We start from the raw sequence: 288,358 nt of genomic DNA, 5'->3' as shown, positions 1-288,358 counted from the left end.
ACAGAAGTCCTACCAGGCCTCTCAGAGAACAGACCTTGAAACTCTTGTAATAGCTGGTGTAGTTCGGTTTTCTGCTCGGGCGACAGCGGTGCTTTACTGATAAGGTCACTAATGACTTGACCGGTGTCTTCCCTGTTCGTCACTGAGCCTAGTCCCGGAAGCTCGACTGGAAGCTCTTCAGGAACGTTTATCATCATGCACACTACTGCTTCCCGTTGTCTATAAGGTTTGAGCAGATTACAGTGGTAAACTTGCTGTGCTTTCCGCTTTCCTGGCAGACTTACCACGTAGTTAACGTCCGACAGTTTCTGAACAATTCGTGCTGGGCCCTCCCACTGCACGTCTAGTTTGTTGTTTAGCGATGTGCGCAATATCATGACCTCATCGCCAACCTCAAAACGACGGGCCCTGGCTGTCCGATCATAATAAACCTTGGCCCTCTGCTGGGCCTTTGTCATTGCTTCACCTGACAACTCCTGTGCCCTTCTTAAGCGTTCGAGGAGCTTAAGTACGTACTCCACCACGACTGGGTCGTCGCCCCTACCTTCCCATGATTCTCGAAGCATGCGAAGCGGAGATCGAAGCGAGCGACCGTACACCAGTTCAGCTGGCGAAAACCCCGTAGCCGCATGCGGCGCGGTCCTTAAAGCAAACATCACCCCAGGCAGACACAGCTCCCAGTCAGTTTGATGTTCAAAACACAAGGCTCTCAACACGCGCTTCATGACGGAGTGGAGCTTCTCAACGGAATTCGACTGTGGGTGGTACACTGAGCTGTGTAGCAGCTTTACCCCACACCTTTCGAGAAAAGTTGTCGTCAAAGCGCTAGTAAACACTGTGCCCTGATCTGATTGAATTTCTGCAGGAAAACCAACTCGCGCAAATATGGACAGTAGTGCATTAACTATCTCAACTGAGCTGAGTTCTTTAAGCGGCACTGCTTCAGGGAACTTTGTCGCTGGGCAGATCACAGTCAAAATGTGTCTGTACCCCGTGGCTGTTACCGGCAGAGGTCCCACTGTATCAATAACGAGCCGTCTAAAAGGCTCCGTTATGATAGGTACCAATTTCAACGGCGCCCTTGATTTGTCCCCTGGTTTGCCCACCCGCTGACAAGTGTCACATGTCCTCACGAAATGGTCTGCGTCCCGAAAACACCCTGGCCAATAGTACTCTTGCAAGAGACGGTCCTTAGTTTTCTTAACTCCTAGGTGTCCGGACCACGAACCCCCATGTGACAAGCGCAACAGATCCTGACGATAGCATTGAGGCACGACCAGCTGATCGAACTCCACTCCTCTGCGGTCTAGATACTTCCGGTACAGGACTCCACCCCTTTCCACAAAACGCGCAGTTTTCCTGGCGATACCTTCTTTGACATTGCAGCGCACGTTTTCCAGGCTGCCATCCTTTTTTTGCTCGGCTATCAAAGCCGACCGGCTGACTTTTAGCAACCTATCAAGTCCGTCTGACGTAGGCGCGATGAGCAAATCAGTAGATAGCTCTTCTAACTTTCCCGTGTCGGGCATTTCCTCTCCAGTATCTGGCGCCTTTAACGTTACAGACTCAAGTTTATTCAGTTCGGGCGTGCTCTGAATATCAGCTTGCTGCGCCTCTGACCCTTTTTCGTTGTTTGATAACGTCGGCCCCGCAACTACCGCCTTTGCAGCGAGCTCCCGAACCTTCGATCTGGTTAAGGCCTGAACACTAGCTTCACCAAACAAAAGCCCCTTCTCGCGCAGGAGGTGATCGGACCTGTTTGAAAATAGGTACGGGTACTGGGGTGGCAGCATAGATGACACTGCCGCCTCCGTCTCAAGCGCTCCGAAAGGTCCTTCAATAAGCACCTTAATTTGCTACTGGCAGACACACGCTATGAGCTTCCACGGCTTGCTTGATCCACGCGCACTCGCCCGTGAACATATGGGGTTCTACGTAAGACGGGTGAACTACATCCATCGTAGCTGCGGAATCGCGAAGCACTCGGCACTCTTTCCCGTTCACGAGGAGGTCTCGCATGTAAGGCTCGAGAAGCTTCATGTTCTCGTCAGTGCTGCCTATTGAAAAAAACACAACTTTTGGTGTTGTTTCCGGACACTGCGCCGAAAAGTGACCCGGCTTCTGGCACGTATAACACAAGCGCGCTCGCCTCATCTCGAACCGCTTTCTGCGTTTGGCTGCCGCCGTCTCTTTACGTTTGGTCGGACTGCTTTCACTCGCATCCTCACTACGCGTGTCCCCCTTAAATCTCATGGGCGTGAACCTTGGCCTCTCAAACTGGGAGCCAAATTCACCCTTTTGACCGTCCTTAGCTCCGCGAGCTCGACGCGTCACAAACTCCTCGGCTAGCTCAGCGGCTTTAGCCACCGTACAAACGTCTGGCCTATCCAAGACCCAGTATCGCACGTTCTCCGGTAACCGACTATAAAACTGTTCTAGCCCGAAACACTGCAGAACTTTATCGTGGTCACCAAACGCTTTCTCTTCTTTGAGCCACTCCTGCATGTTCGACATAAGCCTATACGCAAACTCTGTATATGACTCACTTCTGCCTTTCTCATTTTCCCGAAACTTCCGACGGAACGCCTCCGCTGACAGCCTGTACTTTTTTAGCAGACTCGATTTCACTTTGTCGAAATCCTCTGCCTCCTCTCTATTCAAGCGAGCTACTACGTCGGCCGCCTCGCCGGGTAACAAAGTGAGCAAGCGCTGTGGCCACGTTTCCCGAGAGAACCCCTGCTTCTCGCACGTTCGCTCAAAGTTAACCAGGAACAAACCAATGTCCTCTCCAAGCTTAAACGGCCGCATCAGGTCAGTCATTTTGAACAATACTCGTTCTCCTGCACCGTGTGCCTGACTTCCATTACGAGCGCGTTCCATTTCTACCTCAAGACGCTTCATTTCCAAAGCGTGTTGACGGTCACGCTCTTGTTGCTCTCGCTCTTTCTGTTCTTTACGTTCACGCTCTTCTTTTTCTTTCTGTTCTTTACGTTCACGCTCTTCTTTTTCTTTCTGTTCTTTAAGTTCGCGCTCCTGTCTTTTTGCAGTCTCTCTCTCTTCAATGGTCTCAAGGCATTCCGACAGCTCGTCATCCTCAGCCTCTAACTCAAGAATAGCCCTTATCAGTTCTGGTTTTCTGAGTTTGTCCGAGACATCCAGACCCAACTCTCTTGCAAGCTCCAACAATTTCGGTTTGCGCAACGACTTCAAATCCATGGCTGCTCTGAATGCTGCTTTCTCTACTGCTTACTATTGTCTTGCCGCAACTAACCCGGCAGCAACGACAACCACAATTACCAGCTCTGTTTCTAACACTAACAAAAGCCTGGCAAAGCTCAGAAGAAGAAAGTCCCGCACTCACCAAACCTCGCAGGCAGGAATTCCGCGCAGTCGTTCCGCTGCAGGCAACCAGTCGTCACACAGGGCTCGTTGCACTGCTCCCGGATCGTCGTTGAGCTGCTCAGCATACAGTCAACTGCATCTCTTCGCTGCTGGCCTCCGTTGTCGCGATCTCACCGCTGGCAGACAGTTGTCTGAAGTCGGAGGCGATCTCACCGCTGCCAACCAGTTGTTTGGGATCGTACCGACCACCAGATGTTTGGGATCGGACTGCTGGTACGATCTGTTGGGAACTCGGCGCTGACGCCCGTGGTTGTACCTGGGTCGCAAGCCCCAAGGGTAGCGTTGGCCTGGCGGCCTGGGGTACAACTGGAAGCATCCGAAGGTCCCGGCAAAGCATGAGTCGACTGGTAACAACGAAACAACTTGTTTATTTTAACATCGCAAAGAGTTGGCGGTCAGGTTTGACCGTAGTAGAGAGACGGGAGAGCACTTCACTCAACAGAAGAAATCGGAGCCCTCCTTTTGGCGTCCGGGGGCAGCTGTTTTTATACTCTCGCAGTTGAGGGCAAGAAGGAACCCCTCAAAAGACGAGCACGTGAATGTACAATGGGCTAATGGTGACGCACACTGTCGTAGCGATGCCGTAGCACCATGTCGAGCACGATCTCGTAGCACCCTGTCGTGGCGCTGCCGGTCGGACACAATGACTGTAATGAGAGGATGGTCCCTGCCTTGGCATCGCCTGTTTCGGGCACAATGACTGGAACGAGATCCCTGCTTTGGCATCGCCTGTTTCGGGCACAATGACTGGAATGAGATCCCTGCTTTGGCATCGCCTGTTTCGGGCACAATGACTGGAATGCGAGGATGATCCCTAGGCGGTCGCATCGCCGCAGTCGCGCCTGGAAACACCTGGCGATGAGTGTTGCGGCGACGACGATCGGGCCAAAATGTCTGCCGCCCCGCCGCAGTCGCGCCGGCAAAACCACGTGTCGCAGGCGAAACGCAACAGCGTTTAGCACCTCGGAGAAATAGTGTGCATAGTGTGGTCCATTCAAAAGCTAGGATGCTATATTCAGGGCATTAAATTCACGGTCGAGAGAGACCATTGCCCTCTTGCGTGGCTGAAGCAAATGTCAGAAGAAAAAAACAGGAATACAACTTCGAGGTCTAGTATAAGAATAAGAATGCAGAATAAGAATAAGCGCCAGAACGAGAATGCAGACGGTCATAGACGGGGATATTAAGCAACGAACTCAGAGTAAATTTTCTTAGGAACGTGCTTTGTACGTATCGCTAGTCATGTTATTGAGTTAGGCAACCTATTTCTGTCTTGTCGAGAGCTGACCACGACTAGAAAGGAGAAAGGCGGAGAGGGGGGTAAAACATTGTAAAGTGATACGGGGATCATAGCGTTCGGTAGGCGTGTCGCTCGGGCACGCCGACGAGAGTGTGTGTGTGTGCCTCTGTATTTCCAGGGAGGTGGACACAACGAAGCGAGGGCGGGGCCCTCGAGCTGCCGTGTGACATCAGCCATCACAACTAGAACGATCCCCGAGGCCGCGACCGAACATCGACGCTTCGGGCAACCTGACATCTGGTCACCCTCAGGTGGAATCTCTTGGCGCCGGAGGTGTTTGTTATGTTTCAACACCACAAATGCGCTAATTGGACGTTTGCCACGAGTCAAACCACCACAAATCCATCAGCGCCTATCCAGACGTCAACGCAGCGTGGACACTGACTGTTGACGGGTCCCACAAAAGGCCCTCACCCCACCGTTTACCTGGCAGCCTGAGATATCGGATGAAAAGGAGGGAAACAACGTCGACAATCTGAGAGTAGCAGGTTTCTTTCTTACCGCATATTCCAAACCAGTCTCTTCGGAGGCGGAGTTACGGCGGGTTATTGCGCCCATGCTCGGACGGAGGGAGGACAGAGGGTCCTGATGTGAACTTGGACGTTTAACTTGCTCCTGCATGGAGTGGGCTTCTGTACTGTAGCCGTGTAACTAAACTAATAAACCTTTTTTCTTCATTTTCTACAACCTGACGTAGCAGTCGATGGGCTCAGTGGATGCTATGCCCTGAACGCCACCCTACAGCCGCAACAAGGGCGTCCCGAGAAGGCACAAAAGACAATCGTCGTTGTCCAAGCAGGGATATGCATAGTAAAGAAAAGCATTATTTATGTGGTCATTCTACTTAGAAAATTTAGCTTCAGCTGTAGTTTTAATGGACTTTCTAGAGTGCAGCCGAAAGTGACAGTGTTCGATACTCCACGCCCCCCCCCCCCTTTTGACCGTGCAAGTGTCCCTCTTCCCCCTTCCCCTGGTAGATACGCCTATTCCCCTCTCTTTTGCGGCCAAGGCAAAAAAAGGCGCGCTGTAGGCTGTGCGTTGCTTCGAGAAGCGGGCAAGTTCCTCGCTGTCAAAGTTTCTCCTGTTTAGTAGGTTTCATCAGCGCTGTTACCATTCCCGTTCAGCGTTCGTTCGAATCCGCCCCTGTTTTGCTTGGGCGCTCGAGCCTTTGTGCGGAAACAGTGGTGGCTACCGTTCAGCGTAACTCGACATCATGTCACTGCTCATTCGCTGGTCGTGCTGCTAAACTATGCTTGTGGTATTGCCTAAACATGATGAGTGGTACGTTGCCTCTGTGGAGCGACAGGTGGTTCCAAATGCTCGGTGTCCAGCGCAACCTTCGAGAAGAACGAGGTGGGGCGGACTTTCAGCATTGCTCTCGTGAATCGTATAGTTCGATTGAACGTCGCCAATGTAGCTTTCGTGCGTACACTTGGTGCCTTGACGGACGGAAAATGCATATAGCAGGGAGCATGACGCCTATATAGCAGCCAGCCTCCGCAAGCTGCAGCCTCCTGTGATGCCATTCCACGACACTGGATATCTCCAGAGCCAATCTTTGCAATGAGATTTCATGAGTACGCCCTACACGGTTATCGGGCTTTTTAAAACACTGCATGATACGCAGTAGGTTTTAGCGGCGCCCTCGTTGCGCGCTCTCCATTCCACGCGCTCAGCGGATAAAAATTATTGCTTTCGCATCAAGTGGTGAGTGAGTGAGTGAGTGAGTGAGTGAGTGAGTGAGTGAGTGAGTGAGTGAGTGAGTGAGTGAGTGAGTGAGTGAGTGAGTGAGTGAGTGAGTGAGTGAGTGAGTGAGTGAGTGAGTGAGTGAGTGAGTGAGTGAGTGAGTGAGTGAGCGAGCGAGTAAACGCGTTTATTGGGTCCAGCAAAACGCGATAAAACGCGCACCCGGCTAATCCCACGACGGGACTGACAGATCTAGCCTGCCGGCCCTAATCGCGGGCGCGCTGGACGGCCAGGATTTGCTCCACAAATACGGGACTTCGCAGGAGCGCGTCCCACTCTTTCTTGGTGAACTTCGCGCCCAGCGACCCGCACTCCCAGAGCATATGAGGCAAAGTAGCAACCTCACCGCAGGCCACGCAAGAACAATTCGGATAAATCTCGGGATGTATGTTGTTAAGGGACGCCGGATTTGGACAGGAGTTCGTTTGCAAGAGTCTGAGCGTGACCGCCTGCGGCCTGCTTAGCTTGGAGTGAGGCGGCGGGAAAACCCTTCCCTCTAAGTAAAAGAACTTAGTAAGTTCATTGTGCGTGATAGGAGCGTCTCTGTGTCCGGGGAGAGAGTCGCCTGATCCGAGGGCAGCGCGGTCGGTAAAGCCACGCGCAGCCTCGTGGGCAGACTCTTTGAGGTTGAGAGGAACCCCCTCAATCGCCCCGACGTGGGCAGGGAACCAAATGATGGAGAGTATGGAGGTGTCCCCGCGTTTGGCACCTTTCAGAATTTGAATTACCTGCCGGGCTACCCAGCCTTTCTGGAATGCCCTGACGGCCACTTTCGAATCGCTATACACAGTGGCGTAGCTAGGTCGTCTGGCACCCGGGGCCCATAGGTCTTCTGTCACCCCCCCCCCCCTCATGTATTCGAGGAAGGCGAGGATATCGACAATTTCCGGGTTTCAGCACCAGTACAGCCGCCTTGGATACCGCATACATTCCCCGGGTCCCCCTTTCCTTCGCTTTCTTTCCCAGAGATCGCGAATGCAGCAAATATACACGCTGTTTTTTCCTGCGCCAAATAACACAGGGTGCTGCACTGATAACGTGTGATAAGCCCATGGGCACATATTCTGTCAGACTGCAAGGCTTGGCAGCCAATACAAATGCGGCATCGTGGAAAATATGACTCACGTCACAAGTAACAAAAATATCTTTATAATAAAGTTTTAATTACCAATTTTAGCGGCAATAATGCATTTGCAAAATTGAAGCCCGACATTCATATCTCGCCCAACAACAACTTCACAAAAATCATCGTAGGTACTATGGCACGCAGTATTTTGTCTGTGGGAAGCCTTGAACGAAAACGAAAATTAAATTGTTTGTCAGTGACGCTGATCTCCCCACCCTATTAGAAAACGCTACCTGCCTCCCCGCTGCGCGGGCGCCAATGCTATGACAATTACGAGTTCTCTTCATTCTGATCAATAAAGCCTTGTTTTCATTTGCTGCTATACGGACAAACGTGATTATCCGAGCTGCGGTACCACCGCAAGATTGGGAACAGAATAGAGCACGCTTCGCGTCGATTCTTGGCGTCACCATAAAAAAATAAAGAAAAGGCCGCGATGAAGCCCGTGCCAGCGAAAGCTTGCACTACTGTTGGTCTGCACTCGCAATGGAGAGGATTAAGGGGTCAACGTCACTGGTCCACTATTTCATATTTCTTTCTCTGCTGCCATATACTGGGCGCCTCCCGCAGTGCCAAAGTACTGTAGGTTGTAGCACCCAAAACGATTTTGTTTAAGAAGTTTTTGTTGAGTTAATAATATGATTTTGAGTCCTCAATTCTCGAATTGAAGTGATTCCTCTATAAGTACTAATTACGGGATTATTAAGGATATGGTTATTACTTATCTGCCATATTTTTCGCGCTACCGAGTTCCTAGTAATCAGAAAAAGACATAACTTCATAGAATCTCGATCGGGAAATATCCTTACAAAATTCACCTTTTTTTTTATAAAATTCTGGGCAGCTGATACAGACACTGTACTTGTGACATGAAGTCACACAACAACAACAGTTTTCTGAAACTTTCGAGTGTAAGAAGGAAAGCGTAAAACATAACGGCAGGTTTCGCCGCGGCTTCTCGGAGCGAGCGGGAAAGGGGAAGTAAAAGCGAGCCGGACATCGCGGCGGGCCCGCGACTACAGCCTGTCGAGTCATACGCCGCCAAACTCTTCGGCCGAACCGAGTTTGAAGACGATCCAGAGAATCCCATTCGCGACTTTTAACGGCCCCACTTATGCAACGTCGCTCTCAACGAACGCTTCGCCGTAAACGCGAGCGCCGGGCGCGCTGGTTGAACGCCCTCTTGCTGCTGTCTTTGCTCGTCTTCGCTGCGCGTTCTGAACGGAAGAGGAACCCAAGAGCCCCAACGCCTTACAACGCCTCACTGTATGTTTAGCGACTCCTGCTCCCAGCATGAACGCACAGCCCGAGCGCACCCCACATGAAACGTTCCGCTAAGGCGAGTAGTTGAGCGACCATTTCGCGAATTAAATTTTTTAGCCCGCACATTCGTGCAATTATTTCGTGGGGTGTTGATAGAGCTGCAGCCGACAATTCTGCGGCGCAACGCATCGGGTGCATGAGCTCGGGCTACTGGATACCGGAGCATTCTTTGCAATTTGCGCCCAGTCAAGCCGGCGGAGAGGGGTGTCTTCAGGCGTATATGACACCCCCCCCCCATTGGCCCCTTGCACCCGGGGCCCACGGCCCCCCGGCCCCCCCTGTTGCTACGCCACTGGCTATACACCCTTTCTCTCCGACCGTCTTGCATGGCGAGTGCAATGGCCACTTGCTCGGCCACCTCGGGGTTCGTCGTCTGGACGGAAGCACAGTTGATGACTTTGCCCAGCGTGTCCACGACGGAAGGCCTATTTCCCCTGCGCCTTTTTAAAAATATTTCTATGACTATGCTTCAAGATGACCACGTGACGCTCCCTCTTAGATCTTTCCAGTCCTCCGCGTTCGATGCTATCGTTCAGCGCGATTGACAGCAAATATGGTCAGCAGTATCACTGCTGGTTGCGCATTTGCACTTATGGTACATATATGTATAATGGCATATATAGACAAAACTACGGCTTATTTCGTGGACCAAGCAGGACTTAAGACTTAATTCTGAGCGCCCACGTTATGTCTGACACCTCAAAATACATTACAGTGGGCTGGACCTCCTGCGGTTCTTATAGTAAATCGTGGATAAGTGTCATTACGTATAGTCAAGCTTCTTTGCGCACAATTCCAGCAGGGAAAGCTTTTGTTTACGAGGCAAGCCTTCATTTAGTACAGTGCTAGAAAGAAAGGACTGTGATCTATCCCGAACTGCCAAAAACGCACAAGCGCCACAGAAACAAAAGCGTGCACGCACGTTGCACAGGCAATTAAGAATTTGCATATTATTTAAAGGGACACTAAAGCGAAACAATAAATCAGTTTAGACTAATGAAGCGTTGTTTGAGAACACTGCAGGCAGTCATGTCAAAAAAAAATAATTTGATTATTAGATGAGAAAATGAAGGTCCAAGTATCAGTATTTGAATTTCGCGCCGATTGATTGATTGATTAAAAATTTTATTGTTCCACCGAGCTGGGGTGCCCGCCTCTTAACCTACACGTAGGTAGGGGGGGAGGACGAAGCAGTCCCCGCGCGTTGAGGACGGTGAGTCTTCACGGCCTCAACGGCCAGGCGGATTGCTCGACGCTGGTCGTCTTCAGCCTCGCTCTGGAGCAAGGCCTCCCAGGCTTCTCTACTGTCAATATTTTCCTTGGCCCCTGGGGAGCCAGCACACTCCCATATTATATGGTCTAGCGTACCTTTTTGCTTACAAATTTTGCAGAGGGCGTCGTTATAGTCCCTCGTGTGTGTTAAGTAGATCCAATGTGGTGATGTATAATTGTTTTCCTGGAGGCGTCGCCAAATGCGAGCGTCCTCCAGAGAGAGAGACCGATGCGGAGGCGGAAAGATTCTTCTTTCGGCTTTGTATAGTGATCGACAATTTCCCTGTACGTGATCATGCTATCTTTTATCCCTGGAACTGGCTGCTCTAGAGTTGCCCGGTGGTAGAGTGCTCGGGCGAGCTCGTGAGCGGCTTCGTTGCCTGGGACTTCTTCATGGGCCGGTACCCAAATAAAAGTTATGTCCCTCCTGGGAGGGTTTTTGAGTAGAATGTGGAGGGCTTCTTCCGAGATTCTCCCTTTGTTAAAATTTCGGATAGCTAATTTGTTATCGCATAATATTACTCCCGCTTTTGTACCCGCACAAGCGAGCGCTACTGCAACCTCCTCGGCTGTACAGGCGTCCCTCGTGCACGTGGAGCACGCTATCTTAACCACCCGTCGCCATCAACCACCGTCGATACCGCAGCCCCGTCTCTGCCGCAAGCGGCGTCCACGTACGCTACGTTATACGCCGGTGTGTTTTTAAGTTTATTTACTAGAGCCTTAGCCCTGTGAGCTCTCCTCTCTTTGTTGTAGATAGGATGCATATTTCGCGCCGAAACCGAAAGCCGCGTTGGCTGAGTAATGATTCCCAAAACTTGCCATGTTTAATATTTGGTTCCTTTAGAACACAACGTAGTCAATCTGTACCACTATATATAATTAGTAGGCCTTAGAAGAGGCCATCAAAATCCAAGACGTCACAGCCACTAGGTGCGGGAACTTAAGTAGGCGTCGCCACCCGTATTTCGTTCTTGCGCTTTTTCTGGCTTACCAAACGTCTTATTGTTGTAAGAGTGGTGTTTTTGGTGTTGTAGAAAGGTAATTTACTGATGCAGAAGAAATCATTTTTCACTTTAGTGTCCCTTTAAAGATACACTTTGCACATTTTATATTTAGTCTAAATAAATCCAACACTGCCAAGGTTGAGCGTCATATTTACTTGGTTTTTACAAGACATTGTGATGAACAAGAAATAAGAAAAATTCATGTATATTAACGACTCTCGTGCATACTCTTTTTTAAATTATTAGCTTTTGTAATCCCTCTGCATTCCCTATATATAAGCCTGGTATGAAGGTATTTAAGAAAACTAAGGTATTTATAAGAAAACTAAAGTAGTGTTTAACATTCTCTGAAGAGAACAGCAGTTTATGATAGGTAGCGAGGCTCTGGAAGTGGTAAGTGAATACATCTATTTATGGCAGGTAGTGACCGCGGATCCGGATCATGAGACTGAAATAATCAGAAGAATAAGAATGGGCTGGGGTGAGTTTGGCAGGGATTCTCAGATCATGAACAGCAGATTGCCATTATCCCTCAAGAGAAAAGTTTATAACAGCTGTGTCTTACCAGTACTCACGTACGGGGCAGAAACCTGGATGCTTACGAAAAGGGTCTACTTAAATTGAGGACGACGCAACGAGCTATGGAAAGAAGAATGACGGGTGTAACGTTAAGGGATAAGAAATGAGCAGATTGGGTGAGGGAACAAACACGAGTTAATGACATCTTAGTTGCAATCAAGAAAAAGAAATGGAGCATGGGCAGGACATGTACTGAGGAGGGAAGATAACCGATGGTCATTAAGGGTTACGGACTGGATTCCAAGGGAAGGGAAGCTGTTGTAATCGCACCGCTGGCACGAGTTGTTGGGAACTCGGCGCTGACGCCCGTTGTTGCACCTGGGTCGCAAGCCCCAAGGGTAGCGTTGGCCTGGCGGCCTGGGGTACAACTGGAAGCATCCGAAGGTCCCGGCAAAGCATGAGTCGACTGGTAACAACAAAACAACTTGTTTATTCTAACATCGCAAAGAGTTGGCGGTCAGGTTGACCGAAGTAGAGAGACGGGAGTGCACGTTACTCAACAGAAGAAATCGGAGCCCCTCTTGGCGTCCGGGGGCAGCTGCTTTTATACTCTCGCAGTTGAGGGCAAGAAGGAACCCCTCTATAGACGAGCACGTGACTGTGCCGCTCGGGCACAATGGGATGAGAAGGTGGAGCAGCCGTCGTGCCGGCGCCGTTCGGGCACAATGGGAAGAGAAGGTGGCGCATACGTCGTGTCGGCGCCGGTCAGGCACAATGGGATGAGAAGGTGGCGCATACGTCGTGTCGGCGCCGGTCAGACCCCCCCCCGCTTCAAGTTGGGGGAGCTCCTCTCCCCGGCTGCCGCGCTTCGACAAGCGTGGGCACCAACATGCACATACACACACACACGCACATGAAGACACGTGGCATTGGAACATGCCTGGACGCGCTTGGCAGGGAGGCGTAGCGGCGGCGCCGAACGGACAAAAATGTCTGCCGCTTTGAACGAAGCCCCGGCGTCCGTTGCAGCCGCGCCGGCTAAACCGCGCGTCGTAGGCGAAACGTAACAGACCGCCCCGCCGGGGGAAGGAGATCCCGATGGTCAGGGGACTGCATCCGCTGTCCGGAGGGATGTCGCTCGATGATGCTCATAACCGAAGTCGGGCGTCCCTCGACGTTTCTTGAGCGCAGCGCACAGAGAAGGCCTCGTTCTCTCGTTCAGGTTCGCACGGGACACTGCAAAGTGACTTCGGGAGAGTTCACATTTTTGTTCTCGTTCCCGGCAAGCGTTAGAACTACGCTGAAACTCAACCGCTTAGTCAGCAAGCACGGCACAACCCTCACTAAGCCCTGCCAGGCTCTTTCCCCTTCTATACCACTGCCTAGTTCCTTACAGTAGTCTAGCAGCACTCAGAACGCGTCCACAAATTGGAAAATTGCACTAGAAAGCATGTCATCACTTTGAAACACTAAACAAAAGCAATATGTTAAAAATCCTGCCTCAGGAAGAAAAACATCAGTAACAAACAATTTTGAGGCTGATTCCTACGTTAGGGGCTTCGACTTAAGCCATCGGCGTTACCGTTGAGACTCCCCTTTTTGTAACGCACCTCAAAGGAATATTGTTACAAAGCGAGGCTCCAGCGCAGGAGGCGGCCATTTTTGGGAGAGATGGTCTGCAGCCATTGGAGAGGGCAGTGATCCGTCTCAATGATAAACCTCGAGCCGGCTAGATAGCATGACAATTTCTGAACGGCCCACACGAGACACGCACACTCTTTCTCGGTGGCGTTATACGCCTGCTCACGACTGGTCAGCTTACGACTAGCATACAGGACGGGGTGTTCTACTTCTCCATTTTCCCGTTGGCACAGTACAACGCCCATGCCTCGCTCACTAGCATCGCACTGAACAACGAACCCTTTCGTATAGTCTGGCGATCGTAGCACCGGCTGGCTTGTTAGGGCACTCTTTAGGGCGCTAAAAGCTCTTTCCTTTGTCTCGTCCCATACGACTGTTTGGGGCTCTGTTTTTCTTAGAGCATCCGTCAGGGGAGCCGCGATATCAGAGTACCTGGGGATGTACCGCTGATAGTAGCCGGCGACACCTAAGAACGACCGAATATCGGTCTTCGTGCGCGGTTGCGGGAAGTCTCGCACAGCGGCCACCTTTATTTCAGAGGGGCGGCGACGACCCCGACCAATCACGTGACCGAGGTAGACAACCTCGGCCTGTGCTAACTGGCACTTAGGAGCCTTGACTGTCAAGCCCGCTTCGCGCAGGCGGGTTAGCACTGCCCGCAAGTGTGCCATATGCTCAGACCAGGATGCGGAGAATATCGCTACGTCGTCTAGATACGGTAAAGCGAATTCTTGCTGTCCCCGCAACACTTTATCCATGAAGCTTGAAAAGCAGTATGGCGCGTTCTTCAAACCAAAACTCAACACTTTAGGACGGAATGTTCCCATTGGTGAAATGAACGCCGCATACCTACTAGCCTCTTCTGTAAGTGGAACCTGCCAATAACCCCTGACAAGATCTAGGGTGGAAATAAACTGAGCGCTACTAACTTTCTCAAGGCGCTCCTCGATGTTAGGGATCGGATAAATTTGATCCTTAGTGATGGAATTAAGCCTGCGGTAGTCGACGCAAGGACGAGGTTCCTTGCCCGGTACCTCAACTAAAATCAAAGGGGAGGTATAATCACTCTCACCTGCCTCAATAACACCGAGCTGTAGCATTTTCTTTACCTCAGCCTCCATAATATCGCTCTGGCGGGGTGACACCCGATACGCCTTGGATCGTACTGGCTCTGGGGAGGTAAGTTCTATATCATGAGTAAGTACAGAAGTCCTACCAGGCCTCTCAGAGAACAGACCTTGAAACTCTTGTAAGAGCTGGTGTAGTTCGGTTTTCTGCTCAGGCGACAGCGATGCTCCACTGACTAAGTCACTAATGACCTGATCGGTGTCTTTCCTGTTCGTCACTGAGCTTAGTCCCGGAAGCTCGACCGGAAGCTCTTCAGGAACGTTTACCATCATGCACACCACTGCTTCCCTTTGTCTATAAGGTTTGAGCAGATTACAGTGGTAAACTTGCTGTGCTTTCCGCTTTCCTGGCAGACTCACCACGTAGTTGACGTCTGACAGTTTTTGAACAATCCGTGCTGGGCCCTCCCACTGCACGTCTAGTTTGTTGTTTAGCGATGTGCGCAATATCATGACCTCATCGCCCACCTCAAAACGACGGGCCCTGGCTGTCCGATCATAATAAACCTTGGCCCTCTGCTGGGCCTTTGTCATTGCTTCACCTGACAACTCCTGTGCCCTTCTTAAGCGTTCGAGGAGCTTAAGCACGTACTCCACCACGACTGGGTCGTCGCCCCTGCCTTCCCACGATTCTCGAAGCATGCGAAGCGGAGATCGCAGCGAGCGACCGTACACCAGCTCAGCTGGCGAAAACCCCGTAGCCGCATGCGGCGCGGTCCGTAATGCAAACATCACCCCAGGCAGACACAGCTCCCAGTCAGTTTGATGTTCAAAACACAATGCTCTCAACACGCGCTTCATGACGGAGTGGAGCTTCTCAACGGAATTCGACTGTGGGTGGTACACTGAGCTGTGTAACAGCTTTACCCCACACCTTTCGAGAAAAGTTGTCGTCAAAGCGCTAGTAAACACTGTGCCCTGATCTGATTGGATTTCCGCAGGAAAACCAACTCGCGCAAATATGGACAGTAGTGCATTGACTATCTCAACTGAGCTGAGTTCTTTAAGCGGCACTGCTTCAGGGAACTTTGTCGCTGGGCAGATCACAGTCAAAATGTGTCTGTACCCCGTGGCTGTTACCGGCAGAGGTCCCACTGTATCAATAACGAGCCTTCTAAAAGGCTCCGTAATGATAGGTGCCAATCTCAACGGCGCCCTCGATTTGTCCCCTGGTTTGCCCACCCGCTGACAGGTGTCACATGTCCTCACGAAATGGTCTGCGTCCCGAAAACACCCTGGCCAATAGTACTCTTGCAAGAGACGGTCCTTAGTTTTCTTAACTCCTAGGTGTCCGGACCACGAACCCCCGTGCGACAAGCGCAACAGATCCTGACGATAGCATTGAGGAACGATCAGCTGATCGAACTCCACTCCCCTGCGGTCTAGATACTTCCGGTACAGGACCCCACCTCTTTCCACAAAGCGAGCATTTTTCTTGGCGATGCCTTCCTTGACAATGCAGCGTATGTTTTCTATGCTGCCATCCTTCTTTTGCTCGGCTATCAAAGCCGACCGGCTGACTTTTAGCAACCTATCAAGTCCGTCTGACGTAGGCGCGATGAGCAAATCTGCAGATAGCTCTTCTAACTTTCCCGTGTCGGGCATTTCCTCTCCTGTATCTGGCGCCTTCAACGTTACAGACTCAATTTTATTCAGTTCGGGCGTGCTCTGAATATCAGCTTGCTGCGCCTCTGACCCTTTTTCATTGTTTGATAACGTCGGCGCCGCAACTACCGCCTTTGCAGCGAGCTCCCGAACCTTCGATCTGGTTAAGGCCTGAACGCTAGCCTCACCAAACAAAAGCCCCTTCTCGCGCAGGAGGTGATCGGACCTGTTTGAAAATAGGTACGGGTACTGGGGGGGGGGGGGCAGCATAGATGACACTGTCGCCTCCGTCTCAAGCGCTCCGAAAGGTCCTTCAATAAGCACTTTTGCTACCGGCAGACACACGCTATGAGCTTCCACGGCTTGCTTGATCCATGCGCACTCGCCCGTGAACATATGGGGTTCTACGTAAGAGGGGTGAACTACATCCATTGTAGCTGCGGAATCGCGAAGCACTCGGCACTCTTTCCCGTTCACGAGGAGGTCTCGCATGTAAGGCTCGAGAAGCTTCATGTTCTCGTCAGTGCTGCATATTGACAAAAACACAACTTTTGGTTTTGTTTCCGGACACTGCGCCGAAAAGTGACCCGGCTTCTGGCACGTATAACAAACGCGCGCTTGCCTCGTCTCGAACCGCTTTCTGCGTTCGGCTTCGGCTGCCGCCGTCTCCTTAGGTTCGGTCGCACTGCTTTCACTCGCATCCGCACTACGTGTGTTCCCCTTTGCTCTCATGGGTGTGAACTTCGGCCTCTCAAACTTCGAGCCAAATTCACCCTTTTGACCGTCCTTAGCTCCGCGAGCCCGACGCGTCACAAACTCCTCGGCTAGCTCAGCGGCTTTAGCCACCGTACAAACGTCTGGCCTATCCAAGACCCAGTACCGCACGTTCTCAGGTAACCGACTATAAAACTGTTCCAGCCCGAAGCACTGCAGAACTTTATCGTGGTCCCCAAACGCTTTCTCTTCTTTGAGCCACTCCTGCATGTTTGACATAAGCCTGTACGCAAACTCCGTATATGACTCACTTCTGCCTTTCTCATTTTCCCGAAACTTCCGACGGAACGCCTCCGCTGACAGCCTGTACTTTTTTAGCAGACTCGATTTCACTTTGTCGAAATCCTCTGCCTCCTCTCTATCCAAGCGAGCGACTACGTCGGCCGCCTCGCCGGGTAACAAAGTGAGCAAGCGCTGTGGCCACGTTTCCCGAGAGAACCCCTGCTTCTCGCACGTTCGCTCAAAGTTAACCAGGAACAAACCAATGTCCTCTCCAAGCTTAAACGGCCGCATCAGGTCAGTCATTTTGAACAATACGCGTTCTCCTGCACCGTGTGGCTGACTTCCATTACGAGCGCGTTCCATCTCTAACTCGAGACGCTTCATTTCCAAAGCGTGTTGACGGTCGCGCTCTTCTTTTTCTTTCTCTTTTTGTTCTTTAAGTTCGCGCTCCTGTCTTTTTGCAGTCTCCCTTTCCTCAATGGTCTCAAGGCATTCCGACAGCTCGTCATCCTCAGCTTCTAACTCAAGAATAGCCCTTGGCAGTTCTGGTTTTCTGAGTTTGTCCGAGACATCCAGACCCAACTCTCTTGCAAGCTCCAGCAATTTCGGTTTGCGCAACGACTTCAAATCCATGGCTGCTCTGAATGCTGCTTTCTCTACTGCCTAATATTGTCTTGCCGCCAACTAACCCGGCAGCAACGACAACCACAATTACCAGCTCTGTTTCTGACACTAACAAAAGCCTGGCCAAGCTCAGAAGAAGAAAGTCCCGCACTCACCAAACCTCGCAGCCAAGAATTCCGCGCAGTCGTTCCGCTGCAGGCAACCAGTCATCACACAGGGCTCGTTGCACTGCTCCCGGATGGTCGTTGTGCTGCTCAGCATACAGTCAACTGCATATCTTCGCTGCTGGCCTCCGTTGTCGCGATCTCACCGCTGGCAGACAGTTGTTGTAATCGCACCGCTGGCACGAGTTGTTGGGAACTCGGCGCTGACGCCCGTTGTTGCACCTGGGTCGCAAGCCCCAAGGGTAGCGTTGGCCTGGCGGCCTGGGGTACAACTGGAAGCATCCGAAGGTCCCGGCAAAGCATGAGTCGACTGGTAACAACAAAACAACTTGTTTATTCTAACATCGCAAAGAGTTGGCGGTCAGGTTGACCGAAGTAGAGAGACGGGAGTGCACGTTACTCAACAGAAGAAATCGGAGCCCCTCTTGGCGTCCGGGGGCAGCTGCTTTTATACTCTCGCAGTTGAGGGCAAGAAGGAACCCCTCTATAGACGAGCACGTGACTGTGCCGCTCGGGCACAATGGGATGAGAAGGTGGAGCAGCCGTCGTGCCGGCGCCGTTCGGGCACAATGGGAAGAGAAGGTGGCGCATACGTCGTGTCGGCGCCGGCCAGGCACAATGGGATGAGAAGGTGGCGCATACGTCGTGTCGGCGCCGGTCAGACCCCCCCCCCCCGCTTCACACTTGGGGGAGCTCCTCTCCCCGGCTGCCGCGCTTCGACAAGCGTGGGCACCAACATGCACATACACACACACACGCACATGAAGACACGTGGCATTGGAACATGCCTGGACGCGCTTGGCAGGGAGGCGTAGCGGCGGCGCCGAACGGACAAAAATGTCTGCCGCTTTGAACGAAGCCCCGGCGTCCGTTGCAGCCGCGCCGGCTAAACCGCGCGTCGTAGGCGAAACGTAACAAAGCCTAGCAGGGGGCGGCAGAAAGTTAGGTGGGTGGATGAGATTAAGAAGTTTGCAGGGACAACATGGCCACAATTAGCATATGACCGGAGTAGTTGGAGAAGTATGGGAGAGGCCTTTGCCCTGCAGTGGGCGTAACCAGGCTGATGATGATGATGCTTAAGGTATTTTTGTCATTGATATGTTCAATTCAAGAGAAAGTCTGAGGTCGTGAGATGTGTGGGCCAAGAATACTTTCTGGGTCTGACTAAGTCTGAGTGAACCCGACTGAGTAGAATTTCGCTGAGATTAGTCCAAGTCATCCCGGCTGAGTAGAATTTTGGTGGTTCTCAGTCCAAGAGCCCATCTGAATATAGACCCGGTGAGTTTGAATCCGCGTGAGCCAGGTTGTTCTGGTGAGTGTAACACCGGCTAAGTAGAATTTCGGTGTGCGAGTCCGGGTGAGCTCTAAGCAAAAAATAAGTTTGTGATTGAGTCTGAGTGAGCTCCGTTCATTTTGCCGGCCTATGGCTAAGTGCCTAAGAGCAATGCAGTGTGACACGCTTTGACAATAGGAATTGCATTAGACAATCAGTGTTGTAAACTAAGCTCTCGGGTCGAGTAAATGGTTTATTTGACATTGTAAAAAACGGAAGGTAGAAGAAGGATGGTAGCCTTTTCAGCGTGAGGGTGAGGAAGGCCGGATAATTTTTTATGTGAGGGCGAGGGTCAGGGAGGGCGGTGGAATTTTTCAACGCGAGGGTGAAGTGAGGACGGTACTTGCGTCGTGGGAGGGAGGGAGGAAAACAGGAAATGAGGGCATTGATGCACCTCTGGTGATAAATGTAATGCGAAGGAAATCTCATATTCACATTAATATTATATTAACTGTCTCATATTCCCTATTTTTGGCCTTCGCGCATAAGGGGGAACGGCAAACCCAGCAATGTATTTTGCTGCATTTGCGCGTCTGGCTCAAGGGCGAGCTCTTTTTTCAGTAGGAGGTAGTAGAGTGGAGGCGTTCTGAATCCACTGTCGTTTTCTATGCTTTGTCTGTGCATGAAATGTTAACATAGCACGGCGTCGAGCTGAGCGGAGTCATGAGCAGCGAGAGGCACCGCGTTCCTTCGTGAAGTCACAGACCGTGGCGCGCAAAGCCTCGATATCGCTTCGGGGGCTTCCGCCCGGAGGGACGGGGTATCCCCACCAGGAAACGGCTCCTGTTGGCGGCCCTGAACCCTTGGGGCAAGTGCCCGCGAGTAGGAAGACCGGTTCTTGCGGTGGCTGCTCGTGAGCGGCAGTCGCTTACGCAAAAGCAGACGGCTTGTGTCCCTTCGGCGCCTACCAATTAGCCGAGAGTCGGCATCAAGCCCCCGACCAGTCAACATGACGGCAAAAGTGGTGAGTCGACACGCTGCATGTAGACGTGTGGCTCAGCGTGAAGCTAGCTGCATATATCTCGGACAGTTTTGTGCAAAAAAGGATGAGACATGCAAGATATGTACTGTAGTTGGCTGGCAGTATGAGCAGACTTCAGGACAATGACAGATAGACGGGACCGCGTTGCACACTATGTGTCTTTCGTCGCTGATCAGCTGATCATTTCATACAGACAGAATCGCGGCGCATGATGACTTGGGTACCAAGGGGAGCCACGTCTTGTGAGCCCTATGAGTTCGATCCACAGCTGCGTAACCTCTTCAACGAACAGAACATCTTAAAGTTAGCGGGATTGTATATACTTTGGCACGATATGTGCTCGAACAGCGCGTGATGGAAGAGATTAGCAAATGCGTGATATGTCTGAAGCATTCCTCACATAGGTTTTCTTTTTCCACTGGTTAACTATAATTCCTGGCGATAATTTTGGCCAACCGAAAATTAGGTCCACAGAAATCTAAAGTAATAGTGGTTACAGACGCACTTTCGGTCTGTACACATTTAACTTCTAATAATCGGTCACATCTGTTGTGTATATTTCCGACTCTTGTCCCAGACAATTTGTCTGAAGTCCGCTTTTTCTGGGTCGTCGGACATAGTGGAATCTTTTTAATTAATCAGCTGACTCGCTCGCATCGTCATCGCAAAATGGTCCGGTCTTCAATGTTCTTCCTGATTTCTGTTTTATAACAGGAGCTAAATTCAAACGCCTTTTATTGCTGACTTGTAATGAATCATCCATGCTTTCCGCAGATGATTTTCGACATATAAAATTTCGGTGGAACACGAGCAAATGTCCTTCACGCCTATGCGAGGTGACGTTAGCAAGTTCCTGCTGTAGAGTTGCCCGCCTAAATTTCTACCTTCATAGATCTGCTTTATCTATAACTAACCACTGCTCTTTTTTGTAATGAACCAGAAACTATGGTCGTCTTCCGTTTCGTCGAAGTAGTTTGTGATCGAGCACTTCTTAAATTATTTGACCACAACGCCCACTTCCACACGCTTCCACACGTCCGAAATCCACTTTGTGATGGTTGATGGGGACACTTTCTGTAGCTTTCCCGTCGGCGTCTTCTTCCAGTCAGGGTTTCGCACCCACTCCGTACTCCTGTAGGAGATTGGCTTTGAAGGGCTTGTTGACTGAAACGCAGAGGCACGCGGGCGTAACGAGCCCGCGCGCCTCTGCAGTCCCGCTTTATGGCGAGATCGCGCCACGGACGCCGTTCCACCGCGGGACTCCGACGGCTCCGGCTCGATGACAGAGTGAGCACGCGCTTGGCGGCCTTGGCTACACGCTCTTCCTAACAAATAGAGGGTGCTTAGATTCGCATGCAAACTTTTTCTGCGAAAATATAGGGGGGGGGGCGTGCTTAGAATCAGGGGGTGCTTAGAATCGCGAAAATACGGTAGTCTAACGCATATTTATAAAATCGCTCTAGAGATGGTGCAGTTTTCTATACTGCAATGCAACTGACAAAAGTTGTACTTTTTAGGCTTGTATAGCGCAGCTCAGAAAGAGCAAAAAGGAAGGTGAAAGGGGCAATGAAAAGGAACGGAGAACCGATGGAGCGCTAACTTCCAACTGATGCTTTATTTCGTGACACAGACGGCTACTTATACACTCAGTGAACCATGTGACATGAAGAGATTACACAAAACCAAGCAACAAAACCGAAAGTAACCATGTGAAAACACATATTCAGACAGCCTGTGGCGGCAGTCTGAGGTACGCCAGTGCATTGCTTGATAACGATAATGAAGGTGAGCTTACACATGCATTCCCCAGACCTATGATAGCCTTCGCTACGATGATTTCCCTTGTGAGCTGATTATGACTACGACCTAGAATGACGCATTCCTCTAAAACAGGTTCACAACCACACGTTTTGCAGCGCTGCGCGAGTACACTATAAAAACAACAACAACAACAAAAACGGTAGAACTCATATTACGATGAACGTCGGCGTTAATGCGGTTAGCATTGAATCGATGTAGTCCATGGCACACCGTTCTGCCGCCACCACAACGCGTCATGTATGAGGCGTGTATGCAGCTGGGCTCCTGCCCCGCGCTTCCCACTGGACATGCTGTGCCATGAAGCACGCGCGTGGCGACTGCGTACATATATATTCACACTGCATTGTCTCAATATAATTGACGCGGGTTCGATTCCGCTCAGAACGGAGAAATCTTAAAGCATTTTTGTTGTCATTGAAGAGCGGCACATACCCAGTTGCACATGCCCAGTGACCCAAGTTGACGTCAGAGAGCTTCATTGAAGAGCGGCATATATCCAGTGGAACGTTCCCAGTGACTCAAGATGGAGTGAACGAAGTTCGTTGAAGAGCAGCACATAACCTACGTCACATACTCGTGAACCAAGTTGGGGGACGGTTGGTTTCGAACCCGATTCCCCCAGCACAACAACCCGATGATCTTACCCCTGAGACCATGGACTATCGAGCATGCCAAGTTGGCGGGAAAATGGTTGGAGACAGAGAGATATACAGCCAGCTCCCGAAAAGTGCGCGAAGTACCCTAAGAATGCTAACTGCATTAATAAAGGCGACAAGAATGTCTTCGGTAATTATACGCTAATATTGGTGTTGCCGTGTTTTTCTACATGTCGGTTATACCTTTTCTGCCACTTAACGCTGTTATCGATCATTTCTTGACATCCTTCCCAACATTTGCACCCACACCTTACCAATTAAGTAAGCTATTTCAACCTTAGCTAATTGCGCACAATAAAAAAAAAAGAACTCATGACTAGCATCGACAGTGCCCATCAACACACTGAGCGCCGTTCGCGTAAGCAGCGGCGGCGTAACCGAGCACAGCGAAACATGAAAGCGAACGCGGAGCGCGGCGGGGGGTGAAAGGCGAGAGGAGGAAACCGGAGAGGAGGGTGCAGCGGAACCTTGGCGGCACCATGAGTCGGAAAACGGAGGAGGCTATGTCGAAAGCATGAGAAGCGTAGTGCGGCGACGATGGCTACGAGATGGCACGTCGTCTGGGAGGTCTGTCGGCGGCGACTGCTGTGGATCGCGCCCACACGTCACTCACGCGCTGGCCCTCGCGATCTTCAGGTTAGCGAGCCAGTCACGCCACACTTTCCTCCGTTTGCAATGTCCCGCACGAGACAGATTTCCCGCGCCATCGCGAAATGAAAACACGTATAGAGCTGCGCTCAAATTTCGAATTAGGGAGCATCGTAATTGTCGGTGATTTTTTTCATTCTTGGCGACGTTTAGTTGGGGCATCCGGTATAAAGGATTATTGGTGCGGTTTTCACAGGGCAGTTTCTGTCCTGCAGTGGACACGATTAGGCTGCTGCTGGTGATGCTTCTAATCACTGTATACTGTTTCCTCCCCTCTGCAACAGGTCATTGCATTGGTGCTGCTGGCGCTGACAGTGTGCGGCGCTAGCGGCCAAGGCAAGGGCTTGGGCCGCGGCAGAGGCCAGGGTCACGGTCAAGGTAACGGCCAAGGTCAAGGTCATGGCCACGGACGAGGCAAGAAGGGCGGACCTGTTGCTGTTGGAGGGCCCCTGGCGTCAGGCCCACTCCCAGGCAGCGGAGGCGGCGGCCAGTTTCGCGAGTCCGGTGGATTTCGGCAGACTGAGGGCCACCGGGTTGAAGAAGGCTTTGAGCAAACCGATTCCTTCAACCGAGGCCAAGGCAACGGGGCTGGTTTCTTGGGCACCAACGCCGGAGTGCTTGAGTCGGGTCTCTTGCAGCAGGTCAAGGGCAAGTTCAAGATCATGGGCAAAGTTCGTGGATACACGGCCGCCAGCTCCTTGCAGCAGCAGCAGCAGCAGCAGGGACAGTAGTCACGAAACCACCGCCAAAACAGCCCATCGCCGCACGAGCTCTGTCGAAACCATTTTATTAGCGAAGAACGGAGGCGAATTCTCTCTTTCCTTTTAAAGACAACGAGTTTTTAGCGAGTTATCATCACTCTTCCTTATCGGGTACGCGTGTCTCTAGCCTTTTTCTAGGGCCGTTCCCGATGATAGTGCAGTCTAATAAACGTCTGGGCCGTTCCCGTGGGTATGTGCAGTCGAAAAATGTCGATTCTGAAAATAGTGCCGTAAAAAAGAAAAAAAGAAAAACCCGAGGGGGAAAAGAGCAGTCTGTGACGCTCTCCTACTCCCCTCACGCGAGGAGTGACGCAGTAGTGTTGTGCGCAGTGACTTCGGCCCTTTCTCAACCCCAACTCGCTCAGGAAGACCTTCTTTGATCGCCTTCATTTTTAACGCGATAGCGTTAAGGAGCTCGTGTCGCAGAAATGCCGGTGTCTTCGGCGTCGGTGTCGGTGTCGGCGTCCGCGGCGTTGGCCGTGAGCGATAAATCACGGCAGGCACTTCATAAATAAAAAGCAACTTCCAAGATGGGCTGGGTGGGAATCGAACCAGGGTCTCCGGAGTGTGAGACGGAGGCGTTACCACTGAGCCACGAGTTCGATGCTTCGAAGCGGTACAAAAGCGCCTCTAGTGAACGCGGTGTTGCCTTAAAAACTAGCTGTTTCTAGGGCTCAGGCGTGCGTCGCTTGTCCAGGCGCACATTTCGTTGTCGCGCCGAACGCTGCGTTGCTCGACGCTCACCGCGTCCGATGCGGGGCGCGTAGTCGATGCGCCGTAGCCCATTGTCTTACACCCCTTGGCGGGTCGACGGGAACGCTGTCACGTTCCACTCTTGAAGGCGAAGCTTAAGCGTCCTCCAATTTTTTGTTTATTTTTTTTAGGAAAAGCTTAATGTTTGCCGCTGGGTAAGCTATGCGTACGATAAATACTAAGAGGGGCTCTTCAGTTCTTGCACAGTGACTTTGAAAAAATGGACTGATCAAAATACGAGCCCAATAAGACGGTGCAAGTATTTCACCCGCATATGTCTAGCTACAGATTTTAGTCTGGTATGAACAGCATTGTTCCTGGTTAATCTAATCTACAGTTCCAAAACGCCCAACTCATCATTTTCGATACTCCGAATTTGATAGTTGAAAATTCTATTTAAGTGCATGGGGCAGGAAAGAACGTAAAGCCCATAGCATATAGCGTTTTACGGCGAGGGGAGTTTCGCAGCCGTTATTATGCGGCACAAAGGGGAGGGAGCGTTCGGCGGCGAAATCGGTATCAATCAGCAACGCAGCCTGCGTCCGAGTCCCGAATTTTCGCTTGAAAATGTAATTATCATTTATTGTAAAATAAAAGTTACCTCCGTTGAGCGGTTTCCTTGGCGAGTATTTTTTTTTTCTTTTTCGCGTCGTGTTTTACTGGCTTCATGTTGGAGGTCAGCTACGTTGGTCGTGCACTGTAGTCTGCGCGGGAACCCACGAAGCGGCCGTGTGACGAGGGCGTCGGCGATGAATCAGCTGTGTGTTGGGCTGCTAAGCTCGAGGTCGCAGGATCAAATCCCGGCCACGACGGCCGCATTTGCATGGGGGAGAAATGCGAAAACACCCGTGTACTTAGAGGTGCACGTTAAAGAACCCACGGGGATGAAATTTACGGCGTCACCCATTACGGCGTGCCTCATAATCAGACCATTGTTCTGGCACGTAAAACCTCATAATTAAATTTTTTAATCAGCTCTCATTATCAGCAAATATAGACAGTGCACTACATCCGAAGGGTCTGAGAAGTCGCTTATATACAGCTTCGCTGTCTTTATATGGTGCATTACACACACACACACACACACACACACACACACACACACACACACATGCAAACAACGTAACGCTTCACACAAGAGAAATATTTACACCTGTCTCGGTTATTGATTTTGCCTATGTTGTCCTTGGTGTCAGTGTTTGTTGGCTTCTTATGATATGACTTTATATATGTATATACGCTACACGGACCGAAGTTTCAGTTGTGAATAGCTAAGCAAGCCAATTACTGATTAATTAATAACTACACTAATGAAGTCACTCAACTAACATTTCATTGCTTTTTTTCTTTCTTTTTTGACTACGAATGCATTTACTGTGGCCAGAAATAAAGTTGAAAAAGTTTTTGCAATTTTCCCATATATGGGGAATTGTATTTAGGGTTTTTGGGGTTAGACTTAGCGCCGATTTGAGTGAGCGAAGAGAGACATATTTGATTTCACTGCCGTGAATCGTTCCCGAATGTTAAATTCATTTTCGGAGGGAACTCCGTCTCCCACGATGCCGGTCGCTTCTTCAGCATTTCTGAGCATGCAGGGTCGCTCCGACGCTTGATGACAGAACTGGATGTTTCGCTAACTGCTCAAGTAGGTGTGTTGTTACGTACGTATTTCAATTATGCAAATTACGAAGACAAAAGAGAAACATGAAACCGCTGTCTCACAACAAACTAAAACACCGAGACAATGAAGAAAGGGACTGTAGTCCTGTTTTCATTGTTTTGGGGTTTTAGTCTCGTGCTTCGCATCAGTTGCCAGTGAGAACTATAAAAAGCTATCTGGAAATTAAGCAAGCCCCACAGGCATGCGATATGCGGCAAACAACTCCAGTGTACACATTCAAAGCAGGGGTCAGCGACAAGGGGATGCCGTCAAAAGTGCTTCGACTGGGCGCATTGTGGAAGCAAAGGCTGTTAACTGCAGTTGGAATGTCCAGTTCTGTACTTTGTATACGTCACAGATGTCGCGAAAGGTTATTTGAAAAAAAAAGGAAATAAAAAACAGTTCCACAGTTATAGGTTTATTTTCGGCAACGCATATATGGGGTGTTCGTGGACTCGGTATACGTACAGTACTCACGGATTGAAATAGGACATTGGTAGCCCGTGGCCGTCGCTACATGCAGCGCCGCCCGTGGATACGGTGTACTGGAACAGGGTAGTGTGTCGTCCGGCGGCGAAAACATGCCTCTTCTTGCGATGATAGCCGGGGTTCTTGAGCACGGATGGATGGATGGATGGATGTCACGAGCGTCCCCTTTGGAACGGGGCGGTGGGTTGCGCCACCAAGCTCTTGCTATTATACTGCCTAATGTCCTACCTAGGTTAAAGCACAAAAAAAGAAAAAAAAACACTATGAACTCCCACAACCAAATTTTCTGATCCCCTATTGCGATTTTGTACGTCCCCGTTTTTTGTCGTTTCCCTACTTTTATTCCACCAACCCTCCAATCGCCTCTTACTAATCCTTATTGCGGACATGTTTGCTTTTCCACTGCTCTCGCTGAACCCAAGGCCTTCAAGGAGGTCAGTGGTGCCTAAATCGACCGCTGGGTAGACGTCTTCACATTCTAATAAAACATGCTCCATAGTCTCCCTAGCTTTACCGCAGCAAGCACATGCTTCTTCTTCCTTCGTATATCTCGCTTTATAGGTGCGTGTTCTAAGGCATCCCGATCTCGCTTCGAAAAGTAATGAGCTTCCCTAATGAGCGTGCCACAGAGTGCAGCCATCCTGCCGGTGGGACACCCCCCTACCCAGCTGTCCACCTGTCTACACAGCCTCCACCCTGCTTGGACGTCCAGCCAGGTCGCTGCCCTCTGCCAAGAGCCACTTGCCTCGGCTGCACGAGCTCCAGGCGGCTCTGAGGCGAGGGAAACGCCGCAGCGCACCAGGAGCAGACGATGTAACGCCACAGATGCTCCACAACCTGGCCGCCAGCGAGCAACAGCGCCTGCTCGAGTGCTTCAATGATTTCTGGCAGTCAGGGCAGGTGCCAGAGGCATGGCGCACAGCCATTGTGGCACCCATCCTCAAGGCCAGAAAACCGGCTGGGGAACTGTCATCCTATCGACCGGTCTCCCTCACCTCCGCTTCCTGCAAGGGGATGGAGGCCTTGGCCCTGGCACGACTGGACTGGGTGGCCCACGCTCGCGGCTTCCTGGCATACCAACAGACGGGCTTCCGGCAGCGGCGGTGCACTGTGGACTCCATCGCCGACATGGTGTCTACCGTGAAGGACGCCAAGGCCGGCGGGGACCTCGTGATGCTCTTGCTGATCGACGTACAGGGTGTCTTCGACAGCCTCTTTCACGCAGTCATCTAGCAGGGCATGGACCTCCTCGGCATCTGTGGCAACCTGCGGGAGTTCCTCTCATCGTTCCTGCACAATCGCACCTTAAGGGTACGTGTGGGTCGATGGAAGAGCACCCCCGTCCAGTCGCTGCAGGCGTGCCACAAAGGTCAGTGGTGAGCCCCTTCCTTTTCAACCCGGCCTTGACACGGTTGCGGGGACCACCGCAACACATCCGCAAAGCACGTGCGGCCCTACAGAGAGCCCTGGACACTGCGGCTGCCTACTTGTGCAGCATCGGCCTTACTATCTCGGCCAGGAAGACTGAGGCCTTGCTGCTGCATCCCAGAACAGCAGCCCACCGCTCAGCTGCCCGGCTGCGTTTGGAGGGCGTCCGGATCCCATGGAGCAAGGTATCCACCTTCCTGGGGCTGCGCATTGACCATCGGCTGACCTGGCTGCCAGCTACCAAGGCCCTGCGCGCTCAGACGCTTCGGGTCCGCAAGGTGATCTCACAACTCCTTACCCGTGGACAGGGCTGTACCACCAGGTGGGCCCTGCAGCTCTTTGAAGCTGCAGCCACTTCACGGCTACTGTATGCCCCCCCTCTTGTGGCGCTGCCTCCCCCACCCGGCCTGCGGAAACTGGAACTGCAGCACCGGTCAGCAATACGGCTGTCTTGGCGTTCCGCGAACCTCACAAGTGGCCGCCACTCTTGCGGAGGCAGGTGCCTGGCCCCTGTCACTACTTTTCCTGCAACAGGGGTTACGACACATTGATCGCCTACACCATGCCGCAGATGGTCAAGCATTCCTGATCCGCCTACGCTTCCGGCCAGCATCACACATAGGACGGCTGTGTGGCCTCTATAAGGAAGTCATGGGGGACACGCCTGCAAAGGCTGTACAGCCTCGCCTACCACCGCGACCACCAATCCCTATCTCGACGGAGTAGCCAGGTGTCTCGAAGAACCATTCCCCAACATGTGCCCTACAGCAGACGGCAGCCTCTCTCCTCCAAGAGAGACTTGGGGACCACCTTCACATCTTCGTCGATGTATCCATGATACCGGAGACGGGCTCACCCACAGCAGCCTGCGTTGCACCGGCCCTAAAAAAGAGCAAGCTGTGCAGTCTCCCGGGACATGCAAGCTCTACCGCAGCAGAGCTAGCAGGACTCCACCTTGCTGTGGACCTACTGGCAGATGAGCTACCAGCGATCCCGGAAGCTATCTTCTGCGACATCAAGGCGGTGCTGCTCTGCCTGCAGAGCCCTGACAGGGCTAGCCTTGGGGTTGCGCTGCTCTCTTCAAGACTGATGGCCCTTCAGGACGCAGGATGCTCACTACCCCTGCATTGGCTACCGGTACACGTGGGGATCCCGGGCAATGAAGAGGCGGACACTCTTGCAAAGAGTGCCCTAGGCGTCCCCATCAGCGCTGCTGTAACGGCTGCAGACTTCTCGAGACACAGGCTGCAACGGCACATCATCGCATGCCACCCGGACAAACAGGTATCCCTGGGCCGGCCTCCTCAGCCTCTTCCCCAGCACGGCCTCCCACGAAGGGATGCTTTGTTGCTGCTCCGACTGCGAGTTGGCTGCTACTGGACAGCAGCCCGCCGGCACCGCCTTGGGAAAGCCACCTCGTCAGCCTGTGCCTCCTGCGGTGAACCAGTGACGCTAAAGCACCTACTGCTGGCCTGCCCTGCTCACCCAGCACTGCGGCCGACTTCTGCAGGAGTTTCACCGCCTGGGGCTCCCATGTTCACGACAGGAAGATATCCTCTTCCCCTGTAATAATCAGCTACCAGCCTTCCTAAGTGCCGTCAAGTACCTCGACTCGTCGGGGCTCTCGGCGAGACTATAGGAAATTTCTACAAAGACGGATAGCCTAACGGCCATCCCACCACCTCGGGCTTCCTGATGTGCCACAACTTCGCTTCCGCGGGGCCACCTCCTATACGGTCTATCACCAGCCTACTCCTCCAGTCGAACCCACTGGGCCCTCCCGGCCGGGCTGCTCTGATGCTGCTAGGACGACCCTCTACCTTTCTCCCTCCTACCCTCTCTCTCCTTTACTCCCATCTCCCCCACCCTGCTGGCGATGAGCCATGCTCTCGCATGTGTTGCAGAAGATAGTGCTAGCCTTTCCTCCTTTCCCCACAAGAACCACTTCTCTCTGTAGTTTACCACACTGCCAGCGTAGCGCTGCAAGGCCGAAATGGCTCGGTCGAAATGCCGACCGAAATGGCTTGGCTCGGCGGTGCGCAATGCCCATGTTACGCCGTCGTCTGCTTGCGCACCTGCGCGAGCAGACGACGCTCTCGTTTCACGCGCTTTAGCGATGCGGCACGCATGCTGTGCCAAGTTAGACAGGATTCAGCTACGAGATTGCGCCGTACGTGCGTTCGTAGACAGGATAAACACCTGCACGAAATAGAATGTTTATTTCGTGCGTTTTGTAACGACCAAATAAGAAGCTGTCACAGGCCTGTCCTCGTGCAACATTTAAACGAAGTCGTAGTATTTTGTTGGTTCGCCCCTAGCAGCCAACACTGCGGCCATTCTGCGCGGCAAACTTTCGTAGAGGCTATCGGCCAAGGAAGAACGCGCCAGCTCCTGCCATTCTTCTTGAACAGCCGCCCACAGGTTGTCCGAAGAACACACGTAGAGCGGCCGACGAGAAAGGACCTTCTTTATTTTAGCCCATACATTCTCAATAATACTTATGTCCGCACCTTGCGGAGGCCAGTTCAACACCATCACACACACACTCCTGTCTTGGATCCAGCAGGCGAGTCACGGATGCTGCGGTGTTAACTGGCTCCGGTCGTACGGCATAAGGACGGTGTCCAGGAGGTCTAAGTATGCTACGGCAGTAAATCGGCCGTCCAGGCGTAGAAGCGGACCCAAGCAGTCTTTGGAAATGGATCCCCACACGCTGACGCTACATCGTCCGCTGCTTGCAACACGATGTAGATTGGGCACGTCGAACTTGGGCGAAGGAAGCGGAAAGAACACAAGACATTATCTTACTTCACCGCGATTTGTCACTGCAATCGATAACCGCGACGATAGCGGGCCCTGTTCTTGAATGTTGGCAGAATGCACTTCCTTTAGTAACCATTTTTACGAGCTGCTTGTGTCCAACGCACCAAACAAGGCGCTGGTGTAACGTTTTTCGGTGTGCGCTCTCTCCTCGCGGTAACGGAGTCCATATATATAAAACGTAGTTTTTGATGAAAACGCATACCTAGCCGCCACGCACCATGCATCTATCCCATCTATCCTGCGCTAAGTGAATATAAAGAAACCTAAAAGTTCGCCAATTTTTTAGAGAAGCTGTGTAACCCTCGCATAGTGAAGCAGTCCACCTACCTCGTGCTTCGTGTCCTCCACGTTCACTGCTGCTGCGGTCCCATTTTGATGTAAATGTGCTCTCGTCCGTAAAAAAATGACATTCTACCACTCTTCCACTGTCCAGGACCGATGATCCTGTGCAAACAGCAGCCTTTTGATCCTGTTTCCTGAAGAGATGAAAGGCTTAATCGCCGCCACACGGCTACGAAGGGCACCCATGTGAAGGCGTTCGCGTGCTACTTGTGAGCTGGCTGCGAGCCCCAGATCGTTCCGTATTTCTTTCACCGTCATGTTCGGGTTTCGTCTCACTGCTTCAACCATTCGCTCGTCGTCAGAGTCGGTCGTCCCCTTTGGTCGGTGTCCTCTGGGCAGATTTGTCAAGCGAGCTTCCGTCCTGAAATCCCGCACGATCCCGTTCACCGACGAGCGGGGGCGTCCGGTCATATCGGCGATTTGTTGCTGCGGTAAACTTGCTGCAGACAGAGTCATAATATGCATCCTTTTCGAGATAGGTATTCCTGGCATTGCTGCTCGTGACTGATACGGAGGCACGTCTTGTGTTCACCATATATAACTACCTGTGGCTCAGCTTCTGCTGACGTCAGTACGACCAACAATGCCGGGAGTTGTCGTTTCGAGGCTGAAATATATAAGGCAGTTTCTCGTCGGCCGCTCCACAGGTGTTCGCACGAAATAAGCTATTCTTTTGTGCAGATGTTTATCATGTCTACGAATGCAAGTAAGGCGCAATCTCGTAGCTGAATCCCGTGTGTTGCTTGCACAGCATGCGTGCCGCATCACCAAAGCGCGTGTAGAACGATGTTCTCGTCCCGAGAGCGTCATCTGCTCGCGCAGGTGCGTATTGCCGAGCCATTTCGGTCGGCATACGAAGGCATGCATAGTGTTCCTGTATATGCTCCCGCAGGGACACTAGGCATGCAAGCCCTGCGACGCCACGCCAGGCACTATATATACTGGCAGTGTGGTGAACTACAGGCCGGCCTGTTGGCGACCAGAAGGAGCAATTCTGCTCCGTAGATGTTCTTACCCTCGCGCTACACCACAATGCAGCACCTTGGTTCCATGAGCACCCACGGGCGGCGCTGCATGTACCGGCGACCTAAAGCCCTTTGATAATTTGAAAGTACCGACACTCTCCTCCTCGCGGCGCTTTCCTCCTCGATTCTCCTCGCCCGCCGGCTGCGCACGGCACCCTTTTTCTCCTGGGCTCCCGCGGACGAGCCGCAGCCTTATATGGAGGCGGGTTATTTTGGCCCAGTTGCGCGCACCAGTGCTGCTGAAAATTTTGAGAAATGCTGCTAACAGCATCGATAATGCTGAAGGCAACGTTTATGACGAGGTTTGTTTTCCCTTAAAGCCGTATGAAGGAGGATACTGATGTAAAAGGAGCTTTGATGCGAGTTCTATATACTCCAGACAATTTTTCTGCCACATGATGAGATTCTTTACTTTGTGCGTCTGATCTAGTATTGCTTGTGGCACATCCCTTTGTGTGTGGCTTATTAAGCGAAAGCCTTAGATCTCTGTTTCAAAATCGCGTTGTGAGCTACAGAAAATATCACGTGACCAAAGGATGGCCGGAAGCGAACCAAAGCATGTGCAACCGTGTATAAGAGACAATTGCTGATTAGCAAAGTTAAGTAATGGTTGATTAGTGAGTGGATTAAGATGAATTAAGGTGTATTAAGGAGAATTAAGGTGGACTAAAGTCAATGAAGGTGGATTAGGGCGAATGAAGGTGAATTAAGCTGCATTAGGGAGGATTATGGTGGATTTAAGTGAATGAAGAAGAATTAGGGTGGAATAAGGCCGATGAAGGTAGATTATGGTGAATTAAGATGGATTATGTACATTAAGGATGATTAAGGCCAATTAAGGTGGATGAGAACAGGTATTCAGCTTTAACTCAGGAAGAGGACCTTAGTGTTGAAGCAATGAATGACAATCTTGTGGGCATCATTAAGGAGTGTGCAATGGAAGTCGGTGGTAACTCCGTTAGGCAGGATACCAGCAAACTATCGCAGGAGACGAAAGATCTGATCAAGAAACGCCAATGTATGAAAGCATCTAACCCTACAGCTAGAATAGAACTGGCAGAACTTTCGAAGTTAATCAACAAGCCTAAGACAGCTGACATAAGGAAGTATAATATGGATAGAATTGAACATGCTCTCAGGAACGGAGGAAGCCTAAAAACAGTGAAGAAGAAACTAGGAATTGGCAAGAATCAGATGTATGCGTTAAGAGACAAAGCCGGCAATATTATTACTAATATGGATGAGATAGTTCAAGTGGCTGAGGAGTTCTATAGAGATTTATACAGTACCAGTGGCACCCACGACGATAATGGAAGAGAAAATAGTCTAGAGGAATTCGAAATCCCGAAGGTAACGCCGGAAGAAGTAAAGAAAGCCTTAGGAGATATGCAAAGGGGGAAGGCAGCTGGGGAGGATCAGGTAACAGCAGATTTGTTGAAGGATGGTGGACAGATTGTTCTAGAGAAACTGGCCACCCTGTATACGCAATGCCTCATGACCTCGAGCGTACCGGAATCTTGGAAGAACGCTAACATAATCCTAATCCATAAGAAAGGGGACGCCAAAGACTTGAAAAATTATAGACCGATCAGCTTACTGTCCGTTGCCTACAAAGTATTTACTAAGGTAATTGCAAATAGAATCAGGAACACCTTAGACTTCTGTCAACCAAAGGACCAGGCAGGATTCCGTAAAGGCTACTCAACAATAGACCATATTCACACTATCAATCAAGTGATAGAGAAATGTGCAGAATATAACCAACCCTTATATATAGCTTTCATTGATTACGAGTTTGATTCAGTCGAAACCTCAGCAGTCATGGAGGCATTACGGAATCAGGGTGTAGATGAGCCATATGTAAAAATACTGGAAGATATCTATAGCGGCTCCACAGCCACCGTAGTCCTCCATAAAGCAAGCAACGAAATCCCAATAAAGAAAGGCGTCAGGCAGGGAGATACGATATCTCCAATGCTTTTCACAGCGTGTTTACAGGAGGTATTCAGAGACCTGGATTGGGAAGAATTAGGGATAAAAGTTAATGGAGAATACCTTAGTAACTTGAGATTCGCTGATGATATTGCCTTGCTTAGTAACTCAGGGGACCAATTGCAATGCATGCTCACTGACCTGGAGAGGCAAAGCAGAAGAGTGGGTCTAAAAATTAATCTGCAGAAAACTAAAGTAATGCTTAACAGTCTCGGTAGAGAACAGCAATTTACAATAGGCAGCGAGGCACTGGAAGTCGTAAGGGAATACATCTACTTAGGGCAGGTAGTGACGGCGGATCCGGATCATGAGACGGAAATAATCAGAAGAATAAGAATGGGCTGGGGTGCGTTTGGCAGGCATTCCCAAATCATGAACAGCAGGTTGCCATTATCCCTCAAGAGAAAAGTATATAATAGCTGTGTCTTACCAGTACTCACCTACGGGGCAGAAACCTGGAGGCTTACGAAAAGGGTTCTACTCAAATTGAGGACGACACAACGAGCTATGGAAAGAAGAATGATAGGTGTAACGTTAAGGGATAAGAAAAGAGCAGATTGGGTGAGGGAACAAACGCGAGTTAATGACATCTTAGTTGAAATCAAGAAAAAGAAATGGGCATGGGCAGGACATGTAATGAGGAGGGAAGATAACCGATGGTCATTAAGGGTTACAGACTGGATCCCAAGGGAAGGGAAGCGTAGCAGGGGGCGGCAGAAAGTTAGGTGGGCGGATGAGATTAAGAAGTTTGCAGGGATGGCATGGCCACAATTAGTACATGACCGGGGTTGTTGGAGAAGCATGGGAGAGGCCTTTGCCCTGCAGTGGGCGCAACCAGGCTGATGATGATGATGATGATGATGATGATGATGAGGGATTCGTGTGGATTAAGGTTTATTACAGTAGGCTTTACAACCTCAATCCACCTTCATCTACCTTAATCCACTCTATTAATCCGTAATCCTTGTTCATGCACTTTAATCCTTTTTAATATACCTTAATCCACCCTAATCGGTCCTAATACTCCTTCATCAATCCTAATTCACCTTAATAACCCTAACCCTAACCTTAACCCGCCTTATCCCTGCTTAAGACACCCTAATTGACCTTAATCTACCCTAATCGACCTTAATCCTAATTCATCCACCTTAATCATCCCTAATCGTTGTTCATGCACCCTAATCCACCTTAATCCAACCTGATCTGTTTCAATACTTTTTCATCAACTCTAATTCCCCTAAATCCACCATAATCTTCTTCATACACCTTAATCCTATTTAATACTCACTAATCCACCGTAATCCTTTTTAATACACTCCAATCCACCTTAATTCAATCACTAACGAATCATTATTTGGCTAAACGAGAAGAAAGAGTGGCGGCACTCATTAATTGGCTAATCATTCTATTATACAGGGGTGGAAATGCTTTGAGTCGCCTCTCGCCTTCCTTAGGTCACGTGATATCTTCTGTTCACAACGTGACCTTGAAACATAGAGATCTAAAGGCTTTCGCCTTAAAACTTAAAGAAAAACGCAATGTGGACTGGCTAGCGCTCGTCACCTGCAATACCACGGGTATACTGGCCCCTAATTTTTTCAGGGCTTGCATTCATTGTATGTGACTGATGCACAGATCGACGTAAGCTAGACATAATAGCTCCTCTATAAGCCGTTATTTCAATTTTCAGTAAAACAGGCAACGGATCCTAACAATCGCGAAAAGTGCGATCGAGAGGCCGTATCTTCGCACATAATTGTTCATAGCGGAAAACAGAATCTATAGTGCTGCGTTTCCGACTGAATAACAACACTTGGCGACGTGCGAGGTGATGGAGCCGCCGTAGAATGTTAAGCATACTGAGGACAACCGCATTTTTATGCAACGTACAAATTGCCGCAACAAAATCGCTCGTGAGCAGGCCGGAAGAATGAAAAAAAAAGAAGCATTACGGGATGCTTTGCTACGAGCAGTAAGAAATACACCTCACCTCGTAAACAATGCTGTTCTTCGTCGGAACAAAGTTCTTTTGGCCAATGTTATGCAGTCACTGCTTGCTGCGCAAGCCGTCACGCTTTCCTTGTGGTATCATAAAAACGGCATAACCATCTTCAGGCTTCTTGCTGCACCTATATGCGCCACAGCACGGCATAGCGCTAGCACATAGCGCAGGAATCAGTGCGTACAACGTTCGCTACGCCGAGCTAAAGCCACAGAACACCTATTGGGGGCGAGCTCCACCACTGAAAAAGCTAGCGCCACCGTCGGCGTGACGTGCCATGAGGGATCACGTGGACACAGCGGCCGCGTCGGCTGCTTCGGAAGCGCCGAAGCGAGCTGAAGACGAAAGTTTAAAGTCCCAGCTGCGCTGCGGTTATGATTAAGTGGTGAGGCTTTACCGCCTTGGGTGTCTGCTTGACAACATTTGAAAGCTCTATAGTAGGTATAGCGGCTGCCTTTGGAGGCGTGCAGTATGGTGGCCTACTGCTCGGTGCCGCAGTGCCGGACGTACGCAACGGACCCCGGTGTCAGCCTTATTCACACGTAGCCGCAGGACAAGGAGCTGCGTGAAGCTTGGCTCGCGAAACTTGGAACCGGCAGACAGCCATCGGCTGCAACTCGGGTATGCCACAAGCACAGACGCGAGGAAGATTTCTGCTACGGCACGGGGACTGCGATGTTCAGTGAGTAGCAGAAAACGTGGACTAAGATGCTCGCCCACCCCCGCTTCCAGGCTAATGTCATGACGCTTTGGTCTATTAATTGATGCTAGATTCTGGCAAATTCACTGGAATGGAAAGGGAGAGGTAAGAAGCACATTAAAGAAAGGCATGGCACATGGTCTCGTGTTTGTGTTATGAATAAATGTACTGGATTACAAAAAAGCAGCAGGAAATCGCATACCGAGAAGGCCTATAATCATACACTGCGACGCAACTTGAGAAATAATAAAACATCCAAGAATTTAGAAAAAGAAAAGACTGAATCGCCGCGATGGCACATCACAGTAGCCGTGGGCATCGAAGTCTCTATAACTAAATTATTTTTGAACAGCTCTGATAGCGCCCACGCCACAATGGTTGCTTGTGTACTGTCAAGTGCTCATATTAAGCGCCCTAAAGCTCACGGCACTGTGCGAAAACGCGCTCGCAGCGAAAGCAAAACATTGTGCGCGGACATGCATGCAGACACGCAGTCTGTCGCTGCGGACCTGTCCGAGCGCTGATTTGAGGCTTCATTCTGTTATGCTCTATTCAGTTATACAGACAACCCACTATAAGAACATATTTCACATAGTTTACTCTCAGCGTTTGCCTACCTTTCTCGCAAGAAGCCGATTCGGGAGACTCCATCGCGGCGACCGCGCGCAGTGGCGTTCACTGTACGTATTCGTTAAAGAGATGGCGTCTGTAAATGATTCTGTGCTTTCATTTTGCCCAAGATTAATATATCGGCAGTCAAAAACTTCTCTCGTTTTGACAGTACTTACATAAATGTCCAGGAGGGCTGCCGCGTGGTGTTTTTATTGAGCGCCCTAAACGAAACCTATGAGCAGCGCGCCGCGTGATCCCTCAAGGGAAGCGCTTCCGACAGATGGCGACTCCGTAAGTCCTCGCCCCCATACTAAAGCGCGGAGCCAACCGAGCTGAGAAAAATTGAGCGAACGAAAAAGAAAAACGCAAGCAAAGCGCAAGATACACGCGTTTCCAAAGGCAACGGCAGGGATACCAATCGTCGTGGCGTGCGTCTATTTGTCGTACAAAAATCCCTCACGTGACCTAGGGACAGCATCATTTAGGGATTTTTGAGAAGGCTCGATGTTGGCGCCGAGCCAGCCGAGCGACGTCGTGGCGTGTTCGTCCTCGGCGTGATCGTTCTCTCTTAGTTCTCTCGACCGCGCGTTGTTCAACATTGCTCATGTGATTGTGCGTGCGTTGCTTCTGTGTTGGTTGTAGCAGTTGTAGGTTCTGTGTTACTTGGCGGAAAGCCGTGAGTAGTGGCAGTGCGGCAGTGCGGCTTTGGCGTCGGTGAGCTCTGGCAGTACACAATCTGCGTTGTGTGAACCGTGCTTGCTTGTGTTGCGTTTCGCCTGCGACACGTGGTTTTGCCGGCGCGACGGCGGCGGGGCGGCGGACATTTTGGCCCGATCGTCGTCACCGCAACACTCATCGCCAGGTGTTTCCAGGCGCGTCTGCGGCGATGCGACCGCCTAGGGATTTCGTTCCAGTCATTGTGCCCGAAACAGGCGATGCCAAAGCAGGGATCTCCTTCCAGTTATTGGGCCCGAAACAGGCGATGCCAAAGCAGGGACCATCTTCTCGTTACAGTCATTGTGTCCGACCGGCAGCGCCACGACAGTGTGCTGCGCAGCGCCACGACAGTGTGCTGCGCAGCGCCACGACCAGGTGCTACGAGATCGTGCGCAGCGCCACGACATGGTGCTACGGCATCGCTACGACAGTGTGCGTCACCATTAGCCCATTGTACATTCACGTGCTCGTCTTTTGAGGGGTTCCTTCTTGCCCTCAACTGCGAGAGTATAAAAACAGCTGCCCCCGGACGCCAGAGAAGGGCTCCGATTTCTTCCGTTGAGTGAAGTGCTCTCCCGTCTCTCTACTTCGGTCAAACCTGACCGCCAACTCTTTGCGATGTTAAAATAAACAAGTTGTTTCGTTGTTACCTGTCGACTCATGCTTTGCCGGGACCTTCGGATGCTTGCAGTTGTACCCCAGGCCGCCAGGCCAACGCTACCCTTGGGGCTTGCGACCCAGGTACAACCACGGGCGTCAGCGCCGAGTTCCCATCCGATCGTACCAGCAGTCGGATCCAAACATCTGGTTGCCAGCGGTGAGATCGCCTACGACTTCAAACAACGGTCTGCCAGCGGCGAGATCGCGACAACGGAGGCCAGCAGCAAAGAGATGCAGTTGACAGTATGCTGAGCAGCTCAACGACGATCCGGGAGCAGTGCAACGAGCCCTGTGTGACGACTGGTTGCCTGCAGCGGAACGACTGCGCGGAATTCCTGCCTGCGAGGTTTGGTGAGTGCGGGACTTTCTTCTTCTGAGCGTTGCCAGGCTTTTTGTTAGTGTCAGAAACAGAGCTGGTAATTGTGGTTGTCGTTGCTGCCGGGTTAGTTTGCGGCAAGACAATAGTAAGCAGTAGAGAAAGCAGCATTCAGAGCAGCCATGGATTTGAAGTCGTTGCGCAAACCGAAATTGTTGGAGCTTGCAAGAGAGTTGGGTCTGGATGTCTCAGACAAACTCAGAAAACCAGAACTGATAAAGGCTATTCTTGAGTTAGAGGCTGAGGATGACGAGCTGTCGGAATGCCTTGAGACTATTGAAGAGAGGGAGACTGCAAAAAGAGAAGAGCGCGAACGTAAAGAACAGAAAGAGCGAGAGCAACAAGAGAAAAAAGAAGAGCGTGACCGTCAACACGCTTTGGAAATGAAGCGTCTCGAGATAGAGATGGAACGCGCTCGTAATGGAAGTCAGGCACACGGTGCAGGAGAACGCGTATTGTTCAAAATGACTGACCTGATGCGGCCGTTTAAGCTTGGAGAGGACATTGGTTTGTTCCTGGTTAACTTTGAGCGAACGTGCGAGAAGCAGGGGTTCTCTCGGGAAACGTGGCCACAGCGCTTGCTCACTTTGTTACCCGGCGAGGCGGCCGACGTAGTCGCTCGCTTGGATAGAGAGGAAGCAGAGGATTTCGACAAAGTAAAATCGAGTCTGCTAAAAAAGTACCGGCTGTCTGCGGAGGCGTTCCGTCGGAAGTTTCGGGAAAATGAGAAAGGCAGAAGTGAGTCATATACAGAGTTTGCGTATAGGCTTATGTCGAACATGCAGGAGTGGCTCAAAGAAGAGAAAGCGTTTGGTGACCACGATAAAGTTCTGCAGTGTTTCGGGCTAGAACAGTTTTATAGTCGGTTACCGGAGAACGTGCGATACTGGGTCTTGGATAGGCCAGACGTGAGTACGGTGGCTAGAGCCGCTGAGCTAGCCGAGGAGTTTGTGACGCGTCGAGCTCGCGGAGCTAAGGACGGTCAAAAGGGTGAATTTGGCTCGAAGTTTGAGAGGCCGAAGTTCACACCCATGAGAGCAAAGGGGAACACGCGTAGTGAGGATGCAAGTGAAAGCAGTCCGACCAAACGTAAAGAGACGGCGGCAGCCGAAGCCAAACGCAGAAAGCGGTTCGAGATGAGGCGAGCGGGCGTTTGTTATACGTGCCAGAAGCCGGGTCACTTTTCGGCGCAGTGTCCGGAAACAACGCCAAAAGTTGTGTTTTTTTCAATAGGCAGCACTGACGAGAACATGAAGCTTCTCGAGCCTTACATGCGAGACCTCCTCGTGAACGGGAAAGAGTGCCGAGTGCTTCGCGATTCCGCAGCTACGATGGATGTAGTTCACCCGTCTTACATAGAACCACATATGTTCACGGGCGAGTGCGCATGGATCAAGCAAGCCGTGGAAGCTCATAGCGTGTGTCTGCCGGTAGCAAAAGTGCTTATTGAAGGACCTTTCGGAGCGCTTGAGACAGAGGCGGCAGTGTCATCTATGCTGCCACCCCAGTACCCGTACCTATTTTCAAACAGGTCCGATCACCTCCTGCGCGAGAAGGGGCTTTTGTTTGGTGAAGCTAGTGTTCAGGCCTTAACCAGATCGAAGGTTCGGGAGCTCGCTGCAAAGGCGATAGTTGCGGGGCCGACGTTATCAAACAACGAAAAAGGGTCAGAGGCGCAGCAAGCTGATATTCCGAGCACGCCCGAACTGAATAAACTTGAGTCTGTAACGTTAAAGGCGCCAGATACTGGAGAGGAAATGCCCGACACGGGAAAGTTAGAAGAGCTATCTACTGATTTGCTCATCGCGCCTACGTCAGACGGACTTGATAGGTTGCTAAAAGTCAGCCGGTCGGCTTTGATAGCCGAGCAAAAAAAGGATGGCAGCCTGGAAAACGTGCGCTGCAATGTCAAAGAAGGTATCGCCAGGAAAACTGCGCGTTTTGTGGAAAGGGGTGGAGTCCTGTACCGGAAGTATCTAGACCGCGAGGAGTGGAGTTCGATCAGCTGGTCGTGCCTCAATGCTATCGTCAGGATCTGTTGCGCTTGTCACATGGGGGTTCGTGGTCCGGACACCTAGGAGTTAAGAAAACTAAGGACCGTCTCTTGCAAGAGTACTATTGGCCAGGGTGTTTTCGGGACGCAGACCATTTCGTGAGGACATGTGACACTTGTCAGCGGGTGGGCAAACCAGGGGACAAATCGAGGGCGCCGTTGAAATTGGTACCTATCATTACGGAGCCTTTTAGACGGCTCGTTATTGATACAGTGGGACCTCTGCCGGTAACAGCCACGGGGTACAGACACATTTTGACTGTGATCTGCCCAGCGACAAAGTCCCCTGAAGCAGTGCCGCTTAAAGAACTCAGCTCAGTTGAGATAGTTAATGCACTACTGTCCATATTTGCGCGAGTTGGTTTTCCTGCAGAAATTCAATCAGATCAGGGCACAGTGTTTACTAGCGCTTTGACGACAACTTTTCTCGAAAGGTGTGGGGTAAAGCTGCTACACAGCTCAGTGTACCACCCACAGTCGAATTCCGTTGAGAAGCTCCACTCCGTCATGAAGCGCGTGTTGAGAGCCTTGTGTTTTGAACATCAAACTGACTGGGAGCTGTGTCTGCCTGGGGTGATGTTTGCTTTAAGGACCGCGCCGCATGCGGCTACGGGGTTTTCGCCAGCTGAACTGGTGTACGGTCGCTCGCTTCGATCTCCGCTTCGCATGCTTCGAGAATCGTGGGAAGGTAGGGGCGACGACCCAGTCGTGGTGGAGTACGTGCTTAAGCTCCTCGAACGCTTAAGAAGGGCACAGGAGTTGTCAGGTGAAGCAATGACAAAGGCCCAGCAGAGGGCCAAGGTTTATTATGATCGGACAGCCAGGGCCCGTCGTTTTGAGGTTGGCGATGAGGTCATGATATTGCGCACATCGCTAAACAACAAACTAGACGTGCAGTGGGAGGGCCCAGCGCGAATTGTTCAGAAACTGTCGGACGTTAACTACGTGGTAAGTCTGCCAGGAAAGCGGAAAGCACAGCAAGTTTACCACTGTAATCTGCTCAAACCTTATAGACAAAGGGAAGCAGTGGTGTGCATGATGGTAAACGTTCCTGAAGAGCTTCCGGTCGAGCTTCCGGGACTAGGCTCAGTGACGAACAGGGAAGACACCGGTCAAGTCATTAGTGACCTTATCAGTAAAGCACCGCTGTCGCCTGAGCAGAAAACCGAACTACACCAGCTATTACAAGAGTTTCAAGGTCTGTTCTCTGAGAGGCCTGGTAGGACTTCGGTACTTACTCATGATATAGAACTTACCTCCCCAGAGCCAGTACGATCCAAGGCGTATCGGGTGTCACCCCGCCAGAGCGATATTATGGAGGCTGAGGTAAAGAAAATGCTACAGCTCGGTGTTATTGAGGCAGGTGAGAGTGATTATACCTCCCCTTTGATTTTAGTTGAGGTACCGGGCAAGGAACCTCGTCCTTGCGTCGACTACCGCAGGCTTAATTCCATCACTAAGGATCAAATTTATCCGATCCCTAACATCGAGGAGCGCCTTGAGAAAGTTAGTAGCGCTCAGTTTATTTCCACCCTAGATCTTGTCAGGGGTTATTGGCAGGTTCCACTTACAGAAGAGGCTAGTAGGTATGCGGCGTGCATTTCACCAATGGGAACATTCCGTCCTAAAGTGTTGAGTTTTGGTTTGAAGAACGCGCCATACTGTTTTTCAAGTCTCATGGATAAAGTGTTGCGGGGACAGCAAGAATTCGCTTTACCGTATCTAGACGACGTAGCGATATTCTCCGCATCCTGGTCTGAGCATATGACACACTTGCGGGCAGTGCTAACCCGCCTGCGCGAAGCAGGCTTGACAGTAAAGGCTCCTAAGTGCCAGTTAGCACAGGCCGAGGTTGTCTACCTCGGTCACGTGATTGGTCAGGGTCGTCGCCGCCCCTCTGAAATAAAAGTGGCCGCTGTGCGAGACTTTCCGCAACCGCGCACAAAGACCGATATTCGGTCGTTCTTAGGTGTCGCCGGCTACTATCAGAGGTACATCCCTAGGTACTCTGATATCGCGGCTCCCCTGACGGATGCTCTAAGAAAGACAGAGCCTCAAACAGTCGTCTGGGACGAGACAAAGGAAAGAGCTTTTAGCGCCCTAAAGAGTGCCCTAACAAGCCAGCCTGTGCTACGATCGCCAGACTATACAAAAGGGTTCATTGTTCAGTGCGATGCTAGTGAGCGAGGCATGGGCGTTGTACTGTGCCAACGGGAAAATGGAGAAGTAGAACACCCCGTCCTGTATGCTAGTCGTAAGCTGACCAGTCGTGAGCAGGCGTATAGCGCCACCGAGAAAGAGTGTGCATGTCTCGTGTGGGCCGTTCAGAAATTGTCATGCTATCTAGCCGGCTCGAGGTTTATCATTGAGACGGATCACTGCCCTCTCCAATGGCTGCAGACCATCTCTCCCAAAAATGGCCGCCTCCTGCGCTGGAGCCTCGCTTTACAACAATATTCCTTTGAGGTGCGTTACAAAAAGGGGAGTCTCAACGGTAACGCCGATGGCTTAAGTCGAAGCCCCTAACGTAGGAATCAGCCTCAAAATTGTTTGTTACTGATGTTTTTCTTCCTGAGGCAGGATTTTTTTTAACATATTGCTTTTGTTTAGTGTTTCAAAGTGATGATATGCTTTCTAGTGCAATTTTTCAATTTGTGGACGCGTTCTGAGTGATGCTAGACTACTGTAAGGAACTAGGCAGTGGTATAAAAAGGGGAAAGAGCCTGGCAGGGCTTAGTGAGGGTTGTGCCGTGCTTGCTGACTGAGCGGTTGAGTTTTCAGCGTAGTTCTAACGCTTGCCGGGAACGAGAACAAAAATGTGAACTCTCCCGAAGTCACTTTGCAGTGTCCCGTGCGAACCTGAACGAGAGAACGAGGCCTTCTCTGTGCGCTGCGCTCAAGAAACGTCAAGGGACGCCCGACTTCGGTTATGAGCATCATCGAGCGACATCCCTCCGGACAGCGGATGCAGTCCCCTGTCCATCGGGATCTCCTTTCCCCGGCGGGGCGGTCTGTTGCGTTTCGCCTGCGACACGTGGTTTTGCCGGCGCGACGGCGGCGGGGCGGCGGACATTTTGGCCCGATCGTCGTCACCGCAACACTCATCGCCAGGTGTTTCCAGGCGCGTCTGCGGCGATGCGACCGCCTAGGGATTTCGTTCCAGTCATTGTGCCCGAAACAGGCGATGCCAAAGCAGGGATCTCCTTCCAGTTATTGGGCCCGAAACAGGCGATGCCAAAGCAGGGACCATCTTCTCGTTACAGTCATTGTGTCCGACCGGCAGCGCCACGACAGTGTGCTGCGCAGCGCCACGACAGTGTGCTGCGCAGCGCCACGACCAGGTGCTACGAGATCGTGCGCAGCGCCACGACATGGTGCTACGGCATCGCTACGACAGTGTGCGTCACCATTAGCCCATTGTACATTCACGTGCTCGTCTTTTGAGGGGTTCCTTCTTGCCCTCAACTGCGAGAGTATAAAAACAGCTGCCCCCGGACGCCAGAGAAGGGCTCCGATTTCTTCCGTTGAGTGAAGTGCTCTCCCGTCTCTCTACTTCGGTCAAACCTGACCGCCAACTCTTTGCGATGTTAAAATAAACAAGTTGTTTCGTTGTTACCTGTCGACTCATGCTTTGCCGGGACCTTCGGATGCTTGCAGTTGTACCCCAGGCCGCCAGGCCAACGCTACCCTTGGGGCTTGCGACCCAGGTACAACCACGGGCGTCAGCGCCGAGTTCCCATCCGATCGTACCAGCAGTCGGATCCAAACACTTGAGAACCCGGCGGTGGTGACAATAGAAATGGCCTTGCGCCTCGGCAGCGATCGAAGTTCTGCGAACCGCGATGTGGCATCGCCGTGTCCGACTTGGCTTAACGGACATCGAGGGATGTACTGCTCGCTGCAAGTCATGTAAATGCAACTGCGTCGACCGCCCACTGTTCAGCGCTGAATGTGTTTGGTGTGCTGTGCTTGAAACGAGTGGTGCAGCCGTGCAGCGGCGGTGGCGGAGGAGCCGAGTGGCTTAGGGGCTCCGTTTGCGCGTTCACAGACATGTGCTCCCGTCTTGGTCTCATTAGCGGTTGTCGCGGGATTGTGGTGTGCTAGCTCCTTGCCTAGTATGAAGTTTACGACGCTAACACACAGCGTGGTCAAGTTTCTCCGCGCTATATCGTTAAGAATGTGGCACGTATGATATGGCGAGTTGGACGCAGCCGCAACGGACTCGCGGAAGAAGAAACTATCAGGCTGGTGCAAGCATTTGCGATTAGCCGCATTACTTACGGCCTGCCGTTCCAAAAACTTAACCAAACTGAAATGAAGAAGGTGGACACCCTTATCAGAACGGCATACAAATCTGCTCTGGGACTCCCGAACACAGTCAGCACGGAGCGCCTGGAGCGGTTGGGTATTTACAACAGATATGAAGAACATGCCGCTGCAGTTCTGATATCGCAAAGAGAAAGGCTGAGCTCTACGCCCCAGGGCCGCTCTATTCTCCAAAGACTGGGATACAACGCTCGACCCCTGTTATGCGGAGACGAAACAGACTTGCTGTCACGAGATTTGAGGGAGCACGTCCATGTGTCACCTATACCAAGAAACATGAGTGCCAGGTACCACGCAGGCCGCAGACATGCCAGGACGAGGACTCTGCAGAAGCGATTCGGCAAGGATCCGGCCATCTACTACATGGACGCGAGTGCAACCAGTCGCAGGGACTTCTACGCGATCGCCGCAACTAACAGAGTCACCACGATAACCGCTACGGTCAAGACTACCTCGGTATGCACAGCAGAGGCAGCTGCAATAGCGCTGGCGATACGAGACGCCGACTTCAAGGGTCAGTCGGCTCATCTGCTTACAGACTCGCAGGCAGCGTGTCGACTCTTCATGCGGGGAATGCTACCGCGCAGCGCCCAAAGAATACTCGGCTCACGACTGGACCTGGACCACGGCATTACATGGTGCCCCGCGCACAACGGACTCGACGGCAACGAAAGGGCAGACCGCATAGCTTGAGGAAGCAACGACCGAGCAGCGACCAGAACCCTAGAGGAACCACTGTCCGCAGTGCGCGATATATTAGAGAATCAGAGGAGGGAGAGACGGACCTACGGCCCTCCGCACTCCTCCGCACTGCAAACTAAATAGAAGACAAGCCCAAGACTGGCGTCGCATACAAACAAATTCATACCCACACCTAAACCTCTTACACAAGAAGCACGTACTCGACACATTACGCCGACACCTGCCCGTGGTGCGGCGCAAAACCCACGCTGGCCCACATAACGTGGGAATGTACGGCGCGCCCAACCAACGTCAATTCACCTTTTCTAAGCGTCACAGACTTCGTACGGCAGTGGGAGGCACTACTCGCAAGCGAGGATCAGGGGAGCCAATTGGCCCTCCTGGACCAAGCTCAGCGAGCCGCAAGAGCCAGTGGAGCCCTGAACTGAGGGCCCCACCCAGACCTGCCACAACTCCGATCAACTGAACAATAAAGTTTTTTTTTCTCTCTCTCTCTCCGCGCTATATGTCATTTGCATGACGGCCGAGTTGAAAACGAGACATATGTCTGTTTTCTTTGCGTTTGTGTATTGTAAATTACTTTCTATTGTGAAAGTTCTGGGAGTCTTATTACGCAAGGAGTGCGAACGTAAACATAAGCACACATGTGTGTCTGAAATTTTGAATTACCCATAATACCCTTTATGACTGATAAGTGGGCTACACGACCTGTGTCAATCAGCTACCGTATGTTGCGACGCTCTTCCGTGTGGTAGACTGATGCATGGTGCGCGTTTATTCCTGTACTGTTGTAAAAACGATTAGTTTATTCACTCAATACAAATGTACGGCTTCTTCGCCGCAGTACATTTTAGTTACGCAATGAAGCATACTAAAAGTGGAAGGGGGCCGCTATCAGCCAGCATGGTATGTCCACTTAGGCGACCTGAGAGGCGGCAGGTGCGCGAGTGTATAATTAAAGAACTTTTATTATGTCCAGTGACAGTGGCCCCTTTTCACTTTCAGTATGCTTCACCACAGTACATTGCTTAGGCTTCACCGCGAAATATTAATGTAGTGCGAGAAAGATGATCTTAAAAATTCCAATTATGCAGCGTTTCTTTTGTAGCTTGCTACACCGCAATACAGGGGTGTAAATAAGCTTCGTGCAGTAAAGCATACTAAGAGTGGAAAGGGCACATAGCGCTCGTCCTGTCTGCTCCTTTCTGTGTCCGTGTTCACTTCGCGCTACAAGACAAGATCATGTTACCGTACCAACTCGCCCAACTGTCTATCCTTTTGCATTACATAGGTTTACACTGTGCTCAGTATTTTCAATTGTGACATAATTTGCAAGTGCATCTGTGCTCGTGGTAAGCTTCATTGGCAATTCTTTGTACATTACAAATTCATATTGCAGGGAAGCTTACTAAAGCACATTCGCCATTATGGTATGCATCATTCACCTTCAATGCAGGAGCACAATGCGGATTCTTGCCCCTGCTTTTGGCTGGACTGCACATGCTCTTTGAGAACCGATTAATTTCATTGGTTCATTCTTTGATTAAGCGCGAGACCTAGCAATGTGTAGCCCAAATATAGATTTGAGAAAACCAAAACAATTTCAGCAGTAAGAAGCTAAAGGGTTGTTTTGGTGTAGACCAGTGGCCAAGTCCGGATATGAAAGAGGAGGAAGAAAAGCAGAGTCTTTCCACTTCAACACTGGCAGGCACAACTCCCACAAATAAATACGACTTTTACTTATTTGACTTTTTTAAGGAGATTACCGACTTGCAGTGATAAGTGTTCACTTCAACAAACACTGCATGAAGTAAGCTTCCTGCGCATATTTCACCAGCTACTGCATCATTGTTTCACATTATGAGTGAAACTGCAATTTTCTTTATGCCACAAATTGCCCAATTTTGTGTTTTGCAGTAGGATGTTATCAGGGCTATTAAGGCACTTAAATACTCATGAATAGTAGTAGAGAGAAAAAAAAATAAAAGTAAGAAAGCAGTGGCTTTTTGTGCGCAGACTATGCATACACCTGGTGCTCTTATGGTCATTTTTTCCCTATCCGCTAAACCATTCTAAACAGGAAAAGTTTATACACAATCAGTGTGCAAAGTCAGACCACAACTAAACCAGAGATATCTTTGGTAAGCAAAGCATATTTATTCGGTGACATTTTCTGCAGCCCTGCTATTGGGCTTTTCTTCCTTCCTTTTCAGCTGTGCAGGTTCATTAAGAAGTAATGAGACAGTTTGACAATTTTAATCGTTTAACCCATTAAAGACCAGCGTGACCATATGGTCACGTTAGCCTGCACAGTGGGTTTCAATTAATTAAGATTAACAAAACGGCACCAAAATCTCCTTTGACGTGCCGTTTGACAGATTAGAGTTCCCTTTATAGATACCAAGTGGCAGCAGCTGTCAGTCGTTTTGTGGGAGTCCCTCGCAAAGGCAGGGATAAGTGTTGCTCTGCAAGTAGCGTTGTCATACATCGCTCCAAGGAGTAAGTGTGTTTTTTTACTACTTGTTTAAGCAATAGTCAGATATCCTTACTTCCGTATTGCTCTTTGAATATGTGACCTTCGATGACCCTTTGTGAAAGATTAATGTTTGATTTATCCATGAACGAGCGCGTTGTCTTCCGCGTTGCCATATGGTCACGCTGGGCTTTTAGGCTACCTAACTATTTATCTTTTTTAACTGCATTCTCATCTCGTGCACGGCTGCTGGCGCGTTCTTGCAGTGGTTATTTCTTATTTTATTGTCTGAATAGGTTGATGTTGGAAGAAATAGCGAAGCAGTCGTAGAGCAACATGACGACGTGTCAGTGATTTATATCGAGCCGCCAGAGGCTAGCACCTGTTCGGATGAAAACTCGGTCGATGAAGACTCAGGTGGGTTCATTGACATTCTAAGCAGGTGGGAGCTATTAGCCGGCGCTGAAACTATTTTCTCTGACGGACGCCGCATTGGTGGATGCGACTCGGACGATGGCGACCCCGGCGAGCAAGGTGACAGGATATCAGAGGTTTCTTCTTCTGTAGTTGATGCGGCCATTCCGGCAAAATTATCTACTGCTTCTAAGTGGACGAAAGGTGATCTCCAGACAAGCCTTGGCATATATCCCGACCCAAACTTTGCTGCTTACAGGGACTTTTCACCTGTTGAGTTGTTCGATCTTTTTGACAACGCCGTACTCGATAGGGCAAGTACTCGTATGTTGAGAAGAAGCGAATCAAGGTGGCCCATCCAAACACTGTTGCTAAGTACAAGATTTATAGGAGGTACGCACCAGATGGATGCAAATGCAGGCGCCTATAGGATGGCAATCCGTGGCAAAAAGTGGTGGTAGACGATTTTCACTTCACTTTGTGATGTATCTATCAGCAACGCTTGCGCGCTAATTCATAGCACAGGGTTCAACGTCACGCAGGTGGAATTCCGCAGGCAAATTGCACAAAGCTACCTGATGCGATGGGACAATAAGCCTAGAGGACATGGTCAACGCAGAATACCAAAGACTGGTGATGTCCTGACTGGTACACGGTATGACCAAGTGGTCCACTTTGTTGCACCAACACCTAATGGCAAGAGGTGGAGGTGTGCATGAGATAATTGCAACAGCGCGGTGCACACACAATGCACAAAGTATGACGTCGCCATGTGTACTCCATGATTTAAACCATATCACACTAAATAAGTGCTCGACTATTCGCTATACATGTTTTTTGTGATGTTTCATGGTTTGAAATAAATATTTTTAACTTCGCGTATTTTGCTGTAGCGTAAGGGCCCAGTGTGACCATATGGTCACGGGCTATATTTCAAAAACTAATTAGGCAAGAGTAATAATTTCTTGCATGTGAATTATTAGTATGAATGTAAGTTAAGATAGGACATTTATTTCAAGATAGCAAGAAAATAAAGAAACCGGTCCCTAATGGGTTAAAGACTTAGCGAAACCTTTTTCGGGTTGTTTTTTCTTGGTTTCAGACTCTGCACATTGCATTTTAAGGCGTGTTTTCTGTGTTAGTTGCTTTTACTTTATGGGTAGGGCATGTCAACATTTTTTACACCATGTCAAGTATGTGGTGCCATAGACTGTTCTTAGATGGAGTCTTGCCCTTTCATTCTGTACAATATGATGCCGTTTTTTTGTGTCCAAGGCCGTTATACAGCGTGATTGTAGCATTTTGCCAAGTTTTGCCTCTGTCACCCAAGCTTGAAAGATTGCTACCCACTGCTGGTGGCATGACACATCTGACATTTCTTTTTCAATAAAAGGAAGTTTGTCACTTGTTCTGTGTACTGGCTGTCTTTTGTCTATTTTATTTTCAATTTGTTGCCTATATTTGCTCTTCTGTTGCATTTCATATTAGGAATGGCTATCATAATTGACATTTAACCATATTGCACTCAATGTGGATGATATGTAATTGCAATATATGGCCACCATAAATATAACAGAAGTTAATAATTCAAGAATAGTGCCTTTGCATGGTGGTGCAGCTATGAATTGTGGCTATAAGGTACCAGCGCTGCAGGTAGCACTGCTTGTGCAGAATATAGTTAAACTCTACTACTTTCAAAAATCATTGTTTTTATCTGCATTTGTATAGCTCCAGTTTCTGCGAATAACACACATCTGGTGGAAAAGTGGCTTGCACCTGCAGTTGGGTCCAATGAATAGCCAAATTTCTGCCCGTTTTCATGTTATTAGCATATTAGTAAAGGCAGTCGTTTTTATAGTAGCATGTTTGCCTAGTGTAGAAGCCGCTGCAGGGTGTCAGGATCTCATACACATCTTCAGCTTTGCAGGGGACACGGCATCTGGCACATAGTTTGTCACAGGCCATGTATTCGGGGCAAGTTGAGTTTACTCACTAGCAAAGGGAGAATAAAGCTTGTTGGATATGAAGTAAACCGCCTATATACTCAGTGGCCTTCTTCATTTCGTGTGACATACGTGGTTATAGCGACCCTTGTTTTATGCACTACTTGTCCAGCAGCGGTCGTTTGCTTTTGAAACTCAGGATAGCTTTCAGCAAGCTGGACAGGAATAACACTGAAAAACCAGCAGATGTTAATTGTCACACTTATCATGCAAAGCTTCGTACAGTATGATGAGGGCGTAAATAAATTAGGGTTTTCCTCAAGGCCTTGTAGCACATGTCACGAGTTTGGAGCAACATGATGTATAGCACTTTTTTGATCGCATGCTATAGGTTTTGCAGGTGTGGCCATGGTTGAAGTGCAGTGCAAGGTCAAGAAAACAGATATCTATGAGCAGCACCCTGGTAAGGAGACTCCGGGAAAACTAGTGGGAAGCCTGTTGAACATCTGGTTGACCCACTTGCTGGCTCCATCAGGCAAAGTATGATAAAGAGAAGGAAGTCATCAACACATCAGAAGGTTTTTACATATAGACACTGTGCTAAGGTCATAACATGCCAACAAGTCTTAGTGCGCAGGCTATGCACGACCAACTACATATGTCTTCTCTTTGGACATTGCTCATTGTAACTAACCAAGATAGAGTGGGTAAAAAAAGAACAGCAGCTCCATTAATTTGGTTTCACTGGTATCAACAGTGTTTTGTAAGTGTACATTGCCATACTCCCCAATGCCTTCTTGGGTGACATCAGCAAGGACCAGCTTGAGGCAAGGGGTAATAGACGTCTTTACAAGCTAAAAATGCATGCATGCATGGAGAGCACATTGTGTCCAAAAAGTAGGCACTTCACGGGGGCACTGGAGAAGGAACAGATTATTAACAGTGGGCAAAGACAAGCTACTAAACACCCAACACTGTTGCCATGTAACGACCTCTGAAACAATCCCTCTTAAAGAGGAAATCATCTTTGTGTATCCATAAAGAGGGCAGATGGGCAAAGCCCCTTCAAAAATGCTGCCAGCTTCAAAAGCCCACTTTGCACATCCTGTATGCTTCCTTCTTACGACTTTGCTGGCTGCAAGCATTCTACTGTCCAAAAGCTGTCATTGAGAGCACTGTTGGTTTGGTGGCAATACAGTTCAGAAGCGATTGCAACAAACCTCCCTTCCTAGTTGGTCTGGATGCTCACGGTGCTTATGAAGCAGCACCATGGGGCAAGCAAGGTGAACGGATGCCTCCAAGCCCTTGTTCGTTTATCGCACTGTTCCGTTAGTAAAAACCATGAGACTTGAAACCAACAAGCTCAAGTTCGGCACTCGCGTAGTTAATGCAGAGGATCCATAAAAGCACAAAAACAGAAAACTCAAGGGAAAGGCTAAAGCACCATTTAACACTTAATATTGCTGCAGCCCACCCCCTTCCTTTATTTTGTCTGGTCGTGCTACATCTTCTTACTATAGATAGGCATGAACTTAGGTGATATTCCCAATCAGTGTCCAATCTTTATATACACTATATGCTGGTTCAAAGAGGCTCGAAACACTGCAATGGAAGCTTCAAGTAGAAAAGGTGCCTGAAAGAAAAAAAAATCTGTGCTGCAACCATCTCGGCAACATCTTGTCCCTTTAATAAAAATTGTGCTTCCATATCAACTTGAGCCCTCCAGTTTATGGTAATGTACCAGTGCACTTATGAACAATGAATCAATTCTCAAAGAGCATGTGCAGTCCGGCCAAAAGCAGGGGCAAGAATCCGCATTGTGCTCCTGCATTGAAGGTGAATAACACGTACCATAATCGCGAATGTGCTTTAGTAAGCTTCCCCACAATATGAATTTGTAATGTACAAAGAATTGTCAATGAAGCTTACCACGAGCAGAGATGCACTTGCAAATTATGTCACAATTGAAAACAATGAGCACAGTGTAAACCTATGTGCCCTTTCCACTCTTAGTATGCTTTACTGCACGATGCTTATTTACACCCCTGTATTGCAGTGTAGCAAGCTACAAAAGAAACGCTGCATAATTGGGATTTTTAAGATCATCTTTCTCGCAATACATTAATATTTCGCGGTGAAGCCTAAGCAATGTACTGTGGTGAAGCATACTGAAAGTGAAAAGGGGCCACTGTCACTGGACATAATAAAAGTTCTTTAATTATACACTCGCGCACCTGCCGCCTCTCAGGTCGCCTAAGTGGACATACCATGCTGGCTGATAGCGGCCCCCTTCCACTTTTAGTATGCTTCATTGCGTAACTAAAATGTACTGCGGCGAAGAAGCCGTACATTTGTATTGAGTGAATAAACTAATCGTTTTTACAACAGTACAGGAATAAACGCGCACCATGCATCAGTCTACCACACGGAAGAGCGTCGCAACATACGGTAGCTGATTGACACAGGTCGTGTAGCCCACTTATCAGTCATAAAGGGTATTATGGGTAATTCAAAATTTCAGACACACATGTGTGCTTATGTTTACGTTCGCACTCCTTGCGTAATAAGACTCCCAGAACTTCCACAATAGAAAGTAATTTACAATACACAAACGCAAAGAAAACAGACATATGTCTCGTTTTCAACTCGGCCGTCATGCAAATGACATATAGCGCGGAAAAACGTGAACATGCAGTGTGTTAGCGTCGTAAACTTCATACTAGGCAAGGAGCTAGCACACCACAATCCCGGGCGTGACAGCCGCTAATGAGACCAAGACGGGAGCACATGTCTGTGAACGTGCAAACGGAGCCCCTAAGCCACTCTGCTCCTCTGCCACCCCCGCTGCACGGCTGCACCACTCGTTTCAAGCTCAGCACACCAAACACACATTCAGCGCTGAACAGTGGGCGGTCGACGCAGTTGCATTTACATGACTTGCAGCGAACAGCACATCCCTCAATGTCCGTTAAGCAAAGTCGGACACGGCGACGCCACATCGCGGTTCGCAGAACTTCGCTGCCGAGGCGCTAGGCCACTTCGATATTTCAATTGTCACCACCGCCGGGTTCTCAAGAAAGCACGGTTCACACAACGCCGATTCTGTACTGTCAGAGCTCACCGAGGCCAAAGCCGCACTTCCGCACCACCACTACTCACAGCTTTCCGCCAAGTAACACAGAACCTACAACCAACACACAAGCAACGCGCGTACAATCACATGAGCAATGTTGAACAGCGCGCGGTCCAGAGAACGATCACGCCGAGGACGAACACGCCACGCCGTCGCTCGGCGCCAGCATCGCGCCTTCTCAAAAATCCCTAAACGATGCTGTCCCTAGGCACCTAGAATCAGGTCACGTGAGGAATTTTTGTACGACAAATAGACGCAAGAGAGCGTGCGTCTATTTGTCGTCTGCATGCATGCGCCCGGGCACATTGTTTCGCTTTCGCTGTGAGCGCATTTTCTCATCGTGCCGTGAGCTTTAGGCCGCAGCATATGAGCATTTGACAATACTATCATGAGCAATATGAAAGGGAACACAGGAACGCGTGGCAAACAGCCTCGAAACAGACTCGGAACGATACGCGGATGGCGCTGTGAAAAACAAAGGGGGAAAGGAGGGCGCTCTTCCCCTAACTGTTGGCACTCCCACTACGCCGACAATTCTACAAAGCAGCAGCTTACGTCACGGATCATCCGACAGCCAATAAGACCGTAATCGTCGCCAGTGACTTACACCGATTTACTTCCCATTGGACCACAGATCTCCAGTGAATGTCCAAAGGACGTCCTACAAAGGATATTTTGATGTCCGTCGGACATCCCTAGAAGTCCCGATGATGTACTACGGATGTCCATAGGATCGTCCGACGCAAGAGCATTGCACATCCCACGTACGTCCATCGTACATCAAAATCAAATTTTCGGACGTCCGCAGCATTTTTAAAGATAATCCCATTGGAGCACCAGCGTCCTACAGATGCCCAGCAGAGATCGAAAACGGGACATTCGGACGTCCCTGGGATTGACGATCGATCATAGAAACGTCCCCCGAACGTCATAATGGTATATTCGGACGTCCAAGAGATGTTTCAATATGGATTATTCTTAGTGCATAACCCCGACTACATCCTAAGGACATTTTTGTCAGGATGTAGGACGCTCCTGGGACATTTGGTTGGGGATTGAGGAAATCCACAACGAGTCCCTATTGATTATAAATTACCATAATTGGGACGTTCCTCATAATGGGCCCTACAGTGCAGCAAGCCTGCTACAATTTACATACCATTAACAGAGTCAATTGTATGTAATTAACAGAGTAATTAACGGTGGTAACTCCGTTAGGCAGGATACCAGTAAACTATCGCAGAAGACGAAATATCTGATCAAGAAACGCCAATGTATGAAAGCCTCTAACCCTACAGCTAGAATAGAACTGGCAGAACTTTCGAAGTTAATCAACAAGCGTAAGACAGCTGACATAAGGAAGTATAATATGGATAGAATTGAACATGCTCTCTGGAACGGAGGAAGCCTAAAAGCAGTGAAGAAGAAACTAGGAATTCGCAAGAATCAGATGTATGCGTTAAGAGACAAAGCCGGCAATATCATTACCAATATGGATGAGATAGTTCAAGTGGCTGAGGAGTTCTATAGAGATTTATACAGTACCAGTGGCACCCACGACGATAATGGAAGAGAAAATAGTCTAGAGGAATTCGAAATCCCGAAGGTAACGCCGGAAGAAGTAAAGAAAGCCTTAGGAGATATGCAAAGGGGGAAGGCAGCTGGGGAGGATCAGGTAACAGCAGATTTGTTGAAGGATGGTGGACAGATTGTTCTAGAGAAACTGGCCACCCTGTATACGCAATGCCTCATGACCTCGAGCGTATCGGAATCTTGGAAGAACGCTAACATAATCCTAATCCATAAGAAAGGGGACGCCAAAGACTTGAAAAATTATAGACGGATCAGCTTACTGTCCGTTGCCTACAAAGTATTTACTAAGGTAATTGCAAATAGAATCAGGAACACCTTAGACTTCTGTCAACCAAAGGACCAGGCAGGATTCCGTAAAGGCTACTCAACAATAGACCATATTCACACTATCAATCAAGTGATAGAGAAATGTGCAGAATATAACCAACCCTTATATATAGCTTTCATTGATTACGAGAAAGCGTTTGATTCAGTCGAAACCTCAGCAGTCATGGAGGCATTACGGAATCAGGGTGTAGATGAGCCATATGTAAAAATACTGGAAGATATCTATAGCGGCTCCACAGCCACCGTAGTCCTCCATAAAGCAAGCAACGAAATCCCAATAAAGAAAGGCGTCAGGCAGGGAAATACGATCTCTCCAATGCTATTCACAGCATGTTTACAGGAGGTATTCAGAGACCTGGATTGGGAAGAATTGGGGATAAAAGTTAATGGAGAATACCTTAGTAACTTGAGATTCGCTGATGATATTGCCTTGCTTAGTAACTCAGGAGACCAATTGCAATGCATGCTCACTGACCTGGAGAGGTCAGTGAGCATGCATTGCAGAGAAAAGTGTACAACAGCTGTGTCTTACCAGTACTCACCTACGGGGCAGAAACCTGGAGGCTTACGAAAAGGGTTCTACTTAAATTAAGGACGACGCAACAAGCTATGGAAAGAAGAATGATGGGTGTAACGTTAAGGGATAAGAAAAGAGCAGATTGGGTGAGGGAACAAACGCGAGTTAATGACATCTTAGTTGAAATCAAGAAAAAGAAATGGGGGGCATGGGCCGGACATTTAATGAGGAGGGAAGATAACCGATGGTCATTAAGGGTTACGGACTGGATTCCAAGGGAAGGGAAGCGTAGCAGGGGGCGGCTGAAAGTTAGGTGGGCGGATGAGATTAAGAAGTTTGCAGGGACGACATGGCCACAATTAGCACATGACCGCGGTAGTTGGAGAAGTATGGGAGAGGCCTTTAGCGTGTAGTAGGCGTAAAAAGGCTGATGATGATGATGTACAAGAACATTCAAATTAATACAGAAAAGTTGATAATGATGATGAAGTTGTAGTCGCCGATCACTCCCGCCGTCCGGTGCTACGTGATCATTGTTCAGCCACTTCCCCCAATCCGGCGTCAGGAGACCGATGACATCAGGGGGGCTATTCTGTAAAAGTTCGCGTAGTGGACTGTCCATTTCGGCTGCTGCTGATTGTCTAGGGCCGCTGGTCTCTTCGCCTCTCGTACAGCTGCATTCAGTCAGCAGCGGCCGAAATGGACAATCCACTAAGTGGACTCTAACCCCCTTACTTGTACAGCGCTGTGGAGGTGCCCTCGCACGAGAGGCAGTAACGGCGCGGTACTTATCTCTTCCTTTTCCCATTTAAAACCGCACACACACACACACACACACATACACAGAATACCCCCCCCCCCTCCAGGTCCCGCCGATCCGGAGGTCGGTTGCCCTTTCCCTAAAAAGGGAACTTGGTCGGAAACGCAGGCACATCATATTGGGCGCAAACAGGGAAAGGAGGGGAACATACGCTGACTCCGATCGTACACTGACAGGTGATGACCGTATCATCGCACTGACCGCGTCTCCGGCTTGGTCATGCCAATTTGTGCGGCTGACAAGTGATGGCCGTATCTATGCTAATTGCTCAAACCTCTCCTGAACGAGGTACTCCCACGCTGGTCATAAATGGTCCGTTTTGAGAAACATTTTGACGAGGCCGTCGGCTCATTCCCCATAATCGCGCGAGCCGTGACTCTGTGCAAGGCTACAAAGGCGCTGCTGCGTTTTTTTTAAATGCACCAGCCTGTATGAACGTCTGTGACTAACTCAGCAACGAACCCTTGCCCGTTGTTCCATACGGAACCTTTTCCTGCCATCACTCAAGTTACCCGACCACATCCTGTCGCTGTCGCATTCCAATTATGGTGCGCAGGGGCGCGTCTACCACGTTGCCGGACCCGTCGGACAGGTTGGGGACCCCCACCTCACGCGCCGCACGTCGAACTATTGTCTCCCCCCTGCTTGACTCTTCCCGAAAGTGCAACGGGAGGCTGGCCCGGTGCCAGGTAGTTGATCTCGGTCCCGAGCAAAGCTGTTTTACAGCTTTTAAAGGTTGTTCGAGAACAACCCGTCTCCTGCGGCTGAGCGCTTGCTGGCAAGGAGGCAACGCCGGTGGCAAGTCACCCATCGGGCAGTGGAGTCCTTGTAGCGACCCCATGGGCCGAATGTGACGGCACTTGCACGGTCGCCTACCATCGGAGGAAAATGACAACGCCTGAGCTGGCTCAAAGATTGGCCGAAAATGACGTGACCCCGAGAGACCGAAGGGGTTAAAAGCGAGGGACATTCATTCATTCATTCATTCTTCTTGCCACGGGCCACAGCGTCCGATTTGCTGCCGGCTATCGATGACTTTATCACTGTTCATTACTTTGTGTTATTACCGTAAATAATGTAAATAGACCTTCAGTTCTCAATATCCTCCTCAACGTCGGCCAACTCCCGCACTCAACGGCAAGATCTAATACCGTGTAATTGTGCAAAGTGTGAACTTCTCTCTTCCTACCGGGCTCAGCCTGGTTAACCTCCCTGAATTTCCAGTATGGCTTCTCTCTCTCTCCTGCTGTAAATAGACAAAAATTCATTAAATCTAGCGACATCGCTAAAGTATCAACATTGATTAAATACCGATAAATTATAGAAAGCAAGTGTGATTTTGTGTTTTCATAGATGGTTAGGTTAGGCTGCCCCAACAAACACGGAATTGTGTTTATTGGTGTTGTTTGTAGATTAAATTGAGAACTGAAGGTCTATATACCGGTGGCGGTGGGAGGCGTGCCCCTCCCCCTATCGCGCAGTCAGAAGAAAAGTGAAAAGTAGGAGTTTATCAGTCGGTAGATTAAACTTGTTTTGGACCGGCCAGCGACAGCTTTCTCAGCAATACAAGCTTGCAAGGCACGTACCGCAGGCGTTTTTAGTGCGGTTGGCCGAGCGTCATCTGCTACAGCACGTGGCGGCGACGCCCGAAAGACAATCCTAGCTGCCGAAGCAGAGCATACGTAATAAAGAAATCGTACTATGTGGGCGTAATTCTGAGAGAAAACTTGGCGTCAGCGTGTGTGTGTGTCTAGGTGGAGGGGCGCAAATGCCCTACTTTTCTCTTTTCTTCTGACTGTGCTGTAGGGGGAGGGGCACGCCTCCCACCGCCACCGGTATATACGCCTATGCGGTATGGGCAAGTACCAGCCTGACATCGTGCGGTATATACGCACGATGTCAGGCACGGTGTAAGGGTTGGGGTCGAGCATGAAATAGATGGTAGCTGGCCCATGCCGTCGTCCAACTCATCCACGCTGAGGACGTTGCTGAAGGGAGAGACTTGTTCTCATCGAGAACGATGAATATGGGATTTATTTATTGTATCTACATGAGAACGTTACAGTTCATCAGTCTACACTCTAAGAAGTAAAGGAGGAAATGGGGTATTGAGGTTACTCCTTTAGGGGAGCAACTGATCTGCCACAACCATTCCTCCCTTTAGGGGGTAAGTGCGAGGGATGAACTGTTACTCCCCATGCAGTTACTCTTCCGAGGACTAACAGTTGCTCTTTTCCGATGCTCCTCAAGGGAGTAACGGTCATTATTTCCGATGCTCCGCAAAGGTGGAATTAATAAAATTAGGCATTTATACATTAATAAAAAAGATTACTGAGCTGAAAAAAAAAGAAAAAAAAAGGTGCCCGAAAGGAGGATTCGAACTCACGTCCTCGCGCCCGCAAGTCAGCTACTCTACCCACTGCGCCACGGCAGATTGCTTGTCGGGGTTGGAAATTGAGACAAGTTAAGCATTGGCATGCAGGTGCGGCAATGTAAAAGCGACTCGGCATTTTGTGTATGCTGTGCGGGGAGAGTGTAACGTTGAGTGTACCTGCAATCATAAGCGAGTGCGAAAAAAATCTGCCCGAGTATTCTTAGAGTGCTTTAAACTTAGGCACTACGCGATGTAAACGTGTATATGCGAGCTCAAACGGGGCACCTAAGACGACAGAGACAGACAATTGCTCTGTCGCTAAGTGTGTCCCGTTTGAGCTACACACCACTTCAGTTAAGTTCGTAATCTCATTGGAACGGAATGAACTTAGGTACTATTGACCAGCACAATCTGGCAGTCTATCAATGACTTGCGCGTTTAATGTGTATCGCTCACTTATGGTGTGCCCACGAAGGGCATGACTCTTCACATTCCAACTTTAAATTTCACGCAATTTTCTCACGAAGAGGCAAAGTGCTGCTTTGCATGTAGTTCAATAGACAGCGCACTAACTTCGAACTATTCACGATTTATAGACAATACAGTTTTTGCCGCATCACTCCACGACACGGACGAAAACAGCGGAGCGCATGGGGAGTAACTGTTGTCGTTCGTCCTCCCGTTGCTCTCTTTCTGACCAGGGACTAAACACTTGCTCTCCAAAATTTGCACACGACACGCACATCCATGCAGTTACTCCCTTGAGGGACGAAAGCGCCCTTTTTAGGATGAACTGCCCAGTTACCCCCGTTTTCCCCGGAATTCTTCTTAGAGTGTAGCATGACTGAAAGAGAATGCACACTGAACAGCCGACAACGGCTGCTTAAATACACTCTGTCCTCCCTAGATCCCTAGGTGAGGGAAAACGGCCGTTAAACCTTCGACCGAAGCGTCCAAAGTCATCGTAGCCGACCCGCCTTTGAGGGGTGGGTTTACACACTCACTTCCGCACAGGTTTCACTGACCACACCAAGGTGAAAGGGTTTTCGCAGACATGGGTCTTGCCCTGAGCAGGCGCCTCTTGGTCCCAGAGTTGACCCCGCAGACAGTGGCCGCCGCGTCTGTCCATTGACTGACGACTTCTAAGACCCGTGAGACGGCGCCGCAAAACACCTCATTCCAGGAGTTCCCCCGCTCCAAACAAACCGTGACGGTGACGGCGAATCCACTAACAATACTTGGTCTGCCGACTGTGTCTAGTCATCCCGGCGCTGCTCGCTTAGGGACGCGGCGTATTGTCGTCCTTACAAAGCGAGTTGCCGCAGCAGACATGCCGGCGCCAACGGGTTGTTGACGAGGCGCATTCTTGTTTTCACAAAACGAGTCATCGCAGTGGGCCGGGCAGAGTTCGACGGTAGCTTCCCCTAAGTTCGCCAGCCCCCGCAGGCCGATCGTAACAACGCGCAGGCAACACATCTCACTCGATGACCACAGCACTCGCTGTCAAAATGCTGGCGTGATGAAGAGCGCTGGCAGCGAGAAGCGAACGCTTCATGTTGCATATGTTTCACTGCGAAAACATCTTTCACGGCCAAATAAATGAAAGCAGTCTTGAAAGTACTGGCAACCTCAATTGCACTATATTGATGTTCCAAGTGTGACAGAAAGAGTAGCCCGAATCAATCAATGTAGCTGTTGGAGAGGCCAGACCCCCCCATTACCAGGGTTTCAAGTAGCTTTCTGTTGCTTTCTTTCAGCGGCTTTCTTTTTTACTTCTTCGAGCCCTCCCTGGCCACAACAACAGCTGGGAGAGTACACTCTTAGGCAAAGTTACACCCTTTGGCTTGCCCCTTCTGCCACACAACAATAATCGTTATCTAGCCTTGATGCGTTTCCTTTCTTTAACGCTGCGAGCCCGCAACATTCCAGGAACGAACGGCACGCGCGTTATCAGAAGGAGCTCTCGAAAGGGTGTAAACTGTTCTATGCTGATAACGCGCGTGCCGTTCGTTACTGGAAAGTACCGGGCTCGCAGCGTTAAGGAAAGGAAACGCATCAAGGCAGATAACGATTATTGTTGTGTGGCAGAAGGGGCAAGCCAAAGGGTGTAACTTTGCCTAAGAGTGTACGGTCTAGATAACACAGCGGAACAAAACACGGAGACTAACGCATTCCTGCACACACGACGCCTTTGCCTCGGTGCGAGACCTACGAGGCAGCAAACGCATTAGCACACACCACCATAACTAAACCGCCGTTGTGCTCGAAAGCATGACCACTAGAGCGAAAAAAATAGCGCGTGACTTCTTCCACACTTTTCTTCTAGGGTACACTCTAAGAAACGTTTGCACCCTTTGGGGTGTATATCTGCCACACAACGATAATCGTCATCTGCCTTGATGCGTTTCCTTTCTTGAAAACGGCGCGCCGCTACTTTCCTGTCGGGAATGCTATGTCATGCTGATAATGCGCATGTCGTTCGTTACTGGAAAGTACCGGGCTCGCAGCATTAAAGAAAGGAAACGCATCAAGTCAGCTGACGATTATCGTTGCGTGGCAGATATACACCCCAAAGAGTGTAAACTGTTCTTAGAGTGTAGGGTTTCTCCTCAGTTTTTTCCTTCCCCCATGCGTTTTTCAGACAGCTCGAGACGCGTTCCATTACTTGATCTCGAAGCTGTCTCGGCTGTCTCCTTAGCTGTCTACGTAGATTGTCTCCGACTCTCAAACTAAAGGTATTGCTCAAGCCACGGCCGAACTCGACTCACGTGACTCGCTCCTCGCGCGCGGAGGAGAGAGTCGAGTCGGGCCGTGCTCAAACCAAGCTCAGCTTAAAGCCCTTCCATCCACGCAACACCGCCGCAGCTCAGCCTGCTGCCATCTGGCACCAGGGCTAAAGTCCCCAGATATTTTTTGAAATCTAGGGACTTAACCAGTGCCACTTCACTCCCCCCCACCAGGGACACTCGGGCCACATTCACTGGTAACAGTACGTGGCCGCTTAGATTGAATCGACAGTAATGCAGGCTGCTAGAAAACCTCCGGGCCTAGGGAATTGATAGCTTAACGTTAACGTTCAGCCTCTCGTGTCTCGTCACACTGGAATCTGAAGTCAAAGGCCGTTGGTTTAAATTGTAGTCGTGTTCGCGCGCATTGTCCCGTAACTTTTTTTCTCTCTTATCATTTATTTTAAATCCCATGTAGACAAAGTACTGACATGGACTTGATTATATCTTTATTATACAACATCACAGTTGAATATTCAAACAATATAAAAGATACAGAAAGCCGAAAATAAAACATTTTTCGCCTGTGTCCCACGTTGTATTAGCCGCGAACAGGCGCTATGAAAATCGTAGGTCGGAAACATTGAGAACGCCTCTGGTAGCTTGGGCTTGGCCGTAGAGGTGTTCTGTGGCTTGGCTTGGGAGGCTTGGTACACGACGTGGAAATTGCCTTTGTGAGTGTCGTAGGTTGAACGGTTTTATGCCTATGTTTTTATCACCAAGCATGATCTCTGTCTACTCATCCCGCTGCATAGGTGGATGAGTCGTGCCAGAGTGCATAGTTTGGCGTCTAGAGATAGTAGCGTCCTCGCGCTGGTCGTCAGCTAGCCGGTGTTGCACCAACAGGCTTCACGTGCGCGGTTTGTGCATAACGTGTAATAAGATGTTGCCACCTCTTTGTATTTATTTTTATTGCCTTCTTTTCATGGCAGCCATAGAACGACGTTGCTGTGGTTGACAATAATGCAATACTGTTGGCAAAAATGTTCACCGCTTTACGTTAGGCTTCTATTCGCCGCTGGTCTGGCAGATCGTCCCTGCAGCGTCGATGTGGCGCGATATCTGCGCACGCTGTGATACATCGACACGACAAAAATCACCAGGAAATCAGCCTTTTCTATTTGTTAGCCGAGTAATATGCAGCTGACTTGCGTGCGTTATTTTGCTACTGAAATTCCTCATAAGGTAGCACGAGTTCATGTGCTGTCTTGTTGTGGTCCAACACCGGCTGCGCTTGGATCGATCGGCTGTTGCTGCTGCATCAATGCAGCACAGGGGAGCCTGAGGTTGCTCGCGGTGATAGTTTGTTTTTCGTCATTTTCGTGCTCGTGATCTGTTAAAGAAACGCGGTTTCACGGTGTAGTAGTAGGTGCGTGGATTCTGCAGCGCTCGCGAGCCTTGGGTACTGTGATGCGAAGGCAGTCATTCATCAGTGATAGGGAGTGCGCGCACTTGGTTGTGTGCCTTTTTTTGTGCAAATTTTCTTGGTATTGGTGACTTCGCAGTCGAACTTTTCTCGTTGCTGTCCATGGAAGAAACGATAAAGGGACAGAAATAAGCTTAGCGACTTGACTTTCTGTGGCTTTGCAATATGCAATGACACCAGCTTTAACCTTAGGTGCCCATATTTTTAATGAAGCTGGCAATACCTTTGTGCGTCTTTGCACATCAGCTTCTTATTTATTTTTGCACATATATATTTGGAGAAACTGGCTTTTCATTTTTGCCTTCGAAACGCACTAAATTGAAATATACGGTGCATAAATATTTTACAAGCTGCAAATTAGGAGTGTTGTATACACAACTCCTGTACTATGCTAACTATACATATTTTGTGTTAGTGCATTTGTTGCGCACACTGCATTGGAGCATTGGCTAAGGCTTTCTGCTGAGCATCTACTGAAGTTCGTGCATGCAATTGTAACTCATTGATGGGTTGAAATTTTGCTGCATCTTAGAAAGTGCCATCAGGGGCTGCTTGCATGGAGCTTTTTACTTGCGGGTACACTTGCCACTTGGCAAGAACGCTTTGCTGAAGTGACTAAATAGCTGCACAGTAAGTGGCCAGGTTTAAGGAGTGACACTTGTGCGAATTTTCTCTGACCATTGCACTTGATGCCACTGTCTCTTGTGCCAAGCTTTTTTGTCCAAGTGTATATTTACCTGAGGATAAAATGCCTCCTGCTAGCAGCCCCTGGTTTATACTCATTTCCCTAATATGCTCTCTGTTGAGCCCTGGGGGGGCTTTGGTATGTTTATTCAGTGATGTGACTACACAGGTTCATAACATCATGTAGGTTTGAATTATTGCTGTGTGCCTTGAATAGGCTGAATGTGGTTAAGGATATCTTCATATGCAACAAATTGCATTGGGAAAATGAAGAAAACTACTAATCCAGACAACATGGTTGATGAATTACTATTTTCTTAATAAAAATTCAGAGATATCTTGAGCATAATGGAACACAAAATGAAAAGCAAAGGCTGTTAATGTAGATCGAGAGTTGTAACAGTTTAGGAATATGATGCCAGTGCATATGCAGCATGGTGCAGTACCATTGCACGCATGTGCTCACAGTCTAGGTATAGGCATGGTGGGTTGCTGCTGGATCGAGACCTTGAGTTTAGCCGCCATGCCCCTGCATTTGGCACATGGATCAGTGATTTTGCTGCAGTTCTATAGCAGGTGACAAAACACTTGGTTGGGCATCCATTTTGCTTGCACAGCATTCAAAATGGATGCCCAATCAGCGTCTCCACCTCCTTTCAGTGTTTCAGGCATTCAACTTAAGCGCTGATTAGAGGTGGAGGCGTGTGGATGTGGGCACCATCTTTGCTATGTTACGCTTGCCAATGAGGCAGGGCATTCAGAGCTAATGTTGCAGCAGTATAGGAATTACATGCACTTATATAATTAATTATAATGCATTATAATGCATTAAGTGCATAATTATATGCACTTAAACTTGGCACCCTCCTGGAGTCCATGTGGCAATGGATCCAGGTCACTTGGCATCTGTTGCACCAAATATTCCTTAGTGGCACATGTATGGGTAGAAACTTTCACATGGGCTCCAAGCAAGGGATCAAAGGATAGTGAAAGACTGACACTGTCATTGCTAAGGTATGTGGTAGCTATAATCTTGCTCGCTGCCTCATGTGCACCTCGATTCATGGGATTTCACAATCTTCAGGCACCCAGAATATACACGTGATGGTGCCAGTGTCTGTTGACAACAGTTGACATTCATGTTTGACTCAGTGGTTCAGATGGCCCTTCAACCTTAGCAGAAAGCAGACCATAGCTCCTGTACCATCATGAGTCTGTTGGTGAAAGCATGCAGAAGTACAGAACACCTATAATACTTAAGAGAGGGGAAACTGTACCTTCCACAGTGTGACAGAAATAAGAGTAACAGTGGCGTCGTGAACTGCAGTATACGACCGATTGTTGGCTCTGTCAAAATCAAAACTAATATCATTATCATTATGTAGTGAGCAATATGGCTGCTGCTGTAGTGGCTGGTGGGGTAGGTCGCGCTGCTCACTCGCTGGTTTTGAGTGTTTTGTTACCGCTGTTGGGGCGGTATTCATATGTATGGTACTCTTAACATGATTACAGATATCTTTATTATGTTGCCAGGTAACCGATAGGCCTCGGCTGGCAAAAAAACACTTTAAACAAGTAAGCTTACATTGCGTATTGTCAATGGTGAATGAAGCAGTACATGCCAATGATTTTCATACAGGTCAGGTGGACTTAATGCAGTCAGTCACTGAGTTATACAGAAATACAGATAGCCATTTATTTAATGTAATTGAAAGCTGAAATCGAGTGAATTTTTCCTGTTGTGTTCGGCGTGCCGCTTAAAGCAGGGAGAACAAAGCTTCAGGCAACATTATTTATGCTGGGCTACCCTCATATTGTAGTTGTGTACAGTGCTGCTTGATGTGTTTTGCACTATACGTATATTGTCTGCATTCAATGATTTGAGCTAGATTAAAAGAAAAAGAAATAGTAATCAGCAAAGATGTAGTGTTGGCAAGATAAGCTCAAGCAGCAAAGTCCCATTCTTTTTATAACACGTTGGCGAGAGGTACATAGTGTAAAAAAAAAAAAAAAACATTATGCAAAATTTTCCAGTACATATTGTCTGATCTCGGTATTTCTGCTGCACATTTTGTGTTCAGGTGCGACAGTAAAGGCTTTGACACAAGTAGATTATTCATAGGAAAGTAAGGAATGTTATGTAGACAACATTGTTTACAAGGATTTCTGCAAAGGTTGTGTGAATAAACAAGGGCACTAAATAAACATAGAAGCAAACCCAGTTAGCTCACAAATCCTTGGAAATCACAATTTACAGTTTCATGTTGAAAAAAAATTAAATCTATGTTTATGTGTTCAAACAAGGCAAAGAAGTTGCAAGGAGATGAACATTTCAGTTGAGTAATAGAGGTGAGCATGGGAAGCCTCAGCCTGGAGCCAACATTTCAACAAGCAAACGTGTGAGGGCCTTGACGAAGATAAGTTCCACGCTGAGACTTCCCTAGCTAGTTCACTATTGATTGGCTGAATGTTAAGCCGAACTTACTATTCTGCAGGTATATTTCACAACATTTTTGGTAACACACTGTGCTCAGGTTTGTCATCTGCTCTTTGAAGAGAAAGAAAAATTGTTTTTAGTGATTTGTCATGTTTGTAAAATGTGGTGTAGGTCGGTTGTGTGAGCTTGCCTTTTCTAGCATATCATACTGTGCAGAGCTAGCCTAGTTATTGATTTGATGCTAACTGTTCATGAACTATGTAAGAGTGACTGCCAGAGCTTCATTTACCATGAATTGTCATAACCTCAAAATGGCATTGAGCGCTTGTGGTCGTTCTAAAATTTTTTGCGTTTTCATGTAATAAATTATCATTGTGAAAGAGCACGTGATAGTTGGTGGCATTGGCTGCCAAGCTAATTTGCAAAAAGCAGATGACAGAGTTTGTGCATTAGCAAGTAGGAGCTTGCTACGTTGTTTCTGTTCTGGTCATCGGGGTTGTAATGACTAGAAAAAAACAAACAAATCTGGACTCTGCATGTTACTTTTCCATTTGTCATTAAATGGCCTTAAAAGCAAGTAAGCTTGTATGTCAAATTTTAGCATTCCCGCTCGGTATGACACAAAACTGTAGACTGCTGCTTTTCTGACAGGGATCACATCTCTCTATCTGGTAAACTTGCAAACATTTCATGGCGAGGCACATAGCTCAAGAGGACCTGTTGTCATTATGATGACGATTGAGCTTCTTATGGCTTGGCATGGGCAGCTTGTAGACGGATAATCTCTCTTTTGTCTGTCTTCTTGAAAAGAGATGAAGCCATGACAAATATGCAAGCAAAAAATGGTGAAACAAAAGTTGAGTAAATGAACAAATCATGGTTCTAGGCAGTGGCGTCACCAGAAATTTCGTTCGGGGGTTGCTTATGACAGCTCGGCCTCCTCCTTATAGGATTGTTGAGGGATCAAATACATGAATAACTGCACTGCCATTACCAAAGATGCTGCGCACTTTCAAGACAAATAAAATCTATATTTTCTCATAAAAGAATATACTCGTATATCCCAAAAATTGTGCCAGAAATAACTGATATCAAGGGTTCCATGCTTTTTTGTCTGTTTAATATGTAAAGAAAATATCACACGAACTTTACAACCATACCAGTTCGAAACCAGCAAAGCATTGCGTGCAGCTGATATGAAAAATGTACCCGCCGTGGTTGCTTAGTGGTTATGGTGTTTTGCTGGTAAGCACAAGGTGGCGGGATCAAATCCCGGCTACGGCGGCTGCATTTCGATGGGGGTGAAATACGAACACACCTGTGTACTTAGATTTAGGTGCACATTAAAGAACCCCAGGTGGTTCAAATTTCCGGAGACCCCACCTACAACGGTTTGCCTCATAATCAGAAAGTGGTTTTGGCATGTTAAAAAAAAAAAGAAAAATGTAAAGGCCATGAAATGAACAAGTTGAGGACGCATACTTTAATGAAACCTTGTCATTCAAGAACCTTGTTTACATTTTTATACATATACAACGGCCAGGGAAAAATCTCACTGACGCTGTCCTTTGTGCCAGTGTATTGCGCAGAAGCAGCTGTCACCGGTTGTGTATTGTGAGTAATCGCACTAAATTTATAGTCGCAACAGAGAGGCCATATAGAAAGCAGGATTTCTGCAAAATATGCTAGGGCGAGTCAAATGAAAGTAAGCCAATATGAATATATGACTAATGGCGCGCTTTGTTTAAAAGTAGTTTCCATGAGCATTTAGACATTTGTCCCACTGACTAAATGAGTCGCGCGATTCCAGTCTCATAAAGCTTGTGTTGCTGCTTCAAAGAGTCGGTAACTGACTCTTTCATGTCATCGTCCGACATGAACCTGGTTCCCTTGAGCTGGTTATTTTATTGTCCCAAAATGTGGAAGTCACAAGGCGACAGGTCTGGGCTGTATGGCGGATGTGGCAGTGTTTCGCAATTGAAGTTTGCTAGTTTTGTGTTAACCACATGAGTGACATGGGACGGGCATTGTCGTGGAGCAAGATGATCCCATTTGTCTATATTCCACGTCGTTTGTTCTTGATTGTGACACGCAGCCGATCCGGCATTTCACAATATCGGAAACAATTGATAGTCTCTCGAGGTTTAGCACATTCAATCAGTAATGGCCCCTGACTATGTAAAAAAAAAAAAAAAAAGTCAACAACAACAACACCTTTCCGGCAGAAATGACGGCCTTTGCTTTCTTTGGGGGGGTGAATTCAAATGTTTCCACTGTAAGCATTGCCGTCGTGTTTCAGGCTCATAATAGTGGCACCATGACTCACCCCCGGTGACAACTGCAGACAAGAAGTCGTCACTCTCTTTGTGATACCGGATCAGATGAGTTAAGGCAGCATCGAACCTCTCTGTCTTCTGGCGGTGTTATGTTAACTTGTTCTATAATCTTGGCATCCATTGCGCACACAAGAGCCGATAACCGAGATGTTCATGAATTATTGTGTGAACCGAACTTCACATGCTCTGCCAATCCATCTATGCTTATCCTCCGGTCTTGTCTAATCAGGTCATCAACCTTTGCAACTGTGTTAGGGGTGATTGCACAGTGACTTTGGCCCGGTTTTGGATCGTCTTTGCAACTTTCACGTCCTTCTTTGAACCGTTTGCTCCAATGCTTCACAGTGGCCAATGAAATGCAACGTTCAACAGACACGGCAGTGATACGGCGAATAAGTTCTTTTTGGGAAACACCTTCAGCTGTCAAAAACCTAATGACACCACACTGTTCAGTTTTTGGAGTGTCCATTATGTCACGCAACCATGTTCAGCCCAGTGTATGAGAGCTTTAAAGAACCTTTATCCTCACACCTGTATGTCACTTTTGTAAATGAGAGATGGCTGCATGCTACATGCATGCCTTGCACATAATGAACCAAGCCATTATTGCACAAGTTGGATAGGCTCACTTTCATTTGACTTGCCCTCATACATTAGAAATGCAAAGATACAATGGAATATACAAATGCGAAGATACAGCTTGATGAAGGGCAAAAAAGTGTCACTGGAAACAAAGTTCACTGCACGTATTCACAAAACCTCGCAACAAGATATTTAAATATACATATAAGTCTCCAATAAATCTATGTATCTTAGAAAATGTCACTGTAGATAATGCGTCAAACAAGGCAAATAAACATGTTGCGCAATCAAAGATATACAGATCACAGAATCCTAAGGCCCGCCCCCCCTCCATCCACTCCCCCTAATGTATCGCGCATGACGAAAGGTGGCGCGCTTCCTCCATACTTTTCTCCCTTGCACACAGACTGAGCCACCATCGTTGGCTCACCTGTGCACCCCCCCCCCCCCCCCCCCCCCCATTGGTTTCACTCGCACATACAGAATATGGCGCGCGGTTACGATTTTATTGCCCTTGGGCTTATACGGAACATGAGGGCGACGGCAGTAATGCACCTGCATGGAGAGTCCATATAATTGCTACCGCAATAATATAGTAAGAGTATCCGGTAACTGAAGCGTCCCGTGGCTCATTACTTTCCGCAAAAGAAGTAACAAAATCGAACTTTCCCCATGCAACAATTCGCTGCCACGCAACAATGCCTTCTTCTTCTTTTTTTTTTTTTTTTTTTGTGGAGCGGGGTCATCGAAATAAGAAAAAAAGAAAACTCAAAGGAAAGCATGTTGGCCACAATCGAATGCCTGCTTTTGGCACTTAATGTGGCTACCGAAGGAATATTGAAGAAAACGTGAGACACTTGGTCCACAGATAACCATACGCATACTGCTCAGTATCCTACACCGGCAAGACGACTTTCCGGAGAGGTTGTGCTCAAGCAAACATGTTGCAATCTGTTGAGTCCTCACAGTGATGGCAACGAGCGACCGTTGTTTCTTTTTCTTGTCTGCTAGCCAGAAAATGCCAAGAACTCTTCCAGGCGAAAATCCTCTTGGCGAGAGAAAAACTAATGCGCACCTAAGTGCGCCGCGTGGTGGTTGGCGCAACACAAGAAAAATGCATGCGAGTAAAACGCAGGCTTGCTCTGGCAGCTTGTGGGTAGCGAGAACAAGAAAATTGAAGAGGCTCAATGTGTCCTTGCTCCTCCAGGAATTCAAGAGTGATGAATACAGGAGAAAGGCTGAGCCAACGCAGAGAATGGTGAGGGCGGAGGTCTTGCCTTATATGCACCATGTAACCCACAACTTAAAGAAGGTTGCAGACAAACATGGGGTGCCAGTCGTATTCTCTGCGCCACGCAAGCTTACCCAGCTGTGTCCTTGCATTCTTTCTGATGGGAGCAAGAAACGTTGTTGTAAAGTACATGCCAAGCCGTACACAAAATGTGCTACTGGAGTCGTGTATGAGTTTCCGTTGTCCTGCGATATGACATATGTCGGCCAGACTGGGTGATGAGTAAATGAGCATGCGTGGAAACATGAGCTGTCACTGAAAGGTAAAGACGGAGCACATTTTCCTAAGCACTGCAATTCACATCCGTGGGAGCCACGACTGGACAAGGTACAGATTCTTGGAAGAAGCAGGGACACCACGGCACATGAATTGTTAGAGGCGTTTTGTATTAAAGAATGATGTTTGTCTTGTATTAGCAACACATCAGTTTTACTTTTGCATGCAGAAAAAAGGTTTTTTTTAATAGCCGGCTGTGATTAGGGTGTTGTGCGATTGATGCTGTTCTGTGTGTTGCGCATTCGCCTGCTTGTATATGTTGGATGTTATACAATAGAGAATAAACAGTCGAAAGTTGGCGCTCCCCTTGTTCCCTTCCGCCATTCCTTGTTTTTGGCAAGCGATCATATTTATGGTCTACTCAGCTGGAAGCAACAGTTGTATGTTAACTTGAAGAAAGCTTTCTTTGTGTAGCTGTGTTTCGTAGACATGACTGCTTTAGGCCAAATCACATTCAAGACAAGCTGAACTTTCTATATTTAGGCATTTTCATGGCTGTCAGAGTGCGCTTTAAAGGGACACTAAAGAGAAAAATTATTTCTTTTTCATCGGTAAATTACCTTTCTACGACACTAAAAACACCACTCTCACCACAATAAGATGCTCGGCAAGCAAGAAAAAGAGCAAGAACGAAAGACGGGTGGTGACGTCTCCTTGAAGTTCCCGTACCTGGTCGCTGTGACGTCATGGATTTTGATGGCATCTTCTAGGGCCTACTTAATTATATAGTGCTACAGATTGATTACATTGTGTTCAAAAGGAACCAACTATTAAACAAAGCAAGTTTCGGGAACCTTTACTCAGCCAACGTGACCCAAATGCGAAAACATACTTTGGAATCCCTGACATCATAATGACGTAGCGGGGTCTGAGTTTCGGCGCGAAATTCAAATACTGATACTTCAGGCTGCATTTTCTCATCTAATAATCAAACTATTATTTTGAAATGACTGCCTGCATGGTTCTCAAACAATGCTTTATTAGACCAAATAGATTTAGTGTTTCGCTTTAGTGTCCTTTTAAGAAACTCGCCTAGACATTGGTGGAAGATTTCCCTCTACGTAGCATTGCGAGAAAGTCTGGTCAAATGTTTCACCAAAGCTGGTGTAAGCTTTCAGAAATACTTGTAATATTTGTAAATAGGGCTTATTATTTTAAGGCGAGAGCCTTAAGTGGCTCATTGCAATGGCTCATACCCAAAGAATGCATCGTCCCTTGCAAAGGTACAAAAACTATCATCATGAGCAATAGCTCATCCCTCTCGTAATACAGAGGCTACAAGCAATCAGCAAAGTGAAGCGTGCAGTGCATACATTCATGAAAAGGTGCTAATTTTTCAAAATTGTGGAGGCATAGAAAAAATGGTTGGGGGGTAATAACAAGGCAGATGGCACCACCCGAGTGTTTTTTTTTTAAGTATGAGGGCAAATAAGGAAGTCTTTGCCTCTATTTTTCATTAGCCAAAATCAGGCACATGCAGGTAATTACAGATATACATACTATTTTACGTACCTTACACTATTTTTCCACGTAGTCCCCACACTGGTTTAGACATTTGTCCCATCGCAGCACTAAATTTGTGATGCCCCTGTGGTAGAACTGCGATGCATGCGGCCTCCTCGAATGCTCATTGTCATGCAAGTCTTCACTACCTTTTGCGAACTCACAACACCACCACCTCAAACTTGTCAAAACGAGACACCTTTCCCCATACGTGGGCTGCATTTCCCTGTGAATTTCGATGGCTGTTCATCCCTTGCTCTATAGAAAACGAATCATGCTTCGTTGCTTGTACGCCTTGGATGTGTGAAGCACAACCACCATCTTCAACAACTTGCCGGGCCGTGCCTGTCCAAGAAAGTCCACTGCTGAGAATGGATATGTTGACTTTGCATTTGCAGCCTTAATATGGCTAAAAAAATAGGGGCAAAAGTTTCTGAATTTCCCTCGTACACTGGGCACTTCACATCCTGGTGTTTTGTACACTCACAAAGCTCTTCGGCCGAGCAGGACCACATGGCAGAGTGCATTTGGTTGTGTTTGTGAATTGCCATCTTTATTTTTAGCTGATGCTATCACCTAGCTCTGGTTTATCTTTCTAAAGATTTCACGATCTGGAAGCAGTTGCACCTGTGTGCATCTGCTCACCATTGAAAAAGTCTGTTGTAAGGCAAAGTTTACTGTATAAAGGCATGAATGACCACCTAATGAGGTTTATCTTATTTGCGGCCAACATAGGAGCTATGCTGTAAGTTTAGCTTTGTATTCCAAATCATGGGAGTGAGCAACTCTCTTTCAACTGCGAGTTCTCATTTTTACGATCATGAAACTCGACATCCTATACGACTGTCATGCCATTGTGTCATTTTTGAGGTGCAGTGTTACCAAAGACAATAAATGTGAGAAGCTCAAGGCCCTTCTGTCGTCACATGACTTTATGCACAACCTACTTATCAAGTTTAAGAGCAAAGCGAGAACAAGGTGAAAACGAGAGCCAATGTTTCGACAAGTGGACTTGTCTTTTTGAAGATGACAAGTCTACTTGTCGAAACATTGGCTCCCGCTTTTACCTTGCTCTCGTAAAGACAAGTCCACTTGTTGAAACGTTGGCTCCTGCTTTTACCTCGTTCTCGTTCTGCTCATCATCTTGAATTTTCATCTCCCACCTTCCCTGTATTTTCCCTTAACCAGCTGATGTTTCTTTTGACAAATTTGTCTCTTTCAATAATTACGGATCTTCAAATCAAGAGTGCACTTGCGCATGAGGTTCATCTAATGCTAGGGATCGGCTTCTGTGCACTGCACCTGGTGTCAAAAGTGTGCTAGATCTCAGTCATAGCTGTTCCAGAACCTTTTCAGGTTACGCATTGGCTACCAGATAGCTGAGAGGAACATTTCTGATCAGTTGGCTTAACACTAGCGGATCATTCTAGTACAGGGTGCAAGTTACGGATCCTAATGTAAAGCTTGAGCTGTCTCATTCATTTCAGAACTACGAGTTGATTTTTAAGCTGTTGCCAGTTGATAGTGACAGTATACGAAAACTTGCTGATGAGTTTGTATTGCTATTAGGACTATGCAGTTGCTGACACTGCTGACCCTTTATCATTCTGTCTACCTTAGTATTTACAGTGGCCAGTTACCTTACACTGCATGCTCAGGCTTCTAGCCATCCAAAATTTGAGTGTTGTCAAGAGAGCATTTTTTATGCTACAAGTTATCAACCATTAAGAGTGTGCTGCCATCTGTAATGCCAACCTTTTCAACAAATGTTTTTATTGCAAGCTGTAACTGTATTGTAGCTGTAACTGTAACTGCTGTATTAAGTAGAAGACAGTTGTCATATATATAAACAAACCTGCTTTTGCTAAAGTTTATGCATACTCATATAGTAAATATTTTGTATCAGTAAACTAAAATGGTTTAGTGTTCCTGATATATGTCTGTATGGGCACAGTTCTTTATTATGTCTTTTGTTCCTTTGCCAGGCTATTGAACATTACTTTATTATTTAGCCTGTCCTCACTCATTAGTTGCAAGAAATCTGTGAAGTTGCTGAATATGCTGATTTATTCCCTATTAATGCTTACCCCTAATCATTCCCAATCTACCATCATGAATACTTCCTGCACTACTTCTTGGTTTTCACTGAGATTTTGTATTTGACAATGTTTTATCATTCAATTTGAGCCTGGCAGTGGTATTAGTGTACTGCTGTGACACAGTAAGATGGCACGATGGCATCTTCATATATTACCTTACCATAGTGGTGTGCAGCGTGCATATGGTGAAACAGAAGTGAGGGCAGCCATGAAGGATTTTGTGTGTCGCTCACTGGGAACAAGAGAGCTGCAAGGTTAGTGGGATTCTGTGTTGCTGGGTGGACACTTCTGCAGTTGGTGCATGCTAACTGCACCAAGCAGGTACAATTGGCATTGCTTTTAATTTATGGCCCTTGAGAAGGTATTTATTACAAGGTATTTCTACATTGTAATAAATAAATAAATAAATAAATAGGGATTTTACCTTCTCTCTTTCTGACACACTGGCATGGATCATTAGCCCGGCACAAGGCTTCGTGATGGGGGGGGGGGGGTGTATGGTAGCCTTGAAATGTGAAGGTTTCCACAAAGTTAAACAGAAGTTAAACAGCGAATGGCCTCGGTGAATTGAGAAAAGATAATGTAGAAATGGGCATATATCATGAGTGAGGGGCTATAGTTTAGTGTTCTTTTTTTTTTTTTTTTTTCAGAGTTAAACAGTGTCTTGGCATGGTTAAACAATTTTTATACTTGTGTACTTTCAGAGATGTCTCAATTTGGAGGTGCTGGCAAAAATCCACCATGGATGAGGGCCACTGGTGAGCTTTGTTAGCCCACATTTGTCCACACTTGTCCTAGATTTTCCTTCTTTCTCTTTTTGTAGAAGGCACCTGTGATGGTAGATTGAACCTGTTGCATTAATTCTTTGCAAAATGTGAATCTTTGTGATGGCTCGGATCCTGTGAAAGGGTTACGCTGTGAAATATCTTAATGAATGAACAAGTGGTGCTAATGTACCACCTGTTGCTTTTTTTCTTGCACATTTTTGTTACCCATGCCAGCTTTAAGGAGCCATGTTTGCAGCTCACTGCATGCATTTATACAGGATTATGTAAAACATTTCCACCAATTGTGCATCAAATAACGCACTTACACCAGTCCCCACTCACTCCCTCTTTTTTTTTTATTCTGAACTTGTTGAAACCTACTTTTCATGTACAGTTATACCGTTTGCCACTTAAAGATTACTAGACAAACCCCCTCAGGTGAAAGTAGGGTTGATTAGGTACCATAATATCAGTCGGAAATTAGCACTTTCTAAACTGGCTTGTTACACTGCTAATTATGTGGTCGCGGGATCAGATCACGACGGTGGCGACCGCATTTCGATAGGGGCGAAATGCAACAACATCCGTGTACTGTGCATTGGGTGCACGTTAAAGAACACCAGGCGGTCAAAAATAATCTGGCATTCCTCATAGTCATATTGTAGTTCTGGCATGTAAAGGTCCAGAATTTAATACAATATTTAAAAGTTAAACTTGCTGAATTAAGTATTCCATCCTTTTAAAGGGATACGTGTATGGCATGTGTTTTGACTTTTCATGTTGAGTAACTTTTGCTTACATGGATCTTTTATTGCAAATCTCGTATGTTTGTTTAAGAGTTAAGACCTTGCAGCCCCTATTTAAGACGGCATAAGGAGGGCTTCACAGTGACTGAACAGTAAAAAAGAAAGTTAGATTTGTAATAAATTGTTCAATTCTTGCTCTGAAGTACTTAGAGTTGGGTTTCTTAACATGCTTATTAACCTGTTGCAGCACATTGTACATAGTTACATAATATCTTGGAATCGCAAGCACTAAAAAAGTGTAGTTTAAGTCATGTTATATAAATATCAAGGCGCTTCTTTGTATGTCTGTGTTGCAGTATCTGTTGATATGTGCAAATCATGTTTGAGACATATGCAGTAGAAAAAATGCACTGAAAGATACCCTCTGGGGGATACTGGTGGTGCGAGTATGTGGCCATGTATGGGTTCTTTTTTTTTTTTTAACAGTAATGATTTATGTGGGGGAGGCTAATTTCGGAAATGGCTGGGCATTTTCCATGTACACAGCACATGAAATGGTCGATGTCATTTTGGCATCTGATATATTTGACGGAGTACAATTATGAAATACACATTTGTGTACACTAGCAAACTTGCTGAAAAATATAAAATTTGAATATGTTCTGGTGCTGCGTGTTGTTGCTGAAGCTTAAGATGCAAGAGATGTACAGTAAACTCTCAGTTGTGCGAACGTCAGTTTATAGAATATTTCAGAATAACGAACTTTTTAAAAATCCCTGGCAGTTTTCTTATAGCTTCTATGCAAAAATGTTTCACTTAAACGAATTTCGGAACAGTCAATATTTCAGTTTAACGAACTCGCTCAGAGGACCAAGGCTTGCACTGCACTGCAGGTGCAACCGATGCCCGCCCTCATCAAACCGCCGCTCCAGCGGCAATGTAATGTCACTGGCGCTACAGCGCCCCTGGGGCAAAGCGGTGGTGCGGAAAACGAATGGCAACGAGGCATGGCCTTCGATATCACCCGCACAGAATGAGCAAGCATGTAATCTCGGAGGCCATGAACAAAGTAACATCGCTGGCGCTTACAACGCCGCCAGAGCAAAGCGGCGATCTGTCACACCACAAACCACGTGGTGTGTGTTTTTTTCCGACCGGCTAGTCGTGGCATGGTCGTTGTCTCTTTCTTTCTAGTCTCGTCAGTTCCACGTGTGCACACAAATGACCCACGTGGTGTGTTTTTCATTGATATGTACAAATTCCATTTCACACATTTCTAACACTATAGATGCCATGTCTTTTGCTCCATGAATTGCACTTCAAACTTTTGACTCTGTATGCCATGTCTTATGTTGGTCTAGTGAATATTCATTTTAGTTACTTTCAGTTAAGTGAACTATTTCCTTCAGTCCCTTGAAGTTCACTCAAGTGAGAGTTCACTGTATATTAAAACTAAGTTTTATGCACACAGAATTGATTTTTGTCTGAAGGTTTTAAGCTTTTAAGTGCCATGGCCAAGTATACTAGTCTGGCTGCGGACACACGCTCCTGGCGGTGCCCAAGGCAGCTCATGAATGGGAAAGATGTGTAGACTGGTTGTACCATCTACTCAGTTGGTTAAACAAAACTATTATGTAGTAGTTTTTGTTTTTAAATGACAAATTATGTGACAAAGCTTATCAACTGTCGTTGCTCTGGCATAGCGGACCAATGCAAAAAGCCTGCACATTTTTTGTATGATGTAAACATCGAAGAACTTCTGACGTTTGATTCATGGGACTTCAATATGTTGATTACGAGGTAAGGCTATGTTGCCTGAGGAATGCTAATTATCCTAATTAAAATCATGAAATAGTCTAAATTCCAAATTTTTGCTTGAATTTTCAGAGTTTAAAATTTGTGAACTGTTGAACAACCAATGCCTCCTTTACCAGATGCCCGCTGCGTTGCTCGCTTTCCTATTGTGGCGGCGGTTCCCTTAGTTCAGCATAAATTCCTTAAGGCAGCGCTCGTTGCCTTTTCAACTTCCGGCGGCAGCGGCTGGCTGCTTCCGCTGGCGCATCGATAGCGCTGATATGCGGGGGCGTCTGCTAGCGAGCGTTCTCGTGGGCGTCTTTTTTTTATATATATATATATATTCGTTCGTTAGTCATTTTCATTATAGTAACTGTTCGCCCGCTTCTTATATTATGCAGCACGGTGCTGGTAGATCATACATTTTATACGTCTTATGAGCTTTGCGTTACTGTTCAAGACTTTTTTTTTCACTATGCGGCAAATGCGTTTTTTCAAAGAACACTAAATAACTGGCTACCTTAACCTACGCTTTTCAGTGGCATGCACGGTAACATGCGTACAATCGACACACGTACTCTAAAATAAACTTGGGCCTTACGTTTTAGCTTGTGATGTCGGTGCCTCCGCCAATGCACCAGCCGTCAGGAGATCGTCGAGTTTCTACTAGTACATCGCTTGTTGCTTCTGCTTGCTCGTCGGCCGCGCTTGAACGAAATAGCGCTTAATTGCAGTTTGTTTTGAAGTGCTGCTTGGTCGAACGAGTTCATCAATCGCGCAGAACACAATTGTCCTGGTGTAACACGTGAAGTTAACTTATGCGCAGTTCACACTGCCAGCAGTGCAAGGAAGAATTGCTATATTTCGCGTTCACCGACACTCTCTCTCTCGCAAGAGCTCTAACGCGTCAAACCATGTGCAGCGTTTGCATCCGGCAGCATGTCTCTTGGAAGTCGCATGTAATCACTCATGCGTGTTGAGGTAGTGATGCTTTCGATCTGGCCACGTGTGCTTATAGCAATGTATATAGCACAGGTCGCTTTCAGAGAGAACGCGTTGTGCGCATCAAGCAAAGTTTTTAAGGCGTAAGCCTTTAGTAGCTCATGAGTGTGAGGGCTCAGCAAGAAGGTGGTGACCATCAGCGAGGGGAGCAAGGAGACGAGGCATCATGCCAGTAGTGCTGTGCGAGTGGGCGCATGGGGGAGCGCGGACATGCGCGTGTGGACATGGACGACAAACCTTGCAGCCATATGGCTGTGATTTCATCCCATGCTCGCGGCCACGGCAGCGTCTGTTCGCAGAACAGTTCAGACAACAGTAACAGAGGCGCTCATAGATAGGCTTTTGCCTATCGCAGTTTAGCTCAGCAAAGTGCCTATAGATTTTTGATCCCAGCCCTAAAGAAGTTTGGCGATAAGGATGGCCAGGCTTGAGGCATTCATATTTTTCGTGGGAACTGAGCATGTACACTTCTTCATGCTTAAATTGGATGGTCGTGAGTGTGTCGTTCAAATGTCCTGCCCGAGAATTATCACTGCAGCGGCAAAACGCGTAGACATTTGTGTCTACATTTTAATAACTTTTCTGGAAATAGGTTTGCGCTCCAGCAGCTTGACAGTGGCATGTTTGTCGGTTGTTCCAAGTGCATAGTTACTGAAAAGTGGCTTGATGAACTTTGTAGTTATGAGATGCAAAAGCCTTCTGCTGTGAACGGTATCTGTGTTGCCACATCGCAGAAGTGGTAGTCCCACGAGGAGTTTGACACTCCTTTCCACGCAAACCTTGAGTGGTTTTGAGAATGATTTTCCATGCAGGAGCACGCTGTCGAAAAATCTCCTGAGGCATATCAGAAGTTTCACAAGTTCTTGGCTTGGATACATGAGCCCCCCCGTGATCTTGATGTGCGATAAGACCAAGGAGTGGAGTGTTTGCTTTGGTTCCTTGCAGCATTGCAAAGCATTCGGCGCAGGGGATGTTTTCGCTTGCCGCTCTCGCAATGAATCCTCCGACCATCGCCACGCTGGCGACATCTGGATTTGACGCACATTGCGCATCTGAGAGGCACTGTTCTTTTAGCCTATTCACCGCCGTGTCTAAAACCTTTTCTGCAGTACTCGTGGTCTTTGTGGGAGTCTGACATATTGGTAGAAGCTGTGTCGACGAAAACATGTCGAGCTTCTCGCGTTGCTTTGGATGGAGGAGACAACGATGCTGGTCTTGAGCATCTTTTCTATTCCGCACACTGCGCTTTTTACATCCAGGGCATCGTTGCAGCCGGAGCTACGCTGCAGGAATCCAAACATGGCCTCTATGGGGTCACTTGAAAACTTGCGCGTAAGCACAAACTTAAACTTCTTGTGAGAAAGAAGGAACTGAATAGATTCCATGTTTGACATCGTTGTAAAGACGAGCGCATGGTGTGTTTCCTTGCTCAGGAAGTTTTCCGCGCAGCTTTTATTTTTCAGCTGCTCAATGTAAGAAAGGAACTCGCCCTCAAGCCACTGCAGCCTTGGGTCATCAGTTTCAGAAAACTGACGAGCATCTTCTTCATTGCGATGGATGTGCTGCTGAAGATTGCTCACATCCATGCATGTGAACCACTTGTGGAACGCTTCCATGAACTCAACAGTCGGCCCCACAGATGCAAATTCAAAATCGCAGCTGTGGCTTGCCTGATCCCTGAGGTATTTGAGTGCTGCAGTTACTGCAGGAGAAAATAACTGCACGGCTGTTTTCACATTCATTTTTTCAATATTCGACTGGAAAATGTGCTTCCTTGTAAGGAACCTGATTGGCCACACCTGTTGATTGTCTCTGCATCTCGTAGAGCATTTTGATGTACTTTTGATGAAATTTCCTTGTTTTTACCAAATTCCTTGGCCAGGAATTGAGACCTGATGTTCTTTATAACGTGGCTTTGATCGAATGCGAAAAATATATCCCATTGATGGATCTGCCGGATGTGGTGCCCGTGTTTTTGCTTCTCTGCCACTCAGAATTTCCATAGCAGTTACGTTGATTTTGTGGTTGTCGGTTACAACTCTGATGATGTCAAAACCAATGCAGGCTGTTTTGATGACGTGACGAAGGGCCTCGGCGAGCTGGTCTTCAGTGCAACCTTTGGTGAAGAAATAACCAACACGAATCTTATATCTTGCTTGCAGACCACAAAGCAGAAAACACAGCAGTGAATTCGCCCGATGTTCACCTTCAGCTGCAGGAGCAAGGTACTCGAGGTCAGGACCTAGGTCGACATCACCAATGAATGCGTCCCTTTGCTTGTGGTAGAGCAGCTTTTGTTTAATTCTCATCTCGTCAGCAACGAGGCTACATACTTTTGACTGTGATGTGTCCAGATTCTCAAGCTCCGCTTCCAGGCGGGAGCAAACCAACTCGCTGAAACCGACTTCGCCGGCCATAGTACGAAGTATTTTTGTAGCGTTGTTCTGCAAGGTTGCTTGAGAAGCTCTTCGCACCTCAAGTATTCGTAGGCTTTTGTTGAGAGGTGTCGCATTACGATGCCATGCCTGATTGTTACTTCCGACCAGCGTGGTGTTTTCTTTTTATAATTTTTTACTTGGTCAAGGAGAAGCACTGCTTTTACTGTCCCCTCCTCGGCGTCAGCCATAACCTCCAGAAATGCAGAGACGTAGCACTTTTCTTTCAATTTTTGAAGTTCTTCTTTGTAGGCGTCTACAGTTCTGCGCAGTTTATCATTTTCTGCTCGCAGCGCACATTCTTTTCGTCGCCATAGCTTTCTTTCTACAAACACGCTTGACGTGTTTGAGCTCCATTTTGTTTGCGTCTTGAATGAGCGCAAAGCCTTTGTTGGTTGCCTTTTCTTCTTAGATGCAAAATTCACTGAATCTGTTAGAGCGCTTTGGTCTTCTGTTTGTGCGTCATTGTCCTCCCCTGCAGCAGGCTCTGAAAAATGCACTCCATTGTTTTCTGAGTTAACTTGCAAGCCACCAGATGGCAAGGAACCAATGGGAATAGTACAGTCAGGGCCCCGATTAGGCGCCGAGTCCTCATTTAGGGTATCTTTACTGGCTGCCACGCCAAACAAAAAGTTGCTCATAGCAGGTCGTTCTTGGTTTCACTGGACAAGTTCCAAAGTGCAGCCGGGAATAGCTATTGGGCAAAATTCTGTGCCAGTTCCAGAAGGGTCCTCGTTGAAGTTTGTCTCAGCTGACTGCTCATCGTGTGGCTGCGAGCAAAGTACTCTGCTTTCAGAAGGCAGCATACAGCCAAGCGCGCCTGTGAGCGACGTATCTCGCTTGCGTTTTTCCGCTATGGCACACCCGGCGTCTGGCTCTCATGAAAAGCGCTTGCTAAACAAGCTGGGCACCGCTCCAGGCTTAAGTCAACGTCGCATTTTGCAGCTTTCTCTGAAATCGCACTCCTGAAAGTGCAAACTGCAAACTACCGAACAGTTTGAAGTTAGTGTGGGCATCCAGTTCTCCCTAGGAATAGCCTCAAGCCATCTTTCACCCAAACTGCTGTCGACCGGTATTTCATGAAACGATATGCCGGGATGTCGGCATTGAGTGCTTGACTTACATTGCGGCACACAGCAATAAGGCATGACGACTGCAGTCTTTGTTGGACACCACGGGTAGAAGGATTCACATTTAGGAGGTCTTAAATTGATGGATAAATGACAGATAAAAGGCGCAGGAACTGCAAGCGTAAAGAGCCGTCATTCACCTAAACAAATCCTGCGACAAAGTACGTCTGTAAACTCGAAATACTTCACAAACTGATGCAAAGCAACACGTCTGCTAACTCCAACTGTTGTCGCAATATTGGTAGAGCGTGTTTAAGGACTGTGTAAACCACTCTCGAGAACTTAAAAACATGTTTCATGGCATTTCTTAACAGACATCGAGATTTCATCTCTTTATTCAAACATTCAAACAAAAAATGTAGCATAGCCTGTCGTCTGTGCGGCTCCGCGCAACGCGCTTCCCGCAGCTGACGTCGTCTGCTCCGTAACCGTGCTGCCGCGCGCCGCGCCTGCTGCCTCCGAGATGGCAACAGATGCCATTGTAATCTCAGAGGCCGCAGCACATGATCTAGGTTGCAGACGTCCGCCACAAGCGGTGCTCGTTGCCTTTTCGCGGAGGAAAGAAAAGGGAGAGGGCCCAGAACAGAGTTTACGGACAACGCGGCTGGCATCTAGTAAAGGAGGCATTGGAACAACGTATTGCCAATAAATAGCATTTGAATGTAGTATAGCTTTGCAAATGAGTCACATTAAGAGAAATTGAATTTATGGCACTTAATAGTAACACTAAACACCCAAAGGGTTAAAGGGACACTCAAGGCAAATTTTAAGTCAATGCGGACTGTTCAAATACCATTCCAGAAACCTCGCGGTGCTTGTTTTGCGCTAAAAAAAGACTTAGTTTAAGAGAAAATCACGTCTGAAGTGTTTGCATACCTTTAGCCCAATTCAAATTGCCCGTCCTTGAGTTGGGTAGTGGTGACGTTGCATATGCTCTCACTGCCATTTACTGTCATCGGTGAATAGGATGGCACCTGATAGGTGGCGCTACAGTTTTTCATGCAAAATGCAAATGCACAAACATGGAAATATCAAACCAAGACAGAGCATTGGATTTGCTGCTGTGCCTGCTCTTGGTAAAGTGTTTGAGCATCCCACGACATCACATGGGCGTGGCTATCTGTGCTAGTTGCAGTTCGTGTGAGTTTCCCGAGCCAGAAAAACCAGCGCAGCACTGTGCGATAACGAAACTACTGAAACACGAAGGCGCGGGCTATATTTGAGTCCAGCGAAAATGTAACCTTTAAACAATGTGCATCGTCGTCAAGAGTAATGCCAATGAGTTCGTTATTGTAAAGATCGAATAAAACTGTACAAGTAGCGGTTTCTTTCGTCTTATAATGCAATGTGGTGATCTTATTATTACGAGAAATTGAGTACTAGGGACAAAATTATTATGAGGAATGCCACTGTCAAGGACAGGAGGAAAGTTAAGGCAGATGAAGGCATCAGGAATGAGGTGCCTGCGGACAAACAAATTTTGACAATGGAGGCAGTAGTGGCATTTGATGCTCTTCAGGTGCACCTTGCATTAATCCCAGGTTTCAATGCTGGGCATGCTGTGAACCTTGATGTCATGAAGTAATTGCAGTTACACATTCTGTCAAATAAATTTTGCAGAAGAGAATCAGCAACTTCTTCAATTAATTATCTCTTGAATGTTAAATAAAAGTTTTCTTTTCCTGAGCCTGTTTAGTGAGCTGTATTGCGAGTGGTAGAGTGTGTTATCTTTACTATGAAGTGACCTGCATATCAAAGAATTATGGAAGTCTTAAGTGCTTCGGTCGGTATAAAGGCATTTGTATACATTGTTTACCTTCACAGCTGCTTAAACTTTTTTTTATCATCACATGCACTTTTATGAATAATCGTGATGATGTCTGAAGATACCTTACTTCAAGCTAATCTCCAGTGCTTGCATGTTTCTATAAAGGTGTAGCATCTTCTAGACAACAAGAAGCCTTCCTAGTAGAAGACAAAGCTTTCAAATACTTTTTCTAAATATATTGTGTGAGGCTACTATGTTACCAACACATTCTAGTTATTGTCTGGAGTTTGCATTGTGATAATCTGGATTGACAGTTTGTTGTATCTTCTGTTTCTGCAGAACTTCCTTTAACGGGGAGTGCAATGCTGGCTCAAGCTGGTGCCAGCTTGGCGTCGGCGCTCACGCAGCCCCAGACAGCGGTGCAGCAGCAGCAAACACAGCCTTTTGGCACTAACCTGGCTGCGCTTGGCCTTGCACAGGTAAAATAGCCTTTCTTCTACAGATGCTCATAGTCTACATGCATAGATGTTCATTGTTGTGAACAATATCACCTATTATCGTGCTTTGGTTTATTGATATATATATATATATATATAATATTTCTGTTCTGAACCTCAAACTATGTGATGTTTGCATCAAGGTGCACCTGCGTGTTGTAGCGATGTAACATTTGTACTAGCTTGTTCTTTCTGCTCTTTTCAGAATGCACTGCAGGCCACAACAGTTCTTTCACAGGTCAGTGACAACTTGATGCACAAGCTGCAAGTGATATTCTTGCTGGCCTTTACTACTCATTGGTTAGAATTAAAACTTGCAGGATGAGAGGTTCTACTGATATGATTGCATTCATTCTTACTTGAAATTTTTTCTAAGTATGCTACAGTGAGTGACCTGAAGAGTTCAAGCAAGTCATGGCATGTTGGTCTCATGTCTTATTCACCAGTTTTATTCACTAATTATTTTAGTACTTGCTTTTGGCTAGTACACTTTGGTGTGGTGGAAATGGTGGATTCTTGGCATTATTACTACTGTATCATGCCACATGAAGTACTTAAAAGCGCAAAACAATTGCTGCTTACTACAATAATTGCAATAACAGTAGTATAGTGAGGTCTGTATTTGTAATGAAGGCAGTCTTATATGCTCTTCATTGTGCTGTGGCAACTGTACCTGGAATAGTTCTAAACAATGGAAATGTTTGCAAGAAAGGCACATATTGCAGTTTTGCATTAATGGAGTTGTCCATCATCTTGAGAGTTCGTTCAGCTGGCTTGGCAGCCTGATTTATTATGCAGTGCACTCTGTGCTGTGAGGGATGGTCTTTTACTGCAGATTTTGCTGATGTAACAATTTGCACGTAATTTTAATATTTGCACCTGTAGATTTTCTAGTGAAATACTCGGGAAATAGTGATTTTCTAGTGACAATACATATGGCTGTGCTCTGTTAAAGGAGTACTGACACAAAAATGTTCTATCTTGTTTTTTCTGCTGCAATAAGTAGCTAATGACCCAATAATCACGGCACCAAACATCATTGGCTTCAGAGTGCTACAGGTAATTATTTGGAGTCTTGTTTGTAGCGACCAGTCCAAGTTTCGGTTTGAGAGAGCAACGAGATGGGGCCAAAGAAGGAATGTAAACTGTGGGGAGCACACGCGCCCATCTTCCCCCGCGCCGTCGCGTCGAGAGCCGGCATAGACAGGGGAGAGGCGCACTCTGCCCTCTCCCGATTCTCCCTCGCTCTCGCGACGCGCGCGCCCTTCCTCCCCGACTCGCGGGGAGGACGGGCGAGGAGGACATTCCTCTCGCCCAGGTAAAAAGGTACAAAACAGCGCGACCGGGGGAGACCCTCTCTCTCTGAGGCCGGACCCCTAACCTGCCGGACTGGAGTACCTGCCGCAACACGTGAGTGACCACGTTGCCTGACTATCCCGGGCAACGAGGCCAGCCTATTTATTATTATTACAGAGAGGACGGCCCTCTGCCATTGTTCTTTATTGCCGGTAGCAATAAACGTTCTTACAGTTGACGCCGCTGGTTGCCTTATTCGTTCGAACCCGACGTAGCCGCGATTCCCGCGCTACGGGTTGGGGAGCAACACAAAGCGACTGCGTGGGGCTAGATCCGGAGCTCGCCTTCAGCCCTAGCCGCACGCAGAGTGGAACCCCCACATTTGGCGCCCAACGTGGGGCACGAACCCACGACCCTGAGATTAAGAGTCTCATGCTCTATCGACTGAGCTAGCCGGGGATGTGGGGAGCACACGCGCCCATCTTCCCCCGCGCCGTCGCGTCGAGAGCCGGCATAGACAGGGGAGAGGCGCACTCTGCCCTCTCCCGATTCTCCCTCGCTCTCGCGACGCGCGCGCCCTTCCTCCCCGACTTGCGGGGAGGACGGGCGAGGAGGACATTCCTCTCGCCCAGGTAAAAAGGTACAAAACAGCGCGACCGGGGGAGACCCTCTCTCTCTGAGGCCGGACCCCTAACCTGCCGGACTGGAGTACCTGCCGCAACACGTAGGCTGGCCTCGTTGCCCGGGATAGTCAGGCAACGTGGTCACTCACGTGTTGCGGCAGGTACTCCAGTCCGGCAGGTTAGGGGTCCGGCCTCAGAGAGAGAGGGTCTCCCCCGGTCGCGCTGTTTTGTACCTTTTTACCTGGGCGAGAGGAATGTCCTCCTCGCCCGTCCTCCCCGCGAGTCGGAGAGGAAGGGCGCGCGCGTCGCGAGAGCGAGGGAGAATCGGGAGAGGGCAGAGTGCGCCTCTCCCCTGTCCGCAACACGTGAGTGACCACGTTGCCTGACTATCCCGGGCAACGAGGCCAGCCTATTTATTATTATTACAGAGAGGACGCCCCTCTGCCAGTGTTCTTAATTTCCGGTAGCAATAAACGTTCTTACAGTTGACGCCGCTGGTTGCCTTATTCGTTCGAACCCGACGTAGCCGCGATTCCCGCGCTACGGGTTGGGGAGCAACACAAAGCGACTGCGTGGGGCTAGATCCGGAGCTCGCCTTCAGCCCTAGCCGCACGCAGAGTGGAACCCCCACAAAACACAGCTGGAGACGTGATTGTGCAAAACTGTGACATGCCACACCCGTGTGTTCGCTGGCGCGTGAGCTTCGTGTTGCTAGTTCGTCTGCTACGCCTGCACATGCTTTGCGATGTCCTTGCCATCACCGTTGTCCTCGTTTTCGTTGTCCAGTGACGACTATTTCCTGCTTGCTGTAGTTGCCGCCGAATTAGACGGGGTCAACCACATTTGACTGGATCCACTACAAAGCAGCGACTGGGAAAGTGCGGCTAGCGACAGCTATCAATATGCGTATTTATTCGAATCTAGGCCGATAGTTTTTTTCAAATAATCATATTCCAAAGTCTAGGGTCGGCTTAGATTCGAGAATTTAAAAAAAATGCGCCAGTTTTTCATTGAAACTGCTAAATATGGTGCACAGCTAGCGCCATCTAGAAAAGTCAGTATCGCAGCCGCTACTAGCCGTGCCAGTAGCCAACCGTACACAAGCGAGGTCGTCATTTTGACCTGTGTCGTGTTGGCCGTATTGGTGTGCGGCGTGGTGTTATCGCGATGGCACCAAGCAGGAGATGCCACTACAGTGCCGCTTTCGAGTGAAAAGTTGTGATAGCCGCAGAGGCATCGTCAAACCTTCAAGCCGGGCGGGACTTCGTCGTCGCCAAGAAAAACTTCTGTCGTTGGAGGGGACAACGACAGCAGCTTTTTATGTGTGCTGCAACGAGGATGGCATTTAGCGGACCAAAGAAAGACCGTCACCACGAAGGGGAGACAGTTTTGGCCGACTTTGTTCGGACACAGAGAGCAGCTGCTTTTCCAGTGACAACAGAAGTGCTCCAAGTGAAAGCTAGGGAACTTTCGAGGGAGTGAGGCCTAATGCCAAAGGATTTCAAAGCCAGCCGGGGCTGGCTTAAGAAATTCATGAAGCGCTTCGGCTTCAGCCTCCGACGTCGCACTTCAATCACCCAGAAGCTGCCAAGCGATCTAGAAGAAAAGCTGATAGCTTTTCAGCGCCACATGCTGCAAAAGAGAGAAGCGGCAGGCTACAACCTTGGGCAAATCGGCAACGCCGACCAGACGGCTGTGTATTTTGATATGCCAGTGGCGTACACCGTGAATGAAAAGGGTGCCAAGGAGGTGAAGGTGCGCTCTGTGGGCTACGAGAAGCAGCGCGCAACTGTGATGCTGTGCTGCACAGCTGATGGACATAAACTCCCTCCTCATATGATATTTAAAAGGAAGACACTGCCTGCTCGAGAAACTTTCCCACATAAACTCCCTCCTTATATGATATTTAAGAGGAAGACACTGCCTGCTCGAGAAACTTTCCCAAGAAATTTCATTGTGTGGGCAAATGAGAACAAGTGGATGACGGATGTGAAGGTGGAAGAGTGGGCGAAGATTGCGTGGCGACGGCGTCCAGGAGCCCTTTTGACAAAGAACTTGCTCCTTGTCGTCGACTCTTACCGTGGGCACTTGACTGACAACGGGAACGCTGCGCTCGCCCAAGCGAACACGGACCTCGCTGTCATACCGGGCAGCATGACGGGCCAGTTGCAGCCACTTGATGTCTGCATCAACAAACCTTTCAAGGATCGTCTGTGGAAATATTACACGGACTGGTTGACTGACGAAGACCGCATGCTAACTGCAACGGGCCGCATCAAACGTGCATCGTTATCGCAGCTGGCGGGCTGGGTAGCTGCAGCGTTGGGCTCGCCCAAGCGAACACGGACCTCGCTGTCATACCGGGCGGCATGACGGGCCAGTTGCAGCCACTTGATGTCTGCATCAACAAACCTTTCAAGGATCGTCTGTGGAAATATTACACGGACTGGTTGACTGACGAAGACCGCATGCTAACAGCAACGGGCCGCATCAAACGTGCATCGCTATCGCAGCTGGCGAGCTGGGTAGCTGCAGCGTGGGACGACATCCCAGGTACTTCGACCGTGCGCGCCTTTAAAAAGTGCAGCATATCTAATGCGCTTGACGGTACCGAAGATAGTGCAGTGTTTGAAGGTGACAGTGACAAGGAACACAACAACGAGTGCAGCAGCGATGACGACATTGAATGAGCTCTGCACGTTCAGATTCCATAAATGCTGTTTGAATTTTGTGAACGCTGTCCACGCTTTTTTTGTTTGGCCTACATTCGTGGTAATATATATATATTTTATGTTGGCTTCGGTCTTTAGGGGGTCGGCTTAGAATCGGGGTCAGCCTAGATTCGAGTAAATACAGTAGTATGAGCCACTCGTTGTGGGCGCTTTGGGAATGAAGCATATTCTGGTGCAGAACACAAGGCAAGGTAAAAGTCGGCACAGCTTTAGGCTTGGGTGTACGTAGTCTTGGCAGAAGATAGTCTGACTGCTCTAAGCTTAGCTGGTTTTGTTTATACCAGGCACGCTTGAAATGAAATGAGCAAATCTGGCTGCTCTTCAACGGGGTCAGTTCTAAGCATCCAGTGGCGCGCACGGACACGGACCACTTCTGCCGCTTGTCGACGCCAACTGTAAGCCTGTCTTGCAACAAGCAAGCCAGGCGAACTGGCGATTGCTGGGAAACGGTATGTAGGCCTAGCTCGCTGGCCGTTGGATCTGAGGCTTACGGCTCTTGCGACCCATCCGCAGCTGGTAATACAGCTTCTATATTCGTCAGCACAATCAACATTTGCAAATTTTGTCCCTCATTAGTGACAACACAAACGCCGTTGGTAGCGATGAGAAAACATGTTAGCCAGGTGAGCCGCTTTGCAGAGACAATTGCAGCAGTGGCTGTGCTGACTGCTTGCGAGTCGAAATCACGCCAACAATTTACAGTATCGCGCAACATATTGTAACATGCACACTTTCGAGGTCACTTTACGAGTTATTTCATGTCAGAAACAAATTTTAGCCGATTTTTGTGCCACCATCAGTGGCAAAGAGGTCAGTGTCACGACTAGGGATAGAGAAAAGAAAGACACCGGGTCGATCAGAGTGGCGAGAAACTTGCTCGCAGAGCCTGCCCCGACGGCTGCGCAAACTCGTGATGTAGCGTTTTCTCAGTTGTTTACATTCCTTTCTTGATGTCGATGTCACGAGGTGCTGCGTTTTGCAGTTGGCTCCGCGCACATACTTTGAAATGGATTTTAAATATGTTCTGAGCTGTATTTGCCATTCATATTTTGCAGACGATGTGTGTGTGCCCACATAAATCAATCTCACACGTTAACACGACTTTGAAATTTTGTGTCAGTACTCCTTCAAGAGAGCTCGTAGTGCTTTTCAAAAAGGAGCTGGCAGCCATTAGTCTGGTTGCATCTGCAACCATATGCTTGTGTGAGGCCACTGTGTTTATGAGAAGGTGTTGACGTTGTAGACTCTTGCCTGCCTACATGGTCATTAAGCCTTAGTGGACTAATTTGTGTTTTTAAATATGCAGATTCATTGTGTAGGCTATTTACATTTCAGTACACTGTGCCCTGTATACATTTGCTCCGATAGTTCCATCTACTTAGGCAACCTCTTGAGTAAATGTTTATCATTATGATGTATCTTCAACGTTCCTGCAAAGAATGTAATGTACATTAAAAGCTCCGAAGTTTATTTTTTAATGAACATGTCCAGTGCTTGAAATGTAACATTGATTTACATTGGTCCCCGAAAGTGAGCGTATCCACTTTTGGGGATACATTAACTTTTGAGAAATTTCACATCACTACCATAGAGAAAAGAGATTCAACGGAGTGGACACTCCCATAGAGCCCAGCGGCCGAATTGACTGTAGCGCGCCAAGCGGATGGTATTAACACCTTCCATTTTCAGTTTTGGGTGCGCGCGTTTTGAATGCCAGCTGGTACACGCTACGCCGGCTCCGCTGATCGGCGCGTCATTTATTTTTCTTTCTTTTTTCGCTTCTACTGCTGAACCACGTGCGGCCTTGGCGCGGAATCGTTTTATTATTCAGTAAAAATGATTGCGAACAATCTTTACAAGCCTCCACCGAATCTGTGTCACGTACAATTTCATAAAGAGAACGCAAGACGTCTTCTGAAATGATGAAATGTTTGTTTTGCTCTATATAAATGCTCGTTCCGAGCTTCTTCTGCATTCATCCAAAGTTGTGGCACCAGGTAAGCAGCAATTGTTGCCGTACGAAGCTCCACCGGATGCCATCAGCTGAAAAAAAGTAAATTACGAGCATGTATTGTTTTGTTATATTGACCTAACAGGAATATTGCGTGTAGAGGCGAAACATACGTAAGTGGTGAATGAGCGGAATTACAGATAAATTCACTTTTACATACATTTCGTAGCAAATAGACTCCTCCCAAACAGTGCCACAAAATCTGTAGAAAACATCTGATTTTCAAGCATCCCTCCCTTCCCGGGCATTATTTCCTGCACTATAAGAGCAAAAATACATGGGTAACTGCTCGTTTGCAAAACAACTTGGCTTCAGGCGACGCAATGGTGCGCCAAGTACACAGAGGTGTCTACAAGACAGCCTCTCAGCCAGACCATGTTACACGCTTGCAGAATACTTTCTAGTCACACTCAAGACAAATTCGTGGGTGCAAAGCCTGTTTGCAGTCGCTCAGAAGACCGAAACATCAAGTTCTTGAGCTCCTCGGTGTTATCTTTGATGCGCCCTGTTGGCGCAAGCAGCACACTCCCGTGTTATCACTCTTGGCAATCGCTTGTCACCTTTTTGACATGTATGAGTACCGAAAGAAGGTATATGTTGTTGCAGGACCATAAGAGCGTCACGAACTTGTCCCACTAAAATTAAATACTCGCAAAACTGACTCACCACGGCCGGCTTGCTTTTTTGCTAACAGCTTCACAACCCCAGACGCGGCGAGCATGCCTCAAAAGTATCCCAAAAGGTTACGAAATGAATTACAATAATTTTTGGGGTCAGAGAATGCGTCACGAACTTCTCCCAGAAAGATTCAGTATACATGAAGCTGCGTCACATGGCCGAGGTGCTTTTTGTCACAAAGCCAGGTGCGGTGAGCGTGCCCAAAAACTACCAAAATAAGTTATAATAATGCTTGGGCTCATAGAAAGCATCGCAAACATCTCCCAGTACGAGTAATTAAATCAAATTAACTAGGCCTGGACGGCGGAGCTGTTTTTCAATAACTGCGTCACTATATAGGTTCAGTTTTGTGCATTAAGCCTAAATGTGCTTGAAGTGCATCGCAGACTGTCAAACAAAATTCCTCACCTTGCTGTAGTCCAGTAGTGCAGCAGTCGAAATGCAGACGGAACGCAAGAAAACGCCGGGATCCCGACAAACTGGCTACATCCAAAAGAGATGGGTCACCGAGCAGGCGAGCTTCACATGCGCAGCCGGCTTCACTCACTTCGGTGGCATGTCTGGTGGATGACACATGCATATGGCGCGTCTGTATAAGTTCAAAGTATAAGTTCATTTATACGCAAAACGAATAAAAAAAATAAAATGTCTGTAAGTTCATTTCACTTTTTTTGTTTTCCGATGCTCGCATCAACTTACGGATGGGGTTGACACTAGGTATGACATGTTTCCTGTTGCCAGCTTTTGCTGAGTGTCCCCTCTTGTTGAATTTCTTTCTCTATGTCAGTAGTGTCAGATCCGTCGGCGTCTACGAGTGACTGCATTCTTGGCACTGTGCCAGGAACGCAGTAGTCCGTTGATGTGTCCGGTATTCCCGAAATGGATTGCCCAAAAGTAAAGCCGAGGTTTGTCAATACGTTTCTGCGCGCACGTATACTTGCCTATGTACTGGTCTGTCCCTGTCTCGATCATTGTCATGCTGTCGCCACAGATAGGTGAAAGTGCTATAAATGCATGAACCAAACCTTCAACCCCTGGCAACATAACAGGACTGCGATTTTGTAGCGATTCCGTTTCCGGTGCCACTACTATTTGCGCTTTGGCGTTTCTAAGAGTGATGCTCCACCTGAGTTATCAATTGAATCAGCCGGCCATGAATGGCGTATGATAAGGCCAGCATATAGAATCAAGCAAAATGCATCGTTACAAAAACACAGTCTAGTAGTCAACCATGCGAGCATAGCCGAGTGACAGCAGGTTTTCATCGAGGACGCATTGTCTTCATCAGCGCAGACATTGCGGGTGCAGTCGGCGCTGTAACAACTTCACTTAACAACAAGTCACTGGGGTCATGTGCTATTAACATGGATGAATAAATGCTAAACGCATGGAACCAACACCACAGGACTTGTGAATGGCTGGCCAAGGTACGCTTGTCCTATGGTTTAGCACCTGCCGTGGTTGCTTAGTGGCTGTGGTGTTAGGCTGCTAAGCACTAGGTCGCGGGATCAAATCCCAGCCACGGCGGCCGCATCTCAGTGGGGGCAAAATATGAAAACACCGGTGTACTTAGATTTAGGTATATGTTAAGGAACCCCAGATAGCCCAAGTTACAGTAAAAGCTCATTAATTTGAATTCCGTGGGGATGCTATGGAAGTTCGAATTATACAGAATTCAAACTAATGAAGTCAGAGAAAAAAATTGCTTGGTTAAGGCATGCATATAGTCCGACGTGGTGTGAGCACGCACACACACACGGTCACGTTGGCGTGACTAACAACGTCTGTACTTTCACTGGCGCAGCCAACGTAACCGGACGCGGCCAACATGGTTCAACGTGCCCGACCTCGAGATGGCTCTTGCTCCATCCATGCGTCCGTCGCACCAACGGGCGTAAAGAAAAAAGTAATGTCGCAGTTTCGCCCAAAAAGCGAAGCATCAATTGCAATAGCAAATTAGTAGATAGCTATGCGAAGTAAAGAAAGTAGTTTGATTGGCCGTATAAACTTGCGGACATTCGCCTACTAACTAAATGAACAAGTACAGTGGCATGCACGCGCAGGTAAACATGAACACATCTCGCTTGATGACAGCCGAAACTCGCCGAAAAACGCTGGAGTGAGGAATCGCGGCAGTAGCAGCGAGTGAATTGACCTTCATACAGCGTTCGCTTCAACACGAATGAAACGTAGAAAGCACATCACATACGAAGCTACCAGCACTACGTGCATACTGCAAACATCGCAGATCACGTTGAAGATGAGGCCCATGCGGGCACGCGCTTTGGCCATGTCACAGATCGCTTTCAAGATGCGGTGCCCGCATGGCCGCGCAGTACGCAGCAGCAACTGCCAGAGAAGAACGTTCCCCCCCCTCTCCACCTTACCCCCGTGCTGCACGTGCAACAGGAGAGGGTGTGCATCCGCCTCGCCATCCTTGCTAGCGCACGCGAGATTGAGCCACTTTCGCCGGCTCACTCTCGCACGTTTTCGCTCGCACATATAGCATACGGCGCGCGGTGACAATTTTATCGCCCTTGAGCTTTATACGAAACCTCACAGGAGAGAAGCAACCTGCAATAGAGGCATTGGCCATGCCATGGCTAGGCACAAATGCGTCTCTCCCCAATTAGGCCTAAACAAAGGGCTGCAGATTGGAAAAACAAAGCTGTGTGGCCAGCGCGGCGACGCCAGCATCGCCAACGTGCTCCCACACGCTAGCACTCTCCCCATCCATAATGGCACAGAGTTCGAATTATCGGTGGTGGTGCGGATTTCAGTGTGAATTAGCAGGATGTGTTACATATTGCTTTCAATACATTGCTGGACGGACTGCGGTGGCTACTCCGAATGATCAGTAATTTCGAATTAATTAGTTGTGGATTAACGAGCTTTTACTGTATTCCGAAGTCTCCCACTACAGTGTGCCTCATATTCAGATCGTGGTTTTGGCATGTAAAACTCATTTAATTTTTTGCGGTTTAGCCGCAGTCGGTGCTGGATTAATTCGGCTTTGCTGGTTTTGGTTTTGAGGAGATATTGGCAATATGCCATCAATTAACTAGGGTTCTCTAGTTTCGATTTCGAGGTGTTGGCAATATGCTGACAACCATGCTGCGGCGGTTATTGCTACAGCTACCATGCTGTGGCCGAATTATTGATACGGAATTCCTGAAGCTGTCTGAAATTTTGGTCATACTTATACATTAAATTTATGTGCCATTGATCGTGCCTTGAAGTAGTCCAAATGGTTGAGCTTGTCTGAATTGTTGGTGTCCAAATAATAAGTCAGTGCCATTTGTGAATCAGCTAGTTGCTGAGCAGAGACTTCAGCTTTACGAGGAAAAGCAGACTATTGAAAAGTGCCTGGTGTCCTCTAAAGCAATGCTTGAGCATTGCCAGAGGCCTCATAAAGGCTGCCCCGGCTCAGAAGAGCATTGGTGACATTCAGTGTGGCCAGGTGTTTCTGACTGATGCTAGCTCAAGCCTTGCTGAAAACATGACTAAGCTGGCAGCTGTCAGTGAAAAATTCATAAGGTAAAAAGGCAACGTCTGAGCAGGCGCACTCAATCTGAAGTAAGCTAATTACAGCAAGCTGTGTGAAAAGGTCTGTCGCCTTCGTTTAAATTGAAAGGGATACTCAAATTTAGGCTTCCATATTTTTCAATTTAGAGGCAGAGCAGCATTGTTTTAGAGGAAGCAAATACTTTCTGTAATGGATGGATGGATGAGTAACTTTATTGAGGTCCCTCGGTGCGCGCTAATCACGTGCAGCGGGCCGCTCCCACATCGGGACAGAGAGGCCACGCCCCTCCACCGCATCGAATGTTTGACAATTCTAAGCGTTTGAAATAGCCTAGGGCGTGTCCAGCAGTTGTTATTTAGTTGCTCCAAATCTCAGTTCATCAGTGTCACCACTGCCATCATCATCCTAAATGTTAATGGAGGAGCCATAGTCATGGATATAGCTGGTGCTGTCAGTCCGTCAGTCGCTGTTTTTGCACTTTCATCTCATTTCTTTTTGGTAGACATTCTAATGTACTACCTCTATGTGGCCTTGCTATTTGTACTGTTTGTGCTGCAGTTTGATATTCCTAGAACCAACGTGGCACAGAGCTTCCTAAAGGAGGATATCTGGTCAAAAAAAAACAACCTTGGACTAGGTCTGGGCCACTTTAAATATACATTGTAATAGTATGCGCACTCAACTGCTGACACATAATTTGCTTATTAGTTGGATCCTTCCTTGCAACACTGCACTATCAGAAGAGCAGATTGCACGATTGGAATTTGAAAAAATTTGACATGTTCCATGGCACAGTTATGCAGGAGAAATTGTGCACATTATAGGTAAAGAAACCTGTAGAAGTCTTCACTGTAACTGCGGTTTAGTTGCACATGTCCTGTGGCATGATTTTGTTGACATGGTCTTGTTGACGTGGTCTTGTTGACATGTTCTTGTTGACATGGGCTTGTTGACATGCCCTTGTTGACATGCCCTTGTTCTGTTGTCTTTTTTCTTTTTCTTGCTGTCTTGAAGCACAGCTAAATACAGTACCTGTTGCAAGTTGATATGGTAGAAACAGCTTAATACTGTGATATACACACAGGGAAAACCATTCTATAAGAGTTAATGTGGCATTTTTTACCTCAAATACCTCTCATTTAGGTACTTAAAGCCGGCTCTGCTGCAATTATTGGCTACTTCAGTTAAAAGTTGAGACCATGTATGAGGGTGAATCAGAAAGCCTTTACCACTATTCTTTATTAGCCAAAATAAGGTACATACAGGTAATTACAAATATACGTACTATACCTTTAATTGCTGAACTCTGTAGAGTGAGGCTAGCTTAGCAGGACTCTTTGAGGAACTATCAGACATTGTTTGGGACATCATCGGCCTTAGTGAGATTAGAAGAACTGGTGAGGCTTATACATTGCAGAATAACGGACATGTCCTCTGCTATAGAGGTCTCCTAGATAAGAAGCAATACGGGATAGGATTCCTAATCCATAAGGACATAGCGGGCAACATTGACGATTTGTACAGCATTAATGAGAGGGTAGCTGTAGTTGTAATCAAACTTCATAAGAGGTATAGATTAAAGGTAGTATAAGCCTACGCTCCAACATCCAGTCACGATGATAATGAAGTAGATCAGTTTTATGATGTTGAATTGGTGATGAGAAAAGTGCAAACCCAATATGCTGTAGTAATGGGTGACTTCAATGCAAAAGCGGGGAAAAAGCAATTGGCAACTATGGCATTGATTCTAGAAACGCTAGAGGAGAGATGCTGGTAGAATTCGCAGAAAGGAATAAGCTTCGAATAATGAACACCTTTTTCAGGAAGTGTAGCAACAGAAAGTGCACCTGGAAAAGCCCTAATGCTGAAACAAGAAATGAAATTGATTTCATACATTCTGCTGATCCCAGCATAGTGCAGAATGTAGAAGTGTTAGGTAGGGTAAAGTGCAGGGATCATAGGTTAGTGATGGCTAGGATTTACCTCAATTTGAAGAGAGAAATAGTAAAATTGGTCAAGAAAAAACAGGTCAACCTAGAGGCAGTAAGGCTAAAAGCAGACAAATTCAGGCTGGTACTTGTAAACAAATGTGCAACCTTAGAACAAAGAGATGAAGATGACATGGAGGTAATGAATGAAACCGTAACTAGAGCTGGCTTCAGAGGCAGCATTTGAAGTGGGAGGCAAGGCACCAAGGCAACCAGTATTCAAGCTCTCAGAGAGCAAACAGGTATAGCCGATATTCTAATTGACGTTAAGAGAAAGAAATGGAGCTGGGCAGGTTATGTAATGCACCGATTAGATAACTGTTAGACCATTGGGGTTACAGAATGGGTACCAAGAGTAACGAAACACAGTCGAGGACTGCAGAAGACAAGGTGGAGCAATGAAATTAGGAAAGTTGCGGGCGCGAGTTGGAATCAGTTGGTGCAGGACAGGGGTAACTGGAGATCACAAGGAGAGGCCTTCGTCCTGCAGTGGACAAAAACAGGCTGCTGATGATGATGATTCTACGTACCTTAGCTTATTTTTCCACATAGTCCCCACAGTGGTTCAGACATTTGTCCCGTGACAGCACTAAATTTTAGATGCCTCTGTGGTAGAATTTGTCCGGCTGACTCTTGAACCACCGTCAAACTGCTGTCTTGGCTTCATTGTTGTGTGCGAATTGCTGTCCTGCGACTTCAGCGGATCGAAAATGTAAAAATCATTAGGGGCGAGGTCCGGTCTGCATGGTGGGTGCCAGACTTTCCCAGTTGTTGTCGTCAGTCAGCAATGCATGCAGCCACCCCGAATGCTCATTGTCATGCAAGTTTTCACAGCCTTATGCGAACTCGCACTGCCATCACCTCAAACTTCTCAAAGCGAGACACCTTTCCCCATACAAGGGCTGCATTCCCCTGTGGATTTCGATGGGTGTTTGTCCCTTGTTCCATAGAAAACGAATTGCACTTCGTTGCTCCTATGCCGTGGACGTGTGAAGCACAACCGCCATGGTCAACAACTGACAGCAGTGCTGGCCTGTGGAGTTATCGGCAGATAAGGCCGGGCCGGTGCAAGAAAGGTGCACCGCTGGGAATGGATATGTTGACTTCGCATTTACAGCCATAAATTGGCTAAAAAAATAGGGGCAAAGACTTTCGATTCACCCTTGTATCTGGTACAGTCAAATCTCGTTAATTCGAACACGCTTCATTCAAACATTCGGTTTATTCGAGCTGATGCTGTAGTCCTGTCAAAGTGATGTGCATTCCAATAGGCCAATGGCTTCGAAGCGTGGAAAGCATGGAGTGTTGCATAATGCCGGTTCCCGAAAGTCAACTTTGCCCCAGTACAGCAGTCGTGCGCAGTGAAGCATACTCAGTATACTGTTGCTGCTGTTATACAGCTATGGCTCACAAAGCCATAGCTGGCGTTGACTCACTTTTAAATATGGAGATGCAGGTGTGCTTACGTTTATAGATGAAGGTTCCATGAAGAGAACAATTCACCTGGATTTAAGTATCACAGACAAGATCTTTGAGGTCTCTGCTATGTGATAACTCCAGTAGAGATGGCTCTTGTATTTGCTTGATGTGCCTAGCCTGCTGCATGCTGTTGCAATGCAAAACACAGCTTCAGCCCCAGCTGTTTTGCACACATGGCGCCATTTCACAGACACCTTGATGTGCACAGGCATGGAGCCATTTCACAATAGGAGAAACACAAACTTATGGTGCTCAAGTAAAAATGCGTTTTTATGCTCATGTCCACTTCCACATGCAGAATATTTTCTGCTTTCTTTACTATCCAAATCTGGAAAGTGTGCACTATACGTAAGAGTTTTGTCTGGACATGGTTGTTGCCTTATTACTGCTCAGAACTTTGTTTTCCGTGGGAAAAATTTCACTCGAATCAGTTTTTTGCTGCATAATAATTTCAGTTTAACTTTTTATGGCATTCTGATATGCAGGTACGTCCTATTATAACGTGAAGAAGCCTTACATTGTATTGTTTTATTGTGCAGGCTGGTCTGGGCCTCTCAGCTGCATCATTGGCAGCTTCAGGGGGTGCAAGCCTTGGCTATGGCACAACACAAGCAGCAGCTGCTCGGCTGCTTGGTGCAGCTGCTGCAACTACTGGTGTTACCACGCCATCTACAAAGCAACGTGTCTTTACAGGCACCGTGACAAAGCTGCATGATAATTTTGGCTTCGTTGATGAAGATGTGTTCTTTCAGACCTGGTGAGTACTGCTTGGTTTTATGTGATATGTGGCTGGCTATGAATGTTTTTCCCATGCAGAATAGCCAATCAGGCATCCATCTTGATTAACCTCCTTGCTTTTCCTTATTTTCTCTCTTATGGCTAGTACATTGAAGCTTGTTAATTTAAAGGGACCCTGAAACAATTTTGACGATTTCGTACAAACATACTGAGTGGTTAGGGTAGTGCCTTCTGATCATTAAGTGATGCATTTAAGCATGCCACATAAAGTGTCCTAATTTATCATAACATTTTAAAAATGTGCATTGCTACCAATTCCAGTGGTGCTGCTCCCCTGTGTTTTCAGCCACCCCCTATCAAATGACATAGTTATGCTAATTGATGTCAGTTGGGCGAGATATCCGATTGGCAACCCATGTCATGTCATCAATAATTTTTCCAACTTTATGCTGAACAAATGCTGTTCGTAATACAGTCGAAACTCACAATATCGAAACCACGCGAAAACTAAATTCTTGTGAAGACGAAATATTTTCGTATCCCTGTAGAACGCCCATAGGATTCAATGCATTTCGTACCTCTCGTTAACGAAATGTCGCTGTACTACAATCCTGTATCAGCGAAATTTGCCATAATGTAACTCCACATATTACAGTAAAAGCTCGTTAATTCAGACTTCTAAGGACCGTAAATTATGTCCGAATTAACTGAATGTTTGAATTATCGAGCGGACAACAAAAACAATAAATGCACGACTTTCATCAACATACCTTTACTGTGCAAAGCAATCGAGGATGCTCGTCTGCTTTCACGCAGAAATCCGCGCGGATACTATTTTTCGAAGTCCTTCCTGGTGCTTAGCAGCTCCCATGCTGTCTGCAATGTCCCAACAAAATTCTTCCAACACAGCGAGGGCCTCCGCAGCTTCCTTCACAGTGTGAGGGGGTCGAGGCTGCTCCTCTCGCGGCTCCTCTTCCTCCTCAGAATCTTTGCCATGCAGCAAGTCCCTGACAATTTCTTCTTCGGTAAGAGAGCCGGCCGTAACAACGCCGTCATCAATGCCGACGTAATCAGCGAGTGTCACCGCATCCGGCAGAACTCCTCCGAAATCCTCACAGTCATCTCCATTGTCGTCTAGCGACACTTCGGCCACTGCATCATCACCAAGCTCACGCACAACGAAGCCACTGTGTCTAAAACAGTTGGTGATGACGTGCGCGGGCGTGTTGTGCCAAACGTAGGCAAGAATTTTGACCGTGCTCAAAAGATTCACGTCGTACTGCTTGCCGACTTAATGGCACAGGAGCATACGTTCCAGCACGCGCCTGCGGTATTTGGTCTTGACGTGCTGAATTATGCCTTGGTCCATCCGTTGGAGGGCCGATGTTGTGTTTGGCGGCAAGAAAACAACTTCTATGTTGTCCAGTGTTATGCGCACTACAATTGTCCAGCACCATTAATGGGACACTAAAGGTTACTATGAAGTCAAGCTAAAGTGATAAAGCAATGCTGTAGAACGTCTAAGGCGTCACTATAATCACGAACAGAGCGTTAGTAACCGAGAAATTGAGGTAAATGCATGACACGATTTGAGACCCCCCAGCGACATTCCGGTACTAGCCCGATGACGAAGGCACTCCTCATCATAGTTTATGCCACTAGTACTCAACTACTCATATTAAAAAGATCATTTCATTAAGTTATGATAGAAGAAAATGCTACCTGTCTACTTCTGTTCGATTCTAAGAAAAAAAAAACAAAACATTTTGACGTTACTCTTCAGTAGTATGGGTGGTCGAAAGGTTTCGTTTTCGCTCAACTCTGCGCCGTGCGCGCTTTGGAGTTTGTTGTTTCGTTATCGCGTCGTGCTGCACTGGTTCTGCTGGCTCGTGAAACTTGCATTTGGAACAAGCAGCGAGAATGCCACGTCCATGTGATGTCGTGGGATGCACGAACGGTCCGCGGAACTTGGGCAAGGGCAGTTGCAGTGGCGAATCCAACGTTACTTATCACTGTATGCCAACGAGTGAACCTCTCCATTTGAAGTGGCTAAGGGCCGTACCTCTGCCACAGCGCGTTGGCAAAGAGCCGAAAAAATCGCGTAGTGTGCTTGCTGAACGTTCGTCCAGAGGATTACGAGTTCAACGCTGACTTACTGAAGTCGTGTGGAGTGCCTTTCAAAGCAATGCTTTTTTGTAGCGCTGTTCTGTTGGTCTTGCCTGCATTCTCCGAAGCGCAAGAAACTCTGCAGGTCGAAGACGGGGCGGTGAGTGCGGCATTTGGTTTTCACGTAGGAAAAGCTACAAATGTGCTAATATGTACAGCCATGACATACAGTTGCCATTGTAGTAGTATGCAACGATGCCGGCAGCGCGAGCCCTCAGCAGCAGGTCACGTTCATCAGTGCTTAAATCGCTGAAGTTGAGCCCAGCATCGCGAGCCAGTGTGTCGTTGTCAGGGTCGTCCATTGCAGTGAGCGTCAAAGTTGGCGTCATAAAATAAAGAACGAGCTTACGGTCGCGCGCCTTCTCTTCCGCTAGCCACCATAGTTCCGCTTTCGCGCTGCTGTCGGCTCTGTCTTGGCTCTGTTTCTGGCCACGTGTTAGTGTTTTGCGCAGAAAAGCCGTAGCGCCGTCTGCGGGTGCCGTTTTACTCGTCGACGGCGCAACGTCACTATGAGACCATGACGTCACCACTCCTCGATCGGAGGGCGGGCGATTTGAACTGCGCTAGAGGTATGCTGACGCTTCAGAACGCATTTTCTCTTAAAATAAGTCTCTTCGCATGAAACAAACGTTTTGAGGTTTCTGGGATGGTATTTCAACAGTCCACGTTGACTTAATATTAACCTTTAGTGTCCCTTTAACACTTTGCGGTTCTTTGCGGAAAACTGTCGGTCTAACTTCTGCCTCCAGCCTCGAAAAATTTCCGACTTCATCCAGGCCTTTCTATTCGCTCGGTATTCCACCAGAAGAGCAGGCATGTTCTTTAAGCACCATGGCTTTTGTGCCTTTACAATGACGACAAGCGGCAAGCGCTCTGTTCCTGTCATGTTGGCGGCTAAAAGAATGGTGACGCGTTCCTTCGATCTTTTGCCACCGATGCACGGATCTCCCTTCATGGTCACAGTCTTGTCTGGCAAAGCCTTAAAGGGCCCCTGAAACGGTTCGGACAAATTTTGTGTACGCGTAGGGTACAGCTTAAGTAGAACATTCGCACTACAATTTAAGGGAAGCGTTACATATTAATGGAGCTACAAGCGATTACAAGTTACCCTCCTCCCTAGCCATGCTTTTCCTCCTCAACACGTTTGCCGAGCGATCGGAGCTAAGCTCCGCCTTCACTGGTTCTGCGTCATGATGCAACGTCACATCGTCCACTTCCGGTTGTTTTGGAGCCCGCCCCCGCCCGCGCGAAGCGTCTCCGCTAGTGGCTTGGCCGTCAACCCCAAGCGAGAGCTATCGAAGCAGCGTGCGTTGCGAGCATTCTGTCGTAGCGCCGAACGTGTCTGGTATTCCGGTAATCACACACTAGCAGAACGTTTCGATGGAACGGTGAAGGCATAAACTCGAGCTGATGAAGGAACTTTAGCGTAGACGTACGTTGACGTGCCTGATCGGTCCCCACGGTACAGCCACCCGTTCGCGCAGAGCTTAACCAGCCAGAAAGAGCTAATATTGCTCTAACCAAGTGTAAAACATTTTAAACATTTACAAAAACCATGTTAACGATTACACTCCTGCGAAAAATTTACACCAGCAGCAAAGAAGAATACATTTTGTGTGTGGTTGAGCTCTATGCCACCAGGTGGCTGCACCGTGCAGACCATTCACATTTGTGCTTCTGTTTATCCCCTGAAACGACACGCAAGGGGACACGGCCAGGCCCTGTCCCCTTGTGCTTGCGTTTACCCTAATACTGGACTCTCGAAATGCTATTGCGTTAGTAATCTTCCGGTGTAAAGTGACGGCTGCAATTGCGCAAATCCTGGTGCCCATCGGATAGCGGCTGTCCAATGTGCTGCAGCCAGTCCGCTCGTCTACTGGCTTTCAGAAGGACACAATGTCGCAGCTTGACATATTGCCAGTCGCTACGTTTGCTGTCCACAACGCAACAAAGTCGAATCATAGTGCTCCTGAAAAGACCGACCGACACTGACTGCGGAGCTCTCGTCAAAGACGGTGCACATTGTAACACAAGCAGGCGACACTTGCTGTGTGCCAGAAGTGCTTAAGTATACTGAAAAATTGTTCTTTTGCATTCTCTTTATGTTACTTTCTCTTTATAAAAACAAATTAACTGACATTCCAACTATCACGAACATCATTTGTTTACCATGAAGTTGGATAAATTATTGATCACGTGCCCTGGTCAGCCAATCGGATAGCTCGCCCCACTGACGTCATATGGGCGATTTCCGTCATATGGGTAGGGGCGGCTTAAAATTCCGCCGAGCAGTGTGCTGCAATCGGCAGCGATGTGCATTTTTAAAACCTTATAATAAATTACGCGCTTTACGCGGAGCACTTAGATGTGTCAATTAATGATCAGAAGGGCCTACTCTAACGACTCGGTACGTTTGTAGAAAATCGTCAAAATCGTTTCAGGGTCCCTTTAAAGAAAAGTGCTGTTTCGTCAGCATTAAATATATCATTTGGATCGTAGGCGGCGATGTGTTCGAGCAGCTGAGCGTTCTTCCAGTTGTTGGCAACGTCTTCGTTGACAGCACCTCTTTCGCCGCACACAGTCTTAAAAACAAGACCATGTCGCTCTCTGAAGCGCGCACACCACCCTTCCGATGCTTTGAATGCATCGATATGCATCAGTGCAAACCTGTCGGCTTTCGCCATGATGAGGGGTCTACTCAATGGCAGGTTTGCATTGCGCGAGTCGACCGTCCACTGAAGCAAAGCCTCATACAACTCTGGATGAGCTGCTGTTCGCAGATGCTTTCGTGACGCTCGGAACTTCTCGCTTTCGAACGCCTGAAGAATCTGTTCATTTTTCACATACGTGCTCAAGTACTTCTTTTCACGTCGTACTTCTTCATGGCTTCTTGTCGAGAGAGCCCGTCCTTTAGGGCCTGCAAAATTTTCACCTTGGTAGCCAAGTCCTTGGCCTCGTATTTCGGCCACTTCGCTGGCGTTGCCATCGGCGGAGAATGCAGTGACACGGGCGCACAACAGAAAAGCACCAATAAAGTTCAATAACTGAGCTGCGCTAAATCTAGTGGTCCTCAGCAAAACAGCGTGCAAGGATGTAGCACACCGACAGCGACAAAGCGACAAAATGGCCCCGGCGATAACGCCGACACGTGCAAATGCAAAAACAAGGAAAAGTGCCCATCCAGCCACAAGTCGAGCCAATTGGATTGGATTGGCCAAGTTTATTACTTTATGTCAATGGCGATGCTGCGTTTGGGTATCACTTTTGTGCCGTGTTTGCCGTATTTTCGTTTTCGAGCCTCGGCGGCTGCCCAAAATTGTCTGAATTATCCGAGGTGGGCTGGAATCCGTATAAATTAACGAGAGTTTCGTCCCATAGACTCCTATATATAATTGTAGGGACCAGGCGCGAAGGTCGAATTATCCGATGTTCCAAATTAACGGAAGTCGAATTAACGCGCTTTCACTGTACCTGCATGCGCAAGCTAGCAGGCTCCAAAATGGTGCACAAATGTGATTGCTTTGCACTACAATTGCATAAAATACCACCGCATTACTATTGCGTAGGCGCCTCCATTTTTGTTTACAAAAACATCCAAGTGCCGAAAGCGATTGCATGCGCTGGAAACACGTCATGGCCTTCCATCTTGTTTGATAATCGCCTGTTCGAAGTGGCATGCATGTTGCTACCAACGTGTGATAACCGGTTCTTGCGCACCTAGTGCAGGGGTTAATGTGCGCCTCGGTGAGCAAAATGCAGCAAAAACAAGGAAATCCACCTCCCATTGACGTGGAATAGTCTATGGCGCTTGAGATGGTGGTTGCGGCATAGAGTGCCACGCATCAGGCCGTGATTAAGCGATCATCCGGAGATACCTATCCCTTGCTTCAAGAACGCTGGTTTTGGTGCCACCCGACAGGTATTGTGTGCAGATTCGGCACCGGACGTAGATTTACGCAAAGGGGCCATAATCTCTATCAATTGCCTTTGGGTATATGAGATACGGTCACTTTTGCACTTGGCACCGGATGCGTCTACAGGCGACAGCGTGTGCTGGAGAAATGCTGCTGTTTGCGTGAAGTGCTGTTGCTCTGCGTCTGGGGCCGAGTTACGCACAATCTTGCAAAAGTGATCATATCTCCAAAAGCAATTGACTGAGGATACTGCTCCACAGCAGTGCTGCCACTGCTGATTGATGCATGCGGTGCACTTTGTACTGTTGGCAATGCAGTTCTATATCCTTGAGCAAAGCTTGCCAAAGCAGGCTAATGGAATTTTGACAGTAATGTTTCATTCTGCGACGCATTACCTATCTGTGCTCTCATTTCGCAACAATGAAATTCTTGCGAAAGGGAATTTTTTTGCGTTCCCCCGCCGATTTCATTATTGCGAGGTTCAGCTGTAGTTGGAATGTTGTTTAATTTGTTTTTATAAAAAAAGTAACAGAAGCAGTACACTATGACAATTTATCACTACACTCAAGCACTTCTGGCACACAACAAGTGTCATCTGCTTGTGTTACAGTGTTCTCTGTGTTGACACCAGCTTGCGCGGTCAGTGCTAGTCTTGAGCTTTCTTTTCGCAAGCACCATGGATCGCCCTTGTTATGTTGTAGGCTGCAAATCTAATGATCGGCAACATGTCGAGCTGCGACGTCGTGCCCCTTTGCAAGGCATTGTGCAAGCTGTGTGGCTGCAGCACATTGGACTGTCGGTATCCGATCGGCGCTGGCACTTATGCGCTTGTGGTCGTCACTCGTCACTTTACGCCGGAAGATTGGTACCACAATAGAAAGTTTTAGCGTGTCTGGCATTCATGTAAACGCAAGTGCAAGCAGACGGCGTGGGCGTTTTACTGGATGAGCGTAGGTGCAAATGTGAATGGCTTTCACGGTGCAGCCACCTGGTGGCACAGATCCCAACCAGACAAACAAAGAGCTAATTCAGGGTCCTGAATATTTTGCTGCACGTGTTCAAAAAAAAAAGATATTGCGCTAACTGCTGCACTTTTCGTGGTCAGATATTGCAGAACGATCGCATTTTGGTGTCGACTTCATTTAGTATAACACTTAGCACAGTTAATGGCTGGTTTTTAAGAAAAAAGTGCAAATTTACCTGTTCTTATGGGGATGCAAGCTTCTGCCGCGGCAGTACAAGCATAAACTTGTGTTGCTGCCTGCCGTCAGCTGCAGAAAGCAGCGTTTCAGGGAGGGCTGCTGCGTGTTGCCCACAAAAATCTGGCGTCTCTCCGTGATGTAATCTTCCTTTGTGTGTTTGTTGTATACTTCGCTATCACTGATACTTCTTTTGCCTGTCCAGAGAAACTGCAGCCTGCCTCTCTCTGTCTTTCTTTTTCTTTTTCTGTGAGTTCGAGTATAAGCGCTCCTGCACATGACTGCTGTTGATTCTGATTTCGAATGAATCCGGGTTGGCCTCATTTTGGTGCCACAACTATCATGCACCAAGATTTAAAAAAAGATCAGTTGCGTTGCTCGAAAAAAACCTTGTGCATATTGTTTCCAGTACAGTGGAGTAGCCGCCAGTAATTCTTTCGTTCTTGAAATTTATTTCGACAATTGCAATGAATTATCTAATTCGAGAACTGTCCTAATTATCAAAATGTCAATGAGGCATTTGTAGCCACCCCCAGGCACCCCCAAATGACATCTGACTGCTGTGTTTTCAGCGACGTACCAATTTCTTTCGACTAGTAAAGAAACCTCACTAAATATGAAAAATACCATGTGACTGCGCCCCCACCCGCATCATAAAGCAGCGCCTACAAATAAGCTCATTGAAACCAACTGCATTGCCTGTCACAAACCCTAAGAGAGAGTGCGTCGCCTTGCTAATGCTACAAAAGGAGCACCAACAGCAGGTTTCGCGGCTTTGCGGCTATTCCTTCCTCTCTACGTCGCAGTTATTATCAGTCTCTCAAGGCGGACTGATCACATTGGTTACAAAAGCTCCTTGATAACACGGCCTAAGTGCTGCTCTGACCACGCACGAAACGCGAAATGCAATGCAATAGTCATAGCATGTTTCAAAATGCTCGCTTTGCTCGCACCGCATCGAAAGAGTGTGCACGCAGCTATATTTCATGCCAGAAACTTGCTTTGGATTAAAGCCAAATTAGTGACTGTTTTAGTTTTCATAAGAGTGTTTTCATACCTGCTGCAAAAACAGGTTCATGGCATAAAATAAAAGCGAGATAAACAGACCAGGAAGCGATGCACTTGTTTAGAAAAGGCAAAAGCGATGCATTCAAGAAAGTAAATAATCAATTCTAAATGAGCCGAATTGGCAATTGAGACGCCTGTATATAAAACAAACAAAAAATATGTAAGAGTTCAGTGTGCCCTTATTATCTATAAATTCATAAGCACCGTTGAACACCAGCTGCTAACTAGAGTATGTGTTCGAATAGCCTATTCGAATACATTAGGCCTCCTTTTGCAGCTACGTACTACTGAGTCTGCTCTGCCACGTCTTCAGGGGCTTTCTTGATGACTGACGTTCGAATTCTATGGCAGACATCCCTTATCCTTGTCTTGAGCTAATCTGACATCCTTCTCCATCACGTAAGCACGAAATTTTACATAACCCCAAAGAAAGAAATCGAGTAGAGAGAGGTCAGGCGAACTAGCCGGCCAATTTACCATGCCTTACAATCTATTGCATGTGAAAAGTCGCATCCAGCCAGTTTCGTGCTTGGCTACTGCTGTGTGCTGGCACCCTATCTTGCTGATATCACAGATGTGGAAGACTTGAGAATGAGACTTCGCTGAGAAACTCCTCCACCACTCCTTCAAGGATATCGTCCACGTAACGCTGTCCAGACGGTGTGTGATCGAAGAAGATGGGACTGATTATAGCACTGGCGTAAATACCGCACCCCACATTGAACTACTACTGGTACTGGTGCCGATTGGGCTTTACCCAGTGTGGATTTGGAGTCCCTCCGATAGTGTGCATTATGCAAATTTACCTAGGCATTTTTGTGAAAATTGGCTTCATCTGTGCACGTGATGCTGCTCAAAAAAGTCAGGTGACTTATTGGCTTTTGTGAGGACCCAAATCAAGAAATCTAGACAATTCTGCAGGTACCTATCTTCTAAGAATTCGTGCTGGTTAAGGTAGTATGGGGGAAAGGCCGTCATTTACAATCCTCCAAACTGATGACTTGGAAATTGATACCTGGGCGGCCACGTCCCGCACACTAGCATGAGGTTTTGAGGCCATAAATGCTAGAACATCCGTTAATAGACTAGGACTCAACAGTGGAGGCCTACGCCGCTGTGTCTTGAAGCTGCTGGTTTGTCTCAGGTTTTCATCATTTCTGATGATAGTTGGTGCGTTTGGTCTACCGCCACACTTCCATGACTGATATATATTTGCGGCCTTCCTCTTGTTCACATTTGCAGCTCCCAAGGCAAGGGTCATTGTTACCTTCTGCACATTAGAGAAAGACATGGTGACAGGGATGAAACAAAACACACCTTTAAATATTTGCACTGACATCGCCAATTTGCTTTTGTGGTGATAGGTTTTGTGGCAAAAAGAAAAGAAAGAACGAAACCATCCGTACACTTTATCTACGCTAAGACAACAGCTATCACAGCTATCACTAACACCAAATGCGACGTGTTACTTTGGCCAAAACGTGGCAGATAAGGAACTAGCTCGATCACAATGTTTTTCTTCATTTCCTTTATTTCGTTTTTGCTAAGGCGCTGCTTTATGATGTGGGTGGGAGCGCAGTCACATATTTTTCATATTTCGCTGGGTTTATTTAGCCTTGAAAAAAATTTGTGCGTAATTAGTACGTCGCTGAAAATACTGCATTTAGATGTCTCTTGGCTGTGCCTAGAAATTCCTCACTGACACTTTGATAATTAGGATATTACGCCTTTAGTTAGAAAATTATTAGAAATTTCCTAAATAAATCAGTAATGAAAAAATTACTGGCAGCGACTCTACTGTGCCGGAAAAATATGGACAAGGTTTTCTTCTAGTAATCCAATTGCTGTTTTTTTTTAAAGTGAGTGCATGATAGTTTACTGGGACACTGTGTATATATTTATGACCTCTGCGTGCAAGTGACAATGTTTCCATTCCTAATAAATGTTGTAAATTATGAGAAAAGTTCTTTTTTCATGCGTCATTAGCATTGCTTAAAGGGAAGCTGAGGAGTCTGTTGAATTCAATAAGACGCTCATATACGGATGCGGGAACCTTATAAACCATGCAGGTAAAATTTTGGGGGGGATTTTTCACTTAGGAGCAACACAATCGTCGGTTAAAATTGCTCTGTAGCTCCGCCCCCCGTCGAGCGCTGCGCTCTGCTGCTGACGCTGACGATGCGAGCGGAGACCGGAAACTGCGGCGTAGTGACGTCAGCACTGGTGTTTCGCTCCTTCGCAGTCTCCGCGACTGTGCCTGACCGGGTTTATTTCTGCGTGCGTGCCGTCCTAATCTGCTTCGCTCGACCCTACATTCCTTTGTTTGCGTGTATATAGGAGTGGTAGTTGATGTGCGCAGCATCAATTGAACTTTTAGGCTGATCATGCCGGCGTTCTGTGCAGCCTACGCTTGCACGAACACCAGCGGCTGCGACGATGTTTCGATGTTCCATTAGTTCCTGCTAGACAAGAAGCTTTCAGCTAAGTGGGAGGCTGCTGTGAAGCGAAACAACTTCAAGTGCTCAAGAACAATAGTGCTGTGCTCTAACCACTTCCGTGACGATTACTACCGGAGTTTATCAATAATGCATGCTTTGGGTTCTCGTAAAAAAAAAATAATTAGCATGCTGAACGGAAGGTGCATGTTTATCTCCCACCCTTGACGCAGGTTTCATCGCCAAGCGCCGCGAATTTTCTATTCGCACGTATCTTGTGAAACAGCCTGCATGCAGCTACCATAATGCAGTGCAAGCATAAAGTCTGCATGTGTTGGAAAGCCTGCTCACGCCAGGACGCTGCGCTCCCCCTTCTCTCGCACACATAAAGAAACCGACCATCTCACGTAGCTGACGGAATTCACCGGTTACGAGTAGCGTGCGGATGGCGCGCTCATGAAGGTTCTATACTACACGTGCTACAACAGCCGGTAAACTCTTCCCGCGTTTAAACCGTCTGTGTAGGTTGCCGACAGCTTTGGGGCAGTGCACAAATGCCGAAGATCGCATCACCACTTACGTTCTACGAGGAGGCATGCAGGAATATAACACTACAGTTGTTTGCCCGGAAACGTACTCACTGGAACGCTGAATGCAGCTTAGCAAAAAACATACTCGCCAAAGAACATTTCCAACACAAGGAGATGCTAACACTTCGCCTTCGTTCGCGTGGAAAGCAGTGCTTGCACCAGCATTTTTTGCTTCTTGGAGAGGCCGGCTCTTCACAATCGGCTCGTACATGTGATACATGTACATTTCTTTTTGCCACAAAACCTATCACAAATGATACATCCACCCGTTCGTAACAATTGCTACAAAGGAAACCCATTCGGGTTCCTCGAATGAAAAGCCTCGCAGTTGAAGAAAAGTTCGTCCTGATCCGGGACTCGAACCCAGGACCACCGCCTTTCCGGAGCAGCCGCTCTACCATCTGAGCTAACCAGGCGGCTAGCAGATGGTAAGGCAAAGTCAAATTTGTCAACTCGAAGCAAAGGCAAGAGATCGATGTAATAGTTCTGTGGAAACCCGCAAGGTGGAGCGGGTTTCCATATGGAACCCGTATGGGTTCCTTTGTAGCAATTGCTACGAACGGGTGGATGTCTCATTTTCCCGTCGTTAAAGTACTTCTCTTCACCTTGCGGGTTTCCGCAGAACTATCACGTCAATCTCTTGCCTTTGCTTCGAGTTGTTGACAAATTCAACTTTGCCCTACCATCTGTTAGCCGCCTAGTTAGCTCAGATGGTAGAGCGGCTGCCCCGGAAAGGCGGTGATCCCGGGTTCTAGTCCCGGACCAGGACGAATTTTTATTTAACTGTGAGGCCTTTCTTTCGAGAAACCCGTATGGGTTTCCTTTGTAGCAATTGCTATGAATGGGTGCATGTCTCATTTTTCCTTCATTAATAATATGTGCTTGTGGTTGACATTTATGTAGCAGCATCCTTAATGCTGTTTGATCAATAAACCTAGCACTGCCTCTTATTTGTACCATGTTTTATTTCTGCAGTGTAATCAAGGGAACCATGCCAAAGGTTGGAGAGAGAGTTCTGGTTGAAGCTTCATACAATCCCAACATGCCATTCAAGTGGAATGCCTATCGAATACAACTTTTGGCAAACCAGGTAGATACTTAACAAGCGTGCACTTTTTATTGTTTGTAGAAGCAGACCGTGCTGGGCTAGTTGGTTCAGCATGACTTTTGATGGTAAAACAGCACAGCAAACGAAAACAGAGGAAAGAACACATCACGAAACCTTGTACAGCACTTTGTGGTTTGTGTTCTTCTCTTTGTCTATCTTTGTTTCCTGCACTGTTTTACCATACAAAAAAAAAAAAAGTCTCTGTTGTCCACTTCAATAGTACTTTGGTTTGTTTGTGTATAGAAATTAAAGCTGCAGTATGGTATAACACTGTATAATGCTGTACAGACTGGAAAGTATTTTTCATGCTGTCATTGCTATGCAATGATCAGTTTGTATAAAGGGGGAGAAAGAAAGCTTTTCATGATGCTGGTTCTGTGCAGAATCATGAAGGAATGCTAGAAATACTTATTGGTGCACTAGAATATGAACACTGAAGGCAGAAATAAAAGTTGGAACAGAAAGGAGTTACTGAAAACAACAATTCAGAGGTGCATTCTTGCAGTTCTTTTTCTATCCCGAATCCCTTGTTTTTTAGCTGCTGCACCATTTTCTACCTGGCATATTCGAAGAGCATGCATCTGCTCCCGGCTGCTTGTTTTTGGGCTTCTGCCTTTCTAGCCACTGTAGGTCTATGTAAAGACTCCGCTGGGGCTCTTCAACATGCGGTCCGATCCACTGATAGCGAGAGACGGCACAAAGTGCATTATGCTCATCTCTGTCCTAACACCAGCTGTTCCTGAGCTTTTACTGCTCATAGTTCTGTGCAGCCTGGGGAATCTGCTCAGTTGAGGGTGGACACGCTCAGCCCATTTCCTAGCTTTTAACAGTTCGATTCCTTACACTACTGTGCAAGTGTTTATTGTATGAGAATAGTTCTAAATTATTGTGAACGGGTGGACACTTTTTACCTACCGTGGAGAAATAGGTGTTTTTTATAGGTTACACAAGATTTTCTTTTCTGAAGAAACTATTGCACTCAATATTGCACTTTTCACTTTGAATGCACTTTTCACGCATAAGTTCTATTAATGAGATTTATGTAATAAAGATTAAGTTGCCAGAATGAAGATTGTGGGATAAAATTTAACAAAGTTTGTAAAGACACGCTTGTATCTACTAAGAAAAATATGTAAAAAAATTGAGATATACAAAATGTATTGCCCCATCTAATAGGCACTATCTCCGAAAAAAACAAAACTAAGTTTTTCTTTGAACAGGTATTCCACTACAAAAATTTAAGTCGAAGCACTACAATTTGGTGCGCTGGGCTGCGGCCACCGATGTTCTGGACTGGCTTGCATCGTCGTTGCTCTCAGAGTCAAATTCAGACGAAAAGGCAGCATTCTCAGACTCGCTGCTGCTTGGTCAATCGGTAAAATCAGCCGCAGACCCAGCGGAATCGGGATATCTACAATCTTTCGAAGCGCGCGCGCCACACTTGGAGGCAGCAATTTTTTCTTTCTACTTCGACGATCGTGAAATTTTGGAGTGGGTTCAAAAATTAACGCCTGGCGGGGAAAAAGCGAACTGCTTACCAAACAAAAGTATAGTTCTCCTTCATGTCCTACGGCACAGAGTGTCCTTGAGTGGCACGGAAGCTTTCCAAAGTGGCGTTTCAAGCTGTCACTAACAGGCGGCCATTTTTGCTTTCTACTTTGACGATCGCGAAAACTTCTCAGCGATGCCTGGGTAAAAAAAGCGAACTGCTTGGCAAACAAAAATATAGTTCTCCTCCTTCACGTCCAATAGCGCAGTGTGTCTGTGAGCGGCGCAGATCTCGAAAGCGGCATTTCATACCATCGTTAACAGGCTGACAATGCCCAATGGGCACGATACGGAAAGAGTTAAGCCCATTCCCAAGCTGATAACTGCTGTTTGCAATAAACATTCTTCAAAGCTTTTTCGCTTTCATTCCTTGCTATGGTTAATGTAGTTATTAGAGGTTTGCAGATTCTCAAATATATATCACTAAAACCTGTTTCACTGGCATGCTACTGCATGGCACCACAATATGACGATGGGGTTTCGTTTCAAGTCTCTCGCTAGCGATGAGTGTTGCTTGCCAAAGTGCCCATTACCAGTGGGTTTCCGCTTTCCTGAGAACTGGTGCTGGAGCTTCACTTAGCCATGGTTCAGCATGTATGAGGTGCAGGTTTTGTTGTTCTCCAAGAGCGACCTTGATTCATCACTTTTTTGTGTAAATATACACAGTAATTATTCATGTTTACTTCAGCTTCAGTTCCTGTTTTAAGATCTAGGACTGTAACCAGAGAGGGCAGTAATGAAATTTGGCCTGAGGCAAGTCTGTCAGCAGCTCTTGTTTTTGAATGCCACGAGGCATTCTGGATGACGTTGGGGCCACACTGAAGCAAAAGGCCTGGTGACCAGGCTTCGTCGTCTTTCAACCAATCTCTTGTTCCCTTTTCTCCCCAAGGCATTTGAGTAGAAGGGCAGCAGCCTCTTGGTTCTAGTAGATCTGTGGTGTGTTTTAACCGAAGAAGCACACAACCTAACTATGAGCACACCCACAATGAACGAGAAGAAAAATAGCAGTGTGTGCCGTGAAAGAAAAATGTGGACTACCTTTTTATCCTCTGGGTGTTGGTGGTGATATTAAGGTGATTTTAGCCAGGCAGTTGTGGGGTCTAAAGCATGCGCTTGGTACAAAGGAATGAAAACATAGTAGAAGAAACAGGACAAAGGACATTTATTGCGGCTTTTATACACCAGTGCGAGGTAACTATTACAACTAATGGAATATGCCAGTGGGTGCTGACGAATTGAGGAAGTCCGACTTACTGCAACAGGATATCGAACGAATGTGTTCACCCCATGCCGGTCACCAATGCTTATTTGTTTGCATGTATACGGTAGAACCTTGTTTATATGTACTATTGGAAAAAAAAGACATTAAAAAACATACTAACCAGGTAAATGTACGATCCGAAATCACTAAAACTATTGGCAAAGTGAGTTGTAATGTGAAGCGTTGCACGAATCTGTGCAGTACGAGGTTCAGATGGGTGTTGTTTTTATGGCTTTGGCAAGCTTGTATTTGCGTTTCTCAAATTCTGCCATAGTCGGCAGCCTCTTCAGGCAGGGAATGTTGGCAGAAAGTTTCGAAGAGAATACTCCACAAGAATTGTGACAGAAGACGCCGATGCACACAGAGCTGGTTGGAGCCAAATAGCCCGGGAGACACAATGTTTTCCGATTGTGTAGTGTTTAGGACGGTGTATGAAACCGAAACAAAATAGAGCTGGTAGGTGACGCCAGAATACAATGCTGCCAGAGTGAAACGTGACACTCACTTCACGCACCCTGCAGCGGGGAATAGTGGCATGTTTGGATTATCGCCTTTTATATGCATGCAGTACGATTCCAACGACACTATGCCATACGATCTGTGAAAATGATGGGTGAAGATTACCTATCACTATAGGGTTGGTGGTGATATGTGCGAATGCGACATGCAACCACTCGTGAGATTTGCTGGTACCTGTAGGGGAAAGTTAGTGCTTCCTGCCATTTTCGCATGACTCAGGCAGGTAAGACTCATTGCGTCATGAGATGCCGATGCAAGCCAAATTGGTAATGCCTGAGTGGTCTGGGATGCTCCGGGTGATTTTCCTATTGTTTTGAGATAACGACTGGAAACGGAAACGAAATCAAGCCGGTCGGCGATGCCAGAGCAAAATATGACGCTCACTTCTCACCACGTACTTCAGGGAATGGCGTTGTGTTTGGCGGTGCCTGTTAGAAGCGTGCAATACGCTTTTAATGGCACTATGCCACACGTGCTGTGTAACAGATTGGTGAAGATGATTATTGCAGTAGTGTTGTGGGTGATATCAGTGAATGCGATTTGCAAAATATGCTGGTACCGTGGAAGGGCTTAACACTTAACATGGGTGGGCAAGTACTGTGGGGAAGCTGCTGTGGCGGGTGCATGCTCTTGATCATGCTTGCCTCGTGCCTTTTCTTGTTTTCATGGGGTCTAGCAGCCAGAAAACGTGCCATATAATTGCAGTTTGGTAATGTACTGCATGTAGGTGCCAATTACTTGTGCCTAATAAATGAAATAAAGAAACAACAAATTAATGGAAATGAAAGTGGATGAAAAAACAACTTGTAGCAGCTAAGGAATGATGGTGCAACCTTCGGGATCGTTCTCCACCTGCAGCAAGTTGTTTTTTCATCTACTTTCATTTCCATTAATTTGTCGTTTCTTTATTTTCTTCCTTTCGCACTTGGCCTATTGCCACTTCCATTGCTGCTCTGTCCTTCTCGCTTGACGCTTGGCCTCTCGATTGCGAGACAAGCCTGGTACGTCCATAGCGCACACAGAACCCGTAGCAACTGCCAGAGGAGGTCAAAGGTCAAACCAGCGTGCCTCCGCCTACCCTCCTGCTCCGTGGCAATTTGCCTCCTTTCTCCTTCCCCACTTCGCTCAGTGGCACATATACTTTCCTCTAGGTCGTGGTGCTTTGCTGCACACTCAGCGCGCTCCTTCGTACTTTCCCCGGCGCTGCAATTCTCTTCTCCGCTTCCAGGCACCTTCCTCCTCCGGCACTCGCTTCCGTCGCGGCAACACATATAATCTGTGCGATTTCACCGATGGGGCATGTACACTTCTGCGTAAAATGTCAAATACTCAGCAAGAAAAGGACATTCTCGATGCGCGTGCACATTTTGGTCAACCGCTTGGCTTGGCTAGCCTGAAAGTGCAAGCCAACGCACTAATCCTATGTGATCACGTTAACTACATGGTTGCATATTAACAATATTGCTAAGTGTGTTTGTATGTTGTTCTCAAGGCATGTATGGGCACGGCAAGCCACTGATAGGCCATAAAAATCGACAGGAGACCTTCTACTAGCCTGTCGGAAGTGCCATGCTTGTCTTTCTTTTACATAGACGCAGTTTTGAATTAAAAATTTTTTTTTGCTTATATTAGCGTGGACGCTTATGACGAATATTGGATATAACATACACATTTTTGCGTAGGACATTACTGCCAAACGTTCAGGTGATCAAAAATGCAGTACACATCCGTTAATTCGACTCCAGTTAACACTTTCTTTTCCGTGCCTATTCCCATTGATAGCTTGCTATCGATGGTTGCAAATTCGTATTTTGCCGCTTTCCAGGTGCGCTCAGACAGCTAGCGCCATTTATTGGGATATTACAATTTCGGCAGTTTCAGTTTTCGTTTTTTTTTTCTGTCGCACGCAAATTTTTAAAGCACCTCTGGGGAATGGGCGCGGTCGGCGTGATGAGCGCTCTTGATTTCCAAGATGGCGACGGTGTTGTGTGCCACTTATGCACGGAAATGTCACATTTATACTGATTCTAATGCATGTGCGTGCAAGTTTGTGGACTTTAGAAGCAGCACTGGCACGGAAGACAACTTCGCTCCATCAGATTTCACAACGGAGTTTTGTTTTCTTCACCAAACCGTTTAAAAGCTGCCATGTGCTGGTCTAAGGATATCCTGCTTTGTTTTAAAGGTTACAGTTCTTACCTGCAGGATGTTAACATCCTGTGGTCACGATCATTTGCCGGCGGCTGCACATGAAGTAGAGTTTTGCATGGAAAGATGGCCGGGAGTCGACCGCGGCATTGCACTAGGGCTAGTCACTAGAGTTAATGTTTTCTTCTATATCTCAAGAAATTTTTAACGGTCATATTTATTGGAACATTGCACAGGGCCTTTGCATTGAAAATGTATATTCAGAAAATTTTTAAGGTTTTTCTGTGCAAAGCAACAATGATGTTTTTATATAGCTCATTCTTTCTTCAACAAAATTCTTGTTTAGATCTTTATTTATTCAAATTATCTTTAATAAGTGTGTTGTTTACGACTAGTATCGTCAGAAAGAGAATTTCTTCCTCTTCAATTTGATACTATACACTTCAAAGGTACCTCACCAGGTCTGGCCATATTGAGCTGACAAGCGCAGCGCATACAATGCGCGCTAATGACCGTGTCTGCTAAGCATTAAATCCCTACGCACCGCAGAAAGAGCTTGAATTTCAAACCAAACTTGCTCTTCTCCTAGAGGGAGCATTGCTCCCAGCAGGACAGCCGATGTACATCGTGCAAGTGCACCTACATACATGGCAGTGCTGTATCGTTGCTCATAGCGACACGTGACTTTGATAATTATTCAAGACAACGGCACTTATTTGCTTGATCTGTTGCTTAAACAGACAAATTAACGTTTAGAGAAATCATAAAACCGACAAACCAAATGTCTACATATCTTTGTTTTACTTCGCACCACATCAAGAGAGATGTACTTCCATTTTGTCTACTTGTTTCCCTGTCGTGCAGTCATGTGCGCAGAGAACAAAATGTCATTTTCTACAGTGTTTCAGCGTGCGATCATGCTCTATTATCTGCCTGTGTCAGCCTCAGTGTTCGTTTAGCTCCGACTTATACTGCTAGTCAGGTGTTCTCGTGCACAACGCTCAAAATTAAGCGATGTGTGAAAGGAGACAAACGCAACAGCTCACGCGCAAGACTGTCAGCAGAAGTGCGCCGCGCAACAAAAAAGTGTGAAACAACAACAACAAAAAAAAAAGAAGAAGAAGAAGAGGAAGGCGGGGCCCATGATATACGTGTTGCATAGCCCCAGTATGGGAGAACGCAGGGAAAGAATTCAGCTTGCAGAGGCTAGACGGTGCAAGTGGAGAGAGTGTCTATGTTGGCAGTGGCGCTTGCCTCCTGAAGTCATGGGTTTGTGGCACTGAAGTATTTTTATCTCGGCTATTAATGAACGAATTTGAAAACTTAGAGGTAAAATACTCCCTAGAGAGCACTTAACAATTTCCATCGCATAACCAAAATTTGATATGTGGCCTGGTGAGAGGCTATTCAAGTATCAAGCATGCTCTGTGATAGAAAACAAGTCGGCTACCCAAAAACTGCTGCTTTTCCCACGGGCAGGAAAGTGATAATTAAATTTTTCGGTTTATTTAATTCCAATCGAAGATCTCAGCTGGCGCCCGGGCATTTTTATGGGGCGAAACTTTCGTTATTTCGATCCTAAAATTGGCGTTTGGCGGATAATTTGAACTTGGCCAGTCCCTATGGTTACCCCAGTACCCCAGGGCCTGGCCCCGATGGTTACCCCAGTAGTGAACCCCCTAGCATCAGCGTATGTCTCGGCGGAGCTTAGCGAACAGAGAATGTATTGAACACGCATCACCTGCCATTGGAAATGGCTATTTTCGACCTTCCCTACGAAAATTTTCAAGCAATAATGGTAGCTCACACTGTCTGATTACAGTATTTAGCCAATTGTAACGGTCACTTTTTTTTTTTCTGCGAAAAATTGGGACCAAAATTGCCTGGGCAGTGCAATTGTATACGAGACCAAAGCTGCAATTGCGGCATTTGTATGCATTAAGCCCGGCATACATGGAGCGAATAACCGGCGTCCGAGCGACGAACTTCTTTGGGCAGCGAACGCCCGACGGCCGGCGTCCAAAAATTTGACGGCCGCCGCCGACCTGTCTGTCCAAATATTTTCGTCCGGCCGCCGGAAGCGTTGAGCGCGCAGCGGCGGACGACAGCCAATCGGGAGGCGCCAGTTCCGGTCGCTAGGCATGCTAGTCTTTCGCGCACGGCCTTTTCTCGTCTTCTGTAACCACATTGGTGTCTGCGCTAGTGTTGTATTTATCAGTTATAAAAGCAGTATATGCCACCTTAAAAAGCGCTTATATTTGTTTCATCGTTTACCACAACGCGTATGCTAAGTCTGATAACACTGGCGCCAACACGGCGAACTTGCAGCGGCGTCCGCCCGCTGTTCGCCTCATGTATTGCTATGCAGCGCATCTTCGACGTCTTTCCGCCGCGCCCCTGTTCGCTGCGCCGCGTTCGCCGTGACAATTCGCTCCATGTAGCCCATACTTCAAACACATAAAAAACACTAGAAACCATTTCTAAACAAAATTTTACGCGTTTTTAAAGTGTTCCACAATTCCAAAGCGATAATAGGTGTCGTTAAAGTTTTTTTTGTGTCATTTGTTTCACTACAGCGCATTTGCCTCGTCTAGCCACACTGATAACAACGCAGCGACTCACCGGCGGCGGCCGCCGTGTCTTCGCTCCATGTAGCGCAGCCCGACGAAAATACGGCGTCGCGCCGCGCCAGATTTTCTGCCGCCCGAACTTCGTCGTGAAAGTTCGCTCCATGTATTCTGGCCTTTACTGCATAATGGGGCTCTGCGGCAGTGAAGCTGACTTTAAAGGGGTCCTGAACCACCTTCGAGCTTGGTGAAAAAACACAGTCCTCAGATAGCATATGCTGCTGTGACCATCTGAGCCAAATTTTGCAGGTGTGTGCGGCGTGTGGAACTCACAAGCAGAGCATGAAGTCACCTTTTTCTCGAACCCACTCTTTTCAAATGAAGCCTTCTCCTCACTCCTTTCGAAGCAGCCAGCAGCTTGCATATGTCATCATATGCAAGATTCCCATAGACTGCTACTTTTGGTTGATAGCTGATGTTAGTTGATAAGGGTGCTTGGATCAGTGCACTTCTTCCTACTGTTACTGCATATATTTATCGATGCAGTATAATAAACAGGTGCATTAGCGCAAGCTCTTGGCCCAGTTGGTGCATGATGAACTTGAAAAAAGGGGGTACCAGTGAAACACAAAGGACGCGCACACAAAGGGCGATGGCACATACACCGCCCTCATGACATGCAAAGCGCAGTTCCTGTCATATTGCCTAAAGTGTGATTCACCACCGCAAGAAGTCAGTGCACTGTTTGGTCCTCTAGAGCCCTCATCTGATCACTGGAGACGCATATGCAGAATCCTCAAGTCGGAATACTGGAGACAAGTGAGACATATGAAAGACTGGCTGAAGTGTATATGCCTTGTAGAGAACCAGAAGTGGGTCCACATGCATCTTTTTTGAGGATATGTCTACCATGTCTGCACGCCTGACTGACTTTTATTGGCACTTGGTGTGTCTTCACCTTCCAAAGAAAAAGAAGAAAAAAGTGCCTCCTCAGAATAGTTCAGTGTTGTACCAGGATGGCACAACGCTACCACCGGCTCTGCATGCCTTTCTCTGTAAGAGACCCAAGTATAGCCTACCTCCACGTATCGAGAAGCACGAGTTGCTTGCTAAGGTTCGGGCAGTCGCAGGCAAGGCCCCACTGCAGGAAAAGGACCGATGCCTTTCTGAGGGTGTAGATTGTCCTCGTTCCCGTGGTGGAACGAGGAATGTAGAATCACTCGTAGGAAACAGAACAAAGCTTGGGGGTTGCTACGCACTTCTCCCACTGCAGAGAATCTTGTCAACTTTAAAAAAGTAAAGTCCCAAGGCAGGAGAACCCGCCGACAGGGCAGAAGAGAGAGTTGGCAGAAGTTTTTATCGTGTATCAAATCATACACAGATGAGGCCAAAGTCTGGAGCAGGGTTAATAGGATAAGAGGGCGACAAACATATTCACTCCCTTTGGTAAACACACAAGGCGATACCCTGCAAAATCAGGCAGACTCATTTGGGGAGCACTTTGAGAGCGTGTCGAGCTCAACCCATTATTCTCAATCCTTTCTCAAATATAAACAAATAGAAGAATGTAAGCCACTCACAAGAAAGTGTCGACAGAATGAACCGTACAACCGTGCTTTTAGTATTGCCGAGTTGAGAGCCGCCTTGAGCGCATGCAAGAGCTCTGCACCGGGATCTGATGGAATCATGTATGAAATGATCAAAAACTTACACAATGAAACCCAAGTTACACTACTCGCACTTTTCAGCACTATTTAGGCTGTAGAATACCTTCCAACCGCATGGAAAGAAGCCATTGACTTACACAATGAAACCCAAGTTACACTACTCGCACTTTTCAGCACTATTTAGGCTGTAGAATACCTTCCAACCGCATGGAAAGAAGCCATTGTGGTCCCTGTTTTGAAACAATGCAAAGACCCTTCCTCAGTGGCAAGGTACCGCCCTATAGCCCTCACAAGTTGCCTTTGTAAGGTATTTGAAAAAAATGATTAATCGGCGACTCATACATTTCCTTGACCTGAGCAAAATGCTTGATCCCTATCAGTGTAGCTTCAGAGAAGGGTGGTCCACAACTGATCATATTGTACGTATTGAAGGATATATCCGTGACGCATTTGTACACAAACAGTTTTTCTTATCCATATTCGTCGACATAGAGAAGGTGTACGACACAACGTGGCGCTACGGCATCTTGAGAGACTTATCAGAAATGGACATTCATGGCAATATGCTAAACCTAATAGAAAGCCATTTATCGAATCGTACCTTCCGGGTAAAAGTCGGTAATGTACTGTCACATCCTTTTATACAGGAAACTGGTGTACCCCAGGGAGGCGTGCTCAGCTGCACACTCTTTATTGTTAAGTGCACTGCCACCAGCCATTTTTTATTCCGTCTACGTAGACGATATACAAATAGGTTTCAAATCCTGCAACCTCAAAGTGTACGAAAGACAGGTACAGCAGGGCTTAAACAAGGTGTCCAAGTGGGCAGACCAAAATGGATTTAAAATCAACCCCCACAAAAGTACTTGCGTTCTCTTCACAAGAAAGAGAGGCCTGCTCCCAGATCCTAGTGTAAAACTGGGCGGACAACAAATTCCTGTCAACAAAGAGCACAAATTTCTAGGTGTTATACTTGACTCTAGGCTCACTTTCCTTCCACACATTAAATATCTTAAAGAAGAATGTCTAAAAACCATGAACTTACTTAAAGTCCTATCCCACACTACATGGGGTAGCGACAGGAGGTGCCTGTTGAATCTTTACAGGAGCCTAGTTTGATCATGACTTGAATATGGTGCTGTGGTTTATCACTCTGCCGCCCTGAGTGCGCTAAAGATGTTAGACCCCATTCACCATCTCGGTATCCTCCTGGCCACTGGCACATTTAGAACAGGCCCTGTTGAAAGTCTATACGTCGAGTCAGATGAGTGGTCACTCCATTTTCAGAGAACGTACATCAGCTTTGCCTATTTTCTTAAAGTTCGCTCAAATACGGGACATCCTTGTTTCACAACCGCTAATGACTTGACGTGTGAAACAATTTTTCGTAATAGACCCTCTATGAGAGTACCTTTGTCACTGTGTGTAAGAAAGCTAAGTGAAGAAATGGATGTCCCAATTCTCGAACATCGCTTAATGCCTCCAGCTAAGCTACTACCACCCTGGGAGTGGCAGGTGATAGACGGTGATGTATTACCCATGGTTGTGTATTACCCACTCATTACCCATGGCATGGCGCTCTTTGGCCATACATGGCCCTTGCGTCATTGAACACCAAACATTCATTCAGGGGTGTAGCGGTTGGATGCCTTCTGGACGCAGTGCAGAAGAGCTGCTGTCACCGCATGGCGTGTAGCCTGAAACAGCAGGTTGTTGAGAGGTTTGCTTGCAGCAGGTTTCCCTCTCTCAGTCATTAGGGCTGTTGCTGAAGCCAGTTTGCAGAATGTAAAGGGTCTAGCAGGCCAGAAGTCACCGACATCAGAGCAAAGAAAGCAACTAGAAGTAATACCATATATTCATAAAATCTCCCACAGCATTAAGAAGGTGGTGGGAAGGCAAGGTGTAAGCGTTGTGTTTTCTGCACTTTGCAAATTGGCTAGCTTGTGCGGGAGGATTAGCAACGAGGGGACGAAGAGAGGGGCCTGTTAAGTTAAACACGTGACACTCTTCATCAAGTGCAACACTGGCTTTGTTTACTGCATTCCGTTGGTTTGTGGTAAAGTCTATATAGGCCAGACAGGTAGGTGCGTTAATAAACGCTTGCAAGAACATAACCTATCCTTAAGTGGGGACCAGGGAAGCAATTTGACGGTTCATTACCGCACCTGCAATAAGTGCAAAAAAAGTGCCTATTGTTTGGTTGTGTGACCATTTTAGGGAAGGGTAAGACCAGATACGAACGCGAAATCTTAGATGATTTTCACATTGGAAATGAGAAAGAAAATTGTGTCGGTGATATGTCTTTGTGTTTAACAAACAAGGAATGTGCTTACCTGTCGGGTAGGCAAAAGATGATTAATAAAAAACTGACATTGATGCACAGGTCTTAAGAGGAGTAGAAGTTTCGCATGCGTTGGCTGTTTTCGCACGATAATGTATTTTCGAGGTGTTATCTATGCACATGTCTTGGGAGGAGTTGAAGATGCGCATGCGTCGGAGGTTATGTGTGGCAATGTAAATTTCAATAAAGTACAGTTGAAAGTTCAGCGTCCGTCTGTTCAGCGTCCGTTTCAAGTTCATAATAAACAGGCTGACGTAAGTGAAAATGTGCGTTTCGAATTTCTATAAAAATTACGTACTTCCGGAAAAGGCTGTCTATTGTCTGCTCACGCTTGGCCACTGCTATTCACTTAAGAATTCAACTTTAGCCACACTGCTTATCGGTCTCATAGCCATTGGGTCTAGCTAATTTCGACTAGTTTAGAACACTCAACTATCCTTGAACCATGCGAAACATATCATTAGACCACACGCACGCTTGCCAGCGCATGCTCACTCCTGGCCGCTCCTTGCTAGTTGCCTTGGCAGACATCACTTTGTATTGAGCTATTAACAGTGCTTCAAAATTTGTAACCTGGATGTTGCTACTATCTGTTGGTCAAGCTGGTGCAGGACAGAGCCAATCCATATCACGTAGCGTGGCCAGGCTGGAGTATGTGAACACAAGTGCACACCCCAGCCCTGTTGTGCACATATCAAACGCTGTGCACATGCACTACAGTTGCATGTAGCTCGATCTTCTATGTAGTATAGATAGCATGGCTGCCGCGTGGTGCTGTGATAAGCCCACTTGCTGAAGACAACCGAGTTTGGCGTGTCGTAGGTGCCAAAATTGGAAATAGTGGCACCTACAGTAACATCCAAAATCATATTTGAACTGTGTGCCATGTTGACATTCGGTAGGAGGAGCGTTGTGGGCACGCTGCGCTCTGTCATAGCCTTCGCAATGCGAGGCATTGAAGGAGGAGTGAGAGCATGGCAAGGGGGATCAAAGGTGATCTTTGATTGCCAATAACTGCGTTTCTGCTTAACACATTGAAGTACTTTTTGCAGCAAAGTATTTATGAAATAGTCTATTTAACTTCAATGGCATTTCTCGACTGCAATAAAAAGTGTTTTAGGGCTCCTTTAATGTCCGTGTGGTGAACTTTAGGAAATCGGCTGCCATTGTGCAATCCATATTAGATCTTTTTTCTTTCTAAGAAATTGGGTGCGCATTGATTTCTTTTTGTTTAGGAGCTTTAATGTCATTTCTACATAATTTTTTTTACTTTGGACACCTAGAAAGCGGGCACATGTTTGATTCGGAAGCGTGTTAGGATTGGGCAAATACTGTCAAATGAATCAGTGGTGTGTTGTCGTTTTTTCTGCATTTTGTTTAATTCGACCCGTTGGATAATTAAATCAGTTTTGTCAGTTCCGTCTGGATCAAATTAATAGAACTCAACTGCACAGAGCTGAAAGCTAAGCAAGTTAATGTGCAAGCACATTGAAAGGGTGTAGAAAAAAGACGAAATGACAAAAGTCACCTTTCTGTCCTTTCTCATTACATTTAATTTAAAATGTGTGTCCCCTAGCTTTTCTTTTCCTCTAAGTTATTGGTGGGAACAACTTAGTGGGTGACTCTTGACAAGCAACGCAAGTGTTATGGAATAGTGTTTTTACTGTATGAGCTGGTGCTCGTAGGCAAAAAGCTTGTGAAATATACTGCATCAGAACGGCAAGTTGGGCCAGTTGGTTGCAGTGTCGCGCCGTGTCGTCGTTTTGTACCTTCTGTTGTCCTTGTCTTAGGTTGCGCTGTAACAAACCTTAGCTTGTGAAATATGTTTGATTGGTTACATTGCTGACCGTACTTCTCACTTTTTTTTTTCATTCCAATGTGCTGCAGATGAATGCTTCTGTCGGCGTTCGCTTAAACAGTCAGATAACACCAAGCAGCCAGTCCAACACCAGTGCAGCTATGGCAGCACAGACACAATACATCAACTCCTTGACTTCTGGTAAGCCTAAGATATTGTGGGTTTGTTGTGAGCATTGCAAGTGTGAAGGAAAAGCTACACTTAGGTCCTTTTATTGCACATAATTGTGGAATATGCTTATGTGAGCTTTATTAACTATCATTTTAACAAATAAAGTGACACCTAATGTGCTGGAAGGATGTGTATAAAAAATACTGAAGAGCCTTGATGTAGATGTTTAAGACTTATTTGCTATAAGCTGTATGAATCTCGTCAAAATGCAAGAGGTATGATCTTTTGGTAGAATGTTTAAGTTGAACCCAGCTAGCTTGTTGTAAGGGTCATCATCAGTTATGTTTATTTCTTAGAGTGGACATGGTGTTCCAAAAAACTATGAAATCATCTTAGCTGTCACCAGTCATTTCATTTTTAACTTCCCGCCAATAGGACATTTTCATGGCATTGTTTGTGTTCAGAAATCAATTGGTGACTGTAAATGTGGTCATAGTCAGCCGCCAGTGTTTGTGTTATTTTGCATAGCAGTCTGAGTGCAGTTAAATGCTTCAGAGGGCTCAGTGAGTAGCTATAAGCCTGCCTTATGTGAGGCCAGTGCCCAGTAACAAAATTTGGAAAAAAGAAAGTACTGGCCTTACACAAGTAAATACGGTTGATTTCTTATACGTATTATAGGCATTTATTGTGCACTTCATCTGTATATTATCATCGTGTGTGTGCCCTTCTTCCTGCGGGTAGTTGCATCATCATAGTGGACTGTGCCGAGGGTCCTTCGCCGCATCTCTCAGGCTCAATAAAGGTTAGCCCTTACTGTGACGTCACAAGTGGTGGAGGAGCCTATTGGTCCCCTGTCCTCTGTACTCCTGGCATACTCCCTGGAGCTTTGTTCAGGTTGCCGCTTGTGCCGACTGTCCGCCAGCATGTCGCAGGACGAGCAGCCTGGCGCATCTACCGTAACCATCTCGACACCGCAAGCCGCACCTTCTCTGATCATCAGTGGCCAGCAGCATGATCCCCATCTGTTCGCTGGTCTTTGCGGTGAACATGTTGAGGACTGGCTGGACGATTACAAGCGCGTAAGCTCTGCTAATCGGTGGAATGACCAACTCAAGCTCCGCCATGTCTTGTTCTATCTGACGGGTGGGGTGAAGACCTGGTTTTCAATCATGAGATTGATTTCTCCGATTTGACCACCTTCAATTGGTAACTTGACAAGTATTTGGAATGCTGGCGGTTCGCTCCGCCCTTGTGAAGAAAACTCTTGATGCTCGCAAACAACACTCCGGTGAGTCCTACACATCGTACATCGAGGATGTGCTCGCACTCTGTCGCCGTTTCAGTGATGCTATGGCTGGGTCGTACGTGGTACGTCATGGCTGTGGCCTTCAATGCGCTCGCTGTGAGGAACCCGGCTACCGTTGCTCACATCGCCTTGATGTGCCAGCACCTCGACAAGCTCGAGTTCGTATGCTTGCAGCCAGACAGCGAACACTGTTCTACGGCGGACCCTGACCTGCGTGTAATGATCGGGCGATTATCCGCGAGGAACTTCAATCATGTGGCTTTTCATCTCCGTTGGTCCTTCCTCCTCAGCCTTCTGGTGCAGCGTTGTGTGACGTCATCAAGGAGGAGCTGGCATTCATGATTTGCTCTGCGCACGTTGACACTCCTGCTCCTCGCCCCCACCCAACATACGCCCAGGTTGCTACCACGCCTCCAACCGGTGTCCATTCAACGTTGTCTCTACCCACATATGCTCAGGTTGGTGTAACTCCTCCGGCCAATGTCCCCTCAATACCACTTGAGCTTTCATCGCCCCATCTGACCGCACTATGTCCCAGCCTATCGAGCAGCTCCTACTACCCGCCTTGGCGACCTTCTCATCCTATATGCTATTACTGTGGTTATCGCAGCCACATATCACGTTTTTGCCGCAAGCGCGAACAAGGTGTGCGTTGCGGGTACGACATGAGTGAATGTGATGCGTATTCTTCTGGGGTACCTTCTCAACACCGGCGTTACGCATCCCCTCTGCACCGTTCCACATCTCCGCCCTCAACAATTGAGACACCGAATGGTTACCGCAGCACCAGACGCCGCTCACCTTCGCCCTTCTGCCGCTCCTCGTCACCGCTCCGGCCTGCCAAGTTCACCTCTGACCATCGCCCGGAAAACTAAGTAATGCAGTTTCAACTAAGTAACTAAGTAAAACTGCATTTACCGACAGGATTACAATTCCTCCAGCACGCCCTTGTAATATGACGTCTGTGTTCGTTGAAGGTGTGGAAGTTGAAGCTTTGGTGGACACTGGTGCCACTTTATCTGTTATGCATTCTGATTTGTGTAAGCGTCTCAGGAAAGTTGCAACGCCTTACGATGGACCACTGCTGGTTGTAGCTCAAGGGAACTCTAGCCGCCCTTCCGCATTTTGCACTGTGTGTGTAATGATCGACGGCATTATCCACCACATACAGTTTGCTGTGCTGTCGCCATGCTCCCACCAGCTCATTTTAGGATAGGATTTCCTTGCCTCTGCTTCTGCTGCTATATGTTGTGGGCAACGTGTCGTACATATGATCGATACCGATTATTTCCTTGACTATGAAAAGTACAAGCCACTTTGTCTGCTCACTGAAGAAGATACCGTGTGTAATAATATATGGTACGCGGGAGTGGAAGCATAAAGATAAGAAGACAGTGCGCCGTGCTGTGGCGAAGAGGACCATCATCATCATCGACACCAATTTCGGAGCGCCGGCAGTGGCGCGGTGGCGCGAGAGTGTGGCCCGTGGCGTGAGCTTTGCGCGAGGTTCGGCGTTCGACGGAAAACAGCTTCCTCGCTGGGCGTCTGGCCCATAGGAGCTATCGCCGCCCACGCCAACACGCCACACCCGAGTCAACGCTGCCGCCAGCTGGGAGCTTACCTCGCCCCGCTCTTCCGCTGGGCACTGGTCCAGGAGGGTTGGCGGTCCTGAACTGGGGCGTTCGAGCGTTCGGGTGAGCGGCCACAGGGCTACCCCGCCAGCTGTGGACGCGACCCGGTGACTGCGGCCGGCCACTCGAGCCCCGCGAGGCGGTACGACCTGGCTGTCCGACCCGGCTGTCCGACCTGGCTGTCCGACCCGGCTGTCCGACCCGGCTGTCCGACCCGGCTGTCCGACCTGGCTGTCCGACCCGGCTGTCCGACCCGGCTGTCCGACCCGGCCGTTTGACCCGGCCGTCCGACCCGCCGGCCGACACTGCTGTCCGACCTCGCTGGCCAACATCAGTTCCACGAGGTCTCAGACACGGCGACACATGCTTTCGCCGGAACTGTAGGCCAATCATAATCCACCGATCCATAGATATAGTGCATGTCGTCTATGAGGCATTTTGGGAAACTGTCACGTGTGTGTGCCGTTATCTGTGTTGTGTACGTCAATACAAGTCTGATGTGTGTTTGTGCTCCGGCGTGCTGCTTCTGCCTTTTGTTGGACTGATCCTGCACCCAATAACATCACACCGTGCTACCTCCAGGCTGTCAGCAAATTCTGACCATCACCTCTGATGTCTCTACCATGGAGATGCGTTAGTATTAATGCCTGCACGTTCTTTCACAAAGGGCATAGCCATTGTATCAAGCCTAGTTAGATTTGACAATGGGTCTGCACTTCTCGCCGCAAGGAACACATCATCGGAGAAAGTTTTCCTTCCTAAAGGTGCCACTTTGGCTTGCGTTGTTGATTCCAAGCCTCTCTGTGTCGTTCCCCTGAAGGCAGCTCCCCCTTAAATCACTTACTTATGCTGGACATTCTCCCTCTACCTCCACTCTTGCAGCCGTAATCAGCCCTGACTTGACCCCTTTGCAGACGCAACAGTTACTTAGTTTGTTGAAGTGGCATGAAACTTCATTCGACGCCTATTCTTCGACATTGGGTCAGACTTCCATCACAATGTATCGAATTCAGACTGACGGCAGATCCATCGTACGTCGCCGGCCGTATCGAGTGTCTCTAGCCGAGCACAAGATTATTGAGGAAAACGTCGCCGACATGCTGCAACGTGAGATAATCCGCCCCTCTGCTAGCCCTTGGTATTCATTCTGCTGCTGTCCCTGCCATAGACATGACGCCTTTCCTAAGAAACAGACTGCGAAGCCACTGGCAACACTTGTGGGACGCAGAAACGAGTAATAAGCTTCACCAAATTAAGCCGAAGTTAGGTTTCTGGCACCCAACTACGAAAACACGAACAGATGTCCTATTCACTAGACTAAGAATAGGACATAAATTTGGCACTCATAACTTTCTCTTGACCGGTAATGAGCCTCCAACCTGTGGTAGATGTGGCGACAGGCTCACCGTCCTCCACGGCTTCCTTGTGTGCCGGGAAGCCGAAAGAGACAGGAGGAAAAATTTCCCTTTTGCTTACCGCCATTGCATTCCCCTGCATCCGGCTATGTTTCTTGGTGAAGAACCGCTTTTTAAGACCAAAGCAGTCCTCGCTTTCTTGAAAGATCTGCTGCATGTCACAAGCCCGATAATTTCGTAGCGCGTCCTCTTTCCAGAGGATGCTGCTACGATAGTTTTCATTGTATAGCACATGCCTCTAGGCCCTTGGCTTTCAAGGGCTCTGGTGAGGCAGTAGTGCTCTAGAAAATTTTAGCATCTCACATATTTTATATATTGCATCATTCTTTCTGTATGCATTTTAATGTTCATAGGACACGCCAATAGTCATTCCCATAATTTTATTACACGTAGATTTTATGGAATTTACATCTTTTTTAGGCCCCTTTACAGCCACGTCATGTTAAGTTCAAGAAACCCATCAGTCCACTGCGAACTCATTAACATTAACATGGCGCTCTTTAGCCACACCTGGCCCTTGTGCCATTAAACATCAAATATTCATTCATAGCCCTTGGTCATCTTCCATCGTTTTGGTCTGAAAGGAAGATGGCTCCGTGCCATTTTGTGTCGATTACCGAGCGCTCAACAAGATTACACGCAAGGATGTTACCCTATGCCTTGCATTGACGATGCGCTCGATTCTCTGTAAGGTGCCGAGTACTTCTCCAGCCTGGATCTGCATTCAGATTCTGATGCACGAAGCAAATTCACGATGCACGATGCAAATTCTAATGCACGAAGATGACAAAGAAAAGACAGTGTTTGTAATCCTAGATGGCCTTTACGAGTTCGTCATGCCCTTCGGCCTCTGCAATGCTCCCGCAACTTTTGAGCGCATGATTGAAACTGTTCTGTGCGGCCTGAAGTGGAAAACATGCTTGTGCTATCTGGACACTATTGTTATTTTCTCATCGACATTTGCCCAGCAGCTGCAACGTCTGGATGAGGTTCTCACATGCCTCGCTAACGCTGGTCTTCAGCTCAACACCAAAGAGTGCCGTTTTGCAAGCAAGACGATCAAGGTGTTAGGTCACATTATGAGCAAGGATGGTATTCAACCTGATCCTGACAAAATTTTGGCGGTGCTTTGCTTTCCTCGACCAGAAAGGACAACAAAACTGTGCAGTTTCCTTGGCATCGCTTCCTATTTCCGCCGATTTATACGTGACTTCGCCTCTATAGCTGCTCCTTTACACAACCTACTTCGTTCTGGTGCTCCCTTGATGTGGTCACCGGAATGTGACTCTGCCTTTGACCAGCTGAAGGGTGCCTTCACATCTAAACTTGTCCTTTGTCATTTTGATGAGACTGCCCCCACAACCTTATACACAGACGCTAGCGGCCATGGAAGTGGTGCTGTTCTCCTCCAGCGAGACACCTCTTTGCATGAGAGAGTCGTTGCATATGCAAGCCGCGTACTCACACCTGCCGAGAAGAACTATACCATCATCGAGCAGGAATGCCTAGCTGTCATTTGGTCCGTCCAGAAGTTTCGCCCCTATCTCCACGCCGCCATTTTGCCTTCGTTACGGACCATCATTCCTTATATTGGCTCTCCACACTCAAGAACTTGTCAAGACGTCTTGGTCGCTGGATTCTTCGTCTGCAATAATATGACTTTGAGATCATCTACAAGTCTGGTAAAAAGCATCAAGACGCAGACGCTCTTTCTCGCTGCTCACTTCCTACAGCCGCACTCATCAATGACTCCGCAACCACCTCCAGTGACACAATCCCTGACGTCTCTTCTACGGCGATTTTGTGCTTCACCACTCTTGACCATCTCACTTTGGACGACCATGAATCATTTTGATCTCAACAACTCGCCAATTCGTATTGTCAACGTATTATAGACCGCCTTCGTGGAGCTTCGCACCCGCATAACGCCAGGCTCCGTCGACAGCTGACACAGTTCAGGCTACAAAACTCTGTGCTGTACCGCCATATCCATCATCCTGATGGACAACACTGGGTGCCCATACTGCCTTGCTGCCTTCGTGCTTGTGTCCTTCAGGCCTCTCATGATTATTTGACTGGTAGCCACTTTGGCATCCAGAAAACTTAGGCCGCATAAGAAGTCACTTTTACTGGCCTGGCCTGTCTACCAGTGTGGTGAGATACGTCTCTTCCTGCGTCATTTGTCAGCGTCGAAAGCAGCCAACATCGGCTCCTGCTGGGCATCTACTACCGGTCTCGTGTCCTGCGGAACCGTTCGAGGCTGTTGGCATTGATCTCTATGGGCCACTTCCCATGACTCCAGCCGGTAGTTGATGGATAGTTACAACCGTCGACCACCTCACACGCTATGCCGAAACAGCTTGTGTCAGTTCTGTATCTGCTTCAGAAGTTGCTACCTTCATTCTTCAAGCCATAATCCTGCGTCACGGCGCTCCTCGTGTCTTGCTGAGCCACCGCGGAAAGACATTTCTTACAGCACTGGTAGGCGAAGTGCTCAGAGCCTCTGGCACAACTCACAAGACCCCTATAGGTTACCATCCTCAGACCATTGGCCTGACTGAGCGGTTTCATCATACGCTCTCTGACATGATAGTCGTCTAAATTCAGCCAGGTCACAGAAATTGGGACGCAATTTTGCCATTCGTCACCTTCGCATATAACACCGTTGTTCAACGCACAACCGGTTATTCGCCATTCTACCTTGTTTATGGCCGTTTGCCCAGTTCATTTCTAGATGTTTCTTTTCTGCCCTTGTCAGTCCATCTCCTTCTTCCTGCGAAGAATATGTTTCCCGCCTTGACCATTGTTGCCACCGTGCCCGCTTCAACACCAAAGCGAGACAACAGGACCGCAAGGATTATTATGACGCATCTCATTGTGTTGTTTTCTACGAGCCTGGCGATGAAGGGCTGCTATGGACACCAGTTCACACTCGTGGGTTTTGTGAGAAGTTTCAGTCCAGCTTTATTGGCCCATACACGGCCCTGGAAATGACTTCTCCCGTTAATTATCGTGTGACCCCTGTTGTTCCCTCAACTGACCGCCGTTGTCGCTCTACCGAAGTGGTCCACGTTTCTCGTATGAAGCTCTGCATGCGGCATTTGCCGTACCTTTAGGTTCCGGCCAGGAGGGCCGCTCTCGCGCAGGGAAAATTAGTGTGGACATTTATTATGCACTACTTCATCATCTTTATATTATCATCATCATCATCATGTGTGTGTGCCCTTCTTCTTTGTGCGGGTAGTCACATCATCATAGTGGACTGTGCCGAGGGTCCTTCACTGCGTCTCTCAGGCTCAATAAAGGTCGGCCCATACTGTGACGTCACAGTATTTATACTAGTAAATATAGGAAATAATTAAGAAAACTAATGAATCTGTGCTGTTGAATATTATGTGCTCTTCCATTGAGAGGTCTGTGTGTATAGAGATATCTATGAGTTGACATTATAGAATGTGCAGGTTTTATATGGCTTGTGCGAATTGAAATTTTTTTTTGTTTCGAAGTGAAGTTGAAGCAGATGGTAATAACGTTGAATAATATCGAAGCAAATAGTTCAAAATTGTTCAGAAATTTTTATAGAACTATCATATAATAGCCAGAAGTTAACAAATAGAAAGAAACAAGGTCCTTGCAAAGAGGCAAAGAAATTCATCTCTCGAATTGGTTTTTCTTTTTTAATTGCTGTGTTCAGCCATTTCAAGTTCAACATTCTTTTACAATGCCCGTGTTATAGAGGATTTATTTAAGGACTTTTGTTCAGTGTTGTGCTTTAGTCTACTTCACACTTTGCAACTGTTGAGGCCCCAGGAATGTTTTGCATTTGCCCATCACATGGCTCGATGTGTGTTGCTTGTTGTCGCAATACCCTAAGGTGCAAGCTTGATAGCGTGATGCCGGCTGTTCAGGCTGTGTTGTTGTGATGAAAGTGAAAGTATGGGAGTCTACCTGAATGGGTGCTTACTTTATTCACAGCTGCCATTTTTCCACCTTCGTATACACAAATCAGGTCAGAATAAACTAGCTAGGCCCCATGCAATGTTCAAAACTTCAGTTGCTATATTATTCATTAGTTCAGTAGAGAAGGCTCGAATAATCAAGCAGGTCTGAAAAATCAGTTGGCAACTGTAAAAGAATTCTTTGTCTTTGCCTTGCTCACTGAAACTAACTGTTGATTGTACATACATGTTTTAAAATTTATATTTGTTAGCTTTAATATTACACTTCAAAAAGTCCAAATAGTGAATTTCAAATTGCAGTGAATATTGAATAGCGTAATATTTCATCGAATGTTTGAAAATGTCTAATATTCATACAAGCATAGTTTTGTGTCATGATGTAACGTTTCATTATGAAGAACGGAGGTGCACTCTCGGGCACTGTTTTGTGGGTTGATACAGTCAATGTCCGAATACAATGTCTGCGATTTTTTGGACTCCCAAGGAACTGCGAAAATGTCAGGAAAATGGAACATTCGAAGAAAACGAATCCATGCATTTAATTGCCCTCGGGGGCTCAAATCGTCACATCTACGTTCGAAATAGCTTTAAAAGAGTACTGAAGCAAAAATTTTCGATCTTGTTTTTTCTGTGCAATATGTAGCTAATGACCGAGTAATCACCACACGAAACAGCATTGGTTTCAGAGCATGACAGGTAATTATTTGGAGTCTTGTTTGTAGCGACCAGTCTAAGTTTCGGTTTGAAGAGCAACGAGATGGACCAAAGAAGGAATCTAAACACAGCTGGGCACGTGATCACACAAAACTATGACGTGCACACACCAGCATGCTCGCTGGTGCGAGAGCTTCGTTTTGCTAATTTGTCTGCTACGCCTGCACATGCTTTGCGATGTCCTTTCCATTGCCGTCGTCCTCGTTTTCATTGTCTAGTGGCGACTATTTCCTGCTTGTGGTAGTCACCGCCGAATTAGACGTGGCCAACCACATTTGATTAGATCCACTACAAAGTGGCAACTTGGAAAGTGCGGCTAGCGGCAGCTATTAATGTGCGTATGGACCGGTACAAGTAGTACGAGCCATTCGTCACGGGTGCTTTGGGAATGAAGCATATTCTGGAGCAGGACACAAGGCAAGGTAAAAGTCGACACATCATCAGGCTTGGGGCTACGTAGTCTTGCTGGAAGATCATCGGACTGCTCTAAGCTCAGCTGGTTTTGTTTATACCAGGCATGTTCGAAATGAAACGAGCAAATCTGGCTGCTCTTCAGTGGGGTCCATTCTAAGCGTCCAGCGGCACACATAAACTCGGACCGCTTCTGCCACTTATCAACGCCGATCAAGCCAAGCGAGCTGGCAATCGCTGGGAAACGGTATATAGGCCTAGCTCGCTAGCTGTTGGATCCGATGCAGACGGCCCTTGCGACCCGTCCGCAGCTGGTAATAAAGCATCTATATTCGTCAACACAATCAATGTCTGCACATTTGTGTCGCTTGTAAGTGACAATACAATTAGTCTTCCCAACGCCGTTGGTAGCAATGAGAAAACACGTTAACCAGGTGAGCCGCTTCGCAGAGACGATTGCAGCAGCGGCTGCGCTGACCGCTTGCGAGTCAAAATCACAGCAACGGTTTACTATATCGCGCAACGTTTTATAACATGCACACTTTCGAGGTCACTTTAGGAGTTATTTCGTGTAAGAAACAAATTTTAGCCGATTTTTGTGTTGCCGTCAGCGGCGAAAGAGGTCAGCGTCATGACCAGGGAGGAAAAAAAAGAAGACGACAGGACGATTGGAGCAGTGAGAAACTTGCTCGCAGGGCCCGCCTCCACCGCAGCGCGAACTCGTGACGTAGCGTTTTCCCGGTTTATATTCCTTTCTTGATGTCAATGTCGCGAGGTGCTGCATTTTACGATTGGCTGGGCGCACATACTTTAAAATTGATTTTGTATATGTTCCAAGCTGTATTCGTTGTCAATAGTTTGCAGACGATGGTGTGTGTGCCCATATAAATCAATCTCACACCTTAACTCGACTTTGAAATTTTGTGTCAGTACTCCTAAAGGCCTGCCAGCACAATTACTCTTCACGGGGCTTGTACTGTGACAAGAGAAGGCGGGTTCGCATGTGTACAATTAAGGAACACATTGATTTGTGCCCCTACACGCTCTGGGGGACGGCACTTTTTCTTGTTTATATCTTTCTTCAGTCAGTACTATCGTCATAATCACTTAATGTGGAATCCATTTTTATTTATTTGTTTATTTTAAAGTTTCGGTTGCTATTTGCCTGTGGCTTGTCCACACAGCAGGTGTATCTAAGAGATGACGTCGCGTCTTTGCATGTGTTTGTGTGGCTTTGTTTTTGTGTGACCGGCGCCCTCTCATGTGCTTTCGTGAGAGCCAGGTGGTGCAAAGAAACGTGGCTCGTTTCTTCGATCTCCATGGCGATCTCTGACAATGGAAATTGCAGATTGCCAATGCGGTGACGCTCTTGTCAGACTGTATACGGAGATGATGTCACTCTTGCGCAAACCCAAGCAAATCTGATCATCTTCAAGCGTAGTGTTAGGTAGGGTGTTTAATATTAGAGATTTTTTGAAGCGGCTCTGAGCCTAATAAATTTTATTTTTCTTGGCTGAAGTTTTTCGGTCTGTTCAATTTTTCAGACTAGTTTTCGGTTCTTGCGGGGTCTGAAAAATTGGTTGGCGACTGTGTGCGCACAACAGGGCTGGTGTGTGCGCTCGTGGTCATATGCTCCAGCCTGGCCATGTTACATGGTGCAGACCAGCTTTGTCCTGCACCAGCTTCACCAACGGATAGTAGCCACATCCAAATAGCGCATTTTGTGCAACAGCTCAATATGAAGCGAAGCCTGCCAAGGCGTCTAGCCAGGAGTGAATGCACGCTGGCAAATGTATGTCTGGTCTGACCTTAAGATTTGCGTGGTTGGAGGCTGGTTGAGTGTTCGAAACTATTAGAAATTAGCGAGACCTGCAGGTTACGACACTGATAGGCACTGTGGCCACAGTTTCATTCCTTTGCCAGCTGGCACAGCCAAGCGTTAACAAACGATAGTTGGCGATAGTAATATAGTCCTACTTCTAAAAGTATGTAATTCCTATTGAAATTTGAAACAGATTTATGCTTACTTCAGCCTGTTTATTATTAAACTGCATTAATAAATACACACAATAACTGTCGGAAGAAGCTGACTGATCCAAATAGGCTTCTTGATTGATGTAAGCTGTTGGCCAATAGCAACTGCGTATAGAAATCTGCTATTTAACGAAATATTGCAGCCCCAAAAAAGTGAGAAGGCTTCTGTTGAAAAGAGAGTGTTTGACAAAAAGGTGACTTCGCACTCACTCCTCTTGTGAGCTCCTTGCACTGCATACAACTGCAAAATTTGGCTGAGTTGTTCGCAATAGCGTATGCTATCCGTGGACTGTGTTTTTTCACCAAGCTCAAGGGGTAGTTTGGACCCTTTTAACAACAGCACAAGCAAACACTGTGGTTGCCAGCAGATCGGCATGTGAGAGCACTGGTTCGGGGCTTGAGATACTAAATAAAGTGTCAGGGAGGGTGGCTTCAATTAATGCCATTTTGGACCTGCGGTCATAGCAAAAAGTGAGAAAAATCGGACGGCAAAAGGTTTCAGCATCCAAAAAAATTTCAGCCGTCCTTGTACATCAGCTCTACGGAGTATGCTGGTGCCACGAAGGTATCTGAATTAGACCATGTTCAAAAAGCCAATCGTTGGTTGCAGACTCGTTTCATAATTGTAAAGCTAGCTTTCCTGCGAGGCAGTTTGCTGAACTAATGACGGCATAGTCATTTTTGCAAACGGCATGGGCAAGTACAGTTTATTTGTACAGCTTTTTGCAGGGTTTGGCACTCGTCCGCCATGCCGGTTCATAACTCCCGCGTCCCTGTGCCAAATACATTGTGGAGCAACACTGGTCTTTCTCATCGCCGCATGTGGCCACACGCAAGCAGCAACTCACTGCCATCCGTTATGCTCACTGTCATTGCACTTCTCTCTCCCTGCAGCACGGCGTGCATGCTGGCGCAGCTAGGTGAGGCCTTGGCATGGCCTCCGAGATTGCACTGGCACATATTCGGAGGCCATGCCTAGCTGCACTCAAACTGCGCCACTTTGTGCAATGTACAGCACTAGAGAAATAGGTGGGATAGTGAGTGTTGCTTGCGCATAGCTAATGCTATGATGCAGTTATCTCGTTTATGTGCCTGCGCACACCCCCTTTCCATGCCAGAGTTAAGCCATGCAACAATTTTCACTCTCTCCTTGCCTTTCTTGAGATAATTCGTGATAGTGAAACCCTCATGTACTGGTCAAAACATCTCTGCATAAATTGGTCAAACTGAAATTTCATGGTAGCTTTTGTTCGTACGTGACAGGCGGCATGACAAAACTTATGAATCATTTTTGCTCGGAAGCATGCGTCTCTCAAATTCCTGCATTGCTGACAGTGCAAGAAGCCCTAAAAAAATGTTGAGTGCTTTAAAAATTCAAGAACTTATAACTCTTGATTCGGAGGATTCTGATCCTGAAATAACCCACAATAAATTTTTTTCTTAGTCACATACTAATTGCCCTGATTACAATTGTTAAGTAGTATAATTTAAAGGGTATGAATGCGAGCTAGTTTGTATGAATCCATCTGTGAAAATACAGCGCGAAATAAACTTTGACAAGGGCTGCTGCTGCTTTTTTTTTCCCAGCTCTTGACCTGTGTTCTTCCCTTGTATGTGTTTATCTTGTGCTGTTTTTTCACCGATAGTATAATTAATATTTTTCTTGTTATGCATAAGGAAATTTGTAAGATGTTCAGGCTATATTGCCAGTAAATACAGTTTGAAATTAAACTTTGCTAATATGTTTCTCTGGCAGAAATTTGATTCGCCTTGGAGAAACGTCGGGCACCCAGTAAGCGAAAAACCAAAATGCTTAGTGCTCAATTTGTTAATAAAGTGAAATGGCATACTATAATGAAGTTTGATTAATATTCAGTTGTGATGTGAAGAAATTTAGCAAGGTAAAGTTGTAGGCCAGTTGGTGAGACATTGTGAATAAAACCACTACAGACACGGGACGGAGGGAAACGACAACATAGGACAGCCCTGCATTGTTGTCTCCCTCCGTCCTGTGTTAGTGGCAGTTTTATTCACAATGAGAAGGAAATTTTCTGGGAAGTGTTGAGAACTAACAACGATTCTGGTATTTTGAACTTTTGTTTTTATCATTGAGGTTTGTAAGATGGTGTGTGAGAGCATTTTGTTGATGTGTCATGTGGTTTTATTGCAGAGAACAAGAGCAGTCGTTCTGATGTGGAGAAGATTTCTTACAGTCAATTGCTTGAGAGAACGGAGAGCAGGCATAGAGCGGAGTACTGTGAGTATACACATGCTTTTGATCTACAATTTTAACGATAAGGAATACTGTATTTACTAAATTCTAACGCACCCTGGATGGTAGTGCACACCCGTCTTTTTGAGAGAAAAAAAAATTTAAACAAATAAACGCCCTCGATTGTAATGCGCACCTCTTTTTCATGAGAAAAAAAAAAAACAGTCCCTTAGAGCACTGCACACCTCATGCTTTCATACAGAAATACAGCATTCTCTTATTTGGAAAAACAACACACATTCATTTATTTGGAAAAAGAAAGATTTACTGCCCAATGCACTAAAGTAGTGATTAACAAAAAATTCGTAGTTTCGGCGAAAAGGCGAAGCATCGATTGTAATACAGTCGAACCCACTTATAACAATATTCAAGTGCTATGAAAATTCCATTGTTATAACCAGATTGCATGAAAAAATCAAAATAGGGGGATGGCAGAGCTGATGTGAAGAAGGTGTATAGGTGGGGAGGCCAGTGCCTCTCCCCACCACCTTCCTCCGCACGGCTGCTGATTGTGTTCACTCAGTTAACTCTTTCCTGGGCCCTCCGATCGCGTGTAAAAAAGCCGTGGCTGTCGGCATTAAAGAATGGCACTGCTATAACGACTGCAACGACGTGTCACGAGTGGCAAGCAATATGCGAGCACTGCCGAGCCATCGCTTTGGTGGCCCCAAAAGGGGCCTTTTAAAATTGCTAGAAGAATGCTGCAGCAGCCTGTGAGCTTAAGAAATCTAGAAGAAACACTGAGGAAAGATCGCCACAAGCATCTCGCCATATACTTCACACTGGCTTGCACGAGAAAAGCCTATGTCCATCATTCATGCTTTGAGTGAGATTGGTTAATTAAAATGTGTAAAAGCACTTTGCTGAAAGAAAACTAGCAAAAACAAATGCTGATATAAAATCAAAGGACAAAAATAAGAGTAAGCGCAAACACGCATGGAAGCAGGCACGTATTCACACACAAACGCGAAAACTAAAAAAATCGCAAATATAAAGAAATGTTGGAAATACAAAAAAATTAGACAAACGCAAGAAAACACACACATTTACAAACAGACGCAGGTAGAGGTATTATAGGAGCTGGTTCACAAACTGCTCTGCCTACCTTCTCGTATGCTTTTTTTTTTTACCATTCTCTTAACACTGTCTTGCGAATTTTTAATTGCAACATATCACGAGGATCGAAAAGCAGCGCGAAGCTGTGCTGTGGGAAACCATATCGAGCGCTGGCAACACAACTTATGCGTGACTGTGCTACAGCGCGCATTCTACAGCTTGTGCGTGCGGTGGGCACTGGTGGAAAGCAACCAATCGATGGTGCTACACAACGCTCGAACACCGCTGTTAGACGCTCGGCTATCTCACTGCTGACAACGATCATTCACGCTAAGTTGACGGCGACAGATCTTTGTGTTCGAGGCTTCTTTTGCAAATATTTTCTGTTGAGACGCTCGTAGGTTTGTTTCATGCACGCACGCTTTTCTCATTTCTCCTGGGAATGGTTTTGCGCCATCACTTCACTCGTCCGACGAGAAACGCAGCGACACAGTACACGAACACACCCGCCGCTGACCGTAGGCACCAGACTTTGGCAAACTTTTCTCGTTGTAACTTCACTCGGGAGCGAAATGAAAAAAACATGGAACAAACGCGCAGGATGTGTGTTTGCAGCGGTCGCCGTGGGATCCTGTTTTCAAACAAAGCGTAGCGCAGCGTCAGCGATGCTCGCTGCAATGTTTCTTTGCCGGATCACGGCTTAGAATAAACTGCACGTGGCACAAATGCGGCATCGTAAGCTCGCAGTAATATTTCCGGCATGATAGACAATCACAAACAGTTTGGGAATTCACTGTGACAAGGGGTTGACGCGCACAGCTGACGCAGCTTGGCCCAGTTCGAAGCCCGGGCGGCCATCTTCTCCGACGACGGGGTCACCGGTCGTCCGGCTCATGACGTTGGTCCAGAGTGCGCGCCCATTGGTGGATGCACATGTGCATCCGCCTCGGAGGAGTAAACACCCCCTTTTTTCTAAACTTGTATCCGACTATAGGTAAACATACTCCTTCACAGACTCTAGAGGCTGACGGTGATCATGAACGCTTATTCCCTTGCCAAGCTATCGATCATTATCTTTGTCTTCGGCATATTAAGCTTCAACCCCACTCTTACACTCTCTCTGTTACGGTCCTCAATGGTTTGTTGCAACTTGTCCCCAGTGTTGCTGAACAGGACAATATCATCTGCAAATTGAAGGTTACTGAGAGATTCGCCGTTGATCCTCACTCATAAGCCTTCCCAGTTTAATAGCTTGAATGCTTCTTCCAAGCACACAGGGAATAGCATTGGAAAGATTGTGTCTCCTTGTCTGACCCCTTTCTTGATAGGTATCTCTCTACTTATCTTGTGGAGAATTAAGGTAGCTGTGGAATCTCTGTAGATATATTCTCAGATATTCACGTAGGTCTCCTGTACTCCTTGATTACGTAATGCCTCTATGACTGCTGGTATCTCTACTGAATCAAATTCCTTTTTGTAATCTATGAAAGCCATATATCTCAATTATCTGATTGATGACATGGATGTGATTCATTGTAGAGTATCCCTTCCAGTAGCCAACCTGTTCACTTGGTTGACTAGACTAAAGTCCAGTGTTGCCCTTATTCTATTGGAGATTATTTTGGTGAATATTTTATACAGTACTGGGAGTAAGCTAATGGGCCTATAATTTTTCAATTCTTTAAAGTCTCCCTTATTGTGGATTAGTATAATGTTTGCATTCTTCCAGTTTTCTGGGACTCTTGCAGCTGATAGACACTTGGTATGTAGAGCCCCCAGTTTTCCAAGCATTATGTCTCCTCCAACTTTGATTAAATCGACTGTTATTCCATCTTTTCCTGCCGTTCTTCCTCGTTTCATCTCTTGCAAGGCCCTTCTGACTTCATCGCTAGTTATAGGAGGAGTTTCTGTATCCTATTCATTACTGTTTCTAATAGAGGTATCCTGACTCTTCTGGGTACTGTACAGGTCAGTATAGAATTCTTCCACTGCTTTTACTGTATCTTTGAGGTTGCTGATGGTATTACCCTGTTTATCTTTCAGTGCATACATCTTGGTTTGTCCTATGCCAAGTTTCCTTCTCACTGATTTCAGGCTGCGTCCATATTTTACAGCTTCCTCACTCTTTATCAAATTATAATTTCGAATATCCCTTATTTTCGCCTTGTTGATCAGTTTTGACAGTTCCACGAATTCTATCTGATCTCTTGAGTTGGAAACTTTCATTTTTTGTCTTTTCTTTATTAGGTCCTTTGTTACTTGGGAGAGCTTGCCTACTGGTTGCCTTGGTGCCTTGCCTCCCACTTCAATTGCTGCCTCTGAAGCCAGCCTCGTTACGGTTTCATTCATTACCTCTATGTCATCATCATCATCTCTCTGTTCTAAGGCTGCATATTTGTTTGCAAGTACCAGCCTAAATTTCTCTGCTTTTACCCTTACTGCCTCTAAGTTGACCTGTTCTTTCTTGACCAATTTTACTCTTTCTCTGTTTAAATTAAGGTGGATCCTGGCCCTGACTAACCTATGATCACTGCACTTTACCCTACCTATCACTTCTACGTCCTGCACTATACTGGGATTAGCCGAAAGTATGAAATCAATTTCATTTCTTATTTCACCATTAGGGCTTTTACAGGTCCACTTTTTGTTCCTACACTTTCTGAAGAAGGTGTTCATTCTTCGCAGCTTATTCCTTTCCACGAATTCTACCAACATCTTTCCTCGAGTGTTCCTAGAATTGACGCCGCAGTTGCTAATTGCTTGTTCACCGACCTGCTTTTTACCCACTTTTGCACTGAAGTCGCCTATTACTACAGTATACCGAGCTTGTACTTTTGTCATCCCTAATTCAACATCTTCATAAAACTGATCTATTTCATCATCATCATGAGTGGAGGTTGGAGCGTAGGCTTGTACTACTTTAATCTATACCTTAGCATACTTTTTCCTTGCGAGTGAAAAATCTTCAATTTTTTTAGTATTCTTTTGCAGTAAGTGCAACCTGCATTAACTATACATTTTTTTTTTTCCGCTCCTGCCCTACTCCAATCTTTGTTTTTGTTTTACTTAAGTCTTTGTGATCTGTTGCCCTTCTCCCTATCGCCTTCTTCCTTTCCTTTTGTCTTTATCAATTGTATGGATGTTTTCAAACCGAATAACAATTTTTAAAGAACTTCTACATATAGTATGGGCCCTAGCACTCTAATAGAGGGCCTTGAAAGGTCTCCATGGGATGCTTGAAATTCCTCGAAATTCCTTGAAAATCCTTGAAAGTCCTTGAAAATCCTTGAATTTCCTTCTTTCCAACCTGTACGAACCCTGTGTATAGCCTTTGACCTATGGCTACCTAAGAGACGTAGCTTGCCCCACTACACAAGTTATCATGTTTTCATTTCATTTCATTTATTTCCTGCTTCAAAGAGCAGCGGACCTCGCGGAAATAAAAGCTGTAGCTTGGCAAGCTCCCAAGACCCATAAGGTTCGTTGACAATGACACCATCAAGCACGTGGCACAAAGATTGGATGCAGAAACATTAAGCATGATTCACATTCTAGTAAAGACAGAGTACTTCTGCATTACCAAACAAAAACACCAAGCAAGGCAGCAGTATAAGATACAGTCGAACCTAACTATATTGAACCCATTTACAGAGAATTATTCTGTATACAGTCGACTCCCGTTAATACGAAGTTCACGGGGACTGCAAAAAACTTCGAATTAAGCACAAAACACAAAAAACAGCACCTTATTTGTGGCGAAATCGAGTATTTTCTCTAAGAAAAATAGTCGGTCATCTTGCTTTGCTTCTTCTTGCCGAATGGCGCTGCTGAAAGCAAGTTCTGCAGGCTGTAGATGTGGCGGAACGCTTCTTCTGCGTTACCTTCAGCGGCAAAGAAGCGCTCCGCAAGAGCAAGGCCCGCAGCTACATCGGCAGCCTTAAGGTTGCGGCTCGCCTTCAACGTCATCGTTGCTTTCCTGGGTCGCTTCCTGGGGCCGAATAATCTCTACAATTTCGCTATCCGTCAGCGCACCGTACGTTTCGACCGCCTTGTCTACGGTGACGTAATCTTCAAAATTGACGTCCCCGAGAGCATCACCAAAATCAGTGCCGTCAAGCTCGCTTGTTGACGCTTCCTCCGCTGAAATTTCGGAGGCATCCTCCGAAGAAGCTGCCACAAAACCGCAAGCCCTGAAGCAGTTTGCGATTGTTTCTTGCTTCACACGATCCCATGCTCGCGCCAACATGTGGATGGCACTAAGCAGGCTCACCTCGTACTTTGTGGAGCTATCCATACACAAAATCATGCGCTCGAGGAGGTGCCGCCTGTACAGGACTTTTAACATTCTTGATGATGCCTTGGTCCATTGGCTGCAAAACAGCCGTTGTGTTTGCAGGCAAAAATGCGAGGCGTATTGCACTCAAGGCTGGCACATTCACGTGAGCACTGCAGTGATCGACAAGGAACGACACCTTGCGGTTCGAAGCAGCAAACTTGCGGTCCAATTTGCTTATCCAGCTCTTGAATATTTCGGCCGTCATCCACGCTTTTTTGTTCGCCTCATTGTCCACAGGCAGCGTCTTCACGCCTTTAAAACATCTCGGCTTCGCGGCTTTCCCGATCACAAGTAACCGACATTGTTCCGTGCCAGTCATGTTTGCTGCGATCAGCACCGACACTCTCTCCTTGCTGCGTTTGCCCCCAGCACAGTCGTCGTCCTTGAATGTCAGGGTCTTCTCTGGTAGAAGCCGATAGAAGAATGCAGCTCATCTGCGTTGAAGATGTCTTCCGGTCTGTATTCGGCGAGATATTCACGCAGCTTTCCATCCTTCCACGTGGCGCATGTTTCCTGGTTAACGGACGCCTTTTCACCACACACGCTCTTGAAAACCAGGTCATGGTGATCTTTAAAGCGCGTCAGCCATCCATCTGACGAAACGAAGTCATCGATCCCCAACATTGCTGCAAGCGTTCGGGCTTTCATCGCAACGATGCCTCCGCTGAGAGGAAGTTTGTTGCTCCTGGCCTCCCTAATCCAAACCAGCAGAGCCTTCTCCAAATCTAGGTAAGCGCCGGTGCGCATTCGCTTCCGAGAAGTCTTGAACTTGTCGTTCTCAAATGCATCCATTATTGTGCGCTTGTTCTTGATGTAGTTAGAGAGCGTGTTCGGCTTGATCCCGTACTTCCGCGCTATGTCTTGTTTGGCGGCACCTCCCTTCTCAACTTCCTTCAAAACCTCGACTTTCGTTGCCAGGTCGAGCGTGCGATAAGAGCCACGGTTTGCCATGGCTATAAACTGCGCGACTAGGTACAGTCAATTCCGAATCTCTCGTGGAACAACGTAGCCTACGAGCTTCCCGCACAAAGGCGCTCGACCAACACAATTGCCAACACACGCCTTGCGCACGCTGCAAGACTAATCTCGCACAATCTCGCCACTGCCAGTATGCAGCGCTGTGTGCACCTATGGCACCCGCGTGGCCTCCGCGATCAGCTCTGGCCACGCGCGGTAGCCGCGCGTGGCCTCCGGCAGGAGCCGCTTCACCTCCCGCCGGAGTTGATCGCGGAGGCCACGGCAGCCGTAGCAATGAATAATCGCGCCGCTCCAAGAAGGATGGCGTTGCAGGCGGCTGCGGTGGCGATGACACCAACACGGAGCACGGAACTGTTGCAACACTTGAAAAATTGCACAAGAATGACGGTCAGCTCGAGGATCCCGGCTGAAAATTAACTTCCAATTAAACAATATTACTGGATGAGGACTTTGAATTATCGAGCGATTTCATCTATAGGATTACATGAAAAACTGACGGGACCAGCACTTCACTTCTAATTAACCGAAAATTCCATCCAATTAAGCGGCTTCGAATTATCGGGAGTCGACTGTATTGAACAATTTCTGAACACTGTGCAGTTACAATGAGTATATATAGCTAAAATTATGCTTAGATCGAACAAAAATAGCAGTGACTCCCGATATATCGAATGACAAGCGGCGCGAAAGTGCCTCCAGCAGTTGGGTTTGCCTCCATCCAACCACTCATTCTGGCCCGCCCGCAGCGCTTGCTCAGACAGCCAATCAGAGGCTCTTGTGCCCTCATCGTGCAGGATGGCACAACTGCGAGTTGTCTCGCTACTTTTCTGGTTCATTGTGTTTACACCTTGTGGGCCTTCTGCCGCAGTGTTGCCCTGATGAAGCGGCAGAATTTGCTTTTCGCCGTGAAGCTTGAAATCATAAATCGCGTCAAACATGGTGAAAAGTTGGATAACCCCGCAGCGTGCAAGATTCCGAGGAGTACTCTCAGCACGATCTTGAAGAATAAGGGGGAGATTAGGGTTAAAGCGGACAAATTTGCGACCCGGTGCCCGTAGCACCCGACGCGTACGCACGGCTGTGTACAAGTGGTTCATCCAAAAGTGCTTCAGACATGCCGGCTTCCACGTGCCCGGTGATGACTGTAAATTCTGATGAGTGCGACGAAGCCGTTGCCAGTGTTGTCGAAGTTTGGAGGGAGCTGTCAGAATTTCCAGAAGCCGTTGACGAGTCAACGGTCGATGAGTTTGTGAGTGCAGATGATGGTGTCGCAACCATGGCAGAGCCCAAAAATGAAGACAACATTGCCGATATCCTACCGAGCACAAGTGAAAGTGGGCACATTGAGGAAAGCAACAATGGTCCTTTGCTCACTTCCTCCTGCACTCGCACTAATCCGGTGCTTCTGCTCGAATGTGGAAGGTTGCGACCTCAGCTGCTTTGACTCTTTAGACAATCTGGAGAAGTGCGTGCGTCGCAGGCAGCGAAATTGCTCAAGCAGAAGAAACGACAGAACTATTTCATGTGAAACTAAGCTAGTTTCATCAATAAAGTGATTTTATAAATGGTATGTGCTTTTATGACGTGCAATTCTTTAGCAGGCTTATATCGAATTATGCCCTATATCGAACTGATCGGCGCTTTTTGCAAGTTCGTTATAGCCTGGTTCGACTGTACACAAAACAACAAGTAGAATACAAAATTTAGGGCTTGAAGAAGTCAACTTTAGAAGAATAGATACAGGGATAATGGCACTAATTTGATTGTAGCAAATACATTGGCTGTAAAGTTAGGTAAGAAAGAAAAAAAGCAATGACAAGGTTTTATATCACAAGTGTAAAGAACGGAGTCAATATACAAAAGCATAATGAGACGCTCCTAACTCATGCTGTACTTCAATGCGCAATTTGAAGAAGAAAAAAAATGTTAGCACGCATGATCAAGATATGATATTTACCTACTGGCACAGTTTGAAGAAAAAAAATGTTAGCACACATAATCAATATATGTTTACCTACAGGCAGGTTTCGCTACATATTTCTGCTAGCTACATATTTCACTTTTAACCGGTGCTTCAGAAAGGATCAGCCAAGCCATACACAAATGAGAAAAAACTCTTATCAAAAGAACGCTCGGAGGTCAGCATTGCTGCTTCTGTTAATATCAAGGAATGCATCATAGAGGCGGTTCAATAATGCTGGAAGATAATATTTAAGCATTTGTTGCCCATAGTTAGTCTGTGATGTGTTAAGAGTGTAGTGCTTTGGCTGGCGTTGTGGGTATGCCGGCAATAGCAGTTTTAGATTGGTTAGTTCTGACAGAGTTGAAACGTCCTGAATTTCCTGTTTGTAGCGTAAGCACAGACGTATATTGAAAAGACTGAATATTCGTGGTACATTGCTGTCGTGGAAGAGGTCTGCGGAGGGGCAATCATAAGGTTGGTTGAAGGCAATTTGTAAAGCCTTCTTTTGAAGGAGGTAGATTTTTTTAAGAGTGATGTACGAAGCAGTTCCCCATACTAGGTAATGCAGTTGCGACATGAAAAGGGTTTGAAACAGAGGCAGTTTAATTTTAGGCAAGGAAAAATGGCGATACCGAGAAAGTATGCCAACCACATAAGCAACCTTGAGGCACGCATGATCTACATGGGTATCCCAGAGCGGTTCTTCCGTAAACCAGATTCCTAAAGATTTAAAACTCTTAACAATCTCTATTGTACATGAGGCATAGCAAAGCGGGGTCAAAAGAACATTGCTTTCATTTTTGAAGTGTTTATTTGTAATGCATTACATTTTACCCAGTGGGCAAGCACTGAAAGAGTTTCATTTGCAACGATAATAAAGTCGTCTGGGCTGTCCCCGTTAAAGAAAATGCTCGTGTCACCCACATATATTATAAAGTATGCATTCTTATTAATATTAATGATATCATTAATGTATAAATTAAATAGAAGTGGGCCCAAAATACTTCCTTGCGAGATGCCAGCTTTAATTTGTGTCATGCGCGAGTAACTCCCATTGATATCAACATCCTGATATCTGTGTGATAAATAAGAGCGAATTAGCTCCAGAAAATGACTTCTGATACTTTCATCTCATAAATTTTTGTAAGAAGAATGTCATGGCTAATGCTGTCAAAAGCCTTTTTGAAATCTATGAAGACACCAAGTACTATCCTTTTTGCTCCAAAGTTTTGTAAAACAATTTCTTTCTGGGCTACTAATGCAGTTTCAGTGGAAAATCCGTTTTGAAAGTTGTGTTGAAAATGGGTAATATTATTATGGTGATCCAAAAATTTGCTGCAGGCATTTAGCAATTACTTTCTCAAATCCTATGGAAAAAACTTAAAAGGGATATTGGTCTATAGTTAGCGATATTATTGCGATCACATTTTTTAAGCACTGGTATTACTCTAGCTAGTTGCATTTGCGTGGGAAAAATACCGCTCATTCACACATTGCGGTACATTTTGGGCTCATCTTTCTCTGGTGGCGTTCCTTTTCACATATCTGGCCTATGTATATATCTCCTTTTTCTGCAGTTAGCGAAGGCTTTGCAGCTAGCCTGTGTTCACTCCTCCTCTCCATCGTATGCTGAGGTGGCAGCTCGAAACCAATATGTGTTCGACTGCAGGCCGTTGATCTAAGAATGCACTGATTGCACTCAGTACATTAGACACACATACATTGGCTCATATCTCTCATGATCGCGACCAATGTGTGAAACGTTTCGCTGGTCACAGGCGGCGTGCATTTTCATGCGCCAGCCGCGTTCCCAGCTCCTTAGGGTCAAAATGAGAAGCACAATCAGCCACAACAAACTTTCTGAAATCGAAGCCCAAGCAGGTCGGCACGAAATTTTATGTATATGAGACCTACCCGATAACCTGCTTTTTCATGTCTTGTGCTGACACAACGCCAACTGATCAATGTCGCCGGTGGACGATGTGATTGCTGCGAGCAGGGATCCTCGAGCTATCGCTTTCAAGTATACAATCACTTATGCGCGATTTCGCGTCTTGTCATCTGCCGCGTCAGAGGCCATCTGTTGCACTGCGCAAGATAAGGTTGGCCCAGTGCGCATTCTGCACCGAGTCGTGCAAAAGTGATCATATCCCTGAATGCAACTGTATATTTTCAAGCTGGCAATGCATAAATGGGCCGACTACGCCGAGCGTGCACCGGCCTCGCCGGGCGCTGTCATGCTGGTAGCATGTTTACATTTGGCCAGCTGTCCCGGCCTTCGATTTTGCAAACTTCGAGCAGGTTCGTGTTGTCTTGGGATCCCTGCCCACGTGACTTCCTATCAGAACCGGAACTAGCTGGCTGCCATCTAGCTGCCAGTGGGCTGCCAGAACTCCGAAAATTGAAGAGGCCCAGTATGTAGCTGCCCGCCCCAACAGCTTCACTGCCATCCTTGCCCGCCCATCTTACGTGAAAACACCGACGAGCACTGTTTTTCATTTCGGTACCAGCAAATCTCTGGGGTCGTCGAACGCGGCGTTCACAGCTATTGCCGCCAATCCTATTGTGATAAGAATCTTCGCCTATCTGTTTCACAGCGCTTGGTGCCATTCGAAGCGTATCGCACACTTTTAATAGCCGAAACACTTTTAATCGCACACTTTTAATAGCCGATAACCGAAACACGCCGCCGTTCCCTGCTGCAAACTGTGATCATATACATTTTCCGTCCATTAGATCCCATGTGAACAAGAGAAGGCGCGAAGCGCGCACGCGATCGAGAACAGTATATAGCCGCCCGTCTTACGTGAAAATGACAGCACACACAGTTTCTTATTCCAGTACCAACAAATCTCTGCCTGGGTCGTCGCACAACGCATTCACAGCTATCGCTGCCATACCTATTGCCATAAGCATCTTCACCTATCTGTCTACAGCGCATGGTGCATGGTGCCATGGTAGCATACTGCACGCTTTCAGTAGGCAATAATTCAAACGCGCCGCTGTTCCCTGCTGCAGGTAGCGCGATTTGGGCATCATGTCTCGCTTCGGCGGCATCCAGTGTCACTCACCAGCTTGATTTCATTTTGGTTTCCTGTCACCCTCTTCAAACACCACACAAACACCACACCACACCGCGGAAAACAACACAATGCGTCTCATGCTGCCGGTGCACCATCAGTTCGACATGCATCGGCATCTCGTGCCGCAACGATCTGTGTGACGCTTCACATTACATAGATGTTAATGATAGTTGAGTCTGTCCAATTTTTTTCAATTACTTCGGATTGTACCTTTACCCGGTTTAGTATGTTTCTTTTTTCCCACAGTTTTTTCCAAAACATGAATGAGCTTTCACAGTATTTCGCGTGACTAGCACTGCAGCATCAACAGGTGGCAGCGTTTACGCACTGTGATAAGATGGTGTGCTTGGCACTGTGCCAAGGATTCTGTCGCTTGTTAACGTTCACGAGTCTTGCGCTAGTTGCACGAAATTGAAGGTACCCCTGTAGGTGATGGCACACCTTTCTTGGCCATACTCAAGGCAGAATGGCGTAAAACGAACAGGGATGAGATAGAAAAACATGGATGAGCACAGTCTGTGTTTCCATCTCGTCCCTGTTCATTTGCGCCATTCTTCCTTGAGTATGCGTTGCCAACATGCCCAACAGTCAGTATTTCTTGGCCACTTGTGGAATAAAGTCACTTGTTTTCTGTTGAATCTGGTATTTCGAATTCCCAATTATTCGGACATTTGGTAGTCCCCTTCGAGTCAAAATTATCGGTCTGCAACTGTATCACTAAATGATTGAAAGGGGTCCACCCTCTGCACAAACTTGGATGGTGTAAAGGAGTTATGGTGTCGCAAGGTTCACTTAAATCAGTTCTAAACTCACCACAACACCATCATAATGTTAGCAAGTTTGCTGTAGAATGCGTATAGATACGCTAGGTGTCTCAGCTGTCGCTATGACTTTGCTGCAGGCTAACATAGTGCTGTAGGATTTCATTAATGTACTTTGAGCTCATATTGGTTTCATTCCTCCTTTTTCTTTGAATTTTGCAGCAAGCAGCAATACAAGAACTCCAAACAGACGAAGTTCACCCAGTCGCCGTGACCGTGACATGCGGCATGATGACCGACGAGACCGTTACCGAGACCGCAACAGCAGTCGGGATTTTGACAAAGACCGAAGGCCCTATGATCGTAACCAGGACCGGGCATCTGATCGAAGCTCAGATCGAAACCAAGACAGAATGCAAGAGCGTGATCGAGTGCAAGACAGGGATCGCCTCCAAGATCGTGACCGAGATCGAATAATGGACCGTGATCGTATTCAAGACAGGCTGCCTGATCGGGTGCAAGACAGAAATAGGTAATAAAAAATTAAGGGAAAGGTATGCACTAATGTGCATAAAGTGTACCTTTACTGAGGTATAGCATTTGAATATTGCATTGCAATGGTCAAGTACGTAATACACTCAGCTGCCTTACACAAATTTAGGTAGTCTTTTTATTCCACTTCATTTGAATGCCAAAAAAGGTCTATAAATCGTGGTTGCAAACAATACTTTTGGTCTTATATTTATGTTAAAGAGTAGGCTTGTGTGAATATGATGATTACAAGATGTATTTATTGAGGGATGGCTCAAAGGCCTATAATGTGGAATAGGAAAGGGAGGGGAGAGGCGTATTCAGAGCCGTTCTAGGAGCAGCGCGTCCTTGGCGAAAGTCAAGAGCGAGTCCAGAATGACACTGTCGGAATCCATCGAGCCAGTTTTTTTTTTTTTTTTGCAACAGCGTGCCTTCTGGCATAAAGAAATATTTAAACGTGTAGTTACACAATGGATTCTCGGAGGAAGTCCAGCAATGTCCAGTGGTGGGGCCCCAAGATCCAACTGTCTACATCTGGTGGCCGACCTGGGGGTGGTCCACATCGAAGCAGGTGTTTCTGGCGGAGGGCATGTAGAGAAGGGCAAGTCCAGAGGAGGTGCCCAGTGTCCACCTCGCAGACAGGAGCGGGACAGAAGGGGCAGGAATCGCCGATGGAGGCACGGTACTGAGCCGACCACGATCAGGTTACCGCAGGGGTGAGGGCGACACGGAGGCGTAACCTTTGTAACAAGACCTCTTCCCAGCGCGCTAAGCCGCCAGGGAGGTCGGTGCCACACGGTGGGAGAAGTGCTCGCGTGGCGCGCCGAAGGTGTTCTTTTTCTGTGAGGAGCCTTGTCTCCGTAGAGCTGGGGGCCAATTGAAGTGGACGAGAAGTTTTGTTATGGCTCGCTGCATCCACTAAGGCTTGTGTAGGATGTGCATTGCGATGTATCCATTGTACACATACTGTAACAGGTAATTTCTCCACTGTGTCCTGAATCTCCTGGGCCAAAACGTCGGAATTCAGAACACGCCGCAGACAACGGATGGCAGCTGAGGAATCGGTGAAGATGTCAATGTGTCTACTAGAAGGCGGAAGCAGTGGACAGAGGATGGATATTGCGTCTCGGATTGCCAAGAGCTCCGCCTGTGTCGACGGACAGGCAGGGGAGCAAGCATACGAGCAGGTTGCTATTTCTGACAATATTTCCGGACAAGCGATAGCCGTGGTGACGTGATCATCACTCACACTAGCGTCGACATACGCTACATGTCTGCACGAAGAGCTTTCACTCGTAGCTGATGAGCTATTTGCTATTGTACTCGACTCTCTAAGGTGGATCGTGTGTGTATGCGAGTCAGAGGCCGATTGTCCGTAACTTGCTGATAAAGCCATGGTGGTCGTGGCGAGCAGGAATCGCAGGGCATCACTGAACTGTCTGCCATATACTTCTCAAGAGCTGCAGCTTCAGGGATGTTATGGCACTTTGCGGAACGAGCTTGGCGACGCTGGTGGACCAGTTCGTCTAGCGTATTTAATTGTGCTTCGGCCTGGAGTGCGTGAATGGGCGTAATTTGTGGGAGGCCCGTAATAACCCGCATTGCCGCTCGATTGATAGATTCCAAGCGGTCCCATTCTGCTCGTGTCATGTGATGAAACTGGGCTTGGTACATCAATCTTGGCTGTAGCACAGTACGTATGAGGAGGCAGGCGACGGTGGTTGTGGCACCACCTCACTTTTGAGAAATCCTACGGATGAGTTGCAGCATTTGGGATGTCTTCTGACGTGCTGTGCGAATCCAGGGGCCGGCGGAGCCGGAATCGTACAGGTACAGGCCGAGGACTCGGAGTGAGTTGACGATTGGAATTCTGCTTCCGTGCAAGAGAAGGACAATAGGTGTGGTGTTAAACGCACGGTGGCCGCGCGCATTCGCGACCGGAAGCAGAGCAGTCTTTTGAGGCGACAACGTGAGTCCCAGAAAAGAACACCACTCATCTGTAATTGTAAGAGCGAGCTGCAACCTTGTGGCTTGAATTCGGAGAGACGTGTGGACGGTCCAGACTGTGATGTCATCCGCATAAATGAGTGCGTGCAGGTCAGCAATGTCGCCCAATCGCCATGCCAAAGGTAGGAGGCTTATGTTAAAAGGTATGGGGGCCAGCACTGACCCTTGCGGTACACCGCGATGTGGCCGAAAGGATCCCACATTCTCCTTGTTGATGCCGATGGCGAATTCACGAGATGTAAGAAAGGTGTGAATAAACTTGCATATGTGGGCGGGTAAGTGAATCCAGCGTAGCATTTCAACGAGGGCAGCGTGGCTGACGTGGTCGTATGCCTTATGCACATCCATGCCGAGCACGGACCTCACTCGGGTCGATCGGCCACCAATCAAAACCATAGAGGACAAGTGACCTAGGCAGTCTTCTGCACCAAGGTGGGGGCGGAAGCCAACTTGCGACGGATGGTACCAGTGATGTACGTCTAGCCACCACTGGAGTCGGTTAGCCACCATGCGTTCCAACAATTTCCATAATGTACACATAAGAGAAATTGGTCGAAGATTTGATATGTTGTCATGTGGTTTGCCGGGCTTTGGGATGGCGATTATAGCTTCTTGCAGCCAGCGCTCCGGTACTTCTCCTGAGAGCCATGCAGCGTTTAACGAGCTAAGAACGTCTTTCAAGGTGGCTCCTTCTAGGTTTTTAAGCACCTCATAGGTCATGCCGTCAGGACCCGGGGCAGCCTTCAATTTGGCTTGGTCTATTGCAGCGAGAAATTCAGTCACCGTGAACGGAGACTGCATCCCAGCGATAGCGTGAGCTGATGGGAGTGCCCCTGCACTCAGCGGAAGCGTAAATGGGGCGGAGACCACAGGTGGCTGCGTATCATAACCGGGAAATAATGCCTGCGCTATGTTAAATGCAAAGACGTCTGCGGTTTTGCCAGACACGAGGCACGCGCTGGAACGTCACGCGCGTCAGGTGAGCGTCCACCAACTTCCATTGCTTGGAACGTTCTCCAAATTGAAGCGGCACTGGTGGTTGGACCTAGCGAAGAACACCAGGCCAACCAGCGTTGATGTGAGTGGCGGCGTTCGTGGCGTCTAGCTGCAGCTGTCAGCTGACGGTGGCGGAGTTGAGCCTCCACGGAATCTGGGTGTCGGCTAGCATGAACCTCTGCCTGGCGACGCTTCCCCCAAAGCTGTAGGAGTCGAAGATCTGGCGCCGGACGAGATTCCTCGACCCATGACGTTAAAGTGGCTGTTTTGACCGCCGATTGTAACATTGGGATGGGGTCGCATAGAGGGGCGAGAGTGTCCCTTGATAACGAAGCATGAAACATGTCCCATTCGATCACCCTACATTGGCGATGGAGGCGGTCGGTTTTTAGAGGGGCTAAGCCGAGCCGAATGGGATGGTGATCACTCCCTCGGCAGTCCGATTCCCGATGCCAGGTAACTGTCTGATGGCCCAACCACCAGGCCAGGTCCGGTGAATACGGTGGCATTCGTGGGTGGGTGCAACGTCGTATAGGCATGGATACGTCATTAATCAGATTAAAGTTGTTCTGGGTGAGAGTATCAAGGATGAGACGTCCACGTTCACTAGACACAGAGTACCCCCACTTACGGTGAGGAGCATTGAAATCACCGACGATGAGAATAGGACAGCCAGGATTATGGTGCCTGTCCCTAGTGAGGACGCACATAACACGACACAAGCACAATAGCACACTGAGAGAGTTGCACCTTTATAGCCACGACCTCTTGCCACACAGTGCACCATGTCACCATAGGTATAGCCATCTGAACAAGGGAGGTACGAACATATATAGCTGCTTTGCCTTGTTTGTCTCCTGACAGGCACGCACGGCGATCTGGGATGGAAGGTGTTGCGTAGCTAGTAAACCCCGAGATTCGAGGAAGAGAGTTCTGCTCCTGCAGGAGGAACGCCCAAGCTTGAAGTGAGCCCAAGCGAATGCGTTCTCGGAGCTCGCCAACCTTGTTAGCGAGACCTCGACAGTTCCATTGAATTACATATAAAGGCGGGTTGGAGGCCATTGTGGCAGCCATCATAATAAGTGCTCCGCAAGAGTGGCAGTTAGGGCCTGTAACTGTTGCACAACATAACGCAGAAGCGATGCCGGGTCGGAGGAGAGTTTAGGCGCAGGTTCACACACAGACGCAATACCTGACGCCGGCACTGGTGAATGACATTTATGAGGCGTTTGTGCCGCGGATGACCTATTTGTTGTTGACGAAGTGTTTGCAGTGACAAGGCGGTTGCGGCGAGAGTTGAGTTTGGATAATTCCGTTTGCAATCTTTCGATGTTGCGATCAATGTCACCCAATTCCTTTTGAAGTTTCTCCTGGGCTGTTGTAGACGTGCGATGCCTGCGACGAGTCCGGTAAGTAACATCACTGTAAGTTGCCTGAGGAGTAGATACCTCCTTAGATGATGAAAGGTCATCTTCCTCGATGGCTTCATCCTCTTCTGTTAGCGGAGCAAAGCGGTTGGGAGACACCAACAGGTCCTGGGTATGGGGAGTAGGGCGAAAAGTGCGAACGCCGCATTTACTTTTCTGAGCCTTACGTTTCGTTGGGCAAGCGCGATCCGTTATTGAGTGGTCATTGGATTTGCATAGACCATATCGAAATGCTTGGGAGGTGTTTGGCTCATTTGTCTGCACCGGAGCGGGGTTAGGGCACGATGCACGCATGTGGCCTTGTTGTAGGCACTGGTAACAGTATACTATGCTTGGGCGGTATGAAACGAGGTCGAAGGGCGCACCCATTGTAGATAAACCGTTTAAGTGGGGTAGCGGGTCCTGAAACTGTTACCAGGCATGTGCGACCACGTCCTAGGTAGCGGGCTAGCAGCATGTGATGAGTGTCACAAGTCAAGTCGTGTAGGGTTTCCGGCGGTTCGTCGGGAGCGACCCCTGTTACCACGTAGCGAGAGATGTCCGTGCCAGAGAGCAAGTATGCTTGAATTGGGCAAGACGCGTCCATTGGAAAGGGTGATTGCTGTCAATGTGCACAGGGCACACACTTTCTCTAAGGACGGCACCCACACAGACACCGTGTTGGAGGCCCGGTGATACGTGTAGCCTGAGAAGCCCGTCACGGTGACGCAAGAAGCGAGCGTCTTCTGAAAGGTCCTCATAGGGATGTCTTCTATGTTGTAGACTTCCTTCTGGTCTAATTTACTCCTTATAGAATGACACTCGCACCACCCTCAGGTGGTGGTCCTGCTGCTGAGCGGGTCGCTGGCACTCCCGAAACAGGTGGACTGCGGATGGCCACGGATAGCGATGTGGCTCCTGGACACGTGTGTGTTTCGAGAGCCCTGTGATGATGTGGAGAGCTGATCATTGGAGTACCTCTAGCTGTGTCCAGTGCCGAGCAAGCAGGTCATAACAGCGTGCTCCGTATATCGCTCGGGAGGTCAGCAAAGCACTAACAAGTTTTTGGCATACATCGGTACCAGCACAGCCCATGCGGAAACAGATTCATTTTATGAGGTGCATAGTGTTGTGCCATGTCCAACAAAGGTCTGCGAGCCACGCATCCGCTGTGCCTGTGTAGTCAATTGGTATCCTGAGACTGCACACCGATTTTTCCGTTCGCTGCAGTGTTTTGCCTCCGAGAGTGAGCGCGAGGGCTGCTTTGTCCTGCATTGAACCTGGGATCACCACATATGTTGTCTTCTCTGGAGATGGCTGCATGCCAGTTTGTGGCAGGTAGTGGTCAATAACGTGAAGTGCCGCCTGCAGGGTCTCCTGCTGGTCATCAATTGGTCGTGATGCAGTCCATAACTTGATGTTTACTGTGAATCCCAGTTCCGAAATAGCCTCCAGTCGCTCAGCCAGGCCTATCATAGTAAAATTAAAGAGGAGGGGTGACAGTATGGAGCCTTGTGGGACACCCGCCATATTTGGGTAAACCTCCCCATCGCCTCCATCTACCCATATGGAAAAAGTGCAATCCTGAAGGAAGGAACGCACAAAGTTGAGGGGGCGGCCTGTGATTCCGTCCCTCTCTGCTGTCTCGATGATTCCCTCATGGGTCAGTGTCAAAAGCTTTACAGAGGTCCACTGCCACAAGGATGCTCGAGTGGCTATTTGTGCGACCGACTGTTTTTTGACGCAGTACACCTTCCCTCACAAACAGGAGGCTGTCATGAGTGCCAAGGTTTGGCTGAAACTCTGTCTGTGCTGGATGGAAGTGACCCTCGGTTTCTAGAAAGTGAAATATGCGTATCTGGGCCATTCGCTCCACCACCTTCCACTTAGTAAGTGAGAGAGATACAGGGCGCATGTTCGACAGTACATCTAGTTGTTTGTTTGCTTTCGGTATGGGTGTGACTATCAAATGCTTCCATCCTGCTGGGATTTCGTAGTTGGCCCACACTGTGTTAATCTCATCGAGAAGTTGCTTCTTTGCGTATTCTTCAAGATTCCTCAGAGCTGCCGACATCACGGCGTCACGGCCTTATGCGCTGCGCGCTTTGATGGAAGAAAGTGCCTGTTTGAGCTTGAAGAGTGAGAATGGGGCCTGGAGGCCCTTATCAGTAATAGGTGGTGTTTTCCGGTAAATGTCGGCGTTCGAGGGCATCGACGGTTGGGGAAAAACGTCTTGGCAGCATCATCTTGTAGCTGGCTGACTGACTGGCCAGTTTTGGGCAAGATGTTCGAAATAGCACTGCGGGTTTTACGCTGATCTGTCATAGCATTGAATGTGTGCCGTACCTTATGGAGGCCAGTCCTTTCGTTGAATGATGAGCAGTGGTGGCTCCAACGTTTCCGATACAGGCGCTTGGCATATCTTCTAGCGACAGCAGTGCGACGTCCAAGTCGCACATAGTCACGATGTCGTCGGCCATTGTCTGCGTACGTCAACTGTGCTCGCTTGCGCGCATTCGTGCACGAATGCGCTCTTGAGTTGCTCCGCAAATGCTCTTCTGTAGGCATCCCATCTGATCGTGTGCACAGTGCACCCAGCTGCAAGCTTTCGTCCCACGTTCAATGTAATCCACAGAGGATAGCGGTCGCTGCCCCAGGCGTCTGGATCGCATCGCCAGTCTTTCACGTAGGCTGGTGTGGACAACGTCGGGTCAGGGTTCATATTACATTGTCCGCTATGTAGGGCGGCGCGGGTGGTGTAGTCGGTGTCATTAGCGAGCTTTAAGTCAGCTGACTCCGTGGCATCTGCAAGTGCCGTTCCACGGGGCGTGTGATAATCATAGCCCCACTGCGGATGCTTGGTGTTGACATCGCCACCTATCAGGAAGTTGTCGTTTGGGTAACGTCTCCGCAGAGCGTGAATTCATGTGAACGAGCCGCGTGTGCGGGTGATAACTTCCGGGCGCATGTATACCAATACTAGCACTGCATTGTGCTTTGCAATCTTCCAATGGACAGCCACCACCTCCTGCACGGCAGTTGAGTACTGAGAAGTGTCAATCTGCGTTTGCAGAGCGTCTGTGCAGAGACAGACGCTTGTCCCTGTATCACAAATTCGTTGGCTGCACTGGTGATACCATTGGGCTGCGGATTTCGGGGTCATTTCCTGTTTCGATGCTCTATTGATGGTTGGTAGTAACCATTGAACTGTTGTAGTGTCCCATCTATGCCATTAATCTCTTGAAGTAAAAGTGCCAGGGGGTGTCCAACACAGTCAAACAAGAGGTTCAGTTCTGTCGCACAGGTGCCGAGCCGATTGGTTGGTTCGGTTGGCGTCGTCAAAGCTGATTGTCCCTGTTGTTGTTCATGGTCGTCAGATAAAGGTAGCTTTGATGACCTGAACTCGGTCATCAATGCAGCTGTAGCCATGCATTAAGTTTAGCAAGGCTGCCCGCTGGTGCCTAAAAGCGGCCATAAAATGGCCTACAAGCAACGCATCTTTTCGAGGCTTGTCTCAACGCATGGCCGATGCGACACCGATGAAAAGGATGTGTGACAGAAGAAGGTGAAACGCAAACAGCACGCGTAACCGTCAAAAAGAGTCGGAGGGCCAGGAATAGATGTGCGCTTGCATCTGAACCGGAAGTTGATTTCCCAGTGTGAATATAAATTTTCTGCTTTGAAGCGAAGTCGAAGAAAATAGTAATTAGTGTTAGATAATTTCTGCCCCTGTCACACGGGCACCCGCAAAATCCTTTTAATGAGGGAGATGTACACTCAGTGTCAGACGGTTGCCCTTCCACTAAGGGAATTCAATGGAGCTTTTGGTCAAGGAAAATTGGCGATACCCCTCAGTGGATGAAGCACGCACTCTCGTGCCCATACTGGTTGTTGTAAAACTGCAAATTTAATTATTATTTGCATTAAAATTAACGTTGCGTGTGTTTATAGCATTTCTACTGAATTAAAAGTTTGATCAAAATTCAGCCACAGTTATGCTTGCTGCTGCACAATACTCTCGACCTAGGGTGCTTGGTGCCATGTTTCTCTCGTCTTTCAGGGCACTTACATGAAAACAGAATCGGGTCGAGTTGATTTGTCAAGCTAGAATATGCCGGTTGAGTTCGTGTAAATGCTGCCAGTTGAGCTGAACAAGCGTCGAGTCAGGCTCAGTCAGCCCGACTGCTTGGGGTAGGTTGACCCAGCCCGACCCATTTGCAGTGTGCATGTAAATGCGGACGAGTCTAGTCCGTCAGCGCCGAGACTTGCGCAAAACCACTGTTATGCCGCGATTTAGGTGCCGGTAGCAGGAATAGTATCAGGACAAGGCCAGGACAAGGCCAGGACAAGCACTGTGCAGTGCAATGTCTTCGTAGCAGTAAGACCCATGAAGACGGACGCCATCAGGAACTAGAAGCACAGTTGAAACACATTGGATGTCTCGGCTTGACGCTGTGTGCCGTCATTGTCCAACCTCATCTGAAGCAAGTTCATGTAAACGTGGTCACGTTGGGATCAGTCAACCCGATTTTTTACTCAACCCGCTCGTGTCTGGTTCATGTAAACGTAGCCTTTATCGTGCCAGCCGTGCAGTGGTCGGTGTGGTCGCTCATGACTGACACTGGCACAGTACACAAAAAAAGGAAAGCTCACAAGGTCACCGTCCTTGAAATGTTGCGATTTGAGTATTTAGGTAGCAGCAGTTCGAGTCACAGAATGCAGAGCCTACTTGCCAGGCAGCAACGAAACACATGGGTAAGTACAGGGTGGCTAGAGTCACTGTCAGCACTACTATTTTAGTGAGTGCACATTATTTTTAACGAGTTGTATGTTTCTTGCATCAAATATATTGAATAATATATATCTACACTTTGAAGGTTCAACTCCCATAGGAAATCTTGCGCCCTCTTATCCTAAAGGAGTTCGTGCGTGCCTTTGGGACATGGGTATTCAAAGTGAATAGTTCGAATAGTTCGAATAATTGTAGAATTTGCATAAAACCTTGACACAAAAGCCAGATGCTGATACTAAGAAAAGTTGGTTCTTCAAAAAAATAAAAATAAAGTGGAACAGGTTCATCTCTGGAGTCTATTTATTTTCGAAGTGCTGTCAATCGGATATTTTCATTCAAAAATTCAAGTTTAACATTTCTTAACACTCTAGCAGCAGAGAAAATTTGCTTACAAGCTCTTTCTCACTGTTGTGCTTCATTCTACACTCTTAGGGAAGTGTACACCCTTTGGGGTGTATATTTGCCACACAACAATAATCGTCATCTGCCTTGCTTGCGTCTCCTTTCTTGAAAATTCCCGCTACTTTCCTGTCCAGAATGCTCTGTCATACTGAAAATGCGCATGCCGTTCATGACTTGGAAGTACCAGGGTCGCAGCGTTAAAGAAAGGAAATGCAGACAAGACAGATGACGATTATTGTTGTGTGGCAATATACAGCCCAAAAGGTGTAATTTCGTGTAAGAGTTTACTTCAAATTTTCTCGTGGTTGAAACCGCGAGACCATTTTGCGTTCACCTGTTGTGCGCGGTCGTGATGCTGTGAAGTGCAACCTTAACTGCACTATGGTTTATGCTGTGGTGCACAAATTCAGCTTGGATGTTTTCCGGCTGCACGTTAGCTTAACTTGTTCCATTCTGCAAGCACACAGATGAACGTGGTAGGCACACTTGCTGCTTTTGCAGTCCTCAGTGCTGCTCGTGCGCATGGTCTGTAGACTGATCACCGATCAGCAGCAAACTTTCTGCGACAGTTCTGCGTCCATCCCTGCTCCTGCCTTGGCTGTTAGGCCTAACCAGCATCGTTTGCTGGGTGTTGGCCACCAAAATTAGTTTAATGTTGTGTTGCCACAAATCTATTCATAGATATGTTTAAATAATATCTGTGAATAATCAGGCATGTGCAGAAATCAGTAGGTGACGGTAAATGAATTTGCCTTGTCTTATGGCCTATGAGCTATTCGATGTGACTTATGGACAAAAACAAAGCTGTTATTTATACATGTGGTAAAAATCTTGGCAGTAAAAATTTACAACACAGTGCAAATTTCGCATTGAGGTGTGGTTTCACATCAATGCGGCCTGCGATGCCATGAAACCAGCTTTAGGGCAAAGTTCTCGATCATCAGCATCGCTGAAGAAGGGTAGACCAGAGCTGCCGGCCAAATATACGACGTGGATGATTTGTGCATCCACGAATGGAGACTGCTTTAGCAAAGATTTTGAAGTTGTATGCAGTTATATCCGCTGGTTATACATGCAGAGTTTATTTCTTTCCGGGGTGTGGTTTGCTGCTTATACGTGGAAAAAGATTGTATGTTCATTTGTGTCGATTGAAAACTTTGAATACTGAAATTCAAGACGAAGGGAATATAGAATAGCATATTCGGCATAATATTAGATTTAATATTCAAACATACTGAATATTCACACAAGCTTATTAAGTAGTTGTGCAGTGTTGAGCAAACATCAAGTTCACTTGTTTTCTCTGTGTTGCTGTTTGTATACTTTTTCTAGAAAGAAAACCTTGAAACATTTTTAAAAAGTCCATGTGATGGCCAGTTTAAACATTGAGATAGCGCTACTGTCCGATATTCTGCAAATGAGTTAACTTTTGCCATGCTTGCCAGTCCCATTAAAGTGACTGTGCCTCTATTAAGCTCTGACCATACACAGCTGTCAGGATGCACTAGCACACATTGCATTTCATTGTGTTGCAGCCGTTTGGAGAAAAGATGCCAGAGCGCCATGTTGAAAGTTTTTGAGTTGCCATGTAAAGCAGCATCTTCAAAATGACACTCAAGCAAGTTGATTTATAATTTGTTTTTCCTTTTTAGAAGACCTTAAGGCACTCCTATTAGTTCAACTGCCACTTGATGTGATTGCTGCAACCTTGGTAGAACCTGTAGTGGCTTTGGCTTCAGTGTAGCATCATACATCACTTGGGCTGGGCATCGACATAGTATCAAACATCAGTGATGGCTGTGCCCCTGTGCTGACTACGCTTAACTCGTTCCAGTAGTGATGTTGGCTTACTGTGCTCATGTGAGGTCGAGTCACGTGGGCGGGCCACCTATGTCATGCTGGTGAATATTATCCAATGGTAGCTCCCAGCGTTGCCACACAACATGCTCTGCACACCTGATGCCAGAAGCACCGAGACATGATGGGGCATATGTTGACACATTCTGATAGCTGTGTATGGTTGGGGCTTTATTGTGGTTGCTGCAACATTTGTGTTGGCTGCTACTCTTCTAGCACCATATTCTACTACTAATATTTTTCTCATAAGTTGTACGGACACCCCTTGCTGGCTGCTGGGCGAATGATTGGCTGTGGTACATGACATGGTCCAATCTCTCGGGCACGCGCTCGGCACGCTCAGCAATCAGAGATAGCCTGGTTTCACGGGAAAAAGATTAAACCTTGAATGTTGTGGTCTCGGTGTTTTTTTCAAGGGCCACGGCTGAGTTAGAAAACCCATATTCCCAGAGTTGTCATAAACTGTCATTAGCAAATTCAATTGACCTCTAACCTTAATTAATGGGATTGACAACTTACCAGAATGTGTCATACGATGTTGGTAAAAATGAAAAGGACATGCTTTATAGTGGCAGGATCACACATGTTTGTGATTTAAATAGTAATTGTCATTTTAAATTGTCACAGTCTCGAATAGCAGCATGTTGTGATGCTCAACTGTAGAATTTTGCACTAGCATTATACTAGCCTCACCATGTGAGAACAGATGATTGTATGTCTCTTATGTGTTATAAAGTGCAGTATAATTTGTGTTTAGAAATGCATTTGTGTATTTTATAGACATTTGAACTTTTTTCATGCGTATTACAATGCAAAGAAGGTCAACATTTTCATACGGTGCTGCCACCATGGCGTCTATTGCATGGTGGCGTGTGTGAGAAAATTCTTGTAAAAAAATTTTTACGCTTTCTGCGTTACAGCTTCAGGATTGGGCACTCTGGACGGTGAGCTTTCCTTTGTATTAACCCTTTAAGGATAGTAATAAATGCGAGATTTAAAAAAAAATAATATAGTATTTTTTATTCGTGGAAGCTATTTAGATATGGTCTAAAAAGCATATCCACACTTGTAATTTGCACAAAAAAAGGCGTAGTTTATTTGAAAACAAAAATAATGAAAACAATACTGCTGAGACCTCTTATAACGTAACCACTTGCAGTGCATGATCGGATAGGATGCGGATTTTTCTGACTCACGTTTATCTTCCCATTGAACTCAATGTGTATGCATACTGCTTATAGTGCAGCTGTGTAAGACAAAGTACTGGTTATAATGCGGTTGCCCGGAAACCTCGCAGACAAGCAGGGTAGCGAGCACGCTTCTCAATGAGGTGTGCTGGCCAAGTGGAGAACTAGGAGGGCTATGCAGAAAAGGAGGAGAAGTGGAACAAACAAATAAACAAGGAATGGAGCTGGGGAAAAAAAAGATACATAGAACTGTGTCCCGAAAAAAAGTTTAAACTGAGTCCTCAAAATTTATCAGTGGGGAACATTGTCTACACATGTGCTTTCGCCATTCCTACCAGTATATGCACCTACAAACTTTTGCTATACACTTGTAAGGTAATTGCTGCCTGATCACCCACAAATTCGCTTCATGCGTGCTGCTGTTAGTGCAACCCGTGTGTGTGATCTCATGCCAGATCAACGTGTATTCATCTATGGGTATGAACGTATATCAAAGCAAGCTTCCCGTAATCACATGCTACCTGACACCCCCGCCCGCTAGGCCTAACCAGCACAGTCTCATAGGGAGTCAGCGGCCAAAGGTGCGTTTGGGGCAGAGTCAATGAAATGCTTCGCAGTAGCTGTATGGCACTAAGAAAATTGAGGAACCACATCGCTAACGAAAGTGAGGGCACGTTCCAGTCGTATGCTTTGATTACCTGACACATGCAGCTGCTTGGTGTACATGTTTTGCACTCACATGCCTTCGAAAAATTTTGTTTTGCTTATAGTGTGCAAATTCATGACTCCAGTGACTTACATTATAAGTAGTCTATGCTGTAGTACCATGTAACAGAAGATGGGCTTCACTGTACACAAGCATCTTCTGGGACTCATGTTCTAGAATAGAAAAACATTTTTTGCATAAAATAGCAAGTGCAGTGAAGGCATCTTCTCAATGAAAGCGAGAAAGAGCTTCTGTCGTCTCAATCCTCAGAGCTCTGTTGTTGTATACAACAGATGGAAACATGGTGTCACTGTCATCAGAGCTGAGATAGAGAGCCTATGACTCACCAGAGTAGGTTGATACCAGTTCTGCATTACTTCCACTTGAGGACGATGAAGTTTCAGAAAGCACACATTTTCTTTCTGTATCAACACCACGTGCTGAAAGACTGGTGCTTTCCACAGGGGCTGCTATATTTAAGTTGAGTGTAGCCAGCACAACAGCAAGCCTTCCCTTAAAGAATTCATCTTTGCTGAACGTTGCGCGCCATGTGGTGTTGTTTTCTACAAATGCATTGAAATGAGTGAGCCAAAGATGTATACGTATTGGGCCAAGCATTTATGGGTGAGCTTGGATCATTTTCTGAATTTTCTGCAAATAAACCCTTGGCAAGCTGAGCAAGCCTTCCGTACAGAAAGGGTTAAAGGAAATTATCGCCACGAATATTGGTTGTCAGTCTTTATAAGTGCTGGTAGCATGTTGGCAGTTTTATAGTCATGGAGGAAGATAGACAGGAGTGCCTACTTGTCTATGTTGCAGTGCATTTGGAGCGTCCAGTCAATGTCCCAGCATTGCACTGCGACACGCCTAGCTTTGTACAGTGCTCTCTTCTACTACTGGCCTCCTCTCTTCACCGCATCTTTTTAACAGGCTCTCTCCCCTACCTTTACTTGCCGTGGTGGTGTAGTGGCTATGACGCGCTACTAAGCCCGAGCGCACAGGATTGAATCTCGGCCACTGTGGCCACATTTCAACCGGGGTGAAATGCAAAAGCTCCTGTGGTACCGGGCATTGGGTGCACATTAAAAACCCCAGGTGTTTACAATTAATCCGGAGTCCCTCACTACGGCGTGCCTCATAATTAAATTGTGGTTTTGGCACATAAAAACCCAGAATTTAATTTCTTCCTTTCTCTTTCTCTGCCAGCTGTTAGCATAAAATGTGCAGCCCGCTCTACAGACAGGACAGCAAGTAAATTTACTTGTGCACGAGGACGTGTGCTGCCCTTCAGCCAATCGAACTGTGCCTGCATTGCTAAACCCGGCAGTGATTGTGGAAAACAAGCAATTAAAATTTGCCAGCTCGATATATGCAGCTGGAAAGAAAACTGGATAGGCCCATTGCTGCACTGAGAGCTCGCACTATTGTCGACATTGTGACAGGGCACAGGCTCCAATCTGGGCAGCTGTTTCTAAGGGTAGTAATAAACTTCAAAGCCACCTTTGTGTTTCTCCACAAATCTTGAATCCGCAGGACATCACTTGGACTGCTTTTTCAGGCGAGTTGGCACACCTGTATATCTTTCAAAGTATTTTTGTACATGTACCAACACGATTTTCAGATCAGTTGTTATGGACAGTACATTATTTAAGCTCTTGTTTATATTTATGTACACCTTTTCTTTTGTACAGGGTGTCCCAGCTATCATGCACCAAGCTTAAAAAGAAAGTGAAGTCTTCTATATGGATGAAGCCACTTTTATGTTGCTTGTAGCAAACCGAAAAAGTGCCCAGTACTTGTATTGCTCCAAATTAAGTAGTTTAATTATTTACCTAACCTTTCAATTATTGTAGTACTTATGGCAGATATGTCAATACTCTGTTTTAAAACCTTCAGAAACATCAATTTAAATTGTTTTATGATAAGGAGCCAACAAACACTGACACCAAATCTTGAATCCGGCAACATTGGTGCCTTCAGGTAGCATGTGTGGGTTTTTAGACCAGTTGCCTTTACCCAAAAAGATCACATTCTCATGACGCCTGTGGCAGAAAGGATGTTCCACATCCACCGCCAAGGTTTGTGAGTAGTGGCGCTGGCTAACATTCCCAGGGTTCTACTAGGAAATATAAGTAGCCAAGAAAGTGAACGGGGAAACGGCGTCGCGGTAGCTCAATTGGTAGAGCATCACACGCATAATGCAAAGGTTGTGGGATCATTCCCCACCTCCAGCAAGTTGTCAAGTGTATTTCCATTAATTTATCGTTTCTTTATTTCATTTATTAAGCCAAGTAATTTCCCTTATCTTGTCCTCGGTGTCAGTGTTTGTTGGCTTCTTATGATATGACTAATAAAAATCGGGCCCCTCGCTTAACCCCCTTTCTTCTAACTCAAATTGTTTGTGGCATGCTATTTCTTATGTAGCTCTTCTTTTTATGTTCAGAAGAAAGCCAGCAAAATGTTTAATCGTGTGTTTGTACGTATAACTCGCACCAAAAATTTTTAAAATTTAACAGTAAAGTCGGGGTGCGGGTTGTACGCGAATTTTGCCCTGAGGTGTGGCTTCTTGGTAGGGCACGCCGTGCTGCTGTGAAGCGACATCTCATGGCAAGGTTCACCATTCGAAAGTTTCTTTATCACCTAGGGAATCCCACTGCTGTGTGTTGAAGCTTCTTTCTCCTCCTCTTTACGATTCACCATTTTCTGTTTAACAGTGCAGGCAGTGCCAGCAAACGTGTATGTTACCTGTTCTTTTGACGTTCCCTCAGTCTGTACGAAGTGCTTTGCCATAGGATGAATAGCCGAATCACTGTAAAGATTTTTGGCTCCGTCGTGTTTGCTCCGTTGTCGATGCCCGTACAAGGGCTTCTTCGTCCGCGCTGTCATTTGAATACTACCTGTGAAGAGATCCAATTCACGTCACATGTGATGTGACTGATTCGTGCGGGATCCTGTCAGTCGTGTGAATCCTGCTTTACCCACATCACCAAAGAGGCGGGGAACAGAGCTGCTTGCTGAAGATGTGGATGGGTCATGCATTCACGAATGGAGACTGTCTTTGCAAAGAGTTGAGAGTTATTGTGTGGTGATCTTCGTTGGTTATATGGGCTGATTTTTTCGTTTTCTAATTTTATTCCCTTCACTTTTTTCTACTCCTCGTGATGTTTTAACAGGAGGGGGTGGGAGGGGCACTGGTTATGCTTGGTGGCGGGTTATACGTGCAAAAATATGGTAAAAGTTGACCAGGCTTCCCACTTCTGTGCCACAGCAGTGCTGCTTTCAAACATGCAGGAAATGACCTAATTTCACACTGTTAGACCATTTTGATCTAAAAAAAAACATGCCAAAATTCTTTGAGGTGGCTGCGACATTCATGTCCATGTTCGGTTTGGCCTTATGCAGCACATTGATAGCTTGTGCTGTGATTTTTGATAACTTGGTTTTGGCAGTCTGCTTGCTGCTGTCACAAGTGGTTGTTTGCTTTGATGCGATGCTCGAGGCTAGCAGAAATGTGACTGTCATATCAAGGTAGATGCCCTGTCAAAGCAGGGCAACCACCAGGCCAGTCATGGGTCACATATCATATTCATATTTGAGACCAGCACTGCTTCGATGTGCAAGCAGGGCATGAACTTTCTTTTAAATGGGAAGGAAGAATAACACAAGAAATAGCGTGCCACAAGTAATTAAAATTGTTGTTTCAGAATGTGCTCTAAAACAATGTAAAAGTTAATGAATCACCATAAACTAAATAATTAGGAACAGTACAAAAAATACTGGGTCCGTCTTCAGATTGCTGCATAGAAGGTTTCACTTTCTTTTCAAGCTTAGTGAATGATAGCTGGGAAACTTTTTACACATTCAGTCATTTAATTCGCAAGCAGTGTCTTTATTTTCTGTGTTGTCATTCTTCTGCAATTGATAGGCTGAGAAAACAGTGTGAGTGGCACTGACTGCTTTCTATTTTGCCATATTTGGCGTGGACAGTGATTTGATTTGACTGTCTTTCATTAGGTCACCCATTCGAGATCTTAGATCAAGAGATCGGGATCGTGACAGGGAAAGGGATCGAGATCTGCGGGGTCCAGCACAGTCACCCGATCGTGACTATCGAGGGCCAGGTCAAGACCATGATGGCAGCAGCACTTCGTCATTGGCTCGCAAGCATCCCTTGTCACCTCCCCGACGAGGTGGTGGAGGCTCTCCGCCACGGCGCAAACCACGAATGATGCCTCGCTATGTGGTGGACATTCCTGCAGTCTGCTTAGAGCAGTTGAGTGTGCTGTATTCTTATTTCCTGTTTTTTTTTTTTTTTCTAGCCTTTACTAATAAATAACGACCTAATAGGACCTAATAAATAAACGACAAAGAATGAAAGTGTCCAACTCAAGATATAGGATAGAATTCACGTAACTGTCAAAACCGATAAACAAGGAGAAAACAAGGGACATATTATAATGTGAGAAAGACTAAGGAAGCCATAAAAAAAATGGACGCAGCATGAAATCACTGAGAAGGAAACTTGACATAGGACAAACCAAGATGTATGCACTGAAAGATAAGCAGGGTAATATCATCAGCAATCTCGAAGGTATAGTAAAAGCAAAAGAAGAATTCTATATTGATCTGAACAGTACTCGGAGGAGTCTGGATACCTCCATTAGAAATGGTCATGAACAGGATATAGAAACTCCTCCTTTAAATAGCGATGAAGTCAGAAGGCCCTTGCAAGACATGAAACGAGGAAGAGCGGCAGGAGAAGATGGAATAACAGTCAATTGAATCAAAGATGGAGATATAATGCTTGAAAAACTGCCAGGTCTCTGTACGAAGTGTCTATCAACTTCAAGGGTCCTAGGGAACTGGAAGAATGCAAACATTATACTAATCCACAAAAAGGGAGACGTTAAAGAATTGAACAATTATAGGCTCACTAGCTTACTCCCAGTCTTATATAAAATATTCAACAAGATAATTTGCAATAGAATAAGGGCAACAGCGGACTTTAGTCAACCAAGGGAATAGGCTGGCTTCAGGAAGGGATACTCTACAATGGATCACATCCATGTCATCAATCAGGTAATTGAGAAATCTGCAGAGTACAATCAGCCTCTCTATATAGCCTTCATAGATTACGAAAAGGCATTTGATTCAGTAGAGATACCAGCAGTCATAGAGGCATTACGTAATCAAGGAGTACAGGCCGCTTACGTAAATATCTTGGCAAATATCTACAGAGATTCCACAGCTACCTTAATTCTACACGAGAAAAGTAGGAAGATAGCTATAAAGAAAGGGGTCAGACAAGGAGACACATTCTCTCAAATGCTATTCACTGCGTGCTTGGAAGGAGTATTCAAGCTATTAAACTGGGAAGGCTTAGGAGTGAGGATCAACGGCGTGTGCCTCAGCAACCTTCGGTTTACAGATGACATTCTCCTGTTCAACAACACTGGAGACGAGTTACAACAAATGATTGAGGAAGGAACTTAAGAGAGAGAGTGTAAGAGTGGAGTTGGAGATTAATATTGTCACGTAGTAGTGACGGTGAAAAAAAGCAGCAAAACTGGGAATGACGAAACTAGTGTTTTATTGGGCGAACTTGTGCCCTCAAATACAGGCTACACTTAAAGAATGGTGACAATGGCAAACACAGTCGGCGATCGGAAAAAATGTGATCTGCCGGTCAAACACGTCGGCTTCTATACACGAGTCATCAAAGGTTCCAGAGCAATCGGTGCTGCCCGCATGTCTTCACAAAAGTTCTACACAAGTCGCGTCGCACATGCAATCAGATTACACAAGCTTCGGTGACAACAGAACCATCAATACCATTCGAGAAACTTCCGATACATGCAGGTGCGTCCCGCACAGAGCGATAACATTCGTCAGACGGTGAAAAGTGCTCACCCGTAAAAGATAAGTCCACGTGTCAATATTTAGACTACAAAGATAATGATGAATAGCTCGGCAAGGGAACAATAGTTCAGGATTGCCACTTACCCTCTAAAGTCTATGAAGGAGTACGTTTGCCTAGGTCAATTACTCACTGGGAACCCTGATCATGAAAATGAAATTCATAAAAGAATAAAAATGGGTTCGATCGCATACGGCAGACATTGTCAGCTCCTGACTAGAAGCTTACCATTATCATTGAAAAGGAAGGTGTACAATCAGTGCATTTTACCGGTGCTGACATATGGGGCAGAAACTTGGAGACTGACAAAAAAGCTTGAGAACAAGCTAAGGACCGCGCAAAGAGCGATGGAACGAAGGATGCTAGGCATAACGTTAAGAGACAGAAAGAGAGCGGTTTGGATAAGAAAGCAAACGGGTATATCCGATATTCTAATTCACATTGAAAGAAAAAAATGGAGCTGTGTGGGTCATGTAATGCGTAGGTTACATAACCGGTGGGCCCATTAGGGTTACAGAAATGGTGCCAAAAGAAGGGAAGCACAGTCGAGGACGGCAGAAGACTAGATAGGGCGATGAAATTAAGAAATTCGTGGGTGCTAGTTGGAACCGGTTGGCGCAGGACATGGGTAATTGGAGATCGCAGGGAGAGGCCTTCGTCCTGCCGTGGACATAAAATAGGCTTATGATGATGATGAGAATGTTGGCAGTAATTACACTGTTGATATTAATTCTGGGATGCTATGAATTTCCAGACTCTGCTTGGTGGAACGCATTCCATGCAATGCATTGTTATAACTGGCTTGTGTTTTAAGTGGTCTGTGGTGTGCTACTTTTGCAAGTCAAGCCTGTGGCTTCCCAGTAATGCTCAGCTCTCTGTGGGGATCTCTGAAAATCTGAAGGACATGAGCCATTTTGCTTGGATTTCAGTCAGATTTTCTGCCGAGCTGCTGAATGATTGACTGAGTGATTCATTTTGTGTTCACATAGTAAGCTTAGCTGGTCCATTTGCCAACTAGTTCTCTTTTGTGGTCTCTTCTCTAGGCGGGAGCTTGGTGTGGTGGACTTGCGCAAGCGCTATCCAAACATGTACATACCATCAGACTTCTTTCATGCGTACATCTGCTGGCAAGAGTGCTTTCCGCTACACCGCCCCTTTGGCCTCAACTACCCGTGCTGTTTCCAAGTGCTGCCGAAAGACACCTGCCCTGCTCCACCGTCTCTGCCCAGTGCAACCCATTTGGAGTCGCCATTGCTTCCGGCTATGTTAGACCCATCAGACATAGATTTTTCCTTCAGTGCCAAGGTGAGTGTACTGTAGATTGCTAGACATTATAATAGACAAAGGAGGTCATTTGATCCACTGAATTTGTCCTACCACATACCTGCTAACTCTCCAGATTTGTCCAGGAGTATCCTGAATTTGTATAAATCCTCCTGATTGTATGGACGCCGTCATAAATATCCCAAAAAGACTGACCCAACCCCACTGCAAAAAATGAACACACAAAAAGAACCTGCATCATGCAGCACAGCTTTCACTTTTATCTTTATTACATTGAAGACCCCGTTATGGGGTATTAAAATTGCAGTAGAGCCTGCATCCTAATTGTCCTTACGCACTAGGTAGCCAGCTGAAGTCAAATGTACTGTCATTTATGCACAGGCAGTGTTGGCTTCACTAAGTTCGCTTCAGCTCGAGACGTGTGTTGAGAAGGGTGCTTTAGGCAAAGGTCTATCCATTGCCTTCTCTATTTTTTCAGTGCCAGCGCAATCGCTCGCTTGCTTCCCCATGGGAGCCATTGGTGCGCCTTAGTTCAGTAAGTTGCCGTGATGCAATGCTACCCAGATGGTATGACTGCTTACGCCATGTGTGCGTCTAAGCGTGCGTCGCTGCCATTTCAGTGGAGAAACGGTAGACGCTCCGTCCCTGCGTCTGTCAAGTTATCATGCGTCTATCAGTCCCTCTGACTTACGTCGTGATGCGCCACCCAGAGGGTGCTCTCCTCCACAACCGGAAAGTAGGCGCGAGTGCTAGCCTATGTGAGAGAGTGGGAAAAGAAGATAGGAGAGGGGTGGGGGTGAATGGTTGGATCGGCCGTATCTGTCTGGCATTGAAAAATATAGAGAAGGTGATGGTCTATCATACATTACATAATGGCGATTTCCCTTAAGCCTTTCATTAGAGCGAGAAAATGGTTGTTTTTTATATTTATTTATTTCAATAGTACTGCCAGCCTCTGGTGAGAGACCTTAAGTGGGAAGGCTTATAAACATGAAGAAAAAAATAACGCTAAAACAATACATTGAATACAAGCCACAAAAGTTGAGCAGAATGAAATAGCACTGAATTGAAGACGTGAAAAAGCATGTAATTTGCAAAAACACAGCATTTAGTGCTAACAATGTGAGAGTATCGCCAAAAAAAATTAAGCAAGCTGCTCTTCACATTGCGTTGGCAAACATTTAGAGATAGAAAAGCAGAAAAACATATGTACGACGTGCAACAAATGCTTTCACAACATATCCTTTTAGACCAATGTAGTGAAATGGGGTGTGTAAAAATAGTTGGCAGTTGCAGAAGCATAAAACACGTGCGTGCGATCACTTGGAAGGACAGGTTGGAAAAAAAAAATGTGTGTGTGTGTGGGATAGGGCTGTCAACGCACCTCGCACATTTTATAATTTCTTTAAGCACTTTTTAAAATGAACCTGTGGTGTCACAGGCAACAGCTGCAGCAGGCAGTTTATTCCATCCCATACTACAGTAAACTCTCATTAAGACGAACTCAGTTAAGCTGAATTCTCACATACAACAAACAACATGGGAACGTTTGTTTGATTTTCCATGGGCTTAATGCAAAAAAATCCGCCTCAGACGTGCCGTAAAAACGCACGTATTATACGAGGTTTTTTCCTATTATTAGCATCCCAAATTTTCGCCTCATACTATATGCAGATCTGAACAAAAATTTCAGTCAGAAATGTGGGCTAGGAGTTTTGGTTTCATTATTGCTGCGTGGCTATGGCTTCGTTTCATTATTGCTGCGTGACTACTGCATCATTTCTTTATTGTTGAGTGTGCACCTTGGCAGCACATGTGCAAACCACGCTTTGCAAAGTGCATCTTTTTTATTCCGCATTGAAGGACCAAGATATCCGGACCACGAAAACAGTGCTCGGCTGTTTTCTAGAGAAAGGTTATTTTAGCCGCACAGGACATCGGCAACAGTGCGGCCGGTAGGCAGTTTGGCGTCAACAAGGGAAGCATTTGCGGGTGGCGTCGACAGAAGGAAGCCCTTTTCGAGTGCAGCGGAACACGAAGAAGCTTTTCGCGGCCCGAAGAGTGGGACATTCCCGGAAATCAAACTTGTCCTGACGGATACAAAAAAGAAACTAATACCAGTAACTGCTTCATCGCTCCAGCCGTGCGGTGAAGCACTTCGTGGTTTTTGTGAAGCATAGGGGCACTCCACACTTTTTGCACAAAACGTTTGTTTTTGGTTCAACTTTGCGGTCCTCTTGACACATTTTGCAGTTTTGCCTTTTCGGCATCTTCCAGAGGGTCCTTTTGAGGAAGTTTAACCAGTTCGTCTGGAGTCGCCTCTTCCAGGACCCATCTCTCTCAGCATAGCTGGGCAGCTCCAGAATATGCATCCAATCTTATTTGTTTGTATTTTTGCAGATAGTCTTTATCATCTCTGCAGTAAAGAAGAGCAGAAAAAAATCCTGCGCCATTGTAATCTATCTTGCGCTGCTCCGTAATGCTGTGCCAAGTTGTGTTCTGGGCAACCATCTTTGGCATGAACTCAATTTTCTGTTTAAGCTTTTCCTAGACGCTAGAGTTACACTATGTACGCGCAACCTTGAGCGATCGGAAAAACATGTTTTCTGCTCTTGGCCGACGGGAATGGGGGGCTTTGTTTCCGGCCGCAAAGCCCTCCACGTCTCAGTAAGGTGCCTGGTGGTGGTCTCGTGCAGACGGTGACCTCTCGGTGAGCGCATATTTCCCCTCATCTTTTAAGAGGTTCTATACTTACACGCATTTGTCTCGCAAACCATATTTATTTCAAGGGAGTTTTCCACGTCTCAATAATTTCTCTTGTCGTATTCGAGTGCTGATTGCCGTGTTATAGTTTGTTAACGAAGCTTTCCCTCAAGTCTAAATATTTTAAGGCAGTTTGTCCTGTGCGTATCATGGCCACGCACGCTTATATCGCCTTTCGTTTCTCTACCACGGGTGCGCTTTAAAACCACGGCGCTGCAGTTTTACTTTCCTTTCCTTCCTTCTTCTCCGCCTTTAAACTGGCCCTCTTAACTACTACACGCAGAGACAAAGCAACAGCGCGTGCATTAGATCACATAGATGAGATGAATATTTACAATTATTATTAGGGTTATAATTATATTCGAGTGCTGATTGCTGTGCTATCGTTGTTAACGAAGCTTTCCCTCAAGTCTAAATATGTTAAGGCAGTTTGTTGTGTGCGTATCATGGCCACGCACGCTTATATCGCCTTCCGTTTCTCTACCACGGGTGTGCTTTAAAACCACGGCGCTGCAATATTGCTTTCCTTTCCTTCCTTCTCCGCCTTTAAACTGGCTCTCTTAACTACTGCACGCATAGACAAAGCAACAGCGCGCGCATGCACTCCCATAGATGAGATGAATATTTACAGTTATTATTAGGGTTATAATTATATTTGAGGGCTGATTGCTGAGCTATCGTTTGCTAACGAAGCTTTCCCTCATGTCTAAATATTTTAAGGCAGTTTGTCGTGTGCATATCTTGACCACGCAAGCTTATATCGCCTTCCGTTTCTCTACCCCGGGTACGCTTTAAAACCCCGGCGCTGGAATTTTGCTTCAGAGACTTTCCTTTCCTTCCTTCTTCTCCGCCCTTAAACTGGCTCTCTTAACCACTACACGCAGAGACAAAGCAACAGCGCGCGCATGTGCTCCCATAGATGATATAAATATATATATATATAGAACATTATCAGTCATAGCTCTCGTAGTATAACCCTCTGGGCCATTTCCCTTTTTTTTTTTTCGAAAATAGTCCTATTAGGGTTATTATAATTACACGAAGGTATTTCGCTCTCGTCAGCAGCAGTCCCTGAGATAGTTATTCTGGCGGCTAGCTTCCCACGCTATGCGTGCTGCCCTCGCACCTGTTTAAGCTTTTCCTAGACGCTAGAGTTACACTATGTACGTGCAACCTTGAGCGATCGGAAAAACACGTTTTCTGCTCTTCGCCGACGGGAATGTGGGGGGCTTTGTTTCCGGCCGCAAAGCCCTCCACGTCTTAGTAAGGTGCCTGGTGGTGGTCTCGTGCGGACGGTGACCTCTCGGTGAGAGCATATTTCCCATCATCTTTTAAGAGGTTCTATACTTACACTCATTTGTCTCGCAAACCATATTTATTTCAAGGGAGTTTTCCACGTCTCAACAATTTCTCTTGTCGTATTCGAGTGCTGATTGCCGTGTTATAGTTTGTTAACGAAGCTTTCCCTCAAGTCTAAATATTTTAAGGCAGTTTGTCCTAGTCTCTAAAGCCGCTCAAGTTCGCTCTTCTCCTCGGGCGGCCATTTCTCCAAGAAAATATACCTTCGAACCACTCCACTTCCAAAAATCTACCATCGCGGACAACATCAGTCCCTTTCCAAGTAAGTATGAGGCTCGGAGCAGGAGTTATGGCGCTTGATAGTAACCTGGGGCCTGACGAACCAACCGACTGAGCTATCTTTCCGGGCAACATCCAAGGGTCACGAGTTCAAATCACCTCTTATGTTCCTTTTTTTTCCCCCGAAATTTTTTTTTCTTTTTTTTTTCTTTTTAATGTCTTTTCCTTTATGTTATCACTGTACGGGAACCCTCCTTCAAAAAAAAAAAAAAAGATATATATGGTCAATTATATATGGCCACACGTGTGCAGGTCATAAATACCAGGCTCTCCAGCTGAGTGCCATCCATGCGGTATAACCGAGCTCAGATTGGTCCACCTTGACTGATCAAATAGGGCACCACTGTAGGTGAAATGAGGCGCACAACTCCTGCGGGACCCGCCGTGGTTGCTCAGTGGCTATGGTGTTAGACTGCTGAGCACGAGGTCGTGGGATCGAATCCCGGGTACTTAGAATTAGGTGCACGTTAAAGAACCCCAGGTGGTCAAAATTTCCGGAGTCCTCCACTACGGCGTGCCTCATAATCAGAAAGTGGTTTTGTCACGTAAAACCCCATAATTTAATTTAACTCCTGCGGGGGCGGTAGAGTATCCGCCTCCCGTGCAAGAGGACCGTGGTTCAAATCCTGGTGCCGCGCAATTCTCCACCGGAAAATACAAAAAAAAAAACGTGTGTTGAGAAAATTGCACAAACAGGCCTGGAGTGCGGCCTGATCCCGGTGACCAGAACCGGTAACGCACTCTCTCACCAGAGCAGGATTGGCCACCCTGGTGCAGTACTTGGCCACAACCTCCTATATGAATACAACAATCGAACCCCGGCCCTCAGTCCCCAGCAGCCGCGAAGCAACTGACCACGGCGGCGGTCAGATCTGTAACGCTGCAGAGGGTGCTAAGAATACCTGGCTCCGGACAGGCCGCCATTGGAATCTGAACCTGGCAACGTTTAACGTTAGAACGCTATCTAGCGAGGCGAGTCTAGCAGTGTTATTGGAGGAATTAGAGGGTAGTAAATGGGATATAATAGGGCTCAGTGAGGTTAGGAGGACAAAAGAAGCATATACAGTGCTAAAAAGCGGGCACGTACTGTGCTACCGGGGCTTAGCGGAGAGACGAGAACTGGGAGTCGGATTCCTGATTAATAAGGAAATAGCTGGTAACATACAGGAATTCTATAGCATTAACGAGAGGGTGGCAGGTCTTGTTGTGAAACTTAATAAGAGGTACAAATTGAAGGTGGTACAAGTCTATGCCCCTACATGCAGTCATGATGACCAGGAAGTCGAAAGCTTTTATGAAGACGTGGAATCGGCGATGGGTAAAGTCAAAACAAAATACACTATACTGATGGGCGACTTCAATGCCAGGGTAGGCAAGAAGCAGGCTGGAGACAAGTCAGTGGGGGAATATGGCATAGGCTCTAGGAATAGCAGAGGAGAGTTATTAGTAGAGTTTGCAGAACAGACTAATATGCGGATAATGAATACCTTTTTCTGCAAGCGGGTTAGCCGAAAGTGGACGTGGAGGAGCCCGAATGGTAAGACTAGAAATGAAATAGACTTCATACTCTGCGCGAACCCTGGCATCATACAAGATGTAGACGTGCTCGGCAAGGTACGCTGCAGTGACCATAGGATGGTAAGAACTCGAATTAGCCTAGACTTGAGGAGGAAACTGGTACACAAGAAGCCAATCAATGAGTTAGCGGTAAGAGGGAAACTAGAGGAATTCTGGATCAAGCTACAGAACAGGTATTCGGCTTTAACTCAGGAAGAGGACCTTAGTGTTGAAGCAATGAACGACAATCTCATGGGCATCATTAAGGAGTGCGCAATAGAAGTCGGTGGTAACGCCGTTAGACAGGAAACCAGTAAGCTATCGCAGGAGACGAAAGATCTGATCAACAAACGCCAATGTATGAAAGCTTCTAACCCTACAGCTAGAATAGAACTGGCAGAACTTTCTAAGCTAATCAACAAGCGTAAGAATGCGGACATCAGGAACTATAATATGGATAGAATTGAACAGGCTCTCAGAAACGGAGGAAGCCTAAAAACAGTGAAGAAGAAACTAGGAATAGGCAAGAATCAGATGTGTGCGTTAAGAGACAAAGCCGGCAATATCGTTGCTAATATGGATGAGATAGTTCAAGTGGCTGAGGAGTTCTATAGAGATTTATACAGTACCAGTGGCACCCACGACGATAGTGGAAGAGATAATAGCCTAGAGGAATTCGAAATCCCACAGGTAACGCCAGAAGAAGTAAAGAAAGCCTTAGGAGCTATGCAAAGGGGGAAGGCAGCTGGGGAGGATCAGGTAACAGCAGATTTGTTGAAAGATGGTGGTCAGATTGTTCTAGAGAAACTGGCCACCCTGTATACGCAATGCCTCATAACCTCGAGCGTACCGGAATCTTGGAAGAACGCTAACATAATCCTAATCCTTAAGAAAGGGGACGCCAAAGACTTGAAAAATTATAGACCGATCAGCTTACTGTCCGTTGCCTACAAAGTAACTAAGGTAATCGCAAATAGAATCAGGAACACCTTAGACTTCTGTCAACCAAAGGACCAGGCAGGATTCCCTAAAGGCTACTCAACAATAGACCATATTCACACTATCAATCAAGTGATAGAGAAATGTGCAGAATATAACCAACCCTTATATATAGCTTTCATTGATTACGAGAAAGCGTTTGATTCAGTCGAAACCTCAGCAGTCATGGAGGCATTACGGAATCAGGGTGTAGATGAGCCATATGTAAATATACTGGAAGATATCTATAGCGGCTCCACAGCCACCGTAGTCCTCCACAAAGAAAGCAACAAAATCCCAATGAAGAAAGGCGTCAGACAGGGAGATACGATCTCTCCAATGCTATTCACAGCATGTTTACAGGAGGTATTCAGAGACCTGGAGTGGGAAGAATTGGGGATAAAAGTTGATGGAGAATGCCTTAGCAACTTGGGATTCGCTGATGATATTGCCTTGCTTAGTAACTCAGGAGGCCAATTGCAATGCATGCTCACTGACCTGGAGAGGCAAAGCAAAAGGGTGGGTCTGAAAATTAATCTGCAGAAAACTAAAGTAATGTTTAACAGTCTCGGAAGAGAACAGCAGTTTACGATAGGTAGCGAGGCACTGGAAGTGGTAAGGGAATACATCTACTTAGGGCAGGTAGTGACCACGGATCCGGATCATGGGACTGAAATAACCAAAAGAATAAGAATGGGCTGGGGTGCATTTGGCAGGCATTCTCAAATCATGAACAGCAGGTTGCCACTATCCTCAAAAGGAAAGTGTATAACAGCTGTGTGTTACCAGTACTCACATACGGGGCAGAAACCTGGAGGCTTACGAAAAGGGTTCTGCTGAAATTGAGGACGACGCAACGAGCTATGGAAAGAAGAACGTTAAGGGATAAGAAAAGAGCAGATTGGGTGAGACAACAAACGCGGGTAAATGACATCTTAGTTGAAATCAAGAAAAAGAAATGGGCATGGGCCGGACATGTAATGAGGAGGGAAGATAACCGATGGTCATTAAGGGTTACGGACTGGATTCCAAGGGAAGGGAAGCGTAGCAGGGGGCGACAGAAAGTTAGGTGGGCGGATGACATTAAGACGTTTGCAGGGACAACATGGCCACAATTAGTACATGACCGGGGTAGTTGGAGAAGTATGGGAGAGGCCTTTGCCCTGCAGTGGGCGTAACTAGGCTGCTGCTTCTGCTGCTGCTGCTGCTGCTGCTGCTGCTGCTGCTGCTGCTGCTGCTGCTGCTGCTGCTGCTGCTGCTGCTGCTGCTGCTGCTGCTGCTGCTGCTGCTGATGATGATGATGATGATGATGAATTTTCTTTACTGTCAGTGGCAGCACATCCTGGCCAATCAAAGCATGCACCCTGCAGAGAATCAGTATAGCTCTCAGGTCATGCACTAAGATAGGCAGATGAGCACACACGAGGAAGGAGATCGCTCAAGGCTATAAACAAAACTCGCTGGTGAACAGCAATGAATATCCCGGGCTGACTGAAAACATTGTCGCTGTTGGGAGGTCTCAAGCATGCTCTTGGGACAAAGGAACAAGAACACAGTAGTGCAATAAATCAAAAGGGCATTTATTTCACCTTTCATGCACTAATGCTTGCTAGCCAAATTACTACCCATAGAACATGCCAGTAGGCATGCGACAAATCAAGGATGTCAGGCTCACCACGACTGGATAGCAGGCGAATATGTTTGCCCTCATGCTGGGCACAAATGTCTAATTGTTCGTATGTACAGTCACGTGAGCAGTGGTGGGTTCGATCTATCGTGTTTGTCCATTCCACTGTTCTGGTTTTGGTCCTAAGCCTTTTGCAGGACAGTCCCTTAAACAGAGGGCGAGCGTGCGAAACGTCCATGCAGCTCGCCGCCCTCAAGCCAAGGAGAAGCAGGGTACAGTGAAATCTCGATATAATGAACTTCAGTGGACCATGGTAAATTGTTTGTTATTCTGGAAGGTCGTTATAGTAAAACCCCTAAAATTAACCAGTCTGGCATCAACCTGTCAGTTCATAAGTTATCATTTGAACAATCCACGAAAACATCACTCTTGGTGCTTGGCCCTCACTGTTGCTATTTTCCATAGACTCCTCCGCCACACATGACCTAAGCACCGTTTAATAAAAGTGACGCATGCAAAACAGACTCTGACGCTGAGAAAAGTACTGACAAAAAGGAAGCTCCATGATGCCTCCAAAGTGCTATGTTTTTGTTGTTGGTTTGTTTTTCACATTCCTTGCCATGTACACGGCAACTGTCGAGGTGGACACCTGAACCATTCCAAAGTGCAAGCATAGGGGTTTTTTACTACACCGTCTGGAAAGTGCGAAGTGTGACCGTGTAGCATTACCGCGAGTATTGAGGTTGCATTTCTCCTAGTGCCGCAGAAAGAAGCGCGAAAGAAAGAAGGGCGAACGAAGTAAGAGTAGGAAGGAAGGAAGAGATCACCTCTGTTACTAGGCAACACTTGTCTGGACAGAGCATGTGTCATCGCCTGTGCAATAGATTTTAAAAATTCTCTGTCACATTCTCTCTCTCTCTTTGGAGGGTTTGGTAACATGATACGGAAAATTAATAATAAAATGAAATTGTTTATTTGCCATCCTGTACATTTACAGATGGAGGGATTGTAGAAAAAAAGCTATCCTTCAACAGCTTGACGTCTCTACAATCCCTGTTTCTGCAGGGAGGCAGCATAACATATGCGCACATACAGATACATATATATATATATATATATATGTATATATATATATGCTGTATACATGACTTCACTGACATGTTTCTCACTCACACTTTGTTTCATGTCAAGAAACAAATTCAAAAACAGATACATAACGCTACTAGATATTACATAGAAACCGTATACATCAGTTTCAGTTCCTTGGATCATCATCAGCTGCAGCCTATTTTATGCCCACTGCAGGACGAAGGCCTCTCCCCGCAATCTCCAATTACCCCTGACCTGCGCCAGCCGATTCCAACTAGCACCCACAAATTTCCTAATTTTGTCGCACTACCTAGTCTTCTGTCGTCCCCTACTGCGCTTCCCTTCTCTTGGTACCCATTCTGTCACCCTAATGGTCCAACGGTTATCTAACCTGCGCATTACATGACCTGCCCAGCTCCATTTTTTTTCTCTTGCTGTCAATTAGAATATCATCTATACCCACTTGCTCTCTGATCCAAACCACTCTCTTTCTGTCTGTTAACGTTATGTCTAGCAATCTTCGTTCCATCGCTCTTTGCGCGATCCTTAACTGGTTCTCAAGCTTCTTTGTCAGTCTCCAAGTCTCTGCCCCATATGTCGGCACTGGTAAAATGCACTGATTGTACACCTTCATTTTCAATGATATTGGTAAGCTTCCAGTCAGGAGGTGACAATGTCAGCCGTATGCAATCCAACACATTTTTATTCATCTATGATTTTCCTTCTCATGATCAGGGTTTCCTGTAATTGACCTAGGTAAGTGTACTTCTTCACAGACTCTAGAGGCTGAGGGGCAATCCTGAACTCATGTTCCCTTGCCTACACTGAAACTGTAAGAAGCCAGCAGGAGGTTTGTGAAAAGTTTGTTAATCTGAAAACTTGGTTAATGTAGTGTTCATAGTAACTAGGTCTTGATGTACTCCATTTTGCACCCAAGTAACCCCACCAATAGGTGGCATTAGCAGCGCAACACTCACACCATCTCTCGTACTAATCTGCAACTACACTGACCGCTGCCGGCACCCAGCTACGCGGGCAAGCCGGATTACAGGAGATGCGAGCGCCATGTGGGCAAAGCAACATCAGGGGATGTGTGAAGGTCAAGCGTCCCCACACTGTCAGAGCATGAATGGGGTTTGCTGTCAACTTCTGACTCCTAATTCAAGTCCTGATCACTAAATTCAAGTGTGGGTGTAGCATAGTTCTGAGCAGGACACAATTCATAGTTAGACATATTGGTCATTTCGTAGTCATTACTGCTCACTAGTAAGCATTTTAGTCATTTGTAATCAATTGTGGTCTTTGCAAGCTGTCATTAGCCATATTGGTCATTTTGTAGTCATTCCTAGTCATCATTAGTCATTACTAGTCATTAATAACCTCTACCAATCTCTATTATAACATTACCATTCTCTAACTGTCACTGTCAATCATTTTTCATTCTTTAATCTGTCTTCATATGGCGTGATGATGCTTCAGCGGACACTCCGGCAGTAAGTCTGTGGACACAAACCATAAGCCTAGAAAGGCTTTCGCCTTAATAATTCTACTCCCAGCTGTTTCTGATGTTGCTTTGGCCCAGAAAATGAAAAGGTATCTTTTTTGTCATTTCCACCCCCTGCTTTGCAAATCTCCTGAATTCCGAGGTTTCCAGGTCGGCTGTTATGCTGCTGAGGATGAAGTCCGCCTCTTAGAGCCACATGCATAAGTTCATCGGCAGGAATGTTCCTGACATGGATCTCCATGAATAACTTGTGCAGAGCCTTTTCAATATGAGGGACTTTTAGCACTTGACAAGCACCTGATTGCATTATACTACCTTTGCCTTGATGTCAGTCTTGTTGTGAAGAATTGTACTACTTAAAAGTGCTTCATTAAATTTTAGATTACTGCGGAACTTATGACTTCTCATTTTGTTCCACTCTATGTAGGATAGCCACGTTGTCTGTAGACTGGGTCTTTGTGCGTCTAACTCATGGCATTGGCACACATGTGGAGCAGTGCTGGGTGACAAATACAAGACAGGATTTCCAAAGGCTGTGTGCGGGCCAGATGTGCCAATTGTTTGCACATTTTTAATTGTCCCAATGTTTGCTTTGTTACATTAAATCAACTATGTATTTGCATGGTGTATCCTTGACCCCTCATACCAATCAGCTAAATGGATTTCTTCACTGCTCTTATGTGAGTGAGCAGGTGAGCGTGAGCAGAGAGCAAAGAATAGTAAACATTCTGCTTAAAATGGGTACTGAAAAACACTGCCCATGGTATTGCATAGAGTGATTCCATTGTTATCATTTGAATACAAGTATATATTAACATAGTAATGTTTCAGAAAAAGGAAACTGAAGTAGGTGCATTGCTTTTTACAAATAGGTGATGCTGCTTTCAAGCCCATCTCTGGAAGAGCTGTATCAGCAGACCTGTGCCCTGGCTGAGGATGAATCTCGATTGGGGACTGCGATGCACCCAGCACGTGTGCTCTCCTTTCTGGTGGGCCTCAAAGGCAAGAGTGAGACAGTAGCCATTGGGGGTCCATGGTCACCATCCCTTGATGGACCGAATCCGGACTCCGACCCTCAAACACTGATTCGGACAGCTGTGCGCACCTGCCGTGCCCTGACTGGCATTGACCTCTCGGCCTGCACCCAGTGGTCAGTGCTCATCTCTTGTTCTGTTCTCGCTCTGCCCCTGTTTAATTACTACCCTTCTGCAATGCTTATTACTTCTTGCAATCCTCTCTCTTATACCTGACGTGGTGGCTTAGTGGCTATGGCATTGCACTGATAAGCATGAAGTCGCTGGTTCAATTCCTGGCCGCCGCAGCTGTATTTTGATGGGAGCGTATTGCAAAAACGCTCATGTACTTAGACTTATCTGCACGTTAAAGAACCCCAGGTGGTCAAAAATAATTTGACGTCCCCCACTACAGCATGCCTAATAATCATATTGTGGTTTTGGTATGTAAAATGTCATAAATTAATCTAATTTCTTTTCATGTTTTTGCCTGTATCCATCGCAAACAGACTCAACTGAATGCTCATTTAAAATTTTGCATGTCCTTAACTATTGGACCTATTAGTGCATATTTCATTTGTTCTTTTAAACTTTGCATTCTGTAGAGTGCTGCTAAAATTGATTCCATCTTCATTCTTTATTGATTTCCTACAAGGCTTATCAAACGGAATGAGTCAAAGTCCAGCCTTGCTTCTCGCAGGGCTTTTGATGTCTTTGAAAACTTGTCTGTCATCCAGTGTGTTAAGCAGTCAAGTATATTGGCCTTCAGTGAAGCCTGTTTGTTTTTAGCTCCAAGATCCTTAGCTTGTTACTTAGCGGGTACCCAGTGCCACAGCAAATTGCTGCTATGCCATCTATTACTGCAATTTTTAATGCAAAGCATTATTTGGCTCTTACCAGACACTTTCTGGTAGGTTGCAGTCCAATAGTGGGATCGAACCTTGGTCTCCCAGCACAACATTTGGTGTTTGCCGCATGTTGCTTAGCACAAGCAAAAGCACATGAGCATGCACCAGTTTCCATTCAACAACAGAGTGTAACGAAATGGGCGATTAATATTAAATCATACCACTGTCTTTCATGTGCGTCACATCACATAGCAAGTTGCTTATAAAAGCAAGAGCATGGCAGTGTCTTTCATTCTTCTCTTTTGGCAGCTGGTGCTTTGTGAGGCTGTGTTATACAGCACCCACATTTGGGAACGGCCCATATCCCCCAGTCCTTTTTTCATAGCAGCTGGTGCTACGTAGACACTGTATGGCATTGTGTCACCTTCAGGATTGGCTTAGACTGTGACAGAACAGGTTGTAACGTTTCTTCGCTGGGGTATAAAAAAATCAGTCATCATGCCATTGCCTTTATATATTGTATTCATCGTCATCCTATTGGTGTCACCACACGCATGCTCATGTCACACATAATTGCTCACCTTACGCAAACTTATTGGTCCATCTTGTTACGCTTTGCAGAACCCCAAACAATGCTGGATAGCCAGCTACCTGCAAATGCTTCAATAACATCAATTCCCACAGTGTGTGGGATCTGCATAATTGCTTTATATGTACTATTTCACATTTTATTGCTTTCTTGTTAGTGCTTAAAGTGGAACAGTCTCTTGGAAGATTAGAACTCTTTGTCCTTAGGCCTATTCGCAAACAGACCTTGGTAGGTTGACTTTTGTTATTCACCGGGGGGTCACAATCTTGTGAAGTTTACATAATTTATAGATGTTGGTAGTGTTGAAATGCACAGAGGACAGTGTTATGACCATATAGCTACCAAATCCAACATTATTATGAACCTCTCCACATGGCATATGCCCCCGCCTGTGACCATCCTTGTTTTTGTCTTCATCAGTTGGCTAGAGCTGTGTGCCAATCATGCATGACTTTAGGTAGGTATTGTAGGTACCTAGCTATCTAGACCACAAGTGTGAAGTACTATATATGATCTTCATGGGGAGGGGGGAGGGAGGGACGCAAGACATTGTCCTTGTGGTTCTTTCTCTGTTCTGCGTTGTGCTGTTAGTTTCGTTTGCATCAAGATGTATTAGCCAGCCCACCTAAGCAGTTTGCTACTGCACTTTGCCAATTTGCTTTGATTTGACAATGATGCATGAAATACAAGTAGACATGATTTGAAATATCAGTTGGAACGCATTGGTTTTCCAGTTCTCTAGCCGAGTTTTCATGTCCTTAAAACCAGAAATAACAGCAAATTTAGTACATTGATATGGATATATTAGGTAGACATGAAAATGATGCCTAATTTTTTTCACATAATCGGCATTCTTTTCATGCAACTTCTCACACATATGCAGAGACTTCCATATTTCATTTGGAAAGAAAGAAAAGAGTTTGTTCATTTATTCACACCTGGTTTATTGTGCTGCCTGCACATGCACACTGCGCACTGTTTCTCGGGCTGCAATTTTTTGGTGCATAACACACACCTTCAAATGGCCCCTAATTGTGGATGTGTGCAAAGCCTTTGCTTTTATATGTGTAGCAAGGTAGTGCAGCTGTAGTATGCATCATTGTCGAAATAACTCTAACCATAGTTTGCTGACATTGTGAGAATACAGGAAAAGTGTGTGAAAAATTAGCGAAATCATCTACAGTATTCTAACATATCCAGAATAGCTATAGGCTCTTCATGATTATGTTGAGGTCAGTGCGCGTGAGCCCTGCTTTCACATGGTATACTGTGTGGGGAGCACATGCACCCATCATCCCCCGCGTCGGCGTGTCGAGAGCCGGCATAGACAGGAGAGGTGTGCACTGTGCCCTCTCCCGATTCTTCCTCGCTCTCGCGACCCGCGCACACCCTTCCTCCCCGACTCGCGGGCAGGTAGCTGATGGGCGAGGAGGACATTCCCCTCGCTCAGGTAAAAAGGTACAAAACAGCGCGACCGGGGGAGACCCTCTTTCTCTGACACTGGACCCCTAACCTGTCGGACTGGAGTACCGGCCGCAACCCGTGAGTGACCTCGTTTGCCTGACTATCCCAGGCAACGAGGCCAGCCTATTTATTACTGTTACAAAGAGGACGTCCCTCTGCCAGTATTCTTTATTGCCGGTAGCAATAAACGTTCTTACAGTTGACGCCGCTGGTACGAATTAACTTAATGACGGAGTTTGAATTAAGCGGCTTTTAAATACATTGGAAACCTAGCAGGCCAACCAAAAATTTGAATTTTGTTTGAATTAACCGAAAGTACGAATTAACAATGTTTGAATTATCGTGAGTCTACTGTAAATGAAATTGTAACTGCCAAGTCAAACGAAAATGGCTAAATAATGGAGGGAAATTGAAATTGGCAATTGTTTGTTGATTGCATCTCAAAAAGCAATATTTAATTAAGGGGCTTGTACATTATATCGAGCAACATTTCTGTTGAACATTTCAAAATAATGGAAACAATTAGTAATTCAGTAAGTCAACACATTCATCAAATGTACGTTAGTCACCTTGATTGATACAAGAATGGAAAGTGTTAAACAGGAAGTAGATTGTGTGTGCATGCAGTTGACAGAAGGCCTCATACCTCCAAGCCACACTGTTGTAAGTAGCTGGTTTGGCTTGGAGCAGTGTGGCCAGACCAAGCATTGCTGCAGGCTGTCACAGTATGTACAGGGTGGCAGTGCTGTTGTGTACACAAATTTCTGGCTTGGTGGTCATTTTACATATTAAATTAGCGGTTTGTGGTTACATGTGTATAATATCAACTTTGTTGGTGCAGTTTCATCAGATCCTGCAAGGTCATCCCGATCTACCCCCTCCCCCCTTCCGTATTATATGGAGCCAGTTTTATTTAGTTGGACAGCAGCGTCATTCTGCATCGAAGCAGCCCACATGACATAGCTTCGGGATCACAACGCTGCCATATCCACAGTAGGAGTAGTAGACCTATTTCTGGACACCTTCTGGTGGACCAACCTCCGGACTCACTGCATTTACATGCATTGCACTGGGTGGGCTAAGTGACTCACTGCTACATTGCACTATGTTATCTGGCAGTTGATAAATGGTGCTTGGTGGCATGCGCTGTAGTCATTATCGACTCAGCAGAATAAACAGCAGGTTGCAGCTGCTGGTTTGGCAGTGTGACCATTTTGTGAAGGGTGTGTGGGAGAATTTTTTAATTCTCTATTGCAAACTGTGGCTGGTGCATTGGTAGGCAAGTAATTATGGCAGGAACCCTGTGCTTTTTGTCTATAGTAAGCATAAACTAACCACGTGCAAGTATTGCCACTTGTAAACCTGCTTCATCCTTCATGTAACTTTCATGCTGTCTGCTAATGGCTACTCAATCAGCTGCCCCACTTTAATGGACAATGATGATAATTGACAGGTTTAAAGGAGAAAGACGCCTTCAACAAAAGAGTGCGATTGTTGTGGTTGTGATGTACTCATCCTAAAAAGTATGTTGCTAAAATCTCAATGTCATATGTTATCAAAAAAATATGCGGTGGGAGGCATTAAAAGAGAAATTTTGGGTATATAGGCCCAGGTAAAACATATACCTGACGGCACTCTGGCACTAGTCGTGTTGCCATCCGAACCTTTAGACCAACTGTCCTTCATGTACAGGTATATATGAATGCCAATGGGATTGGGATTTTAAAAGCAAGAAGGGACGAAGAGATACCTCATTTCATAAATTTGCGACAAAAATGAATTGTGAAGTACTATTGTGATAAACGCTGGTATGGAGTCATGGCCTCTCAACCTTTCAACCTTGGATTCTTGCCAGGAAAACAAGAGTTGAGCATTTTTACAGCAGAAAGATGCTCAGACTTGTACTCACGCTCAAATGTGAGCTCAACCTTCGATTCTTGCCAGGAAAACAAGAGTTTAGCATTTTGACAGCAGAAAGATGCTCAGACTTGTACCCATGCTCAACTGTGAGGACAAGTCTTAGGTTCCGGATGGTAAAGTACATGTGCTAGGAAACGAGTGTCGCAATAAAAACTTAAATCTCACTTAGAAATGAACATAGGATTACTGACTAAGAAGAAACTGTGCACACTGTTAATCATGCGTATAAAACTCACGCGAAATGTTTCTTTCTTTTGAATTCAAAGCTCATGTACTTCCGTACTTTGTAAATGTGTTTGTTAGTCACCAGCATTTGGGCCGACCGTCAGTGCAGGGCACAGACTTTCAGCACGAGCGGCGTTCTTTGAGCAAAAGTGCTGGAAAGGATGTCCCACTATAGCATTCCTCTTCTTCGTTGCAATTACCCCCAGGAACGAAAAGGAAGTTGACCAGCAACCTAACAGCTCCTCACTATGAGTGACTCTTAGTACTGCTTGAGGCGCTGGTCGTTGACAATGTCTTGTCCACTACAGCGCGTGTCCGAAGACGTTTCAACGGGTTCGATCACTTAGTTGACGGGGGATTCGCATTCGACGGTAGCGCCATTCATACTTGGGCAGTGGTTTTGTAAAAAGAGCAGATGCAGCGGAAGGAACCAACAGCCTTACAAGGGCTCCAGGAAGGAAGTCAGGTGCAGAAGTGGTGTCACCATGAGTGCTCTTCTGGTGCTCTTGGTTATTGGAGGTAAAGGCCTATGAGAGATCACAGCACTCTTCAGCATGTCTTGCTGTGACAAAAATGGGCGCACATTCAGATGTATCCAGCCGGCATGATAGAATTGTGTCGATGGTGTGTGACGTGTGCCAACCGTGCAGTAGGAAAAAGGGTGAAAAGTCTGTGGTGCTCTGAGTAGTGGTTTTCTATGCGTAAGTTGCGAAAGGCACAATCATGTCAAATTTTTGCGGTCGGAGGTTACATACATGGCAAGCATGTCGCCAAGCTTACATTTGAAGCGTTATATAGGCCATTGGTTTGGCGATTGTACGCTGTAGTTGTACGATGAACAGTGTGGCACTCTTTAAAATAAAAATGGCTTCAACTACTTCAGACGGGAAGACATGTCCACAATCTCTGAGCAGTTTCTGAGGATGCCCATGACGCAGGATGAATCGACGAAGCAGAAGCAGGCAACATCGCGCGCTGTAGCTGCCAGGAGGGCGGCAGTTTCGGCATATCGCGGGAAGTGGTCGATTGCCACAATGGCCCAGTGGTTTCCAGCTAATGTCAGGGGAAAGGGCCCAAACAGGCCCCTTTAAACGGCTGGGTAGGGCAAGGTAAAGGTTGCAAAATGGCTGGTGAGAGGCGGGGTGAAGATTCCGGCGGTGACAATCGAGGCAAAAGCGAACGAACTTCTGAACATAGCTGTACAACCCTCGCCAGTAGCACTGCTGTCGAAGGCGCTGGGACATTTTGAAAACTCCCGAGTATGCACACTGTGAATCGGCGTGCAAAGCTGCGCATATTTCAGAACACAGACAGCGAGGCACGATTAACAACCACTGGTGACCATCAGGATTATAATTGTGCCAGTGGAGAAGGGTTCGCGAATGGCGATGTGATGAGCTTGACGACGCAATGTGCGAGTGGTTGGTTGTGCTGATGAACGAGAAAGCAAGTCTGTAATTGATGTAATCCAATGGTCCTTGCGCTGCTCAGAAGCGATGATCGTAAGGTCGAGCAAAAGAACTGTAAACTGGGATAGTGAGCAGCAGGCATCGTCGTTAGCTAAGAGAGAGTGTGAGAAGGCGTCGGCGTCAGAATACTGGCATCCGCTGCGGTACAGCACGTGGATATTGTAGTCCTGCAGGCGATCTTGTCCATCGGGCAAGATGGCCTGAGGGATCTTTCAAGGAATGTAGCCAACATAGTGCATGGTGGCCCATGACTACAACAAATGTACGGCCATAAAATAAGGCCGAAACTTAGTAAGTGCCCAGATGATGGCCAGGCATCCTTTTTCTGTCACAGTGTAACTCGTCTCGGCTTTCGTAAGCGTACGACTTGCGTAAGCCATGACATATTCACGAAACCCCTGTTTGCGCTGGGCTAAAGCAGCGCCAAGACCAACACCACTGGCATCTGTATGCACCTCGGTAGGGGCTGTCGAGTCGTAATGGCGAAAAATTAGCAGAAACGTTGGCAAACAACGGAGCTTTGTGAAGGCCTCGTCGTACAGTCGCCGACCGTTTATTCGGACCTCACGGGTATGCGGAAATGTTCGAATAAACAGTTGTCCGAAAAAGCAGATTAAGAAAAAAAAAATCCTTTATTTCCACGCACTTCTTCGTGCTCGGCAGTAGGCTTGAAGAAATCGTGAATGCGCCGTTGCACGCTGTTCCGTTTACGCGCAATCAGATAAGCTTGAATCTCGGAGAGGGTCGTACGGTCACTATAGGCGGCTGAAAGCACAGTCACTGCTTGTACACACTCTGCATCCGACGGCAGCGTAGCCTATGGTGCGTCATCTTCCTACTCGGAGTCATCATCCGGCGGCGCAGCAGAAGCCTGACGAATGGTCTCGCGTCGTCGAGTTCTGCGCATGTCAGTACAGCAGTATCAGCACCTGTGAAACTGTCAAATGAGACGGTGTCCGGAATCGCAATGCAACCACTGCGCAGGTCTCAGCAGAACATTTTCAGCGTCAGTAGGGAGCACATCGGAAAGCGACAAATCCTAGGCCTCCCGGCACCCGCTTGCCAGCATTCCCCAGCGCAGTCTGCGCGGGCACTGTCGGCGCCATCAGACACTTGACGCGATGTTTACTAATGCCGCGTTGCATCACTGCAACCTCGACACAGCACACAAAGCAAACATCACCGCGCCGTCACGCCGACACCAGTCGCCAAAAGAAAAATGTGGTCTACTTGCAGCACCATGCACGAAGAAAGAAACAAATCAGCTGCTGGATTGTCTTGACATGGCTCACTAAGCTGAGGCTGGAACTGCTGTAGCTACAAACCAGGCAGAAACGATGATGATGAGCGGGCATTTGCAGTAGCGCCACTTCGTGGGGCAGCAAGGAGGCTCCATTCAAAACAAAAATGGCATTCAGCAAGTCGAACCATGCACCGGTCAGAGTCGATGCATGGTGCTCTCAATCGAGTTGGCACAAGGAGTGTCCGAAAAATCAGACATTAGGTTGCAAGGTGTCTGAACTTTCAGCAGTTATTATACATTATGGTCTATGGGGAGAATGGCGGTGCCGCGAAGCAGACCGAATAATCGAGCATGTCCGAATTTTTGGAGCCCGAAAAATCAGTCAGCGACTGTACTCTGATGACCACGTAGTTAGGGGCCCATTGCTTCTAAGTGGGTTCGTCAGGGGCAATATGATGGCAGTGAAATTGCATATGAAATGTCTGAAGTAAGAGCACAGACCTATGAATCTGCGCAAATCTATGATGGACATCGGCTTAGGGAATTCGGCAACGGCCAGAAGCTTAGCTGGATCGGAGATAATTCCATCCTTGGATACAATGTAACCTAGAATTGTCAGCTGCTGAGCAGCAAATCCGCGCTTCTTGAGGTTTAGTTGTAGCCCGGCATTTGTTAAACACATTAAAACAGACCGGAGCCGTTGAAGGTGCGTGGTGAAGGCGGGAGCAAAAACAATGTCATCAAGATAGCACAAACACGTGTGCCACTTCAAGCCATGCAGAACTGTGTCCATCATGCACTCAAACGTTGTGGGTGCATTACAAAGTCCAAAAGGCATTACATTAAATTCGTATAAGCTGTCGAGTGTCACAAAAGCTTTCTTCGCCCAATCAGTGTCTGCCATGGGTACTTGCCAATACCCTCAGCGCAAATCTAGAGATGAAAAGAATTCTACGCTTTGTAGGCTGTCACTTGCATTATCTATGCTCGGGAGAGGGTAGACGTCCTTGTCAGTGATCATGCTGAGGTGGCAGTAGTCCACACGGAACCGCACAAGACCATCTTTCTTCATAACAAGGCTGTCAGGGGATGCCCATGGACTGTTGGAAGGTAGTATCACCTTGCGGCAAAGCATGTTGTCAACCTGTTCATTGATTACACGGCGTTCTGCAGGAAATGCACAATATGGACGTTGCTGCAATGGTGGTTGCAAGCCAGTGTCGATGCGATCTGTAACAGTTGATGTCCTGCCCAGTGAAGATTGCCCTACATCGTAACGAAAACGAAATTCTTCTAAGAGGCACAAAAGCTGAGACCGCTGGACCAGTGTAAGGTCATCGGCAATAGAAGAACCGAACACATCACTGGGCGATAGGTCACACAGGGTATGGGAGCGGGTTGCAAACTAAAATGGTGCTGGAGCCCTGTATGATGTCTACTGTCACAAAAGGTAGCAGCAGACCTTTCCAAGTGAGAAAGCGTTCAGATGGAGACAGTAGTGCAACAGGTTCTGAGATTCCACTGCAGTACATGGGCATAACCGTTGACATGTTCGGAGGAACGTAGGAGTCGGCTTGGGCAAGTACGTAGTTCCATAAAAGTGAATAAATGTCAGTGAGCAGCAAATCTAACAGCACTGAGAGTTCTATTTCAGCCCACACGCAATGGATGATGGCATTGTGGCGCGAGCATAACGTCATGAGAGCGTGAGAAAAAAATGAGGAATTCTATGGCTTGTAGAACGTTGTCAATGACTACACGAGCAGTGCAAGCCGCTAAGTGGTGCATATGCTGAGCAAAGGCTGCATGGAGGGACAGCCCAGGAAGGGGTGTCACGACTTTCTGAAGTAAGCGGCAAAGCTTAGCGTCCATAACACATACGGCTCGTGTCTACCAGTGCAGATGCATGAACACCATCAACAAACACTTCAATTACATTCTAGGGACTGCATTGAAGACTTTCACATTTGTGTCGCAGCCCTTGCCTCTTAGACTTTGATGATTAGTTTTCCTTGTCCCGAGTTACGGGCGAGGTCGCATCGGTGTCAGAGAGCGACGGCGAGGAGACGTTGGGACAGAGGGTAGTTGATGTCAAGCACAGTATCGATGACATAGGCTATGGGGGGTCATAATATGTACGGTTGGGCTGGCTGGTCATGGGTGGGGCGGTGCTAGGTGGCTGCACACAGTTACAAAAACATGTGACGTGACCGGCATAGCCGGACACAAAGCATATGTGCCCGTGGTCGGGAGTATGCCACCGGTTTGCTGGGGCAGATTGCATCCATGTCACAGGACGCGTAGTGTGGGGCAGCTGCTGATATGACTGCATGGCTAGCTGCAGTCGGGGCCTAGCCACGACGTCAAAATAATGGAGAGGCATACTTGGAGAGAGTGGTTGGGTCCTCACGACGACTTCAATGTAGCCGAGTGGTGCAGCCACCAGGACCTGTTGGGGTGGTGCAACGACTTCAGCATAGCTTAGTGGAGCAGCTGCAGGAAAATGATGGTGCTGGTCTGGTAAGACTCCACGATTTCCTGCGCAATCATGCAATGGAGCGGAGGCATAAAATTCGAGGCAGGCTGTTGTATACGTGCCAGCTGAGTGAAGGTCTATAAGGAGAGCTGGCATGCAACTTCCTCCCGGAGGAACGCTTTCATTTCTGCAGGCAGCACTGACTGGTCAGAGATGGCAGCCAAACCAGCAATGTGTTCATCACCCGATGAAGGGCGACGTGCCAGTGAGCGCTGCCTACATAGTTCGTCGTAGCTTTGGCATAGAGTGACGATGTCAGTCACGAACTGGTTGCAGTGAAAAGTAGCATGTGAAAAGCATCGTCCTCTTTTCATCACATGTCCGATTTTGTCAGACTCCGACATCGTCATGTTCACTCTCTTGCACAAGTCCAGAACATCTTTATTGTAGCTGGTAAATGGTTCACCCGGTTGCTGTGCACATTCTTGCAAACGCGATTCTGCGCACGGCTTGTGCACAGCAGGGCAATCAAGCACAGCCACTAAAGAGGTCTTGAACCAGCACCACGTCACAAAATCACACTTGTGGTTGTTGTACAAGAGACTGACCACACCCGTGAGATAAAAGAGCATGTTGCTCAGTTATGTGGGATTGTCCCATTTGTTGTGGTCGTTCACCTTCTCATATGTCGTCAGCCAGTCCTTCACGTCGGTGTCGTCCGCACCACTGAAAATGGCAGGGTCCCTGTGGCAAGACACAACAGAGCACATGAGTGACTGAGGAGGCGCTTGCTGGGATGCATTTTCAGGCATAATTGAGCATAGGGTACGGGATAGAAGTTCCAGGATTGGCGTTGTAGGCCGAAGCACCTTTCACCACTTGTAAAGGTGTTTATTAGGCGCCAGTGTTTGGGCCAGCCGTCAGAGCAAGGCACGGGCTCTCAACAGAGGCTGCGTTCCCCAAGCTAGACCCACTAGAAAGCACTGGAGATGATGGCCCACTATAGCGTTCCTCTTTTTTGCTACAGCTTCATTAAAACCATTTCTGGTAACTTTTTTTCGACAATGTAACCAAGTCACAGCCCAAAGCACTCCACTTTTAACGAAAAGTTGCCAGGTGATGATAATAATAAGCACTCGTAATTTTGTCTTTTTCATCTTTATTTTCTCTGGAAGTCCTTCTTATTATAGTTCACACTGTAGCTTTAAATTACCTCCTGTGGTAGTGAGTCATTGCTTGGAATATGGAAATGGAAAACTGCCATGAATTTGCTCAAACTGTATCAGATCTCATGCTCGGCCTAGAAAATTAGAAGTACTGACTGTTGGGCGTGTTGGTAATCTATACTCAAGGAAGAATGGCACAAACGAACAGGGCTGAGAAAGAAAACATAGACTGCGCTCATCTGTTTTTTCCTTCTTGCTCCTGTTCCTTTGTGCCGTTCTCCCTTGAATATAGAAAAGTAGTTTTGATACACCCACTTAGTTTACAGTAAGCTCCTTGGTATGTCTTTAGAGATAGTGACAAAGGGAGGTTCATATAATATTCTTAAGATAAAATGGGGTGAGTTATTGAACTTAGCTGTAGTTCCATGAAGAATTTTACTAGGGCCATTTACTGACTATTTACCTAACTAAATATGTCACCAGAAAGTCACAGACTCCAAAAAGGCAAAGTTGTCATTAAATTGACTAAAAACTCGCTAAATTTAGCAACTTTATTTCTAAGTCGGCAAAACTGACTAAAACGTGTATCAATGATAAATGATCTCCGCATTGTGCGCATGTTGATGTCTGTGAATTATTTAAGAGATATTCATGGGTGCTATGTGTGTTGCATTTGCATTGGGTACTCTAATGTGAATTCAGTTTTGGGTGTGCGTTATAGTCCATGTGGCATAGATTTCTTCTGCACAACTGCTATGTTCTAGTGCTTTTCTCACAAACCTAATCACACCTCTTAGAAGGATGTGGTCCTCCTGTTCTCCTCTGGGAAAAAAATAAAAAGACCTTTTTTTTTTTTTAAATATTTCTTCGCACACATCACACACATAATAATGCATAGTCCTCAAGGCAGGCAGCAACCGTTCATGGTTTGAGCCATTCAGAAGTATAGTCTGCATACGGAAACCAGATGGCAGCCCTTTTAATTCTCGAATAAGATTGTAAAAGTATTTCTGTCCTTGAATTTTTGGTTGAAGAGGAGTCAACTTGCATGTATTTGCAGATAGTACAACCAGATCCTAGACAACTGCACACCATAGACAGAGAGTTCAACCTTGTTCCTATTATACTAATGCCTCTTCTGCACAGATTGAAGACCGCACAAATAAAAAACGTACTTGACAAAGTTTGGATGAGCTCTTTGAAGCCAACCGGCACAAAATTTTGGATGACATAACAGGGTATCACCCATGAAAATTGTGCAACAGAGACATTTCTTATACAAAGACTGAACAAAAAAATGGCCATTATCGCTCACCAGAAATGACACTGAACCAAGAATGCTGAGAACCACTGTGGTTCTTCTGCATGACCTCCAAGATTCGGTGGTGTCCATGGTGCATTGAAAAATCTCTGAGACCCTGGTCTGGCACTTGTATTGTATCTGTTAACCACCAGGTGCATGCGTTGTCTATGGTTAGGTGCTGTTTAAGAAGTGTTAAAAAAATTAGACAATTGCCAGCCTGGTTCAACTACCAGCTGGTTCCTGGTTCAACTACCAGCTTTGCCAAAATTGCTTCAATAAACTACTCATCAATAACCAATTTAGCCAAAGTTAAATTTCCTTGCACTTAGCCTTTAAAAACTGGCGTAAGAGGCAATGCCCTTGAGAGTCGCAAAAAGGTGAGGAAGTAAAAAAAAACTGAGGCACAGATGGGTCAACGCTGAGTGTTGCAGAGACAACTGTTCACTGTAATACTCTGAAATCAATGATATCAGGCAGATGTCATTGTTGCCCCAGTTTGGGCTTGGAATTCAATAAAGCGTTGTTTTCCAATAATTTCCTTTGCTAGCAATTGGCTTTTCTAAACGTAAGGAATATAACCAGTGAGTTTAAAGGTTTGTCTGCTTGTCTAGAATAATTTGCAGTTTTCTTTTAGTTTCCCTCTAAGAGTCCAGTATTCTGGAAACAAGGGGAAAACATATGTATTCAGACATATTAAGGGGTGCTGATCAGCTTGTAAAGATAAAAACATTTATCATGTGTGCAAAACTTTATCTTCTTGCATACTAAGCATAAAAACAAACATTGTAGTTTGTCATGAGTGCTCAGTTTGCATGTGGCATTGTTGTGAGTTGCATACTCTCTGCATCAGAGGTTTGTGTAATTTATATGAGCATGAGTTGCTTGCTCGTAGCTGGTTACTTATATCACCTGTAGTGGCCTAAAGACATGTTGCGCAGTTGTACATCTGCGGTACTGCCTTAATGGCTAGAGTGTTCTGTCATTGGGCAAAGGGTTGCGGGTTTGACAGTATGCCTGCAAGGGCAGTATCTTTATAGAAGTAAAATTAAAATTTTGTTTGGGTATTTTGTTTTGAAGTGGTCAAAATAAATTTTTGTGCCAAAGTGCAGTGTCTCTTATAGCTCAGGTACAGCCCAAGAAAGACCTACCACCTTATAGATATTTCCATTGAAAGGAGAGAGCACCTTCACTCTGGACTGTTGTACGTGACAACAAAACACGCATACTGCCACTTCTGCAATGCTTTTTGAGCGGTAGCAATGCAGGTTCACAACAGTCCAAGGTGCATTATGGCAACACCCAGGGAGCTCTCATTAGAAGGGTGTATACAGTATTGTGAGTGCCTGCCAGGAAAAGAAAAGGAAAGAAGCACAATTTACCTTTAATAGATCTTTAGAACTTGAGTACATATGGAAAGCTTTCGTCCCTGCAAACTGCCGTTTGTGCAAGCATGCTTTGATATATTTCAGGAGCTAATCACATTTAGGAAAAGTTGCAGCATGCACCTAGGGATGGGATAGTTTCATTCAGGCTTGAATGTTAGCTGCCTTTTGACGTGTTGCTGCATGATGCTTGTTAATAACATGTCTCTGTCAGCAAGGTTGAAAGCACCTTGCTTGCAAATAAAGTGTATAAAAATCAATTTATAGGAGCACAGGAGCAAGCTCACTTGTGTTGGGAATGCCCACACTTATGTACAGCATGGTTGATTTCACAAATTTGGCACACTTCTACAGGTGGGATTATTTGAGAAAATTTCTAGTAAATCTCGTTTTGTATCATCTGACTGAAGTTTTATACAAGCACTTTCCCCTAATTAATATTAATTTAAATGTTTTCCCCTTCGTTTCCTCCAGCTCTCCCTCTTTAGGCCTCTGAGCCATCCCCCCCCCCCCCCCCCACCCTTATACACGTTTCCCATTTAGTGATATTTTTTCCAGCCTTTTTTCTTTTTTAATTTATTTTTCTTAATTTGTGCAGAAAGATTTTATCCACTGCAGCGTGATGTTAGCTGAGCATCTAACCAGCACTTAAGGCAGTAGATCTGGGGAAAGGGTTTTTCTTGGATGTTTTATGTGAACACAAGAAAAAGTAATGATATCTTTGGCCACCGAAGAAACTTTGAGGGTAATTGTGAATTAAAAAAGCAACGCTTTGTTGTTGTTGCGAGCTCTGGTAGTGTTCTATAATTTACTGTTTGTATAAAAATTCATCAGCTTTTTTTTTTTCTTGGGTAATTTATTGACAGTATGTTTTTATAGCTCGTGAAAGAAGCACCAAAAGTGCTTGCAGTCAAATGGAATAGGCCTAATGGCTTACTTCCAGAGAACCTGACTTGCGCTGATAACTTGTGTGCACACCCAAAGTTACATGAAATACCTTCTGCGATGGTTAAAAAAATATTGCGCATCACACTGAATGGTGAAGCTAACTTTCTGCTCCAGTGTATATAATCCTCCAAAACTGAGTGGGTAAAATGTCTTTTTCAGCATTTTCTGAATACCAATAATCTAGGTGTCTAAACATTGAATTTAGACAACCTATGGGTTCGGATGTGTGCACAAGGGCTGCCAGTTGCATATGATAGGAGCATACAAATAGGGTGCTGAAGAATTCTGTAGGGGGCATGTGTGGATGCAAATGCAAAAACCTAGACGCTGCTTCCAGGGGCTGCTGTGCCACCTCCCTTGTGTGTTTGACACTTAAGCTGTGCCGTAGCATGTTGTCAATATCTAGATAATTTTTTGCTGAGCTCAGCTGCTGTGCCAGAAACAGCATTGCTCGTCTGCTAAGCCTTCATGCACATGGTGTGCTGTCATGCTATAGTCTTGGCATAGTGGCTCAGCGTAGGCATAGAGTAGAGGCAATCACTTCTTTGATAAGCCTGTTGTGTGGCCCTTTTTTTCAGCATATCTGTCCCCTAGAAATTGCTTTCAAGTGATCAAGGGGGGTATAAATTTCTTGTTTTGCCTACTGGACTGGTGTCACTTGTACTGAGAAGCCAGGACAGGTAACCATACTTCTACCCTTCTTGGTGCAACATTTAGGAGGCTACGATGTCGCATTGGTTGTTCATGACTTTTCTCATGAAATGATGACACCAAATGAAGCTAAATAGCTTTTTAAATTTTTATCTGTAACTTATTTTGGCATCTTTAAGGTGTATTTTATTACATTTGGATTTTATTCAGCCTTCCTGCTGTTTCAGCTGTGCCATTTGTTTAGTAGATTGATAATACATTTTCTAAAATAAAGAAAAGGCCATCTTGATGCAGTAATAAAATACTTCTTTTCATTGGTTCTAGACTGCATTGATGTAGGGTTATGTTGGTCAAAGTATTAAAAAAAATGATGAGATAATCTGTGTTGCATGTATTAGGGATCTTAACACTTATTCTTCCAAGGCCCAAGCTTATGGCCCCCGTGCAGGTTAATGTGTTCTTACAAATTAGCTTATACAAGGCCACACACTGGATAAATTATACAATCGTATCTGACACCAAGCTACCTCATTTGCATATAGGATCTTCAGATCAGGTGATTACGTTCAGAAATATGAGAGTTAATAGGAACTGTGGTGCTGCTATCATCAACGGGATGTATGACCAGCAAGCCAATCATATTGGTTGCATACAGAATACTTGCTTTTACCTCCACTCTGTTTCTACGTCGGATCGCCTTGATGACTGATGCTGATTGTTGGATGCTTCCTGTGGCTGATACTGCAGCTGCAGCAAGAAGAGGCATGGTACGTGCCGGGCCTGAATATGAGATGCTTGGGCTTTGTTTCGCTTGTCCCACGACTCTGCTGCTGCACGAGTGATCATGAGAGAGCTAGTGAGGCAGTGCGACGACGTCCGGCGGGTGGGGCTCTGTGGGGAGAGGTGCACCCTCGTCTGGCAATGGTTGGGAGGTGGGGGGGGGTCGGGGCGGGCAGGGTTGACGGCGGCCCCTGTTTGGCCCGCAGGTATCGCTTCGCCGAGATCTGCTACCGTAGGGAGAACGCCTCCCCCAACGGCGCCAAGGTTCCAACGGCCACCCTGGAAAAAGTGGTGCTGTTCTTCCCCGACGTGTGGCGCTGCATGCCCACCCGACAGGAGTGGGCCGACCTGGAGCTGCGGCTGCGCAACGCTGACACAGCGGCAGACGACTCGGCAACGGCAGGCGACGCAGCGGCTCCTTCCAAGGCACTCGGCCCTCTTCTTTGCTTCTACCACGCCTCTCTTCCCCATTTGCTCACTTTCTTGTTGGCACAGCATAGCCATTGGGGTGCCCTGGGCTTTTTTTTTTTTTTTTTCATTTTTTACCACATTGGTCATCCATTGTGCCTCCACTGCTCGAGCCATGAATCACCCAGCAGGACGTGCCACTGCTGCTCCAGCCCCATCGGATGGAACCACCAGCAACGTTTGCTTGGGAAAACTACTTACATTTTATGTTATTTGCTCTCTCTCTCTCTTTCTCTCTCACTGAATTTTAGTACAGGTTGTCACTTTGGACATTACTTTATATTGGCCAAGATTTTTATGCCAATGCTTATGGGGCACTCTTGCCTGCTTTACTTTATTTTTTAATATCAAAGGGGTGGTATTGTAAGCCACCCTTTATTTTCAGATGTCAACAGTCATCGCAAGACCACCGTTGGGAAAGAGCCATCTATGTAAATGGGGAAAATAAGGGATTTGTGATCACAAGAATAAGAAGTATGACGCAATGGGGAAAATACATAGGGAGTGGTAACGCAGGGGATAGAGGATAAAAGAAAAACTGAGTAAAAGGAATGAAGATCTAAGTTATGACAAATAACTCTCATCAGTGATATTTTTAAGTAAGTTGTGAACCTTTCGGTTAAATTTTGAGCGTAAGAAGAAATGGTGAGAACAGATATCCAAAACTAAAGTTTATCAAATGTGGCTTTAATTGTTTAGTCGGAACCTCAAATTTGTTTTATAGTGGTGTGTGAGAAGAATAAGGAGAATCGAGGGGCTCAATTTATAGCAGGAGTTCAAAACGTTTATCTTGCACTATATATATATATATATATATATATATATATATATATATATATAAAAACTGCACAGTTCACATGTGCAGGCTCTCCATACTGCACTGAATTTTTATTTCAGCTTCAAGTGTTCCTTTTAGAGCTTTTAAGTAATTGTGTGGTCTATGTAGGCATACATTATATAGTTTCGCACAAGACGCACTTAATATCTGCATTTGTTTTTAATGGCTAAATATGCTATTCTTTAGTGTAATGCAGTGTCTAGCAATAGTGGTAATGTGTTGTGGCTGACATATCACTTGCATGTATTGTTAAACATGGTCAAACACAGCCAAGCAAAATTTAAAGCCTAACTTTTGCATTGTAAGGTGGTTTCAGGATATTGCAGCACTTTCTATGATTAATATCTTCAGCTTTGAAGCCTGCTGTTCATGTGATATTGCTAGTTTCACTAAAAATACTCGAGAACTCCAGTTCATATGTCAAAAGGTGCTTCTTTTCAGTTATTGGAATATGCTTTACTGTTTTAGCCTAAGATTTTAACTTGATTTCTTTTTTTTTTTTGTAGAAGCATTAAATTAAAACTAACTTTCGTTATAATTTTTGTATTGTCACAACTCTTTCAGCATACAGATGAAATACTCTAATTCAGTCAAGTTTTGCTTGCCACAAACTCTCTGGCAGTGTTTGTGAACTGCTAAGCTGTAACCAGTCTTCTTTATTTATTGTAGTTATAAAAACTTCATGTGGTTTGTGTGGTGTCATTTTTGTGATTCAATTAGCTTTCTTAAATTGATGCCTAAATATAAATCATTGCCTGCTTCCTCAGTACCCTTGTTCTGTAACATTATAATGCATAAAAAGAATCTGGAATGGTTGCTTAGTATTACAGGGGTTGGCAAGCATTAATTGTGTAAGGACTGTGCCTCACCTATATTACTAGCCAGTTTATCTAAACTGCTAAATGTTTGTTCAGCTGCAAACTTGCATGGGACTGCAAGATGCTTATTTCATACCTAGTGCCTGATGATACATTTGTTTTGTTGCATTTTGATTCGTGCTGTCTGAAAAAAAAAAAATACAGGAAGAAAATGCTGCAGAGGAGACCAGCATAAAAGAGCCAACTCATTATGCTGACTTGGACCCTAAAACTATGAAGGTAAGTGTTAGTAACCTGTGATAGCTCCATTTTCTGTGTGCAAATGCTATAGCGTTCAAGTAGGGAGGGCTGGGGAGGGCTGGGGAGGGCTGTTAGTCTTAACTAATAAGACAGCAGTGGCAGCCTGTTTAAACTGGGTTTTCCTTGAGTGCACATGAATAGACCATAGATGTCAGATGACCTGCCTGCTTGTATGATATAAGAAAATGCCTGATTTTTAGAGCTTTTTTATAAATTGGCACGAATAATTGTACGGTTTATCATTTTTGTCTAATTTAACCCTTTGTATCCCAGGGGCAGCAAATATGGCCATGATAGAAAAGAATGCTATGAATCTAGTTTGTGTTGCTAAACTTTAATACCACTTGCACTCTTCGAGGCACATCGACGCTTCCAAATATGCCTGGTAGATGCCACTGACTGTCCTGACAGCAGTGCTGCCAGAGAAAGAAAAATGGGGTCCTCCTCCAGGTACTCAACTTACTATCTACCTGAACTTTCTAACAACTCGTAAACAATTATTTTGCATTTATTCCATTGTGATATTTCTTGAATGAAGGACCATTAATTCCTATGTAAAATTTTTGAGGAAGAAGCAACTAGAAATATTTGTTTTCCCCCACATTGTGTTGCATCCACATATGTAGCCACCAGGAATGTGGGGTTCCCAACCTTCAGTTGCAGCATTGTGAGGCTGCCTTTTTGGTTGTACCGTATCACAAAACATGATGAGATGTAATAGTAATTTTGGTTGTTAGTGCACCACATTACCATTTGCCAGCGTGGATTTTGTGTGTGTGTGTTCATGCATGCACCAGTGGCATAGCCAGAAATTTTGTTCAAGGAAAGGTCCTGTAAGCCTCTCTCCCCCACCTCCTCCCCCCTTTCGATACGCCCCTGATGTAATAGTGGTTTTCTTTTAAGGGAGTATGGTAGAGTAAACCTCCCAAAAAATCGAAGTTGCAATTTTGGCACAGAAAAATTGACTGCACTATGAGGAACAAACCTGCGGAAGCGCGACCTCGAGCGCCCGCTCAATGCAGTTCAAATGTTGCAACGAAGTGTGTCATGCGCCCTGGCGTTTAAAAATAGCAGGGAAGGCCAATTTGCTTATCGTTGTCGTTCGCGGTGTTCATCGTTATGGCGTGTTTTCTTTTTTGTTTTCTTGCTTGTGTGTGTGTGGTAAGTAAATGATTTGTACTAAAAGATCATATATCAATTAAAGGAAAATGACACATCCGCCCAATCGTAGCAATTGCCACAAAGGAATCCCATACAGGTTCCTCGAAAGAAAAGCGTCGCAGTTGATGAAGAATTCTTCCTCATCCAGGGCTCGAACCCGGGACCACTGCCTTTCTGGGGCAGCCGCTCTACCATCTGAGCTAACCAGGCAGTTAGCAGATGGCAGGGCAAAGTCGAATTTGTTAACTACTCAAAGCAAGAGTTTGACGGAATAGTCCTTTGTAGAAAAGAGATATATTGCATCAAACTCTTGCTTTTGCTTACGTGGTCGTGGTCACCTGTTTCAAGCTTCAAACGTATTACTTGCCCAGAAGATGGCACGATCGTCCCGCAAATGGAGCAGAAAGAACTTTCAAAGGTAATGGGTCCTCTGAGCAAATGTACTATTAATGGACGAATACAGAACACCAATGAGTCACTCAACCAACTCATCTGGTGCCACTGCCCCAAAAACACTTTGCCTGTGCTTACACTTTGAAGACAGAAACTAAAGATGCTTTAGCCTACTACAATGATGGTAATTCTGCACGAAAAGCTGTTCTGGAGGCCCTTGGTCCGTTCCAGGTCTCTCTTGTAATATTGTCCTCGACAGGATGGACAAAGGGCGTCTTGACAGGGCAGAATTCTATAACTCTGCCGAGAGCAAGGAAGGATGACAGATAAAAAGGAACAATAAGAAGGCTTTAAGAGATACCTGCAAGAATGACAGCAATGAAATTTATTCTCCTGGGGCATTCTGAGCATCCACATGCAGTATTCGAACATAAAACTTCATTTTTCTCAAATTGCATTTTTTAAATGAATTTTTCAAATTCAGTGTACCTTTTCTCAGAAAGTATTCATCCCATTCCAGTGAAACTTTGTACACATGTACTACAACCAGTCATAAATATTCTGAACTAAAAAAATCTCTGATGATATGAATGATAACACTGGAAAAATTTACACTGCAAGAAACCCCCCTTGTGGCTTCGTGCAAACGTAGATGTTATTTTTTTGGGGTGCGAACTCCACAAAGTGGGTATAATATCTCTTTAGTTCAGATATAACCTATGGGTATTTAGAATAACACTGTGTAATATCACCACATTCCTCTACTTGGTTGCAGAGAAAAGGTACATAAACAAACTAAACACACCTGGAATTTCGGGAGTGGGCCACAGGAAAGGCACACCAACTAGACACAAACAAAGTGTCTCGTGTTGTACCCAAGAGCATCTTTTGTAAGCACGTGAAATTTGGTGCAAATATCTGCAGCCGTTTCTAAAATATTACATTAAAACTAACTTGTACCATTTACCCTACCCTACCTCCTTAATGCAATACACTATCATTTTGTAAATGTAGTTAATATAATGAACGAGAAGAAAGGAAACTTCTTATGATTTGACCACGCATGTGTGCACAAAGAAAGGAAACTGAAGGGCCCGATTATTGTTAATCATGACCAGGGGTTATTAGCTGTGGTTGAAATTGAAGTGTAAAAAATAAATAAAAGGGAAATAAAAGTGGATGAAAAGATAACTTGCATCAATGGGAGCCGAACACACAACCTCCGCATTTAGCGTGTGATGCACTACCAAAATATATGTACATAGTACATAATACAGTCGACTCTCGTTACAACAGACCCTGATAACCTGACAAAATATGTCCGTTTTATCCGAAATCTGTAATATCCGAAATGCCTCACTTCCGAAATTGTGGTCACGATTTGTAACAACGTTAGTGCAAACAATGAGTGATCAACGTCCAAAATAAAAAACAAACAAACAAATGTAGTTTTGCCCGAAAGGCGAAGTATCGATTGCGATAGTAAATTAGTAGGCAGCTATGCAATGTAGGGATAGTAGTTTTATCAGCCGTATAAAGTTGTAAACATTCGCTTACTAACTAAATTAACAAGCACAGTGTCACGCACACACAGGTAAATATGAACACATCTTGCTTGATGACCACAGAAAGTTGGAGCGAGGAAGCACGGCAACAGCAGCGAGCGAATTGACCATCGCATTGTCTCTCGCGCCAATGCGAACTAAACGTTGAAAGCACAGCACATACGAAGCTACCGGCACTCTGCATGCACTTTGGCCGTATCGCAAATCACTTTCAAAATACGGTGGCCGTGCCGTAAGCAGCAGCCGCCGGAATAAAAAACCCTCTACCTCTCCCCTCCCCCCCCCCCTTGCCTCGCGTGCAAAAGAAGACCATGCACTTGCCCCCCATCTTGCGCCCTTACGCGTGCTATATTGAGCCGTGATTGTCGGCTTACCCTCACAAGTCAGTTGTCAGCCTGTGTCAGCATGGCAAAAGTACATTTATGTTTTATACGCCCGATTTTGACTAAAATTGCCGCTGTTTTCGTCTGCTGTAGTCGATAGTCCATTGTAGGGCGGTCCGTTAAAAGTGAACTTCGTTGCATTCATAAAATAGGTAAGTTGAAATGTGGTCTGCTGTATGCGAAAGTGTGTTGTATGTGGGTCCGTTGTAATGAGTGTAGACTGCGTATATATGCACTGGCACACAGAACAAGGCTTCAGTAAAAAAGTGCAAAATGTACCTTTGCTTTGAGGAAGATGGTCCAGCAAACTGCTTCGATAGGTTCCTCAAAGAAAAACCCTGTATTCCTAGCTTACGTGTTTGCGCATGTTCATTTTAAATAAATGAAGTTAATTGAAGGAGGTTTATTTTTGATACAAAAGCATGAAATGGCACATTGAGTGAAAGAGATGCTGTCCCACTTCTCTAGCAGCACCTAAAGCCCCTTTGGCTGCGACGCCACGTCACGAGCACACCTCAATGGAGCACAGCGGGTGACAGAGAACACCTGCTGCCATAGTAGCACACCAGGTGTTGTGTGAGGGGTGAGGGCATCGTCGTGCGACAAAACACTCGCTCTTGCTCTCGGAAGCCTGTGTTATACACGCATTCCTTATGCGCATTAGCTCTCGCCTGCATTCTGATTGCACCTCCGTATGGCCAAATCGAAATGCACCGATGGCCTCAACACGCTCGCTTGCCCGCGAGGAATTCATAACTCGAAGGACCGCTCAGCAGCGTTCAATTGGACATTAATGCTTTCGCACTTGCAACTCATAAGAAGTGCTTAGGTGTCCTCGAATATTTTTTCTTTGTGCACCTTCTAAAGGAAAGTCAACCATTAAATATCTGCTTCTTCGACTGCGAGCAGCATTGGATACAAAGGGTTAAGGTAGAACTAACCTTAGAAAAATATACAGATACAGTCATTGACCAATTTTTCAGAGCATTATTTTTTCAGATCTGTCATTTATACCTGCCCTCAGTAGCAACACTAACTTATGGAACCAGTGTATAAACGGCAGCCATTATTATATTTCGGCTGCTGTTATGTGAATAATTCATGAATAAACTTGATGAATATATCTGTTTGTGCTTAAATGTAGCACACTGCAAGTAACAAGCAGTGCGCCCCTTCACAGCATCCCTACAGAACAAAGGCAGTGGATATTTAATGAACAATCAACATTTAGGGTAATCATACAATGTTTAGTATATTTCATCTAATATACTAGTACTTTTTTGGCTTCGGTGATAGTATTTTTCATATTCCAAGATTGGCAAGTCTAGGTCTAGATGCCAGATGGTCCAACTCTCTGATCCCCTTTCCTCATTCCCCACCTCCTGCACGCAAGTTGTGCAGAGAAGCTGGGACTCTTGGACCTTTCTTCTACATTCCATCATTCCAACATAAAGACAAAGCTGTGGGAAACGGTGAAGATGTAGTGCAGAAAGCGACAGAGCTCATTATGCAGCATTATTAGCTAAGATGGCAGCATCAACAACTTTGTTGTACTAGACTTCATGCAAAACTTGCCTGCTATGGTCAAGTACATGTCACAAGTCAAGAACGCAGGAGAGGCTCCTCCCCAAAAGCAGTGCATCTGCCCTTTGTCCTCCAGGAGATGCAGGAAGAGAAGGCATCTCAGCTGTTCAGCAACAATGAACATGCTGCATTCATACACCTTATGCTCAAACAGCCAAAATTCTCAAAATTGCTGAGAAAGTGGGTTAAAACAAAAATTTATTGTTTGAAAAGTGACTAGAAGAGGTATTTCCCCGTACTCTCCTTGTCCACCACTTGCCTAGAAGATGCATCTTGACAGGCTTAGTGACCCGGTTGACCCCTTCACATGAAGGCATGGGCATCACACTTCACAAACAGGAAGCTTCCACAGCAGAGGAATTTCATGAAAAAGAAACACCTGAGCAAGATAATGGACATGGATACCTAGGAGAATGAAGGATAGGGAGAACAGGCATGTGTAAAATGTTCCCTTTGAGGGTTACTTGTTGCTGCATTCTTGAATTGTCACCGATTGTAGTGCTTGACACCCGAGTATGACCTGTGCTAGGAGAAACATTGAGTGTTAAACACTGTTTTGATTCTATGTTAGCAGAGAGTTATTTGTATGAAGAAATTATTTTCAAATCAGTGCAGAGACGTAGGCAAAATGGCTTGACGTATTACTCTACAGTGGAACACTGCAATAAAAGGTTTATGTGCCATGTAAAATCCAGCATAATTATGTATGTTCTAGTCACTGCCGAGTATGTTCTGTTCGATGAAAAATTATTTTACCAGTAGTGGGGCTATTACTTGCGCGTACATATATGTAAGGCAGTGTACTACAAAGATATTTTTTTTATTCTAAATGGTGTTGCTTTCCTTCCGCTTGTTGTCACATACACACTAGCGGAAAAGCTTGCAAAACGATTCGCGGCAGTTTTTTTGGTGCTGCAGGAGGGATCGGTCCTGCCCCCCCCCCCCCCCCTTTTTTTTTTCCGCGGCAGCAAGTGAGTTGCGAATTCCAGAAACCAATGGGAGCGGCCCCTTCAGTGACGTGCGTGGGGGAAACTGGTGTCATACGGACCGGCCCAATTGCTCTATTTATACTCTCGTCTGGTTCAGCTGGACCGCTTGTTTCGCACTATTGTCTGCTCGTGTGAGCTCTCGCTCACACTTGTTTTGGTTGGCTTTGTTGGTCTCGTATATGCATTTACAATGACAAGTGGAAAAACTTCTTAAGACGACAGCCTTTCGTCACCTGCCACATGTTTTGATTTAGATTCTGGGGCAGGGCATGCGTTACTGCTAACACAACATTTAACACCTTGCTTCAGCTATACTCAAGGGGGAATGTCACTGTACATTTCCCATCTGTTTCTGAATTGGTAGACTGCAAGAAAAAAAAACAATGTAGGCCTTGCATAACTCCTGGAATGACATTGTACAACAGCCCCATTCAAGCATGCTGATCTTTCTCTACATTGGTTTTTCTCTCCGTTAGCACTGCAAGTGTTCATGTGGACCAATAGGCATGAGTGAAATGGTCCATGTTTTGACGTTATTTTCTTTTTTTAATTGTGCATGCCAGGAATTAATAAAGGGACAGTATTACATAAGGATTCCTTTTGCTCAATTTTATTCCTTTCTTATCTACTGTTTACAGCCAGCCGATGCCAGTGATAATGTGGGTGGAGTGCTGCTTGGGCCGCTGTTACAGCAAACGCAAGAAAGAATAGTTTTGTAATAGGATTATTACATTATCCCTGCCAAGTTTTCTGAACTGCTCAGGTTATAATTCAGCTCAATGATGTTTAGCTCAAAAAAAAAAAAAAAGGTGTTTACTATACTTTTTCATGATATCTGTGTCTGCTGTTGTGTATGGAGGGGATAACAATTGTGAAACATACAGAGCTCCTGCACAGTCTGTTCAAAGGCTTGAATGTTTCGCAAATGTAAGTGCGGTGTTGTCTCTGCAGGTTGGTGATCTACGTGTGGAGCTGGAGTTGCGTGGCTTGTCCACAAAAGGCCTGAAGTCACAGCTGGTTGCACGGCTTAGCAAGGCTCTCAAGGCAGAGGCGGAAATGGCTGAGGGCAATGAGGAGGAGGAGGAAGAGGAAGAAGCTGAGGAGGAAGTTGAGGAGGAGGAGGTTGAGGGTGAAGACCCAGTGGAAGAGGCTGTGCTGGATGAGGTCAAGGAAGAGGCCGGTGATGAACTCAAGGAAGGGGAAGATACTGACAGGCCTGAAGAAGAGAAGGAGGCTCTTGGTGAGGTATGCATAGGCCCAACTTTTTATTTGCTGGGAAGTATTGCTTCATAATTGACTTATATTCTTCTCATTTCACTTTCTTTAGTATTCTCAAGATTGCACCTGAAATTCATTTTATTTTATTTTTCTTTCTTATTTTTTCGTTTCTGCTTATTCCTTTTCCTGCCTTTTGCTTTAAAGCTTTTTTCTTGTGTACCACCGGTCAACATTGATTAGGCAAAAAAAACTGTTTGGCTGCTCAGTATATACAAGCGACACAAGTGTCTGCCTCCACCCCCTTTGTTAATGAAATTAGTTCGGCACCTCCCTCCTCTTTGTAAACATAGGCAGTGTGAAATTCTAGCCTACAAGTACAAGATCAGAAGAAGAAAAAGCACCTGCCGTTCTTTCGGCTAAGTGACTGTGGTGGGTGGCTGCAATAATCTGTGGCTTAGGCAGATTTTTTAGAGCCGTGAACAACTTAACCCCTTCCATGCCGTGGACAAGCTCGGTTCATCCACGCATTTCTGGTAAAAAGGCCAAGCATGAGCCCCGCCCGTCGACAGTACTTTCTTTCTTTCTTCTTCTTCTTTTTCAATGCCATTGATGAGCTGGTTTCGTCTTAGTGGTCTGTCATGCTTTTGGTAGATGGCAACACACAGTTTGTGGGGTAGCACAAACAGAAGCAAGTTTATTCTAATGGAAGAAGTAAAGCATGTTGGCAACTGGGCTCTTTAAGAATAATTTGGCCATTTTTGGTCCATTTCATTATAATAGTGTGGTATGGAAAGGGTTAAGACAACTAGTAAAATGCTTGCACCTGCCCAGGACCACTTGCCACGAAGTGGTTATGACCAGGTAGGTGACAAGTGGTAGGCACTGGTAAGCATTTATCTCCATAGTGTTGCAGCATGGAGGAGGCCTATAAGCTCCCTCTGGTACAAGTGTTCAAAAGAAATTTCTTGAAATGAGATGCTTAGAGAAAGGAGTGTATATGAGGCCAAGTGTTGAGCCCCTAGCCAGGCACTTAGCGACTCCAGGGTCAACCATGTAGAGTATACCACTGAATGATCTGTGAGGTTTTGTTTCAAGTCTTGTCGCATTTTGGTCAAGATTTCAGCCCATTATGCATTCTTTAAGGTGACCATCTACTCTTCGGAACATGCGTTGAAACTATCTCGCTCTGCATCTCACCATGTTCATACATCAAATGACCATTTCGTGAAATAGTGAATTTGTCTAAGGGTGTGTGAACACTGTATTCGAAAATTTCTAATAATGAATAGAATAATGTTCTATTTGATTCAGCCTTCGAGTCGAATAGTCATTATACATAACTGCGAATATTTTTCGAATACTTTTTAAATACTTCGAAATGGCAACTGCACCAAATTAAAACGAAATTGGAACAAAAGTATGGTAAATTTTCACCCCCCGAGCATACTTTTGACATAAAAGATTAGAACTTCCACTGTGCAGCAGCCTACTTTACTTAGGTAGGTAGCCATACTTTACAGGCTGTACAGCAATCATTCATGCTATCTTAGGAGCCCTGTTCATGCGAAGAAACTACCGTATTTACTCGCATAATGATCGCACTTTTTTGTCAGAAAAATTGACGCAATATCAGCGGTGCGATCATTACGCGGGTTAAATTTCCTGCGAAAAGAAAAAATTTTTTTCGTCCCGCGTTTGCTGCGGAACACCAAAACAAAAATGGCGGCCAGTGGAGCAAGCCAAACGCGCGGAACGCAATTTTCTTATTCTTCTCGTGAGTACATTACGTGCATTAAAACAGTTTCTTCCGTATCAGTAATGAATAATATCGTTAATATCTGCAAGTTTGCGACAATGACGTAGCCATGTCCACTTTGAGGGGACAGAACAGATGGGCGTGCTTAGCTGCCAGTGACATGTGCCAGTGAAACACATGGCCGGCATGCTGCGGAAACTGCGGCATCTGTCTTCACTACTATCCTAATACGGCAAGTTTCTGCTAAGGGTGGGTGAATATCTTAGCTGTGTTACAAGCGTAGGCGTAGGAATAGGGTACATTTTTAACGTATCAGTGTATACGTGGCTACTATCGTTGCCGCTCGCGATTTGTTGCGTGCCCACGAGTGCAGATGAGAAGAAGCGAAAGGCGCCTTTTTTGTTGTTGTTGACCACAACCTACACACACACAAAACCTACACGTAATAAAGGCAAGTTTGGTTGTAGCTTTTTTTTTAGTCATGGAAGTGCGGAAAGTGATGAAAGTAACGAAATGAGGCATCTACTTAAAAATGTTTGGTGCGTGCAGACCGCTTGGTTTGTCTTGAAGACTTGTTCACGTAACATTCGACAGATGGTAAGCGCGATCATTATTAGCTAGACTTGGCACACGACATATCGCTGCGGCAAGGTCGGGGTGTGATCATTACACGGGAAATAAAACAAATCGAATTTTGACGACAAAATTCAGGGGTGCGATCATTATGCGAGTAAATACGGTACTTGCTTGCTTCTAATGCTGAATTTGTGCTTTTAATAAACAACACTTGATAATTTAATATGGGATGACAGAACTTGCTGACATTAAGAATTCTGGGATATGAACAAACATCGTTTTATATTAACTGCGATAACGGCTGTTCATTATTCGAAAACTATTTGAGAAGTATTATATGTTCGATTCGATTTCCATCAGGCACTATTCAATTCATATTTGATTTGGTCTCAAAAATGTCTGTTCGTACATCCCTTACTTTAACTGTCTGTATATTTCTTAACCCTTTCAGGGTCGATTTTTTTTCGCCATATGTGGCCGCCCAGGGTCGATTTTTATTGCAGATTCCAATTCTCCTGAGGGACCTATTTCGAAAAAAAATTGCCGTAATTTTTCTAGGGTGACCGTAAAGTGATAAAAAAATATTTTTCATTGCTATATATGTACTCTCTATTCGTGAATAACAACAATAAAAAAAGGACATAAACTTATCAGAATTTAAAGTTTGATGCATTGTTATAGTTCAAGGCTCAGAATATGCACGCATGAGAATTTCGCAAGTCTCAAACGTTCCTGCTCTTACAGTAATGTTTACGTCCATAGCGTAATCGAACTGCGTAGGTGAGTGCACTCAAGAAAGCTGTCTGGTTCTGTTGCCATTAAAAAAGCAAAACATGTGACAAACTTCCGCTGACCTTCATCTTATCGCCAACCAGAGGCAATTAGATATCGCAAGTCTCCCCCCCCCCCCCCCAAAAAAAAAAAAGGAAAGGAAATGCATGCACGGTGGCATCCTTCCTATGCTCACCCCCTGTGAGCACTAAACGAGCAAGAAACAGGCGGCCACCCTTTGAGTGATTAGTAACGAGATAGTCGTTAGTTTTGCGAGCACAAGAACCTGAAACCGCCCGCGCCAGCGCCAATGCGCGAGTGGTAGTATATTGACGTGCCGGAGCAAACTAGCTCTAAAAAAACCATGCAACGAAAACCAAGGGAAGGAGACGCGAGAAAAAAATTTCCTGTATTCGCAAATAGTGGCAGCACATGCCAGGAGAGTAAAAATTAGGAAATTGGTGCGCTTTTCAAACGTACAGATGGCGCCGTAAATATATGGCATCAACCATTTTGTACTTGTTCGCGGCGCCATATATTTAAGTCATTGACCCTGAAAGGGCTAAATGCATTTTTATATTTACTAGTGAATGCCTTGGTAGCCTGGCAACTCTTGCAGATTCACAGCTGCTAACGAAATAAATTGCAAACAGTGTCTGCTGTAGTACCTGCTGATGTTTACCTGCAGCTGTTCACTTGAAACGTAATGCAAACTACTTTTCCATAAAAAAATTGTTTATTTCAAAGCATCATTACCAATTAGCCCTTTCACTGTCTGCCCTTTCTGGCCGTGACGCACCCCCAGTGTCGGCTTGGTTTCAGAGAACGAGCATAACAGGGAATGAACATAGCAATTTATTTTTGATTATGATTGGTATACAAATAACATAGTCAATGCAATATGCACATTTCAGTGTTCTGCAGCTGTTGTTACTAAACATAATCATCATCATCAGCCTGACTATACCATCCGTTCAACATCCGAATCTGACGATGCGGAACTCATCTCTTCCTCGCATGAGACGCTGTCCGAGTCCAAATCTGAGCTCGGCTCGTATTCTGAATCTGAAGAGCCACCGCTCCAAAGAGCAGACGCAGGTCCCGCGCACTCAGCCATCCGAAAGTAACCCCGCGCAGGGAGTATGCGCTTCCAGTCACCTGCACAGCGGAGAGAATGGGAGGTTGTGTGATCAAGAAGACAGAGGGAGATGAAAAAAGGCTAAAACAAAGTTCGAAGGGGTTTATGTTTACTGCTGCAAGTCGGAAGCGAGGGTGCGGTGAGAGAGGGAAAGCAGCAATCGAGTCACTCTTTTCGGAGAAGCAACGGCATGTGCGCCTGAACTTGACGCGCCGTAGCAGACACACCAACAGAAGAAAAATAAAAACCTTCAAACCAGCGGAGATGGCAGAACAAACCTTCAACCCATAACCACACGCGCGCGACGCATGATCCAGCGAACGCAGAGTCACCGCGCCACTCAGCAAAGAGAAAGTGGGGAGTGGCAGTCGCACCGTACTCTTCAATACATGGACTAACACAGGTCGGGGCGAAAATACGAACTTGTAGAAAGAGTCAACAGATGGCGTGGCCAGTCTAGGAGCGCCAGCTTTGCGCTCAGGCGCGAAATTTTGAATGCACGATAGAGAACGTACCAGTACGTCCGTGACAGCGAAGGGGTTAATAAAGGGAAAATCAAACATCCACCCGTTCATAGCAATTGCTACAAAGGAACATTGCTACATTAGAGCTCAGTGACCAATTTTACTCAGTGACCAGTTCTTCTAGGATGGCTATGGCTAATGTCCCTCAATGAAAGTTGGTAGTGATAGCTGCGCTGGCCTTCCCAGCTCAGCACTCATTTTTTACTTGTCTACACGTCTGCCTCAATGGTGGTGCTGCCAACACTGTTGCAGCATGCCAGACAATTCCATGTACTTTTGCGCAAACTGGATAGCAATGAGTTATAATGCTTGTAGTTTAACACTGTTTTTCTCGGAAAGTGTGTCTGCAAAGTTTATTTCAACATTCAGAAGCAGGAACATTTTTGCAGCACGAAATTACAGTAGAACTTTGTTCATGTGTTTTGAAAGAGAAATATGAGAAAAAAAGCATACTAACCGAGAAAACGTACAACCCAAAGTCAATAAAATGTTTGGTGGAGTCATCTGTAGTTGACATCTACGTAATTAGAATCGTTGTGTGAATCGTGTGAATCGGTTGCGCCACGAAATGACCACATGTGCTGAGCTGGATGGGCCCCAGCGGCCTGAAAAGTGCATTCTTGTTTTTGCGGCTTTGGCAAGCTTTCATTTGCACTCCTCGAATTCGTATGAAACGGAATCGTATCAACGAGGTCCTACTGTATGTGTAATCTGTGCCAATGGAGCCACGACCATGTTAGACACCACACAAGTTCTTCTCATGGTTTGGTTCTGGTCAAGTGCAGGTTGAAATGGTGTGGTACAGGTAGAAAAGCTCTCCGCAACCACAGCTGTCACGGACTCATGGTCAGCAGCAGAATCTATGCAGTATTTGGTGCACTATGTCCGTACATGTATTGCGCCTGGTCTGTTTGCACTACAACATTCTGAACACACATCAGACACTGCTCTTTGTATCCAACAAAATCGGCCCAAAAAGCTTCTTGTGTTCCTTTGTTCCAGGTTGGCGTACTTATTTTTGCTTGAATGGACCCCTGTATCCTTGATCAAATTAGCCTTTGCCATAATCACCATGGATGTGTCATGAAATGGCCATAATTTTCTCAAAACAGCATTTATGGTGGTGTTGCACTTCTGGAGTGATGATATCTCTGGTACTACTTTTCCTATAGCAATAATGCTCTCTTTTTATCTTTTTTTTTAATTTCTTTCTCTTCTTTTTCCTTCCCTTTTTTTTTCTTTTAATCGGAAAGGTAGACAATGAGCGAGGGAAGTAGACCTAAAATATTAGCAAATACAGCTACAGAAATTCTCGAGCAGTAATTATTTGTCCTGGGTGTTACTATGTGTTCTTAAAAAAGTTTGGCATGCTATAACTTTGGTCCAGATCAGTCTAGCACATTAATAGTTTCAGCACTTCAAACTCTGATCACTAAACATCACTTTTATTTGCTAGTCTCTTTCTTAATGACCATCATTTCATGTAGAGCTCGCCTTCAAACTAGCCCAAAGGAAGGAACATGTATATTTCATAATATCTTAAAAACTACTTATTGCACAAGAAAATCAATTGCACATTTTGAAAACAGTGTGCCAATATACCTAAGTGATGCAAGTTGGATCAAAATGTACCCATAAATGTGACTGGACGAGCAGAGTGCTCTAAAGCTTAGCAGCTCGCATGTTGTGCAGTGGCAAACATGATCTGCTGTTATGCTTGTCAGAACAACACATTGATACACCTAAAGCCTTTTTTACACACACACACACACACACACACACACACACACACACACACACACACACACACACACACACACACACACACACACACACACACACACACACACACACACACACACACACACACACACACACACACAAACACACACACACACACACACACACTCATATATAGGGGGTTTCTTCAAAGCATGCAGGACCCGACGTAACATATGCAGAAAAAAGACAAATTTTTTTGGAAGCAAGTCGTGTTCACTTAACGTTTTTGGCTGATGGACCAGCCTTCGTGAGAGTACTGTACTCTGACGAAGGCTGGTCCACCGCTCGAAAACGTTTAGTAAACACTGTAGAGCATTATACAGTAGAACCTTGTTCATAAGTTTTCGAACAAAATAATGCGAGAAAAGACGTACTAACCAGGAAAACATATGATCCGAAGTAACAAAAAAAATTCGACAGACTACTATTGTTGGCATCTACGTAATGTGATGCGTCACGCAGATCCTTGTGGCACGAGATGCCGATGCGCTTTGAGCTGATGGTGCACCAGGGGCCCGAGATGCGTTGTGTTGCTTTCCTATTTCCTATGGCTAAGACTCCCAAGTTCTAGTAGTAGCACATAAGTACCTAAGAAATGGATGGGGAAACTGCGCCGCGGTAGCTTAATTGGTTAGAGCATCGCACACATAATGCGAAGACGTGCGATCATTCCCCACGTGCAGCAAGTTGTTTTTTCATCCGCTTTCATGGCCACTAATTTTTCATTTTCTTTAATTCAATTAGCAAGTACAAGTAATTTCCCCTATGTTTTCCTTGGTGTCTTTGTTTGTTGGGATTCTCATGATATGATTAATAAAAATCGGACCCCTCGGTTAACCCCCTTCCTTTTCGTTCCTATTACGTGGTGGTTTAAGAGGGTGACGGGAAACCAAAACAATATCGAGCTGGTGCGCGATGCCGGTTGCCGCCGATGCGAAAGAGGATGCTCACATGGCACCGCCTGCTGCGGTGTGATGTGAGCACCGCAGCCGCAGCGCCTGCTTACTGAAAGCGTGCACTACACTACCAATGGCACTACGCACGACGCGCTGTAGAACAGATAGGTGAAGATGCTTATTGCAATAGGTATGGCAGCGATAGCTGTGAATGCATTGTACGATGACCCAGGCGGAGGTTTGCTGGTACCAGAATAAGAAACTGTGCATGCTGTCATTTTCATGCGAGTCCGGCGGCTATATATTGTTCTCAATCGCGCGCACGGCTTGGGCCTTCTCTTGTTCACATGGGATCTAGGGGCCCAAAAACATATGCCATCGCAGTCTGCAGCAGGGAACGGGTAGTCTTTCACTGTGCTACGCTTCCAACGGCAGCAGATGGGCAAAGATGCTTATCGCAATAGCATTGGCGGTGATAGCTGTGAAGGCCGCGTGTGACGACCCCGGAGGTTTGCTGATACCGAAATGAGAAAGTGAGTGCTTGCCGGCATTTCACGTGAGACGGGTGGGCGAGTATTGCGGTGAAGCTGCCACGGCGGGCAGCTATATACTGTTCTTAATCGCGCATTTTCTTGTTTACATGTTATCTAGCTGCTGGAAAATCTATACGATCGCAGTTGGGTGACGCACTGAACGTTGGTGCCGAAAGTGCTGTTTTCCGGGAATGTATGAACCGGAAAAAAGGAGCATATCTATTGGGTCATTTTAGATGTTCTCGATTGCAAACATTGGCACCGGGAAAACATACATAACGAGAACGTATCAACGAGGTTCTACTGTACCTGTTCTCAGCTTCCCTGTGAAGAAAAGTTTGTAAATTTTTAATCGGCAAAATATAAAAGCTTTCGGCATTTTTTCATCAAGTATTAGCATTTTTTGGATTTGAATCTAGTGTTTCCAAGAAGTTAGGTTTGGCAGGTCAAGGTAGATCCGGTGGTAGGAAGCTGAAAGGGTAGGCAAATATGGAGAGAGCATAGAGAATATCGGAGTGGAATGTTCGGGGGCAGGGATTGGGAAAGCACATATATTATGTTGTGATAGTACACAACAGTACTTCTGGAAAGGCAAGGGGCACAATACCACAGCTACTTCACATAGTTAGTGGGAACGAAAGGGAAAGCACTTTTCGAGGAGGTTGAAGAGGCATTCTCTCTGCTGCATTCAGGCTCTCAAAAAGAAACTTTTATAAGTAAATGGAAGGTTTTCAGTGTTCTCCTAAGTTGTTCCACCATGAAATATTGCCTTTGCTCTTAAAAAAGGGCCCTGAACCACCATTGTTTGAAACCTCAAAAAAACCCTTAGAACGAGTATGGTGCCGCCCAGGAATATATACAGTCGAACCCGTTTATAACGAACTCGCAAGACAACTCCAATCAGTTCAATATAGAGCATAATTCGATATAAGCCTGCTAAATAATTGAATGTCATAAAAGCACATACCATTTATTAAATCACTTTATTGATGAAACTAGCTTAGTTTCGCATAAATTAGTCCTGCATTTTCTTCTGCTTGGGCAATTTCGCTGCTTGCGACGCACGCACTTCCCCACATTGTCAAAAGGAGTCAGAGCAGCTGAGGCCACAACCTTCCGCATTCGCGCAGAAGCACCAGACTAGTGCGACTGCACCAATCACTTCGGAGGATGTGGGCAAAGGACCGTCGTTGCTTTCCTCATTGTGACCACTTTCATTTGTGCTTGGTACGATGTTGGCGATGTAGTCTTCGTTTTCGGGCTCTCCCGTGGTCGCGACACCATCATCTGCACTCACAAACTCGTCCACCGTTGATTCATCAACAGCTTCCAAAAATTCTGACAGCTCGCTCCAAACTTCAACAACTCCTGCAACGGCTTCGTCACATTCATTAGAATTTACAGTCATCACCGAGCACACGGAAACCGGCATGTATGAAGAACCACTTGTACACGGCCATGCGTACGCGTCTGGCACCACGTGCACCAGGTTGTGAGTTTGGCCGCTTTAGCCCTAATCGTGCCGAGAGTTCTCCTTGGAATCTAGCACACTGCGAGGACATACGACTTCTCATCGGGTTCGACCCGATTTATGATTTCGAGATTCACGATGAAAGGCGAATTCTGCCGCTTCGTCACGGCAACACTGCGGGAGAAGGTCCACAAGGCGCAAACACAATAAACAAGAAAAGCAGCGAGACAACTTGCACTTTTGCCATCTTGCACGACGAGAGAACAGAAGACTCTGATTGGCTGTCTGAGCAAGCGCTGCAGGCGGGCCAGGATCATATTTTGCAGAAGGTGTCGACAGCTCACCCAAGCAGCTCGAGGCAGTGCGGTCACGGTAGGGAGAGCGGTTTGATGGAGCCACACTGCCGCCAGGTTTCCCCGCTACCGCGAGGGAAAGCCAACTTCTGGGGCACTCTCCCGCCGCTTGACGTTCAATATATCGGAAGTCGCTTCTATTTTTGTTCGATGTAAGCGTAATTTTTGCTATATATTCTCATTGTAACTATACCGTGACCAGAAATTGTTCAATATATAGAATAATTCGATGTAAACGGGTTCGATATAGTTGGGTTCGACTGTACCACAATAATTTTTCAAAAAGACCTAGCTTGATTGTAGATACTGCGAGCACAATATTTATCTTTCCCATTTCCCCTCAATGTCACCCATTCTGAAGGAACGGGGCAGCCACCTGTGGCATTACCGCAAGAAGGCTTGTCATGTACCCTGCAACAGTCGAGGTATTTACGTTGTGTGCAACTGTAGTGCATGGCAGAGCTGGATTGCACGCTCGCGCTCATGTGCTCCAGTGTAGCTCTGCTACGTGATGTGGACTGGCTTTGTCCTCCACAGATGGTAGACAAATCCACATTGCACATTTTCAAGTGCTATCAATAGCTCAATACAAAGCATGTCTAGCCAAGAGTGGCCAGGAGTGCACCTGCTAGCGCACGTGCCCCTTGTGAGGCACTGCAGGCGTAGCATACTTGTGACCTGAGCTTAAGTTTCACATCATTTGAGGCTAGTTAAGTGTTCAAAACTAATCGAAATTATTGAGACACCACAGCTATGACACCAATAAGCAGTGTGGCCATAGCTGCATTCTTACATGGGCACATACAGCAGAGCATAAGCAGACGACAGTCTGCTTTTTCAGGAAGTGCCCAATTCTTATCAAAATTCAAAGCGAAATTTTTTGCCTACTTCCGCCTGTTTAGTAAAGGTGTGTTAATATACAGAGAAACAGTAGGAAGAAGCACAGTGATCCAAGCAACTGTCTTGATTAGACAGCTTTAGTAGAGTGTGTATGGCTCGCTTCATTTAGTCTGCTGTATCCTAATAATTTGCACATAGCCTCTCAGTGGAGCACTAGTGGGAACACTAATGCACTTGCACACAGCTTGTACCAGCATCAGAATGCAGAACGCTGCCCACGTTCTGCTACAAAATTAATTGAGCGGAGTGCTAGGGTGCATCTACTTCGTTTCTTTGTTCGTTTCCAGCCAAGCTGGAGAGTGCGTCTCTGGCATCGTTGGCAGATGCGCTAGTTAAGTGAACTCAATACAGTTCATGCAGCTGCCGGCGCACGTGAAATGTGAGTGCAGCGTAGTGCAAGCAATGCTCTGCTAAAACTGACTGTTAGTGTCAGCTATTGGCTAATAGCAGCAGTCTATGAAAATCTTTCAATCTGACGACATATCTAAGTCGCCAGCTGCTTCTTAATGGATGAGTGGAAAGTCCCTGTTTAAAAAAAGAGTGTTTATGAAAAGGTGACTTCACACTCTACTTGGGAGCTCCACATGCCACATATGAGTACAAAATTTGGCTGACATGGTCACAGCAGTGTATGCTATCTGCACAATGTGTTTTTTTCACTAAGCCCAAGGAGCAGTTCAGGGCTCCCTTAAAATTGCATATGACCACCTGTAAACTAGGACCCAGAGCTCTGGAAGTACTGTATTAGACAGGTACTTGGTTTGACAGGAGGTCCTAAGCAAGAACTGTGTTCAAATGAGCACATGGTACTACTGTGGAGAACACTGTAATCATAATTTGAAATGCCTAGGCACTGCTTGCCAGCTTGTTGTAAATACTTGGTCAGAACTGAAATGTTTGAAAAGAAGCTTTCAGGGTCTTGTGGAGCAGGTCAAGCATACTTATCTTGAAAACCTTGGTGTGAAGTTGCTCAATGATTCCAAAGAGTTCTGGAGATTTGTTAGGCGTAATGGTAAAGAAAACAATTCTATCCCCCCCTTAAAGAGCTCTGAAACCATAATTGATGCTGATAAAGACAAAGTGAAACTCTTTAGCAATTTTTTCTTGTCAGGGTTTAGACCAAAGCATTCTCGAACTGTCAATGTGATCTTCCAAATGGACATTAATCAAATGCCTGAGGTTATATTTGGTGTAGAAGGTTTACTAAAATTAAATTACTGCAGGAGATGAAGCCGACGATCACTTGTGGCCCTGATTATATTCCGGCAGCGATTCTTAAGGACTGTTCTGGATCGGTTATTTACAAAGTGTTTATCCGAGTCTTGTTTACCGCGTAATTGGAAGCTGGCACGTGTTGTACCCATTCACAAAGGCAGATCCAGAAGTTCCGTTGAAAACTACAGACTGGTGTCTTTAACAAGTATCACATGCAAGAAAAACCATGTGCTCTAGTCAGCATGGTTTTTGACAAGGTTTTTGCATGTTCTACACAGTTAGTAGAATTCTTTCATGATCTGGCCTCGGCAATAGACAAAACCAAAATAATAGACTGCATATTTCTAGATTTCAAAAAAGCTTTCTATGTGGTTGCACATGATCTTCTCATCTCAAAACTTAGGGCCTACAAATTGGACAACAGTGTCATAGCTTGGATTGCCAAATATCTTTGTGCAAGACAGCAGTCTGTGGTACTCAACGGTTTTTCTTCTGTATATGTTCCAGTGACCTCACATGTTCCTCAGAGATCAGTTTTGGGTCCCCTTTTATTTTTACTCTTCATGATTGATATTGAAAGAGACCTTACATCTGCATTTAAAATATTTGCGGATGACTGTTTCATCTATAAAGTCAGAGATAACGCAAGTGACATTTCGTCATTACAGACTGATTTAGACTATAGGAACATGGTGTAATACGTGGGAAATGTCACTAAATGTTCAAAAATGTGTTCATGTCACCTTTTCAAGGAATCGCACATTTCAGTCATGCACTTATACCTTGAGTAATATGGCAATAAAGAAGCTTGACAAATACAAATATTTAGGAATTTTAATGACGTCTCACCTAACATGGAACAGGCACATTACGCATATTAAGAATAAGCCAGGTTCATTGGGACTCCTGCACTTATAACTTCAGTCAGTTACCGGATAAACTAAAAGAGCAATTGTATTTCACTTATGTTCCTAGTTTACTTGATTACGGTTGTATCTGTTGGGATCTGCACACGGCTGATCTCACGGAACAGCTTGAAAGAGTGCAGAATAGAGTAGGTAGGTTTGTTCTTAATAATTATAGTAGAAAATTAAGTACGACAGAAAGTAAAATTAAGTTATCGTGGCAAGCATAGACTGGCAAAAAAATCTCAGGTTCAAATTTTTTCACGCTATTTATTATTCAAAAACAGGGATCGAGAGAAAGTTATATCAAGTCACCTACTTATACGTCGTTGAGACGCAATCATGCACTGAAAATCCGCGAGTTTCTTTTCAGCGATGTCTTTAGGTATTCTTTTTTTGTTCTATCAGTGAGAGAATGGAATGCTCTTTCGCCTGACATTGCTAATATTGAAAGCAATGATGCGTTTTATTGCATGTTATACATGTGATAACTTGTTTCTTCCTTTAAAATGTAATCCCCGCTGCTGTAATGATGCAGGTATGTAATAAATAAAATAAATAAATAAACGAAAGCTATATCTGTGTTGAGGTAAATGAAATATTCCATGCGGTAAATACTGTCCTGTTTTGCAGGCTGAAGAAAAGCAAGCGGAGTCAGTGGATGTGGCCAAGGAAGAAGCCATGGATGGAGCCAAGGATGAGGCAATGGAGAAAGCAACAAAACCTCCAGCAACTATTGGGAAGCCACTGCGACTTGAGGACCTGCCTAGCCAACCAAGCATTCTAGTGTACCCATCACGTACAGCTAAAGGGGGCCGTTTTGACTGCTCAGTCATGTCCTTGTCCCTACTGCTTGACTATCGCCAAGAGGATAACAAAGAGCACTCCTTTGAGGTTAGTTAGCCATGCTAAGCACTCTTTAATTTATGGCCGATAATGTATCTATGTATCAGTTGATCCATAATCAATAATTTATTAGTGATTGTGTGTTTCTTCAACTGGTGCACGACTTCCAAAACCCTAAAGACGACATATTTAAGTGGTCTCAGTTATTGACCTGATACTTTTTTTTTCAAAATAGAAAGTGTCGCGTCAGCTGCATACAGTCAGTCTCATTTTTCACACACTCTCGGGGCCGCAAAAATGTCCGAAAATTGGGCAGTCTGAAAAAAATGAGTGCACGCTTTTTACTGCCCCCAAGGGCTCAAATCGCCACAGACAGGTCCGAAATAGCTCTGAAGGCCTGCCAGTACACTTAATAGGCTTATCAGTGCTCGTAAACTGCTAGGAGATTGTGGGTGCACGTGTGTATACTACATACTGTGTCCTGTGACAGCGTCCCCTTTTAAATCTTGGTATGCTTCACTGCCTAACAGCGTTTTATTGTGGCGAAGCTGACTTTCAAGAACCAGCACTATTTAACACTTGACAATTGCCGTGCTTTCTGCACTACAAAGCCATTGAAGATGACAAAGGCAGAGTTGGCTCCATTGCCGACACCAATAAATTCCTTTAAATTCCTTCAATAAAAAAAAAAATCAATTAAACAAGCAGCATTGAACAGCAGCAAGCTTCATAGTGAACATTGAAGCAGCTAGGTGTAGCGTTGCTGTGGTGGTGGCTACAATTGCAAACGGATTGGCATGTGAGAGCACTGGTTCATGGCTGCAAAATAATAAAAATGGTGGCGATGGTGGCTTAAATTAGTGCCGTTTCGTATTTGCGGTCACTGCAAAAAAGTTGAGAAAAATCTGACAGCGAAAGGTTTCAGCCATAGAGTTTCATATTAGTATACCTAGAGGGAAATCTGGCGCTGCAATCATCCAACCATCATGGGAATGATGGGAAGTACAGGCTTCGGATTGGCATTTTGTTGACTGGCAAACTAGTCTACAAGTATTTTTTTTTTGGCAGTTTTGGTTTCGCTCCAAGCGCAATCGCTATAACCTGCAGTGGGACAGTGTGACGCAAAGCTCTCTTTCTTTGTTATGTTGCTCGAAGTGGCAATAGCGCGCTGGGCCAGCGGCTGGGACGTTTGTGTTGCGGTGTGGTGTCGAAGCCCTGTCGAGAAAGCGATGGCATCGTAAACATTGAAAGAACATGTTTTGAGCATTTGGAGCTTGGTTTGTTAAGTGTGTTAGGTTGGCGCTGTAGCGTTACATGCTTTATGAAACTTCAGGATAGGAAAAAGAAGGCACTACTGATACAAGACATATATAAGTTTCTAGTGGCTTGACAACCAAATTTTATTGAGGGCTTCATTATGCATTGCTCATTTGTGTGCTCATTGAAATGTATGTTTTAGGACTTTGAGAACACAAACTTACTTGTGATAGGAGAGGTTGCTGCTTCGTGGCTGTAGTCTAGTGACGCAAAATGGGTAAGTGCAAAGCCACGCCATAACGCTTCAGAAGCGGTACGTCAATATAAAATATAATGAAGCATAATCACAGGAGGCCACAAGCGTCCTAGCTAGCACTGCAGCAGATGTGCTTAAAAGTACTTGAAGACGTTCAGCAATCTTGACAGCTGATGCAGCCTTTCGAAAGAGTGAGAGTTCGCAAGTGCCTCTCGTCTGCGACAAGTCTCGCGTTTGTAGCGAGCAGGTGTTGTAGCAGACGACACTTGTAGCATTCCGCTCAAGGGCGCAACCCGTTCTCACAATACAAGATTTTTATTTCCATAAATACTTGATGAGTATTTTTATATAAGTACATGCACGGTTCTTATTGCTGTTGCAAAAATAAATAAATAATTATTCTCTGGCGTTAAATCGGGAACAGAATCGCACAAGAATGCATACCCTGGTGGGCCCTGGTGATAAACCGTAGTAAACCGTGCTTCCATCTCAAAGTTATACAAAGTTTATGTAGTGTGTTGTACATTATATAACATACTGCAGAAATAAAATTAGATTTTACGCAATCATATTTGAGTATAGCTTTGTTTACTGTGCCGCAAGCAAACGCCACTAGTCTAAAGATCGCAGTCAATCCGAAGCCTGTGCTTCCCGTCATTCCCATGTAGGTTGAGGCAACGCTCATGAGAGCCCCCAAAGACACTAGCACCACATTTCCCTCTAGGGTATTTATTTAGAAACTCTATGGGTTTCAGCATCAAAAATTTCAGACATTCTTATAGATACTCTCCATGGAGTATGTGTTGGCGCCGCAAAAGTATCCAAATTATTGGGGATGTCGGAAAAATCAATCATTGACTGTAGTAAAATTGTAGCATGCATCTTGATTCACTGGCAGCTGTCATTGCTCAGTCGCAGACTGAAAATTTGGAGTCAGTGACTACTGGATCGACTAGGCTTTGCTAGTTTCAGTTTCAAGGACTTTGGCGATGTAGCAAAACCAAAATATTGCCATTTCTCCTTGACTCTGTGTGGCCAAATTGGCATACCATCATGCAGGCAGAATCCAAATTGAACGGTGTACTGTAATGTGTCCAAAATTTGCACAAATTCAGTGTGGCGCTTTTCGCTTTCCCTGTACCATCAATTAAAGATACACAGAAGAGAGATTCTAAATCAGTCTATACTTTTAAAGTTTTTTTTTTCAAATCTCTATTTTCGTTTATTTTGCGGTAAGAGGTTGATTGCTAGAAGATTAAATGAAGGCCAAAGCTTCATTTTATCACATTTCACGCTAAAACTAAAGCGCTAGGTCAGTGTGACATCACGTATCAAGGTACTTTCTCGTATGACGTGGTGCCGTAAAATTTCTTAAAACTTGCTAAGTTCAGTCCTCGGCTCCTTTAGAATGCAGTCTAGTCCATCTTTACTGATGAAGAATTAACTAGACCTGAGGAGATGCCATCAAAATCCGTGACATCACAGCAAGCTAATGTGAGAACTCCAAGTGGGCAGCACCACTTGTCTTTTATTTTTGTCTATTCTGGCTTATCCTCCTGAGACCCGGGACACATTTGATTTTGGTGCACAGATTTTCCTTAAACTTTCTGAATAAGTCAGTAGGGTTATGAAGGGGAAAAATGTTAAATATTTTTTCAATAGCCGTGGTAGTTTCAGCTCAGCGTGATGTCCAATGTATTGGACACTGGGATTCTACCTGGTCATTTTTCACCCAGTACGCATGTAATGAGGTACTGCAGATTTGGGCTCAAACTCTTGTGCAAAAATGTTTTAATAACTCAAAAGGTTCCCTTCAGCAATTCTTCGCAAGATCATGTCAGTTGTCTCACCAGACACGCGAGGCCGTTCTCGTACACAAAACTATAGACACGATTTCGTCCACAAGCCATTAAATACCGACATTACTCATCTGCTGTTCATAACAAGGCCATCGCAAAAGCACAGTCAAAATAACTGGGTTGAGTCCCAGCATCCAACGTAATGGGCACGCAAAATCAAAGGAAGTGTAGATAAATGTAATTGCATGAAGAGTTAAAGTTACTATTCTGCGTGTTCACTGTTGTATTAACTTGTACTGTTATATTAACAGTACTTACTTCTCCAGCCGGTGCTATAAAACGCCGCGCCGCTGAATGCCGCCATTTTGGAACTGTTTTGGTGGAAATTTGAACAGTGTATTTTCATAAATGCGGCATAGATGGCACCAGGTGTCCAATACATTGGACATTGGGGTTTTATGAGGATGAATTCCTTGGCACAGGAGTACTGTCTCATTACTTAGTGTCCAACATTTTGAACAAATCTCCTTAGTGGAGTCTCAAGAGGTTAATAAGTCTCTTCTCATCGTAACAGGAGCTTTTTGGTATTGTGGCAGTCGAACGTGGCATGAAGAAGTCGGTGCTGGCACACGAGGGGGATCTACCATTGACTATGGTGTGTGGCATTTGGAATGCAAAGGAGAAATTGGTCGGCAATGCTGCTGTGACCGTGAAAATACGTCAGCTACGAGGTTCGACTTTTCGCTATCGTGCCCTCTGTTATTGCCAAAGTGTCACCTAATGACAGTGATAAGGACGACACGGAAAGCGACAGCACGGGCGATTCAGGCCCGACAGTGGCAGATGCTGCGTGTTACGTCAGCCTCGTGTGAGTGTTTGCTGAGAAGAGGGGGCTGGCAGAAAAGCTGACTTGTAGCTTGAGCGAGTTTGAGGCCGCCGTCGTCGCTGCTAGCCCGCTGCGGCATTAAGTGAAAATAACATACTTTTGTCGTACGAAGGGACTAAATACTACATGTTTTCTGCTTTTTTATCGCACTCTCTCGTAGTTCCATTTTTGACAGGTGAGTGGGCGATCTCATGCTATTTCGGTTAAAGGGACACTAAAGGCAAATACAAAGTGGATGTGGACTGTTTAAGTAGCATTCCAGAAACCTTGCAACGCTTGTTTCGTGCCAAGAAAAGACTTAGTTTATGAGAAAACTTCATCTGAAGGGTCCGAATACTTTTTCGAAATTCAAATCTCCCGCTACCCAATTTGGGGAGTGGTGACATTGCATTCGCCATCACCGCTCTTTGGTGCCGTCGGTGAATAAAACGATGCCCGAAAGACGGCGGCACCGAGCCAAGACAGAGCGGTGGATTCGCCACTGCAGCTGCTTTTTGGTCAAGTGGCGTAGACCGTTTGGGCATCCCGCGACATCACACAGAAGTTGAATAATATGCCACTTGCAGTTTTTGCGAGTCCCGCGAGCCAGCACAGCCAGCACAGCACTATGCGATAACAACACTACTGGAATGCGAAAGCGTGGGCGCAGAGTCGAGCGAAAATGAAACCTTTCGACCACCCGAGTTTTCAATTTCACTTTCAATTTCTTTTTTCTAAAAATGAAATAGAACTGGACAAGTAGAATCTTATCTCGTCTTATAATACATGTTTTTTGCAATGAGTGGTTGAGTGATAGTGACAGAATTTAACTGAGGAGTGCTTTCATCATCGGGCAAGTACTTGGTTGTCCCAGGGGAGTCTCCAATCACGTCCTGCATTTACCTCAAATTCTCTATTATTATGACTCTGTTCCCGATAAGTCTTAGAGATTCTCGAGCCCTTATCTATCACTTTAGCTTGACTTAATATTTGCCTTTAGTGTCCCTTTAAGGAGTACTACTGTTTAGTATGTACTTTTTCCGAGCTCCGGCCAACTACGGTTTAACGAGGTTTCACTGTAGTAGTTGTATTGGCCATAGTTAGTTAGTTAGGCTTAACACTAAGAGACATGAAGAGAGCTGTATGAATTAGAGAGCAAACGGGTATAGCTGATATTCTAATTGACATTAAGAGAAAAAAATGGAGCTGGGCAGGTCATGTAATGGTTAGATAACCGGTGGACCATTAGGGTTACAGAATGGATGGCAAGAGAAGGGAAGCGAAGTCAAGTATGGCAGAAGATTAGCTGGGGTGATGAAATTAAGAAACTTGCAGGCGCTAGTTAGAATCTGTTTGCGCAGGAGAGGGATAATTATAGATCGCAGGGATAGGCCTTCGTCCTGCAGTGGCCTATCCCTGCAAAATAGGCTGATGATGATGATGAAACTTGTAAACATAGGCATTCTACCGTATTTACTCGAATCTAGGCCAGCCCCGATTCTAAGCCGACCCCCCAATGTCCGAAGTCAGAAAAAATTTTTAAAATTTCCCTCGAATGTAAGCCAAACAAAAAAGTGAGGACAGTGCTCACAAAATGAAAGCAGTACCGTTAAAACCGGACTATAGGTCGGACCGGAATGTAAGTCGATCCCCCAATTAATGAATTCTAAAAATGAAAAAAAAAATATTTTTCAATGGCAAATGTACCGAAAGACACCCTTACCTTGAAACAAATGCAAATCATGTACAACAGTGACAGTATTTATTTAAATGCAGCTCGCATGTGCACCCGGACAATTTTTAACAGTATAGTGCGACCATCGACCCGCGTGCTTGTCAGCACCTTATTAACGGCGCTGAGCGGCAAAACAAACACGATACGCACATGTGTACACGTGCGTGTTACTTTCGCTATTTCGCCGCTCGGTGCCGTGATGATAAGGTGCTGACAAACACGCGGGTCGATGGTTGTGCGATACTGTTAAAGATTGGCCGGGTGTACAGTACACAGAAAGGCACGAAGAGTGCAAGCGCTACTCCGAATCAGAGCAACGCCTTTGATCAGAGTCGTTTGAACTAGAGTCGGATGATGAGCAGTGGCGTAGCAACAGGGTGGGGCCAGGGGGCCGTGGGGCCGTGGGCCCCGGGTGCAAGGGGCCAGTGGGGGGTAGGGGTGTCATATACGTCTAAAAACACCCCTCTTTCCGACGGCTACACCGGGGGGGGGGGGGGGGGGGGGGGGGGTTGAAAGAAGACCTATGGGCCCCGGGTGCCAGACGACCTAGCTACGCCACTGATGACGAGTGCTTCTCGCTGCCCAGTCCAGAGGCGCGCAATCTCTACCGCTTTCAAACGGATGCATTCGGCAGTCACAGGCGGCGATCTTACACGCAGCTCCCGGACGAACTCCACAACCTTGTCTTCCAGCTCTGTGGCCCACCCACGAAATGACTTTTTCTGTTGGTTTGCAATGCTTCTGCCTCTGCCAGTACCGAATGCTCTTTTCGGATACTCCAAATTCGCACTTTGCCGCGAGGTTGCCGTGGGCTTCCGCGCACTCAATCGCCTTTTTTTGAAGGCGACTGAATTGCCGTCGGCTTCCGCTCATTTTGAAACAAAATGTGAAAAAGCAGCCTTTAACCAAAATAACTTTGTGACAATGTAAACGCAAATTGGCGATGCCACAATGTCGCCACGCCGCGCCGCTGCTGATGGCGATGGCGGCTCTTTACTTCCTCCACCCAATGTTGCAAGACTTCCATAGTTTTTCCGCCAATCTCCGGTATATAAGACGAGGGTCGACTTTTCGCAATGGTTTTTTGAAAAAAAGTTCGACCTATATTTCGGTTTTTACGGTATTTATTTAATATGAGCATGCCAAGCTCACTCTACGTCATCATCGCTGTTAGCCTTGTACACTTGCAGACGTGCGCAAGCTTGCGTCCGCGTGCCTATGCATGCGCAGACGGTGCGGCACAGCTGGTACGCGTCGAAATGCGGCGCGATCTCGGTGAACAGCTCCTCTCTGCTATCGCGCGCTTATCTTTCTTATTGCTATCCTCTCTTTGTTGCGGCACACATAAAAGGCGTGTCCCGTTGCCTCGTCCAACGGTGGATGTTTTTCTCATCGAAGCTGAAGTCCGCCTGGCTTGAACGTTTGACGATGCCTCTGCGGCTAGCACAACTTTTCATTTGTGGCATCGCCTGTTGGGTGCCATTATGATAATGCCATGCCACATGCCAATACTTAGCCACCATACCGATATGACACAGGCCAAAATGGCAATATTGTTCGTGTACTTCCGTTGGCTACAGGTGCGGCTAGTAGCGGCTGTGATACTGACTTTTCTAGATGGCACAAGCTATGCACCATATTTATCATTTTCAATTGCAAACTGCTGCATTTTTTAAAATTCTCGAATCTAAGTCGACCCTATAGTTTTGTATATTATTCTTTAAAAAGAAACTATCGGCCTAGATTCGAATAAATACGGTAACTTAATTAACCAGCATGGTGTCACGTGTGCACAAGCTAACATGAACACATCTCTCTCGATGACTGCGGAAACTCACTGTCAAAACACTGGCGTTAGGAAACGCGGCAGCAGCATTGAGCGAAGAGACATTCATGCTGTCTATCACTTTAATGAAAATCGAGCGCTGAGAACACACAGGATGCAGATAGCTGCTAGTTGCCGACGCACCTAGACTCTGCACCCAACGCAGATCACTGTCAAAATACAGCCGCCACATGCACATTTGCAGCCGGAGTAGACCCCGCCCCCACCCACCCCCTCGATGCTTCGCAACGTTGGGTGCCTCGCACACGGCGTTAGACTGTCTCTTTCGTGCGTGCGAGAGTGAGCCGCGATCATCGGCTCCCCTCACAAGCTTTCACTCACACATACAGCGTAGGATGCGCGGCGATAGTGTTATCACCCTTGTACTTTATAGGGAACCTTGCATGTGGCATTGAGGGGTCTCTCCTAAGCTTTTTCTCTATGGCGGGGACAGAGCAATGCTAGTCGGGACGCCGCCGTGTGATTTGGCGTGCTGCTGAAAGCATTGGCAGAATGTGGTGTGTTTGAATTAACCGTTGTAAATGCTTGTGTGTTCGAATTACCGGGTATTTTTGCCCATTAGAATACACATAAATTTGACGAGATTCGACTGTATTAGAATGCAGGACTGTGAGCAAGACAAGAACAAGGTGAAAGCCAGAAGCAGCGTTTCGACAAGTGGACTTGTCGAAACATTGGTTCCAGCTTTGACCTCGTCCTTGTTTTGCTCATTGTCTTGAATTTCCATCTCCCACCTTCTCAGTATTTTCCCTTTAATATAATTCAGATTATTTTCTATTTATTGGCCATTTAAGATAAATTTGATAGGCACACTTGCATTTGTTGCTGGCAGTAAGTACCACATTTACTCGCGTAGTGAATGCATAGTCTTTTTCCAAAAATTTAACACAAACTTGAGATTCTCTTTTGAGTGACCGTATGGCGCTTGAAACATTGAGAAAATGGCTTCCCAATGAAAGTAAAAAACAGGTGGCAACCTGAATGGTGCTAACTTTGTTTACAACCATTCCGTTTGCAATGTCGTGTGCACAAATCGTGTCTGGAAAATACAGTGAGGCGCTTTAGGTCACTGTAATTTCATTCATGGTTGTACATTGGTTCGATGGAGTAGGTGGATATGGGCAGCAGGTGCTGGGTACATTAGAGAAGGTTAAAAAAAAATTGTGCATCTGAAAACTTGATTGGCAGGTGTATTGCGAAATGCAGGCATAGCTGGTACAAAAATGAAAGTGATTAATAAAGGCAAAATGAGACATCCACCACATTGTAGCAATTTCTACAAAGGAAACCTATATGGGTTCCTTGAAAGACAAGCCTCGCAGTTTAAGTAAAATTCGTCCTGGTCTGAGATTCTAACCCGGGACCACCACCTTTCCGTGGCAGCCGCTGTACAATCTGAACTAGCCAGGTGGCAAGCAGATGGCATGGCTAAGTCGAACTTATCAACAACTCAAAGTGAAGGCAAGTGTTTGACATAATTGTTCCGCGTAAATCCGCAAGGTGGAGAGAAGTAATTAATAAAGGGAAGATGAGACATCCACCTCATTGTAGCAATTGCTACAAAGGAGACCCATACGGGTTAAAACCTCGCAGTTGAAGAAAAATTCGTCCAGGTCCGGGACTTGAACCCGGGACCAGCGCCTTTCTGGGGCAGCTGCTCTGAAGTTGATGGTAAGTTAGACTCCACCCTGCCATCTGCTAGCCACCTGGGTAGCTCAGATGGTAGAGTGTTAGCGCAGCCATTTTAGTGTAGAGTGATCAGCGATCCGCTGCCACAATATGTGCCCCAGTGGTACTCGGTAATTGTGCAGATTCTCATGGGCTATTTGCATTCTATGATTGGCATTGCCACCATGCCTGTACGTCACAGTTCGCTAAAAGGTGCTATTGTGAACAAGTACGGATACATTGCACATGATTACTTGGATTTATAATAATAAAAAAAAATTAATTTCTCTCTGTCTGTCTGTCTCTCTCTCTCTCTCTCTCTCTCTCTCTCTCTCTCTCTCTCTCTCTCTCTCTCTATTTAATGCAATCGAAGGTGCCTTCACTCTTCTCACACCCCGCATCATATTTTTGGTTGCATCATATTATTGCAAAATAGAGAATTTTAATATTTGCACACTTACAAAATGACCTTATGTGCTTCCCAGTGCTGACAAGATCCTTTTGATGGGTGTAAATTATTGGATGGTGGGAATTGCTTGTGATCTGCATAGAAGTTGTTCAAATGCCGAAGCAAATTTTTCACTCATATCATATTCAACTGAGATTCATCACTAGAATAGTTTCATATGCAGTTAAACCTTGATATAACAAGCTTCGATATAACTAAATTCTCTATAAAACAAAGTACCTAAGTTTTTACAACTACTTGTTCATAGAGCAGTATGTATTTTGAACCTCGATATAGTGAAGTGTGTTTATTATGAATTCAATATAATGAAATTTCCCTAGTGTCGCGAAGGAATACCGAGCCAATAAATGGAAGCAGCTGCTTGTAAATGCACCTCTCAAATCACATGCCGCCCGCTACTGAGAGTGACTCCCGAAGCAGAGCAGCGTCATGTTCTGTATAAAGTCCAAGTGAAATAAGATACTATCGTGCCTTATGCAGTGTGTGGTTTACGTGCAAGTGAAAGCTTGCGAAGGTGAGCCGAAAAGGATGGTAGCTTGACGAGTGCAGTCTTGCCCTGCAAGCATGGGGAAATGGGGGGGGAGGCAGGTAGGTGTGTGTGTCATTTTATAGCACAGCCATGGCAGCACATGGCTATCAGCGAGGCTGAGTGCATATGCAGCCTGCGCTCTGTTTTAAAGGTAACCTGTCGCCTGTACAGACTGGGCGAGCTGTTATGGCCTGGCATTGTGCACAGTCTTCTCGTGTGTTTAATGTGGAAGGTTGCATTATTACGAGTTTCGGAGATGTGTTGAAACGAGAGGCAGATGAAGCATTTGCTCCCCGCTTCTGGTACTTTTCATGATAGCATCAGTATGGGTCATCCCACTGCAGGTGACACTATCAGCCTCAGGGGCGAAGTGGGCGTAAAGGCTCGCTGACTTCGCTTTGTACTACCAATGTGAAGATATCGCCAACACAGCATGAAACCGTATCTTTCATCCTTGACTCAATTTTTTTAAAAATTATTTATTTCTGATTCAGATTTGCTTTTTCCGATTGCCCGATAATTAGGAAAATTTTGCGGCCCCTTCCATGTAATAAAAATCCATCAGTTACTGTACTTATGTGCATAAAAGATCCAATTTTTTTATATAACAAAGCAAATTGCCGATTTTACCAACTTCTTTATATCAATGTTCAACTGTACAACGCTGTGCATATCCTCCCTGCTCTGTGTGCTTTGTCTTATCGTGAGGTTTATATTCGTCTTTCACCAATACAACCTCATTTGTTATTTTATTTTTTTATTTCTTACTGGCAGGTTTAAATCGTGCTTGACTATATTGCGTTTGTAAGCCTTTAGCAAGGTACAGTGTCAGTAAGTCGCTACTAATGTGTATAATTTTTTTTCCCCTTTAAGGTGTCGCTGTTTGCAGAGCTCTTCAATGAAATGTTGATTCGAGACTTTGGTTTCAACATCTACAGGGCTCTACTGGAAGCTCCTGAACAAAAAGAGGTACATTACTGAGGATGCAAATCAGTCTATTGTGGCATGTGTACTAACTTCATTGCTGAATGGTTTATTTTCTTGGTGTATCTTGCTTTCACACCATGCTTGCTGTACCTAGGAAAACCTTGCACAGCTACCTAGTATTGTGAGAAGTCCTCAGACAATGGTAATGGGACATCGACCTGAGTAGTGCGATCAATTTCAGCACCCATGGTTATGGTTTGCTCACATTTTTGTAGTGCGAGATCAAGAGCCAACATGAGGGCCACATAACTTTACCATTCCGCATCGGTAAATTGAGCAGATGGCATGGAGTTGACTTTCAAGTTTATTCCAAGTGTGGCATAGCAATCCTTGTCAAGTTGCTTGGACATACTGCATAACAAAATCTTATAAACAGTATGTGCTAACCATTGAGCAAAATGAAATCTCAACTTGAATGGCAAATGGACCAGGATTTACTTGGAATAAAGCAGAGTTCAAACTAGTGGGAGTCCCTTTGATGCAGTGTTATAGTGTACACTTTGATTTACTGCATGGCAGTTGTACTGAACGCACTTGCTGCACGTTATTAGGGGCCTTGCCAAGAAGTTTGTGGCCATTCAGTGCTGTGCTGTCATTGCTGTGTAGACAGAATTCGTTCATGATAAAAAAATGAATTATCAGTCATTTAATTGAAAACAGGAATGAGTAAATTACTCTACTGCAGGAGATGCTACTGATTTCTGAATATATTGCCTTGAATTTCCTAGCTTAATGCGTATTCTTTCCAAAACACTTTATATTTGCTCTTCACAAACAGTGTTTGTCCAAGTTGAACCAGTAGAAATATGTCTTCTGTGTTTGTATTAAGTCTGTTGGCGGCTGTACGGGGCCACACTGGCTGCTGTTAGTAACATTTGCATCAGTGATGCTGATCTGGTTAAGTGGCTCTCTTGACAATGACAATCACCCAGACATCCACAATGCAAATGCTGGAGCACACGCGTCAGCAACACAATTAGTGGCAGGACGCTTGTGAATGTACCAAATATACATTTATGGTCAGAAATACATCAAGAAGGAAATTTTTAAATGAGTCATGATAAAAACATTTCAAACGATGCTGACACACGCAATCTAATGTTAGAGCCATATGCAACCTAAGTAAAGCCGCTCATTCACGGCCTTGCCAGGGTAGTGTGGTCCTGGGTGATATGAAGTGTGCACTAATCCTGCTTCAGCAGGCACTTGAGCATTCGTAGTGTGATGAAAACATGCTACTGCATGTGAAGGAGTGTTCAGCAGCATGATGCTGCATTTTAAGATATGTTTTCTGCCATCAAATTGCCGTAGTTCACAAGCATTTGTTTTAGCAGAGTTTTATCAGTAGACTTTTCACTGGAAACACTGCTACACTTGAAGTTTGAACTTGTGGTAAATGCAGATTAGGTCTGCACATTTTTGCAGGATTGTTGCCGGTGATCTGGAGTCAAAATCTGCTTTCTGTATGATGCGTGATCTTGCACGTGATGAAGTGGCTCAGGTATTCCATGTGCCTCTTCATCATCTTATATTTTGTGTACCTTGTATGAGCACGTGCTTCCTGTATGTACTAGGTATGATGCATCTTAGCATTCTTCTTAGGCAGTAAATATGCCCCCAGAAATACAGCATAGACGGTATGTGGCGAGTCACCGGAGTCACCAATGTCCGCACTATAAGCGGTACGCACTATAAGGAAAACATTCTTGAAAGGCTGCATATAGGCAAAACATGTAAACCAAGCACCCGCGTGTACCTGAGAATCGGAAGCATGTGACCGAGTTGTTTATATTCCTTTAAATTTATGAACATAGAAAGGTTAATGTCTGAGGAGCTGCTATCTTTGCATGAAGCAGACAAACAAAAAACTGCACAGAAAAAAACCTGCTCTAATGTTATAAATTTCCCGCGGCACTGCTACCAACTCCACAGAATGTAGAACAGCGACCAAAATTTCAGACGTCGTACAGTGTCTCGTTCACTTTCTTGGATTGATTGGCACATGCACAATGTCAAAAACGTAGTGACAATGGACAGAGTTGCCACCATTCAAGCGTTGCTCGGGCCACCCATGCCCTCACTTTCGTTATCAAGGTGGTTTTTCCGTTTCTCAAGTGCCGTACAGCCACTGCAACGCGTTGACTTGGTACCAAACCGCAACTTTGGTCGCCAACACTTCATCAGGTGCACTGGTTAGGAAAATTATTCAAATTTCCAAAGCTAACACAAGCCAAATACACAATCTTTTAGTATAACGGCTTACTAGTTTAATTTTTTGACCTATCACAATTTAATTGCAATGTTTCAACGTGTTAAAATTCACCAGCTTGCTAACAAATACAGTCGCCGATAGTTTATTCGGATCTCACGGGGACTGCGGAAATGTCCGAGTAAACAGGTGTCCGAAAAAGCAGATTAAGAAAAAAAAAGAAGTCCTTTATTTCCACGCACTTATACGGGCTCGGCAGTAGGCTTGAAGAAATCATGAATGCACCATTGCACGCTGTTCCGTTTACGCGCAATCAATAAGCCTGAATGTCAGAGAGGGTCGTACGGTCACTATAGGCGGCTAAAAGCACAGTCACTGCTTGTACTCAGAGTCATCGGAGCCGACTCGGAGTCATCATCCGGCTGCGCAGCAGAAGCCTGACGAATGGTCTCGCGTCATCGAGTTCTGCGCATGTCAATACAGCAGTATCAGCACCTGTGAAACTGTCAAATGAGGCGGTGCCCGTAATCGCAATGCAACCATTGTGCAGGTCTCGGCAGAACATTTTCGGCGTCAGTAGGGAGCACATCGGAAGGCAACAAATCCTAGGCCTCCCAGCACCCGCTTGCCGGCATTCCGCAGCACAGTCTACATGGGCACTGTCGACGGCGCCATTAGACACTTGACACGATGTTTCCGTATGCCGCGTTGGATCACCACAACCTCGACACAACACACAAAGCAAACACCACCATGCCGGCACGCCGACACCAGTCGCACAAATGAAAAACGTGGCCTATTCGCAGCGTTGTGCATGGAGAAGAAACATATCAGCTGCTGGATTGTCTTGACATGGCTTACTAAGCTGAGACCGGAACTGCTGTAGCCACTCTATTGAACCAGGCAGAAACGATGATGATGAGTGGGGATTTGCAGTAGCGCCACTTCTTGGGGCAGCAAGGAAGCTCCATTCAAAACAAAAATGGTGTTCAACAAGTCGAACCATGCACCAGTCAGAGTCTGTGCATGGTGCTCTCGATCGAGCTGGCTCAAGGAGTGTCCGAAAAATGAGACGAGAGATTGCAAGGTGTCCGAACTTTCGGCAGTTGTTATACGTTATGGTCTATGGGGAGAATGGCAGTGCCGCGAAGCAGATAGAATAATCAAGCATGTCCGAATTTTTTGGAGTCCGAGAAATCAGTCGGCGACTGTACATGTGCATATCATTATTTGATACTCGATTTGATATTTAATGCTAAGTATTCTTTTTTTGAGAATTTTGATATTTGCACACCCCTTGTTACACTATAAGTGGTCTGAGCTGTACTAGGTAGCAGCTTAGTGCTTTGCCTAGAAAAGAAGCTTTGATACTCCCAGAAGGCTCGCTAATGAGCTCTTTGGTATGTCCCTAAATGTAACGGCAATTGGAGGTGCATAAATCTCCCCTGGGATAAAATGGGGGTGAAACATTTAACTTAGCTAAAGTTCCTGGTGGAATTTTATCAGGGTAATTTGCTAGCTGTTCACATCGCCAAAAAAATTCTGAAATGCAGAATTGGTTGAAGCCTATCACATAGGCAAGAAAGGCAGCTTGTGCATTAGCGAAACTTCAATGTCATTATATAAGGCCGAGAAGAGGTTCCTTGAGTGCCGTGTGTCATGAATATTTGATTAGATGCGTGAATGTAAGTTTGCTCTGTGGGCATGTGTTGACCGACGGTATAGATGTGCCTGCGTTCTGTGAATAAAGCAGTTGCGAGTGGCGCCCTGTCCCATTCTCTTCTCTTGTGTGTGTCCGTTTATTTGGTGTCTTTATATTCTATAATGAACAGCTACCAACTAGCCCAACAGGGAGTGCTTTTAAGATTTATGGTTTTCAATGAATTTTTGTCCTCTCCATTATAGGAAAAGAAAAAAGATGGTGGGAAGGTGGAATCAGACAAGAAAAGTGATCGTCGAGATGATCGGAAGTCGGACCGCCGTCGAGACCGCAAGGTACGTGTTAAGATGCATATAAAATTACAGCCACAAAATGTCTAGGCCAAGGGCAAGCTGTAAGAGCGGCAACATGCATTGACAAAGTTTGCCCATATTCATGAGCTATGACTTCCGAAAGATCTGCCTACCACAACATGCTCAAATGCAGACATCATTGATGACCTGCTAGGCTGCAGTGTGCTGATTTCTGCTGCCGTTACATTTGAGGAATTTGCAGACTTCGACAGCGCAGTGTTGTGTGCCAAACTGAATGATGACGAAATAATTGCATAAGTTCTCTCACCGTCAAACAGCGATTCTAACGCAGATGATGATGATGATGATGTGCCGTGTGCTCCGGAGCCTTCACATGCGGACTTGAGCCTTTGCAGTCCTTACATCGGCATACAGTGACAACACAAAACTGGCAGAAATACAGGCGTACTTGGATGCACGTAAGCGGAAGTGCGTGCAGCATCGAATCGACCACCTATTTCTTGCACAGAGGCCTTAAAACATAAAATAATCTTTTTGGGATACATTCGTTTTTCCGGAAATTCGATAGTTCAGGCCACGGAGCAAGAAACATTTAGGAGTGGAAACTCCGCTGTTTGCGGCGACCAGAAAAAGTCACATGCCCGCGGAGCCGTTATCGTGCTGGCGGCCTGGAAAGAAATCGCCGTTGAGAGCGCGCTGGAGCCGCCTGCCCAGGCGCTGCATTTTTTTTTTTTTTTTCGCTGCGGCTTCTACGATGCGCCGCATGGCGCCGCCACTGTATATGGCCCAGTCGGCGCATACAACAATTGTGACCTTATCTGGTCGCCCGCGCTCGCTCGCGCTGACGGGAGTTTCACCTCCTAAATGTCTTACTCCATGGTTCAGGCATATTTACTTTCCCTGTTGAGTCTGAATTATAGGTTGTCGACTGCATTCAGACATTCCACGGTCCCTGTAAAGTCCGAATTATTGGTCAGCGGCTGTATCCCTTGTCACACTTGTGCTTCATCATTGGTCAAGATGACGCTCTGTATGCGTTATCAACGGGATCAGCTTACCATGAACAGTAGATGATAAAAGTGGCATAGAATCGAGCAGAAGGCGTCGCTACTAAATCGCAGTCCGTATCTTGACCATTGGTATATTGTTGCTACAGATAAACGAAAGTACAGTCAATGCATGTACCGAATTCTTACCAGCGACTACAGTGAAACCTCGTTAAACCGTAGTTGGCCGGAGCTGGAAAAAGTATGTACTAAACGGTAGTACTGCTTTTTCTTTCTTTTTTCTTTCTTTCTTTATTGATACTGTCAACCCTTTCTTTAGGGCCATTACATTTTAACCGAAATAACATGAGATCGCCCACTTACCTGTCAAAAACGGAACTGAGAGAGAGTGCAATGAGAGGGGGGAAAAACATACAGTATTTATGTACAGTCGAACACGGATATATCGAACTCGAAGGGGATCACGAATTAATTCGATATATTAAAAATTCGATATAAAAGAATACAGGCCCAGAGACTACCTGTGGCGGAGGATGACCTACCGATCGGCGCATTCAAGAATGACAACTATTTCCGCACACACGACGCAACGTAATGCTTTATTTGCGTGAAAAAAAATCGCTTATGTTGGTCTGCTTCTTCGCCTTGCAAATGAAATTAAAGACGCCAGCCTCGATCTTATCGAGGCTGTTCAGGTGCGAAAGCCCGGTTCCTTCCATGTCGCCGCAACAACGGCGAATCAAGCTGAACGCGGCCGCCACTTCATCGGCGGAGTACGAGCGTGTAGCCGCCCCCTCGTCCGGACGATCTTCGTCGCCACTCGAGCTGTCGGCCTGGGTCCCTGCGACTGCAGCTACAATGTCCTCGTCGGCGAGGCTCGCAACAGCCTGAACATTGCTGTCAACGTTCACAAAATCGTCAGCAGACAGTTCGGCTGGAACGGCAGCCGGGAAAAGGGACGACAACTCGCGAAACGCGTCGTCCATGCACTCGTTGTCGCTGTCGCCGTCTTCGCAGGTTTCGGGAAGTTTGGCCGTCACGAGGCCTGCCTTCCGGAAGCAGTTGGCCACGGTATCCTGCTTCACGTCTCTCCAGGCGCCCGTCATCATTTGAATGGCCCCCAGCAGGTCAACCTTAAGCTCGGTGCCCATGCGGAGGTTCACCAAAAGCCTATCAATGAGTCGCCTCCTGTAGCCGACTTTGAACGACTTAATGATGCCCTGGTCGAGCGGCTGCAACTTCGCTGTCGTGTTTGCCGGCAGAAACTTGAGCGCGATGTTTTTGAGCTCGCAGGTGGTGTGATGGGCCGAGCAATTATCGACGAGAAGGCAAGCGTGACGCCCCGACTTGCCCAGTTCGGCGTCCCACGCTTGCAGCCATTCTATAAACAGCTGACGCGTCATCCACGCCTTCTTATTGAAGGCGTAGCGAACGGGGAGCTGCTTACAGTTTTTGAAGCAGCGCGGTGCCCTTGCTTTGCCGATCACAAAGGGCTGGAGCTTTTGAGAGCCGTCCATGTTTGCAGCGAGCAGAACGCTCACGCGGACTTTGCTCATCTTGCCCCCGTGACACGTGCTGCCCCGGACGTCGAGCGTCTTGCTTGGCAGCATCTGCCAAAACAACCCGGTCTCGTCGGCGTTGAAGATTTCCGCGGGTGAAAACTTCGCGCAAATTTCCGGCCATTCGTTCGAAATCCACTGCTGGATACCCTGGCTGATGACGGCTCCGCTTTCCCCAGAAATGGTTTTGCCAACTATCTTATGGCGGTTCTTAAACCTCTGCAGCCACCCTGTATTGTCGGCGAAGTTGTCATCACCGAGTGCAGCGGCAAACCATTTAGCTTTAGCCATTAGCATTGGGCCATCCACCGGAATGTTTTTAGCCCGCACCTCTAAAAACCACGCATAGAGGGCCTTTTCAACTTTCTCGTGGGCAGAAGCGCGCACACGACAAGATCCCGACGTTCGTTGCTCCGCCGCTTTCGACTTTATGTCCGCCTTGTTTTTTAACAAGGTGCTTAGAGTGCTCCGAGGAATCCCGAAGTCGTCTGCCACCGTCGCACTTTTCTCGCCCGCCTCAACACGCTGAATGGCTTTCAGCTTTGTCGCAAAGTCCAGGTTCTTGCGCTTCTTGACGCTGCTTGTGCTTGCTGTGGCCATTGCTTCCGCGTCAGCTCACCACGATCCAGTCACACGTGTCGTGAGACGCACGCAAAACAATAATGAACACGAAACACAAGAACGCGCACAAAACACAAGAATTCACGTGCGTAGCCTCCGCCAACAAACCGCTCGCGATGGTCACCGACTCACCGGTCACCTCCGAGGGCGACAGCGACGTACGAAAAGCACGAGCTGTGGTTGGCTGAGCAAAACTCGTGAAAAAGCAACAAGAAAAAAAAAAGGCAAAAGGAGGAGGCCGCCGGCGCCCTCTTTCCTCTTTTCCGAGCCGATCACTATGGTTAGGCGGGGGAAGGATGAGAGACATTGAGAGAGAGAAAAAAAAAAAAGCAGTTCCGTAAGTCGGAGAGCGTGCGCAGCGGGAGTACAGTCCGAGCCTCGCTCCCTCTCGCTCTCACATTTTCCGAGCATTTCGTGGGAGGCGCGGAGCTCGCGGGTGCAGCGAGTGCCGAGATCGCGCGGCGTTCTATATATCCAATGGCGGGTAACAATATCGTTCGATATAAACGTACGGATTGCTATACTTTAACACAGAATTTTCAAGGGGATAATTTACGAGTTCGATACAGACAATAATTCGATATATGTGGGTTCGATATATCCGTGTTCGACTGTACTTCGCGCGACAAACATGTTATTTTCGTTTGATGCCGCGGCAGCCTAGCAGCGACGACAGCAGCCTCAAACTTGCTGAAGCTGTGAGCCAGCTTTTCAGCCAGCCGTCTCTTCTCTGCAAACACTCGCATGGCAGATTCCTCGTTAACGTTGTATATATTCTACGTGCACAGGCGCGGTAGCGCGTAGAAGTTGCGGGGCACCTTTTCATTACGAGTTGCTGTTCTCGTCGCGACGATTGCATTCATGAGGCTGACATAACGCGCAAATTCTGCCACTGTCGGGCCTGAATCGCCCATCCTGTCGCTTTCAGTGTCATTCTTATCACTGTCACCAGGCGACACTTCGGCAACAACAGAGGCAACGATGGCGAAAAGTCGAACCTTGTAGCCGACATCTCTTCGCGGTCGCTGCAGTGCTGCCGAGCAACTTCTTCACATTCCAAATGCCACAAACCATAGTCAACAGTAGACCATGTTGCGTGCCAGCGCCGACTTTTCGTGTCACATTCGATAGCACAAACATTGTCTAATTTTTCTTCTACTATGCTGAGCACCCGGCGTCTTTTTTATCCGAGTTTCGACATGATGTGAGTTCTCTGTTACACAATGCCACAACGCTCTCTGGCTTTGCGCCGAAATGATGTTAATGTTGATGAGGCTTCCACGTGCAAACGCACAGGGCGCTTGGAGGCCGTTGTGCTGATCTGTGAGGCTTGTTGTTCTGCCGGGCCGCCCAATAAATACGGTGCACCGCTGTGTTTGCGCGACGAAAAGTGGAAACGCTAAGTGTTAACCGATACGTATGCAATAAGCTGGTATGGCTGCCAGCGGATTGGCTTGCAACAGCAGTGGTTGAGACTGTGAGATAATGAAAGTGGAGGCGCTGGTCGCTTCATTAATGCCTTTTAGGACCTTCAGTCACAGAAAAAAAAAATTGGCGTTTGGTGCCACGAAGGTGTCCGAATTATCTGGCATGTCTAAAAAATTGGGCACCCGCCGTGGTTGCTCAGTGGCTATGGTGTTGGGCTACTGAGCACGAGGTCGCGGGATCGAATCCCGGCCACGGCGGCCGCATTTCGATGGGGGCGAAATGCGAAAACACCCGTGTGCTTAGATTTAGGTGCACGTTAAAGAACCCCAGGTGGTCGAAATTTCCGGAGTCCTCCACTACGGCGTGCCTCATAATCAGAAAGTGGTTTTGGCACGTAAAACCCCAAATATTATGATTAAAAAATTGGGCATTCAAAATATTCATTGTTGACTGTACTTAAAAATTTTTATATTTGCACACTCCATCTTTCCTGTTAAAACATCATCCTGCTTGTTCTATCTGGTTCAGGATGATGAAAAGAAAACAGATGATCAGGATGAAAGCGATGCTGCTTCAGAGCAGTCTGATGGAGAAGGTGATTCTGAAGAAAACAAAGGTAAGGCATACATGACTCCATTCTTTCAGGTCGAGTAAAGTAAGCACTGATTTGAGAACTATCTTAGGTACTTTTTAGGATTACTGAACATAATTTTCTATTTATTTTTTGTTCTAGAAGTTTGTTTGTTTTTTTAGGCGTATTGCTTGACATAGATGGACAGTCAAACTGAGCTAATGGGCTTTTGACTGGAGTGTATGTTTCATTGCAGAGAAGCGAGCACGCAAGGAAAATCGTCCCCAGCAGCAACGTACACTACAGCGTCATCTGCTTCTCTCATTCATATACTTTGACCAAAACCAATGTGGTTACTTGCAGGACAGGGACCTTGAAGACATTTTCTACATTATTGGCCTTGAGCTCTCACGTGGCCAGGTAAGGAGGCAGTTGGTTCCACTTTATACACTGGTGCACAAAAGTATGTGGACCAGAGGCTCATTAAAAAAAAAAAAAACTTTTTTTTCTAATATACATGCACAAACTGAAATTGATGCGTGCACTGGAAAGTTTGTAATTCAAAACTTGGACTGCACTCCTCAATTTCACGCTACATTCACACACAGAGAAGAATATCGGCTTTATCGTGGAATCCCTGGTTCGTAGGGAGTGCATGGAATGTGGTTAGAGCAGCGTCAGCTAATTTTTAAAGCTTTCCATGTGTGCTGTCCCAGGTTTTGCATCCTTTGGTGTGGTGTCTTGCTGACTAAACCCGTGTACAGTAAAACCTTATTAAATTTTTGACCCTCAATTATTTGGAAAATTGGATAAGTCTAGGATAGAGGACTTGTCCTCTAGTCTCGGCTTATGTATGCATTATTTAATACATTTAAACTCGTTAATTTGGACATATTTAGCCACACATCAGTTAATTCGAACAACCCTCGGACTTCGACGAATGCAGAGCGCCACAAATATGCGATGCAAAGGAGAAAAAATGGCGGTAGCGTCCAACTGAAACGAAGTGACAGAGTGCACATCGCCAGTCATCAGTGGAAATCGTACGTGAATGACAACAACACAGGAACACTTCGTGGCTGTTGGTGCCTTTAAACACTTTGTTTTTGTGTTTACCACCAGGCATAACAACGCATTAGCCAAGTGCCTTCATAACTTCATAATCTGGCTATGGTGTTGGGCTGCTGAGCACGAGGTCGCGGGATCGAATCGCGGCCACGGCGGGCGCATTTCGATGGGGGCGAAATGCGAAAACACCCGTGTGCTTAGATTTAGGTGCACGTTAAAGAACCCCAGGTGGTCAAAATTTCCGGAGTCCTCCACTACGGCGTGCCTCATAATCAGAAAGTGGTTTTGGCACGTAAAACCCCAAATATTATATATTAACTTCATAATCGCCATCCACGATCGCATAGTTGATGACTGTGGTTTCGTCCGCAGTTGTTGCAGCAAACAGTAGTTTTGTTTTGACTCTGTGCGTGTGTAGGCCAGGTGCCTTCAGAACTGCAAGGTCGGCGTCCATGATCACGCCGATAGTGGCCGTGGTTTCGTCCGCAGTACTAGCAGCATACTGTTGTTTCACTTTGACTCGCTGCAAAGCTGTTGAGGATGAAGAGCGCAGGTTGCATCGCAATGGACAGATGATCTGTTGGCTACCAGCTCACTGGTGACACTATAATCGGGATGTGTGCACAGTAGTAAAAAGTGTGTGTCAGATGAATGCGTGCGCCACGACTGCATTGCTAAGGAAGTCATTAGGCATTCACCGCTGCGAGAACCAGTCATTCACGAGATGACGAGAATTGCGACTTCTGCACTGCTTTTGTGCGAAATAGAAGCATGATTTGCTTATTCACTCCATAAATAAAAGCATGTAGACATAGTATGCATTTGATTGTTTTCTTGATACCCTTGATAATTCGACATTAGGTTAATTCGCACATTTTTTTGGTCCCGTGAAATTCGAATTCATGAGGTTTTACTGTGTATGTAGCACTGATTGCTGACGGAACAAAAATCTCGACATTAATCCTGTACATATAATGACGGCCCATAGGAATCATTAAAGTGCACAGATCTCTTAATTTAACAGTGCATGATATTCAACGGCTTTTTAAATTTTCTTACATTTGGACCAACTATTTTTGGCCAATTATATATGTTCCATTGTATATGTATGACTGGGTACTTGCCTATTCTTGGTGAATACTCCAGAATGGGTATCTGCCACTGTGACAGATATAGAATAAATGTATTTATATATGTGTCGTAGTTCTCTGTGCATACACCGCTCATCACCATTGTTCCCTCGTCAAACATCATGCATTGCCTTAGTCCTTGTGACATTGTTGCGCTGACCTTGAACATAAATGTAAAAAAAAAAGTGTAATTTTGTGGTTTTTTTGTGCCAGAACCACAATCTGATTATGAGACGCCATAGTGGGGGACTTCTGATTGAGTTTGAGCATCTGGGGTGCTTTAATGTGCACCCAGATCTAAATGCATGAGTGTTGCTGAATTTTGCCCCCCATCAAAATTTGGCCACTGACACTAGGGTCAAATAAGCGACCGCTTGTGCAGCACTGCAACACCATAGCCAGTAAGCTACTGCAACTGGTTAAACAGAATTGTATGCGGCGTTCTTAGTTGTATAACACTTATTGAACCGCTTCTCTAAAGCTTTACATCACATAGATTCCAATGTGTGTGTGTTAGATCTACATATAGTACAGTCGAATCTCGATAATTCGAACTTGAAGGGGCCTGAAAATTTGTTCTAATTAAAAGAAGTTAAAATTAAAAGGACTTGTTTTTGAAGTATTCGTGCACCATAGCATGATGCACGAACGGTGTGAGTCGTGAAATATTGCGGCGTACTAGCACACAACTAGTGAGGACCACAAAACTGCCCACACTGCTCTATGCTCACTTCCCAATAATGGTAGAAAACAAAACTTCAAGGAGTGGGCTAAGCTGGCGCCAAGGTGGTGGGGCTGGCCACAGGCAATGAGGCTTTGCTCATGTCATCCACTACTTCTACCTCGCTAACTGAAAAATGCTTTGCATCATTGCATCAATGCTTTGCCTCCAACATTGCATTAGATTTACGTGTTTTTCTATTTAATCTCAAATCACTGTCCACATTACTGGTAACCTAGTTTACTGATGCATATAACTGCACTAAACATATATTTTGCGTATGCTTGTGCATGTACAGGTTCGCCGTCTTCTTCAGAAAGTATCAAAGCGGGAAACAGTGCGATACAGAAGCCTAACTGATGCACCAGTTTGTCCTGAGGACATTGTTGAGGAAGCACCTGTGGCTGATCAAGAAATGGTGGATGAGGATGAAGTGCCTGGGGATGAGCAGCCATCAGAACAAGACCTGCAAATCATAGCCATGGGTATACGAGTATTTTATGCTTCAAGAATTATTGTTTGCCCATTCAAAAGAATTGTTACTTTTGGATTCATTGTCTTTATAAGTAGTTGCACGGGTCTCCTTTCTACAGCGAAGGCATGCAGAAGCAAATGAGATCCTATACTTTGGTTAAATTTAACTACAGTCAACTGCAGTGTTACAACGGACCCTGATAATCCAACAAAAATTGTCCGGTTTATTTGAAGTCCGTAATATCCGAAATGCCTCGCATCCGAAACTGTGGTCACAATGTGTAACAACGTTATTGTAAGGAGTGAGTGACGAACGTCCAAAGTACAAAACAAACAAGCCAAAAAAGAAAAAAGTTGCAGTTTCGCCTGAAAGGTGAAGCATCGACTGCGACAGCAAATTAGTAGGCAGTTATGTGAAATATGGATAGTAGTTTTATCGGCCATATAAAGTTGTAAACGTTCGCTTACTAGCTAAGTGAACAAGCACTGTGTCACGCGCGCATAGGTTAACACGAACACATCTCGCTCAATCACCGCGAGAAGCCACTGTCAAAACATTGGAGTGAGGAAGTGCGGCAGCAACAGTGGGTGAATTGACCTCAGTGCTATCGCTCGCTTCAATGCGAACTAAACGTCGAAAGCACAGCCCATGCGAAGCTACCGGCACTGACTGCACTTTGTCCACATCGCAGGTCACTTTTAGATACAACGCCCGCGTGGGCACGCACTTCGTCCACATTGCAGATCGCTTTCAATATACGGCGCCCGCGCAGGCACGCACTTTGTTCACATCGTAGATCGCTTTCAAGATACGATGCCTGCGCGGGCAAGCGCTTTGTTCACATCGCAGATTGCTTTCAAGATACGGCACCCGCGTGGCCAACAGCAGCCACCTCTCTCCTTCACCTACCCCCCCGCCCCCCTTGGTGCCTTGCGCACAAAAGCCGGCTCGTTTCCGCCCCGCCTTCCTATCTCGCATGCGCGATATTGAGCTGCGATTGTCAGCTGACCCTTGCAAGTCAGTTGCCAGCCCGTGTTGACACGGCAAAAGTCTGTTTATACGGCCTATATTGACAAAAATTGCCACTGATTTCAACCGCTGTAGCCGATAGCCCGCCGTAGAGTGATCCGTTAAAAGCGAACTTCGTTGCATTAATAAAATAGGCAGACCAAACTAAGGTTCAAATGTGGTCCGTTATATCCGAAAGTCTGTTGTACGCAGGTCCGTTGTAACGGGCGCAGACTGTATTTCATGTGTGCTCTTCAGAATCATATTTCATATTTTGTTGAGCAACTTATTTGTCACAAAGTCAGGCTGGCTTCTGTAAACTTGCATGTCTAGCACGCATGTCAATACAGGTGCCAGGCCAGATACCTTCTGCTTGAAAGGGGGTATTTGATATGCAATTCAGTTCAGGAGCGAAGGGAGGTAGTGTCACACAAAAAGCACATAGGCTGAAAAGGGGATAAGCCGAAGTTTGAACGTTATGTTGATAACTTCTGCGCAAACCAGTCCTAATTTCTAGTTGCTCTATTTCTCTCTTACAATTGAATAGGATTTGTTTTTGGTCTATTTGGTACATGTTTATCTTGGAAGATTCAGCACGCACACACACATACTAAGAAACATGGACACACGAGGCAAGACAAAGTAGGTGCTCTTCTATCTCTGACTTTCATTGTCTTGGTGTTGATACTGAAAATTATAGTGCAAGCGCCTCATTGGTAAACCTACTGTGATATTTTGTGTGAGGCCAATTTTTAAGAGCTTCATATGTTACCTGGTTCTGAGTGATGATAGCGGTAGAAAATTTAAGTTTTTGTATTAAGTTTCTCTCAGGGTACCTATGTGTAAGCAGGCATAATGCTTGCCACAGCTTTCTTCATGTTCTGTAATAATCTATTGGTTTCTTATTGGCAGGTAACCGTGGTCTCCTGCTGAAGTCTGAGGATGGCTTGCAAGAAAGTAATGTTACTGACCCTTCAACTGCCTTGGAATCTGCTGGTGCTGCTGGGGCTAAACTGGTCTTCCATGATGGAGCCCTGCTGGACGTGGGCAAGTTGCTGCGACAGGTGGAACGCAGTGAGAGAGCCCGTACAAGCTCGGAAACCCGCTTGAAGGAGCTCATTGAAGCCTTGGGTCAGTAGTTGCAAGGGTTATGCAATATGCCTCTAAAAATTATCCTGGTTGCTCTATAAGAGATGTAGAGTTGAAGTTGGCGTAGAGTTGTAATGTTTGGCGTTCTCACATTACATGTGTAGAACGCCAAACATTACATGTGTGGGAAGGGCCTTGCAACACTTTTTGGACATGTCAAATATACCTCCTTATTCAGCAGACTACTGTATTTCTCGATTGTAATGTGCCCTCGATTGTAATGCACACCTGTTTGCTATGACCTAAGAAAAAGTCCTTAACAGTACTGTGCATGTCATTATTTGATTCAGAAATACAACATTCTCTCATTTGGAAAAAGAACGATTTGTTTCCATTACACTAAAGTTGCGATAAATAAAAAAACATTGCAGTTTCGTCCGAAAGGCAAAGCATCAATTGCTATAGCAAATTAGTAGACAGCTATACGAAAAGTAAGCATAGCAGTTTTATCGGCCATGTAAACTTTTAATATTTGCTTATTAAATAAATGAACAAGCATGGTGTCACGTGCACACAAGCACAGATGAACACGTCTCACTCAATGACCGCAGAAACTCTTTATTAAAACGCTGGAGTGCGGAAGTGCAGTAGCAGGAACAAGTGAATTGACCTTCGTGCAGCCTCTTGCTTGAACGCAACTAAGCGACGAGGACACAGTGCAGTGCGCCTAGATGCGTAGACTCTGTCTCCATCGCAGATCATTTTCAAGACAAGGGCCGGGTCTACGCAGCAACCACCAGTGTAGAACGCCTCTCCTTTTTCTGCCAGTCCTGCACGGAAGTTTCGGGAACTCCGAACGCCCGTGGTGCGGCCCAATTTCCGTCCGTCCGTCTCCGCATACATGATCACTTTCCTTTTAATTGCGTCATTGTGATTGAACACTTGGCTTGTCTCTGCTGGCGCCACTTCCATGCTAATAGAGCAAACACAGAAAACGGGAAGACAGGCAGTGGACTAACCTGAGCAAATGTACTACAGCATATGAAGGAAGCTACAGCACTTAGGCTAGAAGTGCCTATGAGTTGGCCATCTTGAAATGCCGATGGTGATGCGGTAGTGCAGATTTAAGGTCGTACTCGATTCTAACGCACATGCAATTTTCGGACCTGTTTTATTGGTAAAAAGTCCGTGTTAGATTCGAGCAAATTTGGTATGTTGCCATTAGCACTTGAACCAAGTGTTGCTCGTCTGAGCAAAGCAGGAAACATACAATATCGCTCTGAAGATTGCTTTTTCTTTCTCGCAGCTTTTTTAATTATAATTCCAGCCATTCCTTACAACTTGCAACATTGTCAGAAATGGTTGCAGGGCCTCTAGCCCCTTTTAGCCTGAAATATAACATTCAAATTTCAGTTAAACTTACTTCTATCTGAGGACATTTAAAATTAATTTCACATTACTTTGTAGGCTTATGGGTGCTTATTACTTAAAACTAAAACAGGTATCTAGCATAGGAAAATACCTTGGTATTTGCATGTTTGTCACCACATTCGAAGGTGGACTTGGAAGGTGAACTTATCTCACATCTTATGGTAGCTTGTAAAACAGTCTGTGTTCTCTTGAATGGATGTAACCATGAGATTTCCTTGGAAGTGTTGAGTGTCGTTATAAACTCAGTTCCCAGAGCATCTTATTAATGAGAGGCAGTGACGCATTAGCATGATTTTACTGGACGACTATGTGTGACACTACAGTACAGCTTTCTCATGCCTAAGCGTTACATTTTATTTTAGAAGCTCGGACGATATCAACTGGCATGTTACAAAATTGCGACAGCTGGCTAGAAAATGTTTGGCTTGTGCACATGTGTATAATGCTGTCACGATCCACTCCGGGTCGGGAACAAGGGAGGGCTCGAGGCACCCTCCGATAGATGGACGCTCCACAGCGTGGTGGTGCTAAACGATGACTGACCGGCGAGCATCCATGCTCGTCGGTGTTTATTGCGGTGCAGTGACCAACGTTGCCTGCCGAGCTTTAGCAGGCCACCGAGCTTGGCGGGCGAACCAAGATTATGCCCGAGGGGGCGTCACATACTTGCTACACCCCCTTACCCCCAGTTTGTTTGTTAAATGAAAAACAAACCTCCATGTTCACAATATGAGGCTCTGCCTCCATCCTAGCTGGGTCGACACTGCCTGCTATCCAGGCGAGTAACGGTCCGGTGGCCTCCGCCGTCGAGTACTCCGCCTGGGCACCGGTGTTGATGGGTCGGGTGTGGCAACGCCGAGTACTGCCTGGGCCAGTCTCGCTCCATCTGGACGGTCCGTAGTGGTCGGCCTCGTGAGCGGTGCTGGGCTCGACACCGGTCCAACGGGTGCCACACCACTGGCTACGGTTGCCGCCTCCGAGGTGGGTGGTGCTCCGCTGGAAGCGCCTGGTGCTGCCGCTAGGCCTCCTGCGGGCTAGAACTCGGGAGTGGCAGTCGAGGGTGCTGGCCAGGTCCCGAGGCGAGGCCTAACATAGTCGGCATGTCTGTGCCACATGGCCCCGTCCAGCATGCGGACGAGCAGCGATGAGGCGCTGGCAGGAGACACCACCTGTCCGGCAGACCAGGGTGGGCCAGGGCGAAAGTTCCTGGCGAAAACTGGAGCTCCCGACTCAGGCAAAGGCCCGGGACGGCACCCTTGGTCAGCAGCCAGCTTCTGCTTCAGCTGCTTCAAAAGCACTGTGGATCGGAGGTCTGGATGCAAGACATCCAAGGGGGTCTTGACCATCCGACCCAGCAGGAGCTCACAGGGGGCACGGCCAGTGACATTGTGGGGCGTGGTCCGGTACTGAAGCAGTATCCGGGCAATCTGAGTCCGGAGATCCCCAGTCTGGCTCTTCTTGAGCTTGTCTTTGATGGTTTGCACCACCCGCACGGCTGCACCATTTGAAGCAGGGTGGTACGGCAGAACCATCATCCGGCGGATTCCGTTCTTCGTCAGCCAGGCCAAGTACTCTGCGCTGGCGAAAGCAGGACCATTGTCGGACACGACGACATCCGGCAACCCCTGGGCGGCGAAGACCTGTCGTAGCGCTGCAGTGGTCGCGCTTGCTGATGGAGTGGTGACAGGTAGAACCTCCACCCACTTCGAAAAGGCATCCACCACCACCAGGAAGTAATGGCCCTTGAAGGGTCCTCCAAAATCCACATGTAGGCGGGACCAGGGTCTCTGTGGGAACAACCAGGGGGTGATCTCCACATGACGCGAAGCTTGCTGATGCTCCTGGCAGATTTGGCAGCTCTGCACCAAATGAGCAATGTCCTGGTCCAGGCCAGGCCACCAAACATTGGACCGGGCCACCATCTTGATCTTTTCTACGCCAGGATGACCCGCGTGCAGCAACTGCAGAACCCTGGACCAGAGACTTTGTGGGATCACCACCCTAGAACCCCACAGTAGGCAGCCCTGCTGCAAGCTCAGCTCACTGGCCTTGTGGCTATAGGCCTGTTGCACCAATTCCTCTCCACGGGACACTGCCTTGACCACCTGAGACAGGACTGGGTCCCGGCTGGTCGCTTGAGATACCGCAGATCTGGAGAGCACCTCCGGGTACGCGTGTTCCAGCATGAACACTTCAGCAGGTTCTGGAACAGCATCAGGCACCTCTGGCAGGGGCAGGCGGCTCAGGGCATCAGCAGGTCCTAGGTCCTTTCCCGGACGGTAAACCAGCTGGTACCCCACAGGGGCGTCTGCGTAAGCAGACGTTTGGTGTGTTGCGACACCACATACCCGAGCACATGAGGGTTGGACCCTCCCGCGTGTAGCCGTTCGCGGCTTAGCCGTGTCTGGGGAAAGGGGGATCCTAGAGGTTGAGCCGATGCTGGGTGTTTGGACCTTTAAGGCCCCCCGGCAGAGGCAACACACCTCTTCGGCCTCGCCTTCACATAGACGGCATCTCCAGACTGACCCACCTGGAGGAAACCAGCAGTCGCCTTTTCCTGTCCTCCTCTCCATTCTTTGTCTTTCTCTCCCACTTTTCCATCTTTCCTGTCTTCTGTTCATTTCTTTTAACTTCCTATTTCCTGGCGGCAAGGGTTAACCTTGTGTAATATATCCAGTCTTGGGTATATATATATTAGGTTATGGTGGGAACGTACCGCTGGCGTATGCAGAATAGAATTTTTCTAATCCTGTGACGTCCCCAGATTGGGCTCCGAGGTGGGCGGCGGGCATTCCTGCCGAATACAGTAATCCTATATATGGCTTCAAATTTCCCCACACTCCCTGATCGCTCCCTGAAGAGGGGGCGCACCGATGAAACCTTCAACTTTCTCTTCAAACCAAAAGAAATAATACATAGTCAACACGAAACCAAGACAGTCCGTACAATATCCCCGTTTGTGGTCGCAAAATGCCTGACAGAAGCAATCGGTTCTGGTTGCAAAGTAACTAAGATGGGAAGCGGCGACCTTCTTCTGGAAGTGCGTGACAAGGTCCAATACAGCAAACTGACGAAACTTGTTGCATTTGGTGACATTCCTGTATCTGTGGGCCCCCACCAGTCTATGAACACTGTGCGTGGTGTCATTTCTGATGACGACCTCCTTGATCTTAGTGAGAGCGAGCTGTTGGAAGGATGGCAAGACCAAAACGTGGTAAAAGTGCAGTGAATTAAGTTAAGGCGTGAGGACAAGGAAATTTCAACAAAGCATCTAATAATAACATTTGGAACAAGTGAACTACCTGATTCATTAGAGACGGGATATTGTAAACTACACGTACGACCGTACATTCCCAATCCGCGCCGATGCTTCAAGTGTCAGCGTTTTGGGCATGGGTCTCAGAGCTGCCGAGGGCGTGCCACTTGTGCAAAATGTGCATCTAAAGACCACACTTCAGACAACTGTTTTTCCAGAACCCACTGCGCTAACTGTGACGGAGACCACCCCGCCTATTCGCGATCGTGCCCGTCATGGAAGAAAGCAAAACAAATAATCGAACTGAAGGTAAAACTAAACATCTCTTTTCCAGAAGCACGCAAGCGTTTTAGTGTCCACAACCAATCGAATCCGTCCTACAGTGATGTGACGCACCGGGGGGCAGTGCCACATCATCTGGCGGCCGCGCAAGTCACACGGAGTGTGACGGTGGTTACGCCATCAGCCCCCCTGGCGGGAGCAGTCACTGCTCTTCCGCCCCCTACCACGAAGGGCCAGCAGACATCGAGCCTGTCGGTCCCAGGGCCACTGCTCGTGCAGACAGGCCCGAAAAACCCCCGCGCGTGCCCGCTGAGCGGCCGTCATCCAGCGCCTCTGATGAGGCGATGGATGTAACCAAAACTTCTCCGGCGTCTCAGACGCCGAAGGAACGGCGTTGCTCCCTGGAGCGCGCCAAGAAAAAAGAAATACCCTGCATCAAGGGGCCGGGAAAGGTCCCTTGAGCCAACCTAATCCATATCTCTTGACATACACCGTAAAACACTTTCAATATGGCCACACAGGTAATGCATTGGAATGTGAGAGGCCTAATACACAATCTTGATGACAAGGAACTCCTTCGCAAGTTTAATCCAAGGGTGCTGTGTGTGCAAGAGACACACCTCAATCTTTCACATACTAACTTTCTCAAACAGTATGCCATTTACCGCAAAAATCGCAGTGACGCCTACGCCTCGTCAGGCGGTGTTGCTATTATAGTTGATGAGGTTACATATCGCCTGTAAGCATTTACATCTGCAAACGCCCCTTGAGGCCATGGCAATCAGAGCCGTGCTATTTGATAAGCTAGTTACTGTTTGCTCTCTCTACATTCCTCCGAGCCATCAACTTTCCAGAACAGAATTCGAGAGCTTTATCGCAGAACTCCCCGAACCTTACATTGTAGTAGGCGATTTAAATGCACACAACACCCTCTGGGGAGGTTCTCATTGTGATACGAGAGGGCGCTTATTAGAAAACTTCCATTTATGCATGCATACTAAACAAGAAAGAACCCACATTCTACAGCGTGGCAAACAAAACGTTCTCATCTATTGACTTAAGCATAACATCAAGTACACTAGTGCCATACCTGGAGTGGAACGTGATCAGAAATCCATATGGGAGTGACCATTTCCCAATTGTCTTAAAATGAACAAAAAGCGATAAGTTTTCTCCACATCTGCCCTGTTGGAAGGTCGACTGTGCTGACTGGAAACGATACAGAGAGCTGACACATTTGACCTTGGATGACATCTGTACTCTCTCAATTGATGATAGAGTGTTATATTTGACGGTGTTTGTAACAGATTGCTGCATCAATATGTATCCCTCAAACGAATGGATCACCCTCTAAACGACGTATTCCTTGGTGGAATGAGCAGTGTAAGGAAGCCCACAAAAATCAAAATAAGGCTTGGAGTCGCCTTTGCGACTGCCCAACTACCGAGAACTTGATCAGCTTCAAGAAAATAAAATCAGAAGGTAGAAGAACGCGCCGCCTTGCCAAAAGGGAAAGCTGGCAGAAATACATCTCTAGTATTAATTCATATACAGACGAAAGAAAAGCCTGGAACAGAGTAAACAAAATAAAAGGCCGCGAAACTCATCCTCTACCATTAGTAAACACGCAAACAGATACTCTTGAGGACCAGGCTGACTGTCTAGGAGCACATTTCGAGCACATTTCCAGTACATCTCATTACACAGATACATGCCTAAAATTCCGGCGACAAGCAGAACAGATGACTCTGGGTGGGCAAGGCACATCCAATGAAGCATACAATCGTCCATTTGGAATGGCTGAGTTCCAAGCCTCACTGAACTGTTGCAACAAGTCCGCTCCAGGAAGCGACAGAATAATGTATGAGATGATCAGACACTTACACCCTGAAACCCAAAAAACACTACTGTCACTCTTCAATTCCATGTTCTCTGCCGGATACATTCCTTCTGTCTGGAAAGAAGCAATCATAATCCCTATTCTCAAAGAGGGCAAGGACCCTTCCTCACCCAACAGTTATAGACCTATAGCTCTGACTAGTTGTCTATGCAAATTATTTGAGAAGATGATTAACCGTCGCCTCATCCATTTTCTTGAAAGCAACAAAATACTTGATCCCTTTCAGTGCGGTTTTAGGGAGCGTAGATACACAACAGATCACCTTGTCCGCATCGAGACAAATATCCGTGATGCCTTTGTCCACAAACAGTTCTTCATGTCAGTATTTTTAGATATGGAAAAGGCATACGACACAACCTGGCGCTTTGGAATCCTCCGTGACCTGTCTGAAATGGGAGTTCAAGGCAACTTGCTGAACGTGATTCAGAGTTACCTCTCCAATCGGACGTTCCATGTTAGAGTTGGTAACATTCTGTCTTGTCCATTTACGCAAGAGGCTGGTGTTCCACAAGGTGGTGTGCTGAGCTGCACTCTTCTAATTGTCAAAATGAACGCGATCCAGACTGCCATACCACATACTATGTTTTATTCCATATATGTGGATGACATCCAGATAGGTTTCAAATCATGCAACCTAAGTATCTGCGAGCGACAAGTACAGCTTTGCATAAATAAATTATCTAAGTGGGCGGACCAAAACGGTTTCAAACTAAACCCACAACAAAGTACATGCGTCCTATTTTCTAACTAGAGAGGCATAATGGCGGACCCCGCAATAGACCTAAATGGAGAACGGCTATCTGTGAGCCATGAACACAAATTTCTAGGAATCCTTTTAGACAGTAAGCTGACTTTTGTACCACACTTGAAGTATCTGAAATCAAAGTGCCTCAAGTCTATGAACTTGCTGAAGCTCTTGTCACGTACATCTTGGGGAAGCGACAGGCGGTGCCTTTTAAAGCTCTACAAAAGTCTAATATTAACACGCCTTGACTACGGAGCAATAGTCTATAATTCTGCCGGACCTAGTGCTCTGAAAATGCTTGATCCTATTCACCACTTAGGTATCCGCCTTGCTACAGGCGCCTTTAGGACTAGCCTTGTGCAAAGCCTCTACGTCGAATCAAACAAATGGTCATTGCGCTACCAAAGGACATATTTAACTTTCTCCTACGCCCTAAAAGTTAACTCAGATGTTAAACATCCTTGTCATTCCACTATATGCGACTTGTCCACTGCTAGGCTGTTTCGTAACCGCCCAGCCACTAGGCCTCCTCTGTCCCTCCGGTTGGAAGCACTCTCAGAAAAAACAGGGGTCCCTCTATTACACAATGTCCCAATGGCTCCTACACGGCTTCCACCGCCTTGGGAGTGGCAGACTATCCAATGCGACATCTCTTTCTTAGAAATATCGAAACGAGACCCGGAGGCACATATATATTCGCATTTTCTGGAACTCAAGGAGAAGTACTCATGTGATGAATTTTACACAGATGCTTCGAAGTCTCCAGCTGGTGTTGCTTACGCAGCTCTGGGACCCTCACTTTCAACATCTGGACCACTAAACCCATACACAAGTATCTTTACAGCAGAAGCATACGCCATTCTTAAGGCTATTCAACACATACGGCTCACAAATATCGCTAAGGCTATTGTCTTCACAGACTCATTAAGTGTAGTGAGAGCCCTAATTAGCTTACGAAAGCATAAGAACTCAGTTTTTAATGAGCTGTATAGCTTGTTATGCTCCGCATATATGTGCAACCAAGCGATTATACTATGCTGAGTACCTGGCCATAAAGGCATAAAAGGCAACGTAGCTGCTGACGAAAACGCTACGTCAGTGAGTTTTAGCAACATAGATGGAAATATCCCCATTCCTGCCACAGACCTAAAGCCCTTTCTGCGCCGTAAATTGAGGAATCATTGGCAAGAAGAGTGGGATACACAAACATTGAATAAGTTACACATTATAAAACCAAAATTGCGGAATTGGATAAGTGACAAAACAGTACGGTACAAGGAAGTACTTCTTTGCCGATTAAGAATAGGACACACTTACAGTACTCACTCCTACCTCTTGACTGGCGGGGATCCTCCTACTTGTAGTAGGTACGGCGATAGCCTGACTGTCCTCCATGTTCTTATCCAGTGCCCTGCTGTAGAAACAGAGAGGAAAAAGTATTTCCCTTCTGCGTATCGGGAAAATATACCTCTCCATCCTGCATTTTTTCTTAGTGATGAACCATTTTTTAAACTGCAAATAGTCATAGATTTTTTAGCCGAAACCGACACCCTGAAAATCATTTGGCCAGGCAATTTTTAGGACATGACTAACAGCCCTGCATCCAAGGGCTTGCTTGAAACTCTGGTGTCAGTGTTATGTTTTTATTGCATAATGTTATAACGGAAGCCTATTGCCATAGCCCACATCACTGCCTAGTCACCGTCATTATTTTAGCAACTATATATTCCACGCCACTTAAAGCTACAGGTTTTAGGCCCTTTTACAGCCATGTGAAATCTACCATGAGGAAGTCATTGTGCACACCATCAATAATACATCGTCAACATTACGACTTGTCATGGCGCTCTTTGGCCAAACCTGGCCCTTGCGCCATAAAACACCACACATCATTAAACCAGCTGGTAACTGTAAGCTGCCAGCCTCAAGGCCCAGCGTACCACTCGAGGTGATGCTTGCACAGGAACTGCCTTGTCGGGCCCCAGCAGCCCCAACAGCGGCTTGTGGTCCGTGACCGCCTCAAACTTCCGGCCCTAGAGATACTGATGGAAGCGTTCAACACCGAACATTAGGGCCAAACCTTCCTTGTCCAGCTGGCTGTAACGTTGCTCTGCTGCAGTATGAAGCCGTCGAGAAGCAAACAACATTGGGTGTTCCTGGCCATCTTTGTCCCGGTGTGCCAGGACGGCTCCCACACCGTACGGCGACGCATCTACGGTAAGGACAACAGGCTTAGCAGGATCGAAGTGCACCAGCACTGGAGCCTTGGTGATTAGCTCCTTGCTGCGCTGGAAGGCCTAGTCCTGCTCCTTCTTACAGACCCATTGTTGACCATCTTGAAGCAGAAGATGGAGCGGCTGTAGATGCTTCGACAGGTTCGGCAGAAAACTCCTGTAAAAGTTGATGAGGCCCAGGTAGCTCTGAAGCTCCTTGTTCTGGGGCTTGGGTACCTTGAGCACAGCATCAACTTTGCGGGGAGCCAGGGCTAGGCCTGCCTGGGAAATGACATGTCCCAAGTACTCAACGCTGGGGGCTAGGAAAACACACTTTTCCAGCTTGAGCTTGAGGCTGGCGTCCTGCAGTCGTGCCAGGACGTTGTGGAGGTTCTGCAGGTAGTCCCCGTCGTCGCTGCCAGTAACCAGGATGTCGTCCAAGTACACCGCCACGTGCCTCATGCCCCTGAAGAGGTTGTCCATCTCCCTCTGGAATATGGCTGGGACCGAGGCCACGCCAAACGGTAAGCGCGTGTACTGAAAGAGTCCCAAAGTTGTCAATATAGTGACATACTTCCGGGAGGCATCCTGGAGCACCAGCTGCTGGTAAGCATCTCTGAGGTCAAGCTCGGTAAACTTCTGTCCACCGGACAATGCTGACCAGAGATCTTCAATCCGGGGCAGCGGGTACTTCTTGACGGTAGCGACGGGGTTGATGGTAACATTGAAATCCCCGCAGATCCTGACGCTGCCATCTCACTTGAGGACTGGCACGATGGGAGCGGCCCATTCAGATGTCTTTACGGGCACCAGGATGCGCTCACGCTGTAACCGCTACAGCTGCTGGGTGACCCCGTCCTTCAGGGCAAACGGCAGTGGTTGAGGCTTGAAAAAACGTGGCCGGGCTCCCTCAGGTACATAGATGCCAGCCGTTGTGCCGGCAAATGTGCCCACCCCTGGCTGGAAGAGGGACTTGAACTCTGTCAGGAGGCTGGGGACGTCTTGCACCACATGCAGGCTGGCTTCCTGGTACTCTGGCAGACGAACGCCCAGTGCATGAATCCAGTTTCAGCCCAGCAGCGTCGGCGATGACCCCTTCGTTGAGTAAAGGGGAAGGGTTGCCTCCCTGTCGCCAAAGCGAACGCTGACCTGTGCCTGACCCAGGACCTGGGAGAGTTGCCCGTAGTAGCTGCGCAGCATCATGCCCGAAACCTCGATGGACACGCCGGGGAAAGTACACTTGAAGAGCTTCCCGGCCATTACAGACACGCTGGCCCCTGTGTCCAGCTCCATGGAAATGGGGTGCCCGCAGATTTCAACGGTCAGCATGTACGGCGGCAAAGACGACGGTACAAAGCCTGTGTGCCACATGTCGAAAATCGGTAAGTTCTCGGCCACGACGTGGAGCCTGGCCGCGGAAGAACTTGAGCTTGCTGCCACACGCCCTCGCCGCATACCCTTGCGACAGCTACTCTGGCCGCGGGCTTGTGTGGTACCTGGGCTTGAATGAGGCTGCTGCTGCTCTTTGCTGTTCGTCCTCCCCCTTCGGCATACACGTGCCAGGTGCCCAGTTTTCCCGCACGTAAAGCATTGTGCTTGAGAGAACTGGCACTGTGAGGGGGAGTGGGCACCACCACAGCGATCGCAGGTACTGCCCTTTGTTGCAAACTCGTTGACCGCCGCTTCCGCCGACGATGAGCTAGTCGCACGGGAAATCTCGCCGGCATCCTTGGCGGCAGCTTCCATTGCCAGCGCTGCCTTCACGGCGGCGTCCAGCGAGGGGTTGGGAAGCTCCAGGAGTCGCGTCTGCATGGCGGGATTGTTGATGCCACAGACAAAACGGTCCCGGAGCAGCGAGTCCAGCTGGTCCTCGAAGGCGCAGGCACTCGCTAACCCTCGTAGCGCAGCAACGAATTGCCCAAGGGTCTCTCCTTCCCGGTGGCTCCAGTTGTTGAAGCGGAAACGCTCCATTAGAGTGGACGGTGCTGGGTTAAAATGCGAGCGCAGTATGGCAAGCAGCTCACCCAGCGTCTTACCGTGCGGCGTGGCTGGCTTGAGAAGGTCGAGCAAGAGGCTGAAGACGCGTGTCCCGCAGCTGGCCAGGAAAATGTCCCGCTGTTTGGCCTCGGGTGTGTCGTTTGCCCGGAAGAACACGTGGACTTGCTCCTCGTAAATTTGCCAGGCAGACCCATCTCCCTCAAACAGCTCGAGCCTTCCGTACAGCAGCATGGCGACAGCAATGGAGGGCGGTGTATCGCCGTTTGCGGCGGCGTGGGACGATCCGTGGGTACTCGTCGCCAGTGTCACGATCCACCCCGGGTCGTGAACAACGGAGGGCTCGAGGCACCCTCCGATAGACGGACGCTCCGCAGCGTGGTGGTGCTGAATGATGACTGACCGGCGAGCAGCCGTGCTCATCGGTGTTCATTGCGGTGCAGTGACCAATGTTGCCTGCCGAGCTTTAGCAGGCCACCGAGCTTGGCGGGCGAACCAAGATTATGCCCGAGGGGGCTTCACATACTTGCTACAAATGCGACTATAGGTGTAGCTACAGTTAGCATGGTAAACATTTTTGTTTTCTTGCAGAATGATAGCACATTTTGATGTTGAACATTACACCTTTCGGACACGTGAAATGTAAAAAACAACCATAGCAAAAGTACAAGGGATACATATTTTCCTGCTTATTTATTTATTAATACTGACATTTCTATGATGGATTGTAACACAAAGATCAAGTTTAAGAAAACATAAAGCAAGTACAAATCCACTAAAGAACAATAGCCAGGTGGAATTGCAGCTTTTTGAGTTTGCTACTTACATTTGCCCATGCCAGCCACTTGGCCTGTCACACACACACTCTCGCTAATGCTATACAAGATGACAAGGAATGTATGCCTCTTTCATTGCTTGCCTTAGCTTACTGCGTCAAACCAGGCCCACTCTATAGCAATGCTTGAGCACCAGAACATATGCACTCCTGCATTCAAGTGTGCTGGTGCCCATGAATAAGGGACTTCCATTATCCCTATGGCAAAACTGGTTCCTTTAGCTGAGCGATAACAGGTAGTGCCATAAAACCGTAGTACAGTAGAACTTTATTGATGTAATCCTGTTTCGTACGATTTCTCGGTGTCAACATTTGCAATCGAGAATGCAAAAATTACCCAATACAGTAACGTTTCTTTTTTTACCGGTTAATACGTTCCCGGAAACCACAATCTTTCGGGACCAACATTCAGTACACCACCAAACTGCGATACAGTTAAACTTTTTTGATGCGTACCCGCTTAATGTGTAATTGTGGTTTAAACGAAGTCGTGAAGATTCCCCCACCCAGCCCCCATTGAACCCCATGTATTGGCTGACCGCTTAAGCCGTAGTCACTCAATGCCCACCAGACGGTTAGTGTGTACTACTTTCTTTCTTGTTCGACATGCACAGGCACAAAATAGGCAGAATCCCATGTGTGCAAACGTTCGCTTCTCGAGTAGCGACACCCGGACGACAGCTGCCAGCGATAGTGACGTTTAAACATGGCCGCCATGACGTAGTTCCTGCTCATACGGCTGTTGGTGATTGCAGCTCACAGAAGCATGGCCTTTGAGATTCACTTCCGGTTACGCAAAAAAACTGCTGGTAGGGGTGCGAATTCACTGTCGCCATCGAACTCAATCTAATCCAATCCAAGTAGTAACTGCGCAGAAGCACATTTTTTTTTTAAATGCTTAGGCATTTCTGGGCTTGCCCAACTAGGAAAATGTCTCTCCGTCTGTCCGTCCCGTAAGACGACCACTTTCAAGATAAAGCCCACAGCAGTGAGCGACTGTACCAGACTGTACCATCACGCTGCCTGTCACCTCAACGCAAACGAGGCGGCGAGAGTGCAGCGCTCACGAAGCTTTCAGCACTAGCCGCACCCTGCCCCTTTCGCAGGTTGCTTTCAAGATGTGGGCCCGCGTGTCTCTCTTCAGCGCTCAGCGGCGGAAACGCAGAGCGCGGAGCTATTAGCAGTCAGCTCCTTCTGTCCGTATCGCAGATCATTTTCACGATACGGTCTGCGTGGCCGTGCCATGTGCACGGGCACCGCCGGTGTACGGTTGATCATGGTTCATAATGATTCGACGCAGATGGATAAGGTGCTAACAAGCGATAATGGCTTATAATGGTCGGAACGTCATCAGCACACCGGGCGCCGCCACCTGCAATACTTTGCTTGCGTTATCAATGCACCTTGCACAGCCGTGCGCATCAGTTTGTGTTGTTGAAACGCTGTCGTTTGTTTGTACTGGCTGGATCAAGTTTCATAACATTGATAATGAGACTGGGCTGCATGGAGATAAGCAAGTGGCACAATGCTTACGCGTACTTAGACAACTCCCAGAGAAGTTCCTGCGTGAATTTTTTTGCTTCATTCCCCCAGTGTGTTTGCAGTCACAGTGTTCAACGGTCTTTGCTGCGGCGTGTCGTCTTTATGTTATTGAGAAGTCGACGTTATTACATCCGCGGAGTTCTCGGATAGCGACATTGTTTTTGCCGTCACACCTCGTCCATCTTCAAGCGAAAGTGATAACAACGACGATGTGGAAGTTGACAACGGCCCTTCATTATCTGACGCGCGGCGCATGCTTTGAGCATTATGCGACCTGTCGCAGAGAAGCGGGGCCTCGTGGACAAACTCGCTCACAGCCTTACCGAGTTCGAAGATGTCACGGCGAGGCCGCCACGGTGGCAAGTGAAGATCACCAATTTTTTGCTGCCTAACAACAAATAAAGCCTGTCTGAGTGTGTGTGTTTGAGAACATCGTGACGTATCTCTTTTCCGGCCGGTAAGCAGCTTCTAAACTCACACTGGCGATTAATTCGTACATAATTTAGCGCGTACCTAATCATCTTTCTTGGCCAACTACATATTAACGAGGTTTGACTGTATGATACATTTTCTGGCCGCTAGGTCCCCTGTAAACAAGAAAAGGCGCAAAGTCCACGCTATTGGGGCAGTAGGCGCTCACCATAGCAGCTTCCCCACAGTACTTGCCCACCAGTGTCGCATGAAAATACCAGCACGCACTCACTTTCTTGTTCCAGTACCAGAAAATTCCCTCACAGGCCATCGCACGTTGTGTTCACAACTTTCGCCGCCAACCCAATTGCGATAAGCATCTTCATTTATCTTTACAGCTGGTGTGGTGTAGTGCCATTTGAAGTGTATACGGTAGCATGCTTTTAATAGATAATAACCCAAACCCTCTGCCGTACCCTGCTGCAGGCAGCATGAAGTGAGCATCATGTTTTGCTCTGGTGGCATCATTCTCCCACGTTGCCCACCAGCTCGATTTCGTTACAGTTTCCATTGCAGTCTTAAAACATTACACAATAGGAAAATGACAAAGCACACGCCTCAGGCTGCTCATGCTCCACCAGGTTGAAGCACGTCGGTGTCTCATGCTATAATGATCCTCGTAGAACGGAGACATCAAAACTTCCTACCGAAATTCCCTGCCTCAGGAAACTGGTGACCCAGGCTGAACTTGAGGAGCACAAATGGAAGTTTGCCGAAGCCACAAAAACGACAACACGTCTCGGGCTACTCAGTCCCCATCAATTCAGGCTCCACCAGCTCGGCGCATGGGGTCTCATGCTCCAACACTTTGAATTATGCGCTGTCAATTGCAGTTGGGTCTGCCAAATTGTTTGGTGACTTCGGATTGTATGTTCTGTCGGTTAGTATGTTGTTGCTCATTGCCCCCCCCCCCCCCTCAGAAATGTATGAATGAGGTTCTACTGTACGTTCTAATGAGACTGGTTCCTCTACTTGTAAGCCTGTGTGTATTCATGTGCTGCTATCAGCACGACCAGTTACTCTACTGTTTCCCTATAAAAGACTGATCAAAATGAGTACAGTATGAGCTCTTTAATTCACGGTGGTGCTACGAAAATTCAAGTTGTACAAAATTCGAACTAATGAAAGTCGGAGAAAAAAAATCACTCAGTTAAGGTGCATATGTAGTCAGACGTAGCGTGAACATGCTTATGCACACACTACATTACATTGGCGAGAACAACGTATATAGTTTGACGCACTGGCGCAGCCAACAAAACCGGACACGGTCAACACGGTCCGTCAAGATGGCTCTTGCTCCATCCGCACGTTTGTCGCGTCAACCCACAGTGCATGGTGCGAAGAAAAAAAGGGCGCCCATGCCGCTTCGCCAGAAGTCAGACAACTATTCAAAGCGGCACACAGGTTGGGGACCATTCTGCGAACGCTCTGAAGAGAGCAGCCGATGGCTTGGAATTCGAATTATCTGTGGCGGTGAGGATTTCAGTGTAAATTAGCAGGATGCGTTACATATTGCTTTCGATACATAGTTGGATGGACTGCGGCAGCTACTTTGAATTATCTGAAATTTCAAATTAATGAGTTGTGAATCAACGAGCTTTTACTGTATCATCATAGCAAAACACCTGGAAATCGAGTTATGCAGCACACTAAATCTAAATGTTTGCAGTTCTCTTGATTTGCATTTTACATGGAGAAACAAAAGGAAGGGATGACAAAAAAAAAATTATGGTACGAAGTTACATCCCATCCCTTTCAAGCATGCTCAACTGGGAAGATGCTACTCGAAAAAAAAAAAATGATTTGTACTAGAGATTTGAAAATATAGGGTTTCGTATATAGATTTCAAATAGGTATGTCATTAATTTTTGTGACTGCTACATTTTTTTCATTATGTCCTACACAACTGCAAACTATAGTAAACTTTGGAAGCATTTCCTTGTGTATAAAATTTTCGCAAAAAGCATCATGCTTTAGCTTATTTAGCTCATTGTAGACTGCAAAGTGCCCATATCTATCCAAACCAACATGTACAATTACAGGAACTATGCGAAAAAAAAAAAAAAAAACGGACACCTTAAGGAATTTTTTTCACAATCCCATGAAATATAATCTTGTACTTTCATAACTACTGTCAAGAGGTATTGCAATTTCAAGTAGATATCAGCATTCTACATATTTTGAAGAGCATGTATGCCAAATTTCGTTAGTATAGTTTGTGGGGGTCTCACCCGTGCTCTTGAGACAACGGAATGACGACACAGTAGTGCAAACAATCACAAGGGCATTTATTGCACCTTTCATACACTAATGCCTGCAAGCCTAAATACTATACACCAAACATGCCAATGGGCACGCGACATATAGAGGAAGTCCGACTCACTGCGACCGGATAGCGAGCTAATGTGTTCACCTCATGCTGGACACCAATGCCTGGTCATTTGCGCGTGCGGTCACACGAATTGTGGCCCATTCAAACAAGGCCTCGCGAGACAGTCTCGCAGATGCATGGATCGGTGCATGCGCGGAATGTCTGCGCAGCTTGCTGACCCCAAACCAAAGAGAACAGCCTTCTCCCTTTTGCACCTAACCAACCCTGTTGCTAGGCGGCGTCACCAGCGCAACACTCACGCAATGTCTCGTAATGCGCTGTAACCAGACCGACTGCCGCTGGCACTAAGCTCTATACATGCGAAGAAAGTGCGACGAAAGTACATGCGAAAGAAAGTGGCAGTAGTGTTTCCACTTTTCATCGCCAATCGCGGCGGTGCGTCGTCCCTATCGGGCGGCCCGGCAGAACAAGCCTCAGAGATTGGAACAGCCTCCAAGCGCCCTGTTCGTTTCCGCGTGAAGCCACATCAACATCATTTCAGCACCATGCCAGAGAGCGTTGTCACGTCGTGCAAGCTAGGACTCGCGTCATGATCGGATAAAAACACTGGGTACTCAGCATAGAAAAAAAAGTTAACATCGTTCGTGCTATGAAAATTGGTGCGAAAAAGTCGGCGCTGGCACGCAACAGGAATCTACCGTTGACTACGGTGTGCGGTATTTCGAATGCGAAGAAGTTGCTCAGCAGCTCTGCTGCGACCGCGAAGAGATATCGGCTACGAGGTTCGACTTTTCGCCATCGTTGCCTCCGTTGTTGCCGAAGTGTCGCCTAACGACAGTGATGATGGCGACACAGAAAGTGGCAGCAGAGGCGATTAAGGCCCAACACTGGCAGAATCTGCACGCTATGTCAGCCTCATGAATGCAATCGTATTCTCCATGCCTGTGCACGGAGAATATGCAACGCCAACAAGGAATCTGCCATGCAAGTGTTTGCCGAGAAGAGGGGGCTGGCTGAAAAGCTGGCTCGCAGCTTCAGTAAATTTCAGGCCGCTGTTGTCACCGCTAGGCCACCGCTAGGCCACCGCGGCATCAAACGAAAATAACAGACTTTTGTCGTGCGAAGTGAATAAATACTGCATGATTTTGCCTTTTCATTACACTCTCTCTGAGTTCCGTTTTCGACAGGTAAGTGGTCTATCTCATGCTATTTCGGCTAAGCAGTACTACCATTTAGTACGTACTTTTTCCGAGCTCGAGCCAACTACGGTATAATGCGGTTTCATTGTACAAGGTTATTCTCATGGGATTGCAAAAAAAAATTAGTTTAAGTTTACTAATCTTTTCTTCCGTAGTTCCACTAAACATATATGCAGTTTGGATAGATATCAGCACTTTGCAATCTACAAAGAGCTAAATAAGCTACAGCACGAAGCTTTTGGGGAAAATTTAATACACAAGGAAGTGCCTCCAAAGATCGGTATACCCGCTGTGTTTGCTCAGTGGCGATGGTGTCAGGCTGCTGAGCACGAGGTTGCGGGATTGAATACCGGCAATGGCGGCCGCATTTCGATGGGGGCGAAATGCATCGAAATGCGAAAACACCCGTGTACTTAGATTTAGGTGCACGTTAAAGAACCCCAGGTGGTCGAAATTTCAGGAGTCTTCCTCTACGACGTGCCTCATAATCAGAAAGTGGTTGTGGCATGTAAAACACCATAATTAAAATTTTTTTTAAAGAAGATCGGTATATTTGCAGTTGTGTAGGACATAACTAAAAAATATAGCAGCTACACAAAAACTAGGGATACATTTGAAATCTAAATAAAAAAAGCTGTATGAATCAAAGTATCTCCAAATCTCTAATACAAATTGTGTGTGTGTGTGTGTGTGTGTGTTTTTTTGTTTTTTTCAAGTAGCATTTCTCCTTTACTGCAGGGAACTCTGAAAAGTAATTAGGAAGAGGCAGTTGGAGTTGTGCATCCAGAGAACCTCGTCATGCACGTCTGAAATGGTGTACAAGAGTTTATTCTTACTGACCAGACTGAGCATTTGAATCTCATAAACAACACCCACCTGCCAGGGTTCATAGCATAGCAGTGCCTGATCAAGGTGAAGGCAGAAGGTGAACCAGACAACTTGATTTGTGTGGGCATGTACAGTAAGAACTGTCTAATACATTTTCCACGGTACGACAAGAAAAAAACATAATACCCAGGGAACGTATTATGTGGACAGACTGTTAAAATCATGGAAACATGCTGTTAGCTGCTATGCATGGCTCAGCCTCTAAAGGATTTAAAGTCGCTGACAGCTCACTTAGATTCAACAGGAACTGCTAGAAGTCTGAATAATCACGAGTCCAAAGTATCGGCTTCGACAGAAAATGTGCCTATTCCAGAAGTGGCCAAAAAGGGTGTGCCGTATTCCCATATGGTCACTTTCGGGGATACCTTCATTTTCAGGTGACCAGCACAAGACAGTGCCTACGAGCAATGGTATTCTTGGCACCGTGCCAGGATCATTGTCACCTTTCAACGCAACTGAGGTTACGAAACTGAAAGTAGTACAGTAGACTCCCTTTAATATGAACTCGAAGGGGCAATGAACATTTGTTCGTCTTATCAAAAAGTTGTCTCATCGGAAGTATAATTGGCAACATGACCAGATGCATCCAAATATCTTACTTCAAAACGGTAAATGAAGCAGACTTAAAACGGGGAAAAAGTGACATAAAAAGCATTTATTTAGCTGAACCTAATGGAAAACTGTTTTTTGAGTGGTACTCTTGCTTGGTTTCGTCCAGTTCCTGATGGATGTTTGGCGCTTCTGTACAAACCGGCGAGCAGCCACAAATGATTTCATCTTGCCTAATGATTTTAAAAAATCCTTCTGTGCCTTCGTGCTACTGGAAAAAGTTCACTAGGGAGCTAAAGCAGGCATCTGCCGCCTCACAGATCATCGGTGCCGGCTCGGAGCTAACAAAAGTATGAAAGAGCACGCTGAGCATGTGGCAAAGCAGCGCAACCTAGAAGAAAGTCTAGGTGATGTTGAGCGAAGTGGGGAAGGAGAAACAAGGCGAAGCATTGCGGAGGAGGAAGGTAGGCAGAGGCGCACTGGGATGACCTCCTCTGGCAATTGTGGCAGGTTTAAATTGCAATAGGGACTTACTAGGCTCGTCTTGTGATAACATCGTCCTCACGTGTTGTATGCTGTATGTGTGAGTGAAAGCTTGCGACGGTGAGCCGACGATGATGGATCAATCTCGCATGCGCTAAAGAGAAAATGAGGGGGGTAGCACGCCGCCATCTGTCGTGTGCATTGAACCCAGGGAAAGGAGCAAGGGAGGGGAGTGTTGCACTTCAGTCGCGTGGGCTTTATCTTGATTGCGATCTGCTCTGGGGGCACAGTCTAGGTGGGCCGATGGCTTGTAGCTTTGCGTGCGCTGTGTTCTCGCCACTCAGTTTGCATTAAAGCAATAGACAGTGTGAAGGTCACTTCGCTTGCTGCTGCTGCTGTGATTCCTAACGCCAATTTTTTTACAGTGAGTGTCCGCAGTCATCGAGTGTGATGTGTTCATGCTTGCCTGTGTGTGCTGACACCATGCTTGTTAATTTTGTTTGTAAGCGAATTGTTTACAAGAGAGTGTTCTACTCTGGTGGCTGCAACATATGGCACGGCCACGCAAGCCCTGTCTTGAATGTGATTTGCGATTCGGACAGTGTAGGCGCAGTGAGGGCCAATAGCTTTGTATGCTCTACAGCACCCATACGCTTGCACGTCACCTGATGCACATGCCCCCGGGCACGGCGCATTGAGGCACCCTAGCCTCCATAATCGGCATCCGTATGTTTATCTTAACCGAAGAGCATGTCAGAGACGCTTCGTCGTCAGCGGTTTTTTTTTTTAAATTGAGTCTATGGAAAACTAAAAGAATGTTCTCATGTTGTTCGTTATATGCAAGAATTCGGTTTAACTGAGTTCGTCAGCATGAGCAGTTCATGAGCAGAAATAGCGATAGTTTCATTTTGACATGCCGCCGGTGCCTCCTTGTAACTGAAACTAGCGTAACCTAGTTGACCTAGCAGTCACCAATGAGAATTCGATACATGCTTTGACTGTACTTTTTTCTTTCTGTGGTGACAGTATAACAATGGTAGAGATACAGGCCAAGATCTTTAGCAATACCTTTCGATTGATGGCCGGCTGATGCCACTGATAACATATGTGGAGCGTTGCTCTGACCACTGACAAAGCGCAAAAAGCCTGAAAAGGAATCGTGTAAAAGTAATTGCTAGAAAATTGCGGCAACAGAATGTCTAAGTTGAAAGCAAGCACATGTGCACAGAGCACTGCATTGGCAAACTTGGGCCATGTTCTTGGACTCTCACTTTTGAAGATACTTTAATTTTCACAATATATTTTGCAAACAATATTTTTCACGAACGATGACGTATAAACTCAATTCTTGATATAACGAATCATGCGGGACCGTCGAAAATCGTTCCATTATTCTCAAAAGTCGTTATATTGAAAGCCCCAAAATTAACCATTCCACCCACCTACCCATTAATTTTATCATTTGTCACCGTTTGAGCTAGCCATGAAAACGTTGCTGTTGGCTCTCAACACACGCTGTTGCTATTTTCCATAAATTCTGCCACCACGCACCATCGAAGCACCGTGTAATAAGAGTGACATGCACGAAGCAGACGCTGATACTGAGAAAACTACTGACAAAATGGAAGCGCAGTGTTACTGTTTATTTTTCACATTCCCTGCCGGGGACACTGCAATGTCTCACTCGAGGCAGGCGGACACCTGAACTATTCCGAAGCGCGAGCGCGCATAAGCGACACTGTCCGGAAAGTGCAAAGTGTGACCGTGTGTCATCCCCACGAGTACGGAGGTTAGATTTCTCCACTCACGTAGCTAATATGGTCACAGAAAGAAGCGCGAAAGAAAGAGGGGTGTGCAAAAAGAACGGTGAAAGAAAGAAGAGACGCGCCTCCATAGCTAGGTGACACTTGCCTGGGCAGAGCATGTGCTCACAAAATCCTATGCGTTGTTGCCTCCGCAACAGATTTTTTAAAAATTCTCTTTCGTTTTTTTATTGAACGCCGCTCAGGTTTAAGGAACCCGTGCACCGCAGCGTCCGCTTTCGAGGCCTTGTCGTCTGCTAGCCTTCTGTTTTGGCTGCCATGAACGATACACTGAAATCTAAGAATCCCCAGATTTCGAAATTTTAGTTCGTAGTACTGAGGCGTAGTTAAGATGACATGGAAACTGAACAACGATTGTTATTCTGAAAAATTCGCTATTCTAAAGCTCGTAGTAGTGAAATATTTTCATATTGAAACCATAAGAAGTCAGCAGAGGATTCCTGAAAAGTTCGCTAATCTGACAGATTCGTTAAAGGGACACTAAAGGCAAATACAAAGTGGATGTGGACTGTTTAAATACCTTTCCAGAAACCTCACAACGCGTGTTTCGTGCCAAGAAATGACTTAGTTTACGAGAAAATTGTATCTGAAGGGTCCGAACAGCTTTATCGAAATTCAAATCTCCAGCCACCCAATTTTGGGAGTGGTGACATTGCACTCGCCGTCACCGCCCTTTGCTGCCGTCGGTAAATAAAACGGTGCCCGACAGACGGCGGCACCAAGCCAAGACAGAGCGGCAGATTCATTGCTGCAGTTGCTTATTGGTCAAGTGGTGAAGACCGTTCGGGCATCCCGCGACATCACATGGAAGTTGAATTCTCTGCTCTCAGTTTGTGCTAGTTTCGCGAGCCAGCAATACCAGCCCAGCGCTATGCAATCAGGAAAGTACTGAAACGTGAAAGCATGGGCGGCGCAGAGTTGAGGGAAAACAAAACCTTTCGACCGACCGCATCATTGTCAGCGGTAATTTTGAATGACTTCTTTATTCTAAACATGAAATGGAACTGGACAAGTAGTATTTTATTTCACCTTATAATACAAGGATGTTTTTTGCAACGAGTAGCTGAGTACTAGTGACAGAATTTAACTGAGGAGTGCTGTCCTCATCGGGCAATTGCTTGAATGTCCCGGGGGAGGAGTCTCTAACCAAGTCCTGCATTTACCTCTATTTCTCGATTATTAAGGCTCTGTTCGCAATAACACTGATGCCTTAGAGATTCTCCAGCACTAATTTATCACTTTAGCTTGACTTAGTATTTGCCTTTAGTGTCCCTTTAATGTGGTGTTCGTAGTAACAAGGCTTCACTGTAAAACGGGATTCTAATACATAGGTGTTTATGAGCCCATTGCTGGGACCAGGCTTTAGCGACGTTATAGCCAAGAAGACGTATGAATGAGGAATGTGTCAACAAGGTTCTACTGTGTTCATGTTTTTGCGAAGCACTTGCTGTTGTATTCTTGACCTGTCACTGACTACAGCTCCTTCATGCCTGCCTTTCAGCTGAAGTTCGTGAATCATGGGAGGCATCCCGACAAGAAGTGTTGAAAACGCAGATTGACTTGGACCAGGCACGCCGCCAGCTAGTTGTCGTTGAAGACGACTTGTGCTCATCACGTAAGGCTGCCCAGGAACTGCGACTGGCCCTTCAGAATTGCAGGCAGCACTTACAGGTGAGCTTTTCGTCCTTCTTTCTTTCAAGATGTCTGCCACACTGTTCTCACTGTTTCACAACAGAATTAAGTGTAGGTGCTTGACTATCTAACATCTGGGTGTGACATCAGTACAAAACAAGTAAAGCTTTTGGTTAGTACAATCTTACTAATTCAAACTCGAAAAGGCCCGAAAATTTGTTCGAATTAAAGAAAGTTCGAATCAAAGGAAGCTAATTGAATGGAGGACTTACCTGCAGTGGCACATGTGCACTGAGCTAAACCATGAGTGGGAAGTTCCACAATATTTATTCACACTTACTTACAAATTAGTCAGTCAGTAAGCGTATCGGCGCTTGTACTGTGATAGGAGGTGGTGGGTGCACATGTGTTAATAAAAGGAAACATCTCCCGTGACAATTGTCCCTTCATACTTTTTGCATGCTTCACCGCGTAAAAGTTCTGTATTGGGGCGAAGTTAGCTTTCGGGAACCGAGATTATGCAAAGCGCCGTGCTTTCCGTGCTCCAAAGACATTGGCGAGGATTACAAAGGTGGAGTCGGCGCCTTAGCTAACAGTGGCAAATTGTTTCAATGAAAAACACAGCACTGAACCACAAGAAGCTTGGTAGCGAAAGTCGAAGTAGCTAGGCCTTGCGTTGCCATGGTGTGGCTGCCAGAGGATATGCATGCGAGTGCCCCGGCTCAAGGCGGCACGATAATCAAAATGACTGTGGTGATGGCTTCGATTAATGCTGTTTCAGACCTGCCGTCATGGCAAAAAGTCCGGAAAGTCGGATGGCGAAGGTTCTTTGCATCCGAAATTTCGCATTCGAAAATTCTACTGTAGCTGTGCTTTACGGTGCCACAGATGCTGTACTTGCATTGATTGACAGAAGCTGTGACAAATTTAGATGTGCAGTGCCTTCTTCAAAAAATATTAAGTTCACTGTGGGCGCATCACAACACTAGACATCCCAAATGCAATACCCACTGTTGTGTTTGTTCTGTTAAATTTGTCAGAATAACCCAGTTGCCTGAATACCTTATTGGCAAAAGAAGAATTTTATTAGCATGCACACTTAGTATCAAACAGTACATTGACTGTGCATCAGTAAAATTCACGGTGTGCACAGGCCTTTGAAACCCTTAAAATGAAATTGAATAATGGGTTTTCAAGGCGTTGAAAGTCCTTGAAATTTTTTCCCTCTTGAAAATCCTTAAATTCTTTGGATAATACAGAAAAATCCCGATTATTGGACTTTCTTTTCATGGCGGGTAAGCATGGTTCCAGCAAACTCCAGACCGAAACAGTGCCTCTAAAATTTAAAGCTGGCATTGAGAGTACACACATTTCGCTTGATATCACTTGCGCGCCACTAGAAATCCCTGCAGCGGATGAGAGAGAAACAAGCGTTGGTTCCTTTCCCACGTTGGATGCTGCTTTCTTAGCTGCCTCGTCCCATCATACATCCTACTTTTCTTGGTTCTGCTTGTCACTTTGCTTTCAGCCAGTAAGATGCCATGTCCTGGGCGCCATTTTTGTTCATGCCTCTTGTCACACAACTAGAGTGCTGTAGCTAATAGTTTTTAGCGCAAAGAAATGCACAACATGAGAGAAGGCACATAGGACGCAGCGCTGTGTCCTGTGTGCCTTTTCTCGTGTCGTGCGTTTCTTTCCGCCCCCTCGCACATCGACTCTGTTCAGGTGGAATGTATTGTAATGCTCCAGCCTAAAAACGTCTTGGTCATTTGTGCACCTGGTTTTGCTCAACATGATTGCCGAAAATAAGAAATTAAATTCAGCAAACATTTCTTCTAAAGGAAACACCTTGTTTCTAACAGACCTGGCATTTAGGTGTATGCATTTTACAGAAGCAATTAATAACCGTGACACGACAGCATTCAGTTCATGTGGCAAATAAATGTGTGTGCCCATTACAGTCGATGGAAGTCCTTTGGGCTCTTGACGTGTATGGCTCTGGCTCCATCAGTTTTTCGCACCAGAATCTTGCCATTTACATGCCAAACATAGCGATAGCCCTTTTCTTTGGCCGTAACCTTTATCAATCTTAGTTGTTCCTTATCATGTCGAGTCATGTTTTCCTGAATGTACACATGTGGTGTACTCTCTCTAAGTTTGATTTTATTTGCCAACCGTGCGTCTCTCGTCATTTGCCTTGCAAATCGAGCTATTATGCCTGGAATATTGTCTCCTTTAGAGGGTAGCCTGTGAACAGAAACATCACAGGCCGTGATGACTGGAACTTCAAGTTTTTCAGCGACAGTGCTTAATAAAGCAATCAGGTCCTCATTCGGTACCGGTGCAATTTCATGTATTTCTAAGTTTTGACGTCGACTTCGGAATTCGAGTTGATGCAGTTCTTGCTTGAGTTGTGCTAGCACGACTTCATTGGTATCATCTACCTGTTCTAGGTCTGCAACTCTCGCTTTCAGTGCTTTTATCTCGGTATCTTGTCGGTCTATATTTTCTTTTCAAATTCATCAAACTTATCCGACGTGAAGCCGATAGCTTGTTCCATTTTCTCAACTGTTAGTTTCAGGGCAGGTAAGCATTCAGGGCTTTGTTTGATAGACTCAAGATTCAACTTCATATCAGTGTCAGAAGTGTCAGGATTACCATCTTCACTAGAACTGAAATGCTGCTCAGCGTGGCATGTCGGACAACGCCAAGCTTTTCTGTCAGCCTCTTTTTTGCCTATGTAGGATTTTTCTGTCAATCCGGCGCATTTACTGAAGTGGTATTTATGGCCACATTCAGTGCACTTCACATTCGCTCCTTTAGCGGAAATGGACTTTTCACACGATGCACATGTGTCTGACATTGCACTAGCAATAGTGTAGTATCACACGTCAGGTTCACGGAGCACACATGCAGACAATGACAGTGGCAGCAGCAGCAGAAACTGTGGCAAGAACAAACTGTAACCAAGGCAAATAAACCAGTGCATTTACCTGCAAATTCACAGAGGTACAGTTACGATGTGTACACGGCGCTGCTGCTGCCAAATGGCTTCCCATTCTACAAACCTTACTTCATGTAGTCTCTTTGCTTTGCCATCAATGCTCCACCTTTCTGGCGAAACCTCTCTCTCTCTCTCCTTTCCTTTTTTTCTTTTCCCCCCTCTCAGTACGAATATCCGTATCTTTTTACTTTTTTTTTTAATTTGTGGGCAGCGGCTAAGGGCACTAAGGGTATTCAGCTATGGCCTCCAAGAGTTACGGTGTCGCCCAGCAACACATGCACTAAACAGACGTCGTGAGCCCCATCGATGCATTGCTCTCGATGCTCCCAACCTTCTTGAGATTTGTTTATAAGTGCTTACTAACAAGATAACAGAGTCTGCGTCTTTGTAGCGCTGTTTTCTTTTCAAGTAACTAGATATTATCCACCCGGAATGCTCTGGGAATTTGGGAAGTTGTTTTTAATGCTGAAACTTTAAAACCTCAAATCAACAAAATTTGCTATTTATCGAAGTTCTTTGCCTCTAGTGCAACTTCGTTATATTGAGATTTTACTATATAGACATAATATTGGTTGATCAGATTATATGACGCCCAGATTATATGATGCTCTTGCGTAGCCCTGAGAAAGTCACATAATCAGGGTTCCACTGTATTATTAGCAAAAAAGTGAAAAGGGAACTAAAAGTATAACATGTACTACGATAATTTTGAAAATTTCTTGAAAGGGCCTTGAAATGTTTGAATATTTTTCTTGGAAACCTGTACGAACCCTGATAAAATGTACAAGAAGCTCTAAAATTAATACAATAAGAAAATCCACTTTATAATACCATCATAAGAATCCACACAAATTTAGGGGCAGATATCGTCTGTCCATAAGAGAATCTTGTCAAGTGTGCACCTTACAGGATTCAGTTAGGCCATACATATCGTATTTCGTTAAATCTGCTTTGGTTAATTCAATATTTCAGTTAATTCAATCGTGACCACTGGTCCCGGCCAGTGTCAAAACGGTTAATTCGATCCTGAAATTGGCCCTCAGTAATAATCTGAAGTTTACTGGTCAGCAATGACCTGACCCAAATTATTACCCCAATGGTGACCCCAGTAAAGACCCCAGTGACAGCATCTTTCTTAGCAGCACTAGGGACAGTGAATGCATCAAACACACTTTATATTCCACTAAAAACAACTTTTTGGCCTGCCCTAGGAAGACTTTCAAGTGAAAATAGTAGCTCACAATGAAATTAATACAGTATTTACCCAATTTTAATGCACAACTTTTTTTTCCAAGAAAACTGTTCCAAAAATTTCCTATGTCATATCAAACTAAAACTGCATTCAAAGCATTCACAACAGCCTACCGTCAAAGCCAGTCTAGCCAACCTCATCGCTATTGCTATCACAAAATGGCAACATAAGTTCTTGCATGGCATGGCGACAAAGATGAGTTATTTTATATATTAAGCTGGCGGCAGCAAGTCTTGTTTTTGGTATTCAGGGAGAATTACATGCATCGCTGGACGAACTAGGGAATTCATTAGCTCAGCATGGGCCACCATCCTGTTTGCGATTGTTGCGAGGTTGCTCTATATAAATGCAAAATATCAAATGAGCAATGGGCTGTACAGAGGACATGTTGTAGTCCATAGGCAGTGATAAAGTCTGAGAGTTAGGATGATAGACATTAAGTGTAAATAAGTTTCTGTTCTGTGAAAGTAAAGTTCTCTGGTTTCAAGTTTTCCATTTTCCAGAACTTCTAGGCATGCTATATTTTTCTTGCTAAAAAATCGGATGCACATTAGATTTTTGCTTTGTTTAGGAGCCCTAATGTCGTATATCTACATTAGTAACTATCTAGGGTGAACTCATAAAAAGCGAATGTGGGTTTTATTTGGAGACGCATTAGAATAACGACAGCATTGAGCTTAGAATCTTAGTCACCCTCTAAGGCCTTTTGGTGAACATCTCTCAATACAGTAAATAAATTCTGTGACTATATGTAGTATGGGATGTCTGAATGACATGACTAAATTAAATTATTTTGAACATTAGGGAGCATGCCCAAAATTAGTTTGCTACTGTTCCAAGAATCATTTGTGTATCTTAACCAATAAATGTTGGTGTTTGCCTTGTACTCTGAGCAGTGGACACTTGCTACAAACTGCAGGCAGGTGGTGCAACTTTTTGCCTGCTATGAAGTGTGCTACCAAACAGTCATAGCTATACAGTGAAATCTTATTAGTAAAATATTAATACAGATCTTGCGAGAGTGAAAAAAAAATGTCCAAGATTATTTGAATGTAAAATATTGTTTGGACCAAAATAACAAATAGAAAAATGGTTACTCTGTCAACACATCTTTTTTTTTTCTAGTGAATTACTTACCCTGATTTCTTCCTTGCTCAAAATCTGCAAACAAATTGCAGTTTTTGTTATTTTATGTACATAATAAATGCTTGCAACATAGTGGGAAAACTTGCATGAAACTTCTATGGAGCATCGAGGACCTCGTGACTTCATTGTGATGTGGCAGAATCAGTGCGACTCACATCTTAATCTACATAGATGGGCTTTTCACTGCTGGGCCCATCTCATAATTATAATTTTTTCAGTAAGCCAACCAGTAAATAATCATCCATCATGATGCAGTTAGTGAACCAAACTTCAATACATGTGCTGCAGTTAGAGCACCTGCCATGCATCCTGTTTTCTAACGGCCTTCTTAATGTGTCTCATATTGTACACCTCACACTGAATTAAAACAAAACAGTTCTTTCTGCAGCCGTCATTGCGACCATGGTTGTGACGATAGTGACCATGGAGTCACGCAAGTAGGTGCCAATTGTGACTTGATAATTAAAAATTCAAAGTGTTATATGGTTTCCGTTCCTATGTGTGCGATGATGTGAGGCTGTGTATTGAGCAATTATTTCCGGTATCTCAAAGGCACCAAGTTTATGGGTGTAATTGATTGATTCACAAGGTTTAATGCCCCAAGGAACTACCGAAGCTTTGAGGAACGCCATAATGGGGGCCTCCAGATTAATATTCAGTGCCTGGGGTTCTTTAACATGCACCTAAATCTAAGGGCACCATTATTTTTGCATTTCATCCTAGTCAAAATTTTGCCATCATGACCAGAAATTAAAACTCTGGGGGTTTTATATGAGAGGTGGGCAACATTTGTAATATGTTGAATGGCTTCTTTGATTTAGGTGGAGCTTAAGTGGTGCACAATGTCAATAAGGACACAATGAACCAATTGCGAAATTCTGTAAGCCAGCTGCCCTGCGAGGCTATTTTCTAACAAAAAACTCTCATCCAAGGACTACATTTCTCCCTCTAAGTGCAGTCCTTCCAAGGAGGAAATACGAGCACAAAGGCTCTCCAAAAATAATTTCGAAATTTCATGTCATAGTTTCACCTCAAATGTTATCCCCAATAACAGAAGTACTGCTACAAGTTAGTAGCTTTTACCGCCAATACCCCCGCAGATTATAAAAGGGTGTGCAGGGGTTTGCTGTTGAATGGGAACAATTAATTTATTCTAATAGCCAGTTGGATGAGAGCTTTTGGCTGGAAAACAGCCTTTCTCATGTATGCACAACAGCTTTTTTTTTTTTTTTTTTTTTTTTTTTTTTTTTTTTGGCAGATGGTCCATTTCAGCATTTCGAAGCATGTACGAAAAAATAGGCAAGTTCGCTGTAGTGCATGCTTGAGGATGATGTACTGCTGACTGCCATACATACTCCTCAAGCACACACTTGCACGTTTGCACTTTGTGGTGCTCCAGGGCTTCTCTGAATTAACCAGTACATGGCGAGATTCCTCCGAATCAACAAACATGCCATAGAATGATGTGTTTGCTTGCAGGGACTAGGTGGCAAGTCCAAATTATCCCATTATTTGCTGTAACAAGGGTCAAATTAATGAGGTTGTGCTGTATTTCCACCACCATCTAGTATGTGCATCATGACATTCATCATATTGCCTTATACCCCAGGTTCTGGTGTTAATCCTTTTGTTCTCTCCTTCTGTGATGCCCTCATATGAAAGTGACACTTGACCCATTCGTAATCATTTTATAAGTTGTCACTCTTCTTTTTCCAGGCCACTTTGGGGAGCCTGGAGACTGTGCTGGGCCGTAAGGAACATAGGGGTGACACCAAGAATGATGATTGAGCGCATCAGTAGACATTCACTTCTATGATTTCCTTCTGTAGGGATAACTTTCCTGTGTTTTGAACCTTTGGTGGCAAAACAGTTGTTTCTTCTTTATTGTAGAAGCTACATCCATCATGCAGTGCTTGATGATATAAGCCAACATTTTGTTATACTTCTCTCTGTCTGATATTGTTGTTTGTGGTTGAATGATGAGCACTGCACCAAGCTATGTCCAAAGGCAGCATCGGTACTATATACTAATTAGTTTCCATCTCTAATCACTTGCATTTATTTCTGAAAATGAAAGATGATGTACTATGGACAATACGAGGTGGCATAAAATGTAGTGTCCTTTATTGTCTTTACATTATGAAATTATATATAGATAAGTTTAATTCTTTTATTGGACACAAAACTCAATGAAGGATTGTTCAACTTCGTTATGCTATTATTTTTTTTCCAAACATGTTTACTACTGCAGACTTTGAAATTATGCTTTCGTGCCTTGTTTATTGCTTAAAGGGGTATTGACACAAAAATCTTGTATCCCGCTTTTATTACTTTATTGGATAGCTGTTGACCTCGTAACTACTAGTGTTGTGCTAGGATTTCTTGAACACACGAAAAATACACCCCCTTTTAATGTGACCATTTCAAAATGCATGCCAAATGGAGCATGGCTTCTTGGCATAGGGTTTGTTTCCAAGGGCACCTCTACATGCCATGAAAATCATAGGTAGGGGTGACATGGTGTCACAAAGCACTGACCAATGCGCTGTCAGCCTGGTATAGTTGTTGCAAGCCCCACAGTGACCGTGCTGCCGATAGCTGGACACTAGCCACATAAGCCATTGTTTCCTCTTTCACTCTTGCTTTTCTGCATTCGACACTGGATAACAAGCTTGGTCCCTGCTTGCTGTCACTTCTGTCAGAACACGCAGTGCCCTTTGTCCTATGCACTTTTTCTCCCATTGTCCATCATCTAAAGCTTTTGGCAAGACAACCACAATGTGACTCCAACAACTGATGTAACTTCATAGCATGGAAACAAAGGGCGAGACTGAAGGGAAACAACATATACATGGGTATGTTGTTTCCCTTTTGTCTGATCCTTTGTTTATGCGCTATGAAGTTATGTCATGGAATACCAATTAGCCCGATCTCTAACACTGTTCAATTATTGCAATGACATGGCATCAGGGATACCACATGACCACTCCCCTGTCCTCCTCTATAATCAGGATATACACAGGTACACTTGTAAAAAAAAAAAAAAACTGCACCAAGAAATTCGGTCTCCTTTTTTAATTTTGCGCATTAAAAAATTTTATAATTCATTCTTTGTTGCACTTTTGAGAAATGGAAGCCTCTTGCTGTTATTAAGATGTCCTTGGCTAATTGAGCCAAAAGAAAGCAATACAAAAGTTTTGTATCAGTGCTCTTTTAAATGAAAATGAGCGCACAAAAGCTTGTAGTACTGTGGTAAGCTTAGGATTGTAAGTCAATATGTTTAATTTCATGAAAAGGAAGATTTGCATAAATACACAAAAACTTAATTGAAAGGACATAATCTGAAAATGCTTTTGTGACTGCACAATTATATTGGTAGCACTGCTCCTATTATGTCTTTTGTTTATTTTTACGGTACCACAAGCAGTTGCATCTTTGGAAGAGTCGACTTTTGTCTGTGTGCTGCAAGAATTTGCCGTAGTTGAGCCTGATAGCTTTGTCTATGACAGGGCTCTTATTCTTTCACTTGATCTTCATGCATGTTATGTACCAGACCGTGACATGTCTAAATTTTTTCGCTCCCTGAAAGTGAGTTCAGCAGGCTCTTGGTGTGCTTTTCCTTTTCTTTTTTTCTGTGCCCAGCATACTGTTGTACTCTGTGCAAAAATTAAATATTATTTGCACTTTTCATGTTTGTTTGTCATTTCTGAAAGCTGTGTGGGACACTCCAAAGTGACTGCCAGTTTTTGAAGAAGCACAGTTGTGTTATGGCGGTAATGTATTTAACACGTTATAAGGTCCACCACTAGTAAAAACTTGCTAGTTCCAGTTTTCGCTATTTTTGCAATTTTGGCATTTTTGCAATTTCATAACGAAATAAATATGTGGTGTAGTTGTGTACTTCTTTTTTTTTTATTTGCGAGGAACCTTTTGAAGATTTGTCAGAAATATTTTTGAGTGTCATCAATCTTAACTAAAATGGCCCCCCCCAAAAAAACTAATTTTGGGTTAAGTCAGAGTCAATTGTTCAAAAATGAAAGTTTGGCAATTTTTCAAGAACACTCTGCGTGACATAAATCTAACTTCCCGAGGGCCAATAGTACTTGCATATTTACCAAAAAAAAATTTTCGTAGGGTACAATGCGTTAATTTTGCAGCGATAGGCTTTCAAAATTGTTAAATCTGCAAATCATTGAAACACTTTTCCACATTTAGAGAATTATTTTCAATAACTACCTTATAGACTCTCGTAAGGGCCACACTTCTTTCACAATTTTTATGAAGTGCAGCCCTTACATGGGACCGAACCTTTTCGTGAAGATGGCGCTGGCACAGCTGATGACTCAGATGTACAATTGTATCAGAGGTCAATGCTCAGCGCTCGCCATCTAGTAGCTGCATGCAGAACTACAGAGAGTTGCGCGCTGATGCGCATGTGTGGCATCGGGGCACTGAACAGGATTGCTTATCTGTTGGATTTTTTTTTTAATACAAATTTTTGGCTGCCAAGTTGGGGGTGCGGCCCTTACATGAGTCTGTATGGTAATTTATTTATTTGTTTGTTTGTTTGTTTGTTTATACATACTGCAGCCCCTTTACGGGGCTATTGCAGGAGTGGGTTAGACAAAAAGAAGTCATACAAAAAACAAGTAAACGATAACACATTAAATATTCACAAGAAATAAGGCAGATGAAACAAATGAAACTCAAAATAACAGCAACACTGAGAGTCAGTACAAAACAAGAATGAGTCAATACACTGTAACAACAAGAAAATACATAAAATCAGGTGCAGTTAACTTTTAACATGAAATCGTTTAGTGGCAGTGACCTAATCATTCCGGGAATTAAGTTCCAGAATTCAATAGTACGTGGGAAAAAGCTGTATTTAAATTTATTAGTTCGAGCAAAGTAAGGCTTAATATTAAGGCTATGGTGACTCCTACTTGACCGAGGAATGTCTGAAGGAATATATATGGGATGCGAGACACAATAAGAAAAATTGACGATGCCATGCAGAAACTTCAATGACTCAATGTGACGGCGTATGGATAAAGGGGTTAGGTTCAAAGAAAAGGCACGAGAGGGTGAAAAATAGTGATCATAGCGAATCCGTGCTAAGTTCCACAAAGCGAAGGTTGATTTATTTCTACAAAGAGATTTTCCCACCTCATAAAAATTTAGCTGAAAACTAAAAATGGAACACCCCTTTCTCTGTCCTTATCTGAACACAGCCAACTCAATGCTGCATCAAATTACACGACCTGTACCTACCTATATCTTTCCTTCGTGTGCCATCATCATCCTATTTTATGTCCACTGCAGTACGAAGGCCTCTCCCTGCTATCTCCAACTACCCCTACCCTGCGCCAACCGATTCCAACTAGTGCCTGCAAATTTCTTAATTTCATTGCCCCTACCTAGTCCTCTGCCGTCCTCGACTGCGCTTCCTGTCTCTTCACACCCATTCTGTAACCTTAATGGTCCACCGATTATTTGTGCATTACATGACCTGCCCAGCTCCATTTTTTTTCTTAATATAGAATATCGGTGATGCCCATTTGCTCTCTGATCCAAACCACTCTCTTTCTGTCTCTTAATGTTATGCCTAGCATTCTTCATTTCATCACTCTTTGCACGATCCTTAACTTGTTCTCAAGCTTCTTTGTCAGCCTCTAAGTTTTGCCCCATATGTCAGCACCGGTAAAATGCACTGATTGTACACCTTTCTATGATAATGGTAAGCTTCCAGTCAGGATCTGACAATGTCTGCTGTATTTGCCCCAACCTATTTTTATTCTAAGAATTGAATTTCATTCTCGCGATCAGGGTTCCCTGTGATTAACTGACCTAGGTAAACGTACTACTTCACAGACTCTAGAGGCTGAGTGGCAATCCTGAACTCGTTCCCTCTCCCAGCTATTGATCATTATCTTTGCATTCTGCATATTAATTTTTAGCCCCACTCTTACACCCTCTCTGTTAAGGTCCTCAATCATTTGTCGTAACTCGTCCCAAGTGTTGCTGAACAGGACAATGTCATCTGCAAACCGAAGGTTGCCAAGATATTCACCATTGATCCTTACTCCTAAGCCTTCCCAGTTTAATAGCTTGAATACTTCTTCCAAGCATGCAGTGAATAGCATTTGAGAGGTTGTGTCTCCTTGTCTGACCCCTTTCTTTATAGGTATCTTCCTACTTGTGGAGAATTAAGGTAGCTGTAGATATTTTCCAAGGTATTTATGTAAGCGGCCTGTACCCCTTAATTCCATAATGCCTCTATGACTGCTGGTATCTCTACTGAATCAAATGCCTTTTCGTAATCTATGAAAGCCATATAGAGAGGCTGATTGTACTCTGCAGATTTCTCTATTACCTGATTAATGACATGGATGTGATCCATTGCACAGTATCCCTTCCTGAAGCCAGCCTGTTCCCTTGGTTGACTAAAGTCCAGTGGTGTCCTTATTCTATTGGAGATTATTTTAGTGAATATTTTAAATAATACTGGGAGTAAGCGAATGAGCCTATAATTTATTAATTCTTTAACTTCTCCCTTTTTGTGGATTAGTATAATGTTTGCATTCTTCCAGTTCTCTAGGACCCTTGAAGTCAATAGACACTTCGTATAGAGAGCCGCCAGTTTTCCAAG

The 288,358-nt window shown here is 46.2% G+C and overlaps 2 protein-coding genes and 1 non-coding gene across 4 annotated transcripts; 2 read left to right on the top strand and 1 right to left on the bottom strand.

Annotated features, from left to right (window-relative positions):
• Positions 1 to 20,044: 20,044 nt before the first annotated feature.
• On the top strand, positions 20,045 to 24,246 carry LOC142572567 (uncharacterized). The gene is made up of 2 exons (XM_075681767.1): positions 20,045 to 20,149; positions 23,577 to 24,246. Exons 1-2 carry the CDS (start codon positions 20,135 to 20,137, stop codon positions 24,021 to 24,023), a joined length of 462 nt encoding a protein of 153 aa, XP_075537882.1. The 5' UTR covers positions 20,045 to 20,134; the 3' UTR covers positions 24,024 to 24,246.
• A 39,431-nt stretch (positions 24,247 to 63,677) lies between these two features.
• LOC142589870 (cell division cycle and apoptosis regulator protein 1-like) lies at positions 63,678 to 285,394 on the top strand. Of its 2 annotated transcripts, XM_075701519.1 has the most exons (25): positions 63,678 to 63,767; positions 76,432 to 76,485; positions 85,709 to 85,848; positions 86,072 to 86,104; positions 100,739 to 100,956; positions 113,285 to 113,399; positions 127,356 to 127,467; positions 141,078 to 141,164; positions 153,579 to 153,888; positions 166,268 to 166,291; positions 171,255 to 171,512; positions 174,201 to 174,462; positions 186,470 to 186,747; positions 203,281 to 203,500; positions 205,403 to 205,477; positions 212,525 to 212,818; positions 226,245 to 226,505; positions 237,755 to 237,850; positions 241,983 to 242,072; positions 247,195 to 247,282; positions 247,494 to 247,657; positions 250,455 to 250,641; positions 252,552 to 252,770; positions 276,174 to 276,343; positions 283,423 to 285,394. In XM_075701519.1, the coding sequence occupies exons 2-25, from the start codon at positions 76,434 to 76,436 to the stop codon at positions 283,492 to 283,494; spliced, it is 3,825 nt and encodes a 1,274-aa protein (XP_075557634.1). In that variant the 5' UTR covers positions 63,678 to 63,767; positions 76,432 to 76,433; the 3' UTR covers positions 283,495 to 285,394. The 2 variants fall into 2 exon arrangements, with proteins under 2 accessions (XP_075557634.1, XP_075557641.1); XM_075701526.1 differs by lacking the exon at positions 166,268 to 166,291.
• On the bottom strand, positions 87,549 to 87,621 carry TRNAK-CUU (transfer RNA lysine (anticodon CUU)). The gene has a single exon. It is a non-coding gene; the product is annotated as a tRNA-Lys (tRNA).
• Positions 285,395 to 288,358: the final 2,964 nt, after the last annotated feature.

Source organism: Dermacentor variabilis, chromosome 1, assembly GCF_050947875.1.
Source record: "Dermacentor variabilis isolate Ectoservices chromosome 1, ASM5094787v1, whole genome shotgun sequence".
Classification (NCBI taxonomy): Eukaryota; Metazoa; Arthropoda; class Arachnida; order Ixodida; family Ixodidae; genus Dermacentor; species Dermacentor variabilis.
Note: the sequence above shows the minus strand (reverse complement) of the source record. Positions and strands in the feature narration are given on the sequence as shown.

Excerpts from the sequence above, each read along its gene's own strand:
- LOC142589870 (XM_075701519.1), top strand. The coding sequence starts at position 76,434 with ATGTCTCAATTTGGAGGTGCTGGCAAAAATCCACCATGGATGAGGGCC. Across the intron at positions 85,849-86,071 it reads CTGCGCTTGGCCTTGCACAG|AATGCACTGCAGGCCACAAC; the intron begins GTAAAATAGCCT and ends TGCTCTTTTCAG. Across the intron at positions 226,506-237,754 it reads ACAAAGAGCACTCCTTTGAG|GTGTCGCTGTTTGCAGAGCT; the intron begins GTTAGTTAGCCA and ends TTCCCCTTTAAG.